The sequence below is a fragment of the Spermophilus citellus genome (genome assembly GCF_964194105.1).
Source record: "Spermophilus citellus genome assembly, chromosome: 15".
NCBI lineage: Eukaryota > Metazoa > Chordata > Mammalia > Rodentia > Sciuridae > Spermophilus > Spermophilus citellus.
Genome location: NC_138195.1, coordinates 87343280 through 87631637, shown reverse-complemented (window position 1 = coordinate 87631637; position 288358 = coordinate 87343280). Strand labels below are relative to the sequence as shown.

The 288358-nt window shown below is 45.6% G+C and overlaps 1 protein-coding gene and 1 pseudogene across 7 annotated transcripts; both read right to left on the bottom strand.

The window, feature by feature from the left end:
• Positions 1–108436: 108436 nt before the first annotated feature.
• PLPP4 (phospholipid phosphatase 4) lies at positions 108437–223698 on the bottom strand. 6 transcript variants are annotated; one of them, XM_081268652.1, is made up of 7 exons: positions 223249–223698; positions 179380–179488; positions 171436–171526; positions 166732–166795; positions 164273–164397; positions 119753–119923; positions 108437–108963 (listed from the first exon to the last, which is right to left on the bottom strand). In XM_081268652.1, exons 1-7 carry the CDS (start codon positions 223302–223304, stop codon positions 108764–108766), a joined length of 816 nt encoding a protein of 271 aa, XP_081124778.1. In that variant the 5' UTR covers positions 223305–223698; the 3' UTR covers positions 108437–108763. The 6 variants fall into 6 exon arrangements, with proteins under 6 accessions (XP_081124778.1, XP_081124779.1, XP_081124781.1 ...); XM_081268653.1 differs by lacking the exon at positions 119753–119923; XM_081268655.1 differs by lacking the exons at positions 171436–171526; positions 223249–223698 and having other exon boundaries at positions 164273–164362; positions 179380–179427.
• Positions 123512–124271, bottom strand: LOC308634669 (large ribosomal subunit protein uL30-like; annotated as a pseudogene). Its single transcript has one exon. The product of its transcript is annotated as a large ribosomal subunit protein uL30-like (transcript).
• Positions 223699–288358: the final 64660 nt, after the last annotated feature.

The window sequence follows — 288358 nt, the reverse complement described above, 5'->3', positions numbered from 1 at the left end:
CACCCAGTAGCTCCATCCCAGTCCCAGCGACACTGGCAGCAAAGGAAATGGTACATTTTGGAAAGATGCAGCAAATTCTTTGTTCCTGATAAGTCTCATATGGCGTGTTCTGAGGGGTACCCATTCTGGAAAACAAGTCAACAGCTACTATCAGATTAGCACTGGGAAAGTGCTAGGTTCTCTGCAGAGAGCCCCTGGTATGAATTTTTGTGCCGCATTATGTCCACGTTGCATGTGGCCTGGGTTCCATTCTTATCTCCAATTTATACCTGAAGACCCTGAGGCTGAGAGAGGCTGAGGACGCCTCACAGGGAGCTGAGGTGGGCTGCTTCCCAACCACAGAGCTGTCGAAGAGCTGACGGAGCCAGGGACTGGTTATCAAACGCTGATGGAGGTGGTAGCGACGTGCTCTTTTCTCCTCCCTTACCCTTTTCCTCCTTTGTGTGGGAGCCCTGGCTGAGGATGTGGCTCCATGGCAGAGTGCTTGCTGAGCTTGCATGCGTGGGGCCCCGGCTTCAATCCCCAGTACCGCAGCCACCTACATAAGTGACATGTACTGAAGCCCTGCCCACCAAATGCCCCACCACTGCCCAGCCCAAGCAGGGTGTGAGGACACTTTGGGACGCTCTTGCCTCTCAGGTGCCCTCCACCTCCCTGGGCCTCTTGACTAGACACACCACTCCTGCCCTTCTCAGCAGATGACCCTCTTCTCCTGTTTCTATAGGAGCTGCCCCCATTGGCTTCTCTCCCTGGCCAACAAATCAAGGTGGCCACCTCTTGCAAGGTGCTGGGATACAGGGTGACAACACTGGCCTGGGAACTGCCTCAGGAGCCCCAATCCGATTTCATCTCAAGAAGTCCTCCTCCATGAGCCCTGGCTCCTTCCCATCAGCATCACTGATCCAGGCCTGTGTGTGAATCTAGGCAGAACCACCTCCATACCCAACACACCGCTGTCCTGCCTCTGGCCTCTCCTCCCATAACACTAAGGGCTATCTTTCTGCAGCTCAGCTCCCATCCCATCACCCCACTGCTTACACGTGCACACTGGCTTCCAGGAGTCAAACCTCAAACATTTTAGCAGGGACAGCAATTCAAAAATATCTCCTCTGCCCACTAGATGGCGCACGTAAATTCACCAAACATCATACCCCCTTAACTCAAATGTATGGTGGCAAGTTCTTTATAATGGTTACAGGATCTGTCCACAACCACTTACCACAACACAAACATTGATCAAGGCTATAAATATTCAGGAGACAAATTCAATTATGCAACTGGATGTCAAGGATCCAGTTCAGGATCAATCTTAACGTTCTGATCCTGAAGTTGGATCATCCAGTCTAACCACCCATCATCACTTTTGGGCCTCGGAGATATATTTTTCTAGTGTTATAATCAACTAGCTCTCAACCTGAAGATGCAAAAAGTTCAACCCACTTTTCCAACCAGTCCTAAGCCAGAAAGGGATCTGGCTGTGTTCCACCCAGCTGTGGAGCTGTGGAGCAGACTTTGACACTCTTGGCCTCGTCTCTAAATTAGCATCCCAAGGTCTTTGCTTTTAGGGAAGTCAACAAACGATCAAACTGGTATGAGCTCAATTATTTTTATCACATATTAAAGGGTATTTATGGAATAATTCTCCTTTGAGGTTCCCACTAAAAAATGACTTACAGCAATAGCAAGACCATGTCTACGTAAGTAGAGATGTACATTTACTCACTTCCCTGAGCTCTGTCTGATCCTGTTCATTTCCTGCCTTTTGCTTTAGTTCCTGGAAGAGGTTCATCTGAAGTCACTCCTGTCTTCTTCCTGAGCACTGAGCTACACTGCATAAATGTGAGCACTCCTTTATGGTCACCCCAGAGGAGGCAAGTGTCTCCTCCCCTCTAGAGGGAAACTCGGCCCATTGCAGGAACTTCACACATTAAATAAGCTAGGTTTGTAAACCACACCTGGCTAACGGAGAAGCCCCCAGCCTATGACAGATTATTGAAGGACTGTCTCAGCTGAATATTGAATATTTTCTTCAGCTGTTTTAGGCCTGGAGGGTAGAGTGAGGATGGTCCATGAACCAAGTTTTGCCATCTGCCCCTGGAGCTGGGGGTTTACAAAGAATACCCGTATATTCAGCTACATGTACATTTTTTTTCCTTTTTTTAAGACTCAGATGTCACTTCCCAGGCCAGTTCAATTACCTATTGCTGCACTTACACCATGGATCATAACAATCTGCTCACAGGGCTGGTGAGGCCATGTTCCTCAGGCTAAGACTGTGCATGGCCCATTCTCCTTCCTGGCAGAGTGGCTGGCACAGAGAAGGAAGCAAATGAACAGATAGATGCACTGATCAGCCAGTGCGTGCATAATGGGGTGTGCTCCCTGTGGGCAGGGACAGGCCTCTGTCTGAGATGGGACATGTCCTTGTTTTCAAGGCTGGCTGAGTGCTTGTACATGAAAGAAGTGAACGGAGCCCCTGCAGGTATGTATGTAGATATACATGTATATTCCATGAATGTGACACCAGCCACGTGATTTGGTCATTTTAATCAGCAACTGTGAAAAAGGCAAAAACCATTAGGTAAAATCTCCAAAATGAGCAGATTTTAAGTGATTCATTATATTAATAAATACCATGGATGGCATTTTGATTTTCAAAATGCTCTCACCTGCAGTATTTCTTCACTCCTCAGAACAAACCTCCTTAGTGGTTGGGTCAGGGATCATTCTCTAGACAAGGAAGAGAACCCCAGGGAGCCACCTGTGGGCACTCAAAAAGGTGCATTAGGACACAATCTTCTGATTCCAATGCACTGTCCCTCCTAGACCCTGCCACACTCTTTCCCTCGTCACTGCCTCGCTGGCTGGTTGGATAGCCTGGCCAGTGAATTTGCTTGTCCCAGTGGACAGTTCCAGGAAAACAAACCAGCTCCTCTCCCAGCTCAGCCATCAACGAGCAGCCTGGCTTTTTGTAAGCCATGGACACTGTGTCTGGTCCTGCAGTTTCCTGAAGCTGAGAGTAGAAAAGTAATGGGTAAATCTATTTCTTAACTCTCAGGTGGCTACAGAGTTCACCCCCACCCCCAATGGCAATCGTGACTACCTTGTGTCCTGTTCTGACTGTGCACCTTCACTCTCAGCACCTGACATTGTCACTTCACCCTCAAAGCAATGTAAAGTAGGAACAGCCAGAATTCCCACTTCACAGATGCAGGAACTGAGGCTTAATGAGGTGACAGTAACTGAAACTCAGTGAAACATCTCGTCAGTGGAGAGGGAAAGACTGGATTTCAGAAGATTCTGTTTGCTTCAGAGCGTGTGCACAATTGCACAGAAAGCACCCACTCAGGGCTTGACAGAGCCCTGCTCAATTAACACAACTAGTCTTGTTATTACTACTAAATGCAAATCTCACCTGTTTATCAACACAAAGCAGACCTCAAGTTCATCTACCTGGAAAGATAAAAACTATGGGGATCGCTAGGGGCTGAGCCCCCATGGCAGCACATCCACGCCAGCAGCCAAAGTGCACAATTTATGTAATAATTCCTGCCAGTGCTTGCAAAGCCATGAAAGCAATTAGTTCATATCAAGCTGTTATTAAGAAGTTATTTTTGTAACAAAAATACCGTCTTCCTTTAATTTCTATGCAAATGCAAGGAAGCCAACCCAAGTATAGTTTATTTAAAGATGTTCCTTGTAAAATAATTTAATTTGTCCTTTTGAAGAAGAAAGTTATGGAGACAAGAGGGTCAACATGAAAGTGTTCTGAGCCACTGATACAGAGAGCACAGCTTCTTTCTCCCCATGAACCCAACGCCAAATCCTCCTCTCATCTTGACCCAGGACAGAGTGTGCAAATCCACAGTGGCCAGCGGCACTTTCACTTCTCAGGTGTTCACCTGCATGATGAGGAGTTACTGTAAGGTGCACCCCAGCTCATGATGGTTGACTTGAAACAGTGGAACCGAGACTCAAGCAGGGACATTCAGTGCTCGCCAGTGTCTTCACAGTGCCCTGAGGTGGGGCTCGTTAAAGCAAATGGGAGAAGAAATACCCAAGCACAATACTGGGTAAGCAACAGCAGAGAACAAGGACATCGGGCTTGGAGAAGGCAGAAAACCTGAGCCTGGTTCCACTCAGCTCTGACAGATGGTGTCCCCTGACAAGTCGTTGGCTTTCTTGAGCCCCAGTGTCTTCTAGAAAATGGAGATGGCCTTTACTATTTCTCAGATTTACTACTTATTTTAAAAAATATGAAACAAAGAACATGAAAGTACCTGGCAATGTTCTATTTGAATTGCAAGACTTTTTAATATACTCTTAATTAAAAAGAGAGTCATCTAATATGAAATGTCCAAACACCTGGAGCGATCTGAGTATTAACAATAACATGAATCCTCCTGGCCTTGGGGCAGGTATGATCTGATTCTTGTTGTATTTATTGGCCCAAATATTTGAAATTACATTCACATTATGCCATGTGTATTATAGCCAGTGTTTGAACGTGCTGAGCAGGAAACATGCAATTTAGATTTTAACTGTGTGGCAGATCTAAATTGTCAGCAAGTACCTGAAGGGAATGAGTTGGGCTACTATTAGATAATCATGAAAAACCATTCAGTCCCACTGCGGTTCTGGGGTGGAGAGTAGTTTCATAATGGCATTTGCTTGAGACCTGATCACTATTCACTGACTTAGATGCAAGTTGTTGTGTGCTTAAAGGTCAAGCTTGATTACACATCAACTTTTACAGTGATTTGTTGTAAGGGATGCCACGTAGAATCAGGAGCTCCTTGGAGTCTCCTCGGGACACTTAAGGAGTCACAATTTACCAAGAGCAGGTGGGCACAGGACAATATTGATTCTTTCACGTGCCCTGGCATAGTTTTTGTGGGAGATCAGTGTTCCCTGGCTGAAATACACATGGATTCTGAAAATTAATGGGCATATGGGAAAACATGCTCCACTGCACATGAAAGATTTATCAGCTTGCCTCTCATGACCCAGATGGTAGCAAAATTAATGGCTGTTTAGAAGCCATAAATTTAGAAATAAAGTTTGTAGATGGTATCTCAGTTTTACATACGTTGTATGTTAAGTGGCTTAGGAAACAGCTGAACCACTGAAAAGCATCCTTTCTTGATCTCTAATTTGTACACAGTGGCCCTATTTACTCAGAAAGATTCTTTATTTTCTAAGGAACGGAGCATCCAGTGCAAATACTCTAATAAACAAACAAAAAATAATATTTAGGCCCCACAGTAAAGATCAAATCCCCCAAACCAGTTTGGGGAAGAGCTGGGAGGAAAGGGATTATATCCTGCCTAGTGGATCAGAAAGTAGAACCTAGTCAAACTTATCTCCCTTTTCAGATAAATTCAGTGAAATGGAATTTTTTAAAATATTGAGCATATGGTAAGAATTCCAGACCAACAGTAAGAAATTGGGGCATCACTGTGGAAACTATTTTGGAATAAACCTGCTGGAAACATCCCTTAGATTTGTCTCCCTGCAGTAGGGTAAGAGGGTGACAAGAGTTCATCTCTGGGGCTCTTCCCAGTTCTGACATTCCATGATGCTATGATTCTCTAATGTTTAGGTCCACCTAAATGTATATTCAGATGTATAGAATTCTAAGCCCATAGAATTTAGGAAAATGGTCATAAATGCTTTAATTGATCGGATGAACAACAGAAATGAACATGGCTTAGTTAGCAACTGTACAGAATAAGGAAATGAATGTTCCTTCTTTTCTTTTTTCTGATTTTGGTGCTGGGATTGAACTCAGGGTCTTATGCATGCCAAACACCCTCTTTACCTAGCTGAGCTGCATCCCTAGCTGCTTGTCCAAAGGGGTGTTATGGGCTGAATTAGATCCCTTCCTCCAAATACGTATGTTGAAGTTCTAACTCTCAGTACTAAAACCTGTGAACTTCTTTGGAAATAGGATCATTACAGATGTCATTAATGAAGATGATGTCTTATTGCAGTAGGGTGGACTCCCAACCCAATGTTACTGGAGTCCTTTAAAAAGGGGGGAATTTAGATACAAACATAGACAACAGGAACAACATGAAATGAACGTGAGAGGAGATATCGGGGTGATGTGTATAGAAGACAAGGAAATCCAAAGATGGCCAGCAATCCTCCAGAGTCTAGGAGGGGGGCCTGGAACCGATGCTCCCTACCAACAGAAAGACCAACTCAGCCGACATCCTGATCTTGGCCTTCTGGCCTCCAGAACCGAGAGAATAAATTTCTCTTACTCCAGCCTCTCCCTGTGTGGTGTTTTATCATGGCAGCTCTAGAAGATAATGACCGGTGACAGCATCTATTGGGCTCCAACCTACTATTGGCCTGTGAGGATGCTGGGGTCTCCTGCCAATTTACCAAGAGAAGTCAGAAACATGGATTTTATTCCATATGAAATATCACAATTTTTAAATGCTGGCAGCAGATACAGAAGATCTAACAGTGTAAAAGCAAGATCTATCTGACTCAAAAGTCACCACTCATACCCCTACTTTAAGGATGGCTGGATAGACCCCAAATTCTCTTCTTCAAGGCAATTGAAAGTTATCCGGACATTCTTATGCAGGCCTGATTTGGGTTAAGACACAGGAAGACTCCCAGCATAGTGTTCATGGGTGATTTGACATTCTAACACAGGAACCAACAGTTTTTATTTAGTGCAAGTCTGTTTGTAGGTTCATTCATTCATTTATTTTCCAACTTGTGAGCATGGAAATCCCATTTTCAAAATTAATCTCGAGAAACTCAAAAGCAGAAGTGGAATTTTATTAGCACATATTTATTTTATGTTTTAAACGAATATTATTCATTATAAAGAGGATCATGAGAACAAAAAGACACTTCAATTAATGCAATATCTGAAATTAGGATTTGTGCAATTCTATAGGAATTTCATCAGTCTATTTACTTTCTGTTTGATTTTGTTTGCTCTGTTTTGTTTTGTAGCTTTAAAAAGCCCTTCCTACAGATGTAGGAGTGGCAAAAGGTCACAGAAGTTTCTATACAACTTTGCATATAAACAATGATATTTGAATTTGTTTTTCACCTGACATGGATTCTTCTTCCTCCTCTCCCTCCTCCTCCTCTCCCTCCTCCTCCCCCCCTCCTCCTCTCCCTCCTCCTCCCCCCCCTCCTCTTCTTCTTCTTCTTTAGTAATACATGGACACAATATCTTTATTTTGTTTATTCATTTTTATGTGGTGCATGAAGATCGAACCTGGTGCCTCACATGCAAGGCAAGCCCTCTGCCACAGAGCCACCACCCCAGCCCGAGAACATTATTCTTCTTACAGACCATTAATTCATCCATGGCCCCCAGTTTGAAGGTCATTGCTCTAGGGTATCCATTAAAAGGATTGTTTAAAAGTATATTATTTGCAAACTAAAAGGGGCAAGATGGAACAATAAACAAAAATTCTCAATTAATCTAAAAGAAGATAAGAAGGGGGAAAAAAGGAGACCAGAGAATGGATGAGATAAATATCACTGAATAAGATGGTAGACTTAAACCCAAACACTTAGGTAAGCACATTGAATATGAGTGGATGAACGACCTCATTAAAAGAGACTGTCAGCTTAGGATTGGTGCAGAGTCCAAGAAGTGAAACAAATAAAACATATTTACAGAAAGAATGAAAATAAAAGATGCACCATTGGAACCACAAAAAGAAACTACATTCATCAAATCAGGCCTAATTTAAGATAAAAAGCATTATAGGTGATAGAGGGAAACGTCTGGTAACCTTGTGTGCGATTTCATCCGGTACAACCTGCTTTCTCCCTACTATCGTAGACCCAAAATATAAAGCTTTATAAATACAAAACTTGACAGAGCCACAGGGAAACAAATAAATCCACAATCACAAAGGAGAAATGGATATAACTCTTTCAGTTACCAGTAGAACAAGCACACAAAAATTCAGTAAAGATTTAGAAGATTTCACTAACGTCATGAGAAAACAGGATTAATGTGCACATATAAAACACTGCATCAAAGAACCTCAGAATGCATATTATTTCCTAGTACATGTAAAACCTTCCAAAAATTGACAGTAAGCTGTAACATTAAGCAATTATCCATCAAAATTTCAAATGACCTCAAACTTTGTGTACGTTCTCTGATTATAAGACAATTAATTAAGTTATAAAGCTATAAATCAATTACAGGATAGATAACTATCAAATCTGCACAGGTTTGAACATTTTTAAATGAACTTCCAAGTAGCCCATGGGTCAAAGGAGAATCACAGTAAAGGTTATAAAACACTTTGAACTGCATAATAATTAAACATGCATATAAAGTGTATAGGAAAGAGCTAATGCTATGCTTATAGGAAGGGCTTCCATAGCCCTTAACAGAGATATTAAAAAAATAATATGGTTTAAAAATAAATAAATTAAACATCCATCTTAATAAGTTATTAAAACAATTTAAAACTAAGGAAGTATTACAGATAGCAATATTTAGGTTCATGTGCTGTAAGCTGAGAGGGTGTTATAGTTGTATATGAGTTGTACCCCCAAATTCCTGTGTTAATGCAGAAATATTCAGAGGTAAAATGATTAGATTTTGATAGCTGCAACCTAATTGGCTCACTGGCGTTTGAATGGACTGAGTGGGCGGTAGCTGGAGGCAGGCGAGGCATGCTGGAGGGGGTGGGTCAATGGGAGCATTCCATGGCAGGGTATATCTTCCCCATGGCCCCTTCTCCACTCTCCACCTGCTACCTGGCTGCCTTGGGCAGAGCAGCGCTCCTTCACCATGCCCTTCCGCCTGATGTGCTGCCTCCCCTTGGGACCAATGATGGACCAACCATGGACTGAACCTCTGAAACTGTGAGCCCAAATAAACTTTCTCTCCTCTAAGTTGTTCTGGTGGGGTCCAATGATACCTAAGTATCAACAAGCATCCTTAACTCACAGGTCTTTGTTTCCAATACCATTCTCCACTAAAAGGAACTAGGGTTCCTTGGAGAAACGCTGCTTATAGGACTAAGCAATAAAGGTGCCTGGAATATCTTACAATGTCAAAATGTGAGGAAGACTCAAACAAATCAACCGCACAGTGATGGGGTGCCACGGAGCCAGCTGAAGAGCTGTCAATGGCCAAAGTTGGAAAAATTTTAGAAACAAAATAAATAAAATGGTATTATCCCAATGTATAAAATAAATACCCTCAGGGCCATGCTGATATAAATAAATAATTGAATAAAAGGTTAATTGGAAGAGAATAGGCATACAGAAGAATTCCAAATAGTGTATGTGGCTACTCTTCCTTTGAGGAACCCAAGGTCTGAATCCGTAAGTGTGGGCTTCCTCCCAAAGCACCGAACATGTAAAAGAGCGGGGAGAGTAGTCCTGCAGTGGAGGAACCTGGCAAACATCTCCTAGGCCAGGTCATCAGAGCCAACACCAATGCTGGAAAGTCATGTTGACAGTTTGCACCCTAGCTACCATATAACAAGCGTGGCACTTTGCATCCGTGGTCTTCATCTGAACAGAACTTCCAGAACACTAATGGAAAGGGTGCAAAGGCATCCCGGCTCCTCAGTGCCTCAGATCGGTTGTGACATCTGCCATTTTCTTTCAGGGCCCTTTAGTCAAAACTGGTCACATGGCCCCAAAGTAACTACGCAGGAAATGAGAAGTTCCAAGGAATTTGTGGAGAATCTGGCCAACAGTCCGGCTTCTGTCTCCTTTGGATTTTGAAAGCAGAAAAAGGGAATGTTGTGTGACTGTCCTGTAAAACTGGCATATTCAAGGCAAATACAATAAATATGCTTAAATATTTAGTCTTCAGGTCCCTCATGGGCACAGCACTACATCAGCCTGATAGATTTCTTTAATCCCCTAGTCTGCAAAATTTGTGCCTCTTCTTCAGTTCATAATCTCTTGGCAGTGATGTATGTCTTGCCACCAAGTAATAGTAGCCTGCAGGGGTGTATTACTAATGATGCAATTTAGAGCTTAAATTTTTATTCATATTCTTACATATCTGTGCTCTGGTATTTTCCAGAGGGATCCTGATAATTTTGAAATAGGATGTATTTTTTTTAAAACCAATTCCAGTCTTAAAACTGACATCTGGCCCTAAAATAAAGAATGTGTGCTGTCAGTCAGCAGATAGCAAATACAATCAATTTTGTGAATTGCATTTTAAAAATGTTTGAGAGCCATAGAGAGTTGAATTTTTAGTGCTTTCAGTATCATTTAAAAAGCAATGAAACGTCCTCCTTCCCTTTATTCCTTCTTTCCAGAAAAATTCAATCAAAAAGCCAAAGGGATCAAAACCCCACATAAAATTGTGCATCTAAAAAGCACAGTGGCTTTCCAGTGAGAGGTTTGGGACATAAGAAGGAGATGAGCTGAGCAAGAGGGGTGGTTTCCTGCAGGGAGGGAGGTCGTCCACATGAGCAGACCTGCGGCCAACAACCCCAGCTCTGCGGCCAACGTGGACAATGTTGGAGTCCCAGCTTCCCTGTCCAAAAATGAGTGACTGGGCCAGATTGGGGATTGCACACTTGGTGGCATTTCAAGAGCCATCGAGGGTAGGGAGAATGTAGGGGCACAGGGCAGGTTCTGAATCCCATCCCTCCAAAGAAGTCCCACTGATTCCCGTTTCATGATCTGGATGGGTTTCAACGCGCGGTTATGTTTGTCCGAAGTTTCCTTAGCTAAAAAAAGGAAATAACTGGAAAATGACATTTTAGGAAGTAATTGGCAAGGTCACGTTATCTCTGAGGCTTTTGTTTTGAACATTTTACTTTGTGAACATTTCTGGGACCTAAAGAGGAAAATTAGAATCACCTCTGGCCAAGCCGAGGCCCTGGGAAGTCACCGAAGGCCCCCTAATCATCCATTTTAGTAGTATTCACTTCACAGCGTTATCAGCAAATGCTGTTCATGACCATAGAAGACAGAGACTAAAGAGAGCAAATCAATGTAACCAAAGCCTTTGGCAGGAAGAAAGAAAATCAAATACTCTGTCTAGACCGTCATGGACACCTCAACCTCCTCAGCATCTTGCAGACTCACAGGTGCACATACCCTCAGCACACACCCCGCATGACAGCTGGATAGCAGGGGACCCTGTTGGCATGAGCCTTGGTGAGAGGGTCAGACCCAAACTACTGTTAGAGTTCAAGGTGTTCAGGGTTGGAAAAGTCTGATCCATCCCAAGTTGCAGCTGTTAGAAGTGAAATCAAAGATTCAAGATTCCTTTAAGGTATTATTTCTGTTGAGGCCCAGGAAGAGAGACTGACTCTCAGCGGCACAAGCTCCTGTTGTAAGTGACAGATGTGGAAACAGAGACTAGCCGTCCTGACTTTCAGCGCCATGTTCTGCCAGTGTGACCTTAAGGAGGCCCATGGAGTCGGACCATTTCAGGAACCCAGGGAGAAAGATTGTGTGGCTTACTTGCTCCAAGTCATTAGGCAGATAGTGACACATGCACATGTTTCCCTTTATATCTCTTGCTGCCAAATTATAATCAAATCCAGATTTGGTAAAGAGAGATGCTATCCAAAAAGATCATAGCAAGGGCCTATTGCAATAGGAAGGGCGGGGGGACACAAGGAGCAAACTCTGACATCTAAAAGCATCTCAAAGGTCAGCCAGAAAAGGGCTTTTCCAGGGAGAAGCAAGAAAGTCTGGAAAGAGCCAGATGTGGGAGAAAGGGATGTGATAAGGGGGTGATGGTCAGTAGATCAGAGATACTTTGCCCCAACATTTGCTGGCTTAGCCCGAGCGTGGGTTAAAATTCAAGGAGAGTGGGCAAGGACAGAATCCTAACCAAAGCTGGGTTAAGAAGGAGTTTGTTTGGATCGATCACAAATAGTTCAGGTAATAATGTAAAAGTTAAAGAATGGAAATTTGGAGGGGTTCTATAGAGCCTTGTCATAGGTGAACAAAGGGGCACTTGGGAGTCCCACCTCAGTCACACAGGGATGGGATGCCCTGCAGCAAGCCAGTTCTAGAACATAAAGGAATTGACCATCACTGATGCTAGGACCCCAGGCTCAGGCCAGCACAGTCAGAGCAAAGGAGGACTTTGATGGTATCATGGTGAAAACCAGCCCCTCATTTCCTCCACCCCACAGTCCTCTCTGGGAAAAGGGCTTTATAAGAGAAATCTATTTTGCATGATCCTTCTACGTCTAAAGGTTGGCCAGGTGGCTGCAATATCCCTGCAAATAATTGCAACAGGATATTGATTTCAAAATAGTGAGATCTAAGCCACACCGTCCAGTGCCTCTTTCAAAATCCAATTTTTCAGGCTGCTCTTTTTATGACCTATGGATAAAAGACTCTGTTCTATGAAGAAGCCCAAGGCGGTGTTTCCTAGATCCTGTCCCACAGAAGGCCATTTCTTTGGGAACTTGGTACTCATTACCCAGATATCAGCTGGTGCCACCTGCCTCTCCAGTATTCCGTTTTCTAGGTTTAAATCAGGGTGCCTGCTACCTCTTCTCTCTTGATTTCTGCAAATTCTCAGGGAATCCTTTTATAGACATTTATTCTTCCTTGGACCAAACTATATTCAAAGCTTTGTGCTTTCCAGGTCTCCATACAAGACTCACCTGCTGGTATGTTGTGCTGGTCTAGTATTTGAGTTAATATTGAGGGGTACAACATGAAGCAAATGACCTCCAAACTTGTTTTTTCCATTCTGGGAAAACAGCTGGGCCCACCCCTAAATTTCTCTTTATTTTTTACTTTTGCCCCCAAGCACTTGAAATTATTTTCCAAACTATTTGTGGCCATCCTAGCTTTCCTGGGAGTTAGGTTAAACAGAGACCAATAATTGCACGTGCGTCGTCTCTATACTGAATACACAAAAGCTTTGATGCTCAGTATTTTTCAGACCAGCAGCATCAGCCTCCTGGGGATCTTACAGAGGTGCAGATTCTCAGCTACTGGATCAGAATCTGAACGTTAGCAACATCCTCGAGGTGATCATATGACCATTAGAGTTTGATAAATGCTGCTGTGGAGTGTAAGGAAGTTTGGATCAGCTCCTTTCACTCTGGAGTCTCCTGGTATGGTGGTTGAATACTGCTCCCCTCCTTCTTCCTGGTCTCCAAATCCATGTCCATCTGGAAACTCGGAATGTGACCTTATTTGGAATAAGGGTCTTTGCAGATGTAATTAAGTTAAAGATTCAAGATGAAATAGTTGATGTTTTGGGTGGGCCCTAATTCCAATGACTGATGTCCTTATTAGATAGGAGAGGCAGATTTGGGATACAGAGGCTTAGGGGAGATGGTTATGTGGAAATAAAGCAGAGATTGGAGTAATGTGTCTACAAGCCAAGGAATCCTGGGGACTTCCCATAGCCACCAGAAGCTCTGAGAGAGGTGTGGAATGGATTCTCCCTCTACAAGGAACCAACCTGCCAATACCTTGACTGCATTCCTGGCCTCTAGAGCTGTGACAGAAGTTGTCTGAAAGCCAGTTTGTGGTCATTGCTGAGTAGCCACAGGAAACCAATATACCCACCAAAACCTGGGTTTGGCTGTATGCCTCAGTCTCTATGGGGTCATACCAGTCCTTCATTTTCCTCACCAATCCTGAACTGGAGCAAATGTTGGGGTCTCCGGTGAGTGTGGTCAGGCACTTGCCATGTGCTCCCTGCCTGACTGGGACCAACACTATCCTTTCTCTCTTGAATGCCTCCCACTCTATGAACTTTCCTCTTAGCTCTGGGGTGCTCTCTCTCTTATCCTCTAGCAGTGAACTCTTCTCCAGAATTTCCTGTGAGTCTGTTAGAATCTGCCCCCAGGCTGCATTCTGTCTACATTGCTATTCTGAGTTTTGACACTATTGTTCTAAAGGACTTCATTCACTTCCTTTAAAAAGTAAAGAGTCTACCTATCCCAGAAGTCTTGTCAATTAGGCTCGAAAAAACTGGATTTGGGGCAATTCCCTGGAAGGCATTCTGCAGATCTCGCTTCCCACATTTGGGGTAGGCAGGGGAAATGCTGTCTCCTGGAACTTTTTAAGTGCCTCTAGACTGCAGAGGAACCGTTTCCCTCCTCTGCATATTGTTAATCCAAAGACTGGCTTCTGAAATGAGCACTAGTCCATCCATTTTGACTCTTTACTTCCATAGCGTATGGGTCACATTCAGAAGAGAATGAGCTTAGAGCAGTTCATAGCTCATTTGTGTTATTTTTGTGAAAGGCTATTTCCCAAAACAATATGCTATCAGGTCACATAGGAATTGCCAACAATTTGCGCATGTATATGTGTATTTTTGTGCCAGGGATGTGAAGCCAGGGCCTTGTGCACACAGGCAAACACTCTCCACTGAGCTACCTCCCCAGCCCATAACTTTTTTTTTTTTTTTTTTTTTTTTTTGCAGTGCTGGGGATTGAACCCAGGGCCTCACAGATGCTAGGCAAATGTTCTTCTACTGGACTACATACATCCCCAGCCCGCAAATATATACCTAAGATTAGGTGATTAAATATGAGTTATCCTACAGGGTGCTGCTACCTCACATCTCCAGCTCCTTCCTTGAGGTTGACATTGTAGCTTCTCCTGGAAGGAAATGCTTTAAGTCCCAACATACAGAACTTGCTAAGCATTGACTTTTCTCCTGAAAGTCTCTTCTACTTTCTGCTAATTCAGCAAATATTCCAATCAAAGGGAAGGCCGACTCTCCATCCCCATTGGTTTTCGACCCCTCACCTCCTTCCATTTTGGGGGGCCACATGTAACCTGGGGCAAGTGCCTTCTGAGCCACGAGGAGCTGCTAGCTCAGATCCATTCCTTTGAAGCTGCAGTCTGTCTCCTGGCTCCTGCTGGATGTTGCCACAGCTGCCAGCAGAAGGCTGCCTGTATTGATCTTCGTGTTTGTTTTCCTCAAACACTGCTCATTGCTCTTCCGCTGTCACACCACAGAAAACTGGGGTAGGGTTAAGGGGGGAGGAGTGTTTGATTTCCCCTGAGCTCTGCTTCTTGGTGAGACCAGTGATGTTGGGGCAGTGACAGTCATGTTTTTAGGACAAGGATCCCCTCCCTAACACACTTGGCATTTGGGCCTGCATAACCCTTAGTGGTGGGTGCTCTGTGCACTGGAGCAAGTTGAGCAACATCCCTGGGCTCTACCCACTAGATGCCAAGAGCACCCCATCCCTAAACTGAGACCATGAAAAATGTTTCTAGATGTCGCTAAAGAACCCTGTTGACAAAAGTGCTGCTGCTGAAAACCACGGCTTCAAGGGCACTGTCAGGTGTTCATGAAGGTCAAACACAGAGGCCAGTGCTCTGTGACTGTCACAGGAATCGGAGTGACTGGATGCGAACCACTAGAGGGGGTACCTACAATGAGGCTCTGTGTTCAGGGAACCCACTCAAATATAAGTTGCCTTTGTGGAAATGCCAGCTTATTTTTTTGCAAAACATAAAAAAACCTTTTGTGAGTTTCCTAGTATACAGAAGAACAATGAAAATGGAGGCATGTCTCTGTGGCAAAATAAACTTTCCTTCTGATTTGGATCCTCAAGGTACTAAAGCAACAATTATTACTATTACTGCTATTATTTTTATCATTATCATTAACGGTATTATTATTAATTTTTCAAAACCATTCTCTGAAAAGTGAATCAGTAAGTTTTAAAAATTTCTGCACTGGATTTATTTTCTTGATAGACACATCTGGTAGATACATATTTTCTTTGGTTATAAACCATGTAAAATATACATCATTTTATGAAAAAACTCTAGTAGGTTATATTTTGATTATTTTTCATTCCCTCTCTTCTCACATGAAAAAATTAACTCAATTGCTTCTCATTGGCATGAGAAGGAAATAGGTTTTGCTCCTGAATGCCTCTTGGTACTCAGAGTATAAACAGAAAGGTGGCCCTAGCAGGCCTGGGAGTCTGGGAGTCCACAGCTGACGGACCACTCTATGAAACTGTCTGGATTGTCTGGGATGCTAAGTGTCCTCGCAACCCCTTCATGGAGAATGCAATGAAGGAAATGAAAATTAACTCCACAGTGGGACAGCTTCAGCAAATCCAGTTTGTTAAAAAGAGAGAAGTATACAAAGTAAGAGTCTTCAGTTAGGTAGGAGATTTAAAAATTATTTTTGGAGTGTCTAAGGTGGAAATTTCTGTAGACTTGCAGGCAAGTCAGGTGTTACAAACTGTACATTCCCAAACAGGTTAGGGTTAGGATTATATTATGTCATGACCTCTACCTTACATGCTACCTTGAGCTCAGCCTGGGTGACCATGGTGTCTGATTCTGTGGAAGGGTAGGGATGTGACCTTCTGGCCTCACTGGTTGTCACCAGGATTTCCCGAAGCACCTAAAATCTGTAGGGATGAACGACGAGTCAACAGACTGGGTTATAGTCCAACTGTCTCTGGCTACAGAGGCAAAAAAGCAGGTGCCTATCAGGAAAATGGGCCACGTTCACACATCCTTCATATTTCCCTTCCATTAATTTAACATTTTCCCTTGATTGTCCTTGTGTCTGTACCAGCCAGCCCAATTTGATTCACAAGTCCCAAACAGCAGGTGTTCAGCCTATGCCTATCTAAATTACATGACAAATTAAAACCACTTTTTTTCAAGTATATTTTTGAGCTTAGCAGAGCCCTGATTCTGCTTGTGCCTGCATCCTCTCGTGTTACAGATCAAGCCATTCCCCCAAGCACAACTCCTACAATCAGAACCCGATGGCACACAGCTGCCTGGGAAAGGCTCTGCCATCCTCTCAAGCTATGGGCTGTAAGTGGCAAAGCAGCCCACCAAGACACAGAGAAGACCACTGTAGCATGCAGATGGCTGCGGAAGCATCCCTTGTGGGTGAGAAGCCAGCAGATCACTCGGTCTGACTGAGGCTGGAAGAAGTGGGGAGAAGAGCATATCAGCACATACCTGGGACCTCAGTGATGAACTTGAAAGGTCAGAACACCCAGAAGAATGAGAAGGGGGCGTTGGGAACAATACTGGCTAGGGCATCCTGCTGTTGAAATGTTGAGTACCAAGAGGCACTCAGGAGCAACCTGTTTCCTTCTCATGCCAATGAGAAGCAATTGAATTAATTTTTCCATGTGAGAGAAGGAATGAAAAATAATAAAAATATAACCTACTAGAGTTTTTCATAAACTTATGTATGTTTTGCATAGTTTGTAACCAAAGAAAATATGTATCTACCCCTGATGTGTCTATCAAGAAAATAAATCTAGTGCAGAAATTTTTAAAACTTACTGATTCACTTTCCAGAGAATGGTTTTTGAAAAATTAATAATAATAATGCTAATGTAACCACAGGCTGCCAGACAAATTTCCTCTTGAAATTGACTCACCAGGAAGGGGACAGGGTTTAAGGTGGAAGAAAATCAGGTCTGAAGTTCATAAGATGCTAAACTAGAAATGGGTGCGAAGTGAGGGGCAGCCTTCTTTGCTTGAGTTAAAGATGGAGTGGGAAGGGGCCTGGTGCTCCTCCAAGAAATCGCTCCTCATCAGAACTTCCTGCTAGTCCCTCTCCTGCAGTGAGAGGCCGGGCTGTCTCGGAGGAGCACAAAGTTACCCTAGAACAGAGAAACATATGACTTGGGAATGTGCCTTCTGAGTGATGGATGCCAACCACAATCTCCTGTCACATCTACAAAGCCGGGTTCAGTTTGCACAGAACATTCTGGAACACTCCATCATTTGAAATGTAGATGGGGGAGCTGGCTTGGTGGAGCCACAGGTAAGTGCATGGACATTTGCGATGGGGATTGCATGGGCTTTGTGTCTCTGAGGGGGAGTCACAGACAGCTGAGGCGTCTGGAGGGTAGACGGATTAGACTCATGAGTGGTCCCTGTTCCTGGGAGCAGGGTAAGAACTATTATCACTCTCTCCTGGAAGCGGTTTTGTTTTTAGCTGAACAAAGGGTGCTCACAGGGCAGGAGCCAGTGCCTCTGTGCATGGCTTTCTGAGGTCGGGATCAGCTAGCTACACAGAGGCTTCTTGCTCTCAGACCCCAGGCACCCCCTGCCCAGGAGGCAATGGGTGCCACAAGCTGATCTTAAATCTGCAGGCGGCCAAGCGTGCGGCCAGGTGTTTATTTTACAATCCACATCCAGCTGAGTCAGTGTGAGTCCTCAGCACAGAGGGTGGCAGAGCCCTGTTCTCACCCACACCCCACCTGGCCTGGTGCTGGGGGCCTCCCCTCAGAGTCCTGGCATGGGGGTGGGTAGAATCCTTTCAAAGTAGGATGAAACCCCAGGCAGGGGCACTGAGGACCTGCACCTCAGTAGAGCCCTTTCTCCACAATCAGAGGTAGAGTCTCCAAAGCCCAGGATGTGGATCCCCTGGGGCTGGACACTCTATACTCCATGCCCAGCTCCCTGCGTGCCCTCCCAGGCTGAGGTGGCATGCGAGGGAGGACAGACTCATTGTCTGACTGTTTCCTCTTTTTTCCTTAACATACATCCTTTGTCTGTTCTTTATTCTGTTTGCTTACACAACTAAAGCAGACTCACGGTGGGAGCGTCACACACACACACACACACACACACACACACACACACACACACACCAGATGGGAAAAAAGAATCTGCTCTCCTACTAACTGTGAAAAACTTGGCTGGTTTTCCTTCCTGTCTTCTCTGTGAACACTTTTACATATTTCACAAATTCTCTCAGAGCGCACATAGTCATTTGGCCCAGGTCTATAAATCTTGAGTATCTTCCCGTGACATTAACTTCAACGGCTCTTTGGTGTCATCTGTAAATAATGTACAAAGCTGGATGATTTTTGGAGAGGTTAATTTATATCTCTTCTCCCTTTGTTTCCTTTCTTCTTTCCTCCCTCCCACTCCTTTCCTTTTTAAAGCAGACAGTAAAACCTGTGTTTCCTCTTCCCAATAGGAATCTATGCTACCCATCTGTGACAATATTAAATGCCTAACAGATATATCACTGTGGCATCAGAAGAAGAGGGAGAAAGAATGGGCCAGAATGAAAACACACACACACATATGTATTATGTGTATGTATATATGTATATTTTTTTAAAGGTACAACTGATAATTTTCCAAAATTCATGGATGGTATGAATCGATTAATTTGAGCAGCTCAGGAAATATAAGAAGGGTAAATATGAAGCCAACAACGCAGACACATTCCATTCCAACTGCCAAAAAGCAAGATACAAAGGTAAAAACAGCTAGGAAAAAAAAAGATGTATTACACACAGGGAACAATGCCAATGAAGCTGTATTATTTCTTCTTTTCATCAGAAACAATGGTCAGAATATTGAATAACATCTTTGAAGTTCTGGTTCTAAAAAGCAATGGGAAAGAAAATGGTATCTTCAACTTAGAATTCTTATCCAATGTGAGAACAGGGCTTTGCCACCCTCTGTGCTGAGGACTCAACACTGACTCTTATCCAATTCTTATCCATCAAAAATGAAGATGAAATAAAGACATTTCCCACAAAGAAAGGTTGAGATGTCTCCAGCAGACCTAAATGGTAAGACATGGTCAAGGAATTTCTTCAAGCTAATGGGAAATGCCATCACATGACAGCAACCAGGATGAAGACCCCAGAGGGGGATAAATACCTGGCTTTTTTAAATCTTAAGATACACTTTAATTAAAAAGCATATTTAAAAGGGATGCTTGTTTAAGGCAAAATAATAAGAATGAATGCTTGCAGTGATGGGATATGTGCAGATAAAATACATGAGAAGAACACAGACATAGGAAGGCATAAATGAAAGAGTTAGTGTTGAGAGGTTCGTGCACTGTCTGTGCAGGCGTGATTTGAAAGTAGACTGGGATAAGCTGGACATCCATACAATATAGTTAATAAGTCAATGGAATGGATAAAAGTGAAATAATATTTTGTTAACCCAAAAGGGGATAAAAGAAAAGGAGGAGGAAAAATTAGATCAGCCCATGAGAACAGTTTGGGGTGGGGGGTGGGAGATGGTCATCACCAAGGCCATGAAGCAACTGGCTCACCCATTCCTGGTGGGAATATTAAATGGGGCTTGCACATGGCAGAATGATTTGGAATTTTCTTATCGTGGTTAAATATACGTTTAGCAAATGACTCAGAAACTATACTTTTGGGTGTTTGTCCAAAAGAAATGAAAACAAGACTCATAGGAACCCCAATCTGGAAATGACCCCCATGTCCATCAACATGACTAAACAGGTTGTTTCATCTCCCCTGCAACTGAACACAACTCGGCAACACAGAAGGAGGGCTCCACTGACACACACCACCCCAACACAGGCGAGGCTCACACAGGCTTTAGGAAGTGGCTGGACAACGGAGGAGCATGTGCCGTGTGACCCCGTCTGACTGAAGCTCTAGAGCAGCCAGGGCCAACCAGAGACGGGTTGCCTTCAGGAGGCACAAGGGAACTTCCCAGATGGTCAAAATGTTCTGGATCTTGTTTGGCTTGTGCTACACACATTTATACAACTGTCAAAACCCACTGAATGGAATACTTTATGGTTGGTACATTTTATTGTACATACCTCAAAGTAAAAATTAAAATCAAATTAATGTCCCTCTCCCGGGAACGCTAATGCTATTAATCGGTAGTTCTACTGACAAAAGATGTTTGCAATATTTTAGAGCAGTCAGAATCCTAAGGTTTGAAAGCAAGAGTGACCAAATGTTTCTATTTCCCAACTCTGATTCTGAATATGCACATAGAAACGGAAGGGTCACCATGAATACTTCCCCTGTCAGTGCAGATTGGATGGGATTGCTCAGGCTGTGTCGGGCTGAATCAGTGTGTGGTTCATATTTTGTGAATCAGCAGTATGGATTGTAACCGTGACCTGGAGAGGGGTGTGTGTGCGCGCGCACATGCAAACAGGACCTGCCATTTCCAAAAGCCAGGGATTTCCAAGTGTTTTCCGGCTTTATCTTCACTGGGGCTCTCTGAAGTGATGGCAGGTTTGTTCCCATTTCCCCAATGAGGGGCCTGAGTAAAGCGGCAGATCCAGAATATAAATCCATCTCTGCCTGTGTCTAGAAATCAAGTTCTTCACTACTCTGGAGTACTGAAAGAAAAAGCATCTGAAATGTGATCTGGGATATCACTGAGGGACACGTGGGAGGGATAGATCTATGACATTGAGAGAAACGAAGTGCGCAGTATCTGGGTAAACTGATGATCTGGATTATCTGTTGCATAAGTTGGTGCTTTCACATCTGTTTTCTCATCACAGTACATGTCTCTGCTGCAAGGGAGAAACACCTGCTCATACCAGGGACCTATTCTTAACAAGGCTGGGATGTAAATACTCGGGAGAGGCAGGTCTCTTTCAAATACTTCACTTAAAAAAATCTACCCAGCACCTTCTACGTGTATCTCATCTCAGTGGAGCAAGGGAGTGGGAAAAATGTTATCTGGGGGAAGTATATCATCACTCCCAATTAAACCAAGGCAGTAGGTGAGCAGGCAGGACCCCAAGAGGCTAGCTTGAAGTCCCACTTAGAAAGGAGACACGCAGGATGGATGGAGACTGCCGACCACGCAGAGTGACAGCTCAGCAATGGGATGTCCAGCAGGGGAATCTGGGTGTCAGGCAGGAGGGCTCCTCAGCCACCTCAGGGGGCACCAGTGCTGGGGTGGAGGCCCTGGTGGTGCTGCCTGTCCTTGTGCTGCTCGGGTCGACACGTGGAAGTCTGAGGAGAGGAGTCCAGGGGCCACATCTGGATGAAGCAGCTGCTCTGGTTCAGACAACACATTTATGGTCTCACCAAAGTAGCCCCCCCGCCTGCCTCCCTCTCTCTCTCTCTCTCTCTCTCTCTCTCTCTCTCTCTCTCTCTCTCTCTCTCTCTCCAGGTCACTGTTAGGAAAGGAGAACAATGCCAGGTGGCTTTGAATGACAGTGTTCACACCTGTTGGACACTTGCTATGCTGGGGTGTCAGGGTTGGTACGTGTGCTGGTACCCCAACTGTTACATGCATGAGTGTGCTAGGGTGGGGGGAAGGGCAGGGCACTCTTTAAAGTTAATGGAATGGCAGCCCCTGCCCTATGGCACTGCTGTGAATATGGATGGAATTAAATGGATCAAATTATATTAAATTGGGGATTGTTGACTTCAAAAAGGGGAGGCAAGAACACTTCCATATTCACCAAGTGTGGTCAGTGGGCGGTCCTCATTGGCATCACCTGGAAACTTTCTTTAAAACTCATTTATTTGTTCACTGAGCAAATGGCATCTTGACTCCCTCTGTGTGGCCAGCGTATTTCACAGATCCAAGAACAAAAGAATATACAAGGCCGACATCATCCTTGATCTCTTGGGACATCCAATTTAGTGAGGAAAACAGTCAAAATTTGAAATTCTAATAATAATAAGCAAAATAAAGCAATTCACACATTGTGATGCTGCAGTGAAAGAAGCGACTCGGTTGCTATGATGGAGATGAACGTTTGGTGCTGTGAGCAGGACCCACTTTAAGTGGGGAACTCAAGAAGCACCTTCCTGAGGAGTCAAATTACCAAGCTTCATCCCAGGTCCCCATAACTGAGTCAAGAGCATGAGTGGATTAGACACTTCCTTTTCTAAATGTTCACATAGGTTAGGTACGTCTCTTTGAAGGGACAGTAGAGGAAATCTTTGCTCTTGAAAGTATTACAATCTCACAAGATTAAACTGGGGGATCATCCCACACTGCTGCTGAGCTCTCCAGGACTCGCCTTAGCCTGATTCTCCTCTCCTGTCTAGACATGGGGGAGAGTATGCTGTCTGAGACAGGCCACATGATTGGGTCTGGCCAGTGGGCTATGATGAGAAGTTATCTGTGAGCTGTGTAGTAGCAAAATTAGATTTAACCACTTCAACTCAGGAAAGCGATGGCAGTCAATAGTCTCTGTTCCCTCACTGCCCTTTTTCAGTGACCTTAGAAGCCACTGTGAGCTGGTGACATCACCAGATGGGGGAACCTCTGTTAAACTAAGTTCCTTAGTAACCCAGTGGAGGCTTCCAGCTTTCTACTAACCTCCATGTAGCCGGCATGAGCAAGAAATGAAACCTGGCTTAAGCCACGGACATCATTTGTTACAGCAACACACCTGAGCATTACCCTGACTAACAGAGGTATAAAGTAGTACCTTCTTTCCCAGAACCCACTGGTTATAGAAAACCAAACTAAAACAAAACAAAAACACTCGTGGACCTAGGGAAATATGTCCTACATGGGTTCCTAATAATATCTCAACTTTATTGAGCCACTAAGTACATGCCTGAACCTTTGTTAAAATAAAGTGCTGTGCAGCAGATTAATTTAATTATCTGCACTTGGTCAAGGGCAAGCCCAAAGCAACTGTTCTTTATCCTCTTACTATGTCCTGAGTACTGCTGTAGGACTTGTTTCTCTCCACTTCTTGGATGGGAAGAACCAAAAGCTTTTCTGATCACTGTCAGTTAATAAAAAGTTCAGTTCCTTCCAATTTTATAATTCCAGAATCTCACTCAATTCTGGTTTATGCTGCCCCAGGTTTGGAAAGCAGGTAAACAAGGTATGTGGTTGGTTTCTTCACAATGTTCTTTATTTTTTTTATACGAATTGATAGTTATATTCTTGATGAATAATAGATTATCTAAATTCACTGTAAGCATAAATACTTGAGAAGTGTCATCACCTGATAATGACAGCTGATAAGTTTGAATTTAATATCTTTAAGCACTAATTGCAAAAATTCGAATTGTACTATAGTGTGGTCCCCACTTGTAGGGATCAGAAAATATTGACTGCCACTGCTTTCCTGAGCTGAAGTGTTTAAATCTAATTTTGCTACTATTATGGGACAATTTTCTAAGTGGGCATTAACTACAAAATGGAGATTTTGTATTTTCCCCCAAACCAATTTTATTTTATCCTATTTATGCTTCAGATTATAATTTAAAAGGCCTTAAAAATTGAATCACTCTGTGTTATTTTCTGTTCCTTATTTGTTAAAACACAAGAATATATACTTGACTCCTGTTTTTCTTTTGTTAATTTTTTTTTTCTGTCATAAGAACACTGCACAGTCAAAAAGAGGATACTTAAGCGTCAGCGACTCATTTTCATGAGAACGGTGGTGATAGGAAGTGGAAATAGCAGACAATTCACTCTGAGACATGAATGGTCTGACACTAGCTCCTTCCCCTGGCTGGTTTGCCGTTGTGGCTGTCAGTCTCGATGCCTTGGCCTGAAGGATCTTTTATGTAATTTAAACACATCCTCTGTTCTCAGAGCTGAGATAACCAATTTCACATCTCCCACTTGGTAAGCAAAGTGAAAGAGGCTCCTGATGGAAATGAAATGAATGTTTAGTCCAGGCAATAAGTAATTGCTCTGTTGGAAATACCCCCATCCAGAAAGACAGATTAATGGAAGTTATTCTGACGGCATCTTCTTGAACAAAATGCACTAGAAGTAGGGAGAGGATAGGATGCAAACTCTGAAATTAAATGCAATGATATATTTGTTTCCACATCATTTCCCCTCTATCCTTCTAAAACAGGAAGTTGCTGCACAGAAAATACCACGAAACCCTTCCCCTCAGAAGCTGACACTAATGGAAAAATCTGACAGTACCCATTGAAATTCTGTAGACGCTCCTTTTAAAAGAAGAGGAAAATCCTCATTACATCTTAGACTTACCTGGAAAGGGATTGCTCCAGGTTATCATTTTATGATTACGTCTTTAGGGCCTTGGCGATCATTTTTAACTATTTTTTTCCAATGGGAAGGGACTTCATTAACTAGGAGTTCTAATAACTGAACAAAATTCCAACACAACCAAAATAAAGCTATTTTTATTTAACTTAGGGTTATTTTATCTAAAGCTAAAAATAAAGTAAAAGTTTAATGAAAATAATAACTGAGAAAAACATCGGAGGGGGTGTTTCTGAGAGGCAGGTTAGGCCCATGGACAAAGCAAGTGAGCTTCTGGCCAAACTCGAAGGCCCATGTAGGAAACTCAGTGAAAGTTAAAACGACAATGGCATTATTTCATTTTCGGTTGAATAAAATGGCTTACTGAACGTGTGTTTGTGTAATTCAAGAGCTCTTTGCAAGCTGCAAGAATCATATCCAGATGTAGCTCCACTTTGTTTTGATGGTCATTGCCAAAGGTGTTGACTTTTCAGTGTGCTACATCCAAGGGGAAGAAAGACAGCCCTCAGGATTCCAGACAGGCGTGCTGTTGGTAGGTTTCCTCTGGACAGGCCTCACCACTGAGCTCCAGGGGGACCCTGCCTCCGGCGGGGAACAAGGGAGGAGCTGGCCCCCCACAGATTCCCACAAACTCGGGCACCTAAACACAAAATACTACAGGGTTGCTTGGCCCAGGCCTAAGTTGGGGACAGTGTGCCTTGTGCCCAGGATGCACAGGTGCAGGGGTTCCAGGGTGAGGAGACAATCTCCAGTGGGGACGGGGGTTCAGGCATGTGCCTCAGGAGGGAGGCTCTCCCTGCCTTGTCACTGTGTTCTCGGTGGTGACCTGCCCCCCCTGCCCCGGGCTGCGGTCCAGAGCACTTGCTGGACTTAGTTACCTCCCTCGTGGCTCTGCCATCTGCAGCGGTTGCTTTCCAGCAGGTGACACCAGCTCTCTTGGCCCAGCTTTCCTAATCTGTGATGATGAAGTTGAAGATGCTGCACAGGATGAATCAGAATCAAGGTGACATCATCACCACTGTGCCTGACATATAGCATGCCACGAGTGTTGGCCATTAGGTGTTGGTGTCTTAAATATTTGTTGACCCCCTCTGGTGTGATGGTGCCAGGGGACACACAGAGGAGTTGGACCCAGTTGTGCCTTCAGGGACACCACACGTGCCAAGTAGGGCCTGTGTCTGATACAAGTCCTCTCCTGGGACCCGATATCGGCCCCACTTCAGGGCACCCACGGGCTGTCCTCAGGCCTCTGCCCACCCACATGTCCCACCCGGATGTCACAACTGCTTGTCTCTCTCTCTCTAAATGCTGTCTGTCCTTCTACCTCAGAAAGGGCTTCTCTCCTCTCAGAGTCCCCAGGAATTATTAAGAGTAGCTTTTGGAATTGCATGAAGTAGGAGAGGGACAGTTTCACAACAGGAAAGAATGAGAGAGGGACAAAATAGCAGGGATTGTCTTCAGTAAGAGCCTGGCCAAGACTCGCTGACTGGACGCAGGGCGAGCTCCCAGGGAGGAGTCTTGTGTGACTAATGGTTCCATCCCACGTGAAGCTGACCAGGGACCAGCTACACAGTTAGCATTTAGATGTCCATCCCCACGTGCCAAAGGCATAAGAGACCACTTCCCAACCATGTCTTCAGTTAGACGGGGTGGACAACAACCATCACAGGGGAACTGTGCTGCCCAGAGACAAACGTTTTGAGTCAATCCCAGGTTTTTGAGCTAGAAGTCCTCAGAGTCCTCATTATTTGGTGCTACAAAAATACAAGTGGAAGAATGGAACAAAGGGGCAGGCTGGGAGAGAGGGGGAGGAGGATTGGAGGTGAATAGGGTGAGTAGCTAGTTTTTCCCCTATGGAAGCCGGGACACCTGTGTGTTCAGAGCACTTCTCAGGACATAGGGCAGATGCACACCCCAGATTGGCAGAAGCTCCCATTAGCGTTGGCAAGGTTACTGAGGAGCAGGGACAAGACAATGTCTTGCTTTACTGATCTTTGTTCTCAATGACTCCACCAAGGGCCATCTCACTGAAAGACGTCATCGTCATGCAGGGCTCTCAACAAGCAGGGAGTCAGCTGCCCCCATCATCCATGCTGAGATTTGCCTGATTACAATTTCCTTTTTTTTAAGGAAGTATATCTAGTACATTAGCATCCCAGAGAGAAAAATGAGCATATTAAGGGCTATTAAAAAGTCCAGCTAAAAGAAATCTTTTAATTTATTTATTATAGTGTTTTTCAAACTTATTTGAACATAGAACCTCGTGCATATGTGTATAAAGCATCTGTTAACAACCCACCACCAGAATACACTTGTAGAAAAATACTAGCCTAGATGATCTGCAGCCTTGAAGGCATCTACTATGTGCTGCCTCAAAACAACAGCCAGGAGAGAAAGAGAGCGGTCCATGAGCCCACTGCACGTGGCTTTGACAGACCTGTCTAGCCCAATTATTGCTGACTCCCAAGCGCCGTTCTGAGCATCAATAACTGAGCTACCTGGCATAGAATCCCATGCGATGTGCAATTCTGGCCCTCAATCAATTCTGGAGTCAGAAACAGCCTTGGTAATGTATAGGCAAGAAAACACCCAGGAAAGAGAAGCAAGTTGGAGGTTGAAACAGAAATCATATTTGAATTTCCTGGTGCTTGTTCAAGTATTCCTCTATTCTATTCTTCCACCTCCTTTGATGAAGTCCCAGATCACTTGCTATCAACTGACTCTATCTACTGCTTGTGTAATGTGCAACTTGTCATTTCTCCTCCAAAGCCAGTTCCACTTCCTAGTGAGCAGCAGCACCATTCTTCCCGTGACTCACATTGGGAATTTCAGAGCTCTCTGGGATCCCTCCCAGCCCTAATCTCTAAATAATCATTCCTTCACAAAAAAAAAATATGCACCAAGTGCCCCCTCTGCGGTGGGCTTTCGTCAGGTACTAACAATGCAATAGCCCGGCCTCCTGGAACTTTCACCCTGGCAGGGAACACAAGCTGTTCCCATTTCCTTGGCTCAGCTCCGCACAGCCAGTCCATCGCCAGGTCCTGCTGGGGTGCCTCTGGTGGAGCCCATCTCACCTGGGCCCCTTTTCCTTCTGTTCCTGGGCAGGGCTCTCTCATACAAGTCCATAGTGGTGGGAGGGGACTGGCTAACCTGCCCTCAGGTGTCCCCTACCCCCAAAGCCAAGCCACACGCACAACACCTCTCCCATTGCTCCTTCAGTGAATTCTGTGCTGTGCTCCTGTGAATCCATCCATCCCTTGGCCCAGCCCCACATTTCCCTACTTCTGTGCCTTGGTTTATGGCTCTCCCTCTCTTCTCCTCTATCCATATGATAAAAATACCTGAAGTCTCTCAGCTCTAATCCTGCTGCCCCCAAAGGGGTCCTCAGTTCTGGTCCCCAGCTCAAAGCTCCCCTGAACTCCAAAAATCCTACTGGAATGGGTCTTAACTTGAGCCTACAAACACTTAGAGTGGTTTTTAGGTTCTTAAAACTGGCTTATTAGCAGAATCACCTATGAAGATTCTCCCATTGACCCTGGGAGCCCACTTTAGGCTTATTGACCTAGAATATCTGGGGCAAGTTTGGGTAAATTTTCTCAGATGATTCTGGTCTATAGCCAGGACTGAGAAACGTGGTCACGGTCCATGGATGCATTTCAGGAAGAATTTGGCCTGTGCTCCTGTATGCTTTCTTTGTTTATATATTTTTGTGTGGAGAGGGTACATAGATTCATCAGAATATAAAAGGTTAAAATCCTCCAAAAGTCAGGAACAATGATTATGTTGCGTTGCTACATATATGAGAGGTACATGTGTTCTGTGTGTGTGTGTGTGTGTGTGTGTGTGTGTGTGAGAGAGAGAGAGAGAGAGCGAGAGAGAGAGAGAGAGAGAGAGAGAGAGAGAGAGAATCAAGTCAATCATTTTCATCAAATGTTTTACAGTGCATTGCACACAGTAGGTGCTCACTTTATAGGAGTCAAATAGAGATAGGCAGATCCAGGAGACCCCAAAGTGTGTGGTGTTTTCTAAGGAAGACAAGCAATGCCTGAGTCTGACATTATTCCTTTCCAATCTGGCTGCAAGTGGACATACCTTCTTTCCAAGTTAAAATGTAATTGAAATCCCATTGCAACTCCTAAAGAAAAAGGGGATTAAGTACAGGTGAAGGTTGTGTGCATCACAATCTTTGTATACCCTTGATTCATGTGAATCTGGAAAAATCCTGTAAGCCCTTCAGTTTCCAGTGAAGATTCTGGATATATAAAGGCGAAAATTTTCACCAGTCACAAGAGCCCAAACTGAGTCCCACTCCCTCAGCTATCTGAAGTCTGTCCTTGGAAGAAACTAGTAAAGGTGTAGAGCAAGGTACCTGCCCCAGCATGTGAACCAAAGACATAGGAAGTTTTAGTGGTTCGAGGCCAAGAAAGAGGCTGGGGTCTGTGTTGCATGTACTCATACAAGTGGAGCCAGGTTCTGGTTCAGGTTCTGCCACTCAAAAATGCTCAACCCATCTATCAACAATAAACAGGTCATGAAATCAGCAAAGATATTTCCAACCTAAATAGTACAATAAGTCAAATGAACCTAACAGACATCTACAGAATATTTCACCCCTAAACAGATGAATTTACTTTCTTCTCAGCAGCCCATAGAACCTTTTCCAAAATAGGCCTTATTATAGGTCACAATGTCAATCTTGGCAAATAAAAAAAAATGGGTATAATCCCACGGATATCAGATCCCAATGGAATGAAACTAGAAATAAATAGCAAGAAAAATCAGAGAAACCACAAACATGTGGAGACTAAACTGTACTTTTTAAAATGAGAAATTGATAGAGAAGAAATTAAGAACTTCTTAGAAACAAATAAGATCAGAGACACAACATCAAAAGCTCTGGGACAGTATGAACACGGTTCTAAGAGAAAAGTTTATAGCACCGAGAGCCTACTTTAAACAACAGTAGAGGAAGGAGAATGAGGGAGGGGAGAGAGGCTGGGAAGGAAAAAGGGGAGGGAAAAGTGGTGATTGTGAACTGAAATAAATTTCCATGCATGTATGAGATTGTTGGGATGAACCCAACTACCATGAATAACTATAAGGCTCTAATAAATAAATAAATAAAAGGTCCTAACTAAATAATCTGATGTTACACATCAAGACTTTAGAGAAGGGAGAATAAATTAATGCCAAAATCAGTGAAAAGACAGGAAATAATTGAGATCAGAGCCAAATTAATGAAATGGAGAACAACACCAACAAAAAAATACAAAGGATTGATACAACACAGAGTTGGTTCTCTGAAAAGAAAACAAGATTGATAAACCCTTAGCAAAAGCAACCAAAAGAAAGAAGACCCAAATTAACAAAATTAGAAATGAAAAGGAGATACCACTACATACTTGTGAAATCCAGAGGATCATTAGGAACTATTTTAAAAATTTATCATCAAGCTGGAAAATATGAAAAACACTGACAAATTTCTAGATATATCTGTCCTGCCCAAATTGACCCAGGAAGATAACAGAAAAGCTAAACAAACCAAAATCAAGCCATGCAATTGAAATATCAATTAAAACAATCTTCCAAGGAAAAAAATAAAAGCCCAGGACTAGATGGATGAGTTCTACTAGAACTTTAAAGAAGAACTAATAATAGTAGTTCTCAAATTATTCCATGAGATTGAAAGGGAAGGGATATGCTCAAAAACATTCTATGAAACCTGTATAACCTGGCTACTAAAACCAGACAATGACACATGAAAAAAGAAAACTATAGACCAACATCCCTGATGAACACAGATGCAAAATATTAATAATATTAATATTAATAAAATATTAGCAAACTGCATTCAAAAACTCATCCAGGCCGAGTGTGGTGGTGCACGCCTGTAATCCTAGTGGCTTGGGAGGCTAAGGCAGGAGGAAGGCAAGTTCAAAGCCAGCCTCAGCAATTTAAAAGGCCTTAAACAACTTTTAATTTTGAGCAACTGTCTCAAAATAAAAAATAAGAATGCTGGGAAAAAATTATAATGTGCCATTAAAAAGGAAAATAAATAAATACATGGTAAGCGGGGGTGAGGAGGGCTGGAGATGTGGTTCAGTGGCTAAGCACCCCTGGGTCCAATCCCACCCACCCACCAAAAAAACTCATCAAGAAGATAATACATCATGATCAAGTGATCAAGCAGGTTTCATTCCTGGTTCAAAATACACGAATCAATAAATGTAATTCACCACTTAAATAGAACCGAGGACAAGGCTCACAACAACTAATCTCAATAGATGCAGAAAAGGCCTTTGATTAAAGCCAGCACCCACTTCTGTTTAAATTGCTAGAGAAACTAGGGATAGAAGGAACTACCTCGACACTCTAAAGGCTGCATATGACAAACCCAAAGCCAACATCACACTGAACAGATAAAAACTAAAAACGAGTTCTCTAAAATCAGGGACAAGATCTTCAACCTGAAGACCCCAGCTTCCCCATTTGTAAAACTGACGGAGACAGCTATCTGCCTCCTAGGATTATTGAATGTTGAATAAAATTATACCTCCAAATACTTTGCCCAGATCCAGCCACCTACAAAGCATTTAATAAGTGATAATTCAAAATTTTTTTCCTATTATAGAGCTCTGGTGAAGGAATTAATTTGTCTCCCTCCTGGACTGCCCAGTGTTTGATAGTAAAACTGTCCCAACGTCTCCAACATCCTTCACGGCAATGGGCACGGCACTGAACCTGAATAGATGCCCAAATGCCCACAGGACAGGAGGAGGTCTGTGGGTTGGAAGATCACACTGTCTGCACGGGGTGAGGAGGAGGTGGCAAGACTGAACCTGCAGGATATCTGAGGGACATGGCTTGGCTTGGCCTCAGGAAGCTTCCGGAAGAACCGTGGGGTGGAGACAGGGGTCTGGGAAGTGCTTACAGCAGCGGCTCAGAGCATGAGCGTGGCAACAGCAGGACAATTGGGAGCAGTGGGGCAGCCTTGCTGTCCTCTCAACTACAAGAGGGTCCACGCACACACTCCCTGCAGGGACAGACACCAGCACACTCCAAACCCTGCCTAGAAACACAACTCAAAGGATAGGTGTTCAGAAGGAAAAACATCAGCAAAATGCCAATGAAAGGGCCTTTACTTTCCTAAAATCCTATAATGACCTTTAGCTCTAATCTATTTTTTGATGCAGCTTGCTGGGAAGTCTAAATACCTAAGGTTCATGTTGAGGGGCAGAAAATGACCTCAAGTACAGGGTGTGGCTGCTCGTAAGTACAAGAAGAACAGAATTCAAAATCCCACGCTCTGCTCACCAGGAGGGAAACCAGCCTGGATCCGTCTGATTCCCCTGGATCTGTCCTGGGGAAACCCAGATGTGGGCAGAGGGAAGTCATTCTCAGGGTGGAGGAGCTAGCAGCCGTGTGATGGTGATAGGCCAGCAGTTGAAGCCACCTCTGTAAATCAGACCCAGAGGGTCTGTGGCGGAAGAGGGGAAAGAAGAAAGGTCAAAGGGAGCTGCACAGAAGCAGCCAGGGGTACCTGGGGTGGGGAGTGAGGGAGTGGGCCAAGCTGCCCCTAAGACAGACATCAGTCATCTCCTGGGCAAGGGCAGGGCCTCCCCAGGGTCCACAGTGTACTTTGGAGTTCACTCTTTGTGTTGTACCTTCTGTGATTTTGGACAAATGTATGATGACATCTGTCACTCTAATGTCACACAGAGTAGTTTCATTGTCCTAAAAATCCACTGTGCTCTGCCTGTTCAGCCTGCCCTCCCTCCTTCTGATCATTTTCCTGGCTCCATGCTTTGCTTTTTCCCACAGGTATCATTGGGACCCTACAGTCTGTAGCTAAAGTGAAGCTTCTTTCACTTAGAAATATGCACTTAAGGATGTCTTTTCATGGCTTGATAGCTTATTTCTTTTTCATGCTGAATAATCTCAGTTTATATACTCACCTATTGAGGACACCTTGATTGCTTCCAAGCTTTGGCAATTATGAATAAAGGTGCTATACGCATCCACATGTGGGCCCTTGGTGTAAATATACATTTTCAACCCCTTTGGGTGAGTACCACGCAGCTCGATAGCTGGATTGTATAGGAAGAGTATGTGAAGTTTTCTAAGAAAATACCAAACTGCCTTCCAAAGCCGGCTGTGCCATTTTGCATTTCAAATGAGAATTCCTATTGCTCCACCTCTGTGCCAGCACTTGGTGCTGCTGGAATTCTGGATTTTGGTCATTCTAATAGGTGTACAGTGGTGGGAAATGCTTTGATGGCTGAGTGGGGAGGGGGCAGAGGAAACAAGCAGAGGGCCTCTCTTGACCCCACTCGAAATGGAAGCTGAAAGGTGAGGAGGTGCCCAGCTGCCCAGGTAGGGTATAAGATATGAGAGGAAGGACAATGGACATGGACATTCACATAAGAGAGAAGGGCGGTGGGGAACTAGGGCCACACAGTGTAGGGCCATGCTATGAAGGGCCCCAGAGGCAAGACTGGCCCCCACACACTTTTACTCCTTCCCAGACTTGAACGTACACAGTACCTGAGAGGAGCTGGATCCCCTGCTGGACGTCACACATCTTAAAATCAAAACCTTGCTGGGAGACCCCCACTCCTGATGTGCCATTTGCAGGGAAATCTAGTTGGTCACTCATCTGAGCCCATTAAAAGCCAGCCTGAGCCTCTGAAGACCTAATCCCTCATCTAAACCAAAGCCAGAACACTGGAAGCTAAATATGGGAGAGGCTGGCACCAACGGGTCTCTCTTTTGGTCTTGTGGATCATGGGGCCTCTCGCATCCTGAGATGCCTTACTTTTGGTGGAAGGGAGCTATTCTTGGCTTCCTATTTTGATACGTGAAGAAACTGTCCTGGGGGCAAAGCTATTTCGGAGAACTTTGTGTTATTCATCAGACCACATGCCGGGCTAGCTCCAGGGCCTGGGGCAGGGGAAGCTGTGTGCATTCTGTGAAGCTGGGACGCAGGATGCTCTTATGCTCAAAGCTTCTCCTACAGACCTGAGCCCTTCCACTATCTGAATGTGGTTTTTTTTCAGGGACCCTGGGGACCTTCTCAGATACCTGGAGACAATGAGGAGTAGGCCCCAGCCTAGAGCAGGCCTCACTGCAAACAGGATTCTGCCAAATCTTTACTTTCCTAAACAAGTCTTTGAAACTGCTCCTTGTGACAGTGTTACCACACAAGCCCCTCCAGGTACACACAGCGCCTGAGTGGGTTCTAGTGGACTTCGTCCTCCTCAACAAACTGTCTCCCGGAGCCTCTGGGTGATGCTTGGTTTGCAGCCTGCACCTTCCTAAATCAAACAGCTGCTTACACAGGTTGTACAAGGTCAAAACATAGCCACCGGCCCGTGGGAGGCAGCCTCCCTCAGGTCATCTCTCATGGCCACACAAGGGTCCAGGAGACCGAGCAGGGCAGAAGCTCATGAAAACATGTGGCCCAGACTTTTGTGAGATTCTTAATGTGTCTCCCAGAAGTTGACAGTGGAAAGTGTCAGAAAATAAATCAGGAGAAAACCCACGACCTTCTCTGCTCTTTGAGCCACCAGTAGAGAACTATTAAGTTTCCAACCCAAACTTTGAAACTCTCTTCTTTCTTTATTTTTTAAATTCAGGTTTTTAGAGCAACAAAGACTTGTTGAGTTGCTTTTCCTAGTCCCTCATTCATTCCACAGATAATTATTGTGTGCTTACTATGTGCCAGGCAATTTCCTGTGTGCTGGGGATTTCCAGTGAGTAGACAAGACTGAAATTTAAAATGAAGGCTTAGTTTTACTAAAAAGAAGAAGCAGGTATGGGCCAGAACTCAAAATCCAGCCCCAGGCATAAAGTAGGGTGCAAACCAATAACCCAGTGGCAGTGGTTGTGTTTCCGACTGCTTGGTCATCGAAGACACAGCACAGCCTCGACTGATTAGAAAAGGAAGGGATATTTAGAATGTGAAAAGAGTAGCCGTCATCAAGCCCAGGCTTTTACTTTATATGATTATGGACTTATAAACCCTTCTCCACTGAGCTGGAATCATGGCCAAATTTAAGATTAAATGACAGCTTTCCCAACATCGTCACCACTGGCAGCCAGCCCTGAGCCACCACACTAGCCTTGTGCTGGGGTCTGCAGTGCCCTCCAAAGACCCATGTGTAAAGGTGTGGTTCCCAGCTCATGGCAGTTTGGGGAGGTGGTAAGACCTTGAAGAGGAGGGGGCGTGCTGGGAGGTCTTCAGGTTACTGGGGCACACCTATGATGAGGATGTGGAGTTTCAGCCCCTTCTTCCCATTCATGCTTTCTGGCCATGAGAGGAGAACTGAGCCAAAATAACCTTTTTCTCTTTATCAGTGAATCAATCTCAGGTATTAGTGATAGTGTCAGAAAGCTGGCTAACACATCTTGGTTATTGCATGGGTATTTGAGGTGAGATTCCTGCCCATGGACTCTCACGTGTTGCGTTCTTAGCGTGGCGGAGGAGTGATCCCGCGAAAAGATAACAGGAATGGGCTGAGTGCTAGGATGATGAAAGTGTATCAAGGAGGCAAAAGCCCCTGCCCTGGTAACATCATGCAGGCAAGAGGAAAAGAGACAAAGCAACACACCTGAGGGGAAGTGGCTAAGTGACAGGCAGAAAAGTAAGGCCAGGAGATGGGGGAGACTGTCGCTATGAGGTAGTGTAATTTTGTGTCAGTATAATTTCATGTCAGGTCATCATAAAGCTTGGTGGCTGCTCATCTCAGTCAACATCTCATGTTGCCCACAAGACCCTCGAAGATCAGATCCTCATCGTCTTTCTGATCTTGTCCTCTCCCCTTCTCATGGTTCCCCAGGCATATTTATCTCCTCCTTGTTCCTTAACCATACGGGGTACATTCTCACCTCAGGGCCTTTTCACAGACTGGTCTCTGTGCGGGGGAAGCCTCTCCCATCACCCCAGGTCCCAGGTATCCCCCTGTCACCTTACCCTGGAGACATCCACCTCCCACTTTCTCTTTTGTGGCCTCATTTTTCTGCAGCTTACTCATTACCACTTATTTGTTTCCTTGTCCTTTATCTCTCTAACTTTTGACATTATAAGGACAGAGGCTTTGTCTTTTTCACAGATTGCCATATTCCTGGTGTCTGGAACACAGTGGGTGCTCAGCGACTTTGTTGAATAATGCTCTATAACACAGCCTCCTGTGTGGCTCCTGTGTCTGGGTGTCAGGGTTTCTCTGCAGACCAGTTGCTGAGGCAAAGAGTTGGCACCCATCCCACTGTAGTTATGTTTTGTGAATTGTTCCCCAAAGCGGTCGTGTTGATTTTTACTCCACCAACCCGTGTTGCCGAGTTCCTAAATTTTTACCCATCTTTGATACTATCAGTCTTTCTCATTTTCACCAAAAATAGGAATGATGTTAATCTATGCAGAAAAAAGTGATTATCTAGGATACAAAATACGTATCATGTAAAATAGGAGGAAATGGATCAAAATACTGACACAATAATCTCTGGGCAACAGGAGCAGAGTGATGATGGCTAGTGATGGATATAGCTCAGAGTACGAATTTCCCAGTTTCTATGCATTTCCCCTTCTCTCTTATCTTAGCAGTGCCACAGGGCCATTTTTCCTCCCCACAACCCTTGCCAAAGAGGAGCAAAGCCTCATGAAGTCCTTTAATAAGTAAGAGACAAAAAGAAGAGCAGGGCCAAACTGCAGAGCCCACTTCTCTGACCTCAGAGATCAGCAAGGCTGAGGCTCGGGGAGGGAGAGAGGAGGATTTAGGGCATCAGAATCCTGGGAGACAATGCCAGGGAGGAGAGCCTTGTGTCATGACAACAGGGAGAAGACTAGAAGGGATCAAGTGACAAGATTTTAAAAAATGTGAGCAACTGCCCTGCTGACACATATCATGTGGTCCATCCAACAGTTTACAGTTGTTGGGGAGAAATGGGTCCAGGAAGGAAAGACCTTGTCCCCAGTGAGATGGAATGGGCAGAAACTATAGGAAATTCACCAACAAAGTAGAGGAATGGCTAGCATTCAGCCATTCACATTAATTTCGTTTTCAAAATTTCCACCACCGGCATTCCATTTCAAGAAAAGTATTACATGTCTGGGGGTTGTTAAAGGACCTTGTCTAGCCAGCAATCCCTGATGCAGCCTCTCTCCACTCCTTCCTGAAAGATTATTAGAAACACAGCTGAAATATGAAAACTCACAGCACACATTGAAAAAACAAACAAAATGGCAACTGATTCACTGTTAGGATCTGGAGGAAATCCGGCCACCTGGGAGATCTACATGGTGAATGGCTGCCTAGCACCCAAGCCGATGCATGCTTTGTTGCATTAAACAGAGAAAACTATCAACTTTTAAAAAACAGACCCTTTCTTCTTTACCGCCTGTGTAGCTCTCTCCCCACCGGAACCAAGCCCTGTGTCTGTGCATCCAACAGAACTTTGTAGGGTGAGGCTGTTTTACAGTGTACTGACCGGCACAGCAGCCCCGAGTCAGGTGTGGCTTACTGAGCACTGGAAATGGGTTTGGCAAACCCAAGAAACTCAAGTTTCAAGAATTTAGAGCATGTGTTAAGAATCATTTTCTGATTCATATTTTCAAGTATAGGGCATCCAAAGGGCCCATTATGCACCTGGTTAAGAACTCTATGCAACCCACTTCAGGAAATGAATGAATCCAAAGGTTCCCATTGTAGTACAGTGTTCAATTCACTGAAAGAACATTGAAGAGAACCTGTCTTTTATGAATCATTCTGAATCATGATTTCCAGGCCTCCATGGATAGTGAGTGCATAAAAAGGGCCAGAATGTACCCTAAGAAACCTCTGAAAGACACTTTGGAGAATGAGCTAAGCTAATGCTCAGGTGAACATGGTGGAGAATTCATCTTAAGAACCAAGTTCTGATTCTTGTTTTCAAGAGCTGTCTGTACACAGCATCTGAGTTAAATGTAATCCATGAGCATTTATTTGTATCACATATGTCTGTTAATGAGCAGTGAAGACTGATACCTGTCAGACGGGCAGCCTCCCCTCTGCTGCTCAGGTATTGCATTTTATGTGGTCAAGCATGGCCCCTTCCTGCCCTCACCACCAGATACCTTTCTAATGAACCAAAAAATTCAATGAAACTTCTGGAAAATAACAGGCTACAAAATATTACTGTGGAGATAGGAAAAAATAGGAAGTGGGAATTGTCCTGTACCTGTTGTCACTCCTGAATAAAGTGCTAGTCAGGGCTCAGACAGAAGCCTGGCAGCAGGATATATATAGTAGGACAGTTTTTTTACTCCGTCTGTTTGAAGGGGAGAAAGGAAGTAGGGTTCCATTGCTGGTTCCGTTCAACTTGGCAGGACTGTTTCAGATGAAAGCCCTGGTCTGAGCCAGGAGTCTGTGCACAGAGTCTGACCTTTGTCTGAAGTCCTGACACAGATTCTGCTAAGCCCCAGTGGACAGTGAAGGGAGAGGGCTGGCAGGGAGAGGCCTGTCTACAGCAACAACAGCTCTGCAGATCTCTGTCCTTGCTCTAAGAAAATAGAGGCACTATCAAACATAAGGATGACTTTAAATCACAAAATGAGTAAGAAGGAAAATCATTCTGAAAGCCCAAAAGAACGTCACTTTGATTCACTTCAGACGTCGAAATACTCTTTTAGAAATTAGGCATATTTGATAGTTTACAAAAAGACTTGGTCCTTTGAGACAAAAATAGACGGGCACAGGAGAGGATAAGTTGAGGCAGGAAGGGAATCGGAATGGGCTAAGAAGGAAACTCAGGGTCCAAATAACCTGCAGTGGAGGCAAGAAGAATGACTTGCACAGAAACTAACTAGATAGGGATATTTAGGAAAAATGAGTTATTTTTCTAAAAAACAAAGAAAAAGGGAGAGACCAAGTTAGTGAAAGAAAAGACACAAGATATAGAAGATAAAGAGTGAGCCAAAGAGTTGTAGGTTTTCCTATGGAAGAAAAAAAATCTAAAACTGAAATAATGAAGATGTATAAAGAAATGAGATTTCCGGAGGCGCAAGACTACACATCCTCAATACAGGAGACTTACCATGCTTCAGGATTGAAATTAATGAAAAGAGACACACATCTGGAAATATCCTGGTGATTTTTTGAGTTGCAGGAATGAATTTAAAATTCCACAAGCACTTAAAACAAGCAGACAAAAAATAATAAAAATAGATTATTTATAAAAAATTTAAAACTATGCTGGTATGAACTTTTTCCTCTATGATGCTAAAGTCTAAAAGAGAATGAAGTAGCAACTAAAGAGACTGGAGGACAAAGATTTGTTCCCAATAATTTTCCATGGCCAGATTGCTGTTTATGTGTAAAACTAAGAGAAACGCATTATCACAAAGGCAAGAACTCAGGCAGGGGGAAACTACTTTTTTGAGAAATCAAAAGAATACTTGAGGATGTACATCAATTTTGTCAACATTAAGCAAGGTAAGAACAAAAATTAACCACCTCAATTTATAATGAACTAACATCCCAATAAACCCATCATAAGTTGAAAATATAATTAGGTGGAAAATGCATTTAATTTAATTTAATTACCTAATCTACCCAACATCGTACCTCTGCAACACAGCAGGCTGGGTACTCCTGGTTGTTCACCCTGGTGACCACATGGCAATGGCCATTACTCAGAATCACTAGAGAGGACTGTATCGTATACCACTAGCCCAGGAAAATATCCAGATACAAAGTTCTAAGAATACTTCCTACTGAATGACCATCTCTTTCACATCACCTCAAGGCCAAAAGATTGTAAGTCTGAGAGAGAACAGCTGTACTTAATACAGGGACATCATGGTACCAAAGCGTCTGTAGTGAGTCCTAAAATTAAAGGTTAAATCCAAAAGAAAACTTGGTTGTAGCTCAGTGGTAGAGTGCCTGCCTGCCTTGCACATGTGAGGAACAGAGTTTGATCCTCAGCACCACATAAAGGTAAATAAATAAAATAAAGGTATTAAAAAATGTCAAATATGTTTATGAAAAGGAAATGAAACAGTAATTTTATAATGTCATCCAGGCACACAATCACAGCCTGATTCAGAGAACAGGAAGTCAGAGGGTGAGAGGAACAGGGAAAGGAAGGGAAATTCTCTATCTTACCCAGTGGGGAGGAAAAGACAGCCTCACGTCTGGTCTTTGACCATGAAAGGACCATAACTTAATGAATGTCTTTGAAAAAACTGTGGTGGCAGTTATCCAAAGAATTAAAATCAGAAAAAAACACCTACTGGGTGACTACAGTTAATAGAGGAAACACAAGGCCATACCTTTGGCTTTATTCTTCTAATACATTCATTTCTGCCTACCTTCCTCCAGGAGAACGTGAGCTTCTTGAAAAGACTGGGTTTGTTTTATTTACAGTTCATCCACGATTCCTACAGAGCAAAAAATACATGTGTATTTGTTTTGAGTTATTTATTTTTACATAGACAAATGTATCATTTCTCCCTTGATTTCTGTTCCTCTCTTGTTTAGTTTTTCTAAACCCTGAGAACAATTAGTCATGAAGACTGTATTCCAGTATGTTTATGATTTCAATTTTTAAAGATCTACTTCATTATACTCTGTAGAATTTATCCTGCTGATACAGTGTGAGGCTAGGACCTTCCAGCACTACTGTTAAATAATATTCCTCCCTTACCGGCTTCGGGTGGATTTCTTTTAACATCCTACACATTATACGCATTAGGATCTTTTCTTTGACTCCCTTTTCTAGTCCATTGCTCTGTGGGTTTTTACCTCACAACCACACTGTTTTTATGAGACAAGACCTAATCTGTTTCATTGCTATTCATGATATTAAGTAAATCAGAGCAGTGCTTATTTTGGGTGAAAAACATGAAGGAATCTAAATGACCAAAGATAGAGGAATGGTTTACAAAGATACATTCATACCAGGGACTCCTGTGCATCAAATAAATCAGAGCTAATGGTCTGAGCTGAATTAGCATCTGTGCATGATCGTACTGAAATGAGGACCGCTTCCCGGGCATGGAAATAGCGCTCCCCAGAAATGTCCTCAGACTCTACGTTGGCCTGGCGGCTGCCACAAGAGCACCCTGAGACCTAGGAAAGATCTCATTCCTGAAGAACGATCAATGGCTTGGAAGAATGTTTGCAACACACCAGTAAAAAATCAAGACGGAAAAGTGAAAATACAGCCCAAGTCCAGCTTTGCTTTAAAATCTCTGTCTGCATATTTTAAAGGCTAAATAGAAAATAGAGAAAAAAGAAAATAGAACAAAGCACTAAAGGTTCGAAACATAGTACAAACAATTTTTCTAAATTTTCTATAGTTTTCAAATTTTCTTCCAGAAATTATAGATTCATATTAACAACTTTTAACCTCCATATTAAAACATCATGTGTAGAAAAGGCCAGGGCACTTATTTTCAGATGTGTAACAAGTGAGGTCATGGCCTGAGAGCCAGCTGCAGAGCTCAGGGTGCTCAGCATCACATGAGCTGGCCTCATTCTGGGTTATCTCCAGAGAGGTCTCAGGATGACTGGGTGGTTGGACCTGCCCACACCCCTGCCTGCCAGGCTCAGCCACATTCCACTCATAGCCTCAAAATCTGCTGTGGTGGCCAACACAGTGAGAGAACACGTGCTGTGGAGGTAGCCCTTGTAAGTACCATGACTGGGCTTGGAGGGAAAGTCACTGCTGTCCCTACTGCCATCATCACATAAGCCCCTGCTTGCCCATGAAGACCAGACCATGAGCGCTCTGTTACACAGCCTTCTAAATCCATAAATCCATAAATCCCATCATATTTGCAAGAGAGATGGGGAGGGGGAGGGTATTTTAGGTCTTGGGGTCTTTTCCAGATGTTGGCTGTCATCTGAGGAAACAGCCAGGTGAAAATCTCCAACTCCTCCCTTCTCCTTCTCCTTCTCGACTGCGGATGAGCTGGCTTCGCTGCCTGGGCTGGGGTGGAGTCTTTGTTTTGCTTTGCCTGTTAACAGGAGCGGCTTGGACAGACTCCCTGTCTGCAGAGGCTGTGATGTAGACCAGGTGAGGTTTGCTTCAGGGAACAGGTGGGAGGGGGGCGGGTCCTGCCTCCTGGGAACCTCCCCACCTGTGAGGAAGGAGACAAAGCCAGGAACTGGCCCACTCCTCACAGCTGCAGGAGAGCCCCTGGGGGTACACAGCGGGATTCCACTAACCATCATAGGGACCCCTGAAGCATCATTATCTCTGTCTCTAGATAAGGAAACCAAGACTCCAAGATGCGGGGGGGGGGGGGGGGGGGCCCAAGTTTTGAACCCCTTTCCACTATTAGACCATAATTTGGGCAGTTTGTAGCTGTCTCTGGGTTAAATTTATTTATAGGGGTCATACAGATCCTAGAGTGAGTGTTCATTCCCTCAAGGACATCAACCTGGTGTCTGAGTTGGCTCTGGAGAAGCTACAAACCCTGCTCCTCAGAACCCTGGCAGAAAGAAAGGAAATTCCAAACTGGCAGAATTTGGGAAAAAAAAAAAAAAAAAACTGAATCTAAGTTTGGAGTTCTTTCTGGGGACCATTTGCTAACAGCATAATTATGGGTAGATTTCCTCTGCAAAACTGTGTAAGTCATACAAACAAGAGGCTACTGTGAGTCTAACACAAAACACATATGATTTTTTTTTTGTAAAAAAAAAAAAAGAATTTAAAAGGAGGAGAATAAACTGGATACCATGCATAGCTCACGAGCAGATAATGGTGGAGAGAAGATGTTGGTGGAATTCATCTCAGAAATATTTTTTATAGTATTTCTTTTCTTTTTTAATTTGTTTTAATTAAATCTTAGAAATATTTAAAAAATAAATTTCTTATAATAGAACATGCTAAACAGTTTAACAGTCTTTCACGTTTCCTACTAGTCCGGACATATGCGTGGAAAAACAAACAATACCTTTGCAGTCCTTATGAGCTGGCATTCATAGCAAATACATGGAGGAACCAGGCAGGACTTAATTTTATACTGTGTATGTTTGTTCAGGTTTATTTAACATCAAACAAATCAGAGCTAATGGCCGTAGCTAAGTTAACATCTGAGCACATGAGCAGACTTGAAATGAACAGAGCCTACCTGGCAGCCACAGGGAGGGCATCTGAGAGGCAGGGACAGCACAGCTCAATGTCTAGCCACCAGGGACCAGCCTCAGATGTGCCCCTTGACCCTCTGTCCTTGTCTGTGTCATGGGGAGACTAAGCCTTCCCGCAGACCTGCAGTGGCATGGGGAAAGCTCTTCGGTGCCCGGGGCCATGCCTGTGTCACCACCCTGTGTCTGGCACATCATAGTGTGCTGTAAGCACCTGTCAATAATCACATGAGCTAATATACATAAAGCTCTTAAAAAATGATAAAGCATGACTTAGATATTTGGTCCAATAATAACCACCACTCTTTATGTGAATGTGATAGAGGTTGGGAATTAGGCTCAAGGATGTGTACACGTGATCTCGTTGGACACAACAATCCTCAGGGCTGGGTACTATGTTATTACCCATATTTCACAAATGAGGGACTGATGTTGCCCAAGATCACAGAGCGGTCAAATGCAGAGCCGACCCTCGAGGCCACAGGGCGCAGCCCCTCTGCCTGTGCCCTAGGCCCCTCTTCCTCCCTGTTCTTCGCTTTTTTAGGAGATGTTCAAGGTTTATGTATCACATTTTCCAGAAAAAACTAGCTATTCTTCATTCTTTAATTCAAGACAATTGATTGCCTTACAAAAGGAGAGAGCACATGAAAAAGCAAGATACAAAAAATAAAAAAGTTATTCTCCAAAAAATGCTCAGCCTAGGTCAAGAAGAAGCCCCACAGAGACAAGGAGTTGGACCTTTCAATGGTCAACCCGAACGTGTGAAGGTGAATACCACAGGCCCCTCCTAACTGCCTCCTCGGGTACAGACAGACGCCACGGCATCCAGAGAAGGGTGTGGACACATAGGCTGGGTCATCCAGGAAAGTTCAGGAAGGAATGTGGACCCAAGCTGGCCCTGGCCCCTTAACCAAGGTGAAGACAGGAGTCAGGGGGTGCCGTGCTGTGGTGGGGACAGACATGGCGGTTGCTGGAGCTGTGGCCTTGCCCAGGCTACCCACTCCTCTCCCTTCCTCCTCTGGAGCCTGGAGGCGGCAGCCATGCTTCCCCCTGGGTTTGTGATGGGAGCTGAGTGAGGTGACCACTGCAGAGCTCTGTGCCAGACTCAGCGGCCGCTCATTAGCTGGTGGTGATGCTGATTCATGGTGCTCTTCCACACCGAGACAGAGGAAGATCGTCTGTGTGCTGAGTTAAGTTTCCCAGTGGAAGAATTCAAAATTTGTGAAGAAGAAAAAAAAAAGTGAGAGTCCCCTGAGGCTTACAGTTCACTGCTAAAAAGAAGTCATTAATTAAGCATTCAGAACAAATAGCAGAGTGAGACTTTCAAACGCTGACTTCAACTTTTTCCATGGCCAAGAGTAAAACTTTAAGTGCCTTTTTATATATATCATTTAAATATCATTTGTTATAGAAAACAAATGGGTGATTTTTTTTAAGTCAAAGCTGTGTTCTTGGCACAGTATTTTTCTCTTAGCATTTTTTTTCCTTAGTAACTGAAATGGCTTACTAAAGTATTTAAAGAGAAACCATTGGGGGAAAGAAAGTAGTAAATTTTAAGAGGATAGGTTATTGACAAATTAGGATATACTCAGCAGAAGGATCTAGAATCCATGCTATGAGAAATTGTTTAGAAATCCAAAGCCAAAAGGAGGCCCCAGGGTATGATAAACCTGCTCCATTAACAGAAAAATCGTCATGTGGATGAGGGGAAGGTCTTCTCTGCCTTGATGTAAGGAGCAGAAATTAAACTAATGTCTTTAAATTTTAAGAAAGCAAATTGAACTGAATATCTTAAAAAATAAAAGGGGAAAAAGAAGAAAAACAAGAGCACAATTACCCTTCCCAACTTTCTAACAGTTGCAGACAAATTGCCAGCTGCCAGGATAGAGAGCAAAATGTCCCTGCAGAACCTGGTCCGCCACAGCCAAGGATGCCCCATGGCTGCTCATTGGGTCAGCTCCCCACCTGCTCCCTACCGGCCCCTCTGCTCTCCACATGATGGCCAGGTCTTACAAGATGGGAATCCGATGACACATATGCACTTAAGCCATTTTAACCCAGCATCTCTTCGGGGTCTTTACGTGGGAACCCCCAGAACACCTTTCAGACCCTGACACCCAGGCAGCATCGAAGACCAATGAAAATCAGATTTCTGGGGGCAAAGCCCAGCACTCAGTATGTGTAAAGCTAGCCAGGCGCCACCCATGTGCAGCTAGCCCAAGACTGATGCTTTACTCCACGACCCCAATCCTACCAGGACTACCAGGACCTCATGGAGCAGGCTCCACTTGCACACACACCCCTCCTCCCCAACTTCACCTCTCCCTTCCAGCCAACTGGCTTGCTTTTCATTTCTCAGCTACTTTTGTCAGATCACACCAGTACCTGTGTGCTGCCTGTGGGGGGGCATTCTTCCCTCTCCCCCTAGCCAGGCCACCTCTCAGCCATGTCTATATCCATGCTTCTGATCCTATTGCATTGGGTCCTCTTCCCCTAGATTGACTCTCCACCAGAACCCTCCCCTAAAACTCAGAAAAGCCTGCCATCAAGCACAGGTCCTGGCTATGAATACAATCTCTCTCTCTCTCTCTCTCTCTAATTACTTGATCAATGATGGCCTCTCCCACTCAAGTGTAAGTCCCTGGGAAGGATGAGGGAACCATGTCTGTTTTGTTTCCAACACCTGCCACAGTGCTTGGCATACAGCCGATTGCATGGTGGGAGGAATGAACAAGTGCTACAGGTGTGATTTTTTCATAGTTTAATACGGCATACTCATTATTGAAGAGAGCTACATCTGTGGGAGAGTTCTCACAGTAATCTGCACCCCCCTCACCTCTGTCTACATCCCAAAATGCCAAAGCATTTGTGAGTGCAGACTGGAGTCAGAACAGCCTGCTTTCAGTCAGGACCTGGCTGCTTCTTAGCTGTGTGCTCTGAGGTTAGCTGCTTGCTTTTTCTGAAATTATTTTGCTCATATGTAGAATAGGAGATTAATATTTATTTCCTAGAGTTACTATAAGATTCATCTGAATTGCTTTGCACAGTGCTTAGCATATAATAGCTGTGGACCAAATAGTAAGAATGCTGAGAATAATTCTAAGAATTACTGCTTAAAACTCTTCACAGTCTCCTCCCTTGCGTGCTGGATGGAAACTCACTCAGTGCAGGGCCTGATCCCCATGGTCTGCATTGCTCCCACTTTGCACTGAAACATGCAGAACCACAGAGGTAAATGTGGACTACACGGCCCAACCTTTGCCACAGCTGATCCTCCAACCAGACACCCTCCCACTACCCATCTGCATTCCCGCAAATTTTCTGCAAAATGATCATGCTGCACTGTCTTTGTTCAGCCTCTGTCTACAATGGGCTGCCAGATACCTGTAGCCAGGGAGTAGCTCTTTGTTTCCATAGAGAATGGTGCAGCCTTAGCATTCTGCACACTTGTGCCCTGTGTCAGGGATCAGAAAACAAAGGTATGAATGGTTCTAGAGAAAAATCATCCCCCTCCCTAGATTTATGATTCTTTCTGGAATGGACATCCCAGGACCATTAGATGTCAACGCCAGAACCAATGGAGCTTAGAAGCCTGCAGCACAAGGGTGCTCTGACTAGGGCCACAGCTGGAGCAGGAGAGCTGTAACCCAAAAGAGTTCCTGCCATCCAATGGGATGAATGCAAATCCCTCTGACCTGGAGAAGCAGCACAAAGCCTGTGCCTTCCTGGTGCACAGTCAACAGAGCAAAGCCAATCCTTGCCAGTGAATCACTACAGTGAGCCAAGGCAACCCAGAGGGAGCAATTAATTATGTTCTTTCCCTGACATCACTTTTAAAACATCTCCCTTTGCAAATAATCAAACGGATTGAAGCTTCCCAGTTTTAGAGCTGTATCTTCCAGAAGGTACTTTCAGAGAGAAACAGCAATTTTCAGATTTTTCCACTAACACACTGACTAGATGAAGGTCGCAAAAAACCTGCCCCAGCAATTACAAATAAAGCAATGGCTCTCTTGGCCCAGACCCTAATCCTGGAGGGTCGGGAGAGGATGCGCTTCCACTGTGATTCCCTCCAGACTGGCTCAGACCTGGCTTTGCTCTCAGAACTCAAATACGAACAGATTCATGTGTTTTCTTGTTCCTGTTATTGTTGAGTTATTCAGAATGGATGATTTCGGCATATTAAATTTACATATAGATTTCAGCGATGTGGCCATTAAGATTCATTAAGGTTCAGTAATGGAACCAGCTTAGAGTTGAAAATATGCCTACTCTAAAGCAATAATCATCATCTCCATATATTACATTATCAGGGCAGAGAGGCCCTACTAGATTGTCATAATTTGAAAAATAGCCCAACATGTATTTGCATTCTGTCTGGTACTTACTATCCTGAGAAGACAGTCCAGGGGTCTCTGTGCAGATAAATGCAACCCAAAGCACAACGAGCTACCTCCTACAGACTTCCTTTATCCTGCACAGGCTTGTTTCTGGGACAAATTGGAGACAAAGGCTGTGTTTTGTACAGCTCAGAGTTTTCAAACTGGAGCATGCCTCAAAATTACACGGAGGGTTTACTCAAATACAGAGTGTTGGGTGCCACTCCCAGAGTTTCTGATTCAGTAGGTGGAGTGGGTATGAGAATTTTTTGCATTTCTAGCGAGTTCTCAGGAGAGGGCCATGCATTTTTTATAATCATACCAGGTGATTCTGAAGTTGCTGGTTCAATACTAGAGAACTACCACGTGGCTAGTGCTTCTCAACCATGCTGTGCATTAGGAGCTCCTGGGGAGGCTGTAGCATTCAGCAAACCTAGGCTCCCCCTAGGGTCTGATTTGATAGGGGTTTAAGGAGACAGTGCCCTGTCCTCACATCAGCAAAGTCAATTCTATCAAGACCTTTTAAAAAAAAAAATACAGACATATTTAAAGAAACATAGGAAGCAAATGTATAACATAATGAATTATTAACAAGGTGATTATTTTAATAACCACCAGCCAGGTCAAGAAACCACCCCAGAATTCCTCCCTGGGCCCCTTCCCAATCAAAGCCCCTCCCTCTCTTCCTGGTTTTGGTAGAAGTCGCTCCTTGGCTTTCTTTCACCCCAGTGTCTATTCTTAGAATTAACTTCATCTTGCCATTTTAAAAATTATTTGATCAATTTGAAAAATCTCCTTTAATATCCAGGATTACTTCTGTCTTTCTCTTAGGCTTGCATGTAGAACAACCCAGGCCATTCATCTTGTAGATTCGAATAGTCTGGATATTGCCGATTGCGTCCTGGTTGTGCAGTTCAGAATGTCTCTCTTTCCTAGGTAATTCCGCAAATTGCAGGTAAATCCAAAGGCTTGATCACACCTCAGTCTGATCCCACTGGCAAGACTAGAGGTGCACTGTGTCCTTTCATCAGGAGGCAATCAATGCCCAGTTGTCTTTTTGTGGTGTGTGATGTTGGTGGTAATTAGTTCACGATGCCTAGATCTGTTGAGTGGGAACTTCAAAGTGTTGATATTCTAATCCCATAATTAATTTTTTTTCTTTTAGTTGGAATGCTTTTATTCAGAGACGCTTTCCCTCCTCTATGGTTTGGTTACCCAGTGGTCCAGTTCTTGTAGGGAAAAAGGATAAATTGCATCATTCTTTCCCTTTGTTTATAGTGAGGTGTGTGTGCGTGTTCGTGTGTGTGCTCGCGCGTATGCCTACGTGCACATATTTGATGGGGTTTCATTGCAATGATTATCTTTATTGAGGCAAAAACTGTGCTCTCTCCGGCAAGTGGGAGCCAATTCAAGTTGGCTGTTGAACCCTTTGGACACACATCTGGTAGTCTTTGATAACTTTTTGTACCATTTGATCTAATGATATGGTCCAGGTTTATATTTTGCCCTTTTTCTGCCCTACACTTGGGATCAGCCCTGATTTATTTTAATAGGAAATAGTATTTCTTTAAACAGGAAATAGTATTTTAAACCCACATGTAGGTAGGTCATTTTTCTCAGCTATTAAGTATAAAAAGCTGGGAAAATATCTATCTATCTATATTATATTTATATATTTATATATATTTACATATTTAAATATATTTAAATATATATTTGCCATATGTATTTCCAGTTCTTTATACTTATATATGCATAATGTATTATATATAGATACTTTGGTATATAAACATATATAATTAGATGTATACACACACACACATATACATTCCTTTTTAGATGCTTGCACCTAGAACATAAAATACCTCATGAGTTGATATTTTTTACTTAAATGCAAGACTATGGAGTCAGTATCTCCTTTCTTCCAATTGAAGAACCCTGATGAAATCCTCAGGATCAGGGGTAACCTATTTGCTTAATTTTACCATATACACCCAATAGCCTCAGAATAACAATACAAATACTGCAACCAACTGTGGCTACTAAAGCAGTTGACTTCTCACAGGTGCTCCCTCCACTCCCTCCCTTTCAGTGACTGGCCGCACACCCATAGCTATGCCAGCTCTCTCCCTCCCACCCTCACTGAGCTGTGGCTGTACACACAGCCAGGACGGCTCACCCTGTGTCGCCCGTGCATGCCCACCTAGTTCTCTGGTGGTCTGAAGCCCACACTGTGGTGTTTTCCAGGAAGGACCACGGACACAATCCCCACGGAGCCCTTACCTATTGACAGTACACTGCACCTTGAACTGTGAAGTCAGTTTTGCCAGATGTGAAAACTTGGGCTCACTTTCTTTTCCCTGAGTACATTAACATTGTCACTCCATTTGTTTTTGGCATAATGATGGCTGTCAAAAATCTGATGATAATTTAATTTTTCTCTTCTAAATAACTTTTTTCTAGATGCTCAAAGGATTTTTTTTCCCCTATAGAGTCTGGTTATTTTATTAGAAACCCCTCAATGCAGGGCATCCTGGGTTAATATTTTCAAGTGTGTCCTATGACCTTTTGATATATAGCTTTAAGTTGTCTTTTTTTAATTCAGTAAAATTTTCTTGAATTCTACCTGATGTTTGTTCCACTCCTTGCTTTCTTTTCTTTTCCAAAAAAAAAAAAAAAAAAAGATGTATGTTTCCAAGAAACTCTGCATTGGATATACTTTGGCTTTCTTTGATATTTGTCCTTTTTATCTCTTTCCTTGTTTCTTTTTAGCTTTTTATAATATTTAGTCTCATTTCATGTAGTTTAATCTTCATTTTTAAAATAATTTTAAATGATCTTCATTTAAAAAATGTTTATTCCTATTTTTCCCTAAGTTTGTTGTTTTGTGAGTTTTTCTGATTCTAATTTATATGGTTCTTCATGTCACGTATCATTTTCCAAATTTATTTTTGCTCACTTTGAAATAGCAAGTTCATAGTGTGTTGTTTGTATTATATTGACCATGAGTTTTGTGTCTAGTTTCTTTTCTCTATTTCAGGGAGACCAATGTCCATCACCCTTTAGTCCCACCACCTTCCTTCTCACATTCTAACATGCCTCTGCAGTATTTGCCAAGGAAGAGTGAGATCCCAGAACTCATCTTTCATGATGAATTTACATGAAAGTGGCAGTGTAGGGAAGAAAAATACTCCAATGTTCTGAAACAGCTCTGTCCAAGAGACCTTTCTATGGTGATGGGAATCTATGTCCACACTGTCCATTGAGAGCTTGAATGTGGCTAGTGCAAAAGAGGAAATGAGCTTGTAGTTGCATGTAGGTAATTTAAATTTGACTTTAACTAGAATCAGTGACTAACGGCAATCATATTGAATAGCGCAATTCTAGTGAACTCTTAGTGCTTTTACTAAGATGGACTTTTTTGTGTTGACCTCTGCCTACAAGAGGAATAAGGTCAAGTCCAATGCCCTGCTTTTAAATAGCTTGCCTTCTTTAGCCGGAATCTGGAGAGATGTTAAATCCCTCTATTTCACGGACTGAGAACCAGCTCATATTTCTGAACTATGGGGCTAACCACACCCCTGTGCCCTCAGTTGTTAGTGAAAGACAGAACTTCTTATGTCAAGAGTTTTGGAAGCATTGCTTGGGACACAATTAGATATAAGCCATCCTTTCTTCCAAATTTTAATGTTTCCTACTTTTCAATTTTTTCAAATTGTTTTCTCCTCAATAAGCCATATGATGATAGGTATTATGTCTGTTTTTTCCCTGTACATAATAGATGCTCAAAAGTATTTATTGACTCAATGATTAGTACATGAGTCAACAAATTTTGATCTGTGGGCCAAATGTGGCCTGCTACTTATTTTCAGTGTGGACCCTGAGCAAAGAATAGTGGTTACATTTTTAAATGGTTGGGTGGGGGGAGGAAAACAGCAATAATATTTCAAGAGAAGTAAATATGTATGAAATTCAAACGTCAATGTGCATAAATAAAGTTTTATTGCAACCCAGCCTCCTCACCTAGTATTGTTTATGTTGCTTCACACTATGTGGGTGGAGCTGAGAGTTCTAGCAGAGACTTTGTGGCTTGCAAAGCCTAAAATATTTAGTAACTAGCCCTTTACTGAAAAAGTTTGCAGACCCCTGAGCTAGTCGATAAATGCCATTATCTTCCCAGGAGAAACTTGATTGTGTTTCACATTTTAGAAGAGATTGAACATTTTAAGCAGCTTCCTCCTAGCTGTGGCCAGAGAAAATTGCATTTTACACCCAAATATACACAGCTGGGGATCAGGGTAAGAAAGAGAGAACCTTAATGAAGTTATTAAAGTTGTAGCATAAGAAATAAAATTCTCCATAGAAATTCTTTTAAGCTCATGCAACTTGAGGGAAATAAAGAATTTAAGACCCTGTTTATTATCTGATTCCACAAAAAAATGCCTGCCGTGAAAGCAATTACCAACCCTAAATGCCACAAAATATTCACTTATTCCTCTCAGATTTGGGAGAGAGGAAGGCGGACATTAGTACTGTCATAAATCTTCACAATATTTTTCAGAACAAGCATCTTTGGAACATTTTAGGGCTTAATAAAAGCTGAACATCAGCCCTAAAGAGAGGAATCGGGAGCAGTTTCATCTTTTGTAAATCTTGCTTTCCATCTGGAATCTTCCTTGCAGGAGGAATGTAAACATCATCCCTTTTAAAAGCAGACAAGCTCTTAATTGCATGCTTGACCCTTGAACAGCTTTTCCCCAGGAACAAAATTTAATGTATCCTGTTTGGATATTGATAGCCTCCTCATGAATATTCCTCATCATATGAAATGAGGGGCAATACATTTACATGTCCCAAATAATTGCAGTCCTCTCTTTAAAGAGAGAACAAATCGTATTATAGGAATTATGGAGCTGGGTCCCTAAAATGACACTAAAATTTTTACAGCTGTGTCAGCAAAGATGATGGCAAATAATTAAATGGAGTCATTTACAACCCAAATCAAGATGGAAATGAAAGCTTTGGTATTTGATATTTAAAAAAAAAATAAGACTAGGGCGTAATGAGGACATGAAAATCTAATATTCCAAGTTGTTTTGTAGCCAGAAAGCACACCAGAAATTGCTTGAGAAGGGGTTCACTTTGAATCCACACTTCCTGCCAGACACAGGGTATTGTTGGGCTGTTGGAAAGCAGCTGTGGTTCTCTTTTGCTTTTTCCCCTCTGGACCTTAGGAAAGCACTATCTAGCCATGATTTGCAAAGTCTTTCAAAGAACACAAGGATGGTCCAGAGACAAAATGTGCATAGAGCAGGGGAGCCAGAGCTAAGACCCGAAGCCACTGCATGTGATCAGTTTGCTGCAAGTGGCTGTCTCAGCCAGATGGAGAGACACATTTGCTTGTTAGGAGGTGACAGATCCATAATGGAACCACCAGAAAACTCTGAGAGGTGTCACCGCATACTGCTTTGAAGCCTGAGCCTTGGAGCAAGATGGATGGGGAGTAAGTTTTGCCTGGTTTCTTGCCAGTTGTGTCACCATGGGCAAGTGACATAACTTTATCCCCCCTATTGGGAGAGTGAAAGCATCCACCTTTTGCAGTTACATAAGAATAAAAAAAATAAAAACAATTTTCACAGGTGCTTGGCACCTGCCCTGTCACTCAATAAACATTTATGAAACCAAGATGATGCCAACGGTACAAACTGCCATCAGGAAAAAGTCTTGGATGCAATCTGGTGGGTGACCTAGTCTTATTTAGAAAGTGGAGACCACCTCAAATCCTTAAAATATTGCAAATGAAGGAATGAATTTGGGAAAGAAATTGTCTGGTGTATAAAAAGATTATTTTCAGAAGGAAAATTCCTCCCTCTGGAGAGAGTAGAAAGGCTGTTTTATTAGCCTCCTAAAAATCTGGGATCCATGTGACTTTCCCAGAAGACTCTGAGAGGTGCCACCGCATACTCTCTGAGTACTACTCTCACGGCTCCTCATCTCTCTGTGACTCAAAAGCAGACACACCCAGTGACATCATGGGCATTCAAGGTACAAGTACTAAGACAGGCTTGGGGTGGCCACTATTTCTCCCTCCCCTTTCTTCAACTGCATACAGAAGTGATTCCTGTGGTCCATGTGTGAGCCACATCCCCAAGCTCCTCAGAGGACACTCAGAAAGACCAAAGATGGATTCCCCAACTCAAACTGAGCCAGGCTAATCCTCTTGCCAGGAGAACTTGTCCCAGGCCTGGAGGTCACACTGTCTCAGGACCTTTCACAAGCTTCATCAGCAATCACTAAGTAAAATTAATTTAGACACAACTTTAAAACTAAGAACTTGTAGTAGATGAGAAAGACATTGCAACTTTAAGACAGTGAGAAAGGGTCCTGAATCCAGACACACTCAGTGACATCATGGGCATTCAAGGTACAAGCACGAAGACAGCCTGGCTGGAGGGAGCAGAGAAGGCACAAAGTCACACCATCAGGCTCGACGGCCAGTTCAGAGAAAACGTGAGGGGAGAGGTGGACACTCCACAGAGAAGTGTTTTAATCTCCTGTTGCCAGGGCCTTTGGCTTATCTTCATGAGGGGACTGGAAAGGGCTTTCAGAAATGCCTGGGTCTTTGCTTCTCCTCCAACAGCCCCAAGGGACATTGACTTATTTTTGTTCTTGGTTTTCCTTCTGTCTCTTCTTCTTTTCCCTCCCCTCCCCTTCCCTTCTCTCCCTTTCCCTCCTTCCTGTTGGGCCACAGCAGATAATTCTTTTAAATATCTGAAGATCTAAGAAATGGAATTTTAATTTTGGCAAAGGAATAACAAGTGAAGAGATTAAATGGGAGCCATGCAAAGCAGCCTGGGGCAGCCTCTGTGTGCTGCCTCTCTCCCCTGATTCCTTCCTCTCAGGAGCTACCAAAACTCCCCTGGAGAGCAAGGAAGGCCCTGGAGGCAGCAATCTGGCTCCTCATCTCTCTGACTCAAAAGCAGAGCAGCTCATTGCATTCTGTCCCTTAATAACCAGGCCAGGCCAGGTTCTGCATACACAGTGCCAAACCACTTTGCAATGCTGCAATAGAGGCCTTAAGGCACCTGGCAGCTTGAGCCACCTCTGAGCCCTTCCTATTCAGGCGTATCTCGATCCAGCGAAGATCACTAGACTACATTAAAATAGCTGAGCGTAGCCAAATATCACATTATTCCCGACTGGCTGTCAACTTCATCCAAAGGCCAAATCCACTGCAAAGATAAGTGTGGGGCTCAGAAACTGTGTGATAATGAGTCTTAGGAGAAAAGGCACTCCAAGAGCTGAGCCTCGTTCATTCCCCGCTTACACAGCCTAGATCAGCTTCTGTCAAGGCTCTCGCCACCATAATTAAATAATAATCATGTTGTTTATTAAGCATTAAGGAAATGCAAAGTGAACCATATGAGGCAGTCATAATGCACACCTATTAGAATAGCAAAAATTGATAGACTGATCATGCTGAATGTTGGCAAAGTGGTGAAGGGACTGGAAGAAGAGACTGGAACTCTCCTATACTGCTTTTTTTTTTTTTTTGCGGGGGGTGAGGAGTACTGGGGATCCCAACCACGGGTGCTTAAACACTGAGCCACATCCCCAGCCCCCACCTCTTCTTTTTTAAATTTTGAGACAAAGTCTTGATAAGTTGCTGAGGCTGGCCTCAAACTTGCAATCTTCCTTCCTCCCAAGTTGTTGGGGCTACAGGTGTGTGCAGTGGGCTGGCTTCTACACTGCTTTTGAGGGTATAAAAAGAACAACCACTTTGCATATTAAAAGTTGAACATCCACATATTGTGTAATCTAGCCGCTGTCCTCCTAGGTGCTTGCCCAAGAGAAATGAGAGCTTATAGCTATACAAAGACTTACACGTGAATGTCCAAAGAAACTTTATTTGGAAGAGCCAGACACTGGAAACAACCACACTGTCCATCAAAAGTAAAAGAATAAGCAACTTGTGGTATATCCATACAATGGAGTGCTACTTAGGAATAAAGAAGAATGACCTCCAGAGCACTCAACATTAATGAAGCTCAAAATAACTATGAGAGAAAGAAGACAAAGAGGACATACATTTGTCTGATTCTATGTATACAAAATCCTAAAAAATGCAAACTCATCTATAGTGACAAAGCAGGTTCACTGTTCCTTGGGGACAGGGAAGTGAAGAGAGGTAGGGGATTATGGAGGACAGGAGGAATCCTTTGGAGGTGATGGATACATCACTGACTGTAGCATGAGGGTGGTGTCACAGGGTAAACATATGTCAAATGTTATCACATTGAACACTTTCAATGTGCGGGACATTGCATGTCAATTATATCTCAGTACATCTATTCATTGAAGAGAGTACTCTGTACATACATTCAGGGCCTGTCTATCACAGAGACAGGCACTCTCTGTAGGTGATAGAGACAAGTTCTTGGTCACCATTTGGGCTACAGCATCTCACTTAATTCTTGACACACAGCAGGTAGGCAACAACTACTAGCTGAATGAATTAATAGATAAACTAGTCCCTGCCCAGGCAGATATCTGATGTTACTACTTCTACCACCAAGTCAGTTACAATCCTAACACTTTTGAAAGAACCAGTTGGTTACTCTGGGGCATTTAAAGATGAGCAATCTTATAGCTCATAAGAAAAAATTCAAAAAGATTTGAAATCAGGGATCCTGATTTTAAATAATTCTTACTTCTGTTTCTAATTATATCATGATTAACAGAAAATTGGGGAGTACAGAATTATAGAAAAGCAATTTTTTGAACTGATATGTCTTGGCCTATTTTCTTGAAAATATTTCCTCTCTAATGAACAAGGGTCCATCCTCTTGCAGAGAGACTCCTCGGCTCTGTGCTGCCAGATTCATCACCACACCCAGGGACCCAGGGCCCTTGGCCCCTCTCTGTGGAAGGCAGCCTCCTCCGCATGAGCTGCGTTTGTTCGTTGCCCTCATCATTTGGGGCACCTACCTTTGTCTTGTTTAGACTAGAAAGAACCAAGGTGCTTAAGAATCTGGTGAGAGAAACTGCTTTATTTTGTCTTATAGCTTCTAAACTTTCACAGAACAAAAATGATTCCCTTGTGCAAGGCTGTACACCTAGGAAGTCTCTCTGATGAGGGTGTCAGTAACAACTCATAAGTCCCCGTCACCCCAGGACATACTTCATGCTTCGAGGCCAGGGAATCTTGGCCGCAGAGCACAGCTGGCTAAGGTCTCATGGGAAACGGAAAGCTGTTGGCCCTTCACAGAGCTTGGAGGACGGTGAACTTCTACAAGTCAGTGGGAGCAGGATATTTGTGCTTTAACTTTTCCTCCCATCTCAACCCAATGCCATTTATTGAACACCTTCTATTTTCAAAGCCCTTCTTTAGATGCTGCAGGGAACACAGGAGGCCAGCAGAACACTCCCCATCCCCAGGAGCTCACTGAGTGGGGAACAGAGGAGGAAAAGGGCACCTGCTCTCAGACAATAGCAGCACCCAACCCCCACTTCCTCACCTCTTCAAATCTAATCAAAGGCAGATTCTCAGCCATGCATTTTCGAAATTACCCAAATCCCTTTTAAAAATACAGAGATATCAAGGGCTCCATCAAGACTTCCTGGATCCGAATTTTGATAAAAGTCACTGATAAAATCAGTTTTAAAAAATGGGGTAAATAGGTCTAACACAAATTTTACGAGTATTATTCCTAGATATTTTACCCCATAATTAAAAACAACAAATTTTAATTGCAGTAAATTGTGAATAATATAGCATTTGCCATCTCCATCCACTTTACGTACCCAGCTCCATGGCATTAAGTACATTACTATTGTAGCCATGGCCACTATCCAACCCCAGAACTCTTTTCATCTTGCATAATTGAAACTCTGAGCCCACTAACAACAGCTCTCTCCCCAGAGGTCCCATCCACCTCTGCCTCTGTGCTCTACAGACCTTGTAAAGTTGGACCTCATAATCTCCAGTGTCACATTTGTTGGGACTACGCTTTTAAAAGATTTTTTTTTTTTAAAGCAGTAGAGTGCGTGTCTCCCTTGGGTAGATCACAACAAACAACTATAGGATGGACGAAGAAAACAACCTTCTTGATATTATGCCACCGAGTTATTGGGACTGAGGACTAGATTTCTAGGGACCCACATTAAAAGAAGGCTTTATTTCAGGAAATTTAGGAGCAAAGATGAACACTGAGAAATATATCCCAGTGGCCCAAGTAATTGTGAAAACAACTTTTCTCAGAGAATGAATGTGAGGAATTCAAACACAAATTGTTTTTGAATAGGAGTTCTCATCCCTAAGCTCCATTCCAAAAAGCTGAACAGAGTGCATAAAAGCATATTTAATATTTCTTTTTATGTTTGACTAAGTCAGAAAGTATGATTTTGCTCCTGTCTTTAATAATGACAGAACTTGTAGTGTAAATATTCTTCAAGAGAGTTAAAAGAGGATGTATCACTTTCATTCACACTAGGAAATAAAGGTAAACAAAGCATGTTGGCATTTTTGCTAAAGTAGAGAAAACCAAGGCAATCGCAAGAAAGAAAATCCAGCCAAGCCTCTCCCCGTCCTAAAACATCCCAAGAGCAGAGAATGAGAAATGACGGAATTAACACCAAAGGTACAAAAATTACTTCAACAATCATAAACTAAAAAGCAATATTGAGAACTATGGGAAAGGAAGTTGGCACCCATGCCCAACACCTCCCCTGCCTCTCCTTGCTTCCCAGATGACATTGCCTTTACCCAAGATGGTAAAACTTGGCGGGATCCAGGGTGGGCTGGAGACACAGGGAAACAGAGAAGTTCCCAGTGGTCCCCTGCAGTGCCCCCTGCAGCTTGTGTACCTGCCTGAGATCACCCAAGAAATCCACACAATGCAGAGAAAGTTCCTCCAGGAAGACTGAATTCTCTCTAGCACCCCAGACATTATGGAGATAGTAAATTATGTTTTTATAAAAGCCAAACAATAATCTCATGATGGGATTGCAGGAGCAGATGGAAAAGCAGGCACAGAGCTTGCAGACACCTCAGCCAGAAATTTTAAATGAGCCTCAGATGCAGAGGCTCTCACCCAGGAGCAGAAATCCAATGGTAGGTGACTGTGAGCAAGGGTGTCTTCTGGGGGCAGCTCCACAGCGGCGATCCACTCTGGCATGGTCCTGTTAGCAATCAGCTGAGGGTTGTTTTGCTCAATTTGGATAGAAATTATGAAATGGCAAAATGTAGTTCTTTCGGTGTTATGAGCTCCCAGCTCTCGGTGCTACCAGCTCAACCTTGGGCATCTTTGCTCAATACAAGATAGACATCCCAAGGAGGCAGGCAGCAATTCCACCCAAACAAGGCTTTCGTGGGGCTTGTGCTCAAGCACAAGAGACAGTGTGTGGAGGGGGACCCGGGGTTTGGCTCCCAGAAAGCAGACTTGCACAGGTGCTCTCTCAGCTGCTGCACCAGATGCAGAATCTCTACAGTCACATCTGCATTGGGCTCACAAGGGATGGCGAAGGTGCCCACTACTGACCCCAGGAGGCTGTGGGGAAATCCCTGGGCAAGCCAGGGCCTGGTGGTCCCTGAAGCACAGGCAGCAAGTAGAAGAGACTGTTGCCATAGGGGTGGGGTGACAGGGGTTGGGGGTAGGGAGTGGAACACACCTTCTGGGGAGGGTTGAGCCCTCCTATTCTCTGAATACAGCCCCAAGTCTGGGTAGATGTAAGAATTGTAAGGCCTATAGCTCATACAAGTTTTTTTAAACTTTCCTTATGAGAGAACAAAAAATATAATTATAAAGTTTATTTGGAATACAAAAAGGAATTACATCAAATTTCAAATCTGACAAAAAAAAATTGACAAATTCCACTATCTGATATTTGGAAAGACAGCATGATCATATTATTAATTTACTGCCTCACTTCTATTTTTCCTACTTTTTAAAAATGTTGCTGTTTATATTCTGATCTCTTCACATAACAATGGTTTTATAACATGTTTGATAAAATAAAATAGAAAGCTAATTCCGTCTTTGCTCTAGCATGATTGATCAAAATTTGTTTTTCGCTTGTTGATATAGGAACATTTAGTTAACCATCACAATTTGTTCTCGGTGACAGCATGCGATGATCTTCAGATTGTTAAATGTGGGCAGACTCTATCACATTCTTTGTGTAATTGTGATGTAGCATTTGGAAGAATTTCCCACAGACCAGCCGCAGAAAGTTCAAGACTCATTTCTTCTCTTTTTCTGTGTTTCTGGCATAAGATACCAGACGCAGCCTGTCATGATTTGAGGTGAGTCACAGTTGATGGTCAGAGCGTTCTCAGCACTTGTTCTTATACCCAGAGGCAAACAATAATTTAATTCTATGCAGCAGTGAATGCAAACCACACACACAAAATCTGACAAATAAAACCAAATGTTTCCTAATTCGACATTCCTTTAGCCAGAGGCCAACTGTGCCCACAGCCACTCCAGCATCCAACCAGGCATGGGGATGGGAGGCTGGAGTGGAAAGAGACAGTGGTCCCAACCAATTAAAGACAAAATTCCTTCTTTCTGCAAATTTTGCAAAAATATCTAACCACTGAACATCTTCCAGAATTCTGAAGTAGCATATTCAGGAACAGGCCCATGAGGCGTGAGCTTCACTAGCTCCGTGGTGAAGTCTCTTCCACCTTGACTCTTTCTAGGGCCTGGGGTGGCGTTCCTTTTTGGACCCGGTCACCTTGTCTATAAAATGGGAAGGAACATCTACTGAAAATAATGGGCTCACCATGAGGATGAAGTGCCACAGCACCCAGGAAGGGCTGAATCACTTAACTCCAGTTTCTGCAACAAGTGAGCCCCAGTGTTTCAATGTCTTGACAAAACGGAAGTGTTTTATTACACACCAGCCCAGTGCGGCCGTGCGTGGTCCGCAGGTGGCTTTGCTCTACATGGCACCCAAGGCTCCTGTGCTATGACCCCACCGTTCCTTAGGGGCTCAAGGGGCTCAGGGGAGTGTGTCTGAAGCTAAAAGGAAAGAAATAGTGGGAAAGGGACACCCAGCTCAGACCCTGGTCCTGAAGCGGCACCTTGCACCACACTCTGCATTGATGTGAATCAACTCGAGAACACGCTGCATCCAGAAAGGAGGCACAGGGTGTGCTCTGACAGGCAGTTCATCTCAGCCGCAGTGTGGCCCAGGACCCAGCACACAGTAGGAGCTGAGCAACCAAAACGCTCAGAGGGTCCGCAAAAGGCCATCCCTCTGAAGTGGGGCAGCAAACAGAAATGCCTGAAGGGACACATCAGGTGTCACAGATGAGCAAGGCAGCCCAGGGAGAGGGGCGTAACTGCAAACATGAGGACAACTGTCAGCGGACCCTGAGGAGACTGCAGAAGAGGTGTGGCTGGGCCACCCAAAGATGGGGCGCCTCATCTAAAGAGGATCTGTGACACTCAGGTCCAGGAAGTTGTAGCCCTGTGGAAACAGAGGTCCATTTGGTCAGAGAACCTGATTTTCAATAGAACCTGGAATTCTGGGCTTCTGGTAAAATCTCCTAGTTGATAAGTGGAATCTGGTATCTATTGCTGCATAAAACAAGCACACGAAACAGAACAATGCACAAGGGCTGCCCGGATGCTCACACGGTTGCTTGTGGTTCTACAGGTGAGCAGGCATGGGGGGGATGGTCAGCCTAGACCCTCTTCCCCTCATAGTATCTCCCGCTCTAGGACAGCCAAACCCAGCAGTTGCTTGCCTTCCTAAATGACATTTTGTCAGTACATGGTCACACCTGCTGGCTTACATGCTGTCTGTGGTACTGCTTTCCCTGCAAGGGCAGAGTGGAGCAGTCATGACAGAGACAGTATGTTCTACAAAATCTATAATAGTTATTATCTGGCCCTGTGCAAAAGTTTGCCGACCCATGCTCATTAAATTTCAAGAAGAGGTACTGATCATCAAGGATGACATAACATACATCATCTAATTTAACCCTCCAATACAACAAGGGATGTAAATGGCTCTCAAATTGTAGAGGAGGATGCTGAGGTTCACGGTGGGTCAGTGACTTGCCCAAGTTTATACAGGCAGTAAATAGATTCTACACACCCATGATCTGGGGGTTGTAGAATCCATAAACTGCCACTGGGTTGGGCCATGCAGAGCCTGTGACCATGGTCAGGAGGAAAGAAAAGCCTCCCAATTTCAGTGGTGACTTCTGTGTAGATGCTGCCTGTCCTGCAGTCTCATGGCTGGCAGTAATGGGAAGGTCTTCGCCGTGAGGGTTTGGCCTCTCTGGGGTGAGCTGCTCACCACCCTGTCAGCAGGCTTCGTCATCGTAAACAAATTGCTTTATCTACAGGGAGGTTTCCAACTGGGTCCAGGCAGGAATCCAGTACAGAATTTAATTGCATTTCTTGAATGATTTAAGTATTTAAGCATTGGTGTTGGACGTAGAAGTTTATATTTTACAATCAATCAGTCAACCAACCGATAAAAGTAAGCCTGGCCTCCTCTGCAGTTGTAAAAGGAAACCATAGAAAGAAATCACGTTGGAGGGGACCAAAATAGAGAGCCACAGATCTCAAAGGACAGCTCCCAGGGCCTGTCCCAGGAAGTCCCTGCTGCCCCATGCCCTCAGAGGTAATGGTACTCCCCAGTTCTCTAATACCGTCACCACCTAAGGGGTCCCACCACCCAGGGCCGCCATATTCCCTCCTTTCTCCTTCCTCCAGCCTTCTGTGGCCAGTTGAGAGAACCAGGTGACTGAAGGCCACTGTAGGTGAGTGGCCACTCTTCATCACCAGCCTTCCCTTGGCCTCACCACATATATGTTTATAAGGAATCATTAGGGGAACAGCAAACATAGGTCAGGGGCATGTAGACAGACCCCAGATCCTACTGCCATAGGTTTTCCCTGGAGCCCCCCTCTCTTAACTTCAGGTGGGCTCAGAAGGGCTTCTCTAAGGCATGGGGGATGAGAGGTAGTTTCAGTTTGATTTTTTAGGGTTTTTTGCAGTGGGGGGGTAGGGAGTGGTTGTTTGGAGAGCATCTGAGTGGTGCTGGGGTTGGTTGGCACCTGACAGATGACATCTCTGTGGTCCAGATGAACCTGTCTGGTCTCTGTTGGTTCTGAGCTTTAGCACAGAACCTTTGGAGCCCGCGCTGTGTCCATTTTCTCTGCTGTGTGACAAACCAGAGAGAGAGAGCAGGAGAGAGGTGGCACTAACAGAATGCACAGAGCTGCCAAGATTGACTCCAGGGCCCAGGGTCAGGCGACTCTTCAGGGAGTTTGACCTCTGGGGGAAGAATGGACTCAGACCTTGCCCATGTGGCAAGGTTGCTCCCAGAGAAAAGATGTGGGCGCTCCAGACAAGACCCTTCCCGTGCCAAGCCCCACGGTTCTAGGGCACAACAAAGAAGCTTTGTCCTGGTTCTCCTCCTTTGCCCCTGCTCCCCCAGGTGAGTTCCCATGGAGCTAGGTGCCTAGTCAGGCCTGAGACATTCCTGCCCTCTCCTGTTTGTCCCCTCCTTTAAGAACAGAGACTGAGGGAGCTGCCCCTGCAGGGGGTGTGCGACACCTGCACGCTGGCCCAGGGGAGACATCACATTTCTCCGTGAGGACACTCAGGAAAGCAGCTCACGAGAGGAATGCTCAGCCTTGTGCCTGCTAATTAATTTTAAACACCACATGGGCCTAAAAACATCTTGCTGTTATTTAGGAGCAGATAGAAAATACACTGCTGAAATTTCAGAAAGCAGGGTCTGACGTCTAGAATACAAACAATAATAAATGCTGGAGAGGATGTGGAGAAAAAGAGCACTTTGACACTGTGGGTGGGACTGTAAATGGGCACAGCCACAACGGGTATCAGTACGGAGGCTCCTCAACAGACCAGGCATGGGACCACCATAGGCCCCAGCTGCACCTCTCCTGGTATTTACCCTGAAGAACTAAAGTCACCAAACTCCAGTGACACCTGCATACCCATGTTCATAGCAGCACAATTCACAACAGCCAAACTATGAAACCAGGTTAGATGACCATCAATGGATGAATGGATAAAGAAAATGTCATATATAGACATAATAGAGTTTTATTTAGCCACAAAGAAGAATTAAATTATGTTATTTGCAGGGAAATGCATGGAACGTGAGAACATTATGTAAGTGAAATAGGCCAAACACAGAAAGTCAAGGGTCGTATGTTCACCTCATTTATTTTTTTAAGGAATCTCTAGGGGAACTGAATTCAGCCTCCTGAATCCTGATGTTGACTTCCCTTGGGTAGTTTATAACCTGGCCTCACTTTATAATGCCCTCCTCCCTCCTGCACCTATCCTTCCCTCCCCATTCTTTTACAAGATGGCCCTGCAGCCTTCCTTCTGAGCAGACTGTGAAGTGGGAAGGGCTCTAGGTGGGTACCAGGAACCTGAATCCTCAGCCCTGTGTCCCAGAGCAATACACTGAACTTCTCAGGAATTCCATGTCCTTGTAATAATAAGGAAGTGGATTGTCTCTCAGATCCTTTGCAAACTCCAAATCTTTGACCCCAAGTGGAAGAGTAAGCAATGTCTTCAAACAATAATAATTGGAAAAACTGAAAATCTATGAGTATGAAAGAATCAAATGAGGCACGCGGGCATCAAGGATCATGAAGAAGGAATGATTTGCCCAGTGAGGCATTCCATGAGCTGTGTGGATTATATATTAATGGTCTTTGAGGCACGTTTGCACAGCCCTTCACGAGCAGTACAGTTAATCAATTTAAGAGGGTGCAAAGCTACTCTGTAAGTTCAATTTTGAAGTTAGGTGCCACAGACTCTCCACCTGGAGAAAGAAGACGACCCTGTCATAAATGAATCTGGTACTTTGGGGCAGGGGGTTGGTTAAGGGCCTGCTCCACGCCTCATTTCTGATGCAGGTGTGCATGAAAAGCTAATTAGTTCAGACCCATTTCTCCAGGGCTGTTCTGTGTGTGGTTTCTTTTTTGCCTCAGTTGTTTTTCTAAGAGATTGAGATAAAGCTCTGATATCTGCAGGTCTGTGGAGAAGACACTAACCCATATGCCCATGGACCATTGGAACAGCAAGCCACCAGCTGTTCTCATTGGCAAATGGTGGGTTGCAGAGACTTCAATCAAGGTTATATTGTTTTGAGGGTGATGCTTGAAGAACAAGGTGTCATAACGGATTTTAAAGAACCTTGCATCCTGAAAAGCAGTTTAGAGACAGAGATGTTAGTCATTATTTGGTGCTATCCAGGGCAGGGAGTGACAGGTCTGGAGTCTTCAGCAGAGGTACAGAGCCACATCTGGAAGCTGGGCCTCTCGGGAGTGGCCAGCCATCACACCAAGCTCCTTGTGTGCAAGTCACATCATGATCTTGGGGGACAATTGATCTTCTCAGCAGATGAAACATTTTCTCTGAGAAGAATCTGTGACTGCTTTACTTACGATCCTGAGTGCGTTTTGTCCAAAGCTACACATCCATCTCCACCCTAAGAATCTGTGCAGATCTGGGTTCCGTATCCAGGTTCCTGGACCCCAGCCTCCTCCTCACCCCTCCTCTTCCCAGCTCTCCATTGACAGGACAGCCTCTCACATGGACTGGGGACCCTGCCCTCCACAGTGGCTTCTTCCTGGGCCCCAGGGAAGCGAGCCGCGCCTTCAACTCTGCCCTGACTCTGGAGAAAACCCAACAAGTAGGAGACCAGCTGGGGCCAGTCATCCTGAGGACAAGACCCTCAAGAGGTGATCCCTGAGTTTGCACCAGACCCCTGGAGCTGTGCTGAGGGCTAGGTCACTCCCAGTGCTGTCTGTTCTGTTGTCCTTTAGTGCCCTCAATGTGAACCCCCACTCCATGGCCCTTCTGTGTTAATAGTTCTCTCTCCTGTCGAGTTTGATTCCAACGCCTAACTCAGAATCTCTTACCCTATTACAAGAGCTTCCTAACTAGTCTCATTGCTTTCCTAACCCTTCGTACACTCCTCCAGATTAGTATTCCAGAGTTCTATGTTCACCTTCCACTTCTCTAATCAAGAATCTTCACTCCTGTCCACCATTCTGAACTTGGGCATCCAGGGTCCTCCATGGCCACACTCTGAACATCCTGCCCAATCTCACCTTCAGTGATTCTCAAGTAGGGACCTTCCTTTGATCTGCACTGTCTCCTGAACAGGTCTACATCTCCCCACCCCCCGCATCTGGGCTCATGAACTCTCCCCCCTCCAGCCCCAGGAGTCTTTGTCCTCAGTTCTGTCCAGTGAACCCAGCCTCCAAGACAAGCCCAGATGGTAACCTCCTCCAGGAAGCCTCCCAGACCCACCAAGTCCATGGCTTGCTCCCCTTGCCTGATGGCTGTAGTGTGGTGTCCACACTGCTGGACCTTGCCAGTGGACCTTGCATGGGAAGCCTTGGGTGGTTAGGAACATGTCGTGCATGTTAGTCTCATGCAGGGACACTCGACTACATCAGTCAAGGTCACTCCGAGTGAATTTGAGCTGATGCAGAATAATGACACACAGAGAAATACCCTTTTCTGTGGGTTCAGTGACCGCTCCTCAGCCGCGGCTCCCACAAGGGTGGAAAGGCAGGCAAGAGAGAGGAGGAGCACGCCTCAAACCGGGGTTTGACTAATGGGGGGAGCTAACCCATGGAACATTCTATCCAAAAAAGGGCAAAGGGTAGGGTTACAACAAACAGGTGGGTGTGATTCGACCCCATCGGGTGACACCCACTCCTGGAGCCGTACCTTCCCAGTGGAGGTGAGGTCCAGTTGCATTGCAGTGGGTGCAAGCCCAGGCCAGCACCTCTTTACTCAGGACTCAAAGATGTGTACCTTGCTCCTGTCCAGAGCGGCTCCCGACAGTCTCATCTCCCCAGACAGCTCTTCAGTGAGGGAGGCCGCCTGCCCATGAGCTAGGCACCCCCTCTCGGCCTTGAGGAATGGGGATGTCGGTCTCGCATTGCAGGCCAGGTGCTGACCTTCGCTCAGCAAAGAAATTTGCTTCATCTCTGGACTTGAGCGTTACCCAATGGGATTGGGCAGCCCCCCTTGAAACCTTATCCCCTGTCTTATTGGTGTAGAATATTCTATAGAAAATCCTTTGCTTTCTTTTCCCTATAAATAAAGCTATTACAGGTGCACTTGCTCTCTTGCCTTCCAGTGTGGAAGAGGACCCTTGAGGTCGCAGAGCCACCCTCCCCCCCCCCGCCCACACACACACCTGCTTTGTCCATGTGGTCTTCACACTACCAGCCCACACCACACCACGCAGAGTGATCCCGATTCCACCAGCGGCACGGGACATGAGTGGTACTTCAGGTTTGAACAGGGCTCAAGGTTTCTCATATTCCCTACAGTAGGTCAGCTCCCAGCTCCCCAAATCCAGGCCTTGCACAGAATAGGAACTCAGTGGATGTTGGTTGATTTCAAATAAGATAAGGCTGCAGTGTACAACACAATAGAACTCAAAAACAATGCAGATTTCAGAAATGACATTTCATTAGGGCATTTTAAAGCATTTTCTCTCCGTTAAATTGGACATTTTGAATGGCACCAGTGTCACTTATTGGATGTGAAATGCATTAGCTCACATTAGGAATTATTTCACTGTTCCTAACATACAGAAGAAAGAAAATTAGAGAACCTATTAAATTTCAGTAATGAAAGTAGGAAATCAATCTTAACTTTCCATATTTAAATCACCTCATTTCAGCAATAACTCAACCAATTTTGTAATGATGAAGGGTTCACAGAATAACTCCTTTGCAGTGTTTGTGTTTTAAATCAATACTAAGGTAGAGTTCATTTTTTTCTGATTCAACTAGGTTAAAATCCATCCCCTTTGGATTTGAAGGAAAGGTCAATGTGAATTGTGACTCTGAAGCCCAGGTCTGGCCCTCCCAAATGCCCTCTCCCTCTCCCCAGGTCCAGCTCATGCCCTGAGCCTTGGGGCATCTGGGGTTCATCCCAAATCTGTGGTTTATGCTCTGTCTGGGTGAGGCCCAGGAACGTGGGTGTTGACAATGCTCACCTGGTGATTCTGACATGGAATCAGTCTGGGAACCCCCAACCTTTGTGCAGGAAGAAGCTAGTGGCCCTAGATCCATGAAAGAGCTGGAGACTCTGCTGACCTCTGCCCACCAGGACAGTCATGATGGACCACTCGTCTCTGAGCACAGGTGTGCACATATGCGTTTGTGAGTGTACTGTGCCTTCTCGAATCCCTCTGCCTTGTGCAGCTGTCCACCTGCCTGGGTGTAGCCCTCCCCTCCTCCCCTGTCCTCCTGTCCTCCTCAGAGACTCCTTGGTAAGCCTGCGAGTCACCTTAGGGGCTCCCCAGTTCTTGCTCCACAGCCTCACAGCCCTGGTGTCCCTGTCTAGTCAGACAATCCTTCTTCCTTCATGCACCAATGGAGAACCATGGTGTGCCAGGCCCTGGGACCTTGGAGGCTGGCACACAGAACTGAATTAATATGGTCCCTGGGTCTCTGGGTCTACCTGGGGAGGCCAACCAGGAAACCAAACATGAGCACTCAGTGAGGCCCTTTGAATTCTGCTACGTTTCTTGAATAATTTGATAAAAAACTATGTTTCTGCCTGTTTTCTTCTTTGTCTCTTTCTAGACCTCCAGTTATTTAGAGGTTGTACCTCTAGACCTGTCTCCGTAACTCTTATCTCTTCTTTCTTGTTTTTGCTTGACTTTTTATATTCTACCTTCCAGGGTCTTTATCTTCCAGAGGTTATAGTGCATTTTGGCTTCTCTTTTATTTTTAGTACCAAATGGTCGACGGGGTTCTTGTCATCTACTGGCATGTTATTCTTGTTTCTTGTTCTCAGGTCTCCTTCCGGATCTCTAAGGACATTGAGATTTCTGAAATCCCATTTTTCCTGCATTGCTCATTCTGCCGAGTTTGATTTTTGTCTTGCTTTGTTGGTTCTGACTCCATCTTCCATGTTGGAGGCTCTCCTAGGACGCCTGGTGAGCCCCTGTCGTCAGCTCCTATGGAGAAGGGAGGGACCGGAGGCTCTGAGCGCGTGCACAGGGCTGGTTGGCTGTGAATGTCATTGACGTCAGGAATGTGGGAGGCTTTGCTGGGAGAACCTCTGGTGAAAGGATACTTAGGTCCTTCATCCTCTGCTGTGTGTGGGAGGAGGTGGGTCCCTAGATGTCAGCACCGTGAGGCCCAAACTGGGGGAAGAGAGCTGGAGGCTTTGGCATTCGGTGTTCAGGGCTAAGACCCAATGCCTGTATTTGGTGTATGGTCCTCCTATGTCCAGCCAAGTGTGGATCCTGTTTTGTCCTCTCCACAGGGAGGGGAAACTCTAGCATCCTTCCAGATGGGGGAGGAGGGACACCGGGTCAACTGTGTCCATCCTTCTTTTAGTCCTTTCCCTCGACCTCCATTTACAGGGATGCCTGGTACAGCACTTTGAGAACCTTTGGGGATTCTGCAAAGGAAATTGACTTTATTCTTCCACTGCAGGTTTACAATTCAGACTGGTTTCTTATTCCTAACAGTGTGTTTCCAAGATTCTAAGTTGTTATTGCTATTATTACCTTCCCTGTTCTCCCTGTCCCTGGAGGTTTATGCTTTAAAAAAAATCCTTTTTCTGTCATTTTAGTGTGGTTTCAAAAGGGAATGGAAATAGATACATGCTAAAAATCCACCAAATTTACCCAGAAGTTTAGTTTGAATTAGGGTATTAATTGGAAAGATATATCTTTTTATGTCCCTAGCCTGTTTTTTAGGTGCCCAATAATGATCTTAGAAAAATAACAGTAGCATATTTGCTTATGGTGCAAGTGAATAAATGTGCATCTATTCTGTTTTCTGTTGCTGAATGCCAGAGATGGGGTGATTTACAAAGAATAAAAGTTTACTCAGCTCGCAATTCTCTAGGACAGGAGATCCAAGGTCGAAGGGCCACATCTGGTGAAAACCTTCTTGTTGGTGAGGTTTTTTTCCTCAGAATTCCAAGGTAACACACAGAAAAACAGAACAAGTTAGCTAACTTGGATCTTTCCTCCTCTTCTTATGAAGTCATTAATATCACCACAGGGACCCTCATGACCTCTTCTAATCCTAAAAGACCCCGTCTCCAAATACCATTAACCTATGCCTTTGGGGGTTAAATTTTAACATGAGCTTTGGAGGGACACATACCCAAGGCACAGCATGTGGCCCGCCTCGGGTGCTGCCCTGGGCTGCTGATCCTGGGGCTCCCTGGAGGCCGTCCTCCACACTGTTGAGAGCCTGGGAGAGCAGGACCAGGCTGTGCTCCTCTGTGACCTCACACCTCCTCTAGGCACAGATTACTATGCCCTGGTTGAATGGGCATGGGTGTCTTCACCTGGGCATTTGTCATTGCTTACTGAGAGAGCTGTCCAACAGCTTGAATGTTTCTGAAATATTCACTTAAGAAAAGAAATGGCTTTTTCCATAATGTGACAGGGTTAAGTGTTTTCTGGTATGAACGCCCCACTCCTTCCTGCCCTGGGTCCTGGTAAGAAACAGCTAACTTCATGGGGACAGTCAACAGGCTGTTATCAGGATGGTAAAATGGCTGCCTACCCCAAGTCCCTCTGTTTGTCACAGCATCTGAATGTCCCTCATGAAAACCACTGAGAAGGGGAAGGGCACATGGTGGTGTCAAGAACAAACAACTTGTAAATTTCACCCAGGATATTCCAGAACCCTGAATAACTGTGGCTTGATCAAAATAGACTTATTCCACTCACATGTTCCATTTCCTCCCTGCTATCTTAAGAAGAAATGAACTCATTTGTGCTCTAACAGGTGAATAAAGGCAAGACAGCCCAGCACTCCCCTGAGCTCCCCAACAACTGCTGTCTGTGGAGCTGACCCCATTTCTTGCCAGATCGTAGGTGGATCAGAATGGCCTCAGGACCCAGCCTTGAATGCAGTCCACACCGAGATGCCAGTGAGCACTGATGTAGTGCCACCTGTTTTTAAAGTCCTTCAGCTGTCTGCAGGGATACTTATTATTGATTGCCCTGGGCAGGCAGCAGAGTGAACCAGAGAGGACAATGTTCCTAAAAAGCGATGCAGACTCACAGTGGCTATAATGAAATACTGTACTGTTTACTCGCCTGTTTTAGTTTCCACTTAGCAGAACTGCAACAGAGAGCTGGAAACACACAACTCATAGTTCCTTCACCACCAGATAGAATGCGGCACAGAAAGAGGAATCAACAATTCAGAGCTAATAATAGTGATAAATATAATAATAACTAAGATTCAGTGAGGGTCTACTAAGCACCAGTTTTACATACAGTTTTTCATTTCATTTTCACACAATCACAAAATTGTCTTCAGTCGAGAACCCTTGCCAAGGTCATTGAGTAGAAAGTGTAAAATATCCCCTGGATCTAACGATGGTCACAGCAATCATTTTTTGAGCATATACTATTGGGAAGAACATAGGGCAGTGAAGAGGTTGGGCTCTGAAGCTTGGTTCAAATCCTGGTTCTGCCTCTTTTGTGAGTGGGCTATGCCATTAACAGAGACCAGACTCGCTTGTGTCTTTCCACAGTGTCAGAGTTTGTTGAATAACAATATCTTCCCGACCTACACCACTTTCATCCAGTCTACCACGCGGCCTGCGCAGTGGTTTCATTAATGAGGTTCTGGCATTCAGTTAGTTAGAAGAGATCAAAATAAAACACACAGACAGTACCTTATTTTAATGCTAGGTCCGAGACGGCTCGGTCTCCCTGTTTCCCTGCCTCCAGCCGCTCAGCAGGGCAGCGAGGATTACTCTGGGCTAGCAGGAGAGAGAGAGAGAGAGAGAGAGAGAGAGAGAGAGCGAACACGCCGGGGATCAGCCTTTTATTTGGGGGAAACAAGAGATTCAGGGGAGAATTCCATCCAATGAAGGTTGAGGGGGGGCTGTACTCCAAGGTCAGGGTCAGTGATTGGGTCTCCAGGGTCAGTGGTTACGCACACCCCCACACGGATGGGCTCTCTCATCAGGAAAGGGTCGGGATAACTCCGACACAGCCAGAGTGCCTCAGGCCCTTAACGGGAGTCACCCAATCACGTGTCAGAATGGCTCCCCACATATTCCCCCTTTTTATTCTTAACAATGAGGCGGCGGTTCACTCTCTGGAGTCCCCGGATTCTTGATTGGAAGACTCGCCATCCTATAGTTACAATACAAAAGAGAATTAACAGCAAAGAGAATAATCCAATAAGGTACCAAGCGGAGTGCTTAAGAATATTTCCAGGGTTGAATCCATTTAACTCCTTCAATATTTGGTTAGCCAAAGAAGAAGGATCTGAAAAATCAGCTCTATTATTTTGAATGTCTTGGATATGGTGATGAAGTTCCAGAATATCCAAGCTATTATTACTATTTTGTCAAATGCCTAATAAATGGTTTTTAACCTTCTCCCAATCCCAGAGAGAAGCATTGTACTTGGCAGCTGTAACACATACATACTTATAATTAGCATGGCATTTAAGTCTTTCCTTAAATTTTAAGGCTGAAAGTTCATTACCAATGTTAATAACAGTCGCCTCTAAGGCGTTTAACTTAGTCTCAATCCTTTCATCAATATTTACTTGATTACGCAGAGCCTTGGAAGTATTTTGAGCTAAATTATTAAGAAATTTTGCATGCTGAATATTCTGAGACAATGTCAGAGATGCAGAGACGGTTGAGGCAATAAATGAGACCAGTGTTAAGACACCAACAATTATGACTCCAATAGCACGTTTAGGTCTTGTTAGCTGGGCATGAATTTGCTGTAAAACTTGTAAACCAGCATCAGCATACCATGGCTCTGAAATATTAGCAGGTAATAAAACAAAAGAGGGCTGATGAAGTATCAGCACTCCTTTTCCTCCATTATACCTAGAAATACAATTGGTTAGGTTGCACTTATTACAAGTAACAAAATATCTATCATCTATCCATCTAACTTTTACATTTCCAATAATTAAAACATAAGGAGATTGGACACAGGCTCTTAGGCCATAGCAAGATCCCTCTTTACAGTTCTTGCCAACAAATTTTGGTAAAGGTTTGTCTGAAAAATGTAAATACTCTGAGGCAGCAATTAAACGCCAAATATCTCTTTGAATGCCTCCTTCACTATAAGTCAAAATATTACTAACAAATCCTGTAGGTGTCATAGCAGAATTTCTTCGTAATTGTCTCTTATCAATTTTTGGAGACCAGTCTAAAATATACCCACTAGCTTTAGACACCTTATGTTGTACAGGAAAGGTATTTACACAATCCATCCATTTAGGAAAGGTGCCAATTTCAATTATAGAACTATTTGGACAGTGGGGTACCGGTGGAGGTTTTGCAGAAATGACTGGCTTGTTATGGGAAAGTCCCATCTTAATTACTGATCTAGTATTAGGTTTTAAGTCTCCATAAATAGAATTATTTGTCAGTCTAGGTTTACCAATCGCTGTCTTTTCTTCAAATGATACTTTTAGACAGCCAGCATGTTTATCATGTGACCAACATAAAGGTAATTGGGCACTGTAGCCAGAATAATTAAATCTAGTCACATGATTGGGAGTAATATGAGTATCTGTAAATCCTCCCATCATGAATGAGTCATTAGTAAATACTGGAATAGATTCTCCAGTCCACACAGCTGGGTGTACCAGGGGTGGATCTGGGAAATATGTCCAATAAGTGTCTACTTGATTCCCTTTTACCTGACAGCCCAGTAGGGCAATTACTGTCGCTACCATCAAGACTGGTGTCCTGTTCTTTCCTAGGCGTCGAAGTATTTGGGAAGCCTGGGTTGTCAATTTCTTCACATCTTTCCATGAAATCAGCTTCTCGGCTGGTTCAATCTGGTCTTTCTTCATCTTTTTCCGATATCTCCTCCTTCTGGGTTGTGGCTCTTTCGGGTCTATCCTCAGTCGCTTGAGTCTGGGTTCTATCTCCTCCATGTCTGATAGCACGTTCAGGCACCCAGATAGGACGAAAAGCACCTTCTGGAAAAATACAAGCATGCCCTCGGCCCCATGATATTACCGGATCTGGGCCCTTCCACTGACCAGTCTGTAAATCTTTCCACAGAACTCTGCCTAAAGGGCCTGTCACCGAGGGAGACATTTGCCTCTCAGCAGCTGTGTGACCTTCTGTGTCACAGTTTAAAAAATTTAAAACAAATAAGGCATGATTAAGGCTATTTTAGGGAGTCATTATCTTATTCCCCCTTTTTAATTTTTGTAATTGAAGTTTAATAGATAAATGAGCTCGTTCTACAATGGCTTGACCTTGGGGGTTATAAGGAATTCCTGTTTTATGATTAATTTGAAACTCTTGGCAAAATTGTTGAAAAGCAGAGCTTACATAAGCTGGAGCATTATCTGTTTTAATCTGCATAGGACACCCTAAAACAGAAAAAGCTGCTAAGCAATGAGAAATTACATGTTGAGTATTTTCCTTAGTACGTGCTGTGGCAAAAATAAATCTAGAATAAGTGTCCACTATGACATGCACATAACATTGCTTACCAAATTGAGGAATATGAGTTACATCCATTTGCCATATCTGATTTGGTTTTAATCCACGGGGATTTACCCCTGATGGCAGAGATGGAGTGTAAATAACACACTTAGGGCATTGGCTTACAATCTGACGAGCCTGTTCTCTGGTAATACTAAATTTTTTACGTAAGCTAGAAGCATTTTGATGATGTAAGGAATGGGAAGCTAGGGCACAGTCATATGAAGACATCTGTTGACAAAAAGCTACTAATTTATCAATATTATCATTACCTGCAACCAAAGGTCCAGGGAGGCTAGAATGTGCTCGGATATGTCCAATAAAACATGGGTACTTCCTCATTAGCACTGTCTTTTGTAAATTATGAAATAATTCAAATAACTCCTGTGATGAAGTAAACCCAATAACTGAGGTTTCAATATTTTTGGTAACTCTGACTGCATATAAGCTGTCAGAATAGATATTAATAGGCTCATTTGAAAAATAATCTAAGGCCAAAATCAGGGCTTGAAGTTCTGCCCTTTGAGCTGAAGTATAAGAAGTTTGTATTACCTCTGTGTGAACACGGCTGAAGAAACCTGCCTTACCAGAGCTGGAACCATCTGTGAACACCGATAAAGCTCCCTCTATTGGATGGGAAAGTACAATCTTTGGAAAAATAAGTGATGTTAATGATGCAAATTGTACAATCTTATCACGAGGATAATGGCTATCTATCTGCCCAGGGAAATCTGCAAAAGCTATCTGCCATGAACTAGAAGTTTGAAAAAGCCAATTAGTCTGTTGAACAGAAAATGGAATAATTATGATATCAGGCTCAGATCCAATTAATTGTAAAATCCTAGTTCTACCCTTAATCACTAATTGAGCTGTAGAATCATGAAAAGGAAGTAATGTTTTTTGAGGGGAATGAGATAAGTAAATCCATTCAATAACTCCTAATTTTTGCCATATGGCTCCTGTTGGGGTATGTTCAGTTGGAAATATTAATAAATACAGTATTTCTTTAGGATCTATTCTAGTAAGCTGTGCATTTTTAATTGCAATTTCCACTTTCCTTAAGGCTGCTTTGGCCTCCAAAGTTAGTTGACGTGGAGAGGTTGGAGAAGGATTTCCTTGTAATATCTGAAATAAAGGACTTAACTCAGAAGTAGTTAACTTTAAGGATGGTCTTAGCCAGTTAATATCTCCTAATAATTTTTGAAAATCATTAAGGGTATGTAACTCCTTAACTCTTATCTGAAGATTTTGAGGACGGATTGTACTCCCTTGAATTATCTGACCTAGATATTGAAAAGGAGATACCTTTTGAATTTTTTGAGGAGCTATACTTAAACCCATAGTTGTAAGGGAAGCCTCTAACTGAGTAAAAATTTCTGAAAGTATTTCTGGATTAGCATGGGCCAATAATATATCATCCATAAAATGAATAATGTATGCATCAGGGAAGCTATTTCTAATGGGATCTATTGCCTGATCAACATATTTTTGACACAGTGTAGGGCTATTACGCATTCCCTGAGGAAGGACTTTCCAGCAGTATCTTTTAACAGGTTCCTTAAAATTAACTGCTGGGACAGTGAAAGCAAATTTTTCACAATCTTTAGGATGTAACCTTATAGAGAAAAAACAGTCTTTTAAATCTATTACCATCAAGCTGTAATCTAAAGGAATGGCTGTGGGGGAGGGAAGTCCTGGCTGTAATGATCCCATAGGCCGAATTGCCTGGTTTATTGCCCTTAAATCCTGTAATAATCTCCAATTTCCTGACTTTTTCTTAATAACAAAAATAGGTGTATTCCAAGGGCTAAGTGTTGGTTCAATATGACCAGCTTGAAGTTGTTCCTCAACTAATCTATGAATTATTTTAAGCTTTTCCCCTGAGATGGGCCACTGAGAAATCCAAATAGGCTCTTCTGTGAGCCACGTAATTTTTTCAGCTGTCTTAAGGATCGGGGAAGTACTCAGTGCCCCTAATAAAAATTTTGTCTTGAAGTATTTACTAATCCTTGCCGTGGAGACTGGCTTGTAAACAGATATTTTTCCTGAAAGGTTTCCCTATCATCTCCAGGAAAATACCTCTGATTAATTTTTTCAACTGACCTTATAGAATTTGGGGTAACTAGTAACAGTCCCATTCTGGGTAAAATATCTCTCTTAAAAGCCTTGAAAATCATTAGGGGTTTGTACGGAAACTGTGGTTCCGCTCCGGTAAAATTAAGGATGGCGGCCCCCATGGTCGGCATGGAAACTGTTTGTTTTGCTCTGGTAAATCTAAAGATGGCGGCCCCCATGGCCGGCGCGATGACGTCACACTGTGCGACCGTTCCTGGAATTCCCGGGCTCCCGCCAGGAGGAAATGCCGGCGGCGGCGGGAAAGCGGGCTGATCCGCGCCGTTTGAATCCTCCGCATGGGGCTGCGAGTTTAAGTTCACATTTCTAACTTTGGTCCCTAGTGCTTTTGTTCTCAAGGGAAAGGTAATTAACTTAGCCTCAGGCTGATTTTCCATTTGAATAGACTTAATGGCTCTTTGAATACCTCTCAGAAGCTCTTCTGGTGGCCACGGACTCTGGTCTAGGGCCGTCCAAGTTTTTTGTATATTTTTTATGCCTCCAGGTATTTCAGTAGAAAGACAAACTCTCTGTAACTTTCTTCCTAATTTCTCCCAAGTAAGTAAATTTGGAGACTCTTGGTCACAAAACCAAGGACAATATTCACCTACAATCTTTAAGAATTGCAATAACTGAGTTTTCTTTATCTGTTTTCCTTTCTGATTAATTATACTGTCTAAAATAGTTAGATACATTTCCTTATCCGAAGAAGTAGAATTTCCCATTTTAAGTAAATTAACGTCTCTTTCCTTCAATATCTCCCGGTACTTTTGTGACTCAAATGTCACTTTTTTCTTTCTCTTATCTTATTTCTTATTTTCCTTATCCTCTTTATTACTTTTGTGACCCAAATGTCACCTCTTTCTTTTCTTTATTCTTTATTCCTTACTTTCCTTTATTTTCTCTTTATTTCTTTTCCTTATCTTCCTTTTTCTTTATTTCTTTCCCTTAATCTTTTTAGCGCGCGCTCCCACTCAATCTAACTAATTCAGAATGCCCCCCTCTTGGGCGCCAATTCTACCACGCGGCCTGCGCAGTGGTTTCATTAATGAGGTTCTGGCATTCAGTTAGTTAGAAGAGATCAAAATAAAACACACAGACAGTACCTTATTTTAATGCTAGGTCCGAGACGGCTCGGTCTCCCTGTTTCCCTGCCTCCAGCCGCTCAGCAGGGCAGCGAGGATTACTCTGGGCTAACAGGAGAGAGAGAGAGAGAGAGAGAGAGAGAGAGAGCGAACACGCCGGGGATCAGCCTTTTATTTGGGGGAAACAAGAGATTCAGGGGAGAATTCCATCCAATGAAGGTTGAGGGGGGGCTGTACTCCAAGGTCAGGGTCAGTGATTGGGTCTCCAGGGTCAGTGGTTACGCACACCCCCACACGGATGGGCTCTCTCATCAGGAAAGGGTCGGGATAACTCCGACACAGCCAGAGTGCCTCAGGCCCTTAACGGGAGTCACCCAATCACGTGTCAGAATGGCTCCCCACAATCCAGTGTAATTTACCAAGTGCTCATGGGTCACTTGGTAGCCATGAGCCAAGCGATCAGAGGCTCTTTTATTCCACTCTTCATTACTAATAGCAGCAATACTCAAGTCGTATGTCACACTTCACACATACATATTTGTGTGTGTGTGTGTGTGTGTGTGTGTGTGTGTGTGTGTGTACATCAGAAAGGCTATGAAAAGGGTTACGGCAGCCAGAGAATTTCAGGGTGCCATGCCAAGAGCTATGCAGGGAACAGATACAAAGGCAAAGAATCACCGTAGGTGGTCAGGTACGGGTTCTAAAGAACTGGTTCCATGGAGTTGACCAGGCAAGGGTCTGGACAGACTGCTTGATGGACTGGCTGCAGTTTCAGAGGGTCACTTGAGGGTTCAGCTTGAAGTGGGTCGTGTGTTGTCATCATAGGCAGGAGAAGCCATGCGGAGCTAAAGCCCAGGGACAGAGAGTCGGAGGTTTATCATTAGAGCAATTTGCCTGGGCAAGGCTTGTAATGAGGGAACAGGTGACAGGACCAGTGTGCCTCCTTGTTAGTCCTGGGCCACTCCTTTTATGGAGCTTAGGTGAGGAACGTATTTCTGGTGATATAGGTCCTATGATTGGGGCTTATGTCCTGTGTATGGTGTTTCTGATATAATTTGATATGCTCAAGTGGCTGGTTTAATTTGACAAGCTGTAGAAATCAAATTTTTTTTTATCAGTTTGTGCCTTGTGGTTGTTCACTTGTACAAAATGGAGAGTCATTCTACCTTGGCCCTCGTAATCAAAATGGGGCAACTGTGGCCAACTACTGTTTTATAAAGTGGAGTAACTCAAGGTTAGGCACAGCAGAAAAACTACTCTTCTGTACGTCATGGAGCAACTTCGAGGAGACAGGGTCTGATCTCCACAGCATCTCAGCTCTCTCATGCCTTGGTGTTCTTATCAGTAAAGTGGAAATTATAAGTACAGGCCCCATATGGGAATTTCAATGACTAGGTGAGTCCTATAAATCATGGAAAGCCACTGGCAAATAGCAGCTCCTCGTCTGGGCCCTGAGATCTTGCATTCACTAACTTTTTAATGGTGACAGTAAGTCTATGATGTAAGTAAGTTATTCCTCCCATTTTCCTGATACAAACACTGGTGCTTTGCTAGGGAGCAAGGCTCAAGAGTCTTACCAAGACTGCGTAGCTGGGAGGAGGGGGGGAGTCCTGTGCATGCTCACCTTCAGAGCCCCAGGGCCAAGCTCCTAATTAACATTTCCTACCTCACCTCACTCTTCTCCCATATATCGAACCTGATGCACGATCAAATGCCTTCAGAAAGTCCTCTCTGTGTTCACTCAGGTCCTCCGGGAGGCAGGAGGATGGGATTCCATATGCGTGAGGTTTGGTGGGGAGCGGGAGGGAGCAGTGGAAGCTGGCAGAGCCTACAGACCAAGGCACAGGTCAGGCTTGGGAGAAGGAGGCAGGGGAGGGAGGAGGCACTGGCAAAGCCCCTGGAAGTCCCCAAATGTCTCCTGTCAGAGGCTTCTTGGGTTTGCCAGGAACGGGTTTCCCTGAGAATTTGTCCCCAGCTCCATCACTGGACAGGAGCAGTGTTTGGGGGAAGCCTGAGGCAAACGGGGGCTGATCCTCAGCTGAGGCCACCACCGGCCTGTCCCTGGCAGTGGGAGATCTGAGAGGGACATTTTCATGGCTGCCATAATTATCAACTGCAAAGAGGGACACTGAGTAAGCTACACGGAGGGAGGGTACTCAGCTCTGCCAAGGAGAGTTTTGATGCCATGCTTTATAAATTAAGAGGCCAATGCCTTCATCAAAGAGAAGCTCTCCCCAGCAAACGCCACTCCCAGGAACCACCGCGGGCTGAGGATGGCTCCAGGTTCCACTGCGGCCGGCCTGGGCGCTGACCGCAGCTGTGCACCCCGGCCTGGGTGACGTTCCCCTTCTCTGGACTTGTTTTGAACTTTGCCTACTTCAGGTTTGTTTTTAGGTTCAAACGGAAAATGTCCTAATTCCCGAGGTGGCCTTAGGATCTCGGGGGCTTGCTAGATTCCCTGGGGAGGTGGGGGTTCACTGGGGAAGCTGAGTGTCCGGTACTTTGTCAAGTAACTGTAAGTTTCATTTTCCAATGTGGTGAGCACATAAGTCTGCTCCTTTTCCCCACGTCTCCTGCCAAATCCCACCTTTCTCCTACCTTCAAGCCAGGCAATTGTTCAGGGCACAGTCAGGGAAGGAAAAGGGAAAGTTGATGGCCGCCTCTGAGTGGTGGTGGTGGTGGACGGATCCCATTTGTTCTGCCCTAAGTTGGTTAAACAGAAGCACAAATTATACTACAATGCCACAGTCTCTAATCCAACCCAAACCTGTCACCTTCCATTTTACTTAAGAGTTTCTTATCTTTAAAACAAAAAAGAAATTCTTATCTTGATGGCCTTCAACCTGGACTTGGCGGTATAACAGTATAACTTCCACTTTTTACATCTGTCATTTGTACCATTAAAACTTCTCAGTCCAGGGCTGGGGATGTGGCGCAAGCGATAGCGCGCTCGCCTGGCATGCATGCGGCCCGGGTTCAATCCTCAGCACCACATACAAACAAAGATGTTGTGTCCGCTGAGAACTAAAAAATAAATATTAAAAAAAATTCTCTCTCTCTCTACCACTCTATCTCTCTCGCTCTCTCTTTAAAAAACAAAAACAAAAACAAACAAAAAAAAAAATTCTCAGGCCAGCTCTCCGTGTTCTTTTAATATAGCTTCTCATGATTTCATAGAAGAAATAAGTCTGTTCCTGATCACCAAGTGGCCGCCTACACCCATCTACTGGTTGACTTCTAGCAACCATAACAGTTGTCTTCACCCATACCATAGGTCACTTAGCATAGTGATCAGCATAGAGCAAATGTCTTCATAATGGTTTGTGGGAATTAATCTACAGCCCTCTCCCAGGGTTTCACTAAGCCCGTGGTTTTCAGCAAGTCTTCATCATTGTGGAAGTCAGTCATTTGCTGGACAAAGAGAAGCCAATATTGCGACAGTTCCCTTTAAGGTACAGAGTACAATCAGAGAAATGACCGTGGGGTGCTCAGGGCTTACAGCAGGGTTGGGGACTTCAGAGGGGCTCCAGGAGTGGGCCTCTGGGTGCTAACCACAAACGACAGGTGGAAGGGACTGTCTGCTGACTCTGTGGCCTCTAGTAAGCGTCATGAGGCCATTTGGGGCTACACAAATGACTCTTTGCTCCTCGCTCTTCCTCATTAACCTGGGTAATGAGCTGGAGAGCAAGCAGTTCTCAGGGAAATACGTGCAGGAAGTGGTTCACAGCAGCAGTGTCATTGCGAAATCGTGGGACAACCCAGATGGCCTTTGATAGGGAACTGTTTTTTAAAAAATAATAATAATAATGGTTGGTTCATGAATTAATATACCTAGTCATTTTTCCAACACATTTATTGATCACCTACCACTGTTCTAATTGAAAAAAGGTATAATGTTGAACAAAACAGAAGTTGCTGCCTGCAGGGAGTCCACACTGTGGCAGAGGACTAAAGTGGTTTATAGTGGGATCATCAGTGGGATGAAGAAAAATAAATCAGAGTGAAACAGAGGACAGGGACTTCCATTTTAGCTGGGGTGGTCAGAGAAGGCCTTTTTGTGTATGCAAAACATGCAGACTCCTGGATAAACAATGAGAACACGACACTTAGCTCTGGCAAGGCACCTCCAGGTGAGGAAACAGAGTGCAAAGGCCCCGGGATAGGAGGGTGCTTGGAGTTTGTGAGGGACAAAAAGGAGGCCAGGTGGATGCTGGGGGAAGGAAGTAGGAGATAAGTTTCATGCATACAAAGGGATGAGTAGTGATCTCTTACTGGCCTAGGCAGGTGCCCATGCTGTCTTGTTAACGTAGGAGGCCAAGTGATCGGACACCACACAGTCTCGTTTTGTAAAGCTATTTACATATAAGAGTAAACTACAGGAGACAAATGTCCTGCCATGTTAAGAGTTGCTCCTCTAGGTTGTGAATTTTAGATTTTTAAATTCTTTCTACTTATCTGTTTTCTATTTTATAAAACCATCCTGATTGTTTTAGAATTCAATCTTTTAACATAAAAAAGATCATGTACTCAGAACAAAATCCTTGTGTTTCCCCCACTCGCTAGCTCAGAGTCTGAGGGTCTCTGGTTCATGCTCTACCTCTCTGGGCTGGGCCCTCAGACTAACCTCCTGCACTTGGCAATGATACCCCATGATCCAAACCTTGACCACACTCTAACTTGCCCCTTCTGTGTTGGTCAGCTTTCCATTGCTGTGACAAAATCCCTGAGAGAAATCACCTTAAAGGAGAAAAGGTTTATTTTGGCCTATGGTTTCAGAAGTTTCAGTCCATAGTTGCCTGGCTGGGTTAATTTTAGGCCTGTGGTGAGAACAGACCATCATGGCAGAAGCACGTGGTGGCCAGAAAGCAAAGAAAGACAGGCCAGGAAGCCAAGAGAGGCAGTAAGAGTAAAGAGTCAGCGAACAAAACACACTCTTCAAAGGCAAGCTCCCAGGGACCTAATTCCTCCCACCAGGCCCCACCCCCTTGAGCTTCCTCCATCTCCCAACAGCCTACTCACCTATGAATTCACAGATGAATCCATCCATCCATGAGGTCAGGGCCCTCATGGTCCAGTCACCTCCCAAGGCCTCGCCTCTGAACACTGCTCACTGGGGACCAAGCCCTCAACACACAAGCCTTTGGGGGGACATTCAAATGAAAACCACATCACCTTCCCGACATGCCTGGTTTCCTGTGCGTCAACTTCCTCTCTGATCCCACAGTCACTGCGAGAGCCCCTGCAGGCTGGCTGGGCTTCCTCACAGAGCTGCCATCCTTCTGACTGTAGCCCAATACTGTCCTGAAATACCTGCCCCAAAGTCCTCAATAGCTCCCCGTTTCCCATCGTGTCAAGTCCATTCTTTGGGGTTTAACCTCAGCCTGGCCCATCTCTTCCTTGATAACCTGACCTTTCAGCCCATATCTAACTGGGCTCTGGTCATTGTTTTGTGAAAACACCAAGCTTATCCCCTTATCCTGTTTTCTCCTTTCTAGAGAGCTCCACCACCCATCCACTTAACCAACCCCACCCATCTTTCAAAGCCCAATTGCTCGACCACTTTATTATTTATAATAGTAATAAAATAATAAGAGCTTTCCATGAGCCAGCCATTGTACTAACTATCCCCCATGCATCATGTCATTTAATCCTAACAACATTATTTCCCCTGTTTCAGATGATAAAGCTGAAAGAGACTGATGAACTTTGCCAGGGCCATACAGCTGGCCAGTTGTAGACCCTGGACTTGAACCAAAGGCTGTCTCTCAGGTACACTTTAGCCATCCATCACCACCCTCTCCAGGGAGATCTTCACTGATGCTTCCTCCTCACTCCCATCTCTCCTTTCTGAACAGTTATGGTCTAAGTGCAATCTAAGTGCAGCATAAGTACTTTACGTTTGATTATGTCATTTGCTGTTGCTAAAAGTTGCATATCCCTAGAGGAGTGCCGAACTCGTCCACATTGCCCTGGGAATGTAAAATGGTATAACCATTTTCACAAACAGTTTGACAGCATCTGCGTACCTTATGCCTCAGCAATTCAACTCATAGGTGTTTGTCCAACAGAATAGAAAACATTTGCCCACAAAATGCCTAGTACAAAACTGTTCACGGTTTAGTTACGATGGCTCCAAACTGGAAACGACCCAAACGCCTATAAACAGGAGATGGAGTACTACACCAACAATGAGAACAAATAAACTCCAGCTACACGCAATATGGATGAGCCTCACAAACATATGTTGAACAAAAGAAGCCAGAAAGAAAATAGTGTCTGTGTATGATTCCATTTTCATCTGAATAAAACAGGCAAGAGATTCCTTAGGGGAGGTGAGAGATTTCAAAGCAGGATGAGAAAGGATTAAGAGGAACTGGCAAGGTGATGCTTCTTGACCTTGGGACTGGCTGCAAGGATATCTTCAGTTTCAAAGTTACACAAGCTAGACAATCAGGATATGTGCACCTGTCTGTGTATGTTATAGGTTAAGGAAAACAACTGCATACCAGCTGGGATGGTGGCTCATGTCCTTCTACACCTCCTTCTTTTGAATGAGTAAATTTTAGGTGTCCCCAAACCTATCAATGATCAAACATTTCTATATTTGGTATCACCTATTGGTTGCAAAATTAAAAGGAGCGAGTCTTGTGGGAAGAGTTGTTTGTTTTTAAGTTGGATTAAGCCCATGTTCCAAGGTGGTTCTGACCTCCCTGTAAAATTACAGAGCCAGCTAAACTCAGTTTGGGGTTGAACTAATTCTGAGTGTTCTAAGTTTTCTGTGTCAAAGTTCTTTCTCCAACTTGGTTAGCATCCATTCAAATTGGGGGTTTTCCCTCTGACTTGTGAACCTAAATAACAACAAAGAGAAATTCTTCAAGGGTAATGAATCTATTCACAAATAGCAAAAGGACTGCAATATGTGAGCTGAAGTGGTATCTGGGGCATCTGGGGAGATTGAGGCAAGGGGAAACTTATAGAGGCAAAAGAGAGAAGCATGAAAATTTGTTCTAAAACAATGTGGTTCCTGGGTTTATTGTCGGAGTTCAGGTCAGTTTCCTAGTGAGAACAGAGTCTCAGGTATGTGCATGGTACACAGGCTCACTGCCGTTGGGACTCTTGGGCAAGCTACAGTTTGGAATGTCCTTGGGGAAAGTTCCTGTTACAGGCACATGTTCTGAAGAGGCCTTCAGGGAGTCTTTGTAATCATTTTTACCACAAGCAGAAGGACCCTCCCTTGCTAACCTCCTGACCCTATTTGTTTTGTTAGGTCTTGACACAGTGGACCTCATTTCAATTTGGACAATTTTCACAGATTTGCTCTAATGAAATCTTTTTTTAAATTTGGAGGTTTATTTATATATTATATTTTATAATTATTATAATTATAGTTATCTTTGATATTATGATCTTTTGGAGAAACATAATTATTTTTTCGTTACATGAATTCTAAATACTTAAATGGAGATCTATTTAGGAGATCTAAGATCTTTAAATCATCATCATCCCATAAAAGGAACAGTTAGATTCCAGTCCCCTTAAAGACTGTGCACCCAGATTAAGTTGGATTAAGCCCATGTTCCAAGGTGGCTCTGTCCTCCCTGTAAAATTATAGAGCCAGCTAAACTCAGTTTGGGGTTGAACTAATTCTGAATGCAGAAGCTACGGCTCTCTTCAGGAAGGCTTTTTTCCTAGTGCTTGCGTTTAACTTCTCACAGTTTTCAGTCCCTCTACTCAAAGTCTCCATCTGCTCACGCACGTTATCTTCCTTTTCTACGGGTCCTTTAACATGTTAGTCCTAATGGTTTTGAAATCCCCTCTGAAAGTCTCAACATTTGGACCATCCCTGCATCTGTTTCTGTTGATCGCTTTATCTCTTGACAATGCTTTTGTGTGTGTCTCTGTATCTCATATTTTGTGATCTTATAGAACAGCAGAGATGAAGATTAAAAAGTTAAATACCTAAAAGTGGGCCTACCTCTTCCTTTGTCAGGGCATTAGTGCCAGCAGATGTGTCCACCTGGTCAGTAGCTGAGCTGGGTTTGGGTTCTGTGGTTGCCACTGTGGCCTTCAATGCATCAGTTTTCAAGGTCCTCGGAAGGTGAGAACTGTGCTTGGACTGAGGGCTCAGGTAACAAAGGGTCTTTCCCAGGTTTCCTGCCTGCCCTCAGCCTCCAGCCATCCTGGCCAGGCCACAGAGGGGGTCCCTATCAATGCTCCAGTCTCCCCTAGCCCAGCAGCAGATTGTTCTGGCTCCTTACCAAGGGCTGAGTTCATTCTGAGGGATGGGTGTTTGGAAAGGGAGGTGGTCCCCAGCTCTCTTGGTTCAACCTCACTGTTCTGCAGGTACCAGGCACCAGGCCCAGCAGAGTCTCTTTCTCAGCATCCCCATCCCTCCTCCCTGTGGCAGCCAGAACAGGCGGTTCAAAAGGCTTTGAAAGAGACAGGTTCAAAAACATCCTTCAGGAACTTGTGCCTTGTGTCTGAGGTTGGATCTTCAGGAGCAAGACTTGCTGGCTCTACACAGCCTCCTGCCCCTCCACAGAGGATAAGGGTCTGCCTTTACCCTCCCCCAGTGCCCTTGACCTTGGCCTGTGCTCTGAGAGAAACAGAGTCTGCTGCTGCCAGCCGCCCCACCCTCAGCAGTTTAGGGCTCTTGTTTCCTGGGGGAGTGGAGTAGGGGACGGGCTGAAGTTTGGTCCCCCTGCCACTTGGACCATTTCCTCCACAGCTATCCTGCCCAGGGAGGTTCCTTGCATGCTCCTGCCCTGCACTGTTTCTCACCAGCACTTGGTAGAAGTGAGCGAGGAAGAGCACAAGAGCGGCTGTGCACAGAACTTCCTTGAGCCTGGGCCCTGTTCTCCCAACCAATGCATCAGCAGGTGCCTGGAGCAACTCAGCCACACTTCAGCTCATTTCTTCTATCCCGCCTCCCCTTGAAGGGGTGGGCCCCTCTTTGGAACGAGGTTTGCCTGATTCCCTCCAAGGAAACTGACAATTCTGTAGATGGGCATCTCTGGTTTTTTTTTCATCGTCAGGGGTACCTTTCCACATCCCAGATGGAAGTTGATTCTTGAATCTCTTTCAAATTGAGACCAACTGGGACAAAAACAAGAGTCAGCCTGATTTCCATCTGACAGTTGAATTTCTACTAATCCATATCTCCATTTTTGTCGCATGCCATTTATTATGTAAACTTGCAATTTCAGTCATAAAATACCTGATAAAAGAAACATTTTACCTAGGGCTTTTGGGTAGAGTGAATATTCAAATTATAGACTCAAATGTAGGTTAATTTGTTGTTGAGCTCACAGCGTAATATCTAAGTATTAATTTAAACCTTTCTTTGTAATTCTCACCTACAATTTAGCAAGGGTTTCTGTAAACCTGAAAAGATAACAGAAAGAAAGAATGAAAGGAACCATCCTTAGAGACATTGGCTTCATGCTTTTTCTTCGGTTTTCCAAATGAGAACTCGGTCTTCTTGCCACAGTTGAAGGTAAGAGAAGGCGAGCAGACAGATAATCAAAGATGTGCAGAGTCTCCAAATATTGTTCGGAATATTCACGTGTCAACCCTGGGAGGGCCTGAGTAGTGGAAGTCAGCCCCAGCTCCCCCCCTCTTTCTTGGGAATGCAATTTGGCTCCTAAACCCAGAGACTCCTGTGGTTCAGCAGGTGCCTCAAAGTCCTTGGGAGGTGATTGGGGTGGGGGTGGGCTCTCTAGCAGTGTTCCATCCCACAGAGCACAGGCTATTGTACCTTTTTGGGAAGAGCCTCACAATATAGCCCGCCCCTGACCTTTCTGTCCTGCTGCCAAACCTAACAGACATTTCTTTGGGTCCGACTCTGTGGCAATCTGTAAGGCACTGGCTCCGGCCATAATTACACTGAGAATCAATCCAGCAGCAGCTCACAGCTGGCAGGGGATTTATTCCCTACAACATCCCCAGAGGGCCATAACCCTCCTCTGGCTGCCAGGGCCCGTGGCAGAGGTATTCTGTCACAGCACAGACATGCTGTGTCCACCTCTAGCCAAGACTCCCACTGCAAGGATGTGGGAATTTGTCACAGGAGCGGCAGTGACACCGGCATGGAAAAACAGTCCCAATGTCAAGTGTTGCTAAGAAGAAAGCCTCTCACTAGAAGTCTGAGATGAGGGTGTTTGACTTGGTGGCAGGAAAGGAGTTGGGTGCCACTGGGCAGAGAGACTGACAGAGGAGAGGGATCCAGGCCAGAGGGGAGGCTGAGTCCCTAACACTTCACACTGGGGTTCCGTCTGCTCTTGTGAAGAAAGAATGGTAGGGATGCCTCCCACAAAATGGATCCTGAATGGCATTCAAAGTTGTGTGCATCTCTCTCTCTCTCTCTCTCTCTCTCTCTCTCTCCCCCCACCCCCTCCCTCTCTCTCTCCCTCTCTCTCTCTGTGTAGGCTAGTTTGTAATGTGGATTTCATTTTTAATGACTTCTGTTATCCTCATAAAATTTTTAAATTGAAAGGAATCTCCTTGGCGATGGTTAAGGGGAAGGGATAAAATGGATCTGTGTTTGCCACAGTACTCTGCAGGTGGGGAGGAAGCAGTGGTGGCCAAGGTGACCACGCAGCTTGTGCTGATTCCTCCTACAGGGTGTGCTGGCCGAATGCCTGCCCCTCAAGGGCACACCTACCTGGACCCTAGGAAGTTGACCTTCATGGGGAACAGGATCTTTTTTAAAGAGTGGTTAAAGATTTTGAGGGTGGGTCTGATATCCAGCAACAAGTATTTTTAAATGAAAAGAGAAGGGAAGAGAAAAACCAGAGCAGGGGTGATTGTAAGGAAGACCTAGAGGCTAGGAAGGGTCACAGGCCTGGCAGCAGCCACCGGAAGCCAGCCGAGAGGCCAGGAGGGACGCTGCCTCCGAACCAGTCCTGCCAACACCTCGATTCAGACTTCCGGCCTCCAGAACTTTGAGAGAATACATTTCTGTTGTTTTAAGCCATCCAGTTTGTGGAAATTCATTACGGAAGCCCAGGAAACTTAGGCACATGGTAATCCGTGACAGGGTTCAGGGAATGGCATTGAATGCTGGCTTGGGCATCAAGGCGAATGGCACTCTGCCCTTTTCTGGGACAGTTTAGACAGCTATTCCTCTATGTTCTCCTCTACACAATAGAAATAAGTGATGTTTATTTCATGAGATTGGAAATGAAGTGGGACATGGTTGCAGAGCACCCCGCACATAGTAGGTACTGGACGACATTCAGGGTGTTATCAGGAGCAATTAGAAATCGGCGGGGCACCTAAGTTACTGAGAGTGAAGCCAGAATCAGACAGAGAGGCAAGGGTCCATCCAGAGAATGGAGGGATTGAAGTGTTAAAGCCTCCAGAGCGCTTCCTCCACCCTGTCAAGAAAACCTACCATTACTCCAACCTGCTGCTAAGGCAACCTGTCCCAGGGATCATCCCTCCCTACGGGGAGTTGTTAATTATGTCCCCTACCAGCCCATCTGCTTCTCATCTTTGGCCATCCCACTGAGCATCTCCTGGGCCCCATCATGGTAGGCAGGAAGGAGAGAGATAAGGGGGAGAGAGCAGGAGGACAAAGGAAGCCTAGGACATATAAAAGGCAGAACACCCTCACTTCTGGGGATACCAGGACACCAGCCATGGCCCCTTCTCCCTCCCAGGGGAAGTCTGTGTTCCCCCTTTTTAAATAAACCCTGCTATATGGGCTTGCCTTGGCCTACTTCTCTAATATTATACTTCAACATGTGGGGAGCAGAACTCGTCACCGTAGCGGGTGGATCAACAGGAAAGGGCAAAGTCACTTCTGAAGCAGGCATTCCAGAGAGAGGCCAAGGCTCCTCTTCTGAGAAGTGGACATGGATGGAGGGAAGAAAAACTAAGGAAGCCCATCTAAGGCTGCATTTGAAAGAAGAGATGGGGGAGAAAAGAGGACGTGCAGGGAAGGCCTGGGGGAGGACTGGTCTTGGGAAACCAGTGCTGCTCTTCGGAAGATGGATGGGGGCTGTGGCTCTGCATCTGGGAGGAGGGTAGAAATGAGGAAACTAGTGCTTTGAAGGACAGAAGAGAGGCTCTGGAGAGGCGGACACAGCCCCCCTCTGCTGCTCCAGGGAACATGCTCTGGGGAGGGAGTGGAAAGGAGAGCCCTGGGGAAGGGCCCACTTCCCAGTCAGGATGCCTCTAGGTAACTCATCTCCAGGACCAGCAGGGTCAATAGGTCACAGAGAAATTCCTGGAGGGTGGCTTTGCATGAAGGGAACAGCATGGCCTGTGAGGTGGGTCAGCATAAATTTAAGGACAGACAAGCAGGCATCTCCATCCCGTCTCATCAGGACCCTGAGGTCCTTGAGGTGCAAGTCAACAGCCAAGGTGCCGCCTGTTCTGGAGGGAAGAACAGCTTGGGCAAAGGTGGGTTGTACCATGAACATGGGGGGATGGGAGGAGGGAAGGGCAGACGTGGGCAGGCATAGGTAGGAGCGGTGCATGGAGTGAACAGGTGGGGAGGCGACAGGAGACAAAGAGAAGATCTAGGAAGCACAAAACCTGGGTGAGAGGCAGGGCCCAGGGGAGGCAGGGCGGGTGCCAGTGGGTACAACCACCCAGTGGAATAGAGGTGAGGGACCTAGCAGCAAATTATACATGGGCTGCTGTGGTAAGGGGCTGGGCTGGGCTGGAGAGATAGGAAAGAGCTTGAGCAGGCCTGAGGGGAGCCACGCAGAGACAAAGAGCCCGTGGGGGAGCTGGAGGAGAGAGAGAGAGCACCTTTGAGTTCAGTGTAGACATCCCGATGACCTCCAAGGGACCTTCTGCAATCACAGTTAATGTCAGCTCATCCCTTGTCACTTAGAATGTGGCCCTGGACCCAGCACCAGCAGCAGCACCTGAGCGCTAGTTAGAAATGCACATTCTCAGGCCCCAACTCAGATCCACTGGTGCAGAATCTGCATTTGAATCAGACTCCAGGGGACTGTGTGCATGTGAAAGCTGGAGATTGTCAGGCCAATCTGTCCTTTCCTTCTTCTTCTTCTTCTTCTTTTTTTTTTTTGTGGTTTCTTTTAAAGAAAGAAAAACCACTCTCTTTCCCCGACTCGAGGTGCAGCTGGCAATTAGCCCTGTGTACCGGAAGATCCATGTACAGACCAGGTTTCCTGGGTCTCAATCCTGGTATCAGTACAGTTGTCACCCCCCGTGCACAAGGGAAAGCTTGGCAAGCTCCCTTCATGTGAAGATGCAATGACACTCTTCAACCAGCCTCAGAATGGCAAACGCAGCCCAGAGCTGGAGCCAGATTTCTACCTCCCTTAAGAGACCAGATTCCAGCAGATGAGACCGAAACTACAAACCCATAGTCACTGTACCATTCCATTTAACTCTAATCTGTATCTACTATTTTTACTGCTTTGTGGCATTTCCTTTCCTCAGGCTTGTTTTCATCCTTTGGGCAAACTTCTCTCTCTCTCTTTTTTTCTCACAAATAGCTTTCAATTTCCTGCTCTAGTTTATGCAAAACAAATCACAACAATCTGTGACCCAACTATTTAATTAGAAAGCAGCCCCAGGGACAAAACACTTGCCGGTCAGAAACCTCACACCCAACACACCAAGCCAGGCTCCTGGCACACACGACACAACCAGCTGACAGTTGGGATGGGTTGGAGCTGGACTTGAAGGCCAGGCAGGTGGGCAGAGAGGATGGAGTGTTTTCTGGGCGGGGGGTTGGGGAAACTGGGAAACTAAGAACTGCCATTTCTGGCCATGACAAAGTAGCTGGTACCAGGCTTAGCTTCTCACCCTAAACTACTGGAAAACCAGACAGAATACGGGGAACAACTGTTTTCGGACATTGGAGCAGTAGCATAGGACCATGATTCCTGAGAGAGAAGAAATAACAAGGTCAGCTGAATAATCATCCCAACTTTCTCCTGGAAGCCCTTCTCCAACCCAATGAAAGGGGAGGGATCAGAACAGAGCAGTCGGGTGAACTGAGGAGCCAGGGACCACAGCTTAGAGAAACCAAGGCAGCTCTGCAGGGTAGAGTATTAGAAAGGAGGGAGCTTTGCAAAGAAAGAGCTCCAGAAATCTCCATAGGTATTGTTTTGAGTCTCTGGCTAAATACCAAGCTCTGCATTTTCAGAGTAAAAATCTATAGGTCTAGAAAAGAACAGCTGACTTGGAACGGGGAACTGTACAATTCTGGGAGCTCAAGCAGGACTGGGAGATGTTTTTGAGTGAAGAGACCACGTTAAATACCCAGAGCATTTAGGACTTTAGGAGAGCCATGACATTGTGGTAGGACTAAATGAGACTTAAAATAAAGGCTACTGTAGGACCCCTCTAATACAGCTTAAAAACAAGCCCCCAAAATCAATAATAATAATTTAACTGCCAGCCAGGGCAAAGTCCAACTTTATTTAAAGGAAAGCAACAAAATCCAGATGCTCAAAAAAGCGAAATTTACAGCATTTAGCACACAATTAAAAATCACCCTAATACCAAGATACAGTGACCTACAATCATGACAAAAACTGGGCCATAGAAACAGAGACCCAGAACTTAAATTCCTAGGTATATTTTTGTCTCTTATTCAAATCCCTTTTCTCATGGGAAATTGATTTTACCCTGTTGAGAGCCACAGCCAAAGGGGCCCCAGCAAACTTCCAGCTGCCAGCAAACTTCAGACTGCCAGCTGATGATTGGCTCACAGCAGCCCCAGCAACATCTAGCTGATTGGCTCCTCCATGGAGCTGCTCATTGGGGGACTTCTTTGGCTCTGCCCACACGACCCAGCCAATCAGCCTCAAGAGCAGGAGGATTGTGGGAGGTGGTGAGGTTTGTGTGGGGGTGAGAGGCTTGTGGGAAGCCGGTGGTGGCAGTTGGGCTCTGAGGGTTTTTTCCTGAGGAGCTGTTTTGTTTGGCCTGTGTGGTTCTAAAAATAAAGTTAGTTTCTTTTGACAAGTGGCTCCTGAATTGTGCCCAGCCAGACTGCGGCATTACCCCATCAGACTCTCTCAATACGAAGTCCCTCATGTTTATTTCCCACTTGATGTTCTTGACATCTAATTAACTAAACATTTGCAACCCCCACTTAGATGCCAGATGATAACCTCTGCCTTGGAAAGGCCAAGAACTTGAGTTTTCTTGGATGAGATGAAGAAAAGCTGTTCGCCAGGACACAGGAGAATAATAAATACTCAATGAATCCTTTCCAGAGGTTGAGCGCCCATTTCCTCTTTCGCCTCTCTAGGCTTTGGAAAAGTGTCCCCGTTCCCACTTCCACACCCTTCACCTATGGCAGTTTCAAAGCCAAAGAATTAGAAAAGTACACAGCAAATATTGATAAGAACCCAAAAGATGAAAACAGGGAAGTGTACATAAACTCTATTTGGACTGTGCTTTGGCTTTCTCTATTATTGCTGGGGAATTACACCAAATCATTTCCTATTCTTCAATAAGCATATTAAAAAGTATCCCAATATTCATTAAATAGCTATGATTTTACAAATAGCTATGTAGCAAGCCTGCACAAAGTAGCAGTCCCCATGTCCACAGACTAGAGCTTGCTAAGAACAGGCACAAGTTGGTGGTGGTAGTCCGGGGGGGGGGGGGAGGGGGGGGTTGGCTTTTTCCATCAGAACTTATAGGTGGTAGTTTGGGAACATATAATCTGCTTAGCTTCATTAAAAAATGTCATTCAAATGTAAGCCTTTATATTCAATGTCTTCATCCCCACTGCCTAGACATACACACACACACACACACACACACACACTGCTCTTTACATGCATATTTGGGTGCTAAAGGAAGTCTCTAACCACAAAAGGGAATGAACATTCGCTCTAAGAATATTCTGAGACTCACTGAATTGCAGAACCACGAAATCACTCTGAAGGTTATTATCCTGAATGTCGTGGAATTTAACTGGTTCCTACGGTCCTCTTACTCATGTCATTGTGTGGGTGGCAGTGTTCTGGCCAACAATGACTATGCACAATTTGGGACTGAGCAACTTTTCTAACCATCTCACTAGATTCTGAGAGTTTTCCAGAGCTGGCTGCACAGGGCTGCTACAGATGCTAGTTAGAAGGGCAGCTCAAGTTATTTCCTAGCTAATGAGGAGAAATGTCCGTGATTTAACTTCTACCTAGTATTGTTCCCTGTGGGGTTTTGGAGGGAAGTAATTGCCTCTTTGTTTCTGCAAAACATGAACTTGGTACATGTTTTGTTGTTGCTGCCTTAGTGTTTTCCTCCTCTGAACTCTATTTGTTCCCAAATGGCTTGAACTTGTTTCAGGTATTCTATTAGGTCACTGCTCAATCTCCAAGAGTCAAATGTGACACACATAGTTAGCCAGCCCAACATTCTCCGCAGTGTCAGACTTCCTTTGTCAACACGCCCTCTGTGTGCTTGGTCACCGCTAGCATGTCTCTAGACAGGAAACTCTGTGTCTCACTGGAAGCCCATTTCTCCATTAAGAAGGTTCTTAACATTGGGCTAAAGTCCCTCTCCTACTTAGTGGTTCTAAGTCTACCTTCTGCTAGGCAAAAACAAGTCTGCTCAGGTTTGCAGACGTAGCTCTTGATGCGCATGCTCTGCTCCAACCCCTGCACCTACTCCTCGAGCCCTGTCACCCCAGAGTGTCCCTCCTCTGCCCAGTGGCACTGCCACGGCATTCTCATCTTTTTAGTTTCTTTTTCTCTCCTTTTCTGTTTTTTTCGGTCTGACTGCCTGCCTCCATTTTCTCCTTTTTGTTAAAAACATATCTGGAAATATTGCTTAAAAACGCTGACATATACCCCCACACTTCCCCACAGTTTTCTTCGAAGTTCTTTGATTCAAATCTGCTCTTAGAAAGGGCTGGTTTTTGCTCCATAAAAATAGAATCTTTGGTCCTATTTACCTGAAGAATGTGGTAACAGGTGTGTGCAGAGTCTTATCTTTTTCAGAGCATTAATAACTATATTCTGAAGCTGACACTGACATTTCATTGCAGGACATGTGGACTTTCTTCTGGGTACAAAGTAGAGCTGAACCACGTGGCAAGTGCATGATATGATTCAGCTGACAAACTTTTTGGTTTAATGTAGTGGCTGATGGGAGAAAAAGCATCTCATCAGCATGAAGCTTTCTGGGAAGTGTCCTAAGCCAGCACATCATCATTCCCCAGGTGGATGTGGCCTTGGAGTGCACATAAGGCTGAGTGGCCTCTGCCACCAACCTGTGCTACTTCTTTTTTTCCATAAATAGAAACTGAGATCCTAAAACTAACCCATCTGCCTACAAGTGGCTATGTTGTTCAGGAGGAGAGGTAGCTGCTACACTCCTCATGAAAAACTGACATTGTAAAAATAATTTGCAAATGGTATTTCAAGTGTTTCATTACCGTTTGTGATATTGAAGGTACATTAACCTACTTTTTTTCTGGTTTCTATGGAAAGCAAACCACAAAGACCACATTTTCCCCTCAGATCACATCCAAGTAAGAGTGGATTTAAATGTATATTTATATAACAGATATTTGGAGAAATTGGACAGCCATATCCCTACATTTTCCAAAATGACATAATGGCATCAATGACAGGGTAAAATTGTGGCTCTGAGCCATCAAACAGAAATTGCAGATGTGGCCCAACTGCGCGTACATGAGCACTCGGGCAGCTGAAGGCAGCCACAGATTGTGAACCAGCTCCCCAAGGTGTGTGGCATTCAGCCCATCTCACCAAGACAGGAAAACAGTGTGCTGAGGAGGGAGAAGCCTACTACGTGAAGTTCCACTTTTCAGGTTCCAAACAGGAGCCGGAAGAATGGGGTGCACCAACTGGCTTGAGGGCTAAGGCGAGCAAGGGGACAGGCCAGGAGCCAATGGGGCTGGCAGGAAAGAAAGGGCCGGCTCAGGTAGACGCTGAAGCCAGATTTAAAGTTAGGCAGTCAGTGTAGTTAGGTAAATCGGGTCTAATATCGAGTGAAATCTAAAATGGAGGCCATGCTCGGAATGACTCAGGGAAAACACAGGACAACTCATGGAATGTTAATGAAGTCCCGAAAAGGCCCTAGGCCAAAGTCCACCTCAAAGAAACAGCCCCCAACAGATTTGGAGAGAGCCCATCCCAGAGAAGTGATAAGCCCATCCCAAAAGTCCTTCCTGCCCATTTGGCCCACCTGTGTCCTAACCCTTCCCACCTACATTCCATCACCAAAACTACAAAAAGGGGAAACAACCGCACTTCCACGGATTCCACCTCTTGGGTCCCCTTCTTCCTCCGGGAGAAGTCTTTTCTGCTGTCCTTTAATAAACTTCTAATTTCTCCTCTGACCTTGCCTCAGCGTGCTTCTTTGGTGTTATTCTTCAACATCGGGGAAGCAAGGACTCCTCACTGGTCAACAGCGGTATCAACGCCACTGCAGAGGAGAAAAGGGGCATCGCTGCTGTCCAGGACTCAGACTCACTGCAATGTCCGTCTTAAGCCACACGGGATCCAAGATCTGGCTAAATTGTTTTATTTTGTTTTTCATTTGTAGCCGGACACAATATCTTTATTTATTTACTTTAATGTGGAACCCAGTGCCTCACACCTGCGAGGCAAGTGTTCTACCACTGAGCTCCAGCCCCTGTCACTGAATTGTGCTTGAGTGAGGGCCACATTAAAATCTGACTCAACTGGGCTGAAGACAAAGGGGAGCATTGGTCCAAGTAGCGGAAAAGCCAGGTCGGGGCTGGTTTCTGGCACAGCCGGGTCCAGAACCCAAGTGATGTCATCAGTTCGCTCCGTCTGGGCTCCAATTTCCCCTGAGTGGGCTCCAAGCACGTGCGCCTTCTCTGCTGGGAAGATGGCAGCAGCTTTCCCAGGTTCCAGTCCCACCCACGACAACCCCAGACAAAAAACAGCTTCTCTTCTGGGCGGTTCCAATAAAAAGTTCAGAAATGGATCTCCGCAGTTCTGATTGGTCTGTTCCTGGCCATATGTTCATGCCCTAACCAATCACTGAGGTCAGAGGGGGGGTGATTCCTGATTGGCCAGGCTCAATCACATGCTCACCTCTGAGGCTGAGGCGGCTCAGCTCCACGTTTACCATTGGACAGAGGGTGGATGAGGCGTTCCCCAGGAAAATCGAATTCTATCAATGGGGAAAGAGCACAGGGTGGCAGACAAAAACAGGGAAGCCCCCAGGTTAAATGTTTGAGGGGCGGAGACAGCATTTACCATGGCCAGGGACTCCTAAATACAACACTAGCTGGTGGCTTCATTTGCCTCCATCCCAAATGAGCCCCTAAGTCAGTCTGCAGCTCTGAACAACCATTGTCGAGGAAGCATGAGATGAGCAAGTTCAATTACAAACGAATTAGTCCTAGTCGGGTTTTTGAGGACTGATGATATTTAAGATACAGTGTATAGTTTTTTGCCTTTATTTTTTGACAGTTCGTAGCTTTTTGTGTTTACCCACTCTTCATAGTGAAACCACTGTTGGGGTGCATTACTCATGAGGGTGCCAGTGAGCTTGTAAAGTCGTAGACATTTCTGTTATTTTTGGTTTTCTTGGAAGTTTAGCGGTCAAAGTTTCCAGGTTTGTTAGTTAAGTTGCGCCTCCGGTGTTCTAACTGAGGAGCTGGGAGGGAGCAGACTGGAGTGCTGGGGAATTCACTTAAGAGGCCATGAAGTGGCAGCGTCCTCCCTCTGGAGTCCCTGTCAGTCCTTCCAACTGACTCACAGCAGGTCCCTCTCGGAGCAGAAGTTGCTGTGAGGTAAGACCCACCATGTGGCCATTTCAACTGATGGAAGAATTTAGGACAATGTTTTTCAAAACAAAGAGGTCTAATGACTCCCAGGCAGCAGACCAGTGTGAAGTGGAAGACACTAGGTCTGGGCTGTTGGGCACAGGCCTGGCTGGCATTGCCAAAGGTGCCAGAGGTTTTAACCTCCAAGCCCTGCTCATGACCACCCACTCTACTCCCAAGCCAGCTTTCCACTCCAAAATTGCATGGGCGTCAGTGACTAAGGGAGAAGGACAGGACATCTTTTCCCACCGGTGCTTTTTCAAATGCTCAGATTCCCAAGCTCTGGCAGTCATTGTCTCCTGAGCCCTACAGCCACCCTGAGAGCTAGTAGGGCAGCATTGTTGCCATTTTACCAATGACAAGATGAGGTTTCTCTGGGTCACATAGCTCTCTTGGACCCACTACCCAGTAATGCTTGTGGGATCTCTCTCAAGGGATTTAAAAAATCAAAGGTGTGCCCTGCAGATCCTGGTCAGTCAAGGACATCTGCACATTAGGATGGTTCCCAACTCCTGCTCTCTCACCATTTCACTCAGCCCTCAAAATCTGGGCCTTTTGGAAGCCACCATCCCTTGTCCCTCCTAAGGAGTCAAAAGGTAAGGTAGCCAAAGGGCACTGAGATATGGCCAACCCAACAGGGACCCAGAGTTTATGCCAGGGAGAGGCTCTGTTGAGACACCAGCATCCTCTGGAAATTCTTTTCTGTGAGTCAGATGAGCCAACTTCCTTATTTTTGTGTCTTTTCTACTTCTCTATCAGGTTAGTCATTTGCTTTTGGAGGTGAATTACATTCTCTGTTGGAGAGCCTAGTGCTCCCCACTATGAAGATGTGTTTGTAAACTGCATTGAGAATGTCACAGCATACACAGCCCAAACCCTGCTCTGCATTCTTCTGGACACAGGACTCAGATTATTGATTGGTCTCCTGTGAACCCCAGCTCTTTCTCTTTAAAGTGTCAAGCTACTGTATGACGGAGTTGTCTGAGGTCTCCAGGACTGTGGTGGAGCTCAGATGTTAAGGAGTTGGTGTCCTCTGAGCTCTTGGTAGGCCAGAGCAAGAAAGAACAGCAGACTGTTCTCAGGTCATGCTCAGTGGACAGGGTCAGATTGCCATGAGTTCCTCTTGAGACTGTGCACATGCTTCCTGTCTTTCCCTGTGGTGGAGTTATTTTGGGGATCTTGTGCTTAGCTGCTAGTATAGATCTAGGTTAAAGATTAAGGAAATAAATGTAAATGCAGCATTGTTTTAAAAGAGATATTTTGGTGTTTTGTCTGCCTAACCTCCAGGTTGCGTTGGGAACCCACTGTGAACTATAAAGTGCTGAGCTTGCCAATAATACACGTCCTTAGCTGCACCAAGCTTTGGATCCCCTGTGTCCCTTCTTTTATCTGGCTCAGCTCTTCAGTCGCCTTCAAAACTATAGTCCAATTTCTAATCATGGCTTTTACTCACTGCTAGTCAAAGGTAGAAAGGTGTAAAGTCCAAGGCCATATGAGAGACCCATGTCCCTGGGTTTTAGAGGAGAGGACTTTGGGAAAACTTCCTGGAAGGTGCTGTGGCTTGGGTGTGTGCTGAGTGTCCTGCATTGTGACTGACGGCCTGGTCTGCAGTCTGACACTGTTGGAATGTGGTAGACCATTTGGTAGTGGGGTCTAATGGGAGGTTCTTGGGTCATTGGGATATGCCTTCTGGGTAGTTTGTGTAGGACTCCTTGGTAGTTATCCCAGGAACGTTGCTAAAGAAGAGCCTGATTTGTTCCCACCCAATTTTCTCTGCTTCTGGCTAAGATATGATGACCTGATTTGACCCATATCTCCACCATGGTATAATGTGGCCAAGAGAAGGCCCTCACTAGGACTGGCTGATGTGGTCGCCATGCCCTTGGACCTCCAACACTGTGAACTCAATAAGCTTTTCCTCTTAAAAGTTAGCTGCCTCAGATAACTTTAACTCAAATATGACTAATCCTATGGGTGATCACTAAGAGTTCCTTCTCAGGATTAGTCAGTAAGAAACAGTAACAAGGAGCCAATATGTCCCCAGTGCTGTTGGGTGCCAGGTACTGATTCATTGAATTTTCATAGTAATCCTGAGGGGCGTGCTGCCATTATTGCCATTTCACAGTTGACCAAACTGAGGATTAGAAGACCTGGTGGCTTGCCCAGGCCCGTGGGACAGCTGGCATGTCAATCTGTGAGTACAAATCTATTTGAGCTAAGAGCTCAGTGACTCTAGAGTTGTCCCTTATCCATTGGGCTGGTGCACCCCTCAATCGTTTAAGATTGGGAGCCCAACACATGGGGATCCCAACAGCCAAACCAGTCCACACAGCCAACTGCCACCCAGAAATCCCCTTCCCTTTGTGGAAGCTATTGAAATTTTCCATCCCCTTCTTGCTGTGAGCCTGGAGCACAGGCTCGACTTCACCAATACCCCCTCCATGCCCAAACCAGAGCCTGACTCGGGACTTGGGCTGCTTCTGCTCTTCTGCCCCTCAAAGGCCCTCCCTGCACCCCTGGAACACTCAGCACCATCCCCTTCTTGTCCTCAGGCCATTGAGACAAGCAGGTTCTGCAGGCAGTGCTTTGCCCAGCCCTGGCCGTGAGACCCCACAACAGCACAGCAGAGCCTCTCGTGCCTTTGACCCTCTTTCAGCAGCGAAGTCAGAACCTGAACTGATATCTCAATAAATTCCCTGCCCTCCATGGATCAGCTACTGAGTGTTCAGCACCCATCTGTTAGCTGGGGGCATGAGGGTGAACATAATTACGAAGATTTCCAACGTCTTTCTTATTGAAATGACAAAGTTTGAGAAGTTCCTTCCTCCAGTCCAAGATAACGAGGAAGCATTTACACACCTCAGGGGGGTTTCCTCCCTCCACAGTGTCCTTTGTTCTACAAAGGAGCTCAGGGTGGAGGAAGCTGATGAAGTTCTAGGGCAGCCTGCCAAATCTAGCACCCATTAGCACACAGGCCCCATGGCACAGCAGGGAGGCACCCACAGAGACAGAGACAGAGACAGACTGGCAGGAGAGAACTGAGCCCAGAAGTCTCAGACACATGGCAGTGTAGAGACCCAGAGAAATCATGACAAAAAAAAAAAAAAACAAAAAAAAACGGAGAAACAGAGACAGCACCGAAGTATAAACTGAATGTCAACCTGCTGCAAACGTAACTAACTTTGAAATGAATCAGTAGCCACATTATTTAGGCCCCCTGGGGAGAAAGAGTTCACTGAATGGGCTATTGTTTTGCAAACCTGCTTTGCAGTACCTGGCCACCCCAAATAATGTGTGTGTGTGTGTGTGTGTGTGTGTGTGTGTGGATATATATATTTATTTATTTTTAAATCTGATGCAATCTCCATACACTCCTTCCAAATTCTTGGTGTTTTGAATTTACTCTCTTTTAGCCCTTCAGGTTTCAGGTTAGAAGATGGCACTCAGGTGAATGTCCCTTGGTTTGCAGGCCTGCAGCTCTCCGGACGCCACCAACAGCCTCTGGGGAATGGACTTGATCACAGGAGAATGGACTGGGGTGTGGGATGCCCAGTCCTTAGGCGAGAATAGAAGGCCTTGTGCAGCGGGCTGTTGGCAACTACCCCCTTCTAGCTGCCTGGCTTTGGCTGTTTTGTCCTTGTTACTGTTGTCTGTCCCCCACAGCCAGAGGGAAATAGCTTTGAACATCCTGAAGCACTTTGAGGCAAAGGAGCAGTCCATATCCCCCAAGGAGGAGAGGCACAATTCCCAGCTCCTGTTTGTTGGAGAAGTTCCAGGGCAGAGGGCAGGGGCATCTGGCAGGATGAGAATGTCAGGGCACCAGGAATCAGGATTTCCTTGCTCTCAGCTGTGGCCATGGGCAGGTCACCTACACCTGATGAGCCAACATCAAAGGGATAATGGAGAGAATAAAATGATGGGCCCATTCATTAATTCAGCAATATATTTGGGGACAGGGCTGTGATGAAACAGAGGGGATCCCCTCCATGAGGCCTGCTCTTTAGAGAAAGCAGAAAGGGGAAAGCTGTGTTAGTTCCGGGGCTGCAGTGACCCAGACCCCACCCTGGCTGGCTCAGAGGACAGCAGAGCTCTCTCACTGTTGTGCAGGTCAGGGGTCAGCAGGATTGGGCTTCCCTTGGGCCGTGAGGGGGGCCGTGAGGGAGACTGTGTCCCAGGCCTGTCTCCTTGGCCTGCAGACCGTGTTCACACATTGTCTCCTCTCAGGGTATGTCTGCGTCCAGATCTCGTCTTCCGCTAAGAACATGGGTGATGTGGGAGGAGCGTCTGTCCCCATAACTCACGCTAACATGGGGACTCTGTAGGTATCTTCAAATAGGTCACGTTCAGAGTACTGAAGTGGGAACTTTATAAGAATCAGGAGGAGGGACAACATTCAGCCCATAAAAGTATATGAACAATATAATTGTGATATGAAACTTAATGGGGAAATATGATTAAAAACTGCCTATGGCAGACAGTGTGCCTGTGAGGAGAGGAGCAGAGGAGCTGGCTGGGCTCTGAGGAGGCAGCACAGGAGCTGAGACCCGAGGAGGAGAAGGAGCCAGGTGAGGAAGAGCTCATGCAGGAGGCGAGGTAAGACCGCTCAGTGGCTCTCTCACCCAGCTGCGGTCCTCGGCTCAGGCTCTTGTCCTCTCCATCCAAACTTCTCCCCAAAGCTCCATCCCCCTGAGACAACCCAGGCTTAAGATTCCCATTTCCATTCCCAGCTTCCATTTTCCCTGCATATGACTGGCCTTCCAATGTGTCTTCCTGCTTCTAGAACAATCTAGAAACAAGATTCCAGCCAACTGCAAAACAGAAAGGAGATACAGCAACCGAACAAGACTGGGTGCCTGCTTCTTCATGATCATTTACTCAGCAAACACAACAGGGCCTCCACCATGTGCAGGGTTCATCCTTGGGCTGGGGACTCAGGTGAGTCAAATTGGACGGTGCCCCCACCCCAGAGCATAAGGCATGGAGTGAACGAAGCCTCCTCAGACTGCTTAGGATAGGAAATGGCACCTGCAATGATTCACACCAGGCTGAGCCGAAGCATTTGCCTCCAGTTCCCCAGGGAATCTCCACTTGTAAGAGAATGAATGCCACCCATGAAAACAGAGACCGTCAGAGAGGAGACGTCAGAGAGGAGACGTCAGAGAGGAGACGTCAGCTAAAGAAAGACTGATTTCAGTAACATTTAGAAGATGAAAATTTAGAGGGACAACAACTTCAGTCTCTTTCTCTGCTCTGACCAGCTGCATGGGGAGTGGTGATGAGAAGCATGTGGCTTGGGCTGCAGAGTTCCATCGGAAGCCGCATGGAGACGACTCCTCAGGCAGGGAGAAGGACAGTGGTTGAGTGCAGCCAGGACCTTGTAGTGGTTAAGGCACAGACTCCGGGGGACTGCTGGCTTCACCCCTGTGCTTGGCCCCCACACAGTGCATTACAGGTCAAGTTTCTGCACTTCTCTGTAGCCCTTTCTCCCCATCTGTACACTGGGGACAGTGCCTTTCTCAGGATCACGTGTTGGAAATTGTTGAGCCCCAACATTATCTGTGCTCAGTATCTAAAATGGTACTCAAAATCCTGATGCCGTGTTCTTGGGAAGAGGCCTCTGAGAGGGCCAGGGAGCACAATGATTTTAATGAAATTTTCATTTAATGATTTTAATGAAAATTGGCCAAAATGTGAGAAAGGCTCATGCACACTCAGGTGGGTGGAACAGCCTGTGTTCTACAACACAGTGACACATCCCTCTGCACCATGACAACAGATGCCACATGTTGAACCCTTTCTGTGTACCGAGCCCTGTACAAAGCACTCTCCATCGCACCCTCTTTATTTAAAACACCCATCTTCTGCACAAGGACACTGAGCCTTCCAGAGGTCTGCAGGCTGCCCCGTCGCTGTGTGAGCTGAATTTGAACTTGTGCACAGCCAATGCTCCCCTGTGACATGACTGGAGCTTCACACACACTGTGATGGTGCCCTTCCTCCGGTCAACCCCAGAAGGCAGCCCCTGCCATGGCTGCGGTTTTCCCCTCTGAGCCCCCTAGCAGGGAGCCCAGCTTCCAGGACCTTACCTGAGTTCCAGGTGCAGGTGCAGGACACCAGGCAGGTGTGGAAACCAGCTGAAGGTCACAATGTTCCACAGAGTCAGCTTTAGGCAGCGCAGGCCCAGTCCATATCTCCAGGGAGTGGCAGTGCCCCATGTCCCCACAGTCTCCAGGTGTGTGCACACATACCCACTCAGGTGCACACGGGCAGCTGACTTCATGCCTCCTTCTGTGCTAGGGGTGAAGTCCAGGGTCTCACTGATGCTGGGGAAGTCCCCCACCACCAGAGCTACATTCGGCCCTTTTCCATTTTTATTTTATTTTGAGACAGGACCTTGCTAAGTTGCCCAGGCTGGCCTGGAACTTGGGATGCTCCGGCCTCAGCCTCCTGAGTAGCGGGTGTGCACCAAGGTTCCCTGTCCTACCCTGGCCTCCCCACCCCATTTTTTATCAGTTGAGGAAACCCTGTGCAGGACAGACATCCTGCATGTCATTCCTCTTTTTAAACCACTCCCGGCTGTGTCTGGAAGCCCTACACTGTAGCCTGCCCTGCCCCAGCGTCAGCCCCAGGAAACCTCTGCACCTGGGCTGCTCCTAGCGCTCTTTCCTGGGGTCGGCCCAGGTGGATCTGACTTTCTGCAGCCCTTGGGAGGGCTTTTCTTGTTTTTTTTTTTTTTTTTTTTTCTGACTTGATGCTTTTCCCAGCAATTGCAGTGTGGCTGGCTCAGCTGGGCCTCTTCCAGGGTGGCCGAGGTTGGCCCTGCCGGGTTCCCACCCCTCCTGCCCCCGGGAGGCCTCAGGAGGAGCAAGCCTGGGGGTGCGGGCCTCCCTCCCTGGCCCTCGGAGGGTCTCTGCCTGCTTTCCCACGTGGGGTGGCCTTCCCCCCAGCAGCGGTGGCTGCCGCAGCCCCTGACTCCACCAAACCTCCCAGAGATCTAACTTTTTACAGACACCTACCCGGGGGGCTTCACGGGGATAATATTCAACCTCTTCTAGGGGGAACCTGGGCTTGTCGCATGGGTAAACTGCAGCACTGCCCACCGGCCGCAGCGCAGTTGGCCCAGGGTCATCACGCAGTTGGGCTTGGGTACTCGATGACGTCATTGCCACTGCAGGTCAGCTCCTGGCTTGGATTAGAATGGCTCTTCACTCTTTAGGGGTGCTACAGTTCAGCGTTTACATCCTAACCCTCCTAACCCTCCTAACCCTCAAGGTGGCAGTATTAGGAGGTGCAGCTTTAGGAGGTGGCTAAGTCAGGAGGTTGGAGCCCTCGCCCTGAGCAAAGGGGCTGTGGAGGGTCCCTTGCTCCCTCCAGCCCTGAGCTTGATGAGAAGGGCATCTGGACCATGGAGTGGGTCCTAGCCGACAGCAAACTTGCAGGCGCTGTGATGTTGGACTTCCAGCCTCCAGGACCCTGAGACGTAAACCTGTGGTTTCACACTGCCCCAGCCTGGTGTTCTGCTGCGGCAGCCTGCATGGACCCCAGGGAGGTGACTTCCAGGGTGCTTGCCTGCTCTGCGGCTTCCTCAAGGGACTCAGGGTTTCTGCAGTGATACTGAGCTGTGGGAGCTGAATTTGAACCTGTGCACAGCTAATGCTCCCTGTGTGACACCACTGTCATGGCCCAATATGTTTTACATTCCTGATTTTAAAAAAAAGTCCAGTAGCATCCTGTAAGGCTGATGTCACCCCATTTTAAAGAAGCAGAACCTGAGGCTCCTGGGAGTGGAGCTGTTAGAGGCAGAACTGTGAGCAGGGCTGCCTGGCCCCATTTGGAACCAGAGGTGCCAGGAGGAAAGATGGGGCTGCTTCAGGGTCAGTTTCATTCCTGTAGGACTTCTCGGAGCTTTCACTCGGCATTGTGTGTTCTGAATCTCTACGAGGGGAATTTAGAATGTGTTAATTTGCAAAGCTAGACCAGTTCAGTGAGACTTCCGTGGGAAACACTGGTATTAGGCCCTCTCTTCTTTTCCTCTCCCCTCACACAAAAGCCACCCTTAGAATGCCAGTTCCCCAGTTCCCGCCTCCCCAGACAGCAGTAGCCATGTAGGCTACTCTGAATTGTTCATCCTAATTGAGACTGAACTTTTTGTGCTAGGATGACTGTAGTCACAGGTGACCAAGGCCATTTTCCAATGTGTTCACATCTCTGTTTAACAAAAGCCACACTCAGTAGCCATGGGATGTGCCCAGCCAAGTCCAAAGGCACAAACACCAACACACGCAGGGGAAAATCACTCCCCAAAGATGCTTCATCATTAAGACCCTGGCACATCTGGGCCGGGGTGTAACTAGTGGTAGAGGGCTAGCCTAGGGAGAGAGGCCTTGGGCTTGATCTCAGCACTACAGGAAACAAAGAGATCAGTTTTACACTGAAGTTAACATTTCACTTTTCAAAACTCAAGAAAATGTTAGTTTTGCTTGTTTCAAACTGGAGAAGAAGATCAAAGTCCCATGTTGGGTCTTCCTCATTTATCTGTTGGGTGTTTTGATTTGGGTGTGTGCCAGAGTTTGGGATCAGCGAGACCTGGGGCACTGCAGTTGAGGTGACAGCCAGCCAGGAATTCTCTGGATCCTTCAGCTGGGGTTGGCATGGTAGAGGGACCAACCTTAAGAGAACTCGGTTTTGAAAGTTGGGCGAGACTCTGAAGCCCGAGGTCATCAATGAAGCCTGCTGTAGATTCCCTGTCTGTGGAGCTGGGGCTGATGAGATTAAAGTTATTTAGAAGTTGTTTTGGTCGTTAAGTGACAGAAAGCAACTCTGTTTAAAAGAACTGCTGCGTTGATAGGCTCTGGGTGGCTCACAGGACTGAGGAAGAGCTGAGGGACCAACCCGCTCAGGAAGGCAGGAAGTGGGGGTTCCCTGGGGTCCCTGGAACTAGAGGCTGTGTCTTTTCTAGAATGCTGTCTAATTTTAAGGTAGCCACGCTGGGCTCCAACTCCCAGGAGTGAGGCCGAGACTGGCCCACCTGGGCCAGCTATCTCCCTTTTGACGAGTCAGCTTGGGTGGCTAGAGCTGTTATAAACCCCCCTTGGGAAGGCGGAGGTGGCCCTACCCTCTATGTGTACTTCTCCAGTGAAGGGGGAGACTTCCCAAGGGGGTCAGTTCCGGAGAGCATCAGGGAGCAGATTAGGGTTCAAGGACCCAACAACACTGCAAGAAGGGGATGTGCCACGGTGATAAAGTGAAGGGAGGCAAGGGAATGGTGTGCAGGAAGACAGGAACGGAGTCCCAAAAACAGTTGGTGGAAGAATGTTCCAGAACCCTCCAGGGAATGGAATAGACCTGGAAGAGAAGCTAAGTGGCTTCAGTTCCAAGAGCTCTTTAGAAGGCGGTGACCCAACAGGGTTCAATGGATTGACAGAGCCTTAGCTCACATTCCAACCCACCAAGAAGTCATGTGTTCCCGAAGGGCCTGAAAGCAGCAGGCTCTGCACATATATGTGCCATTTTTGTTTGTATTTTAATTAAATTGGATTTTGTTATAGACACTGCTGTTTATCCACCCAACAGCCAATCTTTAGTTCTTTTCCCAACAGACAGAATCCACCTCCTACAAAAAGCCTGAAGACGCTGGAGACTCCCTTTTCCAAGCACCATTGACTTCCTAAGAGAGGCCATATAACAGTTCTAGCTAATGTAGGCAAAGGGGACTTTTCTCAGGGAAATATTTCCTTTCTTAATGAAAAGAGACCCACAAACAGAATTATCTTGTCACAGGACTGGATTCCTTTCTACCTTTAAGCAGGATTAGATAAGGATGTGTTTCTTGGGAATGCTGCAGCCACCATGTGATCATGAGGATCACTGGCATACTTGAGATGGTGGAGCAAGGAGGTGGAAAAGGCTGGGCATCCTTGAGACATCTACCTCTTGATTTCTTATATTAACAAAACCTACTGATCAAATTGCTTTCAGCTAGATGTTTGGTTAGTGACATCCTAAAACATCTCAATGGATAGCTGCTTGGGATAAAAGCAAGGACTTCTGCATAAAAATGTAGGTTCCTGATTTCTTTTAAAAAATCTGGGGATCTGGCAGGGACAACTTGGAGCACCATTTCTCCAGTGTTGCTCTTTAGTTACCTGCTGTTCCCATCCTCCCTTGTTCCCTGTGTTCCTTTCCTGGTCCCAGGAGCTCTTTGACCTTGCGGCTGATGCCTCTAGTGAGGACTGAGTATGTCCACACAGAGAGGCAGGAGACGCCTTGCACACCACAGCTCCAAGTGGGCTCTGTCCCCTCCCCTCCTATGCCACCTGCATTGCCAAAGAGACTGGTAACCCTTCACATCCAGAAGGGATCAGGGACTAGGGACAAATGCCTTCACCCCCAGCCATTTCATCTGTGCGTTAGGGCGTTATATTTTTTTCACATTAATAGAGCATGAAATTAAAACATATGGACCCACAAAACACCTGCCTCTGTGGGCTGGCGTATGCTGTTAACTATGGCTCCCAAGGATCCTGCCTCACGTTCATGTTGTCATATCCTTTTTAATTCTAATCAAAGCTTTTACACAGCCTATTTGGGGGCCTTTGGTCTAATGATCAGCATTAACAATATTCTGTTTTTTTGTTACTTTGCAGAGTTCTTCCTGGCCATTAATCTTAAAATGTTAAGTATGGATATTAAGTTTCCACTTCATGGTCCAGAATTTTAATTGACCATTAACTGAAGTCTAACTCTTCCTTCTGCTTAATATTGCAAAACTTAGAAAAAACTAGAATCAAAAAGTGTATGCACATATCGGGCTGCCCCCCTACCCCCACCCCATGGTAGTTCCTTTTCCCACATTTCTATTTTTGAACATTGTAGTTTTTATTAACTACCTATTAATTTTGTAATTTTATACAAATTTTAGATCTGGATTTAAAATCACATGTTATGACTGACTATGATCTAACTTTTAAAATACCTCACATTCATTTTTGAAGTTGCTTTCAAAGATGTTAGCTGTTGTGATTGATACAAGTCAATGGTTTGACCTTGATGGACGTCAATTGGGGCCCTCCCTTCCCTCCCCACACCTGTGAGACCATCATGGCAGCTTTGGGCGAAAGCAGTTTGGAGGCACCACAGCTGGACAGGACCGGAGTCCACTGAAGGAGGTCTTCACAAGGTGGTGCATGGCTCCAGGGCCGACCCACAGCAGAGATGACCGAAGGAAGACACCTGCTGGCTCTAAACTGACACATCAGCAGCTGACCCTATAGAGGAACCTCTGGCCCTGGAGCTGCCTTTGTCCTCCAGGGGTCATGCAGCCACACCTTTGGGTGGCAACTGATTTCCTGCACCTTCCCTGGGTGCAGTGGAATTTTCTGTAAGAGGCTGAGCTACAGCGCGGGCTCCCAGACCTAGATGGTAAGGTTGGAAGGACCTGCACCCAGAGCCCAGAGCTCGGTGGCCTCCCCGCTGACACAGTGGCTCGCGCTTCTTTGTTTTCATTGTTCTTGGCAGAGGTCTGTGCATGGGGGTATTCAGCTCGAATCTTTCTAAATAAGTGATGCAAAAAGTGCGGGGAATGCTAAGAGCTTCGCTCTGCGTTTCAAACCCACTTCAAGGACACGCGCTGGGACACGAGCCTTTGCTCCCCGGTGCAGCCGCCGGACCCCCATGGACAGAGCTGGCTTTGGCTGCGCTGTGAAACCCGCTGCAGCTGCGAATGACTTCGCCACACTGGACGGTGCGTCTTCCAGGTGGGAGGTTTTATTGTGATTTACAACCATGAAGGAGGAGGAAGGCGATCGCTACGGCGAACACCAGGTGGAGGGAAGCGGCCAGCCACGCCCACCCGCCCCTGCAGCCCTTCCCTGGTCTTTAGAGAGCGCTTCCGGTGTGTTGACCTTGCAAATTCGAAAACGTTGAAAGGAGACCTCGAGAGTGGCACGAAGACCATCGGCAAAATGGAAGCAGAAGGGAAACTTGGAGAAATAATGGATGAGAAACACACTACAGAAAACCTCTGCCACCGTGTTACGGCGTTGGGGGGAAGAGCGAGCCCGGGGCTCAGTGTCCGTCTCCCGGGACATCATCATACGGGGCCTTCGGTGATCCCCTCCAGGGGCAAGCTGGGCGCGCTGTCCGCCGTGGGCCTCTCCTCCTTCTTCAGCGAGGTGGGCACGCGCAGGCTGACGTAGGGCTTATGGCAGGCCGTGTTGGCGAGCGGCGGGTAGTGCTGTCTGTAGCAGATGTATGCAAAGATGAGGCCAATCACGCCGCCCACGAACGAATCTAGGAAGAGCAAAGGGAGGAAGGCGTTACTCTTCCTTTACACGTGGCCAGTGGAGTTTTCCAGGACGCACTTTTCCCACCTGCTTCTGGGACTGGTTTTCTGTACGTGCGAATCTGTGGTCTCTGCAAGCTGCCATCTCTCCTAGCACGTACCTGTAAGTGAGTACCTGATTCTCTCGCCCCTTTTATTTCTTTAACTCACATCTGAGCATTGCAAGAATTTAGATCTTATTCCTGACTTTAAAAAAAATGTTTTTGGATATTAATGGACCTTTATGTTATTCATTTATTTATATGCAGTGCTGAGAATCAAACCCAGTGCCTCACACATGCTAGGCAAGTGCTCTACCACTGAACCACAACCCCAGCCCTTATTCCTGACTTTGAAGAACAATTTTAAATTCTGAAAGATTACCAGCCATCTCGATAACATCTAAATGCCTGTACCCGTGGGGGCTGACTTTTCTTCTTTCTAGGTGGGTCTCATTGGAGTCCTGAGATCCTGCTGGTGCACCACAAAAATGCAGCAGGTGTGCTGGTGTCTGTTTCCAGGTAAGTGGTTTCCCAGGGAAAAAATAAACCCTGTCTGTGACACAAAGTTACAAAGTGAATAAAGCATCTGCAACATGCCAGGGTTGGCACAGTCAACAGACCTCTGCAGGAGGGAACCTCACCCCTCCAAAGAGCTGCAGATCTCATCAAGTTGAGGAGGTGACAGACAACTGCTGAGGCAGGGGTGGGGCAAGACAGGCCTCTCCACCACCACAGGGAGCAGCCATTCACCAAGGAAGGCATACAACTGGTGCCCAACAGCGACCCCATGAAACCAGGCCTCACTCAGTGTGTGTGTGTGTGTGTAAAATGCTCTAAGTTGTCTCTATGGATTATTCTTGCCAAAATATCCTGGCATGATGGAGAACCTCCCCATCAAAAGAAATTTAGTCTTTTATTAAGGTTGCTGCCATGTTCAGCTGCCTTCATTGGGGATTTCCATTATTACATTTATTACCTTGTACAATCATACAAGCTTCTTGTGGGAACTAGCATCTGCCCTGTTTCCCCCAAACTCACTGGACCAGAAGCCCAGGGTCCTCATTCTACAGCCTGTGCAGGCCCACGGTGCTGCGCTAGATTGGGTCAGCTCATTCCAGGCATCCTAAGTATCTGCCTCTGAGATCCCAGCTTTCACAGTGCAGCAGGCCCATGGGCGGAAGGGAGTGTCCACCTGGGCTCTGTTGAGGGGCCACAGGGCTCCCTAATGATCAGTGTTCAGGGCATAAGTTCCCAGCCTTCCCAGGAAGTTACACCCTGTTCAGAGACTTCAGTTTAAGTCACAAGATAATTCTCTGGCATCTCCTGTGGGGGAAATTTTGAGAGGTTATTGAAGAAATGTATCTTTCCAAAAAAACCAGCTCAATGTTTAGATAATGTGCATCACATTTATCAGTCTTTTTATGATTCTGTTACAGGTATCCAGGCTCTGTTTAGATCAATCAGAATAACTTTTGAGGAGAGGGAACATTTCTCTATTTCATTATCTTTCCTAGAATTGCCTCTGCCTTCAGCATTTCTAGTAGGCTAATAGAAAAACATAAACATCCTATAATACACAGCTTTAAGTTATTTTAAATAAATTCAGCCACATAGTGCATTTCAATTTACTGACCTACAATTGGAAAACAAATAAAGAGGTAATAAGTAAAAGAAAAGCTCTTTTGTTTTAGAAATTTCTGTGATGGCAGCCTGAATGGTTCAGAGCAGAGCACAGTCACTGCTCTGGTCACCAGAGTATGGAAAGCAGCTGGTGATGACCTCTCAAGTACAAACAGACGAAGCTGTTCTCTTGCTGGCAGAGTCCTTGCCACTGCTCCTAGAGAGACACCCAAGCCCCTGTGTCATTCAAGGCTGTTCCCCTGGCCCTGCCACCAGCCCCAGCCATCCCTCCCACTCACTGTCTTCCTGTCAGTTGCTCAAATACACTTGCCTCTTCCCCTTTCAGGACCCAAAGGTGCTGTCCCTCTCCTGGGCTCTTGCAAATTCCTTCTCGTTACCCTGCTTTCAATTTTTATTCATGTTTCAGAGCTCAATTGTATGTCCCCATGCAACGCAGTCCCTACCTGACCCCTGCCATGGACCAAGTCTCCCAGGTGCACACTTTGAGCCTCCCTATGCAGCACAGTGGGGAACAATGTCAAGCTGTGCAGATGAGGGACATTTAACACTGGACTCAGAAGGCTGTGAGGACAGGGCCGTGGCTGCGGTTCCCTCTACACTGGATCAATACTTGCTCACAGCAGAACTAAGTTTGCTGATGGAAATGGATGCACAGTGGCAGTTGGACTGGCTGCTGTCCTGGGTGTCCTTGGGTGAGCCCTTTTCCCACCCTGTTCCTCTGTCGTTTCATCTGCAACACAGGAACACTAACAGGCACCTGCTGGCGAGCAGGACCTCCTGAGGGAGAGGTCCAGGAGTGCGGTGCCCTGGGTCCACCTCTGGAGGCCACACCTGAGGTTCTCTGGTCAAAGAAGAGACTGAATAATTGCCCCTGCTTCCTGCCCTGGGAGTAAAAATCTAAACAACAGATGGATGAGGTTATGGCCGCCCGGCTGCCAACAGGCAGAAAGCCCAGGGGCACATCTGGGCATCTGCTCGGCCCTACGGAGCAGCCATCAAGGTGAAAGCAGGGACATCGGGGAGGCTGGAGGCCACGGGCGGGCAGCAGGCCAATACCTACTCATCCCGAGAGGCACTGTGGGCCCTGCAGAGGCACCGGGGCCTGGAGGGTCCCCATGCCTCCCCTCAGCCCTGACTCAAGAATGTTCCTGCTGAGGAATCCCCAGCCCCTGCCAGGGCCAGTCTCTTCACCTTTCTCAGAACAAATGGAGGTCTCAATCCCCACCTCCCTGAGCTGTGATGGTGATCTAATAATGCTTCTTCTAAAGACAGTGCCGCGGAGCGCGTCCAAATCAGACCCAGGACACAGTCCCCACCTCTGCTCTTCTCATGCTGTCCTCTCATGTCCCTCCCTGGCACTTCTAGGGGACTTCCGATCCTCCCTGCTGCCCCCTTACCTAGCTCTGCTGTTCTCTCAGCACACCTGAACCGCACACACAGCACCCAGGCCGCCCAGTGTGTCCACCTCCTGAGCTCAGCCTTATTTTCATAGCGTTTAAAATAAACTTATAATGAATTTAAAAAACATTTGTCACTCACTGGATTGTAAAGCAACAGGAGCTCTGAATTCCTGAGCAGGCATAATTAACATGATCAAATGTTGTGGCTGCTCAGTGATGAATCTCTTCACATTGCCCATGGCCACCTGCCCACAGAAGGTGCCAGAACTACTTCTAGTTTAAGGTCTTAAAGTTGCACCCGTGCATTGTTGTGTTTTTCCCTCCAACCCCAGGGAACAGCCTCACGGGGACTGATTTTTATTAGCATCTGAAAAGATTCACAATATTTACGTTTGAGCCGTCCATACTATCAAATAGACCAAAAAGTGAAACCTACAAATAATACCACCGGAAGACTCCGCCATGGCTCTGCATCCCATGAGGTGGACCACTGACCAAGGACACCAAACTTTTCCAAGTGTACTTTTCCCAGGTTACGGGATGCAGCAGCCTAAAAGGAAAGGGTCCCTCCTGCCGGCTTAATGGAACGCCACATCCCAGGTGTTTGGGAGGTTCAGGAAGCTGTCAGGGCAAGGGCAGTTCTGCTCCAAACCGCCTCTAGCAGAGCCAGCCTCGGCTATTACAGCGGTGGGAATAAGATCCAAGAAATAACTGACTTTCTAAGGGGCCTGTCATTGAGGGCCTCAAGCGGGCTACTGCAATCTAGATGAATCACATGCAAATCCTGTTGCAGAAAAGCAGACAGGAAACAAATGGCTTTATTAGGGAAAAAAGTCTGCTTGATTTGACTTCATCCCGAATATGGCGGCATGTGAATGGAGGGCTGGAAAGGGAGATGGATGGATCTCAGTGTCCCCGGAATTCAAAGTCCTGCTGCCTCCTCACTTGCTGCTTTCTCTCAGCACACCTGTACTGCACGCACAGCAGGCACTAAGCGCGCTGGCCAGGACTAGGGTGCAGACTGCACAAAACACACAAGTCCCAAGGGCAAGACAGACATTAAGTATTTATTACCGCAGCCCTAGGAAAGGAATCCAATACATACTGTGTGCCAGGACAACAAATGAGACCTAACTCTGCTTGCATGGAGACTGTGTTCGAGTGCAGGAGTCTGCAAGTGATGAGAACCTTTCATTTCCAGCTCAGCCGTGCTCTGCAGCTGCTATTCTCTCAGCACACCTGTACCGCACACACAGCACCCAGGCCGCCCAGTGTGTCCAACTCCTGAGCTCAGCCTTATTTTCATAGCATTTAAAATAAACTTATAATGAATTTAAAAAACATTTGTCACTCACTGGATTGTAAAGCAACAGGAGCTCTGAATTCCTGAGCAGCTCAGCCGTGCTCTGCAGCTGCGATGCACCACACAGTGCAGCCTGCAGTGGACTGGGCTGGGCTGGAGGGTGTGGGGCTCTGCTTGGGATGCCACCCATGGGTTAAGACCTGTAGGATGTGCCAGAATCAGCCAGGGGAAGTGTGGAACAGGGGGCAAGGAGAGCGCCCAAGGTTTCCAGGCAGAGGGAAGAGTCCATAAGAGCACTACGGGAAGAAAGGCTTGGCGAACCTGAACTCAGGAAGGCCGTCTTTTAACAGGGTGGCGGTATCTTTGTAGGATGCAAGGACGTCACAGCACTCCCATGTCCCTTTGAGGTTCCATGAGCCCCCCATGTGGAGCAGGACCCCACTCCCACTCTAGACCACTACCTGGGCACCCTGCAGCCTCACACTACCACTCAGGGCTGCGGCTGAGTGGTTCTGTCTAGACCTGGGCGGCCTCTTCATAATCACCTACACAGGGCAGCGACTGTGGGCAGAAACGAGGTGAGGTCAGTCACAGGGGACCGAGGATGCCCGAGAGTGAGCCTCGGGAGTCTGCTGTACCCAGGGCTGGTGGGGGCAGTAACGAGCTCTGAAAGACCCTTTTCAAGTCACCTCATTTAGAGACTGCTTCTGAGGGCCCAAGGGAGGCCTGGCTAGCTGTGTGTCCCTCAGCTGTGAGAGACAGACAGACAGACAGGCAAAGGGGAAGGAAGGAGAACCCACGAGAGACCTGGGCATTACAGAGCACCATGAAGCTTTGACAAGGGTTTCTCCAGAGAGAACAGCCTCTGCCTGGCTCTGCTGAACCTGGTGATCTTCTGTGGCACACACATCAGTCCAGAACAGTGGCCAGTGTCCCCCTCCGCACACCTGCATTGGCAGGACTGATAATCTCCTGAATTCTGGCCACTACATGGAAGTTCATTTCAGATCACTCTCACAGCCCAGTCAGGGAAGCAAGGTGAAGGCACGGGTGGTCATGTTGAAAAACGCCCATATGGGGTCTCCAAGAGGGACGTGGGGGCTTCCCACCCTCAGCTGGCCCTTGGCCTGAGTGGGAACAAGTAATTGCCTCTTTCCGATAATGAAACTCCACTTAGGCACCCAGGATGTCTTCAGTGACCTATGATGCAAGAAAACAGTGCTGCCTAACCCGAATCCCACAAGGAGATCCTGGATCCAGATGCAGGTTCTCAGGGGGGGCTCATCATCCTGTCCCACAATCAGGCAAAAACCAGTCTCCTGCCACTGCCATCTAGGACTGTCCCCTGGCCAGAGACCACAGGCACAAGTGTGAGAAGCAGCAGACACTGGCCAGAGACCTGCTCTTCCTCTGCTGCTACCTGCTCAGGAATGGTGCAGGTTTTAGAGCTAAAACACTCAGTGAAATACAGAGACGAGCCACTCTTGGAGGCGACACCTGTCAACTCCCTGCTTCCAGTGGACCTGAAAGTAGTGCATCACAGACACGGGACCAGCCACACACAGTTAGCATCAGTCCAGCTGGTCTGTGTCCGGACAAGTTTTGTTAAAAGTCACACCTGCCCCTCCCTATGCCTGTGCACCTGTATTTCCCTCATTTAATAAAACAGCAGACTTGTGTATTTGGAGTGTGCCAGGGGGCATGAAAAAAAAGAAAGAAAGAAAGAAGAGAAAAAAAAACAGAAATAACAGAAAATAATCAGGATAACCAACAGAGCAAGTCATTTGAGATTATGGGCTATTTACTGGATGTGAATATGCAATGGAGCAATCAGATGTATTTCTACATTGGGCTCTATTGCTTAAATCAAACTTGAAATGGAGTCAGAAAACCTCCTAACATTAATGTTGATTATGAATTAATTAATGACTGAAGTCAATGACGAGAGGGCCTTGGGCAGTACTGATGCCCACTGGGCTCTACACAAATTTCCAGCCCAATAGATGGCCCCTGCCCATGGGGGCAGCTCAGTCCATGAAAGAAAAAGTAGTAGTTTATCTCATCAGGCTCTGGCCACAGCAGTTGGAGGCCTAGCTGTTCACACCTTCTCCACACAGGAAACTGGATTCCTCTCTAAACTTCTAAACTGTGCCTTGGGTGCTGAGGGTCAGGCCTGGGCGCAGGCCCTCCCCTGCAGGGTGGCCCAGGTGCAGCTGCAGCCGGTGCAGCCCCACTGTGGACCCGCAGCCTGGCTGCCTTCCGGCTGCTGCAGGAGAACTGCAGGGCTCCTGGGTGGACCAGCGTGAGCAGTAGTGGGAATGGAGCGGCGTTCGAGCCTCTGCTGCTGTTTATAATGGCGACGTGGAGAACACACTGCGGGGTGCCCAGCACCATTCAGGACAGAGTGGCTCTGAGGGTTCTCATGTGACAGCCCTCCTCACCCCCAGACGACAGCTTCTGCAACAGGTACCAAGGCCGGGGAGGGAAGAGTGCAGCTGTCAGGCCGAGCAAGATCACACGGAGAGAAGGAAAGAAGTCGAAAGCTTCTTAAAGGAAAACTCAGATGGGACATGGGATGGGTCAAGTTGGCCGGGAATCTCCTCCCCAGGGAGTTCCCCCTTAAAGAGCACAGGGCGCTCCCTGGATGAGACTTATGAAGACAGGGGCTTTCCCCAAGCAGAAATTCTTAGAACCCTAAGAGCTCTTCCACCTCTGCTGCTCTCAGCTGCTGGCCATGGGACTGGGGACCTATATCAGGAGCACCCAACAACCTCCACCATCACCTTCTGACGGAGAATCGGATCTAACGACATTCACATAGAGGGGATTTACACCTGAGCTTGTGACGGCTATTGGAAAAGCTATCAGGATGCCTGGGTGGCTGCACAGCTTGGGTTTATCTGTTCTGTAAATACTGCGTTCCAGATTTAGGAACATCAAAGAACAAACACTAAAATCATGCTGACCTATAATTACTTATGGGATCAATTAATAAGCATGTCAGACTGATTAATATCTACTGTAAGCATCTGGTAGTAAGTTTTCTTTGTATATTAGATATAAATACTAAAAGCAATTTTAATAGTCATGATGTATGTAGTACTTAAAAATTATCTGTAGCCTTAAGTTAAAATACTTTATATTTTGAAAGACTGAAGAAGATTGACAGTAAAATCACTATATTAAGGGATTTGTCCAAAAGAAACACTGTGGCCTTATAATCTCTTTATTGTAGAAAATATGTGTTTAATTTAAATGGATGCAGGTTATCTGTAAAGACCACTTAACTACGCAAACTATTAAGTAATAAATAGAAGCCAAGGTGCAGCTACAAACTCCATGAAACAGTTCATACACTAAACAGTTTTTTTTTTTTTTTCCCAGCATGAGGACCCAAGCCTCTGCCTGTCAGGTCATCACCCTGATGGTCAATTTTCTGTTGGAAGCACCTATTTGGTCTCTAACTCCCCATCACTGTGGACTGCTGAATTTAATCTTATTGTTTGTGCTCAACTTTTGTGTGCTCTTAAAAACAGCTTTATTTTAAGCAAATGCATCTACTTAAAAACTTAATGAGAAACAAAAATCTTTGCCAAATCCTTAAAAAATATTTAGATATAACTGAGTGTTGAATGAATAGAATTTCTCATTCCCAGAACATCGCTGCTTCTTACCATGAAACAAGGGAAAGAAAGACAGGGCTTTGGCAGGATGTGGATCAGGATCTCAATCTTGGCAGAACTGACCTTGGGGCTGGGTAACGCCTGTGAGAAGGGGCTCGTAGGATGTTTAGTATTATAGTCCTTAGCTTTAACCCTCTACCCATGAGATTCCAGGAGCATCATCCCAACGTTGTAACAACCTTAAGGATGTCTCTAGACACTGACAAATGTCCGGTCAACCTCTCCACCCCTACAACCAGTATGGACAGTGATGGCCTCATAAATGAGACTCAGGTAAAGTAAGCCTGACTCAGAGTCCATACGAGGATCCAAGAAAAGGCATGTTCTTTCCCTGGATGACTCCAGGGGAGCAAGCTGAACAGACTGTGGCAGAGCTGGGCTGGCACTGGGAACAAACCCCTGACCTAAACCAACTCATGCAAGTCCAGGTTGGCTGCAGAAGTCTACCATCACACAGCGCCACCTCACTCCTCCACCAGCATGGCCCTTAGCATCACTAAACATTATTTCTCTTGTTTTGCTTTTCCCTTGGAGTGGTCACAGTGTTTCTCCACTGCCCAAACTTCCTCTCTGTGCCTCTTGGACAGACCTGTTTTGAAGTCCCAGTTGTCAGCAGACCCTGGGCACACCAACTGCATCTTGAATCCATCAGCCCCTAAAGCCAAGATCCCCATTCTTCCATGGTAGCCACATTGCTCAGCCACAGAGTAAACAGTAACAGATCAGGTTAGGGTCACAGAATGTTCAAGAAAGACCAACTTCACATCTTAGATTTTTAGTACAAGGTCATTACACAAGGGCTCTTACAACCTCCAAGATAAAGGAAAAGTCTATCCAATTTTTAAACTCTTAATCATTTCCCAAGTCCAAAATGGTTGAGTAAAAGTGAAAACCCAGTATTCACAGCTCACAAACAGATCATGCTCCAAACCAGTTGTTTGGGAAACACAACACAGTCTCCTTAGAAACAATGCGCTAAGGAATGGTGATACCAATTTGCATTCATGTAGGACATTTCCATTTACAAAGTACTTTTGGGTCCATTATTTCATTCAGTCTATGAGACAGCACTGCGAAATATTCAGGGATTATAGTTCCTTTGCTCATAAAAATGTGCTTCACAGGGATGCATGAGAAGCGATCTATAGAGGGCTGTTTGGCTCATACTACTCTTCATGGGCAGATGACCTACCCACAGGGACAACATGATTCTGTGGGAAACATCCACAGTTCCCAGGGCACCGTTGGTATGCCAACTGCTGTTAGCCCAGTGATTCTCTCCTTCCTTCTTTCTTGTCATGTGGACTTACATCATCTAGAACTTCATCCAAGTCATTGGATGAATAATGAGGGCACGCTCAGGCCAGAGTCCTGGGGTCCCCTCCTGACCACCTCCCCAGAGGGCCTCAGACCTCGTTCATGCCTGGTGCATCACCTGTCTAAACCACGCATCAGCCTCTCTTCCCTTTACCCTGCACCCTCCAAGTCAATGCTGTTGCTGAGGACACACGGCACCCAGGGCATGAGATCCAGGAGGGTGGACTTACAGCTGGGAGGGGGTAGGAGAAACCGAGGCAGCACTGAGAGGAGGAACAAGCCCCTAGAGAAGATAGAGAAAAGGTGCCCTCAGCCAGCAGTTGTCCTCATCTCTGGCCTCTACTGGCCCCTACTATAGGAACCAACTGCTGGAGGGGAGAGAAGAGGGCGGCCCCATAAGGCAGCTGGCTTGAGAAGCAGGGAAGAGGCAGGAGGGGAAAATGGAGTAGCAGGACAAAGGAAAGGGAGGAGGTTGGGGCCACAGTCTGGGTGGGGAAGGCAGGTGCATTTATTTTGCTAAGTGACATGGGCAGTGGAACTCTAAACCAATGCTTCTCAGACTACAGAAAGGACAGGCTTGCGTGATAACCGTGGAGATTCCTGACCACCACCCCAGAGAACCTCACCCCACCCTGAGAGTCAAACTCCTGGCTCAGGACAGCCTGATCAAGAGGATCTAAGGACTGGAATCTGGGAAATGCTGCCCTAGATCTTGCTGCCCCTGGAGACCACACCCTCTATAGATGTCATCTCTCTGTTCCCTGTTTGCTGGGGCAGATGATGGCTGTCTTCCAAGCAGACTGTGAGCTATAGTTTATATGCAATGGGGACACAGCAGGGTTTAGTTATATTCCAGGAACAAGTCCCTCACTTGTTTTGTGTGATTTGGATTTTAAAAACATCCCAGAACTAACACATAGAGGCCACCTCACCCCAACGTTGCAAGTGCTGCTAAGAACACTGCTGGGGTTGTCCTTGGGCTGGATACACTCTTTGGAACGGATTCAGGGTGAGAAATACATCCTTGTAGACTGTACTTGATATGGGAAAAGAGCCAGAAAACCACTTGGCACCAGGTCTGAGGACTGAGTCAAGTGACCCAGTAGGGAAGTCCCACTGGAGTCTGAGGCTAAGGTGACAACACTGAATGCCTAAAATTTTGGCAGGACTTGAGAAAAGTCTCTTTGAACAGACAGCAAAAAAGAGTTCCAATTCTGTCCCAGCAAGAGCAACACGGAGGTCAGAACCCACTTGGCAGGCACCCTGGCTTCAAAACCATACCCACCCTGGTTTCTAATGTTGGACAGTTATTCCTCCTCCCCAATTAGGTGCAATCTCTATACCCATCCATGGAGGAGGAGGAGGAAGAGGGGATTGCTATGAGGATGGGCAGCCCCTGGGCAGGGACTCACCTTGCCAGTGATGCTTGTAGTCACACATGCGGGACAGCGCGATCATCATGGCACAGTACAGGGGCAAGATGGCAGCACAGAGCCGCCAGCTCTTCCCCCGCCCACTCTCGGTGAAGCAGTGCAGCTTGCCCGCCAGGTAGAATGTCGTGAAACCAAGGCCCGAGAAGGCAACTGCCAAAGAAAAACAACAGGTGTTACTCCAGTAGGTGGAGAGTGGCAAGTTCTCCTGGGCATCCTGTCTGCCATCCTGACATCCCAGGCCAAGCTATGGTGGCAGCCTCTAGGCAACTCTCACTCCTGCTGTGACACTGGAACAGACTTCCAACCATGAGGCTGGACTTCTAGGCCTGCAGGTGAGCACCTGCTACATTTTATTCACTCACTGGACAATGGTTTAGTGGGTATCCAGTGTGTGCCGGGGAGGCACTGTGTTGGGTGGGAGGGATGAAAAGAAGCAAGAGATGCTCTCTGCCCTCCAAGGGCTCAGGTTCAGGTGGAAGGACAGTGGTCATCCTGATGGGTAATTCTAATATACAGTGTTACACTCTACAAGAAAAAAAAAGTGCATAAAGAACAAAGGACTTGGAGGACTGCTTAGATTTGAAGAGTAAGGGAGAGTCGGGACAGAGGTGAGGCCCAGATTTTTGGTTAGGGAGACAGTGTGCACTGGCGGCGTTCATGAAGATGGAACTTGGAATGCTATGGAGGAGCAGAGCTTGATGGAGAAGCAAGTGAGACTGATCTTGTTTTCTCATAGAAATAACAGCCATTGTTTCTTGGCTATGCCAAATCCATTGTCAAAAGCATGAAGGTTGGGGATAGCCTGAGATTGCCATCTAGTCATTTGCAGAAATGTGGATGAAAGGACATGGATGGACATGGTGTTAAGTGAAATGGGCCAGGGACAGAAAGAGACACCACATGTCCTCCCCACATGTGGAAGCTATGAAGTTGATCTCACAGATTAGAGAGGCTAGGGAGGGCAGGGGACGGGGTAGGTAGAGAGCTTGGATACTGGGCACCAAAATACAGTTAGATAGGAGGAATTAGTTCTAACAATCTACAGCACAGTAGGGTAACAACAGTCCACAACAATTTTATATTTCAAAATACCCAGAGGTGTCTAAAGTTTCCCAAAACAAACGAGAAACGTTTGAGGAGATGAAATGTTAATTCTCCTGATCTTATCATCCCATATTGTATACAAGTATCCAATTATCATATTCTACCCCATAAATCTTGACAAATACTATGTGTCAGTTAAAAACTAAGAAAAAGAATTAACACTGGAGAAAACACAGCTGGAGCTCAGTGCCATTTCAGGTGGGTTTCTGAGAGCTTAGAACAGTGGTCCTCAACCCTGGCTGCACATGGTGTCACCTTCAATACCTTTACCATCTACTGGTAGCCAGGTGCCACTGTGAGATGTTCTGTCGGTAGTGATCCTGAGTGGCCCCTGTTGTGCATGTGTGAATGCAGGTGTGTGCAGGAGTGTGCAGCTTCCCAGGTGACTCTGATAGCGGTCATGACTGAGCCTAGAAACTTCCACTGAAGCCAACTGCTGCAGCTCCTTGGCTTCTCTGGACACCAGACTACCCCAATCTTGCCCCTTGATTAGAAAATCTTCCTGAGAGGAAAGAGCTCACAGGTAACTAGCTCACACAGCAACTCAGTAAATCAGCTCTTTCAAGGAGTCAGTACACCAGCAATTTAAGGACTGCCCAAAGCCTGGGCTGCAGCAAGGAATCCTGCAGCATCTTGGTGAAAATGCAGACTCTCAGGCTCACTCCAAACGACATCTGCATTGCACAATATCCATTAGCAGTCTGTGTGCACACTGCAGTCTAAGAAAGCTTGGCTTAAAACACATCTGTCATCTGTATAAGAGAGCTCTAAGATCTACCTTGAGATAACAGTGCACACTATGGGGGGAAATCTGGAAGGTGCTCTGCCCAAAGTTCTCTACAAACACGGAAAACTGGAAGTGATGGGTACAGAAGCACAGATAAGACAGCTGTGGTGTTTCTATCCAATGGACTCTGAGGCCACTGTGAAATACGAGGTTGAGTAGCAATATGGCCAATACCTAGGGTACAAGGTTAGGCTCAGAAGCAGTATTTTAAATTGTAGGATCATTATTTTCATGACTATAGTATATAATAATGAACAGCCTGCAGCTTTTCCAAATCATCTCTGAAAATAACAGATCTCAAAAGACACCTTGGATATAAATATAAGCTTACGCCAAAGCAGAACTTCTTCAGTCCCAGAAGTAATAAGGTCACAGTGCAGCTTTCCCCTCGCCCCTTTTGGTTGGTTTAATTATTTGTTTTTTAACCACTACATTGTGTTGACACTTCCACAGCTGTAATTTTTAATTATAATTATTAGCACATATTAACTGTATAAAATAACTGGCTTCTTTGTGACATTTTCATACATCCTTATACTTTGATTGTGTTCACTTTTTTGAAATAGAAGCTAAATTAGGTTTATCCTGGGTATAAAAATGAAGCAAAAGCAAGAAAATGAAGGAGGTAAGAGCACCAAAAGCTCTTCTGAACAGTGGCCAGCACTCAGTCAGCAAAGTGGTGTCAACATACATTGAGGACTGTGCTTAGAAAGAGCCATGAGGCACTGCACTGCCCAGTCCTGTTCTAGAAGGCTTCTGGGGTGGAAGTGTATGAAGTGATTTATGTGGTGTGGCCCCATCTGGTGCCATCTTGGCAGGCCCAATGGCTTCTGAATTCCCATCCACATCTACTTTGCTCCCTTCCTTCTCTTTACCTACATTCTCCCATGAGGTGTCAGAGTGGAAGAGGAAGGGTAGACAGTTGCCTCTGGTTGGCACTGGCCCCATCTTGAGCTCTCACAGGAGGAATAATAGACTTTATTCAAATCAGATGGATTAGCAAGTCTATCTACCTAGGTACACTAAATGTGGGAAGTAGAAAAGCCCAGGGATTTGCTGGGTTATAAAGTCTCCAAGATTGGAATCTCCAAGAGAAGAAACAGCTGTGGAGTTGCCAAATTGGCATCTGTCAAGAAAACAAACATATTTTTAAAAAGGTCAATGAACATGAATTTGTCTGTGTCCCCATAAAAAACCGGCCTGGAGACTTTAAGACAGAAGAGTCATCAACTCAAGCAACCAATACCACTTCTGGATACCTTCAGGGGATGAAGCAGGGGAGGGGTGCTTGGCCTGTGGAGAGAGACCATCGCCAGCCTCCTCCTGACCCCTGCTACCCTGGGGACTCTCAGCTGGCCAGCTCTGGCACCACTTTCACTCATATGTTTTGGAGCTCAGGTATAATATATTCTCTCTGGCACAGTAGGAACTTGCATGAACACCACAGCCCCTCCAAATCCTGGAAGTCTCTGATTCCCTGAAGAGGAGGAGATTCCAGCCATGCTTAATAGCTGAGTGCAGTGGCTGGGAGCCCGTGGGCATCTGGAAGCAGCCAGTCTTCTTCAACACATGCTCTTGGGCCTTTGGACAGTATTTCCAAAGCACTGCTCTGTGCCCTTATTTTTCTAGGTGACAGGATGAAGCTCCAATTTCACGCTAAACCTTATGCTTGTCACTTTCTTGCTGACATTTATACAGTTATTGAACAGACATAATGTCATCCACAGTTGACTCCTTCTGCCTGGGAGGCACATTTGAGCTATGGGAAGCTCTGGTCTTTTTTTTTATTATTTTTTTTATTTTTTGAGAGCAGGCACTATTTTATTAACTGACCATATTATAAAAATACCATGGTAGATACCTTAGTTCATCCTTCTAATAAGCCTGTTGATCTGGTCTTCCCTGTTGCCAGTATCTCCACCTTCTACAAAATGGGTGGTCTTTTTCTTCATTTCACCTCTCGGAGAAGATAATTTGAAGGACCACAGGAAGTTATTTGCTTCTTTGAAGCGTTTTCCAACAGTGTAAATCTCATGAATAAGATCTTCCATGCAGATCAGATCTTCCATATTTACCAAGAGATCAAGCAATCAAAGCGTTATCTGTCAAGGCAATTGGTTTCTTATTGATTTTGCCATATCCACGCTTGTAGATTATTAGTTCATTCACTGATATCAGGTTTGGGTACCTCCATGCAATGGAAGGTTCCACGATCCGATCCTCAGCATGTTAATTGAAGCCTTATTGAGCTTAACGAAGGTACCATTGAAGATCTGGGGAAGGCGAACCTTTGGGCTCACACCATTGATACCTCTGATCCTGATAACAAATGCCAATTTGGGTTCTGCAGGTACATAGAAGTTACCAGCTTTTCTTGCCATTGTAGCCATCCGAATGTCTGTTCTGTACATTTGCCTATATTCCTTGTGGTAATGCTTGGCTTTTTCATAGATTAGCTTCCTCCTTGCCTTTTGAAGCATCTCTTGGGCAAACTTCTTCCTCAGGCGCTTTACCTTCAGCTCTGCATAATGCCTTTGCTTTTTCTTAAGAGTTTCTGGCTCAGTAGGAACCTTCTTTTTCTTCTCTTCGGCACCCTTAATGGTTCCAGCCAGAAAAAAGGAAGCTCTGGTCTTTTGCTTGCCTGCCACCCCAGACAGAATTAGCATCTACCAAGCCATACCTAATTAATATGATTCCTGCCTTGAGATAAGGGGCTTGGGACCAGGATGCAATCTCCTCTGAGCCATCCCACTCTGAAATCCTGGGACTCTCAACCACCAAGGCTCAGATTCAAATTCAACTGGGATAAGAAAACAGGAAGGCCATCATAAACATATTCTCCACCTCTAACATGCAACACCCTATTTTCTTATCCTAGAACCCACACAATTGAGACACCTGGGGACTGTGAAGCTTTTTATCCTAGCCTGGAACAATTCTGTGTGAGATTCTGTCCCTCTTCCTTAACACAAGCCTAACTTCCTGCTCAGTAAAGAACCAAGCAGGTATCTGGAGACACAGGGCACTGAATGTTTTCAAGGTGAATATTATATGGTCAGATAAATGTATTCATATCTTGCTAACGCTGCCAACAACAGAAATATAAGCAGAAACCTACCAAGCCAGAGGAGTGAGAGGATACCAAGAATCTGCCTGTTCTAGATTGCAAATTCATTCCTTGGCGCTCTAGTCTGACACCATGTGAGGTGGGCACACATGCCCCTTAACTAATAACAGGAAGGAAGCAGGCACAAGATCTGTGGAAAGAGGACACACCCCTTGCTTTCAGAGTTTGTGGAAGGTTTTCCTGGCTGTGGGAGCTGACTATAAATATTTATATGTGGATCTGCTGGGAAAAGCAAAGTTGGTCTCAAGCAGGGAGAAAGGGAAAGGGGATGGCTTCCCTCCCTGTTCTTGGCATTGAAGATGCTCATTTGCTATTGCCAATGAGACCAGACAAGCAGAGTATCACAACCAACAGAGCTGAGGGTGATGGCCAGAGCATCCCGTGACCAGGGTTACCTGCCTCCCTGGTGACACTGAGAAGCAATCACCAATTCTTTCGTGCAACCATGCAGATGAATTATCACAGATTTGCAACTCTCCTCTTGCAAAGAGAGTTCTGTTTATTGGTTCAGCTTAGGTGTAATGATGTGTTTTTTTCCCCCCTTCCTCCTGTTGACTTTTAAATCAAGTAGAAAATCTTTACCCTAATGATCACGAGAAATAAGAAAATTGGCATCGAAAAAGAAAAATCTTTAAAAAACAAATAAGATACGAATCAGGGAGACAGACCTTGCTTTTACCACTTTTCACTTTTACTAATTATATTAAATTTCCCAAACAAATGTATCATTTGGGGCACCAAAGACAGAATTGTGCTCTGATGATGCAATCTATGTGCATTTTCCATCTCTTATACTCAGAGAATTAGTATCTCCTCCAAGAAGGAGAAGAACAACACTAGGAAACTGAGTGAATCTTGATGTTGGAGAATGTTTCTCATAGGATGCAAATGAAGCTCCCCAGGACCATCTAAAGCCAAGGTTGCGGGTAGCAACCTAGTTGTCTATACCCCATAAGGAGTGTGGTAGTGGAGATGAAGACTTGGGTTCCTATCTAAGCTCTGTCCTTCATAGAATATATGATTTTGGACAAGTTTCTTTTCTTCTCTGGGCTTTAGTTTTCTCTGCAAAATGAAAGTCTGAACCACAAGGGGTCACTACATCATGTCCCTGGAGGCTGGCCACACAGTGAACATTGGTAAAGCCACTGGATACTGGAGTCAGCTTTCCTGCAACGCTTATAAACAACAGAAGCCACCATGGCTTCCCCCTTCCACATCACACTGTTTGATGGAAAATGCTTATCAGGACTCAAATGTTCCTGGCAAGAGCTATAAAGAGTCCTGAGGACGGGAAGCGGTTTTGCCCATCTGACAGCCTAATCTACAGGAGGTCGAGATGCTCGGGATCGCTTTTCCCTTTTCCAGCATGGATGGTGAGCGGCAACAATCTGAAACACAAATGTAAGAGAGACTTCTGTAGGTGACATTCTTATGCCCTTTGGCTTTCAGTCCACCTGTATGCTTCGATTTAGAGTCACCTGTAGATTACATACAGTTGAATTTTTTTTATTTAATACTGTCACTCAAGCTTTTTGTCTTGACTGGTGTTCTGTAATAATGAATTTATAATCAAATACATTTCTAAAAGTGAAAAAAGAAAAAAAGAATAACCCCTCAAAAGAAAGAAATACCTTTTCCCTAATGCCTTGAGAGGAATTGGTCAGAGCCTGGGAAAGAGTATGATGACACTATTTTAATAAAAAATAACTCATTGTATCTCCAAAGGCTTCAGCATAACATAAATGAGGTGGTGAGATCTGAATAATAATGTTCCTGTTTGAGAAAACACCAAAAAGTCGGTAGCCATTGACTTGCCCAGAGTGCTCATCTGGAGAAGCCCCCGGGGGTCCTAATGACTGGCACTGCCTGCTGTCTTCTATAGAAGTGGCCTCCACTCCTCCCATCTTTTATGAGATGCTCTAGCACCTGCTCTGTATGATTTGTTAGGGAAATACAACTCTTAAACCCACCCCTAGCAGCCATGGTTGGTGCTCTCAGTCTGCACAGGAAAGAGACTTAAGGAGATCTGCTGTCCTTGGGGTGTTTGACTGACAGGCACAGTCCAAGATAGGTGCCAACTGCACAGCCCAATCAAACCTTCTCTAAGTATTGTGTACTGGAAAAGGGGGGAACAATTGGACTTGCAGCTACTGTCCTGAGCTAGGCTAGGCCTCTGCTTTGGTTACTGAAGAAAACTGCAGGACAATCCAGTCTCAGGAGCCCCAGGGGACTATCTAGTTGATGAGGCAGCATCCCAAACTTCCCCATTTTTTTTTTCTGAAAACAAACTTCCCAGTACTAAAGATCATCTATGCTCCTCTTGCACACCCCAGGAAACTGACCATAAACAGACAAGAAGCCTCAATTATTTGACATATACAAAGGATGTCTCCATCTATTGCCTACACCATCCACATTCAATAGATTTATGTTTATATGAGACGTGTGTGTGTGTGTGTTTCTGTGTGTGTGCACGTGTGCATGTGCACGTATGTGTGTGTGTGAAGTCTGGGGGACCATTTGGGAAAGCAAGTATCTTAAGTTTCATCTCCGTGACCTTCACAGACACTGCTAATTGATCAAGAGACTTTATTCAGAAAGCCAGCTTCAGGTTCAGAATCTCTCTTAAGATAGTTATCACAGCAATGACCTGCTCTGGGCAGCAAATTGAAATCCACTTGCTGGCTTCTCTTAAATCATTTAATCCAAGTCAGCACTGTCACAAAAAAAAAACTCTCGAAGGTACCTGAAGACTTGGGTTCTAAATCACAGTGAGGTCTCCGGCATCAATCCTGTCTAGTCTCTGAATGGGGATAACAAGATCCATGACAGCCAGCTCTCAAAAGACTCGGCATTTGTGAAAGTGATTTGTAAACAGAAATTCAACATACAAATGCAAGGTGTTATATCTGTGAAGCTGAGGAGATGGTTATCTAGAAATACTGAGTGTAAATGCTGGATTCTATTTCTAAGTCCAAGTTAGTCCCACTTTGCAACACAGAAATATCACAAAATTCCCAAACCCAGGACTTCTATTTGCAGCAGTGTGGCAGACTAGACACCTTGTTTGAAATAATTAAATTCTGGATGAAATATAAACCCCCCCAAAAAACCTTTCACACATATCACTGCCTTGAAAGAGAGAAGAATTAATGAAAGCCAGGTTCCCCAAAATGAAGGGAACAAGGTACAAGGGAGGAGAAAGGCCAGTTTGGACCAGGCCAGGCTCTGTGGGGAGGGACTTGCTGACCTGGAGCTCCACGGTGGCATCTTGGTGACACACACAGTGTGTGTGTGTGTGTGTGTGTGTGTGAGAGAGAGAGAGAGAGAGAGAGAGAGAGAGAGAGAGAGAGAGAGAGAGAGAGCGAGCGAGAAGGGACAAGGTATCAGGCCTATTCAAAATAGAACAGATGGAGAATATAGCAGAAGACTTCAGATAAATCTCAGACCCTAGGACTACACCACCTGCTTAAGAGGAAGTAAGACAAGAGGCTGCCCTTCAGAAGGAAACCTCAGGGGAACTTGTCCCCCGCCCGTCTTAATGCTATGTGGAGAGACTCCGTAACTATGAGCCAACTGTCACAGGGCTTCTGTGTCCAATTCACGCTTCTGAGATAATCTTCCAAAATCCTTAAGTGGGAAACTAATTTTGAGTGGCCCTGAGGTAAGAGCTCTCGGGCAATTGGCAAAAGTCCTCTCTAGAGGAATTCAGCTTCAATCCAGACATCCAGATATTCCCCCAAAAGAGAGTTCTAGAGGAAATTAAAAGCCCAGAGTAAGAAAACTCAAAACGAAAAGATTTCAGGTCATCATGAGAATACACAGGATAGATCGACTCATAATACTATAATTACAATGCACATAGCTATTTGTAATATTCAAGAAAGTATAGAGAAGCTTGAAAGTAAGAACAGAAGACTAGCATTATAAAGGAATACTACAGTAGATCTTTTAAAGACCAAGTAGAATTTTGATAAAAGAAAAAATATAATAATTGAATTTTAAAACTCAATAGACGGGATAAATAACAACTGAGAAAACACTGGATAAAGAATAAGTAAATGGTAAGATACATTCAATCAATAAATGGGCTAAGGAACTGAACAGACACTTCACAGAAGAAGAAATACAATTGATCAACAAATATATGAAAATGTGTTCAACATCTCTAGCAATGACAGAAATGCAAATCAAAACTACTCTAAGAGTTCATCTCACTCCTGTCAGAATGGCAATCAAGAATATAAGCAACAATAAATGTTGGTGAGGATGTGGGGGAAAAGGTACACTCATACATTGCTGGTGGGACTGCAAATTGGTACAACCAATATGGAAGGCAGTATGGAGATTCCTCAGAAAACTGGGAATGGAACCACCATTTGACCCAGCTATCCCACTCCTTGGTTTATACCAAAGGACTTAAAATCATCATGCTATAGAAATGGAGCCATATCAATGTTTATAGCAGCTTAATTCACAATATCTAGACTATGGAACCAACCTAGGTGTCCCTCAATAGATGAATGGATAAAGGAAATGTGGTATACATACTCCATGGAATATTACTCAGCTTTAAAGAAGAGTGAAATTGTGGCATTTCACAGTAAAATGATTGGAGTTGGAGAATATCATGCTAAGAGAAATAAGCCAATCCCACAAAACCAAAGACTGCATGTTTTCTCTAATATGCTGATGCTAATTCACAATAAGACGGGGGGGGGCACTATGGAAGAATAGTGTCACCTTAGATTAGGTAGAGGGAAGTGATGGGAGGGAAGGGGAGGGGATGTAGGGATATGAAAGAAAATAGAATGAAACAGACATTATTACTGTGTGTATATATATGACTACATGATCAATATGGTTCTGCAACATTTAGACTCAGAAAAATGAGAAATTATATCCCATCTACGTATGATATATCAAAGTGCATAAATGTATTTTACTTTCATTAACTAATTTAAATTTTTTTTAAAAAAGATTCATTCAAATTTTGTTCTGAATTCAATACAAAAAAAATAAGAAAAAAATGAAAAATAAGGAAAGGTTAAGTGACATGAATAATGTAACAAGAAGGTCTAACAAATGTCTAATGGGAGTCTAAGTTAGAAAGTGATAGAATGGAGAAGAGGCCACTTTCAAATAGGTGATGGTTGAGAAGATCTCAGAATGTTAAAAGACACAAACCTGAAATTTATAAAGCCCAATAAATCCCAAGCGAGTTACATTAAAGAAAATCCATGTCTAGAAGCATAATAAGAAAACTTCATGACATAAAAGAAAAAGCAAGATATTAAAACCATCCCAAAAGGAAGAAAAGAATATCTGCAAAGGGGTAGCACTAAGACTTACAGCTGACTTCAAAACAGCCCCCATAGCCCAGCTAAAAGGCAGTAACATAATGTATAGCTTGGATCCTAAATGTCCCTAAATGCTCATGTGATGAAGGCTTGGTCTCCAGCTGGTGGTGCAATTGGGAGTTGGTGGAAACTTCAGGAGATGGGGCCAACCAGAGGAAGTGGGTCGCTGCAGGTATGACCTCACAAGGGGTGTCAGGGCTGTGGCTCCTTTCTCTCCACCCCACCCCCTTTTTCTTCTTCCTTGCCACCATGAGGCAAGCAGCTTTTCTCTGCCATGTGTCTCCACCTTGATGGACTACTCACTAAAAGCCACTGGGCCAAGTGACCATGGGCTGGAATCTCTAAAACTATATGCCAAAATAACTCTTTCCTCCTTTTGAGTTGTTTATCTTAGTTATTTTATCACAGTAACAGAAAACTAACACATACAAATGCTATCTTCAAAGTTCAAAGAGAAAAACTGTTGAATTAGATTTCTGCATCGAATAGAGCTACCTTTCAAGAATGAAATCAAGGGAAGAAAATTTAGGAAATTTTTAAGGAAATTTAAAGGATATATTTTAGGCAGGAAGTTGAAAGAATGAGATGGAGAAAAGACTGGGAAGTAAAGATATTGCATATATGTAAGCTAAACTATGTGCAGGCTGGTGGCTTTGTTGGGATGAATGGGAAGCATCAGGCTAGAATTAAAACATCAGACAAAACTAGGAAGGTAGACTGCACTGATCAGAGTTAAAGCATTTAACTTCCTTATATTTGTTAGAGTAGAGAAAAAAATTATTAATTCAGACTTTATGTGCATTAAAATAAGGTTTATAGAACTCTCCAACAACAACAAAAAACATGAAAAAAGAATCACACATGAAAACAGTACAAGAAAGGAGAAAGAAGAGTATAAAATGATATAAATAAAAAACTTTTAATATTTCAGTAATGACAAGAAACATAATTGCAATTAGCCTCTTAGATAAAGATTTTTTTAAATATATACATAAAATATAGGGTACAATAAACAGAAAAAGATATGAGGAAAATATTAACCAATAGAAAGTTGGTGTCAATATTAATGTTGGATGGTCTTTATTGTAAAAAGTAGTATTAGAGACAGAGGTGGTCACAGCTTAATTATAAAGATTGTAAAAGGTATAACAACAAGTATGATAATTCTTAACATTGTTTACGTCTCATAAAATGTACAAAATTATAAATACCATGGAACTACAACAGCTTACACACTAGTGCAAAGTTTTAATACAGATTTCTGTAATTAATAAATTAGGAATGAACAGAAAAACTAGAAATATACATGATTTGAATAGCACAATTAACAAGATTGGTCTAATGGATACATAACACTTTGTGTTCAATTATTTTTTAAATTATTTTTTGGTATTGGGGATTCAACCCACGAGTGCTTTACCACTCATCTACATCCCCAGTCCTTTTTATTTTTTATTTTGAGACAGAGTCTCACTAAGTTGCTGAGGGCCTCGTTAAGTTGCCAAGGCAGCCTTGAATTTGTGATCATCCTCCCTCAGCCTCCCAAGTTGCTGGGATTACACACATGTGACACCATGCCTGGCCTGTGTCCAGTGATTTTAAAACTCACATTCTTTTTAAGCCATATGGAATATTCAAAAAAACTGACCATATAATAAACCTCAAATCTAGTCTTAAGATCAAAATTTGGTCATTTTTATAGATTATATTATCTGACTGCAATGTAATTAAACATAAATAATTTTTTAAATATAGTGAGAAAAACATCTATGTTTGGGATTTTTTTTTAACAAGAAAGCTTTGTAAGTATCTTATGAATCCAATAATTAAATAATAAAATTACAAAATATTTAGAAATAAATCTGATGACATGCATTAAAATTTATGAAATATAGCTAAAGCAATATTTAGAGAAAAGTTTATAGCCTAAATTGCTTACATCAGAAAAAGAAGAAAAGTCTAGTTTTATTGAGCTGAACTTAATAAATTAAATAGAGAACAGCAGATTAAATTCAAAAATTGAGATGGGATAATACAGATTATCAGCATAATTATGAAAGTAAACAAGCACATGGTAAAGACACTAAAGGCAAAAATTAGCTCTTTGAAAAGACTTATAAAATAGATTAACCTCTGAGGAGACTACATTGTTTTGAGAAAGTATAGACACATAAGCAATACAGAAAACAATAATGAAGATATGAAATTAGAAACATTGATATTAAGAAATTTGTGTTGACACATTTGAATGTTTGTATGAAATGATTGAGTTACAAAAATAAATAGAAATCATGAAATATCTCAAGAAAAAATATTTTAAAACCCAAGGGTTTTTTAACCCTAAGTAAATTGACTCAGTATTTTTAAACCTAATGTTTTGGGGGCATATGGGCTAGATATCCCTAAAGGAAAAATAACCATAAGATACAAAATTTTTACAGAGATATTTTAAAGGAGGGAACATGCATTTTATAAAGCTTGTTAATTGTGCTGTTCAAGTCTTACATAGGTTCCCCTTTATGTTTGACCTACCAGTCACTGAAATACATATTTAGGTTTACAATCATTTTTTTTGGATTTTGTAGGTCTTTACTTCATTTTTTCATTTTTGTCTTGTTTTGGTAATAATGATTCCAAAAATCAAACAAATATGATAAAAGAAATGAGACTTACTCCCCAATAATAAATGTTACCAAAAAAGTCATATGAATATAAAATGTTTAAAACATTCCCTTGAGATTGTCACGAGATATGGATGCACATTGGGAGATCTTAATTAAAGCATAATAAGGTTGTATGATACTCTACATAGAAAACTCAAAATAACACATGGACAAATAATTAGAATTACCAGAGAGCTTAGCAAAATTTCCACGTAAAAAAATCAATACACCAAAATCAACTACATTTCTAGACAATAAAAAGCAATCATCTACAAAATGTTATTTAAAAAATAAAATTATAAAATATCAGTAAAAATATAAAATATCTAATAATTGAGCTAATAAATAGTGTACAAACCCTTTAAAAAGAAAATTTTGAAACTACTAAAAAAAAAAAAAAAAAACCATTAAAGCCTAAATAGACTCATACCCTACATACATGGATAAGAAGATACCATTTCTCTCCAAACTGAATCATCGATTAAATAAAATTCCTGATCAAAATCTCAAGAAGAGTTTTCCATGAAACTTGACCAGCTGAGAATAGCTATGACACTGCTGAAGAAGAGAGAGGAGGTGCACAGTCCTCCATTTCCAGTTATACCAGGGTGGATTCCCTGAGACCCAGCCAATTAGGTGTGGTCATGTGACTGTTTCAGCCAATGAAATCTAAGTGACAGGTTTCAGTTCTGGGAGGAAGCAAATGAGCTAAGGCTTGATTCTCCGGCTCTCTGGGCCTGGAGCCATGCTATCTCGAGCACATCTTTACATATTGGCAAAGCTTCTGTTGGGCTCCAGATTGCCCACAACTGTACATGGGGCATGAAAAAAACCCTTTTAGTTTTAAGCTACTGAGATTTACACTCTGCAGCCCAACCTATCTTGAGCAATGGGGAGATTTACCCTGCTTAAAACTCATTATAAAGCCACATGATTAGGACACGGCATGTTGGTACAGGACTAAGCAAACAGACCCTTGGATCAGGATGGAGAGTCAAGAGAAAGATCCATCCTTGCATCCCAGGAGACACGGCAGAGGTGGTATTATGATCAGCACAGATCAATAAACAGTGCTGGGAAAGATGAGGATTCAGATGGAGAACCTAAAACTGGCCTGATACCGCACACCACCCCCAGAAATCAATTCCAAATGGATAAAGGCCTAAAGGAGAAAGCAAAACTAAGAGTTTTGGTTTTTTTTAGAAGAAACACACTCTTGCGGGTAGAAGATATGTCATTAAATAGACAAGAAGTAATAACCTCAAAGGAAAAGATTGATACAACCAGTTGCATTTAATACAGAGAACTTGGTTCATCCAAATACACAGCAAGTCCTGGATTGCACACTGGTTTGACGGAAGCTTTAGAAGGACTGGTGGTTACTTTGGGGAAATCTGAAGATAGTTCATGTTATGTCATGAAATAAATATAACTCCAATGGTTAGCTGGAGATTATTGATTGAAAATTAAATTTTATTACATACCTCCTCCAAATGTGCACTAAAGTGCTAATGTTGGTGACCTCTAAGCAGTAGAAATTTAAAGTTCTTCATTGTCAAAAAAAAAAAAAAGTTTACTTCTCTATATGTCCTAACTTTCTACAGTGTGCATCTACTGCTTCTTTAAATAATGAATAGAAAAAGACAAGTACAGAGATGGAAAGGATTTTTGTCACAAATACAACCAACAAAGAACTAACGCCCAGAAAGTTTTTTATTGGTCAAAAGACACAAGCTCGTATGTCAAAAAACTACAAATTCCATTAAACTTGAGAAAAGATGGTTCCGCTCATTAGCCAACAGGAAAACACACACCACCACCACCACCAGGGGCTGCCATCCCATTCTCCAGACTGGCCAAAGCCAACCTGTGACAATGTCAAGTGCCCATGAGGCTATGGGGGTGGAGGGCAAGGGGAACTGTCATAACTTGCTGAACATTGGGTAAGAATAGCTTGGCATTATTTATTAAAAGTTGAAATTAGCAAATGATCCCCCAAAAACCTTACTGTGAGGAATATGTCTGAGAATTACATGTGCAATATGTGGCCCAGGGACTCAGCCACACCGTTCATAAAGGTCCAAGCTGGAGATGATCCAAAGTCCATGGATAGTAGCATGACTTTTAAAACTGTGGCATAGTCATGCCTTAAAATACCACACAGCAATGAAAATGAACACAATCCTGCTTTGATACTTCATAAAGAGGAAAATCTCCAAAATAAAAAAAAAAAAATTGGTGAGCAAAAGTTGAAAATTACAAAAATGTATTCTGTATGACTCCATTTATGTAATGTTCAAATCAGGAAAAACCCAAACAATATATTGCTTTACGGATGCATGTGTGTGTGTGTGTGTATGTGTGTGTGTGTGTGTGTGTGTGTGTGTATGTATGTGTATAAAACTACCTAAAAAAGCAATTCTTTTTGTTGTTATCGGGTTTTTTGGTTTGTTCTTTGGTATCAGGGATTGAATTCAGGGGTGCTTAACCACTAAGCCACATCCCCAGCCCTTTTAATTTTTTTTTAAATTTTGAGACAAGATCTCACTATGTTGCTTAGGGCCTCACTAAGTTGCTGAAGCTAGTTTTGAACACTGATCCTTTGCCTTAGCCTCCAGAGCTTCTGGGACTACAGGTGTGTGCCACTGTGCCTGGCTAAAAAGCAGTGATCTTTAAGATTTCAAAATAATGAAAGAACATGGGAGAGAAGGATCAGCCACTAGGGAGGGTTATGCTGGGTTTCTAAGGTTGTAGTTAAATTTCATTTCTTAATCCAAGTGGATACATTGAGTCTATTTCCTATTATCATTTAACATTTTCTAATATTTAATAATAATGATAGTATCATTTAAGCCATATGGACAGATTTTATGTATAATTTTGTTCACAGATTTCATCATTAGCCAATTCTCCCTGTTAAACAATGGCAGGGTGCCAAGAAAATTCAAAAGTTCAGAAGCCAACGTTGAGTCACAGTCATCAAGCCATTGACTCAATAGCAAGGACTATGCGGCCACTATTTGGTCATGATGAGGAAGTCGGATCATTTGTGAAAGAAACTATATATAAGTCCCCGTATCTGGTCTCCTTTCCTTGTGGAAACGCCACTCGAAAAGCCCCAGGATCCCAGGGCAGGCCCTCAGCAGGCCACGGCTCTGCATTCCAACTAAAGAACATGCCAATGATGATAAGGTACTGGATTAGGTTTTCAGAGACAAATAAATACTATAATTATGGAGACTTTAAACTGCATTTTTATGACGGCAGTGATTTAGCTAACCAGAAAACAGAAGCAACAAAGGAAGCCAGCCGAACATCCTCATGTTATTCAAGTACAATGAACTCCAGCTAATGCTTAATTACAAGCGCGGTGTATGGAGGATCAGAGGAGAATAAGACATGGCATTCTCCCGAGGTACTTGATTGATTTCTCAGATTACAAAATTCAAGCCACTGAGAATTCTGCAAACATTGATTTAGCAGGAGGGAGCCCAGAGAGCCAGAGTTTGCAAAGGGAATAAATACAGAACAAATGAAACCGACCAGGTTGCCTGTTCCAGAGTTTACATCAGAATGCACTTCAAGCTTCACTGCTATTTTATGTTTCTAATGCAGATATTTCCTAAGGGTGAAAAGACAGACTTCATCCCTTTTCTCCTCTTCATTACAACACCTGTGACTTTGTGCCATTTGTTATGTTTTGCATAATTTGCATGGGCTCAGAAAAATGCTAAAATGGACCTGAATGATTTTCTTTGAAAATTGTTAGCAATGAGGCATGCCCTACATAAAATAAAATACACTTATTACAAAGTTTTGGAGGTAGAAAAACAGCATGAATCATCAACAGGAGATGTCTTCACTAATTCAACATCTTGACCTAAATTCAGTTGGCCCTTCATATCTGTGGGTTTTGCATCAGTGGATTTAACCTGTTGCAGATCAAAACTTATTTGGAGGGCTGGGGTTGGGGCTCAGTGGTAGAGCACTTGCCTGGCATGCACGAGGCACTGGGTTCCATCCTCAGCACCACATAAAAATAATAAATAAAATAAAGATATTGTGTCCATCTACAACAAAAAAAATATTTTTTAAAAATCTATTTGGAAAAAATAGTATGTTTGTACTGGATACATACAGACATTCTTTTTTCTTGTCACTATTTCCTAAACAATACAGTACAACAACTATTTACATTGAGGAGGTATTATAAGTAAACTGAAATCATCTAAAGTATATAGGAGGATGTGCAGAGGTTATATGCAAATACTACACCATCTTATAGGGACTTGAACATCCAATGGTTTCAGTATCTTCAGGAGGTACTAGAACCAATGGCCCACAGATTCTGAAGGAGGACCATGGGATAGCTAACCATGTATGCAAAACAGCACCTAAATGTTAGATCCTAACACCACTGCTTAACATTTGAGTGAATTTGGGCAAGATACTTTACCCTTGGTTCTCGTCTGCAAAATAGGATTAATAAGAATATCTTTCTCATAGGGTTTTTCTGAGAATTAACTAAGACAATGCATAGAGAACAGTGTGTGCCTAGCATACAGTGAGAGCTCAATAAATGTTTTTTGGGGGCCTGCTGATATATAGTCAGCAGAAAGCCTCTATGCCTAGTTTGATATATTCAATGGAAGGCTGGACTTTTTCTGCATCTCTTCTATTGCAAATGACAAGCTTAAATTTTATGCTCATGCCTACCCTTCAACATCCTTCCTGTGAAATCTGAACACACCCTGCATTCGCAAACAGACACTTGGGCCAGAAATAGTTTAAGTTAAATATAACTGTTCTACTCCCACTGTGATTTCTAGAAAGAGGAGGACAAAAAAAAAAATCAGAAAAATCAAGAACAATGTCAGCCACCTGTTAGCTTAAGGGACCTGCAGGATTTGAAGAATCACCTCTTAGCACAATGAGACCTTCCACATGTGATCAAGAATTACTTCCAGGAATCTTTGCAAAAGATGAATAACAGGAATGATGCTTGGTGAGGAAAATATCTTGATTTGCTTAAAAAACGATTTAAAGAAAAAATTGGAAGTTAAAGATCATAACTGTTGGTAAGGGTCTGGCAATACTCACAGAATAGAGCATGACATCTCCTAATAACCCTCATCCTTTTCTTAAGTCAGAGAGGAAGACAAGCAGTCCTGTGAGCCATGAGCCACCAGGCTGAGCGAGCAGGGCAGATGAGGTCCCAGGCAGTCTGGTTCCATGGTAGACACAGCCAGGAACTCTCTGGAAGAATCCCTCCATCATTGTCTTTCTGTCCTTCCCAGAACAAAGTTCCAGCAGAACAGATGCTGTTGCCCTTAATTTAGAGCCTGGCACCCAAGAGATAATCAATAAATATCTTCCAGATTAATGAAGGAGATGTCATACAATCTGCTCAAGATCACAGCTGGTGACAGATACGAGACTCCAAATTACCTTCATTCATTCACATACGTGAACAGGCACTGAGGTAGGCAGGCCTCAAATCCCACGCTCCTTCCTTCTGCGCCCAGTGCGCCTCGATTCAGTAGGTGTTTGCCAAAGTAACTGCTAAGAAGCTCAACAGGCTGAGCATCAGGGGGCTCCTGGAGGTTTGGTAGCTGACTATATAACTAAGCTGAGAAAGTACTGATGTCATCCTGCTTAAGAGCCCCAGCCCTTATTTCTGTTTGCAGCTTCTAGATGTATCAAAAGAGATTGACAAGCAAGTTGCTAAGAAAATCCCCTGTGATGTTTTGAGAAGCCAAGTCTTCACTACCTAAGCAGCTTCCCATACCCTGTGCACCACACAGGGAAAACATAAAATGTGATTCCAACATAAGGAAAAAATCTCACTGGGGCCAAGCACATCATTTGAAAGCTCCCATATCCTTCAGATCAACCAAGTAAAGACAAAACGTTTCCAACCTGACTTGTGGGAATAAAAGTTCTTCCAGAGCCAGACATTCCTTGCCCTTTCTTCCCCAGGGGCTTTGCTATTTGTACTCAGCTTGGATTTACTGATTTTCATTTATTTCTTACTTTCTGGTATTTTCCCTACTCCCTTCCAACCCCACTTCACAAATTATCAGTATTCTAAAAACTTTCCAAAAGCAGATTTGGGGCAGGAAGGATGCAGGCGTATGCTACCTTCAGAAGCCAGCAGACAGAGCCAGCAGGCCTTCACCAGCAACAGGGACACAGAGGCAGCAGCTGGAGTCTTTCCAGGAACTCTGAGTATCTCCACCTGGAGCCTGGAATGACTGGGGAGGCCTTGGGAGTCCAAAGGAAACCTGGTGTGTGTGTCCCCTTCTAACTCATTTGTTCTTCTATTATATCTCACAATCTCTGATATTTAAATCTATCTCATCTGAAGCAATCACTGGCTGCATCCAAGTGGATTTGCCCCTTTTCAGCTGCTAACCAGTCTGTCAGATCCACTGATCCACGGCTCACCTGGGAGGCCAGCAGCCCTGCAATGTCCCTTCCCTGACCTCACAAAATCCTGCATCTTCCTCAACTTGCCGTATGTTTTCACTGCACTGTTTGCTGTGTTAATCTGTTGAGGCTGCTATAATAAATACCATAGATGGGCTGACTTACAAACAGAAATTTATTTTTTGCAGTCCTATAGACTGAGAAGTTTCCATCGAGGCAGACCCAAAGTCTGGTGAGGCCAGTTTCCTGGCTTATGGGTGGCTCCTTCCTGCTATGACCTCACATGGGGGAAGATCATGGAGCTTTTGAGGGCTTAATCCTGCTCATGAGGGCTGCACCTGATGACCTAATTACTTCCCAAAGTCCCTGCTTCGAAAACCATCACATGGGTGATTAGGTTTCAACACATAAACTTTAGAGGGGGACACATTTAGACCATAGCAATGGTCATATTAAAATATCCAATCATCAGGGAGGACTAAGTAAAGATGAGAGGCTCCCTCCAGGATTTGGCAGGAAGAGGTGTTAGCCAGCAGGTTAACTTTGAGGCGGTGGACATCGACATCGTCCCACATGTTTTCTTTCACAGCATGCCGACTTTGATTTCCCCATGCAATCACCTAACTCAAAGAATCCCAGCAACCATCAGATGACAATAACTTAGAGGATAAAATCCCTAATGTCTGCACTGTCTGTATTGTATCAATCAGCAGGAGAGGAGGATCTTAGAGCCCCAGCTTCCTCCCCTGTGTCCTTCAAAGACCTTCTCCTGCATCAGTTCCACCAGCCCCAGTCCTGTCACTCAGCTCCTTGAAGAGGTCTGGAAATCAGTATAGCCGATACGCCTCTCCCATCCTTGATGCAAGTCTACAGCTTTGAGGAAATGAGGCCCAGGGGTAAAGCTGGTTTGTGTTCTGCAGCACCAAAGTAGGTCACAGATTCAGTAAAGTTCAGTTAAAAAAAAAAAAAAACCCTGCAGCCAACCCACTTGTCAAGTCACTCAAAATGGTCTATCTGTTCTACCAGGCAGACGGCTTTCCTGGGAGTGAACACAGAGTCCTGCACATTAAATTTAAATGACCAAGTCCCTGAGAATTGCCAAGGTACTCTTATTGCTGGCCACTAGTGATAGAATGATGATGGATTGACGTGAAAGCCCTGAAAGCAAATCAGATTCCAGGTTTATATCCAGAGATGGAATGATGAGCATCACCCTGATCTCAGCCTCATAGTGTCATCGTTGGGTAAAAGAAGTGGAGACTCAGTGAAGGGTCGTGTTCCTATGGGCAGCCAAGTCCTGAGTTTAGAGAAAAACGCCCCAGGCCCTAGGAGAACAGGGCTTTTGTCCATGAATCAATCTAGCCTGTCAGGATCTAGAAAAATTTCTGGACTTCACAAAATACATTAGTATTGTTTCTGGTTTGGGCTTATTAGAAACAAAACTGCCATTAGTATTTTGTACAATTTCTATATACGTACCTGGATCTATAGGGCTGAGTTTTATTATGAGGCCATTCATTCTATAAATATTTATTCAGTTTTGTTAGTGCCTGGGCAGTTCTGGGGGACAAACATCAGACTTGGTTTCAGCCTTATGGAGTTAGGATAGGAATCCTACCACCTGCAAATAGTATTAGGACAGAAACAACGTGCTCTGGGAAGAGAGGATGGTTCATGGGAGCAGCAGAGACTCCACTTCAGGAGCCAGCACTGTGAAGAGCATCAGGAAGGGTGGCCAACAAGGGATTGGCCATGCAGGCTGTGAAGAGGAGGAGGGATGCAGTCAAGGATTTGTCGGAAGGGCCGTGGGGCAGCAGAGTGTGGGTTCACACACCAGCCCCGGGTTCTATCTCCAGTACACATGCATGCACACGCACGTACACACACACACACACACACACACATACACACACACACACAGCAGAAGGCAAGTGTGGCTGGGACAGAGAAATGCCTGAGATGAGGTGTGGGATCAGGCAGAGCCAGAATTTTGCAGGGTGGTTTGGAACACGGTGAGTCATTTGAATTTTATTCTAAGAGACTGATTTTTATCCTAAGCATGTTAAAGAGCAGCAGAAAATCAATTGGTTGCTGTGCGAATGGCCAGGAGATGAGCAAAAGTGGAAGCAGAGGGGCTGGATGAGGAGCCGTTCATTAGCCTCAGTGTCAGTGGGCAACACCTGACCTCGGGCGGCCCCGAGAGTTGACAGTGTCATTTCGGATACCACTTAAAGGCGGTCACAGTTCACGTCCTGCTTATTTTTCAAAATTAAAATAAACACTGTAGGAAAGCCTTCACCATTTAAGTTCCTCTTAAATGTCCTTGAGCTGCCCACGTGTATGGATGGTGTATTGGGAAGTGTCCAAACATGTTTGCTTTGGATCCAGTTATTTTTAAGATGAAATTTATATGCAGTGAAATACATAGATCCTAAGGCCTGAAAGACATAGACATTTGCATATGACCCATAAAGCTAGAGACTACTCCATCCCCCCCAGAAAGTTCAGTGACAGCCCTTCCCAGTCTGTGCTCCCCCAGGTCTTGCCTTCCCGCCCCTCAGAACAAATATCCTGGTTTCTACTCCATCTACCAGTTTTAACTGGTTTTGGATTTCACATAAACAGAGTACAGCCCACATTCTTTTATGGCTGAATTTCTTTCCTCAACATAGCATTCTTGATATTAATCTGTGTTGCTCTATGTATAAGTAGGAATTTTAATCCCTTTTAATTGTTATCATTCTCCTATCGATAAGCATTAGTATTATTTCTGGTTTGGGTTTATTAGAAACAAAACTGCTATTAATATTTTGTACAATTTATTTTGTGGATACATGTTTTTATTTCTCTTTGGTAAATAACTAGGAATGGACCTGCTGGATATTCGGATAAGTAAATGATTTTGATTTTTTATAAGAAATTAACAACCAATTTGCAAAGTGGTTATACAAATTTACACTTCCATCAGCAACAGAAGAGAGTTCCACTGGAATCCATATCCATCAATATTTGAGGTTGTCAGCCTTTTTAAAACTTAGCTATGTAGTTATGAAGTGGTACCTCATTATAGTTTTAATTTGTATTTTATAAATCTCTGTTTAAGTCTTTAGGCTACATTTTCATTAGGATGTCTTTTTATTGTTTTTCTGTAGGAACTCTTCATATGTTAAGGATGATTATACAAGTCCTTTAGGAGATACATGAATGGCAAATATTTTCCTTCAGTCCGTGACTTGTCTTTTTATTTCCATAATGTCTTTTGAAGAACAGAAAATTTTAATTTGGGTGAAATTCAATTTCATCATTTTATTTTAAAGTTTTGATGCTGTGTGTTCCTCTTAAGAAATCTTTACCTATCCCAAAGTACTAAAGATATTCTTTTACATTATCCTCTAGATGATTGATAAACTCAATTTTTAGTGTCTGATCAATTTTGAATTAATTTTCACATGATATGAGGTAAGCATCAAAGTTAATTTTTTAAATACTTTTTGTCATAATTTTTAGGGCTTTCTAATGCCGTTGATTTTAATCTTTCCTTTAACCACTAAATTAGCTTGGTATCATTGTTGAAAATAAACTAAACATATACATGGGTCTATTTCTTGACAGTGTTCTGTGTCATTGGCTTATGTACTCTTTTAAAAAATTTTTATATTTGTTTTAATTAGTTATACATGACAGTAGAATGCATTTATGTACTTTGGTATATCATACATAGATGGGATATAATTTCTCATTTTTCTGAGTGTACATGTTGTAGAATCATGGTCATGTGGTCACATATATACATACAGTAATAATGTCTGTTTTATTCTACTATCTTTCCTATCCCCACATCCCCTCTCCTCCCCTACCATCACTTCCCTCTACCTAATCTAAGGTGACACTATTCTTCCTTAGTGCCTCCCGCCTTATTGTGAATTAGCATCCACATATTAGAGAAAACATTCGGCCTTGAGTTTTGTGGGACTGGCTTATTTCTCTTAGCATGATATTCTCCAACTCCAACCATTTACTGTCAAATGCCATAATTTCACTCTTCTTTAAAGCTGAGTAATATTCCATGGAGTATGTATACCACATTTTCTTTATCCATTCATCTATTGAGGGATACCCAGATTGGTTCCATAGTCTAGCTATTGTGAATTAAGCTGCTCTGAACACTGATGTGGCTGCATCTCTACAGTATGCTGATTTTAAATCCTTTGGGTATAAACCAAGGAGTGGGATAGCTGGGTCAAATGGTGTTCCATTCCCAGTTTTCTGAGGAATCTCCATACTGCTTTCCATAATGGTTGCACCAATTTCCAGTCCCACCAGCAATGTATGAGTGTACCTTTTTCTCCACATCCTTGCCAACATTTATTGTTGCCTCTATACTTGATGATTGCCATTCTGACAGGAGTGAGATGAAATTTTAGAGGGATATTGATTTGCATTTTTCTAATTGCTAGAGATGTTGAACGCTTTTTTATGCATTTGTTGATCAATTGTATTTCTTCTTCTGTGAAGTGTCTGTTCAGTTCCTTAGCTCATTTATTGATTGGGTTATTTGTTTTGGTTTTTTTTTTTGTATTCTTTTTTTTTTGTATTCTCCTTATATTTTTTTTTGTATTCTCCTTATATTATTACTTGTTTCCTTTGCTGAGAAGGAACTTTTTAATTTGAATCCATCCCATTTATTGATCCTTAATATTATTTCTTGGGTGTTAGGAGTCTTGTTAAGGAAGTCAGATCCTAGGCCGATGTGGTGAAGATTTGGGCCTATTTTTTTCTTCTATTAGGCGCAGGGTCAGAAGAGACAAAGGACATTTCATACTTCTTAAGGGAAGTAATATATAAGGAGGATATAACAATTATAAATATTTATGCCCCAAACAATGGAGCATCTATATACATCAAACAAACCCTTCTCAATTTCAAGAGTCAAATAGGCCACAATACAATAATACTGGGTGACTTTAACACACCTCTCCCACTACTGGACAGATCTTCCAAACAAGAACTAAATAAGGAAACTATAGAACTAATAATACAATCAATAATTTAGACTTAACTATTTCATCCATCAATGAGCAAATATACTTTCTTCTCAGTAGCACACGGCTCCTTCTCTAAAATAGACCATATCTTATGCCACAAAGCAACTCTTAGTAAATACAAAAAAAAAAAAAAAAACCAGAGATAATATTCTGCATTCTATCAAACCTCATCTCTAATATGAGATAACCATATTTATGTGCCAAAACATTCACTGGAGAAAAGACAGCCTATTCAATAAATGGTGCTGGCAAAACTGGAAATCCATATGTAGCAAAATGAAATTAAACCTCTGTCTCTCACCTTGCATAAAAATCAACTCAAAGTGGATCAAATACTTACTTATGTATTCTTAAGCCACAGTGGATTAATTATTACAACTTTATAAGAACTCTTAATATTAGGTAATTTTAGTTACTTCAAAAGAAAGTCCTTTTGAAAGGACTTTGAAAAAGTCTTTCTCAAAATTGTTTGGTTATTCTGAGTCCTTTGGATTTTCATATAAATTTTATAAACAGCTTTAAAAATTTTTTTAAGTAGAATTATATTGAATCTATAATACAGTTCAGGGAGAATTAATTCCTTAGCTTTACTGGATCATCTAATTCATGAACATGGTATACACTTCCACTTATTTAAGTCTCCTTTCAGTGATGTTTGATAGTTTTAAAAATATACATTTTCCAATTTCTTGTTAAGTTTATTCCTATAATTCCTAAATTGATGCCACCATAAATATACTTTAAATTGTATTATTTTCTAATTGCCTCTTGCTATTATAAACATACAATTGATTTCTTATATTGACTTTTTTCTTATAATCTTGTAAAATGCACTTACTTGTTCTAGCATGTTTTGTAGATTTCTTAGGCTTTCCTAAATAAATAATCATAATTCTACAAAAACATAATTTTATATCTTCCTTGTCACTTTCACTTTCTTGTCTTAACTGGGTTAAGACCACCATCATAGTATTGAATAGAGACAGTGAGAGATATCTCCTCATGACATTAAAAAAAAAAACAACCTTTCAGTCTTCTATCTTCTATGAAGCTAGCAGCAGGTGCTTCAGAGATGCCCTTTATTTGTATTCCTAGTTTAATAAGAAATTCTATCATGAATAATGTACCTTTTTCTACATCAATGAAGATGATCATATGATTTTTCTCCTTCTATAGTATGGTTAATTATAATGATTGATTTTTAATTTTTTAAATCAACTTTGTATTTCGGGGATAAATTCTAATGTTTTTTTTTTTAATGTATTGCTGGACTCAACTTGCTAATTTAAAATTTTTTGTCTCTGTATTTGAGAAATTTGGTTTATAATTTTCTGTCCTGTCAGATTTTGTTAACAGGATTATTTTATAACTTTATTTTATACAGCCCAACAGAACCAGTTGAGAAGTGTTCCCTCCCCTCCCATTTTTGATAAAATGTTGTGCAAGGTTGTTATTATTTCTTCTGTAAATGGTTGATGTGTGATACTCATAGGACCACCTGGGACTGGAGCTTTCTTTCTGCAAAGAGTTTTAATTACAAATTAAATTTCTACCCCATTTTATATCCATTTTGGTGAAGAGTGGTTTGCAAGGAATTTAACCATTTCACTTACATTGCTGAATCTGTTGGCATAAAAATGTTCACAATATTTTCTTATTAACTTTTTAATAGCTTCAGGATCTTTATTTCCTGATATCGGTAATTTGTGTGTTCTTACTCTACTTTCTCTTGATTAGTTTCACTAGGAGTTTATCAATTTTATTAATCTTAAAAAAAATAATAAAGACAACTCTAGTACCAATTTCTCCCTCAGGTATCAAATCAGAAGTTCTTTATCTGAAAGTTTTATAATTCCAAACGATTATCATCTAAGTCAGTCCTCCAAATCTAACACCAATTATCTTTGTCTCTATGTACCCATTATCCTTAAGATATCTGAAGTGACAGGAACAGGAAATTAGCATATTTTGAAAACTCAATTATCCTCACAATAGTATGAAATATCGTCATATTTATTTCAAAGATGAGAAAAATAAAATCTTAGAGAAACCAAGGGATTACTGAAGTCCCTGAAGCTACCTAGATTCACGCTCATATCTTTTAAATTCCAGAGCCTGTGAACGTTTCACTTCACCTCCATCACGAAGTCCCCACAAGCCAACACCTGAGGACCTTTTCACCAGCAGCCGAGCAGCCCACCTTCAGAAAGGTGCTGTAGCTCATGAAACTGGGCCACACGCAATCCGAGAAAGGAATATCTGACAAGACAAGGCACTCCCCGTCTTTCCACACAGAAGGGTCACATTCCACCAAATGCAATACTAATGCTGACGGAAACACAATAACTCATTGGTCACATCCAGAAGAATGTCCTCTAGATGGAGGATGGTAGTCTAGATGAGCGGCCAAGTCCAGATGACCTGCTGGGTGATGGACGATCCACCCCTCTCCCATTGGGTTTCTCCTCCAAATTGCTCATAGTTCATTTTAAAAAACATGCAGCTTCTAACTTTCACTTCAAAAGTGGGATTGACGAGGATGAGAAAAGTCACTTGCAAGCTCACGATAAGGCTACTTGGATAAAAATCATGCCAGTTTTTTTTATTTAATAATAGATACTCTTAGGATTATGCTTTGTCCTCTAATTTCTAGACATTTCTTTGAAAGGCACTTATTTCTTCTTGATCAAGAAATATTAGGATTTAACTAAACATTTATTTCAGGACCTGTTCTTCTTGAGCATTCTTATGAGAAAATGAAAAAAAAAACCTCTTCTTTCCATTATCTGTGCTCATCATCTTTAAAGATTAATAAAATCTATTTCAGGGACATCTATTTTAGGAAGAAGAATATGCTGTTCAGTGTCCCTGGATTCTAGTAAAATACTGGACATACACTCATAAACTTATTCCTTATGAACTTGCATTATTAATTTCACCTATCATTCAATGCATATAATAAATTATTCAGTGCTAGAAAACATTTTAAACTCTTGTTTACATCCAAATTTACAGCAGGCAACCATTTCGCTTGTGTTTTCCATCTTATCACTCCATAAGGGAAACAAGACAGATGATAGGAAGAGCATTCTGTGGACCCTGGTAAGCACAGAAGGGTTCTGGGAAGTCTTGGGAACATGAGTTCAAGCTGAACAGATGAGCAGGCAAGATGTGAATTCACTCTCTCTACTTTCTTCTGCCACAGCCCAGCCACATGGGCAGGGTACACAAGATAGGCAGCTGTGAGGTGCTAGATCACCTGGCTCTGCTCCTCCCCTGCCTCAGTCACCTCCAAGAAAGATCCGCTCTAGTCAACACTGGCTTGTACAAGAAGCACCTGAAAAGTCTTGGTGTTAAAAATCCTGAATCTAGTTTCCCGGGTATCTAGGGACCACTCCGCTCTGGGACACTATGACATCCTTCCCTTAACTGGTGGCAGTTAGGTCCCAGGTGCTGATGAAGACTGGCGGCTCTTCCCACAGCTCAGCCCTACCAAGGTGGCTCACCCCTGCCACTCACACCTGCCAACTCCCCAGACCATGGGTGTGAGGCTATAGAGAGCACCATATTCTTTCTTATCTCCTCTTCCCAGGCATCCAATCCCCAGGACAGACATTTCTTGCAGCTGTCTCTTAAGAAGAAATCGGGTATGGTTGCCTATCCTATAATTCCAGCAGCTCTGCAGGCTGAGGCAGAAGGGCACAAGTTCAAAGTCAGCCTCAGCAACTTAACGAGCTCCTAAGCAACTTAGTGAGACCCTGTCTCAAAATAAAAAACAAAAAGGGCTGGGGATGTGGCTTAGTGGTTAAGCACTCCTGGGTCCAATCCCTGGTACCAAAAAGAGAAAGAATAAAGAATAAAGCGGACACACTGCCCTGGAGAAGAAAGGGCCCTCCAAGTAACTGTTGCAGAATCGGTGGAGATTATGGAAGACAAAGTCGTCTTTTTGCCAACAATCAGGGTTCCAATGCCCAGAATGAAGGCCACATCAAGTCACTCTGCAGTGGGTTTTATGGTGGTCAGTACCACATGGAGCTTTTAGCATTTAATTACAGCAGCACTTGCAGAAGGGAGAGGAGGAGACAGGAGCAAGGAAAGGACCAAACTTCCTGTTGCAAAGTGACTCTTCGCTGAAGCTCACACGGTTCCCCATGCTGGGCAAAAGTCCTCCCCTGGCACCTTTCTGGGGACAGGCAGTCGGCTCCTCCACACTGATCTCAGGGCCAGGTCCAGACCATGGTCCAGATGCATTAGCGGAGGAGCCCAGGACCCAGGCATCCAGTTGCCTTAAGCTCTTCAGGACAAACACCCTCACTGTACCCAGGGGCTCCTTTTGCATCTCTAACAGCTGTCTCCATGGATTATGGGGTTCCCTTAGGGAAGAGATCATTAGTTCATTTCTTCAACTGTAGCCCACCAGCAACTCCATGGAGAAGACTTTTGACCCCTGAGGCCAAAAGGTCAGGCTGTGGCAGCCATTCGTGTCCAGTCCATGCAGGCTGACCTCACTCCAAGAAGCCCAGCCTCCGTGACCCCTGCAGGTGAGCCCTAACCTGCACTCCCGAAAAAATGACCTCCAGTGGGCTCCTCACCTCCAAGCCTGAGATTGGCAGGCTCATGAGACCAGGAGGTATCCATCAGCCTAGCCCGAGGGAGGGTCTCTGAAGCTCACACTGGTTTTCGAGAATCTTCTTAACAGCATTCTGTGCTACTTACACACACAGCAGGCCCTGATTGAAGAAATGCTTCTCAATTTTTTTATTCTTGTTTTGAAAAGTTGCAAGATGCTGAGTCTCCAAGGCATATGGATCTGTACTTAGAATGAAATTAATACTGTAGATATGAGCAAAGAAGCACTCCACAAGAACGCATTCTCTCCAGTTCTCACAGTGAAACTCATGCCAAGGCAGACACTGTGAGGAGCATAATCACTACAAACACTTTTCAGCAGGGAAACAAGCTGGGGCTCGGGGCCTGCTCCAGTGCTGCATTACAAATAAGGCACTTCAGAGACATCCACAGCGACAGTCTTCTCTCCCCTCACTGCCACCAGAAGAGGGGCCAGAATTTCCTGGTCTTTCCCAGAATCAGAGTTTCAGATACCCCTCCACATCAGAATGGGAATAGGAATGATGCCAAATTATCCCGTTTAATCTCCCACACCACACAATCAGAGGCAAGATTGAGAACTCCTGCCCCAGGAGCACTTCCTGTCCCTGAAGCCACGTGCCCAAGATCCCATCACTATAAAGTCACATCTCAGTCTGAAAATAATCATTCTCTCTCCATCATCATCAATGTAGAAACAAACTTGAAAACAAGATAATGCAGGGCAATCTAATGATCCTAAAATTACAATCATTATAATTATCATTGTATGATAGCAAATATATAATTCCTGGCCCCAGGCTAGGTCTTAAAACGGCACTCTGACATTTAATGAAACGTGATTATGAGAATACAGAGGAAGAGGAAAAACACGAATGTACATGGCGTTTAGGCCAGAAGTGTTGGAGTCTTAAAATGACCTACGTGCTCTGGCCCCTTCTCCATCACCAGCCACCCGTGTCCTACTCTCCCCTGTGCAGCACAATGACAGGCAGGTACACTGAGTTTCTTCTACCCAGAAATGCTCTCATCTCCTCTTGACCTGGTGTCACCTCCCTCTTCCTGCAGAATTAAATGTCCCAGAGTCCTCTGATTATGTCAGACACCATTTAATTACTATGCATTATGTATTGGTGCGACTCATATATATCAGGATTATAATTAAATGTCCATTTATGTAATTATTTGTTCAACATCCATTGCTGTCTATCAGGGCTGCCAAGAATTATTGCTTGGGATGTTCACTGCCCAAGGGTGCCCAGCAGAGGAGGGAGACCTGCTCTCTGCTCCCTCTGCCCTGTGCCTTGGGCTCACCTGCTGAGAGCAGGGACAGATGGCAGTTTCCAGAGTGGAGTGGACCAATAAGGATGAGAATTTTGTCTGTATTCGCCACTATCGACTCCTGCACTTAACCCAGTCCAGGCACCCAGAAGGTATCCAATAAATGCATGTGGTATACATAATTTATTTTACTAAATAAATGGGTAAAGGAATATGTTTAGAGTTTACAGAGCCCTAGGAGTTCTACCAAAGGTATCGTGACAAAGTGTGAAACATGACAACTCCCATCTCACTTGTTCTAGAAGCTAAAACCATCCTAACAGCAGAACCCAGCACAGTTCACAGGACGAATCCCTGAGGGGGAACGCCACTGCTCAACGGGACCCACATCCCGACCACAGTTGGCAAATGCCAGTCATTTTCCTTCTTTTTTGAAAGGAAAATTTCTGAAAGAAAATAATTGTAATCTTGTTTTATCTAAAAATAGTACCCAGACAAAAATAAATGAAGATTTGACCAAATGACCATACTGGTGAAGGCCATGAACATGAGCCACATCTTTCACAAGGTCACCGTCACCTTGGGTTGGGGGGCTCGGCTGGGGGATCATGGACATCTAGAGCTCCTCCCGTACAGGGTAAGACACCAGGAGAGCCAGGTCCATCTATCAAACTCTCTCCCTCCTCCCATCCCCCCTCCCCACCTTCTCTCAGTGGAAAACCCGTAGAGCTCCTTGTGGCCCAGAAAACCGAGGGAGATAAGCCTATGGGAGAGAACGACTTGGGCCTGAAATCGAATCAATTTGTTGGTAGAAATAATCATAAGGAGGCCCCCAAAGAAACGTCTGCTTATCAGAAACAAGTTGAGGGATGTCAAGGCTGTGGAGTCAGGAAGCTAGCCTGTCTCCAGCCCCCCAAGCCCCACCCAGATCCCACCCCAAGCGGCCAGGTAGAAAGGGCCCTAACTTGCAGGCGCTTGCCTTGCTGAGGCAGCAGGGGGAGCCAGTGTTCACAAGGTTCCTCCAGGGTGCCCAGCCAAGACTCCCAAGGACATCTTGGGCAGGCATCTTTAAATTTTAAACCTCCTTCTAAAGCTGAGCCACCTAAAGCCGAAAGAGACCAGAATCTCAGTAAGCAAAGGGATGGCAGCCCTGTCCGGATCCACTACCCTTCTAAGCCAAGCAGTGGCAAGGCCTCCTGTTCTCTTACGCTGGTCAGCAGGGGCACTGGCCAGCTTAGCCTCACAGCTTGGGTTTCTCTCTCTCTAAACAAAGAAGGTGAACCTGGGCATGATGGTGCACATCTGTAATCCCAGCAACTCGGGAGGCTGAGACAGGAGGATTGTAAGTTCAAGGTCAGCCTCAGCAATTCAGCAAGGCCCTAAGCAACTTAGACCCCATCTCAAAATAAAAAGTAAAAACATGTGAGGATGCATCTTGGTGGTAAACCACTGTTGGGTTCAATCCCTGGAACCAAAAATAAAAAATAAAAAAAAGAGAAGTAGCTTTCTAAGAACTGGACATCAGGAGTGAGTTTGGGGTCCTGGACACACATTTATAGCATAAATAAATTACAGTGTAAGAAATGCTTTATTCAATCGGGTCCATAAATCAGGTCAGTCCATTCAATAAATTTCTGGGGCAACTATTATGACCATTCACTGTGCTGGACGCTGGGAACACCTCGGTATTGGACAGTCACAGTCCCCTCATGGAGCTGAGGCCAATGATGGAAGCAGAGAGGAAAAACAACCAATAAACAGGGACAATAACAGACTCAGCTAAGTGCTGTGACAGTAACGAGAGGAAGGTGCAGGGTTTTCAGGGTGGAGTCTCCCTAAGGCCACACCGAGGCTGAGACTCAAGGAGGAGCAGAAGGCAGCATGGAATGTCCCAGATGGCTTCCCTCAAGACAAGACCCTGAGCTGGATCAAGTGCCAGCAGTTGGTTGGGGAGGTGGTCCCAGGAATCCCCAGCAGGAAAGTGAGACAGGGATGGGAGGAAGCTATCAGAGCTGCCTTGGAGCAAGGTACCAGCATGGGCAGTAGGAGGTCAATCCCACTGAAGGCCTTGGTGAGCCAGTGTGAATACACCCGGGACTCAGCCCACCTCAGGGGCAGGGAGCTGGGGGCTTTATCCACCTCACACACCAGTCACTGTCTGAGGGCTGCTGGGGGGATGGGTTGGGCTTCCATTCCTTGCCACAAACACAGGCAGAATGAGTCTGCACTATGAGAAGCCCTCAGCCAGAAAGACGCAGGTGCTGATCCCTGGGAATCAGAGCAGCGTGCAGGGGCCGAGGGAATGAAGGCGGCAGGACTCTTACAGCCCGTGGAAGGCAGGGGAGGAAGCAGAGGGCAAAGGCCCAGCAAGGGAAGCATACAGCTACCTGGTGTTGCAGGAACCGTTAAGAATTAGACTCTGAAGTCAAGGGCTCCAACACCTGATAGTCTAGATATAAATACCAGCTCTGTGACATTCCAGCTGTGTGACTTGGGGACAAATCACTGAACTCTCTGAATCTCGGTTTCCTCATCTGCACAATCTGATTACCAACAGTATTGATCATGGTTTGTTGGGAGAATCCAATGGGACAAGACCTTTGTGGCCCTCAGCACAGCATCCAACACATCTTACATGCACCAAGAGGGATGGCTGCTGGTATTTACTGTAAAGACAATACAGGAAACAGCGCAGGGGAGCAGAGCACACGCTGCAGACCTGCAGGGGCCTGAGCACTACATTAGTCTGCCATCTGTTGGGTGCACAGGAAGCCACCAAGGAGGGTAACCCAAGGAGGCCTGAAAGGATGATTCAGAGTGACAGTCTCCAAGGCAGCAAACACCTTTTCTGCTGCCACATTCCCTGTCCAAGACGGCTGCTGCCACAGGAGGAGGGTGTTGCTTAGCACCAGTGAGCCAAGCTCATTCAGAGAAGGGGACTATGGGACAGTCTTCACTCATGGTATCCACCTTTCCATTTAAAACAAAAATTGTACAAGTTCAAGGTGTATGCTGTAATGTTTTGATTATGCACGTGTTATGAAATGATTATCATGATTAAGTTAATATATCCACCATCTCATCTAATTACCTTTTTGGGAAGGCAGGGTGATAATATTTCAAATCTGCTCAGGAAATTTCTAGTCCACAACACATTACTGTTAACAGCAGTCTCCCTGCTGTGTGTTAAATACCCCAGATTTTTTCACCTGAGACTATACATTTGTAATGTTGCACCAACATCTCTCCATTTCTTCCAGCCCCTGGAGATCACTGCTCTACTCTCTGCTACTAGGAGCTCAACTCCTTTTAGATCTCATTAGAAGTGAGGTCATGCAGTATTTGACTTTCTGTGTCTTCGTATTTCCCTTAGCATAATGTCCTCCAGGCTCATCCCTGTTGCCAAAAATTACAGAACTTCATTCTATTTGAAGCTGAATAATATATTTGGGTAAACCCAAATCTATTATTTGGATAAACACCAACACACACTTAGATTGTTTCCATCTCTTGGTTGTTGTGAATAATGCTCAGTGGACATGAGGGTGCAGGTATCTCTTCCACATACTGATTCCATTTCCCTTGGATATGGACCTAGAAGTGGGACTGCTGGATTATAAGGTGGTTCAACTTCTAATTTTTAAGGCACCTCCACACTGTTTTCCATAATAACATTCTCACCCATAGTGTGTAAAGATTTCCTTTTCTCTGCATTCTCACCAACATCTGTTATCTCTTATCTCATTGATGACATGCATCCTAGCAGGTGTGTATGGTGATATGTCGCTGTAGTTTTAATTTACTCAAGGATTTGAAGGATTGACACTATGAAAATATCCATTTTACCCAAAGCATGCTGGAGAGACAGTGTAATCCCTATCAAGATTCCAATGGTGTTGTTCAGAGCAATGAATACTAAAGCAATCCTCAACTTCCCATGGAAATACAAAAGACCTCGGATGACTAATGCAGTGTTGAGAAGAAGCACAAAGCATGAGGCATCACCCTTTCTCATTTCAAATCACATTACAAAACCATAGGAGTCAAAACCAGTATGGTGCTGGTGCAAAACAGACAGACCCGTGGAGCAGAATAGAGAGCTTTTAAGACACGTACAGTTAACTATTTTTTACAAAGTTTCTGAGAACTCATAATAGGGAAAGGACAGTCTCTTCCATAAGTGGTGGTAGGAAAACTGGGAACAAACTGGGAATCCACACACCACACATAAATGTAAGACTGAAGCCATAAAAACTCCTAGAAGAAAACCCAGGGAAGAAGCTCCTTGACATTGGCACCAGCAATGACCTTTTGGACATGAGGCCGAGATCATAGGGAAGCAAAATAAACCAGTGGCTACCAAAAACTAAAAAGCTTCTGAACAGCAAAGGAAGCAAAAAACAACACAAGGAAAGAGCCCAGTGATGGAGAGGACATTTGCAAACCATGTATGTGATGCAAGGTAACATCCGAAATACATAAGGCATTTGTTCAATTCAATAGAAAAAAAATAGTAACCCAATGTAAAAATGGGTGAAGGACCTGAATAGACATCTTTTCCAAGCAGACCTGCAAATGGCCAACAGATACATAAAAAGATGAAAAGACGTCAAAATCACACCGCCTATGGGAATATAGAATGGTAGCATTGCTGTGGAGACCAGTTGGGCAGCTCCTCAGATTTGAACAGAGTTACCTCACGGTCCTTTGTTCCATCCTATGTGTAAACCCAGGAGAATGAAGGATATGTCCCTCACAAAAAGTTGCACACAGACATTATAGCAGCATTTTCCATCCCTCAGAAGCTGAAAACAACCTAAATGTCCATCAGTTGACTAGTGGATAAATAAGATGTGGCATAAAACCACATTATTATTGAGCAACAAAAACAAATCACTGGTGCAAGCTACAATACAGATAAATCCTGAAAACATAAGAAGACACCTTTGCAATTTAAGGATAAGAAAAGGTTTCTTAGCCAGGACACAGCAACAACCAGAAAGAAAAAGTTGTAAGTTAGGCTCAATCAAAATTAGAAGTGGCTGAAGACACCAGTAAGATGAACAGGCACTAAGATGGGGGAAAAACCATCTATCCAACCAAGATGTGGGAAAACTCCAATTAACCCTAAACACAGCCAAAGAAATTGTAATGGACAAAGAACCTGAACAGATAATATGCAAATAGAAAGTGTTGTGAAAAGCCAATACGCAAATGACAGGGTACCCAACACCATCATCTATCAGGGAAATGCAAATTAAAACTGCAGTGAGATACCACTGCACACCTACCAAGATGAGTAAAACTAAAAAGACGGATAACATGAAATATTAGTGAAGATATGGAAAACCTGGAATTTCAGAAAACTTTTAACCCAACAATGCCTCTCTCAGATATTTTGCCAGCATAAAATGCAAGGCACATCTACTAAAGGAATTGCTCTCAAATTCACAACTGAAAAGAACTGGAGAAATCCAAATGTGTACCAAGCATAGAATGGATAAACACCCACCGTGTGTGAGATCCATCACCACAGCTAATATCTCAGCAATAAAAGGGGTTAGTTACTGATACTCCTTAACATGGATGAACTGGAAGACACAAGAGCAGACACTCACAGACACAAAAAGCAAATACTGTGGATTCGATGATGGGAATGGAATGAATGGATAAAGTTAATCTAAAGTTCAGAAAAATAGAAATAAATAAAAGGGAAAAGGAAATAGGGACCATGGTGCTTCCCTCAAGGGATGAGGATTGACTGGAGACACAGACAGGAACTGTTTGGGGTTATGGGAATGCCTTCCTCTGTGATGGGACCATGGGTCACACAGAGTGTCCACTGGTCAGGGTTGACTGGCTATGGTTTATGCATGTCAATGTATATTTACCTTAACGTGCTATTTTTTTAATATTTGATTTTTTAGTTGTAGTTGGACACAATACCTTTATTGTATTTATTTATATGTGGTTCTGAGGATCAAACCCAGGGCCTTGCATGTGTGAGGCAAACACTGTACCACTGAGCTACAACCTCAGCCCTAACATGCTATCTTTTAAAAAAAATTGTCATATTAATGAGTGGTGTGGGAAATGGGAAAATAAAACAGGAAAGAAGAAGAGCAGAGTGTTGCACCTGGGGGTGCAGATTCATTGCGCATTCCATTTCTTTTAAATGTTCAAAATATTTTATAATAAAAAAGCTGGACATTGGGCTTTAATTATAATCTTTGATCTGACCCCAATCTTTTTTTTTCCAAAGAAAAAAAGAGAGAACCAATTCTTCGATGTGGAGTATGCTGAATGAATTAAACAGTACCCATTTCTTAAAAGATTCTATTTATCCAGACCAGGAACTTGGAGAGTAGATGAATTTAACATATGAATTACTCATTTCTTCCATATATCACCCCATTGCCCCAGAGCAAGGTGTCTCAGCTGGACCCTATTGGCATGTTGAGCTGCGTAACTGTCACGAGGTGAGTACCCCTGACCTCTAGGCAGCAGATGCCAACGGCACCGCCTTCCCAAAACACACACACACACACACACACACACACACACACACACACACACACACATATGCAATAACATCAAATGTTTCCAGACATTGCTAAATGTCCCCAGGGGGTAAAACTGCCCAGTTAAGAGCCACTATCCTAGAATATACATTGTCAATCAGAAGATAGCTCCTGCTCCTGGGGGGATGAAAATTGGTTCTTAAGGAGATGAAATAAATCGTAGCTATTACAATCATCTGGAAGGGAAAAATAAAAACTATCATTAGAGGAAAGACGGTGAGGAGCTCTTGCCAAGTCTGCTGATGTCCCTTCATGTGACTTTGAACCTGAGGGCTTTTATTTTTAAGTATGTTAACAGATATACAATAAATGGATGGCATTCAAGTCTCATGGGAGTTAGAGGGACAAGTCTAACCGCTTTGGGGGGGAGGGCGGGGTTCAGGGGAGTGGTAATGAAAAGCAGGCTGTTGAACATGCCCTGCAGAGAGGGCTCCTTCCGTACCCCTCATCCCAGGCTTTGGCAGGCCTGGGGCAGGCCTTCAAGGCACAGGGAGTCTTCATTCAGGTAGGAGACATGGCAAAGTAAGTGCAGTTGCTTCCCAGAACCTCTGCAAGTGCCTTGGAAGCTTGAGACATAGGATGATAAAAAAAATAATTAGGAAGAAAAACTATGAAGGACTCTTGCCAAGTTCACTGAGGTCCCTTGATCAGGAAGCTTTCCTTTTAAGTCACAAGAGAAGCCACAAGAGGTGAGTTGATCTCAGACAAATGGCCACCAGCTCATCAGGTTGAACCAGTGGTCTGTGCAACCCGGGCCGTTCACACAATGCTAAGAGGAGAGGAGTTCCCAAGCTCCCTGTCTACCAGCAAAACCCCTTGAGAGCAATTTCATTTTGTAAAATGATCAAAACAAATGACCCTTGCAGTCTTCCCTGCTCTCCTGGTTCCTTTTTCTTTATGCGGAAGCCTGCGAGGCCACTCTAAGACGCAGCTGGGTTATGACACTGAATATTCATGTTTGATGGAGTCAGACCTGACAGAGATGATATCTTGGGATCATTTCCCAATGCATACTTAAAAGCTACTTAGATTCCTTCAGCAAAAGCAAACTCCCAGACACTCAGCCTGCAAAGACCCCTCCGCACGTGTGCGTTTCTCAAGGACCCTGCTAACAAACGCAACACAGAGCAAATGCTTCTTCTACAATGAGGTCGCCAGAGTTCCACAGCGGCATTTCTGACTTTAAAGTGAGAGGGAACAGAAGGAGCAGCAGTGTGATATCTAACTCTACTTAGTGCAGCCACGATGGCTGCTTGTTTGGTCAAACGCCAGTCCAGATGTTGCTGTGGAAGTATTTTGCAGAGTGATGACTACATAAAGCAGACTAGCCTCCATAATGTAAGTGGGCCTTATCCAATCAGCTGAGGGCCTCAATCGTGAAGAGTGAGATTTCCTACATCAGGAAGAATTCTACCTCTAGACTGGCAGCTAGGAGCCCTATCTGGTTTCCAGCCTGCTGGTCTCACCTGGGGCTCCAGGCTTTAACATCAATTCTTACCTGAATGCCCAGTCTGCCAGCTTGTCCTCAAGAACTCAGACCTGCCAGGCCCCACAGTCCATGAGCCAATTCCTTAAAATAAGTCTCTCATTACCTGGATAGGTAGATACAGAGAAAGAGATGCACAACCTATTGGTTCTGCTTCTCAGGAACATAAATTCCATCTGATGGCACTTGAACTCCACAGCGCACCATGTGAAGATGGGAAGCAAGTGGCCCAGGGGCTTCTGACTTGCACGGCTACAGACAGATCAATCTTTGATCCCGCTGAGGATGGTGCTGAGGAGGAGCAAGGCAGTCCTTCACTCCACAGGGGCCTGCAAAGCCTTGGCGCTGGAGGCATCTGGTCCTGGGGAAGGCAAGGGTGGTGGGGCAGAGATGGGTCTGGAAACAGAGGTTAAGTAGAAAGTCCCTATAAACAGAAGCTAAACTCCCCAGGTCCCAGCCATGTCCTGCAGAACTAGGAAACCACCCCTGCCCACTCTTGAAGAAGATTTAAGGCTTTAATCATCCAAGGCTCTGAACTTGGGAAGGAATAAGGGACAGGTGAAGGCATAGTCCAACAGCAAGATGGAAAACAAGGAGAGCACGCGAAAGTCCCCAAGGTGACCCAACCTGTGGGCACCCGCAGGGCCTGGGACCAAAGAGCCTCAGGGTAAAAGTCAGATGCTAACCCTCAGGAACCAGCAAGCCAGTGGACCCCACTTACCCAGCTCTACCCAGTTATCTGAGCAACTAGACCTTTAATAAGAACAGTCAAGGACACCAGATGTTTAACACAAACAGAAGGCAGGGAGCAGGTGCAACCTGCAAGCAGAGAGGTAAAAGATATCGCGTCCGTGGGGAAAAAAAGAACAAGCTATTGATTTTTTTTTTTTTTAAATCAGAGTTCAAGAAAGAGTTCTTGGAAATTAAAAATATAAAAATCAAAATGATGATTCTGTAGAACGGTTAGTAGATACAATTATTTAAATCTCTGAGAGATGAGCAAAAATGACATAAATAATAGGAAAGAAAAGATAATAAAAAGATTAAGAGTCCAGGAGATTCAACATCTACTTAAGACAGTTCCAAAGATGAAACAGGGACCACAGAGGTACAAGTAATGAAATTCCAGCTTAAAAGGACTCGTGGAGTGACCAGGACAATAAAGTCAATAAAAGAAGCCCAGTAAGGCACATCATCTTCAGGAAATTCAGACGACCAGAGACAGAGAAAATATCCTAGGAGGTCCCAGGAAAAAAAAAATAGAGAAAAATGAGGAAAGCAACACCCTCAGACCTGTCTTAGGCATGCTCTGGACTGGAGTCCTGCGTGGAGATGATTTGCAGCTTAAAATTCTATACACAGTCACAACCAGAATTAAGAACCTTCAGACATAATAAAAACCCCAAAACATGAAACTCACTTGTACTCTTTGGTGGGAAACTCTAAGAGAAAGTGTTTTTCCTCCTGGAGGCTGCCCTGCCCCTTGACAGACATTCCCAGCCTCTCTGACCAGCGCTGTAGGGCTAGGGTCCACCTCACCCGCAAGGAGGACATGGGCCATGATCATCCTGGTCCCCTCCCAAGTGCTGAGCCCAGGGCCTACTAAACAGTAAGGGCTCAGCAGGGGGCAACTGAATCTCTGTCAGCCCTTCTTACCTCCCCAGCCCTTTAAAGAATACACCTGCCAGCAACAATGGCCCCCCTTTATACTGAAATAGAGTTGTTCAAAATTGAAGCATCCACGTGCACAGTCTGAAGGTGCTGGTCTTGTTTAGTAATGCTTTTTATTTTTATATTTTTTTGATATTTATTTATTTATTTATCATAGAATTTTTTGATTTTTTGATTTTTTTTTTTTTTTTTTTTTTTAGTTCTCGGCGGACACAACATCTTTGTTGGCATGTGGTGCTGAGGATCGAACCCGGGCCGCATGCATGCCAGGCAAGCGCGCTATCGCTTGAGCCACATCCCCAGCCCAGTAATGCTTTTTAATACTACAGGTTGCAGCATGTATCAGTTGCAAGGATGGTGAGCTTGTATTGTAAATAGATACTGTCATTTTTTGTGGACCATGTCTCTTTTGCAACCACTTAACTCTGTCCCTCTAAAGTGAAAGCAGCCCCAGACAGTATGTAAATAAACGGGCATTTCTGTGTTCCAATAAAACTTGATCTGCAAAGCCAAGCAGCTAGTGGCTTGGCCTGCCTGCTGGCGTGGGCCATCCCTGGACAACGGTGTCGTGGCTTCACTCATTCCCACCCCTTCCACAGGAAAGAAGCTTCTGAACAGCTTGACTTGGCGTTAATCACTTGTTTTACTGTGTTCTCTTGAATCATTACCCAATCAATAATTGAGATTGTGCTATGAGACTCGATTCCCTTTGCAGAACATTCCAGCGTTTAGCCCCATGGAGGGAGTCCACTCTCTGTCTCCTCTTCAACCCAAAGCTTCTCCCAGGCCTGCAGGATATCACCTGCTCTTGGAAACTGTGGTCTCTGCGGGTCCAATCAAGGGGGATTAGGCTGCCTTGCTGAGTGAGTCCCTCTGAGAGTCCCCCACTGCGGGGACATGCTGTGTGCTCAGGGTTTGCTTGGTGAGCTCTTCAGCTGCAGTTGTTTGGTTGCTCATTAAGAACAAGATCCTTTGTCTCCAAAAGAAATCAATGTTTGTTCTTCAGTCCAGAGGAAACCACCCTTCTACAGGACGTTATGAGGTCAAGGCATATAATCCTGTGGCCAATTATCTCTGAAGACAGCAGGAGCAAAACCACGCCTGGTCCAGGGGTTAGATCTCCATCCCACATCCCAGAAGTTTCTGCCAATCAAGCCTAGAAAATTGATTTTTCCTTTTTAAGGGAGAAGGAGTATTTGTAACAAAATAAAGGTCCACTGAGGTCATCCTCTCTGAGGAGCAAAAGTCACCCCAGTCACGAGCCTTCCTATTAGCTACAATAAGAAATCCAGAAAATAGCCCTGATGGTTTTTTGACTGGAGATGGCAGGTCCCTTCAAGCCAATCCCTGCCCTGTCATCAAAAGGGGAAAGAGATACATGGAAATACCTCCATGAAAGTCCAGAGGCTGTGGAGGATTCCGCCTGCTGACTGGACAAATCTATAACATTCTAAGTGATATCTGAAGCAAAAGATAATAATGGCACCTTCCAAAACACTTGTCCAGTACAGACCAACCTCAGTCACACATTCAACAAGCGGCCAACAGGCAGCCTGTGAGAAAGGCTTCTTGGTGGCTAGAGGGAGAGTGTGAGTCTAAAGGAAACAGCTTTGTGGTGCCAGCCGTCTGCCTGCTTGAGGCCTTCAGGTGAGAGCTATTTGCTCCCCAAATTCAAGTGCAACAGCAGACACTGAACTCTGCCTCCGTCCTTAGTCAACCATTTGAAAAGTCAGAATTAAGATTTTCCTATCTTAGGAAAGGGTTCCACTACTTAATGCTCTTAATTTTTAAAGCCCCCTTAAAACAGCACCAAGCTGTTGGGGGGATGAATTATATCCCCAAAACAACACAAAAGAACGACACAGGACTTGAGTAAGGCACAGAGAGAGAGCAGAAAAAGCCGACCCCAGGTGAAGACCAATTCCAGGTCCCCCGAGCAACGCCAGCTTGGGAATCCCTGACGGCAAGGATGCCATGGCTCACAGCAGGAAGCTTCCAGATGGCACCCCAGACCCTGGTACTTCACAGAGTAAAAACGACTTCGGAAGGAAGCACTTCCAGGTGTGTTTCCTTCCTCGAGTGGCAGGAGGCCTGAGGCCTGGAAGAACCTGAGGCCCACATTCTCATGATTGTGCAGCTCCTGACACAGGGACCTGTTTTGAAGCAGCATATGCAGTGACGTGCGTCCCTCCATCCTCTGCACGTCCCTAAAGCCAATTCCTTTGTGCTGATTAAGTGTCTGATCTGAGTTTCTATGTTCATCTCCCAGGGCTGCAGCAATGGGCGACCTTGACACGGAGGCGAACACAGCTCACGCTCCTTCTCTCACACTCCTGGAGACCAGGGGTCCACCACCGAGTTGCCAGCAGGGCCACACTCCCTCTGAAGGCTCTGGGAGGAACCTCTTCCAGCTGTGGTGGCTCCACGTATTCAGGGCTGGTGACTACAGTACTCCAGCCTGCCTGTGTCTCTACTGGGCCTCCTCCTCTGTGTGTCTGTCTCAAATCTCCCCCATGCCTGTCACCTATGTCAAAAATGATCGCATATCAAGATCCCTACACTGTAATTACATCTGCACAGACCCTTCCCCCCCCCTTTTTGGAATGTAAATAGTAATTTTTTAAAAATAAACATACACATAGTAAAATGACTACTACCGTCAGACAAGGTACCATATCCATCTTCTCACATGATCACCTTGTGTGGGGGGTGGGGAGATTCTGAAATTACTCTCTTGGCAAATTTCCACTATATAATACACTATTATTAACTAAGTGCCTTTTTCTAGAGGTTCCAGGGACTAGGACTTGGGCCTGCCTTTTGGGGGCCAGTATGCAACCCACCACGGTCTTCAACAAACCAAAAGACAAAATGAGTTTTTATTTAGACTTACAAGAACTATAAATGCTTCATTGTATTAAACTGCCAAAAGGCCCAAGACATTAGATCATGAGAGGTTGTCATCCTTGTTACTAGGTCATCCAGTTACCAGGTCTGTCTGAGCCTCAGTGTCCTTGTAAGTTAAGTGGGAACAACCCCAGCCTGGCATGTTGGGGTTCAGGTTGACAGCAATTCATTTCAAGTACCTGGCACCCCAATATCTTGTTGACAGACCCTCAACTCCAATGGCTCTGGACAAAATATCCACAGCCAGTCACAGGATAAAGCATTCCATTAATTCTCAAATGTCTCAATCCAGCCACTAGTAGGATTTGTCTTAGGTACAGAATTTAGGAAAAAAAGAAAAGGAAAGATTAAGATGAGACAAGCCCAGGTGAGCAATGATCAGACCTGCAGGAGTCAAGGACTTGGCATCATGGCCCATCCCAAGCTGTCAGTCACCTGTTGCCATAGTTCCCCTCCAATTATCCCAAGAATCGCCAGCTTACTACACAGCCTGCCACTGCCTACAGACACACCACGGCAGGGGCTCATCTTATTCAAGGCATGGGCTGCATCTTGTTTCTGTCTGTATCCCCAACACCTGGCGTGGTGCCCGGTATCCAAGTCATTTAATAAACATTGATAAAATGAATGAAGACATGAGCCAGGATATTCTGGAAACTTCATCTCTGACAATAAATAACAATAGGGAGAGCCACTGCTTATTTGAACTTATGATTCTAAGTGCTTTGCAATTACTAAGTGGACCAAATAAGACAACGGACCTACACATTCTGGCACGGCAGATGCTCTGAAATGCAAGTGGTGGTTGTTGCTCATTGACAGACAGCGGAGGCATTCTCATTCCCACTTCATGCAGCAGGAGCCGAGGCCCTGAGCTAATATCTGGCAGCCAGGATTGGGCACAATTCAAATACCTGTGTTCCTTCTACACAATGATGCCCCAGCCTCATTTTCTTCAGCCTTTGCTGTGATGCCTACCCCAGCTCATGTACCTAAAGATGAACTATACATCAGTGTGAGTAAGTGTGTGTGTGTGTGTGTGTGTGAGCATAACATGCATGTGTGCATGAATCTGCATATGCATTGTGTATATATGTACACAGATACCTGAAATACGCACAATTGAAGAAATAAATCAGGCAGAACACTAAGTTGAGCAATATCAGGTCCCTTGGAATTCCCACGTGCCATCAAGGTTAAAGCGTCACCCGTCACATTCTGCTGAGCTCAGGAAACAACACGTACAGTGTTGGTAAACCCCAGAGTCTTGTCTCCAGGCTAATTACTTCCTGTTGAGCATCCTGTTTCTAAGCCAACCACCCTACAGCAAAGAAAAATGAACGGTGCTTAACATGCACACACTAATGCTCTTCTCTCCACCTAAGCTCCCCAAGAAAGTGACCAGGAACATGCCCTTGGGAACTGAAGTGTGTCCCCACCATGAACTTACAAGAGGAGTGGATGCTGGGGAAGCTTTTGCGGCCCTCGGACACCAGGTCAGGGTCACCCGTGCAGTGCATTTCCGAGTTCATCACTCCATCTGGAAAGCAGCGGTAAAAGAAATCGGGGCGAGGTCTACAAAAGACACCATGGACATTTTCAATATAAAATGCTGCCATCACAATGAGCCCCAAGCTGAGCCCACCTCCCCGCGGCCCCGGCCCCTTCCTTGAGCCCCCTCTGCTGGCAACACCGCAGTTTTCCCCCAGAGCACTCTGCACATGCTGGTTTGGGGGAAGCCCAGGCTTCTGGGTCAGAAAGACCTAAGTCGGAATGCTCGCTTGCCACTTACTAGTCTGTAACCTATGGAAAGTCACTCAGCCTTTCCCAGCCTCCATTTCCACAGCTGTCAAAGGGGGAAGTCAATACTCAGCCAAAGGCAAGGTCCCGGCACTAAATGGCATGACTTACAGGGAGCACCTAAGCACAGCTCCAGAGCAATAAAAGGTACTGCCTGCCTCAATTCACTGCTCTGCCAATCCATAGGCTGCTCCCAGGACCCCAGGCTATTCATATAAAAATCTGCCCTGAATTTCAGTATCCAATTGCCTTTCCTCAAAGAGCAGGTCCCACTTGACCCAAGAAGACCTGAAAGCTCAGCTCCATGATGCAGAAAACTCTGAGGCCCACGCTGGCTTCTCTGGTCTAAGGCACAGGAGGGAAAGCTCTAGCAGGGAGAGGGGTACCCTGGCCCCGAAGCCAGAACCACAGTTAATATCTGATGAACACATGCTGGGCGCCAGACTCCATGCTAGACACTGCGTGAGCCTCACACCATGGGACTTCTTACAGTTTAGATCCAGAATGCCCCCAAAACTCCTGTCCTGAAGACTTGGTCCCCAATGCAGCTATGTTCAGAGGCAGGGCTTTTGGGAAGGGACTGGATCATGAGGGCTCTGACATTATTAGTGGATTAATCCATTGATGACTTCATAGTTTAATGGATGACTGGGAGGTTGGACCTCATTGAAGGGAGTGGGTCCTTGGGAACATGCCCTTGGGAACTCTATCTTGTCCCCAGCCCCTTCCTCTTTCTCCTTTCTTCCTAGCCACCTTGAAGTGAGTGGCTTTCCTCCACCCTGCCCTTTCACCATGATGATCTGCCTCCTCTCAAACCCAGGGACAGAGCCAGCCAATCACAGATCAAAACTTCTGAAAATAGTGATCCAAAGTCAATCTTTCCTTCTTTAAGTTGTTTTTCTCAGGTATTTTGTCCGGACTACATAAAACTAACCCATGACTCTTAGGAGAACACTGAGGCAAAAACCTGGGGCTTTCTTCATTTTACGGTTGCCAAAAATGAAGGCTTAGGAAGATTTACACTCCTTCCTAAGGTCACTCGCAACCTGTAAGTGGCAAAGCAAGCCCTGAACCCAGCAACTGAATTCTCATGCCTACAGATCCCCCATGCTTGACTGCCTCACTCAGGTGAGGATCCTCAGCGGGGTGTGTGATGGTCTCTTGCATCACAGTAATCTAACTATCATTTGCTGGCTCTCTACCATGGGTGAGACTCAGCCAATGCTGCAAACACAGCACCCTTTTCCTGCGCATACTGGGTCACAGTTATTGTACACCGAATGTTGATCCTTACATCTCAATAATCCATCAGTGCTGCTGGTCTTTTCCCTACATGGCCCGTGTTTCTCCAGGGTGGCTGTCTACCTACTGAACCAGAACCTCAGTGGATGTGGCCTGAGAAACAGTATTTTATCAGGGCCGTAAAGGAACTCTAAGCACAGGGGGTGGGAGGAACTGCAGGACCAGGCCAAGCACTGTTCAATTTTATCCATCTTCTACCCCTCAATGCCTGACCAGCATATTTATTAAATGCTGTGGTTGGGAAAGGGGACCTAACTTATCCAAGGCCATCAATTCATCAGGATCCAGACCAGGACTTGAATTTGGGCCTTTGGTTTGCTAAATCTCTGCAGAGACCAGCTCCTTCACCAGAGTAGTCAGACAAGGAAAGATAATATAGAACAGAAATCAGGTCTTAGGGGCAGTAGAGAAATGTGCCCTAAGCCAAATCTCAATGCCAAACTACATCTCATTGTGCAGAGAACAATAACTAACCTTTTTTATTTATCAAAGGACAAAACTGATATGAGAAGAGGTATCTGGTGAGGCCCTGGGATAGCAGTAGATGGTTCTTGAAATGCCAGTGGCAGGCTGTGACTCATAAGAAAGTATGGTCAGTGGACAGTTCCTTACTGTTGATCTGTTCTATAAAATAGCAAGTTTGCAATTCTAAGGAGAGAAAAGACCTATGCTGATGATAAAAAAGCCCAGAATGGCAACGACTCAGGGGAAAACTAGAATCTGTCCTGTGTAGTGTCCTGTGGCCATGGTTCCTATATGGTTGACCTGGACAGTCTAAGTCACCATTTGTTTCTTTTTGGAACTTACCTTCCCACTATTAATTTGATAGTGTTTGTGCAGACTCCATTCAAAGCAAGAGCCAAGGACACCGCTACAAAACAAAACCAACAGACAGAAAAATAACCAGCTGGCTCTCAAATCAAAATCATCACCATCACCACCATCATCACCATCATCATCACCATCACCATCATCATCACCACCACCATCAGCAGCAGCATCATCACCTCATTATCATCACCACCACCATCAATACCATCACCATCATCACCATCAATATTATTATCACCATCATCGTCCCCACCACCATTATCACTGTAACATTTAGAATACTACTTAATATGACTATACAGATATGAACCAGTGCTTTAAAAAAGAGGGAAACTAGGCTGCTACAGAAAAAAATATAATTGGGGCAGGACTTTGGAGGGTGACTCATAAAATTCCAAGTGCATATGACATGAAATTTATCTCTCCTCCTTGACTTGAAAATTTCAACATCACAGAGGAGTCCATCTATCATTTTCTGGCCTGATATAAACAGATTTAATAGTACAGCATGTAGAATTTCTTTTACTAGTTGCAAGATACATAACTTTTTATTTCCTCCCGGCAACCTTCTCAGGCATAATTCTAACCAGAGCACTTGCTGGAATCTAGCGGCAGAACAGGACATCCCACCAGGCCACTATCTCATTGTTGACCCATCACTCCTGACAGCCATCCACTTGTTAACAAACAAGTCACTGTTTCTGAGAAGTTTTTCCAAGCACCTCGCTGGATTTTGAGAAGGTCTGTCCAGGTGGTGATTTTTGCCATCTGGAACAGGAAGAACTTCCGGAATACATTATTTTAAAGTATACAGCACAGGGCCTTCCTCCAAGCTGCTTGGAAAGACTTTACTGGATGAAGTACAGATCATCCAAAGGGTGCCAGTGACATGAGTCACGGCGCTTTCCCTGCAAAATCCTCACCCCTCCCTCTGTGGTTCATCAAGAGTGAACAAAAGGCAAAGTCATCCCCATAGATGTGGCGGAAGGTCAAAGGCCTTGCATAAGCAATAAAAGCCTAGCGATGCCCTGTTCCGTGGCTCTGTTGAACAACAAAGCACGGGAGCTACCATTTACCTCTGGCAAATAGTAACTGTTCAGTTCTCGCTGAGATTTATGTAACAGAGCAGTGGAGAGGCATTTTCGGGAAGGAGCTGCCTAGAGCAATTTGTGACCATGGAGGGAGACAAATGTGTTGTTTTGCAAGCAGAAAGTACTGTGGAATGGTCGAGATGGTCACCGAGGGCATAGGCCACCCAGATGGGGACAAAACTACCTGTTCTTAATGACTCATAGGAAGCAGAGAGAATGGTAGGGATAAGTTGAATTGAACACCTTTGTCAAGCGGAAACGAATCACTGAAGTGGGAGGGGAAACACCTGCCATGTCTGAGCTTGGTGGCAAAGGAGGATGGGCCAGGGCTGGAGGGCAGAGCGCGAGGCAGCACCGTGGCACTGCCGCCAACACGCCGCGCATGCAGCTGAGGGGGTGCGTGAACTGCAACTGAGCAGGGGAAGATCTACCGATAGCACTCTGTACACACAGACCCCTCCTTCCTAAAATTCTGGCTTCTCTTCCGTCTCACAAGCTCAGAGCACTGCTGAGAGGGCCCTTTTGCAATGGAGAGAAAACTCTCTGGGCTCTCTTGGTTGTATTTTTTCCCAGAACCATGGTCATGAATAGGCTATGAGAGAGCAGGGCAAGACTGTGGTCTCTCCCCTGCTCAGGCTGACTGGCAGGCTCCCTACTGCTCTCCCAGGGGGCTCAGCTCACACGTGTGTCCTGGCCAGAGCTTGGCCATAGCACAGATAAACCCTCTGGAAGCAAGCATCACTAATTGATCTCCCATCGCCCCTCATAAATCTTGGCAAACCTAGCACACAGCTACATCGATCCATCACACTGCATACCCCCAACCTCTGAGCCTGGTGGGCTTACCCCAGCACAGGACAGTGCTTCAAAAACTTTGAAGTGGCTGAGCTAGAAAATTTATGGATGTGATCAAACCACCAGCAGCTGGCAGCCTCACTTCCACCCGACTCCTGAAGAAGCCTGGATGGGAACCTGGAGTCATGGTGCTTGGTGTGGAGGCTCCACTGACCTGATGGAGTTTTCATGTGAACAGCACACCCTCAAGGACCAACACAGGGACCCCTCCTGATACCAGAAGCTGCCATGGGCTGGACAAGCAGGGAAGTGAATGGCCCCCTCAGGAGTGCTTGTGGATTGACAATGACCCAGTGGACCTGGCTTCTACGGCTTCTCCCAGCAACGTAAGTTTAACAGAAAACTCAGAAAGACAAACCAGACTATGTCTGATAAAGAAATTTAAAGCGACATGGCCTGGGAATTAGCTTGCTGGAGCCCAGATTGAAGGCACCACTGGTTGTAAGCATTAGAGAGGATTAGGGGGCCTGGGTTGTTTATTTTATTGTAGGAAATTCGGACCACAGTCCTTCTGCAACACGCGCTCTATCGTGCAGATCTGTTGCTCTGCAGCCCAATGCCTGAAAGCCCAAGGCTGCAGGCGGAAACCTCACTGCTCTCCTCTGGCCCAGACGCACAGATGGGGCCAGAGTGCACAGGCAGATCAGGAAAACTTGGCACCTGGGTTTGGAAGTCTAAGTTAAAGTCTTCCCAGGACACCTGAGCAAGGAAGGGACCTGAGCACTACACCACCTCACTGAGAAAGTCCTGAATTCCAGACATTAGAAAACGACCTTTTCTGTCCTTAGGGTTTCAAGTTTACTCTCTCACCCGCTACTTCCAGCCTCCTTCCCTAAGAACAGAGGTTGTTTTGAAACTCGGCGCACAATGAAGGCTCTTCATCATTTTTACAGGGCAGGTTTTCATTTATTTAGGCAAACAGAACATTCAATAATTCCCCCTTCCCAGTTAACACATAGGAGACAGACTCTGGTGTTCAATTTTGAAATGTCACCATAAGGAAGATTTAGCTGAGAATGAAAGTGTCTACAGAAGGTAACCATGAGCTACTTACTGCCATCACATTGGCCCAACTCCAAAAGCCAGCCGTAAATTATAACCACAATCATGAAAGACAGTTTTTACCCATCTTTGTTTATCTGGGGATCTGAGCCAGGGGAACAACTAAAGGCTGAAGTGAAGGGCTTCCAGGCCAACTAGATGTCTCCTGGTGGGATGTTTGGGGACCAGGATGCTCGAGCCATGTGTGGGAGGCCCCTGTGCTTATGTTGGAGAAGCTGACTTTTCTGCCACCTCAGTCAAAAGGACCAAGACCATGTGACCCAACCCAACCCACAGATGCAGCCTGGGGACACACAGCTGACCTGTGGGAGGACGACTCCAGGCTGGACTTTATGTCCAGCTGAAGAAATGAGCTGAGTCAGAGTCCAGACCAAGAAATAGTGAAAGTCAGTGACGGGCCCCAGAGCTGAGCAGTCAGACAGACATGGGGCAGGAGCAGTCACCACAGGGAGCTCCAACCTCACATGAACCAAAGGTCTGGGCAGCAGGAGGGTGAGGCCAGGAGGTCCAGACAATGGTCCTGAGCCAAGGTGGGTCTCTCCTCTTGATGCCCTAGCTCCCCACTCCAGTCCCAGTGAGATACCTTGGTTTCCCCTTCTCTTCTTATATGTCCCTGAGATGGCTTATTCTGGCTCTGGATTTAAACCCCTAATTCATTTAAGCTAATTTGGGAGGGTAGTTATCCTATTCCTTTCAACTGGACAGGACCTAACTAAAGCCTGGTTATGTGAACAACATCTGTGCCATTGAGGGTGGAAGCCCCTTGACTGTTCTGTGCACCTTATCAAGAAAAAGAAGGACCATATTTTCTAGTTTCATTTCCCCACAACCCAACCATTAAACACATTGTTGAGTGAGAAATTTCATTCTTCCAGGTTCACTACCTAACTAGATGGTGCGTCTGCACAAACACCAGACATAAATTTTGAGGTGAAGTTATAGGTAACTTATATGTGAGTTATCAAAGAAAAAACCCCAATAACCTTATTTAGCTTTCCTTGGAATCAAAAGATATGGCTATGGGTTAATTTATTCTGGTTTTTAAATAAGCCAAACAATGTTGGCAGCTCTCCTATCATTGACTCGGCATTTTATAACTACGAAGACTAGAAAAACATTTACCCCTAAAATGTTAAACTCTTGTCATAGGCGGACATGGCTCATCCTGGGGAGCACCTATGACAATGACAAAGCTGGAGCTCTCTTCACAGAGCAACCACTGCCAAAGCATCTCCCACTGTAAGTGCCTGCAAGTTTCCAATTGCTATTTTATTTGACATCTGCTTTTGCCCGTTTTTGCCTCCAGCCAATATTGATTTCTGAATTCCCCCAGAGTGTGGGCCTAGGAGCCACAAATGTGAGATGGCACAGCCAGTGGTGACAAAGTTTCAGGTTTCCATCTGCCTTAGCCAAGAGCTACCTTGCCTCCGTGTCTGAGTGGCCTGGAGTTCAGATGGGGACATCAGGCCCAGGTTCAGCACCAAGGACAGCGAGCATGGGCACCCTCTGGAAACCCTCCTTGGGAATGGTACATTGGCTCTTAGCCCTTACTGTTCACCTTGTCTGTTTCTCCCGGAGCTCAACACGACCAGCTGCAGCTGAGATATCTAAACTGCGACGATGCCAGTAAGCTCAGCCCCACCCCCTAAAGCAGGAACTGTGGATACCCTACCTAAGAAGGCTTCCTTAATTTCAGTCTTGTCTGTTCGCCGGATAATTTTCACCACACAAATAACGGCCAAGGGTGTGAGGAAAGAAATTGCCTGGAAGAAATAACAAATAATCCCTTGTGAAGACATCAGTTTGCTTTCAGAAGGGCCAGCTGATCATTAGTTCCAGTCAGCTTCACTTCAACTCACTAGTTGGATGCCCTGCCCGAACTCCTGACCTCAAACAAAAATGAATGAAGGATTCATTTCCAGAATTAGAGACTTGAAAAAACAAGGGTCTGATTATAGGTTATAACTGAGTTGCCATTGGTAAGAGCCACGTCAACAACATTTTAAACAGAAAGGAACGGTCTACAACTACCATGAATTATCATCACAAATGTCACCCCTGTATTCTCCCCGTGGTCCCCCAGCCCCGTCTCTGGGCCATATGAGAGTGTGGGACTGTATATCCATTTATTTCCCTCTGGTTTTCTTGTTGGAACATCCATCCCTTCTCCAGAGCAGAATTTAGTCCTTTCCCATTAAGTCTCTCCTCTCCCCTCCTCCCCGCCCTCCCCACAGACACTCGGCACAAACTTACTGAACTCAGCTGCTGAGACCCCAAGAAAATCAACCTCATTGCCAAGCCTGCTGTGGGTCAGTACCAGGCCAGGTGCGCCCAGTCTGGTAGCCTCTTAGTCCTCAGAACGGCCCTGTGACTATCTTCTCTGGGCTCCAGGACTAAATGATGTGCCTGGGTCCTCACAGGAGGGGAGCCGCAAGGCCGGGCTTTGGAGACCAGGCTCTCTGCCTCCCCTGTGGACTCTTCAATCCAGCTTTCCATGATTAGTAAGTTGCTTTTAAACATTTCAACAACCAAGAAAAAGGTATTTATGTTACTTCTTGGGCTAACCATGTCAGGAGGGACTGAACTCCCCACAGTCCATGACTGGCCCAGCAGTCAGTGGTACAAGGCATAGGCTGGGGCACCTGTCAACCTGCACCATTCACAGTTCTGAAATATTAACCTGTGCTCTAAGGAGATATCACTCTTTGGAGAGAGGCTTCCTGATGGAACAAAGTCATGGCTGGAAGATGCTTTTTTTTTTAAATGAAAACACAATTCATGAAAATGATCATGACTTTCAAAATAAGTTGAGATGCTCAACACACCACAACCAGACTGCAGAGCTGAATTACTCTGGGGACTCCTCTTGGGCACCTGTCTTCAGAGACAGTTTACCAGATGCCACAAACCCTTCTTCTTACTGCCTCCAGGTCTTTGTGCCACAAATGATATTGGCTGGTTCGATGACCCTCCTTATCAGCTATGGTGCTGAATAACATGGGCTGTTTAAGCATCAAACAGACAAGTCCCAGCACCTCGGGGCACGCAGGAGCACAAGGCACAGGTGCAGAAGGTGGATGCCTGAGAGTGGCTCAGAGCTGAGGCACAGAATTTGTCCTTTCACAGGCCTACCATTCACTCAGGAGGCTCATGTGATTCCATGCCAGTTTCCACAAGTTCTACCACGGCTCACACCTAAGTAGCTCCAGGGCTTGTTAATGCTCACTCCCTCAAATGACTAGTCTGGGGTCATGTCAAATGGTCCTGACGCTGGTGACTGAGAAACAGACCTCAGAGATGGGACCTGTACATTCAGGGCCTGAGGAGCAGTGACTGGGCTGCTTTATCCACCCACAGTCATGGTCATGGCTGAAGAAGTCCTTGTGCGCCCAAATCCAAACATCAAGCCCAGCTCCCTGCCCTTGTCAACACAGATCAGTTCACACACTCCCACTCACCGAAGAGCACTCACTCTCTAATGACCCCACCTACAAGTCCAGCTCGTACACATGAAGGGGAAGAGAATATGACAAAATGATCCTGGATAGACAGGAAACCCCAGAATAAAACATGAGTGGGAAAGGCTTTATCCAGAGGCTCCTGAAGGCTGTCCAAAGAGGTCCTAGGGCAGGAAGGCCCAGCCCACCCAGAAAGGCCCAGCTGGGAAGCCTCACAGCCCAGGTGTGGGAGCTGGGGAGCCACCCGTGACCTCAGCTGGGGGCCCGATGGCCAAGGGGCTCTTTTTCAGTACTGCTCCCTGCTCCTAACTGGACCCCCAGACCTGCTCCCCCAATGACAGTGGACTTAATTTAAACCCATTTTCAACTTTCCTGGGTAGATTTGTTGGGGCGTTTTCCCTAGAACCACCAATCAACTGCTCCCTGAGCCAGGAGGGCAGCCAGGAGGGCAGCCAGGAGGGCAGCCAGGAGGGTCCAAGGCTCCCATCTCAAACGCTTCTCCTGTAGGCCAGGGGACACAGCCTTCAGACAGAGTAACAGTGCCACCTGGGGCACAGCAGAAGTGCCTGCCCTGTGTGGCTATGTGACGTGAGACCCTCCACCTCCGGACAGTATGTGGGCCCCACTGAGTTCCTTCTTCCTGGACAGCACAGTGCCCAAATGGGGACGGAGAGGGACATATTTGCATTCACCATCCACCCCCTTTTGACAAATGCTTTTCAACCCAGAGTTGGAATGATGAGATGAGGCCCAGAAGGGACACCCTAGGAAAAGGACCTGTTCCTGGGGCACAGGCCACAGAGAGGGAGGAACAGCAGGAGGGAGAGGACCAGCACCATCCTCCACCGAGCAAACCCCAGGAGAACCCTCCCAGGCCTGGCCAGCACCGCAGCCCACGGGGCAGAGGCAGAGGGACAGGGAGGTGGGGAGGGGTCGCATCTATCTCCCCACAGGTGTGGCCATGGGGACAAAAATGGACAGGAAAATTTCCCGTGGGACTGTTCTCCCTTCTGTCAATGTATCTTGGGCTTCAGAAATGACTGAAATCCCTAGGATAAGTCAGGGTAGGACAGTGGAGTGGTCAGAGCTGAGTAAACTTCAGCCAAATGTCCTGTGAGACACAGGGGCCATTTGATGGACACTCCTAAGTTAGAATACTGAAGAATAACATGGGCTGAGGACTAACTAAGAATCACGGTCTGCCTAGGCACTTCCCACAAATTTATTCACTCAATCATCACTGCAACCCTATGCAATAGGCCCTTATTTAGTGCATTGTAAACTAAGGCACAGAGAGGTTAAATAACCTGCTGAAAGTCACACAGTTAATAAGTACTAAAATGGGATCAGTTCAAGTTCTAGACTTTTTTAACCATAATGTGATAGCCATGCTCACCTTAGAAAGTAAGAAGCATTAAATGAATCACGATAAATGCCTTCTACCCTGGTTGGAGGAGAAAGGCAAGGAGGCTTGTTTGAGGGACATAGAAGAAAATGACTGAAACATGTGCGACAGTTGTCAGGGACTAGGCGAGTGTGGCAGGCTCTCCTCTCCTGTGCCTAATCTTCTAACTTCTCTGTTGAGGAAACATCCTCAATGTGCAGACAAAACTCAGAGAGATGAGGGAACACACAGGGCACACAGTTGGCAGGACCAGCACCACCTCCACTGGGCCACCAAGCTCCCAGGTAGACACCCTGAATCTTGGTGACTCCCTTTGCCCATCAGCTTCATTTCACAGATGGTGAAACTGAGGCTGCTATAGCTTATTATTGAGCCACCTTGGGTAAAGGACCAAATGTTCTGCACAGCACCTGGTACTGAGATGCTCTATGGACATCACCAAGCAGGGTGCACCCACGGCTGCTTCTGCATGATGCCTATTCTACAGGCCAGAAGCTGAGCCCAGACAGACTCGGGGAGGAGGACTTCAACGCTTCAACTGGGCTTCAACGCTGACCCATGTCCTCAAGCCAGCTGCCTAATCTGCTCGCCTCTGAGTCTCCAATTCCTCCTTTACCACAGGTCTACCATAATAACATGCAGAGCAGGGCATCACTGGTAGCATTCGAGTCACCAACAGCCACTGAGTCCTTAATATGTGGCACAACTCCAAGTGAAGCCTCATGGTCTGTCCTCCCCCATGATGCTCTGTACTCCAGCAGGGACAGGTATGAAAGCCCACCTTTAGTGATAAAGGAAGGAAAGTGAGGCTCTGGCAAGGGGCAGGTGATTTCCCAAACCTGCAAAGCCAGTAGGAGGTAAGGCCGGGAGGAGGCCGTTCTGGAGCCCACACCCACCGCCTACAGACGGCCCAGGAGAGCCGCATCCAGCAAGTGCTGGTTGTTGGTTACGACTTCACTATTTCCTGGGAAACTGTGTTAACAATGACCCAAAGTACACCATTAGAGGGTACCAGGATCCTGTCTCCAGACGTGCAATCAGAGCATCTTTAGCCGCCCACCCAGGCCGCAAGATCTGGGTAGTGAGCACCTTGAGAGCAGGAAGGAGGTTGGGGGTGGGAAAGAGCCTCATTCTCCAGTCATTTTGTTCACACCCTAAATGATCCATGTCCCCAGCTAGTTCCCTACCGTGTGTAGCCACCAATGAAACCACCCCAGGAAGTGCCTCTCTCCCAGAATGTGGGTCATCCCTGGTGCTGACACAGGTACTGGGCTGCCCCAGATGCTCCGGGAAAATGACAGAAGATGGAGCAGCATGTCTGATGGGGGAAGGACTAGAGGATGCCAAGAGCCTTAACGACCAGAAGGGACCAGGGCCAGAGCAGCCCAAGGTCAGAATGTCAGCCAGAGGAGAGCCTGTTGCAGAGGGGCTTCCACGTCCAACAACACAAGGGGCCCGAGGTGCCTGCAAATGGCATCTGACAGAGAGGGGTGCTACCAAGTGATTGCAGGGACAGAGTCAGGACAGACACCTGGAAGCCCCACTGTGGGTACACAATTACCTCCCATCACAAAGAAACAAGCTGTCAAAGACTCTAGAGAAGAGCCCACAAATTAAACTGTCCATCAGGAGCCAGCTTGCCTCTTTTCCGTCCACCCTCCCCCGCACAAATCTGACTTTATTTCTGTCTTCCTTAGAAGCATCCTCTCCCAGAACAGGCACCCCGGCTCTCCAAGCAACACAGTGTCAGTGAAATCCCAAGAGCACATCCAGCAAACTGTAGCCGGAATGAAGAGACAAAGGCAAAGGGCAGGGCTTGGGTGGATTTAAACTTGTGAACGCCTACCACCACTTCCATTTCCTATTTGAGTCTCTCCTGCTCTTCTAAGGTTTTCCAGGGATGCTGAACCAGCTAGCCTGCGTCCAGGCCTACGCCTCCCCTAGACTGGAAACCATCCTTCTCAGCTGGGCACCTCAGCTGGGAGAATGAAGGAACTTTGTGCAGAGGAGAGAGAAGGAAGGGAAGGTGCTGTGGGGTTGGGAAGGACAGTGGAACCAGACAGACATTGTCCCCCTATACACATGTATGATGACACTACTGGTGGGACTGCCCCATGTACAGCCAGAGGAATGAGAATTTGTGCTCCATTTGTGGACAATGTGTCAAAATGCATCCTACTGCCATGTATAACGAATTAGAATTTAAAAAATGTATCAGAAAGAAAAGCAACAGTAAATACCAACTGAGCTGTCCTATACCAAAAAGTAGGGGTTTCAACATGCTCTGACAAACCCCACACTCAGCAAGGGACTGTGACCGCTCCGAATGAGCACAGCTTCCCGTGAAGGTGGCTGAATGCCTGGGAACAACCAGGGAATGTCAAGTCAAGACTCAGTGCTCTGAAAAAGCATCCTCAGCCCATGCCCTGGTCAGCAGGAATACCGAATCCTTGAGGAAAACCTGCTCTTGGAATGGGCTCCAAGCACCCCACCTCCACTGACAGAGAAAATGAGAGTTGGGAGGGGCCTGGTGACCTTATCAGTCCCCTAACACACTGCGCGTACCTCAGTCCCCTAACCACGATGCTGTTGGTTTTCTTGTCACCCAGGACCAGCTGGCTCTTCTGAAACACATACACACATACACACACGCCCACGCACACCCGAGCCTCCAAAGACACTAATTACCCAATAAACAAACATCTGGGTCAGTCCCAGCTGCCTTTCAAAAGTATCTTGGTTGGAAAGTCAAAAAGTTCACCTTTAGATTTAAAACATTCCAACCAAAAGTAATAAAGACCCAGGATTCTGTTTATGTATTAAATAATGAAATTTGAGCTTTCAAAAGTCATCAGGCTATTTTAAATACCAGTGAAAATGTGTCCTCCATTAAACACCCTTCTACAAACACTGGAAGGTTTTAAAGGATCAAAGCTGACAAATGATATATTAAAATTCTTAATGAAATTCAGGAGAACAAATCTAATTTATGGAATGGCAAAGTACTTTCCACCCTTGTGATGTGGGTTATTACAGTTGTATCCACTGCTTTTCTTGCACTATTATGGAATTGTACTCAATCTTATGACCAAATACATGAAACTCATCAACTACAATTAACAAAATAGAAGGCTGAATGTACTTCATCAGATTAGAGAGTGGGAATCGGCATGTGCGGCTGAAACCCTTCTGTTCTCTAAGAATTGCTGTCCTAATCATTCTCCCTCTTCTAACATGCAAATTGCTCCAACCCATTTTTGTCTATGGCCAGGATATTTGTGGCATTTGTATCTACTCTTCAATCCATTGTTCATAAGTCCAGGACAGAGCCACAAATTTCTCACAATATCTGTATGACCATCCCTCTTCAAATTGTGTTTCATACAAAGCTCATGAAATGTAAAATCTTACCAAGAATGAGAATAAGTGATAAATAGAAGCTTCCCCGTAATTAAGGCTATGAACTCATTGGGCACACATGGATTCCCTCATTTCTAGAATGTATAGAAGATGAGTTAAAGATGAAATGGAAAAAGTCTTAAGGGTAATACTAGTTATTTGTTCTAACCCACTCCCAACCACATGCACAAAAATCCGGTTTATTCTCCAGCAGAAAAGTAATTATTAAAAAGCAACAGCAACAATCTTTAATGTTCATGTGGTGTTATAGGAATTTGGCGGAGTTTACAAAGATCTTTCTAATTATCATGAATTCACAAGATTCTCTCCATAAAATCAGAGGGATTTCTTTTTAAATGCAGAAGCAGCCCTCATGTACTTTAAGAATGTTCTGGAACAGCCACCTCAAGAGGCCGGGACACAATGATAGGTCATCAAGAATAACCTTCAAGCCACAAGGATGCCCATCCAAAAGTTGCATTACTGTTCCGCAACAAGGGGAAGTTTAAATATTTCCTCTGCTACAGAGAGGTTTGATGGCAACTCTCCAGGGGTTAATTAGCATCAGCAAGGAGTCCTGGACACTCTGCTCCCGACCTACAGGGCAACCTCCTGGCACGGACCTGAGCTCCAGAGCCTGCTCTTTGGACCTGGCACTGCTGCTCACTGGCTGTGGGACTCCAGGCAAGTTCCTTCTGCACTTGCAACATGTGGACAGTGGGGACACCTTCCTCACTCAGATGGGATGGAACCAAGGGAAATTATCCTTCCTTAACCTCTCAGCAAAGGGTCTGGTGTGTGCAGGAAATGAAGAGTTAACAGTTGATACTGCCACACACAGGGAGGAGGTGAAAACAATCGAAGTATATCCCCAGCTATTGGGTTGCTTGCCCATTTATTCTAGAAGGAAAGAGACACAAGAAACTCTCTGAGGTTAAGCCATATGGTAGCCTTACCAGCAGTCAACAGGTGACCAGCTGAAACCAGAAAAGCTACTAGGGCAACTGGCACCCAAGTTTGGAAAAATCAAGGCTTATCCTGAGAGGAGAGGGAACAGAAAATTCTTGTCACTGGCTTCTAGTGTTCCTTTACTGTCAGTATTTGCAAACAGCTAGACATAGCCCAGGGAAGTGAATCCCTTCTCCTTCCAAAGTGTTGGGTAATTTCTACTGCTGACGTGACCAAGCAGCACCATTATGATCTGGGAGTGAATTTTTATTTGATGGCTTGCTCTCCTCGCTATTTCAAGCTGCTCACCATCTTCAGCAGGGGTTAGAAGACCAAAGATGAAAGCCCATTTGGTTCATCTTCCTTGGGAAAGAGGTCAAATCGGCCATGAAAACATGGTACTTACAAACATGAGGCGAGTTGGTATGTTGTCTGATTGCACCAGAGGATTTTTATAGAGCCAAATCTCTTCCGGCTGGATGACTCTCTGGAATGGGTCCAAAAACTCTGTAAAACTGAAACAAAACAAAGAAAAGTACATGAAAGCTGAGCATTCGTAGCTGCCAGCAGCCCCCCGAGGTGGCTACTCCTGCATGCCCTGGGAAGGATTAGTCTTTAGGGGAAGGGAAAATAGGTGGCCCCCATGACGGTTCTCAGCCAGTTCCAACAGGGGAAAGTCAAAGAAGTCTCTGAGATGGTGGAATCTTCTGTTTCCACCTGCCATCAAGGACCGACTCCACAAGTAAGGAAATAGCCAAGACTCTGAGATGCCCGCTTCAATCCCATTACAGTACCCAGATGGCACCCCGCTGCCACCACACCACCACTAGGGGGCAGAGCCAGGATGAAAGACTTCCAAGAGAAGATGGTGGACTGGGACAGGAGAAACTAGAGAAGAGGAAAGACAGGAAGGGAAAGGGAACGGTAGTATTCTGGTTCTGCTGACATGACAGCTTTCCGCATCCTATTTGCTCCCCTCTTCTCCCTCCAGAACCCATTCACGCCCTGAGAACCCACAGCACTTGGCGCCCATGTTGCGCCTTCACTGGGCAGACAACGGTCAGCAGTCACAGTCAGTAGGGGGGGAAGAGGATGAAAAGTTTGCTTCTTAGGATCTCACCTCTGGGGCCTCCAGCTCAATCCTTACCTGACAATATCCATCAGTGGGGCTCCAGACAGCTGGAGAGGGCCACAGGGCCAGGAGAACTTAAGGCTTTGAGTGACAAGTAAGCCAACGAGAAATTCAGAAGATGGGATTAAAAATCAAACTGAAAGTGGTGGCCCTGGCAGTGGAGATGGTGGGACTTGAGCACAGAAGGAAGGTGAGGATGGCTCAGGGGTCATGGCAGCTGTCCTGGCAGGAGATGCCTGCAGAATGGACGAGAGAAGGGCAGTTAGGGAAGGCCTCAAAGCCCATCCAAGGCTGATAATTTGGGCTTCCTAGAAAAGGGGTAGCAAGAACCAAGATGGGGGTCAGGAAAGGTGGAGGGGAGCTATCTTCTCTTCTAGTGACCATCTAGGGTGGCCACAGTCCCTTTTTGCTTATATTTTTGTAGTAAACATCACAGATCCCATAAAACCCTCAGTCCTGGGCAAACCAGGACAGAGAGTCACCCTAAAGTCATCCCAGACCCTGGCCAGAGTCCAGAGACTCACATCCTTGGTGTCAGTCTTAGACTCAAGACACTGTATGGTGTGACCTGTCTAAACCTTTGGCCACACTGTGAGCGTGTAGAGGGGAGGGGCTATAGACTCAGAGCCCACTAGGATGGCCACTGTAGAGGCTCAGACACTGCAGGGCCGGGACACTGCAGAAGGTAATACCTGCTTGGGACTCTGAATAGGGTCACTGTTGTTTTAGGCACATTTTTCACTGCTGTGATCAAATTACCTGACAAGAACAATTTTAGGGGAGGAAAAGTTGATCTGGGGCTCATGGTTTCAGAGGTCAGCCGGCTGCATTGCTCTGGGCCCAAGGTGAGGCAGAACATTATCATAGAGGTGTGTGGTGAAGGAAAGCAGCTCAGAACTTGGCACCAAAAAGCAGAAAGAGACTCCCCTCGCCACAGTCAAATATAATGCCAAAGGCAGGCCCCTCCAGCCACACCCCAGCTGCCTCTAGTCAGTGCCTTCAGAAGACTGATGCACTGACTAAGTTAAGGCTCTCGTAACCCGATTCTTTACATCTAAGCTTCCTTGTATTGTCTCACACATGAGCTTTTGGGGGACACTTCATATCTAAATCATAACAGTAATATTCTCAATTTGATCAGCCATACACACAGTTTTAAAAGAAACTAAAAATTCATAATGTCTGTCTTTATGTGTCTTTTCCTCCTTCCGTCCTTCACCCTTTCTTTCTACCATCTCCTCTGTAAAGTATTGTCCTAAAAACATGCATTTTTATGTAATTTCAAGAATAAAGTGGTGCCCATGTCAGTTCTGCTCAGCATTGTGCCCCCAGCACCTCCACCTGGCATGTAGGAGTCACCTGGTGAATATTTGCCGGATCATCGAATGGGTTCTGCCAATCATCTACCAAGCCAAACCCAGAACATGGCTTCTGCAGGAGAGATTGTCACTCAGAATCTCTCCTGTGTCCACGGACACGTCATTGACTGGGCTGCGATCACCTGAGGGCAGGTCTAGGCTCCCCATATCATAGTGCACGAAGATCCCTTCATTGGTAGTAACTTCTGTACTAACTAGTAACTTCTGTAATCCCTCCATGCTTCTTCCAGAGCACAACTTAGGGGAACACCCTGTGTGGGCCTGAGGAAGCCTGCTCTTGGCCCCCAGCCCTCCTGTCAAGCTGCTGTGTACTGTGGGGAGGGAGGGGGAGCCACTTCTGCTTATAGGATGTTGGTGTTCTCAGGTGCAACAGGGGAGGCTGGACTTAATCAGAGACCTCAAGTGCAGATAATCAAAACTTTCTGGAGACAACTCACCCCAGACCTTGAAATTACATAAAAATGCATGTTTGTCCTCAAACAGGACCTGATAATGTGGATTTTAAAACACTCCCCAGGCACCTTGATGGGCTGAGAGTCCCTAGCACTGAACTACATGACCCCAAGGCCCTGTACCTCATCTGCAAGGAGAGGAGGCTTGGTGACTTAGCTGTCCTCCTTGACGACCTTTCTGGTCTCTGCAGTACAGGCTCTGGCTGTGTGGCTCCACGTGAGTCCCTTTCTTAACATCTCTGCACCCTGGTTTCCTCATCCGTAAAATGGACACATCTTATGGAATGAAAACTAAATGAAATCAACGGAAGTGTAAATGATGTGATTCAGCAATCTGTATACGGGGTAAAAATGGGAGTTCATAACCCACTTGAATCAAACTGTGAAATATGATATATCAAGAACTATGTAATGTTTTGAACGACCAACAAAAAAAAATAATGATAAGTTATTGATTTAAGAGGATGAAAGTTACCTCTGTAATCCAGATTTTTCTTAATATAGATTGAATTCTAGCATTCTATCAAAAAAAAGGAAAGAGCAGCTTTACATGTATGAAGACATGAATTGGTGTGAGCATATTTTATATACAAACAGAGATATGAAAAATTGTGTTTTATATGTGTAATAAGAATTGTGATGCATTCTGCTGTCGTGTATTTAAAAAATAAAAGCAATTAAAAAAAAACTAAATGAAAGAATAGACCTGGAATACCTAACAGAAACCAATGTTCTTGATTACCATTATCATTTTACTCTGTCTACAGCTGTGTATTTTTACCCGTTTTTACGATTCCATTTGTTTTGTAACAATCCATTCCCTGTTCCCAAGTGTTTTAAAAACATTTTAAATGAAATGAAATATAATGAATTTTGTTTGAAAAATGTCTTTAAGTACCCGTGACTGACTTATAACTCAAGCTTCCAGAAGACTCCAGTTACTAAAGCTGCATAGCAGATAATCCCAAAATATTTTACTTTGCAAGTTAATTTGTAGACTGGGAAACTGACAGGGGTTCAGCTGAGCAGTTCCTACTCGGAATCTCTCCTGTGGTCACAGGACAAGTCATTGGATGGGCTGTGATCACCGGAGGGCAGGTCTAGGCTGCCCTTCAAGATGGCCACCCACATGGCCAGTCCTTGATGCTGGTTGTCAGCAGGGAGCCCAGCACCTACACATGTCTGTCCAGCACAGCTATCCTGGGGTAGTCAGAATCTGCATGGTCACCAGCTTCCCCCAGAACTGGTGTCCCAAGAGAAGCAGGCTGAAGCTGAGTGGCTTTTTCTGACCTAGCCTCAGGATTTGCAGTCTCATTCCTATCACATTCTGTTAGTTGGGAGTTGAGACATAAGTCCAGCTGGATTCAAAGCAGAAGAAATGTCTCTGTCTCTTGACTACTACGGTGTGGCGAGAGCCCAGACAGAAAATCAAGTGGATGTGGGACATGGCCCCAGTCACCTCTGAAACACAATCGGCCACACACAGAGTGGCATTTATTATAATAGTCACATAGCCCCTGCTCTGAGGCTCCTGAGCCTGGATTGCCATTTCCTCCCCACAGCAGGCCATGGGGCCGGGAACTGGGCACACCACCATGTCTCCCGGTTTTACCTTCCTCTTCTCAATTTTTCTAAAGCCTGATGTACCCAGGCTTTTGCACAACCCCTCACCCTACCCAGAGCAGCTGCTGTCAGGACACATCTATCAAGCAAATTATGTGCTCTGGGAGCAGCAGGACCAACAAGATGGATGTCCCTTCTCCAGCCATACCCCACCCCCAGCGCCTGCCTCTGGGAATCCAGACTTCAAGGCAGCTGCTCAGAGGACCTGGGTTTTAAAGAAGCAAATGGAGGCAAAGAGGGACTCCCTGGAGACATTACAGGGGCTCCAAGAGAGGGTGGGTCTGGACCTGAAAACATCTTGCTGCAAGCTCTATGGAAGTGGGTTGGAAACCAAGATGCAGAAGCCCTGCAGCCAGGGGAGGAGAGAAGGCATGGTCTGCAGTGACGTTTTCCCCAGGCTCGGTGCACACTGAGCCTCCAACAATGGACCAGGTCAGTGGGTCCCAAGCTTCAAAGTGCCCAGGAGTTACCTGGGGTCCTGTGATTGCAAATCCAGACATAGAAAGGCCTGGGAGCTGGTCTTCCCCTTGAGCTTCCTGCTGATGCTCTGAGGAGATGCTGTTGCTCCACTCACCAAATCCTGGGCACAAGAGGCCAGGGCGTCAGCATCACCTGGCAATCTCGGACCCTACCCACACCTACATAATCAGAACTGCACTTGACAAGGCTCCCAGGGGTTGCATGTGCACTCCGTGGCTTGATCGAGATTCAGTGCTCCCGGAAAAGCCAGGGTTTCCCAGGTTGGGCCGTTTAAGGACCAGGTTGGCCAGTTTTGTCTTATTGTCCCTCCACCTGCACCAGTAGCTCTTTAGATGGAATCCCTTTGTAAATAAAACCAGGTGATTTTAGAAGAAACTCCATGTCACTCCTTAACTGTAAAATCAACATTCAGCTGATTAACATCAAAATAAAACAATGGAAATTCTTCAATCCTACCTTGCAAAGCATCCTAGTCAACACTACTCCCCACACTCCGGGGGAAAGAGTGCATGTCCAACAAGCCAGTCCCACGCAGGCTGGAAAGGATGGACAGGATCTGGGGGGGGGGGCACCAACTTCCTGCTCGATTGCGGTGTTAGAAAGCTCATGTCCTTGCCCAATCTGACTCATCTCAAGCCCCCCTTGTGGAATGGCAGAAAACACAATTATAAAAATCAAAACTGAAAATTTAAGACACAGGAATCTGGGGCCCCTGGGTGAAGTGGAAAATGGCCGCCTGCACCAGCCGCTCCTGCGAGTGTCAGCATGTTCCTGGCCAGTGCGGTGACCAATGTCCTTGAGTTTTCAAGAAAAAGCTGAAGAAAGTATAACACTTCTTTGACCCTTGGCCAATATGTAAAAATACTTATTTCCTTTTATTTCCAATAAATACAGTGCCAATGAAAACATCTTAACATCCAAAAGACTCTAGACCATCAGTACACAGCCCCTCTGAGGCTCAAATCAGATCTGTTATTCCACTGTGACTGGCATGTCCCCATCTGCAGGGCCTCAGCTGGGGAGGAAGAGATGGAGTGATCAGGTGCCTGATGCAGGACCCTGTGCATTCAATCATGTGTCACTGGCCCAGCTGGGTGGCACAGTATGTTTGGGAGTCGGTCAGACTTCTACATCCTCATCAGAAGGAACAGCCTTGTGCCAGGAGGAGCAAATCTAACATGTCATGCATTAATCATTTAAAAGGAGAAAAATGCTATTTTATGAGTTTGCACAGGTGTAAGAGCAACATTATCTTCACAGTTATCAATAAACCCAAATTCAGGGGCTGAGGTTGTGGCTCAGCGTTTGAGTGGCAGCCTAGCATGTTCACACATGGCCCTGGGTTCAATCCTCAACACCACATAAAAACAAATAAATAAAGGTATTGTGTCCAACAACAACTAAAAAATAAATATTTTTTAAATAAATAAATAAATAAACCCCAAATCAGCAGCCAGTGCCCGTCTAACCCCCAGATCACAGACTTCTTCCCTCCTTATAAGCACTCAGGAGATGTGACCTGCTGCTGGCAATGTTCCACTTCGGGGGAATTCAAACTAAAAATGCAATGTCTAAAGTGAGTAAGTCAAATGTCTGTGTGGAAACCGTGGAGTTGCTACTAAACTAGACACATGATCTTCTTTCATGAAAACCACAATGGTCCAAAGTCGAGTACCTTGTTGGGCTTTTGTAGAATTCATGCTTTGTTTGTTTGCTGTCAGAGTCAAATAATTATCTTAATCTACTCATGTCTTAAATGGCACAGTGGGGACAGTATTGCTTGTGTTCTCCTTGGTTATCTCATGATACAGTTTGAAGAACTTGGAAAACACACATAATGAAAGTTCAAAGACATAATTCTAATTTTATATAAGCAACTCTCTTTTTAATTCACTCACAGTTCAAGCATGGTATAGATGCTTAAATCCTCCTTAGCTGCATCTCATAATACAACATACACAGAAAACATACACAAACGTATACATACACACAGCATGCACAAACATACAACATGACATGCACCTTAAGCCCAAATTTAAGCAGGAAGAAGGCAGGAAAAGCCTGTGGTATTTTAAGATGCAGGGAGAATCCTCTAAAATTAACTGGAATGGAAAAGAGACAAAGGAGAATCAGATGCTGACAAAGAATGAGAGGGAGGCAGAGCTGAAGTAGGCGGACGTCAAAGCAAAACAGCAGAAAACTAAGCACGTCTTCCCTTGCACAGACCTAGGTGCTGGGTTACTCTCTCCTGTCAATCATGAGCTCACCGCCTGCCTCCCCTCCTGGTCACCTGAATCTTTACCTACAAGCAGCAGACGCAAGTCCAGGCACCAGTGGGAAAACACCAGGCTCTTTACCTGCCTGGCATAAGCAAGAGCACACTCTGTCCCGGAGGACCTTAGGCTCCAGCGGGGAGCAGCATCTAGACTCTCATCAGATAAGCACTCCACTTACACTCACATGTGTACACCCAGGCATGCACACACACACTGACACCCACAAGTGCACACCCAGGTGCACACACACACACTCAATGCCACACTCCCTGGGTCAGTTGCATTTCCAGAGCTCAACCTGACTTCAGCAGCCTCAAGGATTTATCTAACCACATAGGCAGAAAGGGCACAGTTGGGGACAGACAGTGAACTATCATCTTTGTCAATTGCTTATTTGCTCAACAAATATTCACTGTGTGTCTATGATACGTCAGGTACCATCCTACGACACTGAGTAAAACTACAGCCCTCACTCTGGGAGGACTAGAGTCGGGGAATCCTGGGCCTTCAGTTGTAGGCTTTAGAAGGTCGTCCACACGAAAGACTGCCAACATTCTGCTTTGAGATGTCTGGTCTGCTGTGCCTCAGTAGTTGAACCTATAAAATGGCTCACCCAGAGCTGCTGGTGAGGCCCCTGGTCCTCTAGGGAGGTTTCTGCACATGTATCCACCACTGTCACATGCTGAATATGGCAACAGATTCAGCCCAAAGTTGGGAACCCAGAAGGATGACCAATCACACTAGCAAGAATAGCAAGTCTCTGCTCAAGGACAGTGATACCACTGTCACCCAGCGCTTGTTCCGACTCAGGAAGTGAGGTTCTCAAAGCCCCAGTTTCCCTGCCATCCTCTAAAAGCTTCTGTGGATCTGCCAATGACCCTTAGACCTCCTTCCTTGACAACAGGCTTCTGTCAAGATCGGCGACACTCCAGGGGGCGAGAAGCCGCGTGCTACCGTCCTCTCCATCCCTCCCAGCCACAAATCTCATAGATCATACAGAAATATAAACTAACCAAGATCATTAGACTTGGTTCAGAGCCATGCTTGGGCATTTGCCAGCTGGACAGCTTAGGAAAAGTCACTTCTGCTCTCAAGGCTGCATACGCCCCTGCCCCCAGGATGACCACAACCACCACTCATCATTTGGCCATTTTATGAGCAAACAATGGCCCAGAAAATTACTTCCAACTCTTGAGCTTCCAGGGGAGGGGCGACAGTAAGCTTTTCCCAACTGCAGCAGTCACTTCTCCTCCCCAGCCGGCCTCCCCAGGAAAGGGGAGCACGCTCACAATGTGATCAGGATGTGATCAGCAGCACAGGATTGGAAGCCAGGGGTGGGGTGTACTGGTCCCGGGAACTGGGGGTGGGATGCAGTTATAGAAAGAACGTAGTGGTGACTCTCCTGTGGGCCAGTGAACCAGCCACCTGCCCTTGGTCAGGACTGCAGCTGGTGATCCCCAAACACAAAGTGACACCTAGAATAACAACCACAACTAGCTGTCACGATTGGAGCCACCTGGGCCAGCCTCTTCACTCAATGCTTTCAACGTGGCTTTTTATTAATCCTCACATAACCTGCTGAGGCAGGAAGTGCCAATCTTCCCATCTTAGAAAGGAGGGCACTGAGACCACGAGGCGTGGGGTGCCCCGCCTAAGCCACCCAGCGTGGTGCACCACAGTGCCCACCATTCCTCAAAGCCTATGCTGGAACTGGAGGAGGTCAAGGTCACTCAGTGGCATCAGCAATTACTTTAAAAAGAGACAAATTTCCACAACTACAGACAGAGACACGTGGCCTCACTCAGGAGTGGCACCCAGTTGATCTCCATTACCAGCCGGAAAACAACTGCCATCAGATTTAGGCAGAGATCAGTTTGAGGTTTGATGGGAGGAGGGGAGGAGAGAAAAGAAGTGCAGGGAGGGAAGTGGAAAGAGAAAAGACCCAAGAAGTTATTCCCACTGACACCCTCCTACCTGTCACTCAAGTGGCTCCTTCCATTTTCAGCAGCTGATTTAATAGAATAATCCACCCTCACCTGGAGAGGGGACACTGCATTCCTGGGCCCTGCCGGCACCATACAAGGAACAGCCCAGGGACTCCCACCCCATGGGGGTGTCTCTTTCACTCTGGGATCAGCCTCCCAACAGAAACAAGGCTGACGCTTCACACAAGTAAGTGCCCACCAGGCAGAGCCTGGACCCTGCCCCGTCTCCTCTTTCAAAGGTAGGGCCCAGCTTTGGGGCAGCTGGCCAGGCTGGGTTTCCATTCATCCCTTACCAGCCACATCACCTCTCAGGCCTGTTGCTTCATCTGTAAAGCAGTGCTGATAACAGCACCCACCAGGCAGGGTTGGTGTGCATATTAACCAAGGTAGCTTATGGCCAGGGCTCAGAGGGGCATTAATATGGGCAGCGAAAAGCCTAAAATTAAGTCCCACCTTGAAATCTGAAACCAGAAGGGCTTCACATGTCCTAACCACAAGTTCCTCTGGGGAACAGCATCCCCTACCAAACAGCCTTTCCCACTGAGGGGACCAGCCACAGTTCTTGCATGTCCCTGAAGAGTGGGTTTCAGTTCATGCCAACCCACATGATCATCCACACAAGCCAATCATACCCTCCTGCGGGAACCAGAGGGTACCCCACACTCTTGAAAAAAAAAAAAAAAAGCCTGCCTCCCATAGCCCCTGATTGTGCCGATGCGTCCTTGAACGTCATGCAGGGTCCTCCTTGGGGCTGTCAGTGTAGTAGCAAACAAACTGCTGTTGACCTCATCTGTCCAGCGTTGGGTGCTGCCTACGGCATCCCAGAACTCCAGGAATCCCTCCACCACACCAGGGTGAACAGGATGCAATACTCTCCTGAGCATGCCACGGTGGGATGAGTGAGCCAAGTCTGAAGATGTCTGTCTGTCCAGCTCTCAGGGCCAGAAATCAAAATGACTGGCAGAGAGAAGCTGAGGAAGAGGCTGCCTGGATGAAACAAAGCCGCCAACTCAAAAGACCCTCCTGCTCATCCCAGCTCTTCAGCTTTAGGAAAAGGGCACCAACATGCATTCTCTACCTTCTCCAGGCCCGTGGACCCTCCTTCTGTGCCAACAGAGGGACCTGAAGTCCATACGGGGCACCCCATGAAGCATTCCTTCTAAGCTTGTATCCATCCAGCCTTGGGCCCAAGGGTAACAGAGGAACAAATAAAAATGTCCTCAAGGAATGATCAGGTAAACCCAAGGAAGAAAGGTAAAAGGAAGGTTACAGATTTCAAAAGTTTGAACAGAAAAAAAAAAAAAACAAAAACAAATGCAGCATGTGTGCTTTAACTGGGTCCTGGAAAAATGAAGGAAAAAAAAAATCAAAAGCTCTAACAATGCAACTCTGAGGACGGAGAGAAACTGGGGACTGAAGAATGAACTGTATCAGATGAGAGCAGGAAGGACGACTCATTCCCAGGCGCAGTGAGGACACGGGTGTGTAGACCCTGTCTTCTGTTTAGAAGCAGCTGAATCTGGAGGATTCAAGATCACCATGTGCCATCGACATAATTTCAAATAATTCAGAAAAATAGAGGTGGCAAATACGATAAAAAGTTAACGGCTAAGTCTAGGTGGAGCATGTGGGAGATCATTCTAGGCTTCCAATTCTGTATATTTGAAATAGTTCAGGGTAAAATGTTGGCATAGAAAGATCCAGAAGCAGGACCTCAGAAAGAGGGGGAGGGGGACATAGAAGACAGGGATGCTGTGAAAGATCAATGGTTGGCAGCCAGAGCCCTGGAGCTGAAAAGCCTGCATTCTGCCCAGCCACTTACTAGCCATATGACCTTGGGAAAGTGGAGACACTCTCTGAGCCCTGCTGCCCCCCTGTTAGTGGAGATCACAGCACCACCTGCCTCCGGGGCTGGGGCAAGGTAATGCAGAATGGACCTGCCTGGGAGCCGGGCCGCACCATCCTCCATGTATGTGCCCTCCCACGGGAGCTTGTCTCTAGCAGCTGCAGCATATTTGAAACCACTGCTGCTTCACAGAAAAACAGCACATTCAAATGCACCGCAGCGGGTGCAGGCGTGAGCTGAGCCCAGCGAGCACTAACAACATGCGGGAATCACACGCACTGCCCCAGGCGTCTTAAGGTTCAGAGCAACGATTTCCAAACTTTTCTGCAAAGGATGCCTTGCAAGTAAACAACCGAAGACAAAAAAAAATTGTGTTCATGGCCCCTCTGCAAACAGAAAAGCCTGGTCCACAGACCAGACTGTGCAGAGCAATTGAGCAGGGTCCAGTTGGGCTCTCATGACCTGGGGGTCACACTGCTAAATCCTCCCCTGCATGGCTAAAATGGGCAAACACTCCACTGGGAAATGGTGAGTAGTGAGGGTAATTGTCAGGACCCACTGGAGGTACTCAGCAACCGCATCAGCACTACTGATCACTGAAGAGTTCCCCCCAAAATAATAATAATTCCTAAGAAATGTGTATTCCAAATAAGGTGTTCATTACTTGGATCCTAATTTTAAAAACTGTTAGTATTAGGTGTTACAAAGACTATTTGAGGTGTTGTCTTTGTTGTTTGGTTGACTGTGTTTTTGTTTTTTTAAGTGCTGCTTACAGTTACATAACGAAGTGTGCGTACCTATGAAACGATGTCATATCTGGAGCTGGCTTTAAAAAACTCCACCAAAGCGGGGAAGAAGGGAAAAGATGAAATGAAAGTGCTGATGGTTGGTGGAGAGTGTCTGAAAATTTCCACAGTGAGTTCTGTGGACTGGTTTCGCTCTCTGACCACTGATACTACAAAATTCAGTGTCCATCAGCCTGAGCATCAGCCTGCTGCTGGGCAGTATTTAGCCTCAGACTGGATTTCAGTTAAGTATGACAATAGGAAGAGTAATGAGAAAAATCAGAAGGAAGACAGAAAGGCAGGAAAAGAAAATCAGAAACAGAAACCAGGGCAATCAGGCCATTCACAAAATGAGTCACCTTTAAAAGCCTTCAGGCTAAAGGTGCCTTGGAGCCTGAGGAGCCCTCTCCCTGGCTCAGATGCTGCCCTGCAGCTGCCTAACAGCTTTGAGTGAGGAGGGGCTGGTGAAAGTGAGCCCTGCGGTGGCAAGCGATTCACTGCCCACAGGCTGCCAGGCTTGCGACTCAGGGAAATCTGTAGAATCTGCCTCCCGGAGCCCAGACCCCACCCAGCACCAGCTACCCCTCTCCTAGCAGAGCCAGCAGCACAGAGACCGAGGCACCAAACACCCCTCTGGTCTCCCAACCAAAAAGGATGCTTGCCACAGGGAAACAGGCCACACCAAAGGCGACCTGGCAAGAGACGGAGGAGGGAGACAGGCGCTCTGCTCAGAGACCTCACCCTGCAACTAATCTGTGACTGTGTCCAGTGAAATGTTCATTCCTAGATTACATAGGGGTCTTCAGGAATTCAGCTGGAGCCTAAAGCACTCTGGAACCTTCTACATACATACCTCAGACCAGATCACCTCAAGTCCAGGTTACACCCCCAGGTCATACTCAAGGGGCTCTGGGCAGAGAAGAGTGCCACTCAACACTCAGAGGGAAAGTGAAGGGGGAGCTTAATTTGGAGGGGCTTCGGAGCTGTCGTTTTAACTCAAACACACCAGGCAGAGGGCACCGACTCCTAGCCAGGGGCCTGGCAGTGTCTTTGGGATTTTCCTGAGTAATCTCCTCTGAATTTTCTGGGTGCCTGAGGGCAACAGTGCGGGCCGCATTTGGTCTTTCTGCTGCTGAGACTTCAAGGACCCAGAAACCAGCTCAGTACTGACCTGAGCCCTGACCACTGCTCCATGACCTATGTACCCCACAGAAGGATAAGGCTGTGTTTTCCCAGCATGGTCTTCTGGTGGACTGGCCAGTGACAAAAGCTGGACATATGAACAGCCACAAATCAGATGGCCCAGGCCTGGGGACAGCCCAGGGTCAGAGGGGAGGCTGAGGGCAGGGCCCAGGACAGAGCTGAGAACCCGTGGGTGGGAGGTCACCTCTGGTAACCAGCTTCCTGCAGTGCGTCAGCCCACTGGGCAGCTGAGCCAGGGGGAAGACATCCTCCCCTCCACCCTGAGGAATGCCTCAGGGAAGCTGGTGGCTTCCACATAGCTAAGGGGTCCTCCTTTTTGCCCCAAAAGGTGTTTGCTAGTGGGGAGCACCACTGGGTTTCCCATGGCCATCTTCACTGCAAACTCTTAACAGCTTAACGTAAAGGCAAGTGGCAGCACAGGCCTGTGGACCTGGGCTTGATCTTGGACGAACAGAGACAACCTGTGGCCCTGCCAGTGGCCAGCGCCTGAGTCCAGGACCACCAGTGGCTGCCTGTTGGTACAAATGGGCTCCATGGCTAATTGAACTCTTCCCCTAAAACATTCCCAAGAAGAGGATGAGGAATCACAGAGCGTTACTGTCATTGTCACAAACATTCAGTGGCCCCAGCAGAACGTAAGGGCCATGGTAAAAATCAGCTCCAAAAGGGCAACTGGGATCTGTGTCTGCTTCTGATGAGAACAGCACTGCCAGCACAGAGCCTCCCATGCAGTAGGTGGCCGGTATTTGTTGAATCAGTGGCTGAAGAAATAAATCCACGTTTGGCTCCTCCAATAGGACCCGATCCTTGGCCAGCAGAGGCCGGCAGTTGGCAGGCCCTGGACTGAATAAGCCTGTCACTGTGTTTGGTTTGGGCTAATCCATGTTATTAAAAAAAAAAAAATGTAATTCTTAGCCAATACTTAAAAACCAGGAGCTTTTACATGAAAACCTGAATTCCTGGCTTCTGCTGAAGAATTCAGTTCTGGTCATTCTGGGGCTATGTCCCTCAGTAGCAAGAGTCAGTCAAAGAAACTGGGAAGTAGCTGCCCACTTTGGACAAGGCGAATGCCCACCCCACAGTGGTCCCCACCCAGCCATGTGTTTGTGACCTGCTCCCATCCAGAGTGGCACATGTGGTCCCTTCCCATGGCTGCTCAGGCTCGTGGCTAGTTGATCTGTGGGAGGGGGCAGTTAACAGTCGCCAGGACCCTGCCAGACACTCCCCACACCTAATCTCAATCATTCCTCACAAGAGAAAAGCAGGTGCTCTCTCCAGTTTCCAGAGAGAAACTTGAGGCTTAAAGAGCTTTCTTGACCTTCATTCAGGTAGCAAGAGCAAAACTGAGATGCAAACGTACAACCCTCATCCTGGGCTATTTTCACTGTGGCCACTTCTGGAAAACGGGAGGCAAGAGGAGTAGGGGCAGTGGGTGGGCTGAAGGCAGATTGGCCCCATGGAGGACGCAGGAGGACCCAGAGCCTGCCCAGGTACTCCCGGAGTACAGGCTGGTGCTAGTTAGCAGCGCGGGACTGGGATCAAAAGAGCTGACCAGCAGTGAAACACTAGCTGCTTTGTAATTAGGGAAGTCACCCCTTCAGGGCCGGTCCTTCATTCATTTATTTATTCAATCATGTGTGCAGCGAGGGAGTTTTAATGAAAAGCAGATTCTGAAACAGGTTTCCTTGGGTTGAGCCAAAGCGCTTTCCTTCTGTGGGTCTCAGTTTCTCAGAACTGTTGTAAATGAGATGACCACACCTTCTAGGAGACCTAAGAAAGGTGATGATCACTGTCCATTCATTCACTCATCCACTCAGCCCTCCATGACGTTCCACCAGCATGGCAGAACCACTGTGAGACTCCAACAGGGTCACAAACATGGAAGTGTTTACAACCTGAAGTCCCACTAAGAGTGCTGGCACTGACCCTGGGCTCCTTGGCACTGCCCGCCTGTTCTTGGATTGCTCTCCCTGCTCACCTGCTCTTCCCAGCTCTGCTTCCCCTGTCCAGGTCCTTCATGAATAATGTCACCCCGCAAGGACATCCTTTGGGTCTTGCTCCCTCTCCTGTATAGACCTCTTACACTCCTGGGACCTGTTCCTATCAAACTCTCAACTCCTGAGTTCTCATTCCCTCCTGTCTTAGGGCTCCAGTTGCCCTTGGGCTGGCAGACGAAGGGTTCATGTAGGCATAAAAAGATAATCAAGCCAGGCACGGTGGCACACACCCGTAATCCCAGCATTTTGGCAGTCTGAGACAAAAGGATCGTGAGTTCAAAGCCAGCCTCAGCAAAAGCAAGGTGCTAGGCAACTCAGTGAGACCCTGTCTCTAAATAAAATACAAAATAGGTCTGAGGATGTGGCTCAGTGGTCGAGTACCCCTGAGTCCAACCCCCGGTACCAAAAAAAAAAAAAAAAAAATCCAGTTCTATGTGTGACACTCATTCCCACTGATGCTGGAGGTAGGGCACTTCTGCTCTGTTCCTGGCCTAGCTGCTAAAGCAATCTGAGCAAATCGTTTACTCTTTCTCTGTTCCTCATTTTTCTCTTAAGGAGCTGAACTGGACAACTTCAGAGTTTTCTTTTCATCTCAGTGCTGTGACTCTTCCCTGCCAGTCCAGAGAGAATCCAGTGGCTCTAGAACCATTCTGCTTTCCAAGTGCTGCGCTAAACACTTAACACCTGGTATTTCACTCACGCCTTGCCACACCCTCCAAGATTACTTTGCCTATCAGAGGACTGATTATAAAAGTCACGTAACACTGGTAAAAGGAGCTGTGAAGTAAATCGACTCTTGCTTATCCTTAAATGAATTCTTTAAGTCCTTTAACTTGTTACTTTATGGTGATGTCCATGTACGGTGAAATAAATCAGTAACTACTGCAACAGCAACATTCCATCAGAATCATCCCACATAAAATACCAAAGGTGAGTTAAAAATCACTCCAGCCAAATCTGCAGGAGCCACCTTCCCACCTAGACTCATAATTGCTTTTTCCAGCTTTCTCTGAAATTTTTTAAAAAGCCAAAGTAGAAAGTCATTCTCACCACTCTCAACCTGTTGCCTGACTTGGGAGACTTGTGACAGACTGCAATCGTTACTGGGAGGTTTTAATTGGCTTCTGAGATTTTGCACAGAGCTGCAAATTTGGATAATCAAGTTTGGGAAAAAGTGTAATCAAGCTGATTTATCCACAATTACCTCCCCCTATTATCCTCCTGTTACCCCATTCTGTAATTACTTGCATGGAAAATTTTTATGTAATGGAGACAGTGAAGGAGAAGGCAGCAGATCCCTTCTGAATTTCACCATGAGCAAGGGCTCAGCTCCGTCTGGGAGCCTGAGCTGCTTTCAGGAGATGGCAGAGGTAGCTGCCCTGGAGGTGGGCAGCGTAAGAAACAAGCCCCAATTCAAGCTAACAAGTACCTTGCACCTGCACACTCGTGGACACCCACTGTGACATCCTTCAAGAAAGGACACGATCCGTGTTGGTCAAGAAGTGGGCACCATGGCCACCACAAAGCGTGTCCCACAGGAAGCTGAAAGGCTACAGTGAAAACTACACCCGTCAATGTTTGGTACCACCTCTGGCACTCATTTTCCTCCCTGTAGCAACAGAAATTTAAAACAATATTATTTGTTGTTTTGTAAGCAGGCATTTATGTGCCACACACTATTCTGGGCACTTTAAATGCATTATATGTCTTTTCAATCTCATAACTATAGAAACTATGTAGTATTAAATCCATTTTACAGATGGACCAATGACTCTCAGGAGCCATTCAGGACTCATGCAGCCAGATCTTAGAGCCATGAGTGAGGAACTCCAAAGTACAGGCTCACTCCTGCTAGTCGGCACTGCCACACCAGGGAAAGGTACAGACAGAGCAAGCAGATGAGTGGGTCCATCAAAAGCTGACCTTTTCTCTGGGCATGGTAAGATGACCAGCCTGGACAACTTAGCAAGACTTCATCTCAAAATTTTAAAAATAAATAAATAAATAACGGGGTGGGGCTGGGAATGTAGCTCAGTAGTAGAGCACCCCTGGGTTCAATCCCCAAAACCAGAAAAAAAAAGTGATCTTTAAAAGGTACATTTGGGAAGAAGCAAGCAAGCCACTCCCAGATAGAAGCTGTCCTGATGGAAGGCTTTTGGTAGCACTAGTAAGAACTACGTTGGGCACCAGATCCCCAGGAGGAAGCCCTGGTCTCCACCTGGCTACCTGTGGTGTGACCTTGAGGATGTCACCTGCATCCCTAGACCTTGGTTTCTCCACTTGTGAACTGAGAGGGCCACCTGGGCGGTCTGCCAGGGACAGGATGTAATGAGCCTCAGAGCTTGAGGGCTCCTGACTGGAGAGAGATCAGGGCAAGAACACCTGGAGGGGAGGTGCTCCTGTCTGGCTGCTTATTAGACGCGCTCCTCTAGCTTTTAAAAATATCACTGCCCTTACCTCACCCCAGACCAATTAAATCAGAATCTCCAGGCAGCCAGGATGGGACGCCCCTGCTCTGGAGCCACTTTACAAAGAGACAGGCAGACAGGAACTTAGGAGGTCAACCGAACATGTCCCTTATTCTTTCACTTTGCTTGTTTTCTTTTATTTGAATTTTCTCTTTGATTTTTGTCTTTACCTCATTTATTTCCCTGCTGAATGAATCAATAATGGACCTTTTAAACTTTTTTTAATAAGAAATCCACAGTATCCAGCATCACAAATCTTGTGTGTGTTGAGTTCCGCCAATGAATCCTGCTTAATGGGACTCCTCTTGTGAAGGAGGCCCCATGGGCTGGGAGCTAAGCCAGCTGGCTGTGTTCTCTCATTCCGTGCCCTTGCCTTCACTTCAGACCAGCCTGGGCTGGAAGGAGGTCCCTACACCTGGGAGGCCACTTCAGGGGGCCACATCATGAAACTTGTGTTTGAGTCTAGGGAAGAGACATCAAGAGGCCCCTCACCAGCCCTAACTCAGAGGCTCCACTTCTGAGCAGATGCAAAGAGTTCAACAAAGATTTGCTGGGCTGGGAGGCCACCCCTGGCCCTGGAATCCAGAGTGAACACAGCACAGCCCCTGCCCTCAGGGAGCTCCAGGTCTTAGGAGATGAAACAGGTTTAAATTGTACAGTCTGGGTTTACTCCTGCTGCTGTAACAGATCACACAGGCCTGGAAGCTTTGAACAGCATGAGTTCTGGAAGGACTCACCTGGTTAAGATCACAGTGCTAGCAGGGCCGTGCTCCCTTCTGGAAGCTCTGGGGGAGAATCCACTTCTCAGCCTCCTCCAGTTTGTAGGGGCACCCTCATCCCTTGGTTTGTGGCCCCTTTATTGCCAAAGCCAGCAGCAGTGGGCCAAGACCCGTCCACATGGCATCTCTCTGACCTCTCGTATGCACCTTATTCCATGTGTAAGGCCTCATGTGACCAGACAGAGCCCACCACATCTCCCCACTGCAAGGTCAGCTCACTCACAACCTTAATTACATCTAAACCTTAATTGCCTTTGCCGTGCCAAGCAACATATTCACGGGCTCAGAGGCGAGGACATGTATATCTCTGGAGGGGACATAACTCTGCCACACTGACCATTTATGGTGACCAATTATTTGCAATGCAACAGTTAGTGACAGGGATAAACAGCAGATCCATGCACTCTTTTTTTTGTTATTGTTTTGTTTTTCCTTTTTGTTTCTTAAATAATAGGCTACATGCATGGCAGGTAAAAAGAGACCAAAAAAAAAAAAAAAATTCCACAAATGTTCCCAATGGTGATATCTGCTTAGTCACTATGAAGTCACCTTGAAGTTTCCTGGGCAGCACTTAGTTCCACGCAGGTTTTTCTCATTGCTGGCTGGTCCCACCAGATGGTAAACTCTTGACGAAAGAACTCTAATCTCTCCCTCTTCATCCCTGGGCCTCACCCTGGAGGGGTCCCAGGTCCATGGTGGTGACCATGGTAGGCAATGACCAAAGATTCAGTGTTTGCAACACCATCTGAGTTCTTTATATCCATTAACTCAGTCCTCACAGGACCCCTAAGAGGGTGGCATTACTGGGCTCCATGGTTTGCACATGATCCAACTATATCAGACCCCACCCCACCACCACAGGTCCCTCAGAAGGGACCCCGGCACAATCACCTGCCCCTGCTGATGGAGACCAGACTAACTCCATGTCCTCTCCCAGACAATGATCTCTAATTTGCTTCAATTCTACCCAGGATGAAGTCTTCCCGGAGCCCCCCAACTCCCCCCGCCCCCAGGCCCTGCACAGATAAGGCTGAAATATGCAAAAAAGTTCTACACACACACACACACACACACACACACACACACACACACTCCTGGGCAGGGGCACCATGGGAGAGGGGTAAAGGGCCAGTGCCAGGGGACAACTCCGCAGTATGTCCCCCAGCCAGGCTGGTAGAGCTTAGGGAACCAAGAGAGTGGTTCAGATGAGGAGAGGGGAGTGGGGCCTGGCATGGCGGAAGGCGCGAGGCCTTTGGGGCCTGGAGGATTGTCTGGGTGGGGATCCTGGCTCTGCTACTTGGAGCTGCGATCCTGTACGTTTGTCACTTGCACACCTCACATCCCAATTAGGACCACAGTCTCTGCTTCCGAGGACTGAACAGCAAGGATTAGAAGAGAGTCATCTGACAGCTGGGCCCAGGGCTGGAACCCCCTGACCAGTCCCGGGAGGTTGTTACTGACCTCATCACTCTCTCACTCCACTCCAGACACACTGGCCTCCCTGAGGCCCTTGAACTTGCCAAGCGTGCACCCATGTCAGGAATGTGTCCTTGCTGTTCCTCCTCCTGGAACACTCTTCCCAGATACTCACGTGGCTTGTGTCACTTCCTTCAGGTCTCTGGGCCAACGGCATCTTACCTGCCAGGTTTGCCAGGACATTTGTATTCAAAACAGCAACACCCCCCACCCCCACCCAAACCAGGCCTGCCCCCTCTGCCTCACCTTTCAATTCTCCCCGCTGTCCCACTCCACCCACCACCCAGCGTTTTCCTCGTGGGCTTCCTGGTCGTCTTTCTTGCCGGGTTGGAATACAAGCTCCTGGGGACAAGATCTGCATCTGTTTTGTTCCCTGCAGTCACAGGGCTCTGGAACCCCACCTGATGTCCAACAGTTACTCCAAAGAAGGTTCTGGATGAGTGATGAGTGAGCGACCCCCTCTCTAATTTCAAAGAGAAGAAAACTCACGTACACTTACCGATGCCCCCTCTGATAAACGGTCTGTGATCATTTCTGGCTACGGGAAATGAACTACACCTTGCGGGGTCATCACGCACCACATGCGCACCCACCCACCCACCTACAGCCAGCACTTCACTGAACAGCAGACTCTAATCACCCCGACCATGAACTGAGAACCTACAAGCAGATGGGAACGCCAGCTGTCGCTGTCACGGGGATCCTCTGTCAAGTGCTTTATCAACCTGGAGACTAACTCCACATTTTTCAGCTGGGGTCAGGGAGGGTAAGTGGTTGGATCCCAGCCACCTGGCCAATAAGTGGCAGCAGGGACTCACACCCGGGCTCTTTCCCTCTGGTGTGTGAGGCTGTGCCACCACCCCACCCTGCCTTTGAGGCCCACAGAAGACAGATGTCTCTGTGCTGACAGTGCAGATGAGCTTGACACTCTGCTGTCCCTGGAGTGGCAGGAGCTATTTCAGAGTGAGTCACACACTGAGGTCAGGAAGGGTCGGCTGCCAACCCAGAAAACACAGAAGAGGCAGAAAAGGACCCCCTGAGGCTCAAGGTCTGCAGACTCACCAAGAAGTTCTACGCGCCTCAAACTGAGAAAGCGCCGCGGAGCCGCGGGACGGCAGAACCACAGCCTCAGAGTTGCTTCAGCACCAGGCCTCTCTGCCCCCATGGGGCCACGAGAGCACAGAGGCCATGCAGGGAGCTGGGAGGCTGTGGCTGCAACTGTCCTCCAACTCCACACCCAATGTCCAGGTCCCCTCCACAGTTCAGCGTTGGTGGCTATCAGGTCTCCTGGCGAGCAAGCAGTCCACGTGTAGCTGGCTCCAACGGCTTTAAAGCTTTTACCAGGGATCGAGTCCTCCCTCTTCCCCTCTGTCCCCTGCTCTGAGCAAGAACCCTCCAGGAGAGTTCACCCCACCCTGCCTGGCAGCCTGAGTGGGGCACGGTCCTGGCCCATGTCTTGCCCCATCCTGGCAAAGCAGCCACAACTCCCTCACCTGCTCCCCAGGGGACAAGGCCTGCAAAGCTATCACCCCTGGGTGACTGATGAGATCCAGTGGTGTGGTCCACGTTTTTAGAATGGACATGTCACTAGCCAGGCGATCTGTGTCAGCCATACTGTCACTGCTCCAGGTAGGGCAGCCCTGCACGTCAGAGTCCCGGGGGCAGGGGGGAGGACAGGCCATCAGGCTCTGGCCTCACACAGGTGAGTCCTACTGAGGGGAAGAGGGACCTTGGCCACTAGGAAGCACAGAACTCAGTTCCCCTGCAGGCCCCAGGAAAGCTCCCAGAGGAACTAAGAGCCCAACCTGGGCTTGCAACCCTCACATGAGGGCAGGGGGAGAGGAGAAGAGGAGAAGAGAGCTGTCCCAGCACCTAGAGGGAGACTGGTCCCCGGCAGGAGCAGTGCTGAGGCTGGTCCAGCAGTCTTTAGACACGGAGGCTGACTGGACAGAAGCCATAGTTGACTTACGAATTAGCATCGGGGAAACCTACAGGCTTTCCTAGGTCCAGATACACTTCACGCCAGCCCTCTCCCATGGCAGGCAGACGCAGCTGGCTCTGCCCAATTGTGCCTCAGGCTCCGGGTGTAATCCTGTTAGGGTTACCTTGTTAGGTCCAGGCCCATCGTTCCTGTCAAGATTTTTATGAAACTTGATTCTATTATCTGACATATTACCTTCCATCCCAGTTTTGTGTCATTCAAAAATTTGATAAGCCTGCCTTCTATGTCTTTATTCACGTTGTTGATAAAAACCTTAGACAGAGGAGGTCAGATTCAGAGTCCTGTGGCATGGCCCTGGGCAGTGTCCTCCAGCTGTGCCCCAGATGTGCAGCCACGGCCAGTGCGCCCTGTCCAACCTATTGGATTAGTCAGAAGACCTCAGCCATTGGACTACAGCAGCCGACACACAGGAACCAGAACTGTGCAGCACTGCTCGCTGGACTCAGAGACCCAAACTGTCCCTCCGTCAGAACCAGCTGCAATCTAACATGCCTCTGCGATCACAGAAGACCCCAGCACCTAACTCGGAGAACTGCTCAGTGCGCAGGCTATACCTAGTCACTCTTCCTCTGCACCCAGTTTTGACAAAGTGACTCCCTCCCTGCAAGCCCTTGGCAGATCAGTAGCCAAGGGGAAAGGGAACATGCCATAGACAGGACACTGCCCTCAACCTTTCAGAAACAGAGATGTTTTGAACCATAAGAAAGGAACCACAACCAACATAGGTGTCCCTCAATAGATGAATGGATAAAGAAAATGTGTTATATATATCCAATGGAATATTACTCAGCTTTAAAGAAGAGTAAAATTATGGCATTTTCCAGTAAATAGGTGGAGTTGGAGAATATCATGCTAAGCGAAATAAGCCAATCCCCAAAAAACCAAAGGCCGAATGCTTTCTCTAACATGCGGATGCTAATTCACAATAGGGTGGGGGGCACTAGGGAAGAAGAGAGTTACCTTAGATTAGGTAAAAGGGAGTGAAGGGAAGGGAGAGGAGGGGATAAGGGGATAGGAGGACAGTAGAATGAAACAGGCATTTTTACATTATGTACGTATATGACTGCATGACCAATGTGATTCTACAACATGTACACTCAGAAAAATGAGAAACTATACCCCATGTATGTATACCAAAGTGCATAAATGCATTCTACTGTCGTGTAATTAATTAAAACAAATTAAAATTTTTAAAAATATATTATGATATAAAACTTAAAAAAAAAAAAAGAAAAAGGAAAAGAAAAAACTACAGCAACAATTGCATCCCTGGATAGTGCATGGAAATGAGGCCTTGCACCTCACTAGACCAGAAGAATCTCAAAACTACCTGAGGGGTTTTTCACCATTCTGTGACCAGCCATAGGTGAAATTATGATTGGTATTTTAGAATAAGAGTAATGAGGTTTTTTGTTTGTTTGTTTTTAATGTGAGATAATGCCTGTCGATGGCAGTGTGAGTGAACATTCATTCACTCAGAAGTGTCCTGCACACCGAGATGAGCCAAGTCCTGGGAACCGTGGAAGGCCCTGCAGGACAGCAGTGGTCCCAACAAGCAAGGGCCCTGCACTCGCAGAGCAGGCAAGCTGCAGAGAAGAGACGGGGGACAACCAGGGAGGCCCGGTTCTCATAAATAAACACCATGAAAAAATAAGAGCACTGTCATAGTGTAAGCATCGGGCATGGGACACTGAACAGAAGGCTCTGTGAAGGGCTCTCTAGCAAGGGACATCTGAGCAGGACTGGGGAGGACAGCCAGCCAGATGGGACACTGCTCGGAGAAACAGGAATGGGCACAACCTTTCTGGAGGGCCGTTTGGTAAAGAGTAGGATGGAAACCCCTTTGACATAGGGATTTCTCATCCAGGAGGGAAGTCTGAGGACATAAGGGGGGTGTGCACAGCGACACAGGACCCAGGAAGTCCACCACAGTGTCGTCTAGGTCCACTGGAAACAGAGGAGAGAGACCTCTAAGGCCCAACACCCACAGTTCACTGAATGGACTGGGTTTCAACTCTTCAAAAAAGCAAGTTGAAGAAGAATATTTACCAGCACGAGAAAAGGTCGAGAGCACCGTGCCAAGTGGAAAGGGCGACTCTCAGACTTTGGTTCAGATGAGGCCTACCTATTGTGCAGAAAAAGTATCACATATTGTAGAAGAGGGAAGGAAAGAGGAAAAGAACACAAGCCAAAATGTTAATGGGTTTCCTCTAGGTAACAAGATCATAAGTAATTTCATTTTCTTTCCATTTTTCTCTCTGTATTATATAAATTTACTACATAAAGCCTTTGTTTCATTTATAAAAAATCTCTTATTTAAAATAAAACGAAAGAATTCTTCCAGCAACAAGAACTTGTTTCAAAACTGTCCAGGAATAAAGGACACTAAGCTGCAAGGGTGAGGTGGCCACACTGAGCGCTCCTTCCTGGGAAGAGGTGCCAGGTAACCAAGTGTGGGTCTGCACCTGACGACACCTGGGGCCCCACCTAAAGTGGGAAGGTCAGCTGTGAGCATGGATCTGACAGGCGACAGAGGCCCAGCAAGCCCCAGAGTGTATTGAGATGTTTACTTGATGCCCACACGTCCACAGAGACCCACTGTCACCTCCGCCACCCCCGTGGAGCCTGTGCAGCCTCTACAGGGCAAAGAGCAGAGGGGCCAGTCAGGGGGCCCGGGCCCAGGAGCTGAGAGTGGCAAACCCAGGCATCTCGATGCCACCCCTGGGCTTTTCCTTGTTGAGAACCACAGCGTAAGAGGCTTCAGCAAACTTCCAGCTGATTGGCTCCTCTGCGGTGATGCTCATTGGGCTGTTTCCCCGCCCTTTCAGACCAGGGAGCTGTTCATTGGGGGATTCTTTTGGCTCCGCCCACACAACCCAGCCAATCGGCCTCAAGAGCAGGAGGAGTGGGGGTTGAGAGGCTCCCGGAAGCCAGTGGTGGCAGTTGGGCTCTGAGGGAATTCCTGAAGAGCTTGTGTGGTGCAGCGTGTGTTCTAAAAATAAAGTTCGTTTCTGCTTGACAAGTGGCTTGTGAATTGTGCCCAGCCAGACTGCGGCATTTCCTCAGTGTATTTCCTTCTGTGGGAGAAGACTCTCCTCCATGAGTGACCCCTGACACCCTCAACTTGTCCTCTGAAGTTCTGGCCTGGGCCCCATCTTCCCATACTCAGGCCCAAGAGAGGACAGCAGGAGTGTGCCCTCCTCCAGTGGACAGAGGGGTGACCCGAAACCATCAACACTGTTCACTCACTCGGGTCCCATCTCCTGGGCATGTGCCAGGGGCCATGCGAGTGAGCATTGGGGCAGGAGGGACATAAGTGGAAGCACAATGGGCCCCTCCTGAGAGTTCCGAGCCCAGCAGGGCAAATGCCCTCCTAACCCAAGGCCACCTGGCGGTTACACACAGACTCGCTTCCTCAGACACTGGTCTGGATTAGGACCTGACTGTCCAGTGTGAAACCGGACCCAGCCTATCTAGGGCGAGACCTGCTTCCACCTTCCCAGAGAGACAGGACTCACAACTCCCAGCTCAGCCCAAGGAACACAGAGCCATTTCCAAAGCCCCTGCTGAGAAACCCAGACCTGTGATGGGAGGGGACATTCTTCCTGGGTGCTCACCAAGTCCTTTTTTATTTAAACTTGAAATAATTAAAGTTAATCCAGGAACTCTTTGACATATACCTTTAGATTCTCTGGAAAGGAAAAAGAAAACCCCCAGGCAGTCACTCTAAATGCTGAGACAGCAGAAGGGAGAATTTTTTTTTTCTTTAAATGCTGCTCTCCTGGATTAATTCAAAGCAGGCAGCTCACATTCTTCAGAAGAAAATGAAAACCATGATTCACTCTTTAGGCACAAAGTACACGCATAATTAATCAAGCCCTGTCCGAGGCTCTTGATGATCTTTATGTTGGCCATCCAGAGGCAGATGGTATTTTCCAACAACATCTGCCAACGTCCAGGGAGAGATCCTATTGTTAAAGAAAGAAACCACAATCCTGAAGACGATGCCTATAAACAGGTGGCTCTCCCACGCAAGGCAAGGTCAAGGTGGCAAGAGGCCATGGGGAGAAAGACCATGGGATATTTTGCTCTGAAGACAGTGGCAGGAAGAGCAGGGGCATTTTGAGATGAACGCCCAAGAATACAGTGACAATGGTGACATTTGTGGCATTCTCCTTGCACGCCACCACCCTGCTGGCATTTATGCCCTGACCACCCCATCCAGTGGGTCCTGCTTTTACCCCTACTCAGCCAATCAGTAAGTGAGGAAGGAGAGCACGATGTGAGCACAGGAGAGGTAGGGCAGCCTCTGAATATGGGTCTGTGCTGGCCAGGAAGCAGGGCAGCACAGAGCACCCCACCCACCTGCAGGAGGAGCCCCCCAACAGACAGGTTTCAGAGTCAGGGAGCCTGGGTTCCAACGGCATCTCTGCCACCTACTGGCAAAAATCCCCGGGGCAAACGACTCCCCTCCCTGAGCTTCAGCTGCCCATCTGCAAGGTGAGAGGGCAGCACAGGTGATGTAGACGAGCTAACTGCACGAAAAGCAAAGGACCTCACCAGGTGCTGAGTAAGTGGAGGAGGAGGAGAAAACAGGGGAGAAGGAAGAGGAAGAAGGGGAAAGCACCAGCATCGGTGGTCACTCCCAGAAAAGCAGTTCAAAGAGCAGGCCCTGCGGGTGGAGGCCTGGCAGCCGGGCCGTGCAGCCCCTGATGCCCTCTACTCCCCTCGCACTCCCGACTCTGAGCACGGACGTTTTCCCCACTGAGCTTCTAGCTCTGCTCCAAGTCCCATAACTCCTCCTGCAGAGTCCATGGCCAATGTCCTGACCAGAATGGTTGGCCCCATTGCAGCCAGAACTCCAAGGGCCCTGCTGTCCGCCAGGAGTAGCAAGGCAGGCTGTGCGACTTTGCCTCTATTCCCAGGGCTGGGACAGTACCTGGCGTAGTACCTGGAACAGTGGGGCTCGGTCACTGCACTTCTGAGGCTGTAGGAGTGAAGCCATGGACTTTATCCTAAGTGAGGAGAGTGGACAGTGCCTCCCATGTCATCCCAGGACAAGGGACAGACCAAAGAAGGTGAGGTGTCACCAGCCACAGATATTCTGCCCAAGTGCAGCTATTCCCAATATAACCTGTGGAGGCCTCTGGCGTTTGGAACTGGCCTCTGTAGAAAAAAACACCTTCAGAAAGACCCACCTGAACTTTAGGTTTTGTTCCTTTCCTGATTCCCAGAACAAGGTCCCCAGGAACCTCAGGCCAGGGAGACCAGGAAGAGGAGGGAACACCAGCCCAAGGCAGGGACTGCTGGTTACCTGGCCTGTGAACACGTCTCTCGTGTGCACCCCGCAAGAGTGACGAATACACACAGGTCAGCTGTCAGGACCCCCTTAGGGTAAGAGCTGGGTAGATAAAAAGCGTTCTCCCAGATGCGTTCCTGAACCACCATTCAAATGGTCCCAAGAGGATGGAGCCAGGACAAGCCCCAGGAGGCAGAACCAGGCTTAGAAGATGTCACATGTCATAGTAGGTCCTTTTGGGAACCCAAAGTCAAAAGACTGAGGCACTCAGCTCAGCTCTGCCATTGAACAACAGGAAGCAGTTAAGACCTCTGTCAAGAAAAAGGAAAGATTAAAAATAATAAAAAATTTAAAGGAGAGAGATGCATGAGCCAAGATGGGTGTAATGTAATTCATTCCCTGGTGTCAGGGGGGAATGTTCAAGTTCCATTTGCTCAGCATGGGTCCACACCCATCGTGCCCACGATTCCCTTGAGGCCATCGGGGTCACTTAGTTACCAGAGCGCCTCATGACCAGTCCCAGCTCTTTCCCTTCTCCCCCACACCTGATGTAAATTGTCCCAACACATAAAACACTTGATTTAAAATTTGTGCTCAAAGCATTGACATCTCACTTAATCAGCGTGACACTGAGAGAATTCTTTAACCTCTCCAAGGCTTGAATTTCTCATCTAAAAAATGAAGGAATTATAAAATTCCTACCTCAGAGAGTTGCCTGGAGATTTAAAGGGGAAACTGTCTTACAACACTGCCTGGCCGACAGCAAGAAGTCAATAAAGATGATAATTACTATTATTTCCTCCTCCTCCCCCTCCTCTGCCCATCATCACCTCCAGAGCCAAGCCACTCATTTGCTACTTTTAGCAAACAAAAAAAAAAAAAAGGATCTTTTGTGTCAGGAAAAATCAAAGTATCTCCGTTTCATATGGATTTTTCACAGGTAAGGCATGAACAGATAAAAGCCCAATTTGACATGTCCTCATTACATGACCAACTTGACATTGATTCACAAGACTGAGTTAAAGCAGAACACATCCAGGAACCAAGCATTTCTACCACTAAGGAGGAAAAAAAAATGTGTGTAAGATGTCTATAAAACTCTGACATCAGGACTCACCCATAATTCAGGTCCAGTATGTTTGGACAAGACATCACAGAAAAGTAAATTCTAAACTGAGTTTTGCAAAATAAGTAGGATTTTAGATCACAAAGTGAAGCCATTTAAATGATGACTCAGAAAACCCTAAAAATATTCATGGTGAAAGTAAGAATCGATAGATTTTTTTTAATCAATTTAATTTCATGTAGGAAGAAAGTAAACCCTATGTCAAAAATTTGAACTTTTTTCTTTTTTGGCAGGGGGCAGGGGGGATGCTGGGGATTGAACCCAGGGCCTTGTACATGCTAGGCAAGTGCTCTACCTCTGAGCTACAATCCCAGCTCTAGAACATCTTTTTTTAATGTTCTTTTTTAATCATTTCTTTTTAGTTAGACATTTCAGAATCCATTTTGACTTAATTACAAAAGCAGGGACTATATCTTGTTCTGAGACATCTGGTTCTGACGGAATCTATACATTTTGTCTTTCTTCCCTTTCCAAACACTACTGAACAGAATTAAAACATAAATCGGAATCCATATCCAGGCTGAAGAGTCTCAAAAGTTACCAATCAGTAGAGCAGAACAGGGAAAAAAAATATGACAAATCCTAACACAGATAGGGATTCAATAATAGATAATACAAGAACCCTCCTGTAAAGAAGGTTAGCCACAGAAGGGGAACCCAAAGCCCTGGGTAAACACATCTCTCACATCATTGGCCAACTCAGAAATTGCACTGCATAGGGCAGGACTCCAAGGTCCCAGCAGGAAGCAACAGCTGCAGTCTGAAGAGTCAAGCGGAGATTCCAACATCAAGTGAGTGCTAGGAGACACAGTCAGGAGTTGAAATTTCTCCAAGTTAAACCTTCCACTGGAAACTCAGGAGCTCAAACAAGAGCGGGGGTGGGGGGAGGACCACATCCCAGAATGAAGGGATGCGAGCTGGGATGGAAGGCAAAACCAGAACTGAGTGGCCCAGGCACAGCTAGAACCAAGGCTCCAAGGATGAGGTGAATCAACAGCCAAGTAACTGCAAGAACAGATCTCAACACTCCTAGGGGAAAACAACCACCCAGAATCCCTACCATGTGTGGCCCTCAATGTCCATATGATACAAAATTACTGGGCAGACCAAGGAACCAAGAAACTATGACCTGGAATCAGAGAAACATCTGAGCCACATGTTGGAATGGGCATAAAAGGATTTTCTATTATAAATATGTTAGGAGATGCTATAGTTTGGATCTAAAAGATCCCCGAAAGGCTCAAGTTACAAGCTTGGTCACCAGCCTGTGGCACTAGTAGGAGTAGGTGGAACACTTAGGAGGTGGAGCCCAGTGGTGGGAAGTTAGGTCACTGGGGATGTGCCCTTGACCAAGATATTAGGACCCTGGACTCTTCTTCCTCTTATCACTTCCTGGCCACCATGAGGTGAGTAGCCTTCTCTGTCACACACTGCTGCCATGACATACTGTGCTGCTACAGGCCCAACAGGGCCATGTGACCATGGACAGAAATCTCTGACACCCTGAGTCACAATAAATTTCTCCTCATGATATGTTGTTTATCTCAGCCATTCTGTCACACTGAGGGAAAGCTGACCAACACAAAGAATGGAGAGAAAGATGAACACAACAGGTGAACAGACGGAACCCACTAGAGAACTGAACTCCAAAACAACCAGATGGAAATTCTGAAATAGAAAATAAATGAGCATCTGAAATAAAATACTTATTACATGGTCTTACTAGCAGACTAGACCCCATAGAATGAAGATTTAGTGAATCTGAAGACAAGTCAACAAAAATAACTTTTAACTTGGCCACAGGGAGGAAAGAGATAAAAAAAAAATAATAATAATAACAATATAAAATAAAATAGAATAGAGCATCTAAGACCTGGAGAACAATGTCAGACTGTCCCGATATACATTTAATCAAAGAACTGAGGAAGAGCGGCTAAAGAATGAGACAAAAGGGAGATGTGGAAAAACCAGCAACTTAAAAATATTCAACTGATGAAAGACATCAGACCGTAGCTCCAAGAATCTCAACGAACCCCAGCAGGAAAAAAAGTAAAGGAGACCAACTTAGACACACCACAGTCAAGCTGAAAACAAAACAAAGAGAAGGCCTCCAAAGCTGCTAAGGGCAGTGACACCCACGTGCATTTGGGAAGGGTGGTAACTGCAGCACATGACCCCAGTGCAGAGACTGAGAATCCACAGGAGAAGGGGAGGATGACTTCAAGGGCCGGAAGAAACTGCCAGCCTAGAATTCCACCTCTACCAAGACTCCTAGAATTCATATTAAACAAAAACAGCTCTAAAAAAAAATAAAGGCAAAATAAAGACAATTCCAAGCTCAAAGTTCTTCAGGCTTCAGGGACATAACCAAATGGAAAACCAGGTTTGAAAGACAAGACCTGTGGATAAATATTTTTTAAAGCTTAATTTCTGTAAAAGTGCATTGATTGTTTAAAGCAAAAAGTGATTTAAATGTTCTATGGGATTTACCTACTTTCATTTATTTAGTATTTAGTATGTAATAAGTATTTTATTTCAGATGTTCTGTGTACCAAGAGGAGATTTAATACGAATCCACCACCCTAAGATATTTACAGTGTATGAGAAATGGAATGATACTTACTTAAGGGAAATGGTCATAAATCAAAACCGCATACTGTAATCTCTAGAGAAAGTACTGGAAGTGTTTAAAGAGGTATAAGTCAAACTAAAGGAGATGACATGGAATATTAACAAGTATTTGACTAATCTAAAAGAAGTCAGCAAAACGGGGAGAAATCACAGAGGAGACTAACGGAGAACAACACGGTGGTCAGTTTACGCCCAATCACATCAACAACTACATTAACTGTAAATGGCCTCCCCATTCCAAGGAAAGACAGAGATTGGCCAGTTGGAAAAAATTAAAAGATACAGTTAAGGCCCATTTACAAGAGACACACTTTAAAAACAGGGTAAAAGCAAAAGGATAGAGATGATGTAGAAATATATTAATGTTATATAAAGTAGACTTCAATATAACAAATTACATGAGGAAAAATGGAAATTTCATGAAGATAAGGTACAATTCATTTGAAAGAGATAAAATTTAAGAACACTAGCTGGAAATATAGAACTAGATATAGAAATTGTGACTTCCAAATCAAGAGAAAAGAGATAGAAAAAACAAACTATTCAGATAATTAAGAAACAGGGGGAGAGATGGCTTCATCCACATCTGCAGCTATAACACAGTACCTGAGACTGGAAAATTTATAAAGAACAAGATTTATTTCTTACAGTTCTGGAGGCAGAGAATTCCAAGATTGAAGAGCCCACCTCTAGTGAGGGCCTTTGAATTGCATTATTCCATGGCAGATGGCATAAGGACAAGAGAGGACATGGGAACCACAGAATTGAACTCATACTCTAGGCCTTTTATAATCAGCATTAATGCATGCAGAGAGATAGAATGCTCATGGTCTAAATACCTCCCCTTAGGCTCCGCCTCCAGACATTGATGCATAGGAGGTAAGCTCTCAATGCTTTTACATGGATACATTCAAACTATGGCAGGGAAAGAAACATAAAAATACAGTACCACAAAAAGAAAACACAACCAGGTATGGTGATGCACATCTGTAAACCCAGCAACTCAGGAGGAATTTGTAAGTTCAAAGGCAGCCTCAGCAACTTAGGAGGCTCTAAGCAACTTAATGAGACCTTATCTCAAAATTAAAAATAAAAAGGCTGAGGATGTGGCTTAGTGGTTAAGCACCCTTGAGTACAACCCATAGTACCAAAAAAAAAGAAGAAGGAAAAGAAAACAAAACAGGTTGGCAGCAATGAGATAAAATATTAATTATCTCAACAACAGTAAAACAATGTGAAGGGTTTAATTATCCTAGTTTGACAGAGATAGTATATCTTCATATTAAAAAGACCAAACTTAAAAGTACCCATTTAAGAGCAAGATTATAGAGGATGCAAATAACACAGTTAATGTGCTTTAATATATTTAGAATTTTGTACACACCAGAAACTACTCATTATGTTCAAGCTATGTAAATTTACCAAAAAAATGTCATTGTATGTGGTCACATGGAAAATCATAACCAACTATAAAGCAAATCATACAACCCAGAGTCTTTGATCTCAAAGATTGGAACTATTTTAGAACTAATAAAGAATAGGGAAGAGAAGCAGAGAGAGAGCAACCTGCCCAACTTAGACAGCTAGAACACAGTGCTTTGAACCCAGGCACCCTGACTCCACAGGCCAACCACTGCTGGGCTACTTTCCATGGACAGGTGGGGCACAGGGGGACTTCCCTCACAGATACATAAGTGGACTATGAGATCATAACTATAAGATCAACTAAAATGCCCATTGATTCAGATCAGGCAGATAAATAACAAAATCAGAAGCAATTTCATGGACATACAGAAAAAAACTATGGGTGTTTCATAATTGACAAACCACTTGTCAGGAAAAAAAAGTTAAATACTTCAACTCACATCAAAAGTTAAAAAAATAAATAGCCAATACACTAGAGAATTAAGGAAGAAAAGTATAAAATACTAGATAATTCAAAAGAATATGTCTGTTTTAGATGGAAAAGGACTTTCTAAATAGGACTGAAACTCTGAAACCAAAAACAAAAAGAACGACAGATTTAATCATATAAAAATTAAAACTTGCATTCAATAATAGAAATCACAAAGACACTTAAATGTCAACTACAGGTGTGGAAAAAATATTTGCACTATATGAAAGAAAAGATTAATTTTTATAAGGCACAAAGCACTCCTCCACATTAGTAAGATCATTCAGAGATCCAACAGAAACACACAGGGGAAAGACAGATGTTTTACTGAAGAAATATAAATGGAGGGCTGGGGATATAGCTCAGTTGGTAGAGTGCTTGCCTTGCGTGCATAAGGCCCTGGGTTCAATCCCCAGCACCACAATAAATAAATAAATAAATAAACACACAGTAATACACATGTGAAAAGATGCTCACCACTAAACAGAGAAATGAAAAGTAAAATGAATGTTACCTTCCCTCCCATGCCGGAAATTTTAACATCCAGCCTTTGGCAAGGACATAAGAAAACAGACACGGTCACATGTTGCTGGTGACATGTAGGTGTGCACACACAGTAGTTCCCTTTGGATTGACAAAGGGTGGCCATGTCCAGCCAGGTTTAAAACACATGTAGACTCTTGACCCAGAAAATCCATTTGTAAAAGTCTACAAGGCAGCAACGCTCAAACGGGTGCACTACCATGTATGCAGAATCACAATGCTGTCACCTCAAGAAATAAAAACACCCTCAAGTTCTACAAACAAGCTCAACAGTAGAACACCACACTGCCAGTAAGAAGAATCAAGCAGATCTACACAGGGAAAAACATCTGCAAGACGAATCTGGTAAGTTAAAAAAAAAAAAAATTAAGCTATGCATAAAATGTGCTCTTTGCAGTTTACTTTAGTCATAGAAAATGTGTGTTAAAAAGTTTAAACAGGGGGCTGGGGTTGCAGCTCAGTGGTTGAGCGCTTGCCTGGCATGCATGAGGCACTGGGTTCAATCCTCAGCACCATATAAAAAAATAAAATAAAGATATTTTGTCCATCTACAACTAAAAAAATTTTTTTTAAAAAGCCAACTTAAAAAAAATAAAAGTTTAAACAAGGGCTGGGGTTGTGGCTCAGTGGTAGAGCTCTTGCCTAGCACATGTAAGGCACTGGGTTTGATTCTCAGCACCACATGCAAAAAAAAAAAAAAAAAAAAGATATCGTGTTCTGCTACAACTTAAAAATATATTTTTTAAAAAACGTTTAAACAGTGAATAGAATATAACTGGCAGAGAGAGAGGTGATGGGATTCAGGGAGGATATGCTTTTGTATTTCTTTGATGTTTGCAAGTATTTTACAATCTTTAAAATGTTTTTCTGTAAGTGAGAGGAAATACATTAGTTCCCATCTCACTCACCTTGTGATCCTCACCTGCTCAAATCGGGCAAACTTCAAATAGCACTGATTCTGAGACACATTTCTATATGGCTCCTTTTTTATAAAAAATTATATCATAAATTTTTACCAATTTTTTGAGATTTTCAAAATGATTCTTTCAATATATGTAACATATTTTTCTTTGTGTCCATCCTTGGCCAAATCATCTTCAAATGTTGACTTGAGCTTTATTTAATTTTTGTTTGTCGAAAATACTTGACTTTCGTTTGCAAATTTAAGTTAGAATTTTTGTATCTCTGACTTTAGTATCTCAATATATTTTCTCCTGGAATTTTAAGTCAAAAGGCAGGAATAATTCCATGGATGCTAATGCATTGCAATATTGCTCTTCAAAAGGGCTACAGCTATTTACAATTCCACCTGCAGCAACTATTACAGCTGTTTCAATATAAACTTGCACATTCCAGGTGTTAATCTCAACTCTCTGAATTTTCTTAAATATTTTAGTTGATGTAAAATGTAGAAATGTTGATTTCTGGCCCAGGCCCACTTTAAATATTCCTAAAGCAATCACAAAAGAATTTTCTAGTCCTCTACTCGGGGATATTTCTTTCGATTCTCCTTTTTACCCATAATAGTAAACATACATATTGATTTTTCCTGATTATGTGTGACAGTAACAAATGTTTACAATAATTTAGACAATAAGTGGCATTACAAGAACAAATACATATTACATAATCCTATCAGCCCACCCCTACCCCAAAAACCCATCATTTAAGATTTTGTGGATCTCCATAGACATTTTTCTTGCAGATATAAAAACAAATTGAATATATTACATCACCACATTAAAATGGCATCGTGTAGCCTTTTGCAACCTGCTTTGACTCTAAGCCACCCATGATAGGTTTCCCAAGTCAGCAAATAGTTAGCCACATAACTAGCTGTAATGGCTGCACATGCTTTGATCATAGCACATAACAAGCTTGCGCTCATCTACAAAGTTATGCTGTTGTTTTCAGAGGCATAGCTTGCATTTCTATAAAAATTACAGGTTTGAAGGTGCATTAATTATTTGTGTTTTTGTTAGTTCCCTGTTCATATCCATTGCCTGGTTTTCTGTAGGAGAGCTCTTCTCATTTCTTAACTGATTGGTGAGCGTTCTCTGAAGATGAGGGCATTAACTCTTAACTCCACAAATCAGGGCAGCAATGCCACCTCCTGGGGGCTGTAAAGGTTCAATCCCCTGATGTGTGGCAAGTGCCTAGGTACACAGCCTGCGCACACAAGTGCTCCAGATCTCCTTCTCCACCTCCCTTCCTTCCCGAACGGAGTGGAGAAACAGGTCAATCAGAAGATACCATACGTACACAGGGCAATTTCTCAACGGCTTCTTGGACAGTTATTCAGAATGTCCTCCCAAGCTCTCTAAATCCCAGTGCACAACTCAGTTGTATCTTGTGGTCCTGAAAGCCACACTCTCCCTATTACTACTGCACTGGGGTATTAGCCCTCTTTTAATTGACTTACATCCCGGCCTCTGTCATAGGAAGGACAGGAGCTGAAGGAATGCAGAGAGATGGCTTGAACGCCACGAGGCGCCCTCTTTGCACTAGGCACCTGTCACCTATTACATCATTCTTCTTTACAACTCCCCAGAAGGGGAGACTGTATCCACCCCCTGCCCTTTTTTTTTCAGATAAGGAAGCCAGGGTGCATCTTTCTCATTGGCAGAGTCAAGATTTAACTCCTCGACCTCATGCCATGGTGCCTTGCCCTCCTGCAGGTGGGGACACAGGTTTAGGCTCCTCTGTATCACGTGCCAGACGCATCGCATGGTTTACATGAGGTAGGTGCCTAACAGTGGAGGCCAGCATGGCAAACGCACTAGATATCACTTTTAGAGTCATAGCTACACAAAGAGAAGCCAAATACATGTTTAAAAACCTCTGGTGAATAAGCCACCATTTGGACTGCAAGGTATGCACCCAACAGAAACTGTAAATATGTTCACCAATAAACAAAGCAGCATTATTCTTGATAGCCCAAAACAATAAATAACCCAGATATCCACAGACAGCAGGAGGAGTGAATGACCGGGGTGCAGTCACAAACAGAATGCTCTGTCGCAATGAGAATGAGCAAGCCTGACTGACTGCCCACCACACAGATGAACCTCCAAATAAGCCGAGCCAAAAAGGTCACACGAGAGCCCAGGTGTCATATGGTTCCATTGACACAGAGTTCAAAACAGTGTTAGAATCCAGGGTGGTGGTGACCTTCAGGGCAGGAGAAGTGGGCCTGGCAGGCAGGGCTGCTCTGGGCAGCCCTACAATTACGATTAGGGCACTTTTCTTTGTGTATGTTATTTTTAGTTTGAAATAAATGAAATTTCTGGTTCTATAGGTCAAAACAGTCAAATATCAACCATTTCATCAGGTTCAAACTAATACTGCAGTAAAAACCCAGTTTTAAAGTCTTCCAGTAAAGCAGAAAGCAACAGCCATCAGGGCCTGGAAGGTTGGCTTTCTGGAATCCAACCTAAGTGCTCCTGCAGCATCTGACCCCGTTCTTTGCTCCTTTGTCTTTAGCAGAGACAGAATAACAACGAGGCCCTGGCTTCTGTGGACAATCTGTGATGAAGCTCTCCTCGCTCTCGTCCCGGGCATCTCAAAGCCCTGTAACACCTGCATGGCTTCTAGATGAAAGATGAGGTCCCTGCGTGAGCTTCCTGGCTGGAAAACAGTGTTTTTAATTTATCCACACACAACACCAAGATGATATGTTTTAAAGAAGCAATATTACTAAGATAATTTTTACATGTACAAAACACTATCCCAGGAAAAACAGAAGTACTAAGCTTTTACAAGCCTTGGGTGAGTCATAAAAGGCATAATCTTTATAACTAATTGAGATAACTGTATCCACAAGTTCTGAAACTAATGATGTGCTTTTGTTGTGTTAAGAGCATTTATCTTCCCATGGGAAAATACCATCAATTCTCAGAATTCTGGGTACAATCGACTTATTTTACAGTGGCAAATAATACTTCAAACAGATGGATACCCCATTTATCAGAGGACCAGGCCGTCCCCTTCACCTTCCCAGGGAGAGAAGTGCCAGGGCCACCTGCTCCTACTTGTACGGATGGGGCAGAGGGCATCTGAAGACAAGAGCCCTGGACATGCTTCTAACCAAACTCTGCAGGAGGGATACAGACTGAAGTCAGGGAGAGGGAGCGGGATTTTTCCTTACACATTATCTAACACAGATGTGCTGATCAGGCTTTGGACTCACTGTCCTGCAATCACAGTTGTCAAGGGTCACCACTGAGAAACTACAGGCTGAGACCCTCCACCCCATCAGACAGCAAGCCACCCATGCTGCTATGGGGTCTGGCTCATTAGGTGAGCTGATGGCAAGTTTTCTCTTTGGGGAGCTAAAAGAAATCATTTGAAATATAAGTCCTAAAAAGGACTTTATTTTTTTTTTCTAGAAACCCCATACTAAATAATTTATAATAAGAAAATCAATAGCTACCTATGACATTTCTCTTCAGTGTCCATTACGGATTCAGTTTAACAACAGGTAATGATAATGGCATTGCCATTTGTTAAGCATCTCCAATGAGCTGAATACTGAAGCTGTTCTGCTTGATACTCATAGGCCGTGGCTCATAGATAGCGTTAATATTCCTCATGAACGGATGGAACGACAAAGATTTAACCTGAAGAAATATTTTGCCCAAAGGCTCACACAGCTCATAAGGGGCAAATCCAAGATGTAAGCCCAGGTGGCCTGAGGCCAAAGGCCATGTAACCACTATGTCACAGTGCCATTCACATAGGCTATGCTTATGTAGTAGGGTTCACAGGAGCAGAGAGAAGACACCTCATTATATACTTTAGACTCTAAAAATCTCTTTATCTAATAAAATCCAGTGAAGTATTATCTCCACTTCCCCAGTAAAGATACTGAGGTTTACAGGTTTTAAGCAACTTGCTCACTGGTGCACAGTCAACATTGAAACACAGACCTGTTTAGCTCCAAAGCTCATCATGGTCTTTTATTGTGCCACCTTGCCTCCAACAACTCCTTTGGAACTTGTTGCTAGGGAGTGAGCAAAGTTACATGGGTGTGTTAGGTGGACGGCTGCAGAAGGCTACAGCAGCCAACCAACCCCAAATCTTGGTTAACACAAAGAGCCGCCTTCTGTGCCACAGTCCACTTCCCATGGTGTGACCCTCCAGGACAGCTGCCCTCCTGGTGCCTCCATCCTGCAGCTGTGCCACGTCAACATGCAGCTCCACACCCGTCACTAAAGGGATTTATGGTGCCTCAACTCAGCAGTAACACTTGCCATTCCACCTCCGTCCCACTGAGCAGATCTCATCCCCGGGCCTCTTAGGCAATAAGTGGCATTAAAAGAACAAAGACGTATTATAGCAGGGACTGGGAAGGGCAACACTCCTGTTTGGTCAGGAAGCAGAGAACCACCAAAGGAGACCCGCAAATGACTGTAGGTTCTGCATCAGTAGTTCCCAGTAGTGGATGGAGCAGGTAGTGATCACTACCTGAGCATCCAGACTTGTTCAAAGTGCACATTCCAGGGCTTGATTCTTTATGTGGCTTATGTGGGTCTGAACTAGGCCCCAGGTCATTCTGATATGAGTGGTCACCAGACCAGACCACCTTTTAAATAGCTTTGTTGTGATCAATGCAGAGCCCTCAGAGTTCCTAGGGAGATGGTCCTCAGCAATCAGGTCAGGAGGTATTGACCATACCAGACTCATGGTGTGGCCAGGTGGGGAATAAGGGGAAAGCAAAGAAGATAAAGATGCAACCTCGTCCCCAGAGTATAGCAGTGGACAGGTCAGAGCCAGACACCGAGACCACAGGCCACAATGCAAGATGGAATAAAAAATACATCCCTAGTGAGTGGGGAAGTGAGGAGAGGGCAGAGCTGTGTACTGTCACTCACAAAAGTCAAAAGTCCTGAGTGCCCCCAAAGAATGGTCCCTTTCCACCAGTTGGCAAATACCTGAGCAGTTGCTCTGGTTCAAATCTCCAGGCCTCCTGTTACCACTGCAGGGGAGCACCACACATCTGGCAGGCACTTAGCCTTTCACATTCTCCTCCCAGATCCCCTTCCTGCTACCCCAACACTGAAATCCACAGTCCCAGGCCACACCTGGGGAGCAGATGGATCCCCATCCAAAATATGGCTCCTTGTCGTCAGACCTTTGTTCTGCAGGAATGTCCTTGAGCCCAGGCCCTGACACTCAGGACTCAAGACTCAGGTAAGCCATCTCCAGGCAGCTGTCCCTGGCAGGGACATTCTTCCTCTTCCCATGGTTAGTCAGCCTTCCTTCCCAGTAAAACTGAGCACTCTGCTCCAGCTACCACCTGGAGACAAGACTGAACTCCCCAGGGGCAAAAATGACAGGTCTGTTAATTGTTGTCAATATTTCAAACACCCAACAAGCAGTGCCTTCAAGTCATCTGGACTTGAAGCAGGTCATCTGGACCAGTTCAAGTACCAAGTTTCCCTGTGTCTTGTTGGAATTCCACCAACCAACGTGTGCTCATGGAGAAGAAAGAAAATACTACATGAGCAGGCGCCTAGAAGGACCCAAATAAAGCTCTGTCCACTGGATGGATGATAAAAGACAAAGGTTGGGAAGTAAAAGTTTCAAAACCAGTGATTGCATAAGGGGCAAATAACACTTAGGGGCCCATCGCGCAGCCCTCTGCTGGAGTGTGAGCTCACTGGAGGCACCTGCTTCCTCTCCTCTTGCCCCCAGCACCTGGCACACACCTCCTGCATAATCAAAGAAAGATGCAAGACTAATTTGATGGGAGGCAAACATCACTACCTGAGCATCAGGCATCCTGAGCAGACTCACTCCAGGCAGGATGCTGCAGAGAGCAACCAGGGGCTGTTGGGAAGAAGGACCGTACAGACAGAGGAGCCCAGGGAACCCCAGTTGGAAGGTGAAACAGGCAGACACCTCCACCCTGGTCCAGCTTTTCAGGTGTCATCATCCTTCCAAGGTCTACAGTGCTGTGAAGGTAAGGCTGTCTGAACTAATTGATATCCTGGGTGCAATGGCCAAGGGCAGTGGGAGTGAGCATGTGCCGCTAGGTCTTTGCTATGATCATCTAAGCTTTTATCAGCAACATATGCATGTCTTACCTCCCAACTCTGGGATATACCCAAAGCTCAGGAGTTGAACCACCATCGCCATCCCTCTGCCTCTGAAGTACTATCCTAAGATTTTATTTAAGAGCCACAGTAACATCTGTGCCAATGCATTACTTTGAGTCATGTGCACTTGCTTCTCTAGAAGGAACACAGAAGGGGATCACTTTCAGGATGTGGCCACTTTCCTCCCCATTTGGAAGCCTGGTGCTGGACCCTTTCTCAGTGGCTGATGACTTTGGGACACAGTAAACTGCCTGTTCTGCATCCAAGTTCAATCTCCTGCTAGCTGAGCAAGCACCATCAGGCACAGGACACACCCTTTTTAAACCTTGGCTTCTTTACCTGTGAGGTGGGGGTATTGAGCAGTATTCACCTCAAATGAGGTGAAGCTTCAAAGAGAAGCTACCTGGGATGCTCTGTGTGTACAGCAAACCCTCCACTGACCAAGGCTGGGCTGCTGTTTCTCCTATAGCAAGGTGGCTAAGCATCCAACTTTTCTCGCTATAGGAGAAAGTTGCAGCATCTGAATTTAGATCTCAGAGAGACCCTTATAAGCTCTGTAACCCAGACACTGCCTTTATCTGACTGAGCTTTGGTTTCTTCAATCCATGATGACATCAATATACTGCCTTCATTGGGTTAAATGCCATTCAGTAGCCATCATTACTGCCCGACAGGTAGCAAGCCCTCAATGACCAGGAGCTACTGCACTGGTGTCAGTAATACAGGTGAACAGTACACTAGCAATAGTGTACCCCTGGCCTCAGGGCTGTTGAACCAGCACCTCAGAGCTGCAGAGAAAGGTCCAGCTCTGTCTTTGGGATTTAAGGAATTGCATCCTGAATCTCTCCTACGGTCTTAGATGACAGCAGGATAGAGGGACCCCTGGGGGCTTCCCTTCCTCCCTGCCCTGCCCATCCCCAATTACTGAATAAGATCTATGGGACCTCAAGGCCCACAAGCTTCAACGTACTAAACGCAGCCTCAAAGCTACACATTGTACTTTAATGTTTCCTAAATACTGGGTTCCTATAACCAATGCATATCCAGGTAGGGTAAAGTTTGTGTGCCAGCTATGATCTGCATTGCTATTTACTAATTTTCTTCCCAGGTATTTGAGGTCCTCAGACAGGGTTGCCTGAAAGGCACTGAGCATCTCTGAGTGTTGTTGGGAGAGCTTCCTCTGAGAATTGTGAATGCACAAAATCTCAGTGCCACACCTGATCTGCTACCAAAAAACTCCTCAGCAAGGGAAAGCTTCCACTCCTGCTACTGGTGAGTCCGAAACACATTTCATTAGCTCTAAACCGGGATTTCTAGGGAGGATGTGGGATCCCTGCTCCCAGGCAGGGCAGATGTGCTGAGAGAGCAGGCCCCCACATACAGGTGAGGTTTTTGCAGAACATGAGCTTATAAAGAGGTGGGATACACTTTCCCAAAAAAAAAGCAACTAGTCTCTCATTCTGGGAAATAGGGTAGACAGCACGGAAACAAAATAGGTGATAAATTATATGGGCTAATATGAACACTGTAGCAGGGAAATCAGATTCAACTTGCCCAGAGGGACTTCCCAAACCTCTCTAGACTGCAGAAGCTACCACCTTCCTGAAGAGAGGTGGGGAGACCCCACTGAATCATGCCATCGTTGCAGGGCTGGCAGAAGGAAGAGCACAACTTCCCCCAAAGCGGGTCTTGTCACGGCGCCAGAAACTTATCTGAGAAAACAAGGGGTCATCTGTGTCTGGGCTCCTAGTGTCCTTCCGGAAGTCATTATCTGCCCGATGACAAGAACATCTCCCTGTGGGGAGCTCACATCAGTGCCAGAGCTGATCTTTACAGGTCAAAGCCACCAGTTGGACACTGTTTAACATTTCTGATTTGATATGAAACGCAATGAATCATCCAAAAATGCCATCATGTGTATCCTGCTGGGGAAGGGATACATGAAGTAGCATAACAGAACTTTGGAGAAAAGACTGTAAACTGCCTGTCTGGTTTTTACATAACACCCTTGGAGGAAGCCAGAGCACACAGACGTTACCAAGTTTCAATGGCACAGGCCACTGTACACCAGCAAACATCTCATAAATATTTGGGGGAATATTTAAAGGGAAACTTGAAAACATTATATTTTATATATTATTGGATGCTTTTTTTAGTGGCAAATTCCTAGCAGCAATCAAAGCAAGTAGCCTAAGTACCTATTTTGCTTTATTTCAAGCATTTTTCATATATTCACCCAACAAATGTTACATTTTACCGTGCACTGAATACTATTTTATCATTTCTATCACATAATGGGATTTTAGTCTATCTGCCAACTGGAAACTGTCCCCATCTGATCACAGAGCAATCACTAGTTTTAATGTTTATTCCAAAGGTAGAGAAATAGAGTAAGAGGAGGGGAAAGTGCTTTGTTTTTCCAAATGCATCAAGACCCAACTGAAGTTCTTGTTCCTTCCTCCCAGTGAATAACACTAGTGTTCAGTTAGAAGGCAGCAGAGGGGGGCTTGCCTGCATCTGGGGGCGCTCATGGCCTTTTCTGATGGTGTGAATAAACACTCTGGATGAATTTAATCCTCAGTAAAGAAACACATACAAGAAAAGGCATTTCTTTCCCAGGTGTATACCCTGGGCTGCAGGAACAGAAGTCATCTTTGACACAGCACATCCGCCAAGAATGAATCCAGATTGGGGCAGAAAACCAAAGAGAGGGCTCCTGTTTATTTTGGTGCCTCCCCCTCAAAAAAAATACCCGCAAATCCAGAAAGTTCATGTAATTTTAATGTTTAAAATGTGTCAGAAAACATCCTTGGGCATAGGGAAATATAGACCCTGGCTCACTAATGCAGACTCAGATACAGATGTGGGTGCCTAGGTGACAGGAGATGAAGGGGTGATGCCGGGTGAGTCTGAACTGGAGTCTAGGCTCCCATCTGAAAGGTAGAGACGCGACAGCTCCCTGCTGCTTGGGCCCTGGAGGTGGGTAAGAGGTAAGAGGTGGGTACCTGGGTGCCTGGAGTAAGCTCAGTCATCTCTGAAGGAAGCTGCGCCAGCGCCCCCTCCTCTTTTTAAAATTTACCATTCCCAGGTGCCACGCGCTCAGAGCCTTCCCGGCATTTCGCTGCCGCCCCTGAAGGGCCTCTGCCTGGCACCCGGAGGAGACATCCACTGCAATGTAGCTCGGGGTGTTTCTAGCCCACATGCTGGCTGCAGCCCCTGCCTTCCCTCGCCTGGGCGGCAACAGTTTTCCAGCGGGAGAAGTACCGCAAGCGCCTCCAGGGAAGACGCTCAGGAGGACCAGAGCCGGTGGAGCCAGGGACACAGAAAGAGACCAAGCTTGGCCCTGGGGCAATGGGAGATGGGGCCAAGAGCAAAGACCGTCAACAACGGCCTCGAAAGATCACAGAGAGGGAGGAAACTTCCCGAGGGTGCGGGCTACGATGCGCGTTCTAGTCCAGGACAGCAGCCTAAATACCCGGGACAGGTGGTGCTGGGCCAGGAAAAGGCGCCAGCTAGTGGGCTGGACCCGCGGGCGGACTAGCTCCCTGGCCGGTGGTGGGGACAGAGGAAACAGGTCCCAATCCTGGCGCGCGAGGGTCGCTCTGCGTCGAGGGTCCCGGGAAGGAGAGGAAAGGGTGTCTCTTGGTCCGACATCACAGATCTCGGACACCAGGAGTGCAGGGGACCTCGAACCCAGGCCGCGGGGGACGCGGTGGAGCAAAGAAAGTTGGGGCGCAGAGAGGCTCGGTCGGTGGGCCCCCGCGTCGGTGCGCCCCGCCAGGGGCGCTCCACTACTTACACGAAAACCCCGAAGAGCAGGGCTCGCACCCCGATCTCGATGGCCAGCTCCCTCATGGTGTGGCCAGAGCAGCTCCCGCAGCGGCGGCTGGTGCTCTCCGCGGCTCCCGCAGCTCAGCCGGCGCCGGCTCGCCAACCCTGGGCGGCGAGGGAGGCGCGCTCCAGGCCGCGGGCGGGGGCGGGAGGCGGGCGCCGGGCGGGGGCGGGCGGACCGGCGGCGGGAGGGCTCAGGCAAACCCGCTCGGGCCGAGGCTCCGGGACGCTGCACTGCTGCCTAGGGCCCCGCGTCCGCGCGCTCAGTAGGGCGCCTCGGGGACTCCCGGCTCCCTCGCGCCAGGCGCCGCCTCCGCGTCCTGGGCCAACGCTGTGAGCTGGCTGCCAGCGGAGAAGCCCGGGAAGCCCCGCCGCCGCCCCTGCGCGCTCTGCGCTCGGACACTCCCCCGCCACTGGGCGGCCCCTAGGCTCCCCGCCCGGGCAGCGCGTAGTGGGGGCTTTGCCTGCGGCCCCTCTGCGTCTCCTGGTTCTACCACCGACTCTGGCTCTCCGTCTTTGGCCCCCTGCATGCACGCACGTGGACATGTAGTATATGAGAAAGCTTGGGGATTCTCTCCGGCTCAGGGCAGCCTTGGCGCCCTCTGTCCAATGTGAATTTTTTCCTATCTTTCTACTTTTTTTTTTCCCAGAAGCGCCCTGAGATCACTCACGGGTGTCGCTTTGCTCTCAGGCTAGGTGTAAAGCCCTGGCACAGACTGAGGGCAAGGAGGAACCTGGCTTCCCGCCATGCACCAGCGCCAAGTGGTCCCAGGGGAGGGGATCCCCTTTTCCCACAATCACTATCCCCTGTCCTCAGCAACTTTGAGCTGTGGCTGTGCTAAGAAATGGAGGCAGTGCAGCGGGGAGAGTGCTTGGCACCTTCCTGCCTGTGACCAGCAGGCGCAGTTGGTCCAGGTCAGTTGCTGATGCAGTATTTAAGCAGCTGGGCAGCAGGTAAAATCAGGGTCCTTGACCTCAAGGGTCAGTGCCAAAAATTCACTCTTCACCAGTGACCTGGGGTGGTGGCCTCAAGCTAGAGCCCAACTAGGTCTTGGCTTGGCTTTGCCATCATCTGTCAGGGTTATGTATCTTAAAATTTGAACTGGGCTTCACTAAATAAAAACCAAATAAACAGTTAAAATGCAAAACTCACAACAATCATAACCATTAAATGGTTCCTGAAGAGTCCAGGCCTTCCCAAATTTTAGGAGAGACCCAGCTGGGTTTTTTTCTGAGCAGGGATCAGATTAGAAATTGGTTCCTGAGATTGAAGAATTGTCTCTTGGTCTTGGACAAAAGAAGGAGCAAGTGGGAAGAAGACCTTAGGCCATCGATGGGCTTTGGCATCAGTAAAAGGACCCTGCCTCCAAAAGAAAGACATGACAGATCCCTTATATCTGAGTTAAGTACCTGAGTTAAGATATCGAAGGAGAGGGATGGACAGGGGAGAATTCCAACCTGTTAGTCAACCTTCCTTAACAGTGACAAAATACCTGAAAAAAAAAATAGCCTTAAAAGAGGAAATATTTATTTTGACTTACAGTTACAGAGGTTTCAGTCCATTGTCAGTTGGTTCCACTGTTCCTGGGCCTGTGATGAGGCAGAACATCATTGTGAGGGTGTGGCAGAGCAAGCTGCTCACCTCATGGTGACCTGACAGTGGAGAAAGAGAAAGCAAAGGGTGGGGATAAGATTTGGTCCCAGAGAGCATGCTCCCAACTACCCACTCACTTCAACCCAGGTCCCACCCCTTACTATTTCCAGCACCTCTCAATAGCCCATTCAATTATGATTAATCCTTCAGTGGATTACTCCACTGAGGAGGTCAGAATTCTCATGATCCAAAGACTTCCTAAAGTCCTGCCTCTGAATATTGTTGCATTGGGGACCATGGCTTCAACAAATGAGCTTGTCAGGGACATTTCAGATCCCAATTCTAACAGGCTGTGCCTGGAAGGGACACTATACTGTAAACCCCACAGGCAGGAGCTGTGTCGGCTTTGCTCATCACTGTACACCCCATGACCAGCACGGTATAGGTGCCTGATGAATATCCGATGAATAGAAAATCGAGTGAGTGACTTCGGATCTCGTCAGGCACACAGGCTGTCAAGTGCAGGCAGAAGAGGGCAGACTTGAAGGGGAAACATATAGTTCTGTACCTTAAACCCAGCAGCTACTCTGAGCACAGCTGGATTCCCTTGGGTTGGCAAAGTGGTTTAGGAGAGCTTATGTCAACCCAGTGAACTCTGATGACCTACATCTGAGACTTCCAGACTTCCATATTCCAGGAAGGGATGCCAACAAGAACCCCTGATGTTGAGACATCACTTACCTATAAGAACCCGCCGAGTCCTAACAGAGCAAAGCTGTGTGCTGGATGCTAGGACTCATAATCCATCTCTGCCCTGGAGAAGATGGGAGCCCACAAGTCCTGCAGCTGGTCAGCCAAGGTTAGGTTGGTTGTGGGGAACTAGGTGTGGCAGTGCCCATCAGGGTCTGTTATGGGGATCACAAAATCAGAATCTTTGTGCCATTTTATGTTTATTATGTCTTGTTTATATTGGCAATATCTGGAGAGAAATTTTGAAAGGACATTTGATTTAATTGCTATAGTAATTAAGTGACTTTAAAACACTAGATTTAAAGAGCTGTGCCATTCAATCTTCCACTTGCAGCTTGTATATGTTCTATAGTGTCCCTTCAAGAGATCATCTTGTACAGGTTGCAAATCCTACCACTAAAAAGGCACTCACTCTTGAGGGAGCTTGTACCTTCTTCAGACAACTCTGTTGAAAGCAACTCAGCACCCTGCAATTTCTATCAATGTGTTCGTCTGCCCCACTTAACTCCTGCCCCTGTTTTCCAGCTGCTTTGGGGTGGCAAACAGCAGATGCTTTCAACAAAACTTATTAAAAAAAAAAAAAAGAACTGAAATGTCCAGTGGAAGATCAGCCTTCAGGCTCTGCTAGATTCAGAGTGCAAGCAATGCCATCAGGACTTGGCTCTTTCCAGCCCTCTGCTCTGTCTGCCCTGCACTGGCTTCAGTATCAGGCTCCTGGTGGTTATCAACATGGCTGTAAGAATTTGAGCTTTACATCATTTCAGGTTCAAGTCCGGCTCTTCCAGCAAAAGTATCATTGAATGTTATTGTTGCTGCCAACCTGAACCAATTGCTAGGGCCAGAAAATCATGAGAGATTGATTATCCCAGGCCTGGAACACACACTTCATCCCTAACCAAGTCCCCAACTGAGAACAAGCAGAAGGCTGATACCAGGAAGAAGGGAAAATGTTAGAAGGGAGGTAGCCACTCTTCCATGCCACAGCTGTGCAGGTCAAAGACACCCACTGCTTACCTGCATCCTAGAGATTTTTGACTAGTAAAGAGTTATTCTGGGTGCTTTATAATAAGGCTGCCTGATGGCTGCTTTTGTCTAAAGGGACTTGGCAGGACTGACTCAAAATAAAGCTGTGATGTCATCTCCAACACTTGTCTGCAGCTGCCTGGTCTCTTCCCCTGCCCCTTTGACAACCCTGACATCTGCCCTAATGATCTCTTTTCACTTACCAAAGTCTGCTCTAGTCTAACTTCTTAGTGCACTCTCTCTCCAGAAGAGTTTGTCATTTAAGCCATGTCCCTCTTAGAGGGCAGACAGGGTCTGTCCCCCCTACAAAGGACTGTAGATGGTATCTTCAGTGCCCCCAGATGCCACCAAATAGGCAGCCTCTCCCAGGTGTTTGGACATGGCCGGCTCAGCAGCTGTCCAACTGTGAACACATGCCAAGCAGGTAGAGACCTCCAGAAGGGCTGTGTCACTGAACCAGCAGATAAATGGCTCCTCAGGACGTGGAGAGGCAGGGTCAGGGTAGATGAAAGGATCCAGCTGGTCCCCAGAGCCAGGCCAGGCAGCCCTGCTGGTCTCTAAGGTTCCCACGGAATTGTGATGAGTTCTCCAGTGAAGGAAGTTGGATGGAGGCTTTAGAAGCCTCAGAAATGCTTTATCCTAAGAAATACACAATCCCTCACCTAGAAATTAGCACCATAGCTATAAAGTGTGAGACTAATCTTTGAAAAATTCCTGAGTGCAACCTCCCCCGGTGCTTTCATACCTGCACACGTTTTGAAAGTAGCACTTTGAAGAGCTGTCTCCTATTTGATATTGAGTGCATGGGCCTGCCAAGAGAACCACCTTCATCCCTCATAGTCATGCCCATGTGGTGTTTGTTTTTTAAACCCCCAAGCAGGGTTGTCCAGAACGATGACCCCAGATGGACCACTCTGGTCTATTTCCAAAAAAACAAAGTCCCGTTCAAAGAACAGGAATTTACGAAAACTTCTTAGAGTCTCATTTCCAAAAGTCATGCTTTGTGCCTGAATGGCACCTATCCAGCTGCTCTAGGAGGGTGGCCTGGCAACAAGCAGCCAGCACAGGCTCCTGACCTCTGGGGACCCACACATCCTGCCTTTCTATCATGGTTGCCTGGTTCGCCTAAGATACCAGGGGTCCAAGAGGAATTTCAGACAGGTCATTAAATTCTGCCTGGTCCTGAATATCTCCCACAGTGGCCTCAATAAATGTCCACCCAACACCCCCAGGGAGGCAGAACTCATTTGTGTTCATACCATTTCTAGAGAGATCTACTGTCGGAGTAGAAAAAGACTTGCCCAAAGCCTTCCTCGGTGGACCTGAATTGTGCTTTGGGGACCACAGGGAATAATGTAATGTCTCCTCTTCTACCCTGTAGCCCTTTAATTACTCTACAAAGAGACAGAGACAAGTTTTCTTTTCCAAGCTAAAGGCTCCATTCTTTGCCTACTTTCCAGCAGTGATACCTAGAAGACCCCTGAGAACATGGCACCATTCTTACAAGTGATTCATGTAAGGCCAGATTCCAGGCAATACAAGGTCATTTTCTGAGGAAAGAGCTAAGGCACACGGATAGTGAACTAACCCTTTCATATCCTTCAAGTAGACGTCATGTCCTCAAAAGGAAAATGTAATAAATAATGACATCTTCAGGGGAAACCTCATTTCCTAAAAAAGTTTAAATTAGGAACTTTCTTTCCTAGCAGGATCTTGTCTGTGATTTTCAGATGCCTCGTGTGAAGTCATATCACTTTCCTTATTTCATCCACAGAGAAATCTTTGTGTGGGGGCCACCAACACGATTCTCATTGCCTGAGATGCTGTGGCATAATTGGAATCCTAATATATTAGTTCAAGAAAAAATAACAATAATAAGGGAGACTTTGTGCTCTGTACACAGTTCTGTTCCCAGGGGTCTCAGCACCCGGGTTCCCTCAATCCCAAGCCTGTGCTCTTTTAGGGCACCAGCTGCCTTGTGGCGGATACCTCCCTGTGGTTTTGATTTGCACGTCCCTAATGGCTAATGATGTTGAGAACCTGTTCACATACATTTTCACTGTTTTTTCTTTTGTGAAGGACCTATTCACGTCCTTCACCTGTTTTTAAAATTGGGTGTTGTTTTTAATTATCAACTTGAAGGTACTTATAATAAATTCTAAATACTAATCCTTTGTTAGTTATACAAATTACATTTATCTTTTCTCTATCTTCCCTAACTTTTCATTTTCTTAACAGTGCCTTTCAAAGAGCACATTGTTAATTTTGATGATTTTATCAGTCTCCTCTTTTATGATGGCTCTTTTCATGTTCTAAGAAATCCTTGCCTTTCCCATATTTCTAAAGATTATCTCCTACAGGTTCTTCTAGAAGTTTATAATATTAGCTTTTAAACTTAGGTCTATGCTATATCTCAATTGAATTTTGCATATGGCAATGAAATAGTGATTGAACTTCTATTTTTCATAAAGATATACAATTATTCCAGTACCATCGGTTGAAAAGACCATCTTTTCACATGAACTACCTTGGCACCTTGGTGAAAACTGACAATTTGTAGGAGTCCATGTGATTCTTGTTAACTTTTCCACCCTTCTCTTTTAGGTCCTGCTCTGGGGGAGCCAACACCAAGGGACTTGTATCAGGTGTTCCTAGCTTCTTTATTCATGATAACTGAACACTGGGAAAAACTCCTATGCTCATTAGCAGGAGAATGAAGATTGGCATGTTCAGACAAAGGAAGATATTTGAAAACAAAAAGGAAAGAGCTTCTGATACAGGCCCACACATAAGTCAGCCTCAAAAGCATTATTCTGAGCAAAAGAATAACACATAAATGAGGCTATATCATTTCCCATTTATATGAGGCTCTAGAACAGGCAAAACTGAGCCCTGGCAATAGAAATAGTAAGTGGGGTTACCTTTGGTAGAGACAAGAAAGGAAGACTAAGGGAAGCTTGTGAAATGCAGAAACATTCTCTGGAGTACTTCTGAGATGTTGATTACCTGGGGACATACACCTGTCAACGTTCGTCCTCACTACCCTTAAAATCTGTGGTTTCATTGTGTGTGCTTTATATCTCAATTTTAGAAAGGAAAGAAGGAGGGAAGGGAGGGATAGAGAGTGAAGGAAAGAAGGAAAAGAAGAGGAAGAGGAAGAGAGAGAGTGAGAGAGAGAGAGAGAGAGAGAGAGAGAGAGAGAGAGAGAGAGAGAACATCATATGATATGGAGGAAAATTCTCAGTAGTTCCCCAGGCAAACAACAAAAAAAGTTCTGGTGTCTCACAGAGACCCAAACAAAAGGTTGCTTTGAGGATATATTTGGAAGCTGTTCAAACTCTCCTTGCAAAGAAATAATCAGATAATAATATGTTATTTTTCCAGACATATACATACTCTGAAAAAACAAAAGCTTACCCACTAGTATAGCATTCTGCTTCATGCTGCAACTGGTTAAAGGCATCAAAAGGTATAAGATAGGCTACGTTGTGCTTCTCACTGCACGCAGGCTGGACACTGAAGGGCTTCAGGTCTCTGAGCATCTCTGCGTATCGAGCATCTCTGAGTCGGACAAAACTCTGGCACCATCCATCCAATCTCCCTTTGAACCAGAGTCCCAGCACCGAAGCCGGGTAGAAATTTGGCCACTGATCTGGTCCAACTGGTGAGCTCAGTACACTCCAGCCCACTTTCTAGGGATGACTCTTCATTTGTTTTCAAGTTCTTGGTCTTCATTAGCCATCAGTCTTCTTTCCAGCATCTTTCATGTGCTGGTCTGTCTTACCTTCAGAAAAAGCAAAGGACAGCTCCCCACCTACGTTCTCCATCTGGTGGGGAAGACCGGCTGTTCACTTGATCCACCCTTCTTCTTCCACACCACTTCTTGCTTTATAAGTGCTGCAGAAATAGCTGCCAATGAAAAGAACGTGTTCTCCTTCATGACCCAGGAAATTCCAGGTCTGAAGTACTATTCTGGGACTGAAGTCACTGCAGAGCCAGGGGACCGGTGCCCACACAGGATAACTGGAGACATAGGAAGGAGTTCTCAGCCTCACAATGTCAGCCTTACCCAACTGTCATTGGGAAGTGAAGGGGTTCCCTCCTCAAAGATCCCCCCTTAAAAATGCAGGATTTCCCAAGGCAAACCTTTGGCTGTTTATTAACAATAATGCCTTATTTTTCATGCATGGATGTGCTGTTTGTGGCACACTCTTCCATGGGTTTGACCAAGGTGAGGACTAGGAGCTCATATGTAAGAGGATGTACTGTTATCATTATTATTTCCATCTTTCTTTTTGGAAGATAAATCTCAAGTAGTTCCATGGCTCCCCCAGATCAGCTAGACAGGCATTTACAGATCTGGAAGTCATGGGCAAAACTTCCTCCCATAAAGTGCCTGTTCAGTATGCCAAGGCCTTAGCCCTCCCTATTCAGGTGAAGACTGACTGGCTTCTGGGAAAGCAGAAAACCAACAGAGGACCCATGTCTGGGAATGTAGGAGAAAGCATGGGACAGGAAATTGGGGATGAGGAGAAGGTGCTGATGATGGAAAGGAAGGGAGGCCCTTGCCCGCCTTTACCAGCCCCACAGTTTGGCCAGGCACACCTGTCCTCAGAGAACCTTGCACACAGCAGGGATTCAGAATATGTCGTAGCTACAATTACCTGACCAAGTCTTCCAGACCAGTGAGTGAGTCAATCAATTCCTCTAGTAGCAACGGGTGGAAAGCCCAACTCAAAACAAATGGCAATAATGTCCAGAGGGGTACTTTGCTCAGCTTGATCCAGGCTCAAACAATGTCATGAAACCCGTTGTCTTCAGTGATATCATTCAATAACATTTCTCTGTTATCTCCTTACTCAAACTGGTTGCCTTCCTTTTGGGAAAGTTGATAGCTCTAACTTACAGCCTCTCAGATTCAAGTTTTCAGAGAGAAGGAAGAAAAATAAAATGAACAGAAGTGTGTGTGCCTAATAGCTCCTGAAAACACTCCCAAAGTTTGTTCTGATTAGACCAACTTGGGTCATGTGACCTTCTTGTGGCTGAGGGTTTGGGTTGTCATTATGCCCACTGGGTCTTTGACACACACCCTTATACCCAGAGGCTCAAAAGTGGAGAGGGAGTAGAGATCCTTGAGCACCATGAAGTCAGGTGTTGTCAGGAAGAAGGACCAAGGAATATTGGGAAGGCAGATTTCGAATGCCCACCTTATGGGTCCCACTAGAAGGCAATCGCCATTAGAACAGACCTTCCTTACGCTTGCTGCTATGTCCCCTAGAACGCAGCTGGCGTGGAGTCAGACCTGAGCAAACACTAACATCTGTTGTATGAACAAAGAGAACAAACTTCCCACTTTGGGAGAGTCTTTCAAATATGATATTCTGTGACTGTTTTGCTCATCTCTCTGTTTCTCTGGACTTCAGAGTTGTGTCCACAGCACACCCGGTGTCTCGCCCTGCTCTTGCTAAACCCACCTTCCTGAAAGCCCACTTGCCACTTGGGCTCAAAGCGACAGCACATGTGATTTTCCACCATGGTGCAGGTGACATTGATGAATTCCACAAGTTTATTTGCACACACACACAGGCTAGGTCTTGGATCTCAACTTCTAAAATGATATTTTCCACCTTTTCAAAGACACTAAAGAGTCTATTGCAGGGAAGTGGTGTGTTGGGAGCAGTGCTAGGTGGAGAGAGACGCACCGTGATCAGTGGCTCTGAACAGCACTGCCAACGACCAGCAGCACAGGCCTCTGGACTTCCAAAGCCACTGTCCTACCCGTGTGCAGTCTTTATAGACATGGACAGAACACTGCTTCCCTCCTGGGAATCAGGTTTTCCTTATCTGATGTGCTGCTAACCAACTCCTCCAAATAGGACTCCCAAAGCTGTAGAGCTCTCCAACCACCATGTGTGTTTAATGCTGGGATTTTCTTTTCCTAGGAAAAAGAAAGTCAAGAATCTCTACTTTAGTGATGATCAGATCAGATTACCGATGACTCCAATAAGCAGCAATTCAAGCCTTGTGCCATAGATGAATTAAAGAGCACTCTTTAAAATGGTTCCACTTGGTGTACACAAGATCATCCCATTGGAACCATTAAAGGTACCATGTAATGCATCCTGCCACGGTTAGACCTGGAATCAGGCCTACCTGGGCATCTGACCCTGTGCACTTGAAGACTCAACTAAGTGAGGACCCCTACCCCGATACATGGTGAAAGGCGGGGAGTGACCTGGAGTAGGCTGCAGGTCCATCCAGGTATCCCTGAGGCTGACATTTCCAAATACTGCCTGTAACTAGGGTTCCAAAAGAAGTGTCCCCCACTCCAGGACAGGTATCCATAGTGCTCCATCCTAAGCCATCGACATTTCCATGCCTCTTTCTGTTATGAACTTCAAGACATGTATGTGAGATCACCAAGGCCAGCTCAGCACAAAGAAGATCCATCCAAACAGAAGGATCAGCTCCCAGCAATCACTTTTTGTGGTCTCTTGACTCGGGGACAGTGAACATCCACTGCAAAGAGTTTGTTCTCTTTATGCTCATAGTCCTTAATTTTCTCCTGGGGACCACTCTGGTGTAAGATCTACAATTAGAGCCCAATGTTCCATGTTGCCTCTATATCACGTGACACCAGGACACTTCCTAATGGCCTCACCTCAAGTTTTCCTCCTTACTCTGCTCCTGTGGCTAAGGTCTCCTCGCTGAAGAACCCTACTAAAAAAGAGACCTGGGAAAGCTCCCACTTACCCTGAGGGTCGGGTTCCCCTTCTCTGCCAGCCTGCAGAATTATCCCAATGGGCCAACCATATCCTCCCATTGGAAACAGGGGGTCACCTGCCCTCTTGGTACTACAAACCCCACCTCCCACAGCACTTGGGTGTCCACTCGACTCCCAAGTGTGGCCTCCATGTTTCCCATGGCATGTAGCATTCTGCCCCTTGTCTGCAAGTGTGTGACCACAGTACTGACCTTGTCGGTCTAGGACAGAAGACATTTTGACCATCACCACAACTCTTGGACAGGGGTCCATCCCTCACCAACAGGATAAGTGGGAGGTGATAGGACAAGCACTGCCCCCTGCTCTGGGACCTTGTGTTTCCAGTGACGCTGACCTCCTTCTGGCCTCCAGGATGTGTGTTTGATTGGGACCTGGCCGACTGGAGTCCAGGGATAGGCTCACGACTCAGTGGGAGGTAGTGAGATGCAATACAACTTCTATTGCCAAGAAATGCCCTTTTTCTTCTCGTGTGGACCCAGATGTTGGAGGACATAGGACTGAAGCAGGCGTCCTTCACCAGGTAGATCCTAAAAATTAATATAAAGAGAACAGAGATATGATTTGGAGAGATCAGGCCCTACTGAGACCATGGAGTCCTGAGACAAGCTACTCCAAAAGCCACTAATGCAGTTACATGAGATGCTACATTCCTGGTGTTAAGACAGTTTCATTTATTTATTTTTTTCTGTAAGATCATCTTGAATCATCAAAATCTATTGTATTTTCCAGATATCTACCATGTGCCTAGCATGGTCCGTGCTGGTACAGGCAGAATCAGAAAGTGTAGAAGCCACAGGGATTTTCTCAGGGAAGCCACAGAACAAGAAGCTAATGACTAAGTGCTACCGCACATGGCAGGCTCTGCAGGGGAGAGAAAGTGGCCGTTCTGTCCATCCACTTCAGAGTGAGTCACTTCCTCCTTGCCCTCTCGTGATCCATGTGCATGGCCAGAATTTCAGCGGAGGACAGGCGGCAGTGGTGTCACCAGAACAAGGCTGGCCCCTTCCCATCTTACCTGGCGCTCCTCTCCTTATCCAATTCACAGATCTGTTTTATAACTTTCTCGGACACAAGATGTTCTGACACTTGAGTAATAAGTGATATTCACAAGTGTTTTCCCCTTCTCCATGCAAAGGGTGCTAATGAGAATGGGTGTCGCTCCTCCCGCTCCCCAACCTTTCTCAGAGCAGAAAGCCACAGTCCTCCCTCCTAACAGAACATTAGGCTCAACACCAACCACATCTTTACGCAGGGAAAACACGAAGTAGAGACGCGGTGAGCTCAGTCCATGCCCATACCTAAAGATTTTCTCTGGTTGGGTTGGGGTGTGACTCAGCAGTGTGAGGCCCTGGGTTCAATCCTCAGCACCACATATAAATAAAAAAAATATATAGCTATTAAACAAAAACATATTTTCTCTGGTTGTGTCCAGCTAAGTTAAAGTACCAGGTTAATAAACAGGCCAGAGTCCCAGTGGGCCCACCAGGTAGGGCAGCCAGATACCCCTTTAATCACTCCAACATAAGGAAGCCTGGGGCGGGGCAGGTGAGAGGGTCCACCTCTAGTCACTGATAGAAACGCAGGTGAGGAGTGCAGCCACAGGGGAGGGGTTTGCACTAGCACCTGTGTGGGCTCAAACCATCCAGATCTGATTTTCTGAGACCCTTTGTTTTGAAGAATTTTATATTTACAGAAGAGCTCAAAGAATACCCACAGAGCCTCGCCTGGGCCCACCAAGCATTGTCATTTGCCACATTTGTTTCATTCCCACCCCCAGGTAGATAGGTAGGTTAGGTAAAGATGTTAGCATGTGTATGTACATGTGTGCGTGCGTGCGTGCGTGTGTGTGTGTGTGTGTGTGTGTATGCACATGTGTGTCGAGGTCTACATACATTTCTTTCTGAATATTTGAAAGTATATTGGTAACATTATTATGCTTAAGAAAATTAATAATTCCAAATCATTTGCCAATATCCAGCCCATATTTAAACATCTCTAAAGTGTATTTTGTAATTTATATAGGATTTGGTTAAGCACATTTCATTCAGTTATCGCGTCTTTTCAGCACCTCTTCGCACCCCTCTCGCTTTTGAAATCTTGAGGAACCCAGGCCACTTGTTTTACAAAATGCCAAGGCCATCAGATCAACATTCCTGGTTTGTCTGCTTGTCCGCCGGTGTCCCTGTTCCTGTTGTTCTACCCCCATCCCCTGGGTAATTGCTAAGAACCAGGAGTCCTGTTACAGACCTGATTTGATGCAGGCTGAGCACTTTGGACAAAAATACATCATGAGCGAATCTGAGAACTTCGTTCTGCCTCCTATCAGGAGGCCCATGAGGCCAGGTGGCCCCTTTATCCATGAGGCTAAACTTGATTATATGGTTAAAGTAGTGGCCACCAGATCTTCCCATGGATTTTTGTTTGTAAATGGTAAACACACAGCACTGCTCTGACTCTCAGCCTGGCATCCAGGTCCTGCCCAAGCCAGACAGAAATACAGAAGCCCAATCCCAGCAGCCTGGTGAGAACGGGAATTTGGGATGGGATGAACTGATTTTATAGACATAAGACAGATGGACTGCAAGTTGGTGGGAACCCCAGACTCTCAATTAAACCCCAAACTAGAGTCTGAACCCAGCCTCACGGTGTGTGCTCAGTCTGCCCCCCAGGTCATGTCTGCATCCCAGCCTCCCTGCTACGACCAAGCCCTTCCTTGACCCTATAATACTGGACCAGTGCCTAAAACCCACTGGCCACTGCGAGTCACTCTTGTGGGGGTTGCTGGGGTTAGACTTTGTGTCACTATGACCCAAAGACCTGGCAAGAACAACTTAGAGGAGGAAAATCGTACTTTGGCTCACAGTCTCAGAGGTTCAGTCCATGGTCAGCTGATTCCACAACTCTGGGCCTGAGGTGAGGAAGGAAAGCAGCTCAGTTCATTAGACAGGAAGCAAAAAGAAAGAGGCCTGTTCTCAACCCCAAAGAAAGCCCCCAGTGACCTACTTCCTCCAGCCATACCCTACCTGCCTACAGTCACCACCTACTACAGTGGTCCTTTCAAATTATTAATCCAGAAAGTGGATTAATCCACTGATTGACTCATAGTTCCCCTAATCATTTTACCCTGATGTATGCCACTGTCTCCTACATGAGCTTTTGGGAGAACATGGCATATCTATTCCCTAACAGGGAAGAAGTAGTCACCAGATCACATAGAGAAGGTGTCAAATACTGGCACAGTAGCCCACTTCCATGCTTATTGGTAGATCCCAGCTCTGCTCCTGGGTGAGGGCCCATTTGTGTACCCCCAGCCACCACTTGGGAGTAGATTAAACCCTAACAGGAAATCTCCACCGTCCCCAGGCTGGCCAGGATTGGCAATGCCCAAAGATTCCAGATCTCCCAATCAGCTCAATTCTCTTAGCACAAAAGCTACCCACACACTCCTGACTCGTTCCTTTCTCCATAACAACCATATGCAGCTCCCAGCAGTCCTGTGGCCCAGGACTGCCACCATGGGACCTCAGATACATGACTCAAACTCTCTGATACTTGGCATCTCATAGCTAATACCGGAATTTTAGTCTTGGTTTCAGATCCAGAAGCTGAAGCACCATCTTTGTTCTGGGGAACTCACTTGAAGCATCAGAGAGAAGTCCGTCTGCTTACTGTGCAACTCTAAAGCAAGAAAAAACCTCACTGGACTAGCTTGGAAATGTCTCATGAATGCCAGTCCCTCTCCACCAGCTTTTTGTTATCATCCCAAAGTTATTAGTAACAGAGAAAATCTGGGGGGAAGCTGGACCTCTACGAGAGATAAGTTGTTGAATATTCTGTGCCTCGAACAACCGGTTATAAAAATAAGGAGCACGTTGGTACACCACTCCTCGCCATCTTCACTGAGTCCTGTGAGCACCACAGAGACATAAAGGTACACTGTTCCCCAAGGAGAAGCCTTTCCTCAACTGTGCCTTTAGGACAGGTGAGAAAGAAGAGCCCCTCGTGCTTTGCTCATCACTAGGCCCTTCAGGGATGTGGCCTTGGTGTGACCTTCGGAGTTGACGGACCTGGGTTCAGACTTCATCTCTGCCCCTTCTCTACCGTGTGACCTTGCACAAGTGACATAGCCTCAGTGCTTTGGTTTCTGTCCAATGGTGATCATAATTAAACCTACCTTGCAAAGCCCTTGGGCACGCAGGCAGATGAAGTGCGCAAGCGCTTGGCATGGAGGATGGGGCACCTGGCCGGTGCTCAGGAAACAGAACAGCAGGTATTATTCTGGCAATAGTTTTGTTGCCTAGAGCCAAGTAAATAGGTTGAAAGTCTCATTCCACCAAGCCACCTCAGTGATTTTCTTCCGCAGTTTGGCTTTGCTTCTGTGTTCATCTGTCTCCCCAGGAGCAGGTAGGCTGAAGGAAGGAGGAAGAGGTTGGCCTTCCTGCAGTCCACACGCCAGAATATGATGATTGCAAACCTGCTTCTAGAGATGCAAGTCAAGAAAATGCTGTCAAACTTACTTGAACCACTTTTTAAAAACCATGCTAAGGAAGAACAGCCCTTCCTAGGTGGTATCCTCAGTCCTAGCACAGGAGACATAACCAGTGCATGAACTGGTGCAGCCATATGCTCTCACTTTTGTGCAAATGTTGTGGAAAAACATTCTGACTCTGCACAATCTGAAGGGTGACAGGGATTAGAGTCCTGTACTCTCCATTGGTCATTTAAAATATTCTAGCCTCTGCAAATCTCTTTGCATCAAATGCACACATGAGGACGGCTCTGTCTACCCAGCTTATGCCCTTGTCACTTTGAAAGTGACAAGTGAATACATGGACAGTTGTGCCGTGCAAAATGTAGAGCTGTCCATCAAAATGATGCTGCAGACTGGAGGCAGGTTTCATTTTTCTCAAAAGGTCCCACTGCTTTCAACTTGAGTAGGATGTGTGGGACAGAAGTGGTTATTAGCTTTATCAATGATTCAATTCTGATAATAACTACTACATCTCTCATGTTTCTACAGTGGTTTAAATGAAGAATATATACTATGATCGCAAAGCAAGATCTTAAAAATCCATTGTTAGCATTTGTGACCACATGCCTGTATGAAAACAGATTATTTTTCTGTCTTCCATATTGTATTAGTCAGCTTTCCATTACTACAACAAAATATGTGAGGCAACTAATTTTATAAAGAGAAGAGGTTCACATAGCTCACAGTTTTGGAGAGTCCAAGTTCAAGATCAGATGGTGTCACTGCTTTGGGTGGTGGGAATTAGGCCATCAGGGCAGGAGCATATGTAGAAGCAGTCACATTTAGAACTGGAGAAGAGAGAGAAAGAAATTAGATCCCATGCTGTCCTTCAAAGGCATGCCCCCAAATGACCTAGGAACCTCCCCCTAGGCCCCGACTCCCAAAGGGTTCACCACCTTCTAACAGCATCAATTGGGGAGCAAACCTTCAATCACAAGGGGCCAGGGGGAGACACTCGACCCACATGGAAACCACGGAACACATATTCCAAACAGCATATGGAAGGGCAGGGAGACGGAAAGGAAAGTGAGGCCGAATCCATCCATCCTAACCACACCTTAGTTTTGGATTCCAGTCAAGGGTACAAGAGCTTGGAGCTTATTCAGGAAGTGATTCATGGCAGCTTGGTAGGAGAATAAGGAAATGAGGCAGGGAACTGTAGCAGACAGTGTCTCTGAGTCACCCCTCCCCAGCTCCACCTGCAGCCAGACAGTTTATCCGATGACATCCATCCATCAGTACAGAGCCACACCTGGGGAGCCAAGAGGTAATTCCTATGCACACCTGGCCTTGCCTGAGCCCTGGAGGAGCTGACAACACAGGCCAGAGACAGCCCTCAGCAAAAGGTGCAGGCGCTTCAGCTGGCAGCTGAGCTAGTGGTGCACAGAGTCGGGGAATAGTGATAAAGGGCTCTGGGGGCCTGGGTGGCATGGGCAGGAGTCTCTGCCACTCCCTGCTCTCTCCATGGCTAACTAATTACCTTGCCAAACACCTTCCTGGTTTACTTGGTGATCCTCACATCAACCCGTGGAGAAAGTACTGTTTGTATCCTCGTTTCTCAGATAAGGAAAGTTAGGCTTGGAGAGGTTAAATCACTAACCAATGATATCACCCAATAAACGAGATTCAGCACTTGAATCTGGAGCTGACCTCAAAATCCTTTATCCATCCCCCAAATTGCAGTCACAGTTCTCATGTATAATGCTAGCTAATTGGTTACCCCATCTTTCTACCCCATGGCAGATTAGAAACAAAAACTGCCAGACAGACACGGGGCTGGTGCATCTCAGCACGCAGGGGTGTCAGGAGCAATCTCCCTGGGCACTGCACAAGCCTAATGACAAACACCCAGTGCAGGGGACGGTGCAGAGGTGCCATTACATTCAGCACTTCCTTTTCAAAGAGGAACAGAGGATGCAAAGTGCTTTCTGAAAGCCTCCCAACGAGAATCACAAGAGGTGTTCAGGTCTGGGCTTCAGAAGGGAACTTGTCAGTCATCTGGGTTATCCATTCCCTGGCAGATGTGTGTCAATGAGGTGCTGTGTTCCTCAATGCAGATGCTCCGAACCTACTAGATTGGTCTCAGAATCAGGGAAGCTGTGGCTGAGGGCCGAGGGCCCAGGGGATCATCTGGGGGTGGGAAGAGGATGCGCAGCCTCCTGGGGATTAGCAAAGCCCCACTCCAGTGGGAGGTGGGAGGTGGGAGGAGGTGGCCCGGTGCACATCTCAGCACACCTCCAGAATGGTTTTAGGCAGAGTCTGCAGGAGCAGATTAAATTAAGGGGAGAATCAGCATGAAGACGAGCCACCTCCTTTTATCTTCAAAGCCCTTTGCAAAATCTGAATCTGAGAACAGCCCAGCCTCCTGGGAAGCACCACACGAGGGCTTCTGTGGTCACCTGCACAGATGGGAGTGAGGCTGAGGCACCTGGGGCCAGAGCCAGAAAGAAAACGTCTCCTCGAAGCAGGTTCTGCGCTGTGAGCACCCATTGCTCGTTCAGAGAGGGCTCCAGTCCTGAAGACCCATCCTGCAAAGGAACAGGAGGCGATGAGTCTCTTCAGACCCCGCCTTGGAAATAGGAGGCATGTGGTGCTACCGTTCTCAGCCGTTCTCAGTTTCTACAGGGGTTGGAGGGCCTTCTACAAATTGCACAGAACAAGCCCTGTATGTGGGGTGGGCCATAAGTACCCTCAACTCTTGCATCCGTACCATTACTACTGTGTCAAACAACTAGCAGGCAGCATATGCCTCTCTCTTGAATGTCAAACAAAATTCACCAAGAGGCCACCCCCACTCCTGGGAGTAAATGGGCACATGCAAATCACACACAAGGTGCAGCATCTAACGCAAAAGCCCGAAGCTGTCAAAAATATCCTCTCTGTCCCTGACACCATCAGCACTGGGATTATTTTCTGTGGTTTCAAATCATCCAATGGATTCATTAGGTCTTACTAAAGAGAGGAAAAAATGCCTATGGGGTGTTGGAAGCACAGTCTTGTGGGGTGGGGGTAGGGGACTGTGAGGACTTCTAAATAGATGAACTATATAAGAGAATTCAGCCTCAAGAGAAATTTTTAGAGCTTGGCCAGGGATTCTGGGAGCATAGTCATTTGCTCAGCACATCTCCTGCTGAGGGACACTCAGCAACATATTGGCCACTGGCTGCTCTGAAACATTAGACCAGACTTTACAATGGAATATTATTCAGTCTTGAAAAGGAAGGGTATTCTGATGCATGCAATGACATAAGTGAAACTTGAGGGCATTATGCTAAATGAAGTTAGCCAGACACAAAAGACAAATACTTAGGATTTCACTTATATGAGGCCTATAAAATCCTCAGATCCACAGAGAGGAGCAATTACTGAAGGTGCAGGATGGGACGTGGGCGTTATTGCTTAATGGGCAAAGAGATTCTGTTTGGGAGATAAAAACACTCTGGATATACGTGGTGATATGATTATACAACACTGTGAGTGCGACGTTTTAGGTTTTGTGTATTTTACCATTCACATAAAAATAGCTCCCCTGTTGGAGGAATTTCCATCTTGATGTTTTCACATCAACCAAAGAAGCAAGCCCAGCAATGACCCCAGCCCCCAGCCCCCGCCCAGCACCTCCTGCACTCCTCCACTTTGGTTTCTGCAAATGACTTTTGAAAACCCCATGAGTGGACTTTGCACTGGGTGCGAGAAGCTAGAGGAAAAAACACAGAGACAGGCTTCAGATGACAGAGCTCTCCGGCTTCCCATTTCCAAGGGGAAGGGGAATCAGATCAGGTTGACCTCTTTAATACAAATAATTAAAGCTCCTGTTTCTGTTTGTTCTTTAGCTAAAGATTTTAGACGTGCACAACTTTTTGGTAAGAACGATTTATGGAATTTTTCATCATATGCAAGGAAGGAAAGGTCCAACGGGAGGTGGCGTGAGCTTCTGAGGCTCTGCACACGGGCCCATCCTGGGCTGCAGGCGGTGCTCCCATCCGTCTGGCGGTGTCTTTCACACTCTTCCTTTCGAAGGCAACCTCTGTGGCAGCAAGGAGTTACATGCACACACACACACACACACACACACACACACACGCGCGCGCGCGCACACACACACACACACACACACACACACACACACGATTCCAAAACAGCCAAGACAAAAGGCGACGGAAGCAGGATTTCCGAAATTATGTTGCAATGAACTCTGCCTCAGAATCACTAATGTGCTTATTAAGAATGCAAATGTCCTCCTGGATCAGTCTCTGCAAGTGCAGGCCCTGGATCTGCTTTGTATTAAATAAGGTCCGTGGTAAGTCAGGGAGGAGAAGATGAAGTTCATTTCAGTAGGGTCTGTGTCAAAGGGCTGGCCTGGAAGGACCAGAGATGAGGGCCCAGGGCCATCTGAGTCCACTGCCTTCATCCCTGCCCAGTACCCCTTCCCACCTGCCCCAAAGTCCTCAAGTCCCCATTTCTGATATCCATTCATGCCCTGACACCCCTTTCCTGGTGACTGACTTTGGGGACGAGAGGGCACCACCATTCTTTGCCCCAGTGAATAAGGACAAAGGCAACAGCCAATCTACTCCCCTGCCTGGCTCACCACTGTGCAGCTGCCCTGCCCAGAGCCTGCTGTGCCCCTGGCTCAACCACAGTCTTCACCCCAGCTGCACTGGGGTGGCCAGACCAGACTTGGCCAACCATCTTGGTCTCCATTGCTCACTTCAACCCTACCTTGCAGTGTGGCCCGAGTCAGGGACGTGGCTTCATGGATTGCAATGCCTGTCATGGGCCAGGAGGGGCAAAGACACCAGTATACCCCTCTGCCCTTTAATTGCCTTATGATAGGATTTTTCATACTTCAATGAATTATTTCTTCATGCATCTGTTTACAGGTACTTATATAGCACCTTCTATGTTCCAGATAACCTTCTAAGGGATTTGGAAATATTAACTCATCAAATCTTCCTAACAATATAGATGCATGGATTGGTTTTATCTTCATTTAAAAAGGAGGCAATTGAAGCACAGAGATGTTCGTGACCTTGCCCACAGTGACCTTGCCCACAGTTGAACAGCTTAACATGCCACCGATGATTCAGGCCGAGGCAGTCTGTCTTCATAGTCTGTACCAAGCTGTCGATGTGGGGTACATATAAGTTAATGGGAAAATAAAGCACATCAATGAAAACAAACAGTGTTTTATACTCTGGTTACAGTTCTTGTCCTGAGGCTTTTTCTGTTGAAAGGGGAGAGTAAGGAGCTATTTTTAGTGGTATTAAAGGAAATGGCACGAAACCTTGAAGCTTTCTCATGGATATCATTGAAACTGAAAGAGAAGTATAAAATGAGTAATCTTCTTGTTTTGTGAGTCAATGTCACTTAATACCACAACAGGACACAATTTACAGTAGCTCTTAGGGAACAGTGAGTTACTGCTCTTGCACCGGAACATCAGGGGCTGTTTGCTTCCTCCGGGTCGAGTCCCACTCTTGGTACCCCGAGTGCTGGTGATTTGATAAAAGAGTTGTATCTTTTTTGTGCAAACGGACATCCTAGCTCTAGTCACAAGATCAGAAAATCCCTATCAGACAGGTCTAAATTAACCAAGTCCTTAAGTTTGAGTATTTCCAATTAATAGACAATCAGTTAATATCAGCGCAGGACAGTGGTTCGCAGCACGTGGTCTCTGGCTCTGCCAAGACCATGTCAGCTGAGAATTCGTTAGGAATACAGATCCTCTGAGCTGTCAGAGACCTGCTAAATCAGAAACTGTGGAATGGGGTCTCTAAGCCCGCCAATTCAGGACACACCACAGTAAAACTTTCATATACATTCCCCAACATTAGTAAGATTTTTAAGAGTATATCTGGATCAAATCCTGGAAGTTACTGCTTCTGTGGCCTAGGACAAATGATCCAACCTCTGTAAATCTCAGTTTTCTTATCTGCAATATGAGAACAAGACCTGAGTCACAGGCATTGCCTGGGTTAAATGAAATTGTGCATGCCGAATGTTAAGAGTGTACCAAGAACTGTAAATGCTCAAATATGTTTGTCGCTGTTATTGTCACCATCGTCGTTACTGGTGTGATAGCACTTGGACAGAAATACTGTTAAAGGGAAAGGATTGTTTGTGAGTCACAGGTGGGGAACTCTAAGATGGAGAGAGGGATTCTACCAGCTGTTTGGTGGGTACCCAGCCAGGGCTTTAGCCTGGATCTGCCATGTTCACAGTATGCACCTGCCTGCCCAGGGTCTTCCTCCTGTTGGCCTTTTAAAATCTAGAATCTCTGCAGTCCTCCCTCTGAAGATCCAGGGAATGCGGATTCCAGCCAGATTCTCCTCCAACCAAGGAGAGATAGGAAGAGCACAGGGTGGGGAAGGATCATGGGCTGAGGAAGAGAACAGGCCGGGACAGGCACAGAGCCAGGGAGCCCATGAGGACACTTCTGGGAAGATCCCGCTCTCTGCTCCCCACACTCTCCTGGGCCTCTTGCCTTCTGCAGCCACGTGGCCCCCTTGGCTACGTTGTCCCTGGACATACTCCACCTTCCATATCGCCCTGAACAGCCTGAAGTTTTCCAACACAAACTGCACTAAAGCCAAAGCAGGGAGGATGTAAAACCCAGAAAGCCAGGGGTGCTCCCCAAGGACCTGGGATTGATGCCCCCACGCACCTCTGCATGGAGCCGCTCATCCATTCTCTCCATTAAACTGGAAGCAGAGAGCTGTCCGAAGGGAACACCATCTACGCAGGGAGCCAGGGTTGGTGGGCCGGATCCTTTGCTGTGGCACCCAAGTCTCTGACCCCAACTCAGTCTTTTCACTCTTCTGTCCACTTGTCTCTTTGGACCAAGTCAACCGACAGAAAATAAAGTCTGCACAGAGGTGGCAGAGCAGATCAGAAGGGTGGCGATAATTAACCACACAGAGCATCTCTATGCACCAAGTGCTATGCTGAGCACATCACATGCATCACCTCCGCTGACGCTCACAAACAAATTGGCCAGACACCAACACACAGCCGTTGTTACCCAGCACTCACCTCGTGCCTTCAAGCCTGTCCTCGGCGGGCACCTCACACACCTCCGTGCACTTCAGCCTATTACAACTCTATGAGCTGGAGACTAGTACCAGGCACATTTCTTTTTTCAGATGAGAAATTTGAGACACAAAGAAATGGACCATTGGGTCCAAAGTCAACCAGAGGTCGTTACCAAAAGAGTCTTGGGACTCGGACCTGAAGATTCACCTTCCTAATCCTTGTGCATCTAAGAGAGAGCAGCAACAGAGGCACAGAGGATGGAGGACAAACCATGCAGGGAAAGCAAGGAGGCGGGTGTTGCTGGAAGGTTCTCTAAACACTGAGAACATGTGGTGGCTGCAGGTTCACAAGATGTTTGGCCTGAGACAAAGAGAGCAGAGCCAGCCCTGAGGTCCCAAGCAGGAAAAATAAATAAACCAAAAACTCAATCGTGGTGGGAAGGAAGAACTGAGAGGAGGAGGGGCAGCTGCTGCATCAGTAGCTACTTGTAGAGTCTTGGTGTAAAGAACAGGAAGTAAATCCAGCTACTTAAGCAGATAGCAATTATTTCGATGGATTTGATAATGTTGTAGAAGAGAGAGAGAGAGAGGGGAGAGAGAGAGAGAGAGAGAGAGAGAGAGAGAGAGAGAGAGAGAGAGAGAGAGAGAGAACAGATTCAAACAACAAAACCAGTGAAGAAAAAGCTCCAGGCAGCAGAAAATATACTGCGGTCACACCCAAAGAACAATCTGGTTAAGGCAGGGTCCCTGGGCCCTTGCATGCCCATCCTTGACTCTGCTACCCTGGCTGTGGGTTGCCTCTCAGTGTCCCTTCATTGATGAGCCACTCTCAAGTGGGCATCAGATTGCTGAGCCTGGGTGAGGGACAGGGCCCCATTCAGCTCCCATAAGCTCAGACGGAATCCTCCGCCACCAAGTTCACGTGATACAGGCTTCCCTCCCTGCTGCTCCCAAGTGTGTGGCACCCACGGCAGCTGCCAGGCGGACTGGAGCAAAGATGTCTCTGTGCCAGGTTGACCGAGACCCTGAGGATCAGCAAGCCTGCATGTAGAAAAACTGAAGCAGCTGGCAAGGTGTCCAGGACAGAGGGGAACAGACACCTCCCGTGTCATCAGATATTCTAGCTTGAAAGATGTCTGTTCTCACAGTCCAGTGGGGGTCAGTGTCTCTAACTTTGTGAAAAGGCCTCCTCTTGCAAGAAGACTATAAGACTTTGAGGACCCCATGCCATGCAGGTGACAAGAGCCTTGTTCCAGGTGATGGGTGTTCCCTGAGTCAGTGGGCTGAAGCCAGCTCTGCGATGACCACCATGAGTACCCTCTCTCTGAACGATGGATCCTCAGAGGCACAGTAGTGGGAGAACATGCTAAAGGAGGGTAAGTTCATGCCTATCTACTGACCTCTGAATAGCTAAAGGAGTCACTGTGACCATGGAATTGTTTTCCATCTGAGCAAAGGCTGGTCCTGCATCTAAATGACCTTGCCTACACTGTGTCAACCTGAAGGTCGTGGTGCAAACTCTCCTGCGCAGCCACCCACTTTGCCAAGCCCCAAAGCTCCCTGTGATTGTGGGGGGATCTTTTGCTTACTTCCAGTTTGACCCTGAAGGGTCAGAGAGATAACCGTTAAGCAGGACGTACAACGGACCTTCAGGGTGCTTGATAAATCTGAGCTGAAATCAAGTCAGATATGTGCATGCTGTGGGGACAGAATAATTATCACCATGAACATGAACCCAACAGCTGATGGAGGGTGGCAACAAAGGGAAATTTTCAATGGGGAAATTTAATTTCGAAGGCAAAACCTTGAGAAAATTATGAACTCAATAATTTGATTTAATCATCTGTATTTGAATAGCTCTGCGTGAGCAACACACTTAAACATTTATAAAATTAAGATGCTAAAATTAATGTTTACCTATTATAGAAGTGCTTATAATTGTCCAATGATCGTGCATAATTAAATAGCAATTTCAAACAGTACAGGATCTGGCCCCATTCAAAGCACAACATGGAAGATTTATTGGACAGGAAGACAGTGAGTTGGGAGCCCTCTTGTGGCCATGACATGCAGTGCGGCCAGGGCCTCCCTCGACTCCTGAGTCCTGGAGGAGTTGAGCCTTGGGATAAGGTTGTGTGTGAGGCAGGGTCCTCTTCTCCAGGTCAGGGCCTCTGACTCTAAGAAAATTCCTGGATAATAAGAATGTAAATGTCCTTTGTCCTTCTGTGTGCCATGAGGGACATCAGAACAGAGCCCAAACCCTCCCAAGCCTCCAGGGAGCTGTTGCCCACACCAGTGCCTCACAGGCAGCCTAAGTTGTCCTGGTGGACAGTGGCATCTGGTCTATAAAGGACCTAGCATCTGCTGATGCCAAAATCCAGGTTCTAGGAGCCTGATGTGCCCAAGGTTTTTTGTCCTTTGATCTGTTCTGAATGTCATCTCCTCAGAGAGGCCTTCCCTGACCACCCTGTATAGTCACACCACCACCTGCCTGCCCAGGCCAGACTCTGCTGGACAGCCACACCTCTTTTATCCTGGTCACATGCAAGCCACATGCTAGTTAAACACCTTGCACACCGGCATGGAAACCCCAGTGGGTGGTCCCAATCTGTCTCCCTCACCCTGCTCCGTGAGCAGGACACTCAGCCACATCTCTGGAGCCATGAACGAGGGGGTTAGCAAGGCATGTGGCTGTAATACAGGCTGGGGCAGACCCCAGACTCATTAGAGAAGCACATTGTCTTGTGGGGCATGGCTGGATGAGAGCGGATGGACAGTCACTGGAATCAGCTGCTGACCCTCTGGGTCCTAAGGTCAACCCTACACCTTGTCCCATCCATTCCTTCCTTCTCCTGTTACCCAGCACCTCAGTTGGAAGCCCCGTTCTCTAGCTGGTGGCATAAGCCAGAACTCAGGGCATTTCTTGGCTCCTCTGAATTTGAAGTGCCTCCTCTCCTCCCCTGCACAGCTGAGGAGCCCCGAATCCTGCTCACCCACCTCCCGAGAAGTGCTTGAGGCACTAGCTGCTCTGCGTCCAGCCGCAGTCTCCTTGCCCAGGTCGTGGGGATGGCTCATCTGTGTTGTGGCCAAAGGCTTCAGCTGTCTTTGTCAGCTCCAGGATGAAGCCAGAGGGTACTCCCCCAAAGGCAGAGCCCAGCCCATCACTCTTACACGTAGACCCCCAGATACCCCCACAGCTGCATGATCTGGCCCCTGCCACTGCTCCTTCCTCCCTCCCACAACCCATGCAGGCCTATAGATGTTCTTCTAGAGAGCTCCTTTGTGCCAGTCACTCCACAAGTCCTTTCCACAAACATTAGCTCATTAAAGTCTCACAGCAACCCTGCAAGGGAGAGATTACTGTTCCCATTCTTAAAGTGAAGCAGGTTCAGACAGGGGAAGGTGACTCTCCTGGGATCAGGAAGGCTTGTGGTTTAAAATCTATCGCTCCTTCTGCCTCAGCCTGCTGCTCCCCACCCATATCATCGGCATTGCCAATGTTTGTTAAACACCTACTGTGTACAGCACACCATGCAAGATACGTTCCAGGGCACTGTCTCTCCCTCCAAAACCACCAAGTGATTATAAAACACCCTTACTCCCGCCCAGTTAGCAAGGTACTCACCATACACCACCTGGCCCTGCACATGATTCCTCTGCCTCTGCATAGGGTCAGCACACAGTGGTACTCAATAAACATCTGTGGAATGAACAGTCACCCATGCTCTTTTCTCCCCTACTCTCTGCTGCCTTTTAGGGGTACAGTTTTCTGTAGCATTGCTAGAGCCATCTACCCTGTCCAAGGTAAAGCACAAGAAATTGTGAGGCTCACTTATATTCTTCTCTAGCTTTTCAAGCTCCTATGGGTCTAGAAACAATTTTTTACCTATCTTTCCAGTTAGAAAACTAACTCTACCATCTTGCAAGCCTCTCGCCCCATGGGCAAGTTCTATGAGGATGCTGATAAAGAGCTGTTGCAAAGATGGTAGCAGATGCAAGCCACACTCGGACTTTGTGGGCTTCAGATCTGACCCTTATTGGGTTGGAACACAGGTCTGAGCTCTTGCAAACCCCCACGAAGGCAAAGGCTGCAGGGCTGCGGAGGCAGCCCCCAATGAGATGAGCGTTCCAGACAGCTGCTCGTCCTCTTATAGGAGCTGTCTGTTTACATCAGTTGCCATGGCAACCATACCCTTCAAATCTGGAAAATCTCATAAACAAGATCACCCTGGTATTGCAGATCTCATCAGAAAAACGGGCAGATTCAGCCCCCCAGAGGGAAGAGTGATTTCTTGGAAAGCCTCTCTCCCACAAGGCCGGCCATGGGCTGAAAAGACTGAAGGCTGCTAAATGTGAACAGGAAAAAAGGGATGATCTCGTACTCTTCATCACACTAATGGTGGCTTTAATGAAAATCAAAAGCAGTGTGTTTTTTCAACCTTTGCCCCAGCATGCAAAAATATTATTTTGTTCAAAAACATTATTTTGAAAAGATACATAAAAGAAATTTCTTTTGATAGAATTGATTTCTCTTATATATATAGAAAAATATATTTAATTCTTCCATAAAACTGCCTAGAAAATTAATAGTGGCGCCGAAGGTTGGTTTTTCTAATACATTTAAATGAATAATTAGAACATCAACCCTCTTGCTGATTTCTCTGCCTAAAACACTCTTTCCCTGACTTTCCATAGAGTTCAAACATTTCCTACCCCTCTGGCCCCATTCACAAGTTCCTTATCGGAGAAGCCTTCATTGATCACACTGTCCAGAGAGGTCTCCCCCGGGCCCCCAGCCTTGCAATTCTTTTCTGCAAAGCTCATGTGAAATGATGCTCACTTATTTACCTTTTGCAGCTCTTGGTTTGTCTTCTTGCCTCCTGGATCCCAGGCCCTGCCACACCGTGGGGCGCGTAACAAGAGGTCTCCTCATTGACAGAGCTAACTTAGTACTTGCGGTACGTCAGTCGCCCTCTGGAGGGTTCTGTGTGCACCTGCCCCCCTGCCATCACTACAAGCCGATGAGGTGGGTGCCCAGATGCCATATGACATGGTCACACAACTAATAAGACATGAAACTGGATTTTGAAACAAAGATTGACTGTATTGGGGTGTCTTAGAGTAACTTTAAGTCCTACACAGCCAGAAAGAGACAGACGTTGTCTTCTTGGAGCTTCTAGTCCAGATAGGAGGAGGACACAGGTACACATGACTTCAATGTCATCTGATGGAAGATGAAGCCAGTGATATGTACAGGGAGCTGAGCACACACATGAGGGTCCTCAGCTTAGCTGGAAGATGCTGGGAAGGCATCTTGGAGAAGGCAGGAGGTGACATAGGGTATTTAGGCAAAGAAAGATGAGGACGATATTCCAGGCAAAGGGCAGGCCTGAGTGGAAATGTGGAGACTCCAAACAAGCCGATTGGCATTGCTCAGTGTGAACAGAGTGGGCAGCTGGAGGAGAGCACGCAGGAGGACAGCGAGAGCCTGAGCAAGAGGCGAGTCCAGTGCCAGCTTCAAAACACACCAAGTGGCATTTCAGTACCGACCCTCCTCAGCGCTGAGGAAACGTTACGTTCTGGTAGTGAGTCCCCGGTGTACTTAAGTGGGTGGGGGAGGGAGGTAAGTCATCTCAACCCTTGTTGACATTCTGTGCGGAAGTGAGATGGTGCCCTTTGAGAAAGTGCTAGAGAATGAACACCAGGATGATTCCCCTCCAGGTGGGTGGTCACAGGACTTGGCAGATGGTGCAGGTCCCAGGGTTTCCCTCCCTTCTGCCGAGTCCGATGGGAATGTATCCATGCCGAGGTGACTTGCCTGGCTCTTCAAACTAGAGAAGAGCCAGATGTTCCTTGGTATTTAGATTTTGCAGTGCAGCCTGGGTATTGGCTTTGCACATTCTAATGGATGATCTTCCAATTTAGAGCAATTTCAAATCCTACACAGCCTGCGCCATTTGAAAAGCCGATGATTCACGGCATGACTCAATTCAAACAGGCATTCCAAATAAAATTTATTCGTGGGTTTTTTTTAATATAAAAAGAATATGAAAAGGAAATATCCCACCATTGCCCATAAAATCCCAATTTAATTTTACCTTATGTTTTCATGAGTCGGGTTTTTTTGAGACGTAATTTACATACGGTAAAATTCACACTTTGGGGACACACAGTTCAGTGAGTTTTGATGAAGTCCCATAACAATCAGTGTTTTCAGAAGTACCCAACAATGGTGACTGAGACACAGGACATTCTCATCACTCCCAAGGGTCCCCCATGCCTTCACCCCCATGCCTCAACTTCCCCTTTACCCCTATTTCCTGTCAGTCACTGATCTGACTTCTCTTTCTATAGTTTATCCCCAATTCTTAAAAACTAAGAATCAAGTAAGAAATGTCAAAATATCACAGGCATGTATGAGGAGGTAAAACATAAGTTTGGTTTTTGTCTTCGTTTTTCTGCGTGGTGGTTAGAAAAATGTGTCCATCCACTCCTGTCTTAATGGATGGATCGTAATTTTCTCCATGTCCTATTATATGGCCAATTTTTGCCAATATTAAAAGACTGCTTGAAGATAAGGGTCATCTCCATCAGCCGACACACCCATGTGTAACTGTTAGAATGATTTTAAGTTATTATGTTTTTAAGGTCCTTGAAATCCTTACACATAATTTTCTATTTTACCTAATTATTAGATTACGTTAAAAAGACCCCCAAATATGCAATGGCATGAATATGACAGAAGTTTATGTAAACTTTTTTTTTTATCATAAAACGTACTGATCAGTGAGTGATTTCCTCTCCGGGCAGGGATAAAGGACCCAGATGTTCCCACAGGGCTCCTTCCTGCAAGGCCTTATCACTGTGGTTAGAGGCCTAAATGAAGGCTGCCTTGACATCAAGGGGAAGAGGGAAGAGAGGCAGCTTCTCAACTCCTGGCCCAAAGTCTCTTATATCCCATTTTCTGAGCTAAGTCACATGACCATTTCTGGCTGCAAAGGAAACCAGGCAACATAGTCTAGTTGTATTATTGGGAAGAAGACAACACGGATTTTGATGGCAGCTCATGACCTGACTCTCGTGTGCCAATATGAGCAAGTTAATGCCTCTTTCATGCTTCTGTATATTTCTTGCTGTACACCCTGCCCTTTCCATGGACATAATCTGATGTTGTTTATTATGTTTGATATGTGTATTAGTTTCCTGTTGTTGCTATAACAAATAATCACACACTTAGTGGCTTAAACAACACAAACTTATCATCTTATGATCTGGAGGCCAGAAGTCTCACTGAGCTAAAATCAAGGTGTTGTGGGGGTGCATTCATTCTGGAGGGACCAGCAGAGGATATGTTTCCTTGATTTCTTGCTTCTAAAGCTGCCCACAGTCCCCACTCCCATCTTTAAAGCCAACAACAGTGTCCCTCTGACCTAAGCTTCTGTCATGAGGTCTCCTTCTCTGACTTCCCTAAAGGGGATCCATGTATGAAGAGCCCCGTGATTCCGTTGGGCCTGTGTGTACGATCCGGGACACTCTGCCCTCTCAAGATTCTTAATCGAAACACATCTACAAAATCCCTTTTGCAGTATGAGGTTAACATCTTCACAGGCTCTGGGACTTGGAGGAGGACATCTTGGAAGGGTGGTGATCATCTTATTGTTATCATGGTCTTGTCATAGAGATCACTTTATCATTTTAAAGGGCCACATTTTCTTATTTTAATCTGGGGCCTAGAATTTGACCTCCTGTGATGTCAGCCTTCTTTGCGAACCTTTGCTCCATGATTCCTTGTCCAGCCCTTTGATTTTTAACCTTTGTAGGTCACTCCTTTTGAATGGCTGTCATTCAAACTTGAACTCTTAAGGAAAAAGAGAGCCTGCAGTTTTACTATAGCGAGTAACTTTGACCATTTTGTGGCTCTTAGCTTTCTGTTCCACCTCATTCTGTCTTCTGACTTGGCCTGTGTGAACTTTTAAAGTCTGCAATGTGACTAGTCTTTTCTTCATCTTATGGAGAGACTTTAGCTTTCCTTCCTGGTACCGTTAGTTTTTCATCTGCTCTTACTTCTCCAAGTGATTACATTCATCCATTTATAAATACGCGTAAGACTCCAGGTTCATCTGCCTGCCAATATGCGATTCATCTGTTGACTCCCCTCCTCCCATCTCTCCACCCGCAGAGCCCAGCATTTCCTCCCTCCAGGTGCTCTTCTTGTCGCTGTCATGATATTGGTGGCATCTTAAGACTCACACCACCTGCCTTCTACAGCTAGGGTGAGCCAGCTCGGGTCTCCCCGTGAGGATCTTTGAGTTCACCATCCACCACCAGATCTGCCGCCCATCCTCTGATCCTACACAACCTCCACTCTTCAGGCAGAAACCCTTCTGCCTTTCCTCAATTCAGCACCTGGACTGGGATATATCTCAGTACTGGTTATTCTGTAGCTGCTTTTCTTCTGATCAATGGAGCCTTCATTTCAGGTGAGAAAAATAAATTAAAAAGCTATTTTTCCAATATGTCTCTGAATATTCTTTCTGTTCCCTTCTCTGGGTTCTCTGTCAAGGACGTAGTCACCTGCCGTTGGCTCCCCCTGTTTCCATGTCTTCCTGTCCGTTACGACTGCTCAGCCTTTTATTCTAGATCTCTACTTGTTCTCAGCCAGGCCTTTTTCTCTCTTGCAGTGTCTCTAATGTTTAGAGTTCAGTTTCTCTCTTATGAACTCTCTGAGGGATTTTTATATCTAGCCTCTTCTTTGAGCTCTCATTTTGTTACATCCTTGTACGTGGAGAAGTACTTGCTGGGACGACCTTTACTTATTCTCTCTCTTCTTTTCTGCCTCACATCCTTCCTTCCGTTTCTCTCTTCTTGAGGACCTTTTACCAGTTTCTATGTTATTTCTTTTCATTGAGACCCTGCCCCTCCCCACAGAGCAAGGGAAAACAGGCATGATTTTTCCCCTCGTTTTTCTTTTTTTCATTTTCCCCATGGAGCTCCAGTTGGAGGCCTGAAGATTTTAAGTCCTTTCCATATTTTTGGTTCCTGAAAGGGGGAAGGAGAAAGGAGAGCCCGTCTAGAGTGGGGTGAGTCCTGGCAGATGCTCTGCTCTTCCTTGTCCTTTTAGTGAAAGTCCTGCCCCCAAGGGCCCTCCATAAGGTGGCAGCTACTCCATTGCTGGGGTGGGGCACCCAGACTTCAGAGGGCAACCCTTGGCTCCCAGCAGAGTTACCAACCCCAGGGTTCACTTCCCTTACTGCCCCTGCCCAGGTGGAGGACAGGTGAACAGCTGGTGAGTTTGCCCCGGGCATTGGCCCACAGGGTCAGGTCAGCAGACTCACAGGACTCCACCACGGTGGCTTGAGGGAGAGCCACCTTGGAGAGCTGAGGAAGCAGTTTGTCCCTTACTTCCCTGGATCCCCTGAAGCTCTGGCTCCCGAGGTCACCTGACCTATGGCTGTCTGTCCTGTAGGGTGAGCAGATGGCCAAGGAAGAGTCCACCCTGTGGTGACACCGGCTCCTTCTTCCCTGTGGTGGGCAGCCCACCCAGCTTTTGCCTCTAGCCTCCAGTGGCAGACCCCCATGGCTCTGTTGACCAGCGGACCTCATGGAAGCTTCTATCTAGCAGAGAAGGGACACCCATGTCATCAGCTTATTTTCCAGAGAAGAACAACACAATTCCCCACAAGGATGCCCCAGCAGATTGTTAAAAATGTAAATGGGATTCTGCCCCTCCCTGGCAAACACCCTCCAGTGGCACCTCCCATTGACTCTGGAGTGGAATTCAAGACTTCACCTTGGCTCAGGAGCCCCCACGGCACAGCCCTAACCTCTGCCTCCCACCACTGCTGACTCTGGATGGGGATCAGGATATGCTACCCAAAACACGCAACTCTGGCATGAGGATTATTTTAAGCAGAAAGAACCTGAGAGTCAACAGGTACAGGAAGAGTTCTCTTAGCTTCTCCTTCTCCAAAGAGGAGGGCAGAATTTTCCCCTGTGAAGGCCAACCTCTCTCCCACACTAGGAACAGGCCAGAGTCAGCGTGGAGATGAGCTCACAAGAACAAACCTTCCTGCAATAACCCATCTTCTGTTAGTTTCCCCCACATACTTTTTAGTCACTTTCCCACGATTTATCACCCTGGAAACCCCACCCTGCCTTATAATTCCTTGGCTAAAATGGTATATAACTCCCAAATCAACTGTTCCTCTGAGTTTTGCTTCTTGAATAAACTCCCATCCCCATGAGATATCAATCAATGTTCCTTTCCTCCTGCTAATCTGCCTCCATTATGTTCACCGTCCCCCAGCCACGGAACCTCAGAGGGTACAGGGAAAGCTTCGCCCCCCAAACACTCGGTCCCCTGTACCTGCTCTAACCGGCCACACCAGCCTCCTTCCCCGACTCCTTGGAGGCACAGAGCTCTTCTGTGCTCTTGCATAACCCTGTCCTTCACCAGAACTTCCCACTCCTCCCATCTCAGCCCCTTCTCCCTCCAGGTTTAGCTTGAGCACTGTAAGGAGGTCTGCTCTTCTGTGCATCATAATAGCACAGTTTGTTTCCTTAGCTCTTGTCAATACATGCAGCCCTCAGCTCTTGCCCATTAGAACACAGGTCCCAAAGGGCTGGGAGCCGGTCTGACAGGCTGATTACCAAATCACCCCCAAACCCAGCGCAGCACCAGGTGCCCAGCAGGTGCTCAGAAATATTCATGGAGGAATGAGTGGTCTGCCCTTAGTGACAGGTGTTCAGCTCAGGAATGCCACGCGCCCACAGAATTCCCTCTCATTCCCCACTAGATGTTCCTAGCTTGTAGCATCGAGCTCACAGTTTCACAGACTCAAAACTTCTCCAACACTCTGTGAATCAGAGATCTCTCTCCAGAGAAAAAAGGGTGAAGACAATGAGCTCTTTCTTTCTCAGCCATCTCCCACGGCCAAGGACCGTCCTCACAGCCCACCAAGAAAATTTTCACTCTAACTAATGAGGCAAAATGTTTTAGAGAAACCAGACATTGCCACCCAGGACTCCCTCCTCATCTAACGTTCCTGAGAAATTCGCAAACAAATGTTACACCATTTTAAAGAGATCTGGCATTTGCAGCCACACGAGGATACATAAAGTGAATTAATTATTTAGCTATTTTCTGTAAAGCCACTCAGAAATACCTTTGAGGCATCTGTGTTTAATTCTGCTAACAGATTAGCAGTCAGCCTAATTTCCTCCTTTTCATATTTTACTAACTTTTTCCTTCCATGTTTGCTCCATTAAAGTCTATAACAGCATAAAAGATGAAAGAATGTGTTCAATTGTTTTAAAATGCTAATTTCACCAGGCCTGCGGAGGCGGTTCAAGGTGATTTCTCCTTCATTGAGGCAATGACTTGGTAAATTTCTGATTCCCAAAGTAAGTGTTCAGTTCACAGCCTCGATAATTTATGTGTTAATTTGATCAAGAGTAGATTACACTGCAAGCTCAGGAAACCCACATTTCCTTCATTGTTGGCAACACAAGAAAACAACCTGCTGTATGTAAGCGCAGCTCTTCAGCCTCTCTGAAAGACAGTAGCAGAGATCACACGGTGGTGAGAGCCCTGAATGGGTAGCCACTCCATCTGCACTGAGGCTAGGAAGCAGCAGAAGAGACAGGCTGAAAAGAAGTTCATCCAGGTGTTCAGGCAGAACACATTGTCTCCTTGACGGTTGAGAGCCAGAACAAGGAGCAATGAATGGCCATCATGGTGGGAGATGTCATGATGTGCCCTTGAGAATGGCAGCAGACCCCAGTTGGCTTCCCGGTCTCCCTATTAGGCCCAGCTCCAACACCGATCTCCCCATCTTCCTAATTTGGAGAGTGTACTTATAATCATCCCATTACTGGGAGTAATCTGAAGGAGTCCTGGCAGGGGACTGGTCCAAGCCAGTGCCATTGGTCCTATGAGGAGACCAGATATGAGATATGGTCAGCTCAGGGCAAACATGCCAACACGAAGGAGAAAACTCATATGCCAGCACAGAGAGAAAGACTGTAATATGTCTCTGCAGGTAAAGTAAAACATACATGAATAAATCATAAATATTACTCATTAGATTGTGATCAGTGCTGAGGAGAAAGCAGCTCAGTATAATGCTCATGGAGGGTGTATTAGTTTCTTGCTGCTGCTGTAATAAGCCACCACAAATTTATTGGTTCAAAAGAATGTAAGTTTATTCTCTTAAATTTATGTAGATCTAGGTTTGGACATCTGAAGTCCTTCTGAGGCTAGAGGTGGGGATCCGGTTTGCTTTTCTAACTTCTACAGAATGACTGAATCCCTTGGCTCATGATCCCATTCTCCATTTTCAAAAATGGTAGTGTGGCATCTTCCAATATCTCTTTTTTCACTCTGACCCTCCTCTAAGGGCTTTTGTAAATACCTGAAATTGTCCAAAGAATTAGGATAACCTGGCTCTCTCAGGATCCTTAATTTAATACCAGATATCCTTGTAACTTAATCACACAGAGTCCCTTTTTTCCATAAGACACATACAAATTCTGGGGGTTAGTCCTAACCATCTTCGACAGACCAATATTATTCTTGTCACAGAGGGCTAGGGATGATCACAGGAAGGTGTAGAGGATGGAGATTGGAAGAAGAGTCTGAGGCCGATGAATTTTGGCGAGGGAGAGGGGACGTGAGATGTGGGCAGAGATGGAACAGCCCATGGTAAATTGTTTGGACTTAAATTTGATAGAAAATTATTCAAGGATTCTAAACAGAAGAGTGATATGATAGGATTTGATTTTTGCGTTTCAAAGAGTAAGATCACTGTGGCTGCTCTGAGTAGACCAGACTGCGTGGGAACCAAAGTAAAGTCAGGGAGAAAATGAGAGGCCACAGAGTGGCCAGAGGGAGAAGGTGGCTTAGACGGGGCACTAACATTAGGCTAAGGTCATCCTGCACTGTCCAATCATGGGGGCCTGCATGGAACAAAAAGGGCAGAGGGAGGGTGATCTCTTTCTTTCTGAGAGACATCGTTATCGCCCTTGGACATCTGGTCCTTGTTCTTGCCCTTCAGACTCCAGGATTTATGCCAGTACCCTGGACATGGCCACCACCTACTAACTCGCCCAGCCCTCAGCCCTTGGCCTTGGAGTGTGAGCTACACCTCCAACATTCCCCATTCTTAGGCCTTCATACTTACACTGGGTTACCCATGGATTTTCCTGCTTCCCCCGCTTGCACACAGCATGTCAAGGAACTTTTGTCCTCCAGTGTTGGACAATTGTGCAAGTCCATTCCTATAAAAAAATCTCTCTCTCTCTCTCTCTCTCTCTCTCTCTCTCTCTCTCTCTCTCCCTCCCTCTCTCCCTCCCTCTCACCCTCTCTCTCTCTCGCCTTCCCTCTCTCCCTCCCTCCCTCTCCCTCTCTCTTTCTGTTTTTCTATAGAAGCCTGACTAATGTAGGAAGTTAGCAAGATAAATGAACAGGAGATGGGGTCATGCTGAAATTGTTGCAATGGGTGGTGCTGGAAGCAGTACCTTGGAAACATGGGCAATGGGAGTGGCAGGCTGAGATGTTTGAACTCAAGACTTTGGGTTGGGTAAAGTTTAATGAAAATAAAAACTAGAGTCTGGTGGGAGGAGTCACAGGCTTACATAGCATGGAAATAATGGTCATCAAATACAAAAAAGTCAAGGAACTGGAAAACCTGACACTGGATGGATTGCAGAGACACACTGTCCAGTGTGTCAGTAGCCACTGGCCACATGTGGCTACTGACATTTAAAATTAAATGAAGCTAGAGGCTACTAAATTGGACAGCAGAGATATAGAAAATTCCCATCGTTGTAGAATGTTCTATTAGACAATGCTGCTCTAGAAGATGCTGCAATCAGTAAGAACATGACCACAGTGTTGGCCAGAGGAAAACAATGAGCCAGGCTACCTGGGTTCAAGCCCTGCATCTACCAATGACAGCAAATATCACCTTAGACATATTCTGTAGGTCATCTGTGCCTCGATTTCCTGGTCTTGGAAATGGAGATAATAGTTCTCACCAAGGAGGGTGATTGGGAAGATAAGTTCATACATGCAGCACTTAGTGTATCCTAGTATGTGGAAACCTCTGAATGTGTGAGCTGTGAAGTTCCTGTGCTGAAACCTGTAACAATGAGGAGAATGAAGGAGAGGCAGATTAGGAGGCCACAGGGGATGGAGGCCAAGGGAGGTGTGTGCCAGGAGCTGGGACTTTGAAGGGGGCGGGCAGAGTCAGCCATGGGAGGAAAGAAGATACCTAAACCTTTTTTTGGACTCTGAAGAGAGCTTTAGAGGAAGCCAAAGACTCAGGGCACCACTTAATTTCTACTAATGGAAGAACAGAGAAGAAGAGGGTGCTGCTGTATGGGATTTTGCAGACAGTAGCTCCAGTATCCCAAACCAGTGGAAAAGCTGGAAGCAGGAGAGGTGAGTAACCTGGCCAAATTACAGGCATGCTGTAAGGTCCTTGCTTAGCATCTGGATGGCCATCTTAAGTGACAGCCACAATTTTAAGAAAAGTTTTGCTTTCCTGCCCAAGGGCGTTTCTGAGAAAAACTCCCCACTCCCTCATACCCCACCCTTAATTGCTGGCATTAAGACCCAGCTGGCTCTAATCCCTGGGCCTGCCCCTTAAAAGTCCCGAACCCCAAGCCTGTTTTGCCTCTCTCCGTCTATGAAGAGATGGCCTTTATTTGTCAGGTCTGACAAATACACTCTGGTGTGTATCTCTGCCTGGTCTCTGTCTTTCATTTCTCCGTTGCCCATCTCCCAGTTCTCACTTTCCTTCCATATACCAGAACAAGAGTCCAAAGGGCAGGGGTTTGTCTGGAGCCTGCACTTCTGGTGCTGACTAAGGTATTCCGGGTGCGATGCACGATGACCATGGCCTGTTGCTGTCCTGGGGTGTTGGGTGCTCAGGGGTGCTCCTGGCCTCCTCCTCAGGTCCCGTGGGCAGTTTGCAGTGGTATGTTGGGTAGCATATTAGTGAGAGGTCTCCAGATAAACAGAACTAGAGCAGATCTACTATGGGAATCGACTCACGCACGTTTGGAGGCCAAGAAGTCCCATATTTGGCCACTTACAAACGAGAAAGGCCAGGAAAACCAGGGACGCAATTCAGTTCAAGACCAAAGCCCTGAGGACCAGAGAAGCCAATGGACATAAGTCCCAGAGTCCCAAGACTCAAGAACCAGGAGTTCTGATGCCCAAGAGCAAGAAAATATGGATGTTCCAGCTCAAAAAGAGAATCTGCCTTCCGTTTGTACTACTTTTACCCTCAATGGGTTGGTTGATGCCCACCCACATTGTTCAGAGTGGGATTTCTTTACTCAGTCTACTGATTCAAGGGCTAATCTTCCCCCAAACACTCTATAGACATACCCAGCAATGTTTTACCAGCTGTCTGCAGGCCCCGTAGCCCAGCCAAGTTGGCACAGAAAATGAACCATTGCAGTCAGTGACCCAGTCAAGGAGGGGGGCTCCCGGTCATAAATCAGGTGACCCTCCTGTTGTAACCCACCCAGCTATGCACCCAAGCATTCACCCCTCCCCACCCATCTGTCCACCCAGCCTCTATTCACCCACAAATCCATCTACCCACCTATGCATCCAACTGTCCACCCCTTCACCTGTCAGTCCATCCATCCACCTACTGCCCACCCATCTATTCATTAAGATCTTTATTATGTACCTTATTAGCATGAGATCCAATGTTTGGCGTTTCATTTAGACAAAGGAAGACTTCTCACTTCCAATCACATTTTCTCAATTTCTCTTTACAAGGATTATTTTCACACATGTAAATCCTTTGTTTATAATTTCATCTTCCAGACTGCGAGTCAAGCCATTTTTCTCCCTGTAGAGGACCCATCTCCTCCGTGCTATTTGCATTGCTTGTGCATGACTAATTAGCTCCTCTAATCATAATAAGCCTCTTTTCAACGCTGTCAGTGTGAGGCAAGAACGTATTGTGTAAGCATCGTGGTGTCATTTCCAAAAATGTAACAAGAAAACAATAGCTTGTGGTTTATAAGTTTACCAACAGTAGAGAGAGATGGATACACAAAATCCAGTTCAATAGCTAGTAGAAAAAAAATACAAACACATAAGTAGAGGAAGGGATTGTTGAAAATATGTACTGAGTCTATGGTGCTGTTTCCAGAATAGCATTTTGAGGAAGGATAGTAAGAACACCTAACATTTAAGACAGTCTTATTAAGTGCTGGGTTCCTTCTATGTGTGATTTTAACTGTCAGTGCACTAAAAGTTCTATTTAGCTAGTACCCCATTTTGTAGGTAGGGAAACTGAGGCACTGCTGAAGGTTGTGATCAGGTGTAGGGGTGACTCTGGGACCTGCAGCTAGGCAGCCTGACCCCAGAGCCTCAGCACTACCCTCTGCACACCTTGGTATGTGTGGAGACACCAGAGCAGAAGCTTTATAGGGACCAGGTATAAAGTGGAAAGAGCAAGGCCTGGGAGACAGGCCACTGGGCTAGTCTCAGTCCTTGTGTTGCCTAGTAGGTGACCTTGGAGGTCACTTTACGCCCAAGGTCCTCATTAAATGGGAAGTCCATACTGGATGGTCTCCCATGAAACTCCTAGAAAAACCACATGACTGTGTGGCTATCTCTGGACTTCATTTAAGGCATTCAGCTAAAGTTGCTGCAAAGTCCCAAGCCATCAAAATTAAGGAGGGCAGTTGGAACTGTGACACCCCAGATGGAATCGCCCACAGTCTGGGCAATTTGCACCTGGTGAGCATGCCAGAGAAGATCCCAACAGTCACAGAGTGTGGCCCCATGGCCCCTGAGGCCACTGTCTGGAGGACCTGCAAGGACCACAGCCTTACAAGCACCAACTGAAAAGAGGCCACAGTGAGTATCGGGGACAAATGACATGACTGAGCTGTGGACTGCCACAGTCAACAAGCATGTGCTGTGTTCCCATTCAGTGCCCAGGAAGGAACCAGTGCTGGAGATGCAGGATGAGTAGAACAGAAAGACACCCAACTTAGGGAACAAGGACACCCTGTATTTGAAGTATGCACAAGACATTTTGAGGGTACAGACCCAGGAGCCATTGGCTTCACCCATTGGCTCCCTTCAGTTCCTCAGACTTACTGAGCTCCTCCCTGCTTTCCCCAATGTCCTAGGCATAGTGGCTCCTTCCCTGTTCCAAGAGGCCCCTCTGAATTATGAGCTCCTCTGCCACTCTCCACCCAGTGTTGGTTATCTTTATATTACAACCGCTGTCTTAAATGGTTTGCATTTATTTATTAACAAAGTTCCAGAAGGGCAGACACTGGGTCTACTGGGCAACATGGTGTCAATGTTATTCTAGCGAGTGCCTATTATATAATTTGAAATAATTTTTAAATTAAGGGCAGGGAAGCATTCACAGGGAAGACATTTAGAGAAAGAGCAGGATTCCTGAAGCGTGCAGAGCAAGGATAGGGCTGTTTAGGAGACCAGAATGTGCAAAGGCACTGGGGTAAAATACAGAAGGGTGATTCCCAGGAAGCTGCTCCCTAGTAATGAGGGCCTAAACTTGGGAGGCGTCTGCCCTTCCATTTTCCTTCACTGAGAAAATATTGAGTCATGGTGCAAACAGAACTGCTTAGTCTACAGTAAAACAAGGATAATTGGAAACAAGAAAATGATGCAAATAATGAATAATCAGATGCATAAGACGAAATTGAATATGAAAATAAATCATGATTTGTTTCCAGATTGTTCCACTAAAAAGCATTCACTGTGTTTGTCTTGGTATAATTTCCGAAAAGGGCTAGCAGACCGTCATCATTATGTTAGTTTAATTTATACTCGCTAATAACCACATTATGTCATTCCAGCACCGATGGGATCAGGTGCAGATAGCACAGCTTTGGCAAGAAAAGAAAATGAGGTTGCTAACTAAGCAGGAGCACCTGCCTGTCTTCTCCAGGTGTCAAGTGCCTTCTCCCACCTCCCCAGGCTGCATTCCTATGGATGGTAGCACACTGTTCTGAAACTGCCCATGGGACTTCCTCTGAGTTACACCGAGATCACAGAAATCTGGTTTGTGGCTTCTTCCAGCCCCTACTCAAATGCAGAGGCCAAGTCTGTTCCTCTGTGTTGCATAGAAAGTGCACTCTGGGGCTCCTAGTTTTGAGAGCGGAAATTAACTAATGCTAAATGTCAAGGATGCCACGTTACATTGATTAATTCTAAACATGCTCATCACGGGGTGGGTGCCGTGGTGCATCCACCAAAGGAATTAGCAATGATTAGACACCTTCCTTGTGGAGTGGAATTGGAGTGTATGCCTCCTTGAACAACACAAGTGAGCACATCCTTCCGAATAAAAAAGTGTCCCCCACCCCCATCTAATCCAGTCTCTGGATTGTCAGTGGCTGCCAGCTCTGCTCCCAAAGGACGCATCTCATGGAACTAAGGCTGGAGACTCCAGTAGGCTCTTGCTAGAACTAGTGTTATAGTGGAATTGTTCAGAGACACTCCAGCATCATACCCCATAGTTCACTGTATTACAAAGCAGGCAAAATCATCTTGGAAACACCCAGGAGTGTAGCAGGCAGAGCTCCTATCTAGGTGTCTTGTTCGGGATGCTGCGACAGGACACTGTAGCCCGGGTGGCCTAAATACAGTTATGGGGGCTGGGAGTCCAGGATCAAGGTGCCAGCAGACTTGGCATCCGGTGGAAGCCTCTGTCTGGTTTGCAGATTGCCGCCTTCTTGCTGTGTTCCCCCGAGGCAGAGGAAAGAGGAGCCCTGTCCCTGCCCTCTTTTTTCTCTTCTTTTTATGACCGTAATTTCCTCCACCCTCATGGCTTGCCCCAAGGCTCCACCTCCAAATGTTGTCATACTGAAGATCAGGGCTTCTGCATAGAATAAGGAAAGAAGGCAGGAATATTCTATGCACAGCAATTAGCAATAAAATGTCTGTTTCTTCTCCACCACTTAATAATACTTCAATTTTTTAAATTATCAATGCTTCTCCAAGGGGGACTCAAAGTTTCGAATCAACTAGAAACTTCTAAACCACTCTCAGTCCTGTGGTTTTGAAATAGCGTTAGCCTCACATCTTTCAGGGACTCTTCACGGTGTGAACGGCTCAGATGCTCCGGGGACCGCCACTCCACAGCTGTTGTACATGAGTGACACCCTCATTCCCCCGATTTCCAGAAAAAGGTGGGATTTTCTTCTCCTTTTTTTCTACTTGTGTTATAATTTAACAGACAAGTCCCTGATCCAAATAGCTGAGGCCCAAGAAATGTGACATCAGGACCCAGCCTCTTGCCCCAACTGTTACATGTTAGAGGTGCTGACTGGCCTTCCCAGGGTTGCTGATGCAGACAGCTCCTGGGAGTCTCTGCAAACCCCAAACACGGGGAGGAGCATGGGACTTCCCTCTTGGCATTCACTTGGCTCAACTCAAGTGATTTGCAGCCATTAAATATACAATAGATAATTGTTCAAAGACATAACTTTTCTCTCCACCTACTCCCTCTAGCAAATGGCTCAGTGTAGGGTGCCCTTTTATCTATTATTAAAGTGACTATATGAAAGAAAGTGGATAAATTTATAATTTGGCCTGTAGAAGTGAAATGGATGAGATCTGCCCTAAACCAGGGCCACGGGCTAGGATGTTCCTCTGTTCATTCCAGATAGTAACTGTCTTCTCTGCTGCCCTGGGTCACATGCACGTGACTGTGGCCTCCTAGTGGCGGGCTTGGGCTCAGACTGCTCTGTGAAGGACTGCCCTGCAAATTTGAGAAAGTGTGTGGGAGGAAACCACCGCCAGCTGCCCTCCTCCGCATCATTTTATTATTATTTTAATAAAGGCAATGCACGCACCCGGAGGGAAAAGGAAACGTCAAGCCAGACAGAGGAAGGTTAGAAATGAAAAGGACTATTTCCTCTCTCCCAAATTAAAGTTCTTTGTGAAAACAATCACTGTGGGCATTTCATGAACATTCTCCCAGTCAAATGTTGATGTGTCTCACAGCACACATTTGAATATGCTTTTAAAATATCCAGTTGGGACTATCTATCTACATGGGGGCATGCACACATGTGCACCCACGCACACAGAATTCCTAATTTTTCCCTTTATGAGTTGAAGATTACTTCATATCAGGTAGGTCTCTATTTTTTATTTCTATTTTACTTTTTGACTGTGGCAAAATATACATAAAATTTACCCCTCTAACCATTTTAAAGTGTATATGTCCGTAGCATTAAACTACATTCTCAATGCTTGTAACCATTACCACTATCCATTTCCAGAACTTTATCATCTCAGAAACACACACTTTATACCCATAAGTGATAACTCCCCATTTCCCCCTCCCCCAGCCCCTGGGGACCTCTTTCTACTTTTTTTCTCCATGACTTATGTTCCTAATGTAAGTGGAACCAGATACTAAGTACCCTTTCGTGTCCTAGTGTATTTCACTGAACACAGGGTTGCAAGGTTCATCCATGTTGGAGGTATTCCAAAACATCCTGGTCTGTATTTGAGGATCGGCCCCAAGGCACCTTGAGACTGAAGAAAGAAGCAGACCGGTCCAGCATTGAAGAGGGTGTACTTTACTGGGGACCTGCTGACAGAAGAGTGACTTTTTCTGGGTGGCAGCAAGACCAGCTGGACCTCTACATGTTGAGTCACAGGGAAGAGCCTATGTGTGGTCAGGATGAAAGTGACCTCACCTTAGCTGGAATGTACCTGGTTTACCTTCAGCTAGTATCAGTCAGGCACATTCCTTGCACCAGGGTCTCATTATAGATTTCCATATGTCACTCCAGTGGTTTTGCCTATTCATAGTTTTCTGGGAAACTGAAGGATAAACTGATGAGGGTCATTCTGAGGCACTCATGGCAATCATAATCCAAGGTGGCTAAAGTCACGTCCAGCTGAATCCATGCAAGTGTGTATTAGAATTTTCTTTTCCAGGATGCATAATATTCTGTTGCTGAATAAAATTTCACATTTTGTTTATCATTCCTCTATGGCTGGACACATGGGATGTTTCCATTTTTGGCTATTGTGAATATGGCTATTGGTGTACAAGAATCTGGAGTCCCTGATTTTAACTATCTGGAGAGTAGCTGGGAGGGGAATAACTGGATCCGTGGTAATTCTATTTTGAACTTTTGGGAACTGCCAAATCACTTTCACCTTACCCTCCCTCCAGCGATGCACCAGATTCCACTTCACATCGCTGCCTTGGCTTGATATGTTCCACATTTATAAAGTAGCCACCCTAGAGAATAGAAAGGGTCATCGTGGTTTTGACCTGTGTTTCTCTAAAGATTAATGATGCTGAGCATCTTTTCATGTGCTTATTAGCCATCAGTTTATCTTTGTGAGAAACAGAAAATTCAGTGGTCCATTTTCAGAATGTAATACTTAGCCTTAAATGTAAAATTGAAATGTAAGAAAGGCAGCCAGAGTGGAAACAGAGCGGAATGGAAAGTTACACAATAGCGCCATGGCCTGTGGCTGTGACAGATTCAAAGTCCATGCACCTGAACAGCCCCTGGACAAACAGGAGGTGGGGGACGCGGTCAGCCTGACCAACAGACAGAAGTCTGTTAAGAAATAGTAACTTAGGAAACGAGGTACGAGCTGCTTAGGTGTCAGAATGCATTCACCCCAGAAGGCTTTCCTGCCGCCAGAGAACAGAGGGAGGAGGGGATAACTAAATAACCCAACAGGAGACAGTAAAACCCAGGGACATTTGGGAAGATTGTGCCTCTCGTAGTAATGAGGAACTGTGGGGGGGGGACCTTGTGTTCCAGGGGATAAAGTGCCAGTTTACCCAGTCTGTGGGTGCCCGCTCCCCCAGACACCAACCTTGCAAGACCGTCATTAAAGGGAAGCCTCGCTCTTTGCTGTGCTCTGTGCCATCTCTTGGTTCACTTTTTGGGGTTGGACAGGCGAGCATGTTTCTCCCACCTTCTTTGGAAAATTTTTTTTTTCAAATCCTTTGCTCATTTTTGAATTGGGTTGTTTGTTTCTTTTGCTGTTCAGTGTATATATTTATTTTTAAGTAGACTTTTGATTGACTTTTTACAGCGAGCCCATTCAAGTAATCACCCCTGCCTGCATCAGAGAGGCTGTATTACTCACCACCCCAGAAGGCTCCCTCACACCTCATCCCCATCATTACCTGCCCCAGCCAACGCAGCCGCTGCCCTGACTACCGTCTTTCTCAATGGATTTTGCTTGCCTTGGGGACTTGGACACATGAAGCCCTACAGGAGAGTGTGTGCTGTCATGTTCTCTTCTCCATCTGACCTCTTCTACTCAATACTGTGTTTGTAAGATCTTCCACACCATAGCAAGAAAGAGTAGGTGGGGGGAGCAGTCAAGAACAGTAGTTTGTTCATCTTCCTTGGTGTTTGATATTCCAGTAGCATGCCCATTCCACAATTTATTGACCCAAGATGATGCCTTCACATTTGGGCGGTTTCCAGATGGTTCTAATATACACAGTGCAATTAGAGACATTCTTGTGATGTCTTTTGGAGATCATATGCATGCCCTTTGGGTGTGTGTGGGGGGGGTACATATAGTAGACCTGCTAGGTTGTGTGGTACATATGTGTTCAGTCTTACCAGATGTCAGTACCTTTCCAGAGGGGTTTTACTGATTTATAATCCAACCAGTAATGAAATTATCCCTGAATAAATATCACAACCTGTTTCAGGATCTAGCACATTGATGTACACTGTTAATCTCTCCAGTCTTCTACTGTAGGTTGCTTGCAGTTTAAAATATTTTGCATTTTACTTTTTTTAAACAGTGCTGTAATAAGCATCCTTGTGCATTATCGGCAAAGTTTATTATTATTTTCGGACATTATTAACAAATTTTATATATTAGAATTTTTAAATTAAAAATTTTAAATTTATCGCACATTTATTAGCAAAGTTTTGCAAGCATAATCTTAGGGTAAATTCCTGCCAGGGTAACCCTCTGTCATCGTGTATGTACATTAAATATTTTGATGGACATTATCAAATTATCCTCCAAAGTCGTTACGAACATTTCCACTCCCACCAACATGATGAAATTGACTGCCAGATGCCACCTGCCTCCTCCGTCCCCAGCAACACTTAATTTAGCTTTCTCCCATTTGATGGGTAAACAGTGGCATCTCCTTGTCACTCTGATTCACCTTCTTTCATTACAGAGCAAGAGTCTCACTTTCACTTTTAACCTATCATTACAGTGACAGGAGGAGGCAGCAGCTCAACCCAAGGGTAGGAGAAGAAGCTTCTCACCCCGACCAGCAGCCTCCCCATGAAAGGCAAGTGAGCAACTGGATTCAAATTCAATCCTCAGGCTGTAGGTTCCCCCAACTCTCAGGGTATATCCCAACTTTGCTTCTTCTGTTGCGATTCTTCTAAGCACGCCAGGCATGAGTGTGGCATGGCTGCTACCCCTATCCTCGTCATCTTCCTAAGAATGGCTTCTGCATGGCATCTGGGCAGCAGGGGCTCAAGACTCCAACCCTGGAAGCTGCATGGCTCACAATGTTGCCCTCCCCGGGATGTTGAAGGCCCTCACTTCCTTTGACCAAGAAAGCTTGAGTTTTCCAACCAAGTTCCCTATGGTTGGAGAGCACATCTCTGTGAAGATTCCCAGTGAGTTTCCTGGTTTTCAGGAAAGAGCAAAGGCTGCCAAATTAGTTTCCTAGGGCTTCGGTGACAAAGGACCACAAAGTGGGGCTTTAAAAACCAGAAATATGTTCTCTTAGGGTTCTGGAGGCCAAAGTCCAGAATTGAGATGCCAGTGAGGCTGTATTCTCTCAAAGACTCCGTGGGGGACTCCAGCCCATGCCCACCTCCTGGCTTCCATGTCTCTGCCACCCCTTGGCACTCCTGGGCCTGCAGCTGGGTAGCTCTCATCTCCACCTCTGTCACCGCATGAACCCTAGGACCCCTGTGTGTACCTGTATCCAAATGTCCCATTTCTTAGAAGAGGGAAACATTGGATTAGGTCCTAATCCAGTCATATTGGATTAGAACCCACCCCAATGACCAGTGCTGGAATAAGCATCCTTGTGCATTATCAGCACAGTTTATTATTATTTTTGGACTTTATTAGCAAATTGTTATATTATATTTTTAAATTTAGCTTGATTACAGCTGTAAAGATCTTATTATTGGACTGAGGGTGTAGTTTAGTGGTAGAGAGAGCCCTCGCCTACCATGTGGGAAGCCCTGGGTTCCATCCCCAGCACTGCAGAGAGAGAGAGAGAGAGAGAGAGAGAGAGAGAGAGAGAGAGAAAAGAAGGGAGGAAAGAAAAGAGACCTTATTACAAAATAAGGTCACAGTCACCATTAAGACTTTTGGGGAGTCACAATTCAACCCGTAACAGCTGCCAAAAATCTGGACATGCACCTCTAAAATCTAACCTTTCCTACCCACTATTTACCTTTCCACAAAATAACCTGAGTCATTTTTCTAAATTATAGAAATTGAGTTTCCACTCCCTTCTGGGTGATCTGCCCCAGCTGCAGCAAAGGCGTCCCCACTGAGCCCCCCTCATTTCTGTCACTTCTCTGCTGCCTCCCACCCTGTGCCCTCCATTCCAGCAGCCCCTGGTCATCTGTCCATCCCCAGGCTTCCTGTTCTTGGACTTTTACTTCTATTCCCAATGTTCCTCCCTCCTGTCCTCTACCTCCTAGACTCTCACTCATGCCCAGCCAAACCCCAAAGCAAGTGCCTCCTCCTCCAAGAAGCCTGCCTCATTCTCCTCTCTCTCTGCAATCCAGGACCTACTGCCTCGAAGTCTACTTTCTGCTTAAGCCAGGTCTTGATATGTCCACCTTCCCCCTGGGAGGGCATCTCTTCAAGCCAGGAACAATGGCAGACACAGGTAAGTGCCTGGCACAAAGTAGGCACTACTGAAGCTTCTGGGAAGGACACATACATGATCATTTGAGGACAGTGATGTGAGTCTCTGATTGCAACAGAGTACATTCAGCCTGTCCCCATGTCACACAATAATAAAAATGAAGAGGGACCCTCAAGCCATCTCCCTTCCCTTAGGGGGGAAAACACCCCCCCCTTGTTGTTCCTACTCGAGGGCAGGTCCATGGCCTGTCCTGCATCCCAAGGGCCTGGCCCAGCTCAGCAGGCCCCTGGTGAGCAGGGTCAAAGTCATCAGTGACTCCTCCATGGCTGAGCCAGGACTGCAGGGCGCTTGCTGGTGGAACTGAACTTAAACAAAGCTGCGAATGTTAAACACCTAGCACAAGGGCCTCGGGGAAGGTGGCTGCTGATATTGTTATTTAACACTGACTCAGACTTGGTCTCCAAGAAATTGCATTTCTTTCAGAGGTTGATTGACTTTCCCGAGGAGGACTCAAAAGGTCGCAATTTGGTGGCAGTTCTTGAGAAGTCTGCAGCTTGGTCCTGAGGGAGTGGTGGCACAGAATCCGAGGCAGCTTCTTCATCCTTCATTGGTGAGGCTTGGCCACGGGCACTTAAGGCAGGCCCAGGGGTGTCTAAGGAAGACCTCAGGGCTCTCTATGCCTCTGCCCATCTCCCTGCCCATCTCAGCAGAGAGCTGCACTATTCAGGCTGGCATCCAAGTCAGGAATGTAAATGCTACCCTCGGCCAGTAACCTCCATCACCTCCATGTCTAAATCCCACACTATACCTTGTAATTTTTTCTTGAGTTGCTTTCATCCACCATCTCCAAAAGAGTTTCTACCATCTCTCTGTGGCTTCTGTCTGCTCCCTCATTATTATTCCTGCCTGTCCTGAGTCACTGCCACGGAGGTTCTTTCCAAATGGAAATCAGCCACATCTGACACACGTGTCCAAAAATACTTCTTAAAACCCTCCCACAGTTCCCTGTTGGTGTAGATGCTTACCAGACTCTATGGAGCCTGGATGAGGATGAACTTCTTCACCCTTATCTCAACATGCTCACTCCTCACTTACCGCCACAAGGGCCTGTTCTCAATTCCTGGAACATGCATATTTCCTCTCACCTCAGGGCCTTTGCACCCACCACTCCATGTTTCTGGAATTTTCTTCTCTTGCCTTAAACCAAGTTAGCCATCTTAATCCTTCAGCTCTCGTTGCAAGCATCATTCCCCAGCAAAGCTTCCCTTTTCCTTTGTTAGCCCTCCTAGTACACACTCCCCACTACCGCCTGCCTCTCCTCTTCCATTTAGGGTTTCATCGTATAATTATTTGGTTCATGCTTCTCACTACACGCTAGGATCCACAGGGAGGTCGCTGAATTTCTTCCTCATTATTGTGTTCTGCCCTGGGTCAGGGCCTGGCATGCATCTGCAATCCTGTGTTGAATGGGTACCTACTGAATCACGAGTACACGCACACGTGTTTGTAGTTGCCCGTATGCCCACTTGATTGAGATTCCAGGGTCTTGCACCATGGTAGGGTGTGGGATTTGTTTTAGGACACCTATAAAGAACTCTTCTGGTCACCTGGCTTTCCTAAACGAATCTCAGCAGGGCAACCACTATGACTACGAGGACAGTGAGTGAATGCACCACACAGGCCTGCCACCAAGTTGGCACTAACTGAAAACACCCCAAGCAACTTATGTGCTGCTGTTCAGTGATTGATTTGTGTTGATTTGCCCCAGAACATTGAGGGATATTTGCCAAGAATAATGATTTCTGTTTCAGCGCAGGTAGTGCCTCCTCTGAGAAAATCACCAGCTGGGTTGGCTGCCTCTCCAGGCACCTGTTTTAAGATAGAGAAATGATGTCAACAAAATAGAAAGAGACCTTTCCCCCCCATTTACTATGCCAAGTGGGCAAGCAGCCATTCAACTACAGCCCAATCTAGTCATTCAGTCAGAAGTAAAAAGAAGGGGTGTGTGGCAGCAGTGACCACGAGAACGAGGCCAGGGTGATGCTGCCATTTCCACACTACAGGGCAAGACACCCCTGGGTACCATCTGTTGATTCTCAGGAAACCCTTCAGACAGGTGTGCCTCTACTACCTCCCTTTGACAGGCAGAGGTTCAATGACCTGGCAAAGCCCACAGCAGGGAAGTCATCACACCTGGCACTGTATCAGCACAGCGTCACTGTGGCTACAAACTGAGCACATCACCTCCCCGCTGCCCAGCTCCCCACCTCTGGCCCATGGGTGCTGCTACAGGCAAACATAGGGACCAAATCCACATCTGATCGCCAACTATGTGACCTGGCATGCTGACAGTCCTCACGATGGTCCTGAGGATATATTGTCATCTAGTTTTACAAAAAGGGAACTGAGGCCTGGGGAGGCCCAGAGCATGCCTAGAGCCACATCATGAGGATGTGCCTGTCCAGGTATTTGAATTCAAGATCACTGCTTGGACTAGCCAATCCCTAAAAAACAAATACCAAATGTCTTCTTTGATATAATGAGAGCAACTATGAACAGAGTAGGGAGGAAGAGCAGGAAGAAAAGATTAACTTTAAACAGAGACATGAGATGGGAGGGAAAGAGAGAGAAAAGGGAAATTGCATGGAAATGAAGGGAGACCCTCATTGCTATACAAAATTACATATAAGAGGTTGTGAGGGGAATGGGAAAATTAACAAGGAGAGAAATGAATTACAGTAGATGGGGTAGAGAGAGAAGATGGGAGGGGAGGGGAGGGGGGATAGTAGGGGATAGGAAAGGTAGCAGAATACAACAGTCACTAATATGGCAGTATGTAAAAATGTGGATGTGTAACCGACATGATTCTGCAATCTGCATTTGGGGTAAAATTGGGAGTTCATAACCCACTTCAATCTAATGTATGAAATATGATATGTCAAGAGCTTTGTAATGTTGTGAACAACCAATAAAAAAATAAAATAAAATAAAAAAAGATCACTGCTTGGAGCTCCTGCTCATTTGACCCCCCTTCCCCCATTTGGCATGCTCTTCTGTCAGTTGCCAAGTCCTGTTCACCCCTAAGCCGAGGTTCCCAGAAACAGCTAAGAGAAAAGGACAGACCCAGGCTATGGGCATCGGACCTCTGCATTCACAACAGGTGCAACCGTAACTCTGCTCTCTTTTCAAGACATTTAAACATTAAGTCAGAGATCAGCTAGTGACATAAAGACACTGTTGAAACCACAGGTCTGATTTCAATTAATCCTCTATAGTCTAGTTGCTCATTTGGCAGAGATCAGAAACCGTGAAAGAATCCTTCCAACAGATCTGTGGTCCTTTTCTCCCATGACATACCTGGGACACTCTGCTAAACCTGCCCCCGCAGGATGGCTGAAAATGACCCCCTGATTTCTAAAATACCCCCTACCCTTGCAATCTCTAGAGCAATGTATCCAGATAGATTTTTTCCATGTATAGATTTTTTTTTTCACATGTGATTTAAATTAGTGAAAGGTTTTCTCCTTTCACTGAAGTGGAAAGCTGAGAACAATACTGACAGCCCAATTAGTAACATTTCAGAAAGGACATTAGGAACCAGGAAAGGACAGAAAATAAGTGGAGAGCATGAAGAAGAAGAAGAAGAAGAAGAAGAAGAAGAAGAAGAGGAGGAGGAGGAGGAGGAGGAGGAGGAGGAGGAGGAGGAGGAGGAGGAGGAGGAGGAGGAGGAGTGGTACTCATTTTTGTGCTTAAAATTAAATCAAAATGTTTTAGAAAAGATTCCAGAAAGTATTCTAATTAAATATTAATTATATAGTCCATTCGTATATATTGGAGCTATAGATCATTGGCTGCTTCTTAGAAATTCATAATTCAGTCTTCAATATTCAGTCTTCAATATTGTACAGAAAAAGGGACAATTGGATTCTACTATTGTGTCATTACATAAAACTGAAACTCCAAAGACGTCAGCACCGGCAGACTGGTAGCCAAATGGAAAGTGCTGTTGATGGCAGGTAGAGAAACATGACTGAAAACAGCCCAGAGGATTCTAGATGTCACAGCTGGAGGAGCTGCCAAGGCCCTCCTCACCTACATCTCTGCAGATGGACAGCAGGGTGGGCCAGGAGGGGTGGGTGCAGAGGAGGGCAGGGGATGCCAGAGGGTGGGGTCAGTCCGGACAGTGTGGACTCCCATGACCTTCTCTAGTGAAGCAGGTTCTGAGAACCAGGAGCACTTAGGACTTGAGATCCAGCTGGGAGGAGGCACCAAAGGCTTCTGATAGCTTCTTTCTGCCCAAACTACTTGGATTTGCAAGGATAACTAGTTCCAGCTAGAAGAGGCCTGGGAGAAGGGGAAAGAAAACTCGGGGAGGTACCAGAGCTTCTCTTAGAGAGGAGGCTCCAGGGCAACGGGTAGCTAAGGAGGCTGAGACCGTCCCTCTAAATGTCTGTCATTAATATCACTTGGCTCCTGTAATACCACGTGTGATTCTGCTGCTAACCATTCAGAGTCAGCACACGTCCCACAGCCAGCCCCTGAAAAGACCACCCTCACTTCAGATGTTAGCCACAAATTCGGGTGTCCCAGACCACCAGTACTTCTGACCAGCTGACTACAAACTGGGAGCCCGTGACCACCTCAGGTCCAATGATCCGCTAAAAGAACTCACAGAACTTTGGAAAGTGCTGTACTTACAAATGAATTTTGATTACAAAGGATACAATTCAGGACCCAATGAAGAGACCTATAGGGTGAGGCCTGGGAGAGGAGAGCTCTGTGTAGAATCAGCGTTCATTACCCACTTGGCACATCAATGTGCTCACCAACCAGAAAGGCCACCTGAGCCCCAAGGTCTAGAATTTTTGTTGGGGTTTTATTTTGTAGGTGCGATCAATGGAATCATCGACTACATGACTGAACTCAATCTCCACCTGGTTCAAGCCCCGATGGGTTCATGGCTGACCAGAACCCATCGGGGCTTGAACCAGCTCCCACTCTGAGTCATCTTAGCAGAGATTGAGAGGGGCTCTCAGGGCTCACTGTGACTAACCAAGACACCTACCACTGGAAGTATTTCAAGGGTTTAGAAGCTCCCTTCCAGGAGCAGGGACAAAGTCCAAACCAACTATGTATTATACAATATCGCTACATGCCCTGATTCTGAATCTTCATTTATTTTCTCAAAAGAACAAGCCTAATCATCCCAGCTTGTGTCCAGAATCTATGTTTTAATAAACCATAGAACCAAGGGTTAGAAATAGAGCTCCGAGGATACGCCCCCATAAGGGATTTTTCTGGAGAGGAGAGGTAAGGAGCCCTAGTTCCTCATAGGTGTCCACAAGGCCCTGATTAGTAGCATCGAGTCAACAGTCCAGTAGCGAGGATCGAGGAGACCTGGGCTCTAATTCAATTGTTTCCTAGTAAAAAAAGGAATATATATTACTAATGGAAGAATTAAATAAATTCTTGGAACACCGTCAGAGTTGGAACCAGTGTACGTCTCTCAGAAATGTTAGAGAAGCCCGTGGAGGGTGGGATTTTGTATGAGACCGTGTATTTCATTAAAATGGCATCACCTTCTGCAAGTAATCGAATCCAGCTTCAATCTTGTCATAGCAATGGCAAGAATGTATTGATTACATGACGTTCAGATACTCAACTCCATAAAATAATATAGGGAAATTTATATTAAGAAACCATCCATCACTCTGAGAACTTAAAAGGGAGGTGAGGATGCAAGGGGGAAAATTGAGAATGTCTGAAATATTTAATTAAATCGTGAGAGGTTTCATAAATAGAAAGCTGAAAATACAAGCCGGCAGGGTCCTGCTTGAATACACAGAGGCAAATTAATATCATACTAAAATGGAGAAGTCCCACCCAATTGCCAATAACCAAAGATGGAACCTTCTTTATGCTTTTGACTCATTGCTAATCATTCATTCTACAAAAGCTGCTCTCTCTGCATGATCAATTCATAAAGTGAGTCAATAAGGAATATTTTAGAAATAATTGAACAACAACAACAACAAAATAACTTGGATGCCCAGAATGTAGTTATGTTTACGACATACTTTCCTCTCTCCAATTTGTCAAGTCCTGCTGGAAAGAGAAGAATGCTTCCAATAACACCCCTGGGAGCCCCTTGGCCTTCGCGCTGGCCCGTCCAGCCTTGACTTATACCACCCCTTCAGCCTTAGTAAGCAAATGGGCTTCGGACAGCTTCCTAATCAACACTGCAATTTAAAAAGACCATAGGTATTTTCCTCTCTTCCTAATTTTGAGGAACAATATCAGGTTTGTCTTCTGGTTTGTCTCTGGTTTGTTGATCAAGAGGTTAGACAGGAGCAGGGAGCTCTGCAGAGCAGAGACTCCTGGGGGTACTATGGGAGGAGCATCCATTTCTAGTTTGGCTTTTGGCAGTGTTATACAGTAGGTGAGATTTATTTCAAACCACACAATCATACCCCTTTCCTCTCTCTGAAGACAGGTTGGCTTTGAACTGTGCACACACAAAATGTATAAAACGGGAAGCAAAGAGTCAAATAACTGCAGGAAGCCAGGAAGTTGGTGGGTTCCACTATTGGTCAGACCAACCCAACAGGGTTGAATTCCCACTATGCCATTTAATCAGTGGAGAGTTTTGCCCACTGACTAGCAATCCTGAGTCTCAGATCTGAGAGAGCCAAGGAATGATTTCAAAGAGTTCACAAATATGTGTGGCACCAAGCCTCTGCCATTATTTAGTTATCTGTCTTTATTTAGTTCCCATGAAAATTAAAATGATCCCAGAGTTATTCCTGTAGGAGCTGTTAAGATAAAATCAAAATAGTTTTTTTTAAAACCCACTTCATTCCTCAAATTATTCATAGCATTTATAATATCTGTGCCCAATTAACAGATACTAAAAGTATGACCAACAGAGTGAAGATCCATCAATGTTTTTGCCATTGAGGTGAGATATTTCTCAGTCTCCTCAAAGCTGGGAATTGTCTGTCTAGTTCACACATTTGGATACCCAAAAAGGAAGCTCCACTCTGAACCCCAAGTACCTGATCCACAAGCAGAGAATTGTGCATGGTGAACCACACTGAAAAGGCTCAGCAGGGCCGTGCTCCACGCTTGCTGGTCAGAGAAATAGTAAGTACACTCAGGAAAGATCCCCACAGACGCTCAAACCAAACAATTTTAAACAGAAATGGTTTTAAAAACAGTAATAATAACCCCTTTATGAAGCCTATTTTTCTGAGCAAGATATCCACAAGTTGTTCAACAGGAAGGATTCAAGAGAGTTGGTCGTTCCTTTGTTCAGGAAATGTGTATGGTGCTTTCCCTGAGGGAAGATTACCATGAGTTGGACTCTGCCATCAAGGACTCCCATCTAGTGATAAACACAAATGATAAGCGGCCCCTGCACACTGCACACACATCTGCAGCTAGCAGTTATCCAAGTGAGGAAGTTGCAAACACCAATATCAAAAGGAGGACTGCCTGGAGGAGGCTACATTTGGCCCCATCTTTAAAGAAGATCATTTCAGACTGCTGCTTGGGGAAGAAGGTGTCAGGTCTTAGGCAAAATGTGGCATTGAGACTTGGGATCTGTGTGCCTTTCATGGAGCATGAACTTGGAGCCAAAAGACAGGTACAAATGTTAAGGGTTTCTTTGCTTTTTGCTGTGGGCTGCATATGGGACTGAGGCTAGATTAACAGGCCACCAAGGGTTCCCCAGGACCCTGCACCTGTGGCTATAGTGACAGCCGTAGGAAGGGCATCAGCTCAGGTCTCTGGCTCTTTTCCCATATGTCCTCTTCCCCCCAGAGAGATACAGGCATAAGTTCCCACATATGGACACTCTCACATGCCCGTGCTTGCATGCACACGTGTGCATGTGCACGCACGTGCGCGCGCGCGCACACACACACACACACACACACACACACCTGCTTTGAAGAGCTACCCAACAGGCCTTGCATCGGTTCAAATATGACTTGCCTACTCCTGCCCTGCAACAGCAGGCCGTATCCTCAGTGCTGATCACGGGGAAGCCCTTCCCTTCCCCAGTGCCGACAGCCCCCTCAAGCAGGCTGGGGGGTTCTTCTGACTCTGAAGCTTTGCTGTGCTCCCCACGTAGAAGCAGAGACATTGTCTCTTCCTCGTGTGATGTCATGACTCCCACCCAAGCCGTACCATGGCTGCCCCTAGGGCTGCCCTCTCTCCCGAAGCCTCTCTCTCAGATCAGGAGGACCCATGTCTACAGTTATCCATCCTGATCTTGTTTTCTCCATTCCAAACCTCCCTCTCCACTGAGACATTCAGTGAATGGCCTCCTGGGAGTGGGCTGTTGGGTGAATTACTGAGAAACAACTCAGAGAGGCCCTGGACGGGGAGGAAGAGTGGGGAGACCCCCTCCCCTTATCAGTCCTTACTGATTCTCGCTCAGTACCTTTAAGGAGGTGCCAACCAAACATTGGTGTCTATCAATGAGTCTTTAGATGATGCTAATGTACTCTGAGGCTAGTGACCACCTAAGTGCTTCTAGCTGGAAGAAGTCAATAGCTTTTACCATCTCAAGCCCTCTGCAAAAAGTGGAAATATCACAAATGCCAAGAATTTTTCTTTTTTCTTTTTCAACTAGCCATTATGTTAGTCTATTAAGCTCGGACTCAAGACTGACAGAGTTTGAGTCCCAATAACTCCAATCTTCAGATGTTTCTGAACAAAGCAAGAGAGTGCGGAACCTGCAATAATTCCAGTCTGCACACCTCAGTTTCCACATTGCTTCGGCCCCATAAATTCACGAGGAAGAAATTGGAAACGCAGACTCATTGCAACGGATCTCAGCCAAGGGAACAGTGCTGACCTGACGGACATGATAAAGACTGAACTAAACTGAGAACCGCAGACGATTAAAGCTTCAGTGTATCCTCAGGGCAAAATCCTTTCTCTGCACTGCTGCTATTCTAGTGAGCAAGCCATCAGTCTTCACAGAACACGCAGGCTGCCGTTCCCACAGCCCCTGTGGATATGGCTGCCAATTTCCTTACAGCGCCATTCATCTCAAGGCGGGTAGTGTGGAGCATCCCCAGCATGCTCGATCAGGGTCCTCCAGCGAACAGTCCCTGCCATCTACATTTCACAGCCTCTTCTTCATCTTCAAAACAGAAGAGGGAATCAAATAGCTCCACCTGGCTATTTTATTTACATTTTTAGATAATATTTTATGCAATATGGCATTTAAAAACATCATCCAGAAGTCAATATTTTTAAATATTATATTCTCATTATTTAAATTTAAAACATTCATCCTCAAAGCATTACCCTGTTCCAAGTGAGGCCAAGAGCCATTAGCTGCCGATCCCGTTCTTTTCTGAGAGAACATTCCTATGCCTGCTCACTCTCTGTTAATCTCCTAATGGCTCTGCGCTGCCAGCTTCAGTGATACATCATGAAGTGGAGGAACTGAGTAATTTTCAGATTATGGGACTCAAATCTATTTTTAATGGACACCTAAACTTATATTTATACAATATTACCTTGCAATAAATCACAGAAATGACCCCAAAGTTTTTAAGTACCTATTTGAAATCTCCTAATAGCTCCAGAAATCCCAATAAATCTGATTGTACAAATGAATATATAATGATTCGGTGGACTTACCCAAGAAAAACGTATTTTAAATGCCTACAAACAAAAAAGAAAGGCATCTATGTATGTCACCTTTGAGCTCATTTATCAAAAGGAGAAAAGGAAAAAAAAATAACGTGCCTGTTACTAAAATGTCTGTTGTCTAAACTCCATTTTTCAAAACTGAGATATTTTATTCAACAAGAGGAGACCAACCATGCTTTGAGGAAAAAATATGAGTTAATTATCCAGGTAATATAAATTGAGTTCTATGCATTTAAAATGTCTAGATTACTAGACCCAGTCTGAGGCAGGATGATCTGAACTGTTATACGGCAGAGTTACACCAGCTGTAATTCAGTCTTTGTCTCCCTGTCAAGGATTGTTCCAGCTTTCGGCAGGACCAATTGTGAGTTGTGGCTATTGGTTTTGGTGTTGTTGTTGTTGTTGTTGTTTTAACTCTATCCCAAAAGACCTAGATTTCCCTTTTTTCCCCCCCTCATGGAAAGAAGGAACCTAACTTTGCTAATCGGAAACTAGAAATTGGTCTGTGGAAATTACCCTATAATGAATTGCAACTCGTTAACTCCAAGTGGAACTTTTTGGTGGCCCAGACTCCATTGTCCACTCTGAGGGCTGGTCCCCTGCGCTCGTGTCAGGAGAAGAACCTCAGCTTTGAGCCTGACTCATTTCTGATAAGCCACCACGCGTCCCTGTCACCCTCCTCCATTCTGTGCTGGTCCTGGGAAGCTCTGAAATGGGAGCATACACTGGACATCCACTTGATCCCCCACAAGAGGCTCAGCCACACAGGAAGGAGGAAAGTGAAGGAGGAAGTAGGGGTGACTGTGTCCCTTGGCTCACTCTTGGCTCTGCCTGCAGCTGGCTCCCTCTCCCAGAGGCACGTCCTGGAGGGAGGTCCTCTCCCCCAGCAACCGCTGCTCCCTCTGAGTCCAGGAAGTACCTGGTGTGTCCTCTGCGCCCACACCTGCACAAGGGCCCCAAGCAGTTATCTAGAGCTGAGGTGATATAAACAGAAATCTAGCCTGTGGGAGGGGAGGGAGGGCTCTGGGGCTAAGCGGACAGCCCCGGGATCAGGAAGACAGGCCACACATTTGAAAACCCTAGGACTTCTGGAGTGAATCATGAATTATGGGAATGAGCAATAGTTTTGATATCTGCTATGGTTTGGACATGTCCCCCCAAATTTCTAGTGTTAGAAACTTCATCTATGTGTTAAAGGTATTTGGAGCCATTGAGAGGTAATCAGGATTAAGTGAGGTCGTGAGGGTGGGGCCACCCTGATGGCATTGGTGGCTTTTTAGGAAGAGGAAGAGAGACTGGAGCTAGCCTGCTTGCTCTGCCTCACCAGGTGATACTCTCCCCATGTCACAGTGCAGCCACGAGGCCCTCAGCAGACATCCAGCCAATAGCAGTGCCATGCCCTTGGACTTCCCAGCCTCCAGCACCACACCAATTAAACAAACCTCTTACTCTTTATACATTCCCCAGACTGCGGTATTTTGTTACAGCATTAGCAAACAGACAAAGACAGTATCATTCATATAGAAAAGAAAGCTTTTTTTCCTAAAGCCTCAAATTTCCCTATCAAGATAGAAAAATAAAATAAGAAAAGCTCTGGGCATTTTAGTAGAACCAAATTGGCTATAGTGACTGAGGGGAAAGTGAAGAACCGGAAGATGGATGAGCAAGAAATGAAAGACGGAGACCAGGCAGAGATACACTCAGGAGTTTGTTGTCAGAGCTGACAAATAAAGGCCTTCTCTCCATAGATGGAGAGAGGAATGTGGGCTTGGGTTCTGGGACTTTTATGGGGCAGGCTGAGGGATTAGAGCCAGGCGGGTCCTATTGGTATGAGGGAGTGGTGAGCCTTTCCTGGAAGGGCCCTTGGGTGGGGAAAATAGAGACTGTCACTTAAGATGGCCACCCAAATGCTAAGCAAGGACCTTACAGTGACTGCCAATCTCATCAATTATATTCAGAAGATACATGAGGTTTATCCCCCCCCCCCCGCCCAAAGTTATGCCTACTCAGAACCTCAGAATATGGCCTCATGTGGAACTTCACAGATGTGATTAGAAATAAGATGGGGTCACATGGATTAGGGGGGATTCTAATCTAATGAGCAGCTGATGAACCCAGCCTAATTCCATCTTAAGCTTGGGAGCCATCTCATCACAAGGTCATAAAAAGTTTATTTCTGTTTTACTGTAAAATACTAAGATTTCTATTTGGCCTGACCATACTTTGATGTTTTAAAAACTCGCTTGGGATTCCTGCCCGTGCTTTGAACTTACCGGTGCCCGGCTCTACCTGACCAGATAATAATCCTCCCCGAAATCCCAGCTGCTCCTCATGGATGTTGGAATCTGAGTTCACTCCCTGCCTTGAGATGTCAAGCCATGTAGATCATTAATCTGCTATCTGCCCTCATATTACTCTTGCCAGAACCCTTAGCTGTAAGTTCCCAAGACACAGGCCTTTGTAACTTTTGTTATAAAACCCCCTCTGTCCTTAGATTACCTGGCTTTGGGTAAGGCAGTTGCTGATCAGCTCTCTGAGGCACATAATATAAGCTTGCTTTGATTTGGTTTAAATGGGAGTCGGTGGTCTTTTCTCTGCATTCTTCACGGGTTCAACACAGCCTGCTTATAAGAAGAGAAACTGCAGACAGACACAGAGGAAGGCAGCCCCCTTGGAGAGTCAGAGCTGGGGAGATGTGGCTGTGAGGCAGGGGACATCAAGGATGGCCAAGGGTGGCAGGCGACCCCCAGAGACCAGGAAAGGCAGCGTCCTTCCCCAGAGCCTTCAGAGCACATGCCTGCCACCAGCAGCTGGATCGTGGGCTTTGAGATACAGGAACTATGAGAGCGTACCCTGCTCTGTCCTCAGTCCCCAATGTGTGTGCCTTATTCCAGCAACCACAGGACATGAACACAGGGAGCCAGCACTACTCCATCGCCCGAGCTCACCAGCTCTCCTAGGACATGAAGCTCTATTCCCTGTTGATGCTTGGGCCATTTCAGCCTGTGTCCCAGTGTGTCTTCTCCCTGAGAGCCCTGGGGCCTCCTTTCTCCAACACTGTCTCTCTTCACTCTCACACCTTCCTGCTCTTTACCCATGACCCTTAACTCACTTCCTGGGAGAAGACAAAGAGAAGTCTCAAGAGTTCCACTAATTAGAAACTACCCTGTGCTGGTGGTGCCCAGCTGTCCCTGCAGGCCAAAGGTCGCTCCACGTCATGCCTGTCTCTGGACACCACATCTCCCTACATGATACCCAAGCAAAGCCAAGGGAGACTGAGAAGATGGATGTTTTTTCACCTGAATGTTGACTTTTCCCCATTGAGTCAAGCGGTGGGTTCTATGGTTCACTGCCAGGGCAGAAGGAAACCGGCCTGCAAGATTCCTGGCCTCCCTTCCTCTCCCCAAACCCGAAGCCCACAGAGCTGAACAGAGCTGAAGGAAGAGCAGGCAAGGCTCCGGGAGCAAGAGGGTGCAGTAAGGGTCCTCCCACTGAGTAAGAATCTCTGAGCTGCAGGGCCTTGGCTCTCCCCAGGACCCAGGAGGGACCCAGAAGGACAAAGTCAGAGGCATAGGATCGCAGACTCCCCACAACTCCCAAGATGGCTCAGAAAAACCTCTGGGGCTGAACCTCACAGCAGAGGAACAGATGGAGCTAGAGACCCTCCCCCAGTTTCCTGATGGCAAGAATCCCACAAATGGGGGAAACCAAAAAAAAATGGGATTTCCCTCCTGTCTGGAGCTAAAATTTAGGATTGAAATTTTAAAGAATAAAGAGATATTTCTTTATTTGAAGAATAAAGAGATATCTATGAGTTTATGGCCCGAGTATCACTCAGTCTCCTTTTGTTTTGATGAGGACTGAGATGGACAAAGGATGGGTAAAATTTACCATCACGGTAGTGGAAAGCCAGCATTTCTTCTTCTAAGTATGTAATAGACAGAAACGTGGGCATATGTTCAACAGAAGACATGTTCCAGAAGGTTCCTGGGAGCATTCCCCATCACTGGCTCAAAATGGAAAGCTTCTCCATGACAGAAGAATGGACAAAATGTAAAGCAGACCCACAGTGACGGTGTCCAACAACGAGAATGAGCAGCTCACAGTTCTTCACAATTCAGATAAACCTCACCAACAAAATGCAGAGTGAAAGAAGCCCCATGATTCCATTCAGAGAAGCCGCAAAGCAGGGCATCGGAGCCAGGGGGCTAGAAGTCAAGCCAGCAGCTGCCCTGGAGAGAGGCGGTGATAGGGCGGCAGAGAGGCACCGGGGATGCAGTTAGAGCCCAGGAGAATTCTCTTGCAATCGAAGCACCTCTCTGTAGGCATTTCATCTTGCAATATAAAAATAATCAAAGGTAAGGAGAGAGTTTGAGAGGTAAGGAACAAATGGGAATAGAGAGGGCAACAGAAAGAGATACATGGGGACAGATGGAGGCAGATTGGGATGGGCAGGGACCTGCTCTTTTTCTGGTTGGTTGGTGGGTTGGTTGGTTTATTTGTTTTTGCACTTCTGGTACCAGGGATTGAGCCCAGAGACTGGTGCATGCTAGGCAAGCACTCTACCACTGAACTGCACACCCAACCCCCAGTAGCCCAGATTTGACATGCATCCCAATTCTCTAAAAAATTTGATATTATGGCCATTTGTGGGGAGGGATAAAAGTACACTGGCTCAGGCTGAGGAATAGGCATATAAGATATGGTACTTGACACTGCTTGTCTGGAAAAGCTTGGTACAGTCGGCAGTCCACAAAGCTGTTCTCAGCCTTCCCTCCCCATCACCTGCCGACTATGAGCAACGGTGCCCAAAGTTCTGGATTTTATAATGAGCAGACGTATGCAAACTCTCATAAATATCCAGTGCATGAGAAAAGAACTTCCAGAGCCAGAGAAGCACATTTGCATTGGTTTGTTCCTGAGAGTGTTAAAATATATAGCTCAGAGTGTTTCTTGGGGAAAATGCTGCTCACTCATAAGTCATAGCAATTTAATGACTGTTATAAATTGCTATACAGTTTTTTTTCCCTAAAACCATAATATTGCTGGAATTATGTAGGAGCACATAAAAACTGTGCTCAAGATCATTTCGTTTTGGAAAGTTGGAGACTGTTTCTTTCCACTTCTGATGAACTAATCAGCATCCCCTTTCAACCCTGTTCATGGCACAATCATGAGACTTCTTTGCTAAGACTCATCACAGGCTTTTCCAATGGCCTGAGAAATATTTAATTTTTGCAAGAGACCTTGGAGGACAGAGCCATGAATTATTAATTGTTGGCATTAATTTACACCAAAAGAGTATATATTTGGACATTACCCTTATTACTTCTCAAGCATTTTTTCCACTTGATTTATTATACTCTCTTACATGAATGCATGTTCATAATCTGCATTACCAGTCCTCTAATGGTGCCATGTCAGATCCAAATGTCACCTCATTATTTCTGACACTCACAGAACCCACAACAGTAAAAGCCAATTATAGACTAGAGAAATCTCAGGAGACCTTGCCTGCTCCGACAGCTAATAAGCTCCAGCATAATTACAACTGGAGATGCTGGCCCCACATAATGGACATTGGTGCCTATCTGTGCGGAGAAGTGGGTTCCTCTATTCACGGAGGTAAAGAGATCTAGCTCGGCATACTTAGCTCTTGAAAACCATTCTGAATGCCCTGGAAAAAACCATGGGCTCCATCAGCAACTGGATGACCAAAGTGTCCTGATGGTTTTCTTTCAACAGGCACAGGGAATCAGTTTCAGACAGCAGTTCATTGACTGAGTCGGCTTGGCTGAACTAGGACCCCATCTCCTCGAACACCTTCTCTCTAGATGGATCCAGTCTAGAGGAAGCCAGAGGAGAAATGTGCCCAGATCTGGAAGGTAGAAGTGAAGTGGCAGTCGTGACACTCAGGAGGTCACTACAGGCAGGTTAGGTGGCAGTGAGGCTAGAGTGCTGGCAGATTCCAGTTTGTCCTCGTTCTCACCTGCACATGCACTCAGCTCTTCCCAAATGCCTTCCTGCTGGCCAAGAGAACATCCTGAGCCCCCTCAGACAGAGAGGGACAGCCTCCCACCGTCTCTTTCCCCCTTGGCAATCCCTCTCCTGCAATGGGACCTGGGTGGCAGCTTCCAGGGCTGGCTTACAAGTTCTACCTTTCCGGCCCAGGTTAGTGCTTTAGGAGGCTGGTTGATGACTTTGTTCTGACCCTCCAACTTCTCTTCCCAGATTCTCTTTCTAGTTTGAAGCACTGACATTGTCTTGAAGGGTTTTGATGAACCCTTGGTCAGTGGGATTAATGGAGGTAACAATCAGGAAACTGGTCCCCCTTCCCCAAATACTTATGGAGACTCTTCAGTGAGTCAGGTTCTGACTTTGGGATAGAGCAGGGAGAACACAGAGACACTTCCCATCCTCATGGAACCTGCAGAGCTAAGATGCAGATAGGAGCTGTCATTTACAATATAGCAGGTGCTGGGCTAAGTGCTTAACATAACAGTTCATGTCACCCTTGCAAACACAGCTTTATGATGTACGCACTATTATTACCTCCATTTACCCATGTTAAACTGACAAGTTTGGATTAGTGGGTTTCCTTCCTTGGGTAAAAAAAATTTGGCCCAAATTGCCTCTGTATATAGCAAACTGCAATCACACTTAATATGTAAACAAACTACAATCTAATTTAGGAGCATCTTTTAACAGCGTGTTAGTTAAGGTTTTGTCACTGTGACCAAAATGCCTGGCATGAGCAACTTAGAGGAGGAAAAGCTTATTTTGGCTGAGTTTCAGAGGTTTGGTCCGTGGTCGGCTGAATTCATTGCTCTGGGTCTGGATGAGGAGCTCATCATGGAGGAAGGGTGTTGTGAAGTAGAGTAGCTGCACCCAAGGCAGCCAGGAAGTAGTGGGGGGCGGAGCACAGGGAAGACACACCCATTCATAGCTCACCCTCAGTGACCACCTCCTCTATCCAGGCCCTGCCTGCCTACAGTTACCACCCAGTTAGTCCATTCAAACTAGGAGGGACTAATTGTGTTACAGCTCTCACAATCCAATCATTTCGCCTCTGAATGTTCCTGCATTAACACACGTGCTTTTGGGGAGCACTTCATATGCAAACTATAACAAAGAGATAGCCTAGTCTCAGCCAATCACAGCAGTGAAACATAGCCAGTCACCCTGATCAGGTGTGTCTGTACCTCCCTCATTCCCTTTTCTCTGGCTATAGATGTAACCTGCCCGTGTGACAGGGCAGGGCCTTCCCAACCAACTCTGGTCTGGAACGCTGCCCAGTTTTCTGGCTCAAGTAATCAGTGCTAAATTCAACTAATCTCAGATTTTTCTTAAACACCCACAAGGAAAAAAGCTTAAAGAACCTAGGATGGCACCAACTCCAGAATGCAAATTCTGATCCTTTGGGCTATTGGGCCTCCCTGAGCAGTAAGACCAAGCCCAGGGCACGGGGCACCCACAGCAAGGACCAGCTGGCTCTCGAGTGGGATTCTTGTCTCAAACCCAGAACTTTTAAAAGATTCCAGTGGAGAAACCCCAACCCTGGAACAATGCGGTTGTGCCATCCAAAGAGGCCTGACTGATGGATGGTGGCTATGGGGCAAAGCCAGCTGGGGCCACGGCCAGACAGTGAGGCCCACCAGGCCCATGGGTTGGTTTGGTTTTGATTCAATGCAGAGAGAAATTAAGTGACCAGCCAGGCCCACCATGTATTACTTAATCTTTTCTCTATTAAGAGATAAATGAGCAGTGATAGGAACACAGAAGACAGTCGCAAGAACATCAACACCTAATGGTGGTTTTCTCTAAGATGAAGAGGGATGGTGATTCTAGAGAATTCTCTCTAAGTCAGAGAGTTCATAGTATGTGAATTTTTAATAGTGTAGATGTAGATTTTGTAACAAAAGAATAAATGAAGCTGCTAATAAGGCCAGAAGCTTATGTTGTGGAATTGATTCAATTAGGAAGCGTGGTCACAGCAAGTGACCTAGTGCACAGGTGCCTGACTAGCCCAGGCCATCTCCTTTATCACACTCTGTGCCTCCCGTGCCTTCATATGCCTTCACAGAACGGTGCTGAATTTACCGATCGCTCCATGGCAATGAAGTCCAAGTTCACCTGTAATTGATCTTGCCTTCTACCCCATTCCCAATTCAAATCAAGGCCAAACCATTAATCATTCTAGCAGGGCCCAGAAAAATCGCATACACCAATCTTTTGAATGTTATCACCTGCTGTTCAGGAAATATTGAACAACAACAACAACAACAAAAAAAAAAAAAACCTGACAGTGATCTTATTACAATTTAAAAATAGTGTTTAGAGCTTTTTTGTGGACCTGTCACAAAACAATCAGTAAATACATATTCTTCAAACTGTGATACTAATGAAAAAAGGTCAGATTTGAGTTTGTCAATATTCTTCTTAGATTGATGTTACCTTTTTATGTCAAAAAAAATAATGCAACTTGAACCAAAACTTTACAAATAGATTAGTTTTTCCTGTTGACAGCATCAATAAGAGCCAGGAGCCTAACTGTGTAGCTTGGCCCCCTGAGAATTAGCATTTTTTAAGTCAGTAAGGGATTCTCATCCTTAGGGATTTCCAGTTCCATTGTATAGTTTTAAGAGGCAGCAAAATGAAAGCAGATTTCAAGGATCATTTTTTATCTGTTGATGGATGAAAGTGTTCAAATGGCACAAAATGATCGGATTAGGAACCACATGGGGAATGGGAATGAAAACTAGTACAACCATTGAGGAAAACAGTATGAAAGTGCCTCAAAAAATTA

Excerpts from the sequence above, each read along its gene's own strand:
- PLPP4 (XM_081268652.1), bottom strand. The coding sequence starts at position 223,304 with ATGAGGGAGCTGGCCATCGAGATCGGGGTGCGAGCCCTGCTCTTCGGG. Across the intron at positions 179,489-223,248 it reads CTGCTCTTCGGGGTTTTCGT|TTTTACAGAGTTTTTGGACC; the intron begins GTAAGTAGTGGA and ends GTTTTGTTTCAG. Across the intron at positions 119,924-164,272 it reads CCCCAGCATCCACTCCTCTT|TTGCCTTCTCGGGCCTTGGT; the intron begins GTAAGTTCATGG and ends TTTCTTTGGCAG.